Below are 288,358 nucleotides of genomic sequence, written 5' to 3'. Positions count from 1 at the left end.
ATTAGACATGCCTTTGGCCTGATTTTTCAGACTACTTAGTATTATATTGTTTATATATGTCTGTTCAATTGGTTCAAGGAGAGCTGTCTTTTTCTTTAGTTGCAGTTTTGAACACTCAGTACTTAGGTAAACTGAAAATAGGGTATTTTTGTTTGAATTCCTAGAAAAATGAGGAACACAATTAGTGCTGCTCTTATGAAGTCAGCTTGGGTGTGCCCACGCCTGTGGTATAGAAATGCCCTCAAAGCCTCATAAACTACCAGAAATTAGGCAGGTGTTGTTTACCCTGTTTTGCAAATGGAAGTGTATGGAGATGTTAACCCTATTACCTGTAGTAGGTTTTGAAAGTGAAGCCACATCATTAATTTAACCGCAAAATGACTTTACTCCCAGCTTTGTGGATACGTATTAGCCATTTTGTGTGGGACTAATGTTAATGGGAAGACGATTTGTATTGACCTTCAGATGTGTTTAAAAGGAAAATAGTTGAATGTTTGCTTTGGATGAAGTCCAGTGTACAGAAAAAGCAGTGGTAATACCAGATAGCTTCAAGAGTGAACCTACATTTTGTTTTCCACGTTTGCTTATGTTTTGAAAACATTCAGAATCTTTTTACTATTATCACCTTGTAGAGAGGTAAGTCTCTCCTATATGGACTTCAGCCTGTGTATCTTTTAGCTGTGGTAGCCTGTACTGACATAAGAATGCGTAGCATTAACTGAGGGAGAAACTCATCCCATACTGTTTAGGGCTATGTCTTAGCATGACAGGAACTCCTTGGGTACACCATTATCCTTGCTTTGCCATCCTGCCTTCCTGTCCCCTGAGCTTTCCTGTGTTAATCCTGCCGAATGCCTCGTGTGGAGGTACTGCCTAAAGGAATCATCTGAGCTGTTAGCATCTGGCAGATGTATAGGAGGTTATTTTGGAGAACACTGAACAGTCAGATGTGGATTGAGTCAAGCCTAGCACAAGTCATTATCCTGCTTATGATAATCCAAAGTGCAATTATTGTACCTGTCATTGCTGTTTGTGTCCAAGAAGGTCTGTGCTGAACGTATCATTTGATGGAGAAGGCTGAGGCACCTCTCAGATTTGTAGGAATGGGATGGAATCTTTTGTTATTTTTCAGGAAATGTTAACTTAAGCAATTAAGAATATTCTGAAAGTTGATTAAACTGTTATGTTGCCCATACTGTGTAGTGCTAGTTCTGTGCTAGCACTGTTTGCCAGAGAGTTCACAGTATTGTGCCTCGCTCTGAGAGGTGACTGTAAGCAAATTGCATTCATCCAGGCATTGTGCCTAATTAGCAGAGCAGCTGCTTTTGCAAACATTCTTCTTAAGGAATGATGTCTCAAAGATTACTTTATTTAATTAGGAAGAAACAAATCACTGGTGAGATGGTCTCTTTCTAGAGGTCAGAGAATTCAATTTGAGTTGAAACAAGTGACTTTTTGAACTATGGCTTACATGGTAATTGATAGAGGAAAAGAAGTGAGAATGCAGCTGACATACAGCTTCTGCTACAAAAAGAGAGATGATGGTGAAGAGGAATCTTCTAATAACAGCTACTAGGGATTAGGAGATGTCCATCTGTTTTTGTGATTATTTCTGTTTATTTTTTTCCAAGTCTGCAGATTGATCCTCTCTTGTCCCTACCAGCAGGGTGGTGGGAGTTGTACAGATGGGAGGGGAGGGATGAGGTTTCCCTCAGGACGGTCACGTGTTATCACGAAAGTGTTCATTCTCACTTCTTTCCAGTTTGTGCCTTGCAACTGAAACCTTCCTGTCAGAAAGGCCTTGTTTTGAAACGTGTAAGGTTGTGTACTTGTTCATAAATCTGTGGATAGATGCATAGACTGTAGAACAGGAACAACTGTTACACAGATGGGCACTTTGAAAGTGCATAATATGTAAGAGAAAAGAGAAAATGGTGGGTACTAGAAATCCAGGGAGGCAAAAAGAGTGGCACAGGATATCTAGGATGAGCCTGAGGACACAAGCTTGAGAATTAAGCCAGAAAAGAAGGGATGCAATTATGTGTGGCTTTAATGGCTTCTTGGCAGGAACCTTAAAAGCACTGCCATCTTCACTGGACTGAGAAGAAGCTGAAGCACAAAGACGTCATTTGAATGGTAGAGGTCTAAGTTTATAATGTATTGTAACCAGAGGTGCCCAGGGGGAGCATGTGATAAGTACGGTCAGTCTGAGGCCACTGCTCAGACAGTCACTGCACCTCTACCTGCTCATGTACCCAAACATAAAATAGGTATTAAGAATCTTTAGAATAAGTGAAAGATTTAATTATGTTTCTGTAAGGATGATAATCTCTTTTACACCAATTGCTATTTCTTGCTGGCATCTCAGTGAGAATTCAGAACTGTCTGCAAGTCAGTCCTGACATTATTGCCTATTCTCTCTCCCAGTTTCACCATTTCCCCCCCACATTTTCTCCCATCGACTATAGCTTCTATTTTTTTCCCCCCCTACATAATCTCATCTTACTGACTTTGGTAGGCCCTGCAGCACTATTTTTATGCTCTCATTAGCATTCATAATGCTTAGCATTTTCCTATCACCTGGAGATTTCATTAAATTATTGTTTAAAGTTTCTTCCTGATCATTAATGTTAAATGATAATTCCAGCTATTAGTATTACAGTTCCAGGCACTTCTTCTAGTTCAGTCCTTGCTCTTAATTATTGCTTTTCCTTTACTTCATTACCCTTCAACAGCTTTTCAATAGAAGTAATAATGTTTGCATATCCAAGCTGCCATTTTTTCAGTTTGCATACTAGATTAATCCAAGTGACTTGCAGTCCATCATTTGATGGTGTGCTCTTGTTCTTACATGCTTACTCTAGTTTTACTTTTGGGCCTTTTTGCTAGTATTTGAAGTACTTCGTTTTGCACACCTGTCTTCTAAAAATATTTGGAATCACAGTCTATGCTGTTATGTTGATTTTAATCATTTATCATTCTCATTTTCTTCTAGTCTGAGGAATCCCAATTTTCTCCTTTCTCTTCTTCAGCATTAAGAGCAAATGGAACCTTCATAACCTCTGAAGTTATACCAATTGGAGGATGGTGTCCCATTGCTTCATATTTCACTCTGGGCACATCATGTCAGAGTCATATGTAGCATTTGCGTATGGACTTGTCTTTTCACAGTTGTGTGTGTGTGATCTCTGATCTTGATATTTTCAAAAGTCCATATTTCTCTGAAAAACAAAGCAAAAGCAATGATGTGCAATGTCTTAAGCCTACTCCTTTGAAAAAGAAATGTATTTCCAACAGGAAAAACTGAACATCAATGTGTGCTTCTTCAGTATTAAGTTTTCCTTCTGCCCTACTTCAAGATCCTTCTAGTTAGTTCTGAAGCCCTATGAAGGAAACCTCTTCTCAAGACAGTTGAAATTTCAACTTTAGTTATTGCAAAATTATCCCAAATAGTTTCTCCTCTAGGAATAAAACTTAATACTGTGTTCTTTCATAGCAGCATACTGACAAACTTAGTTAAAGATGGCAAAAAGATTTAAGGCACTTAAATTCAGCAGGATATTTAAACACTTGCCTACTTCAGAATAGGTGAGTGGTCCTGCTGAAGTCGATAGCGCTACTTACAGTAGTAAGTACTCAGGAATGAGCTTTAATATCTCACTAAACTGAAGCCTAGGGTCCAATTATTTTAATCTTGCAAAATGCCGCTTCACATTCTGGATAAGAGCATTCAGAATGGAGTGTCTTTTGTTAAAAATAGATCTGTTACCTTGAAGATATCCAGGAAGAACACGTTTATAAATAAAAATTCCTCTTAGAGTCTTACAGAATGCTGATTTAGCTGATGTTCCTGTTTATTTGCATTGGAGATCTGTGCAGGTAATGGGGTTAGACTGCAATGCAGAGGATGGCATTTATAGTTTCATAGTTTCATAGTCTCGTGCGGGTTGGAAGGGACCTTAGAGATCATCGAGTCCAACCCCCGGGATTCGAGCCTCTGTGTAGCAGAGCGGCACTTCTACCACTTGCACCACAGGGGGGATTCGAACCCCGGGCCCCAGTGTTGCAAGGCGGCATTCCTACCACTGCACCACCGGGGCATTTATTGACTAACAGGCATTGAATGCATTCAGATAATGCGCTTTTAGCTTGCTGGATGCAAAGAGGACTGCTGCTCTTGGATCCTTTCTCTAAAAATAACCTACCACTGCTACCAACAAAAGATACGCAAGTCAACAACTTACTGACTTGTAAGGACTGCGGATTTTATTGGGTGTGCTTTGAAATGCTTCCTCTTTTCCAGTAAAGAAAAAATGGGACAGAAACAGTCTGCTTCACTGACATGCATAGATAGTGGGAATATTCTTGTGAGTTTTGACAGCTAATAAGATTTATATGATTGTGTGTTAAAAGTCGTGCTGAGCACCGTGGTGACTGGGTAATGTTTTCGCTTGAATGACTTCCATTAGAAAATGCAGATCTGTGTATGCCTGTAGAAGGGCACCAACATCAGCAACATTTGAGAAAGGGGAAAAGACCTTATCAGATTCCTTGTTTCATTCTAATAGTATTGAAAGCCAGTTCCACTAGGATGGAACTGTGTGGAAGCCCACATACTCAGTTGTGCATTCCACCCATTACCTTACCTCTCTGTATAAGAAGCACACTTGTGCAAAGCATGCCTTGGAGAGCATGTTTTCCTGCAGGCAACACCAAAGGAGTTATTCACAAAGCTTCCATTCTTTCTCTGTTTTCCAGTAGGTGGTTCAGTGGTAAAACCATAGCAGAAATTACCTCAGCTCTATAAACTGGCAAAAGTTACTGGTGTACACCACACCATTGCAGTATTCCTGAATGCATGAGTGGAACAATTCTATGGCAAACTTTTCTAATCAACGAAGAAAGCTTTTGCTTCACTTTTCATCTCTAAAAAGAACAGTGGCAAACTAAAATAATGCTATTTATTACTCTTCCACATCTTTATTCCCTATGAAGGTTAACTAAACCTAACTACTGAAAAAGAAATTGTATTACTTTACAGACAGTGGTTCTTTGCTCTCAGGCATATTGCAGCTCCTGTCATTTGAAGAATAGTTTTGCTGGCTCTTACTGGACAAAATTGTTTTTTCAGCATGCCCTGTAGCACAAGGACGTTTGTAAAACTGATTTGACATGTAAATGCTGGCAGCATCTTACATGTTTTGCTGTTTTCACATAGAGTCTGCTAAATTCATCACTTGCTGCAGGATGGTGATTAGGGGAAGCTTTAAGACATTAGTGAACTGTGAAAAACAAATTGAGAACTTACATGCGTGCTGAGATAGGGGCTGCGTGCTTAGCAATGGGTTGGGCTAAAACACATATTGCACATTCCAGGCTGAGGAAGAAGAATGGGAGATGCATAGCTGATCTCCAATTCCTCTGCTACTGAGGCTATGGAGTTTAACATTGCTGTTCACCGTTTTTTGTGTGAATAGGCGGTGAACAAACACAAATGCATGCATATGTTATCTGTGCCTTCTGACTTTGCAGTGTCATCCTTACTTCAGCTTATTCTTCCTTGGCAAATTTATATTTATTGTCACTTACTGTACCTGAGAAGATTCTTCTTTGATGTCATAGAATTATGAAATTGCATTCTTATTAGACTTGTTTGACTACAAAGTATGTTGCCATATGAATTGCCGGAGAAGATAGGAGAAATGCTAGGTTCTTAAAATCACTTACAGTATGTGTGAATATCAGCAACTCATGTCTCAGTCTTCCTTAATCAAATCATTTGCTTGCAAAGAGACACATAATGCAGTACCACTTAATTGTGCCTGAGATTATTTGGTATTATATGAAATATATGCTACAATACTTAGAACATTCTCCCTTAACATGGGAGACTTGTGACCTTTCCACATGCCTTTCTGGTGCTCGAATGTGAGCATACGTGGTATCTCTTATTTCTCTGGCTGTCCTTTTGGTTGCAGTGATATCAGATAATCCTTCTTCCCACCTGTGCCAGGCTACAAAGTAAGTATATTAAGTTTTACCTTCTGTTAAATATTCCTATAGTTAGTTAAAGAGGTGTTCGCTCAAGCAAGGCTTTAACAACAGATGTTGAAGAGCTTAGAAAAACTGAAGGGGGACTTTGTGAAGAAGATGCCAGGTTAAACCTGTGTAAAGATTGAGAAAGCAGAGAAATTTTCCCAAAAGATGCTGCTCTCTAAATTCTGAAGAAACACAAGTGATGTTAGAGTGCACTCCAGTCATAGCAATATTAGGAAATTTTGCATGGTAAGGACTTGGTGCTTCCTACATTTGAACTACCTGTCTATTCAAACTATTAATCCTGGTTGTCTGTGAGCATAGCTGAATCTTTCTTGACAAGTGTCCAGGTAATTAAGTACCTCTGAACTTGCCTGTCAGACTGTTTACTACAACTAATACTGGGTTTTGGTACATCAGACATGCTGCCACTGGGAGAGAGCAGTACAATTACAGAAGTTCCTATGGTTCTTCTTCCATTGACTGAGGTAATTATGTTTTGATGCTGTGGGCACAGGTATTTTCTAAAATGCCAGTGCCAAAGACATAGCAAAGGAAATTCAGAGGGGCATCTATCACTCACTCAGGAACTTGTGTTATGTTAATATGATTTTTTGGCCATGTATGTGCATGATACAAAATACTGGCATAAGAACCAGAAAAAAGCACACGACTGTCACAAGATAAATGTGACTTTTAGGTCTCCATGGGGTGGTGGGTGTTTCAGGATCATGGTCAAAGCTTTTACTTCAGTGTTTGCCCCACTACATTAATTAAACCTGGAACTTGTTGAAGGATTTGAAGATGCAGTATCTAAAAGTGTTTCCACAGCTTGGTATTTAAGAAGAATTACAGAAAAAATTCAACACCACCATCATGAACCTCAAGTGTCATAGAGAGAAGCTGAGAAAATCAGAAGTCACTTAAGGGATTAACAGAACCTCAGAAATTATTCGGGTCCTATCTGGATTTAATGGCTTGTCTTTCTATCTGTACATGTTTCCTATGCCTTTCAGATCTATTACTCTCAGGAGAGCCTTCTGGTCTTTTTGACCACAGTACCGCTCCATTTCAGAGATCTGGGGTGAAGTGCCACATCAACGCTATCGAGTGCAGAAATGCTTTCTCAGGTTCTGGCAGGACTGTATAATTGTCATGGTGATGGTGTTCCCAAGCTCTTTTGTGCCTCAGCACAATTCTGTCACAACCGTGTTGTTTGTAATTGTGGTGCTAGCTCATAGCTTCACACCATGGCTTGGGCATCCCCTGAATGCATTGTGCAAGCTTGCCTGGCAGACACTATAGCTTTCTCACTTCTATTAATTCTGCTGCAGCTTTAGAGTGATGTAGATCAGGAAGTACAGACTCCTTTTAACTCTTTTGCTGAGCTGAAATTATCCATCTGGTTGTTTCCATTCCTGTTTTTCAGATTTTTCTTTCTTGCAGTGCTGACAAGTCTCCTCTTTTTTTCTGTAAAGACAGTTGTTAAAAGCTCTCAGCAGAGCAGGAGATTTCAATGCAGAAATCCTTATCCAGAATTCACCTTGCAAAGGTGCAGAAGTTAGTACCCAGACCCATGCTAGCAGCATGGTAGATTTCTCTTTTGCCCTATTCCTGTCGCCTTAAGTGAGGCATATTAGAGCTTTAAACAAACAAACAAAACAACAATAAAACAAACAAACAAGCCTTACCATAAAAGCCAGAAGACTTAATACAAAGCCTCTGTCCAAGAATCAGCAAGGAGCAAGATTCTTTTTCCACTGTCTTCCAAAACTGAGGCAGCTGCTGTCCTCATTGTTACAATGAGGAACATCTGTCATGTCTTATCAGGAGTCTGAAACCGTAGCTGGCAGCTACCCTGCTGGATGTTTTTAATACCTGTAAAATAACACTGATCTACCAGCTGCTGCACAGATTAAGGACAAACAGAAACATTTGCAAAAAAACAAACACAAAGCATCTCCACATGTGTGGGCACCCAGAGATATATTTTGTCTTCACAGAATGGGATGCTTTAGATTAGGTGCTTAAATTTCCTTCCCTGCAAGCAAATTGTGTGAATCCTGTAAAGCTGTACCCAGAGACAATTTGGAACACAGGATCTGTTTTGTGTACATTTTGTTTGCTAATAAGCATAGTCCATTACAAATCCATCTTGGCTAGGAAACAGTAATCCACCTCTCCCTGGACATTAAATTAAGGTAGCAACAGGCCGTTTTTGTCTTTATAATTGTCTGGAAGTTATGCTGAAATGAATGGCATTGTCTGTGCTCTCTCTGTTGATACACAGATATGGTTGCCATTATTTTGCAGCGCTATGACAGAGACTAGGATTAAGTTCTAATGTGAGAAATTGAGGAAAGAAGATGAGACTGATGAGGATATAATGGAGGAGATACTTGCTAATCTTTCTAATATTGCTGAAGAGAGGGAAGGTAGGACAAAAAGACATCTGTCTTCTCAGCCTGAGAAAAGAAGATTGTTTCAGATAAACCCTCGGAACCTTCAGGGGTGCCAGCTGAATCATACAGTAGTTTTTCCAGGGAACAGTTGTGTAACTTCAGTCATCCTTATTCCAGAGAGTAGAGGACTCTGCTCCTTGTAGTGGTGAAAGTGATGGTAACAGTCAGAAACTGAAAGGTATTGGTGTCCCATTGGAAAATAGGGCCCCTCAGTTTGAAATCCCATAGCTTTATCCCTTATAAAGATAATACTAATCATGTGATGCTGGACTTTGTAACACTTTGGTGTTTTTCTCAGCTGTGCTGTATCATTGGTGTTTGCGGTCGAATGCTTGCTACTTCCATCTTTCTCACCTGTATTGGCAGCCTCCAAGGGCAACTATGTGATGTGATATACTGGGACTCGTGCTCTGTCTATGGACCTCTGGAAGAGCGATTAGAAGAGTTGCTTTCCTATGGTTTCTGAACTAAGATCTCCAATGAAGTCTGTAACTGCTGGTATGTGAGCTCTCAGCTTGACAGTGCTGTTTCTTGCTTACTTACACAGCCGTCAGTGCTCATACCCAAAATCTCTGTTCTTTGGGCTTGCCGCTTGTATATAATTTCATAAAGGGTACAATGCTTCTGCAATCAGAAAGAAGAGACTATTGATTTTTTTATGATTCTCTCTTCATTGTAAATTAATCCAACCCATCTTTCTTAGACATAAGTGGTGATCTGCCTTAAAAAATACAAATGTGTTTTGATTATGAAGTACTCAAAAGTTGCCCCAGTGTTCATGAGCTGCCTAGCATTAGTGGACGCATGCAGCAATGGGTGAAAGTCCTATCTCAGGTGGAACTTCTCCCTTTGGCTTAAATTCCAGAATGCATCAGAAACCCCTCATCTGCTGTGTTTAACATAGTCTTGTCAACAGGAAGTCTGAGAACTGTTTGAATTTGTCCTGTTTTGATGTGGCAGCTCTGCATATGTGATGATTTCAGACAAGAAAGCTGGATATGTAATAAATGCCATAAGGGCAGTAAGGCTCTGATCCTTCTGGCACAAGAACTCAGTGTGTGCATGTGTGGGTTTCTCGGTATTTCAGCTTCAGTAGAATCCACCCCACACAAGTGGGAGTTCTTTACTTTGTCATCACTATCTCTTCTCTAAGATCAAAGTTACAACAACTCCCTACTTCCCCTGAGGGATTAGCAACAAAACTGATGAACAACTTATCTGGAAACGATTCAGTTAGGATTAAACAACAAACAAACTAACGAAAAAGACTAAAGGAAGATGTTCTCATAAGAAGCAAGGTAAGAACAGAGCAGTTAATCAGTTGACTTCAGATCCAATCTAGCAAACATCCCACTTACTAGACTGTTTGCTCAGACAGCATGCTTGGCATTGTCTCCTAGAGGCACCACACAGCTGTGTTTTTTCATAATTCTCTACGTGTATGTGATTGACAGCTATGGCCCTTAGAAATTGTTCCTTTTTGAAATTAAAGGAGCACGGGGCCATATTTGTGCTAGGTGAAGCCTAACTGGCTTTCCAGTATGTGCTGTTTTCTTACCACTGCTGGTACTCATACAGGAACATGAAGATGGAGCTGAAGGTGTAGGTACTGGAGAGGGTACATGGATAAGATGCAGCCTTAGAAGATGTAAATCCCATTCTGAAACTAGTGTTATTTTTTTTTGCTGATTATGCTAGTTCATGCGTTGGGATTTTTTTCAGTGGTCCAGGGTGACATCTAATGGCAACAGATAGCACCACAGTTGAGGAGAAGTGGACAAAATAGTTGCCAGTCATTTATCTAGTGACAAGGGCAAGGTAAATTTAGAAAGGTATTAAAGAAAAAAAAGCTAGTTGGTATGAAAATAAGCCGTAATGTTCCATTTGAAGCCATATTTCAATGTACGTTACCTTATAAAGCTGGTAAGGTGTCTAAAGTTAGAAAGCGGCAGAATTAAGTTGCCTGTAAAAATGCATTTCAAATGTTAGCTCAATGAACTATTGGTGAGTTTAAACCACACGATTGGAAGAAGCAAGGGCAGTTCTCCAGAAGTGAGTCAATTCCAAATATTCGGAGTAAATTTTGCATATAGATCAACTCTTATCAATATCAGCAAGGTGCTACAAAATAGGTTTGGTGGGTTTTTTTTTGTTTGTTTGTGTTTTTTGGTTTGTTTTTTTTTTTTGGGGGGGGGGGGGTTTGGAGGAAAACGGCATATTCTAATACAAGAACCTGCATGAAACATTTTCAACCAATCAGTGCTGTGTTGTAGCTGTTTTGAACCATGAAAATTGTACATCTGTATTCCCAAAATAAAAATAAAAGGTAATTCATACAGCATTTGTAAATTTAGATACCAGTAAAAGCAGTTTAGCATTACTAATTAATATTGCAAGAAAAATATTTAATGTACTGCATTCAAGAGTAGGATGTTGAGTTTAAAACACACAGTCCCAAATAAGGGATAGCAATTGCAAGAGAAGCTTTGAAATTATTATGGCTTACTTTTTAGGCAAATAGCACTTTCCCTGTTTGCCTTTGGTAAACTGATCTTTATTTGCAGTACTGTGTATTGAATGACACTGCATTTAGAATGGTTTTAGAACTGCAGGATTAAAAGGAAAAAATGAACTGTATTATATCTTTATGCATATAGACAGCACCACATTTTATCTATATGCATATGTTGGAGCACATTCAGAGGAAGGCCACAGAAATGGTCCAATGGATGGAATGCTTCTGTGAGGGGCTGTTCAGCCTGGAGAAGGCTGAGAGGGTGACCTGTTAGTGGCCTTTCAATATCTAAACGGGAACTATAGGAAAGAAGGGGACAGACTCTTTAAAAGGGTCGGTGTTGATATAATGAGAGGAACTGGTTTCAAGCTTAGAGGGGAGGTTTAGCTTGGATCTAAGTAAGTCTTTTACAGATAGGGTGGTGAGGCGCAGGAGCAGGTTGCCCAGAGAGGTGGATGCCCTGCCTCTGGAGATGTTCAAGGTCAGAATGAAGGGGGCTCTGAGCAACCTGATCTAGCTGTGCACATCTCTGTTTGTTGCAAGGGAGTTGAACTAGATGACCTTTAAAGGTCTTTTCCAGCTCTAAGGATTTTATTATATATAGGTATATGTTTGTATGTGTGTATATGGATACATACAACAAAGTAGCTTGGGCATAGAATCACAGAATGGCCTCGATTGGAAGGGACCTCAAGGATCATGAAGCTCCAACCCCCCTGCCTGGCAGGGCCACCAAACTTCCACGTTTACTAGATCAGTTACCTAGGGCCCCAAAAGTATTGATACCTTAAAGGCATTAGAGAACACACAATTTAAAGGTAAGTTTTCAACTCTGGCATGAATCTGTAAAACAAAGCCTCACCTACAAGTACGTAAGACATATGCACAACTATTCACTTTGGTTCCATCCTTGAAAAAGCCAAGCAGCATATGGGAGAAGGTGGCCTTAGTGTGTTTTGCATGTTTAATTATGAGGTAATGTGTTCCTCCTGTATTCCTTTAGACTTGTGAATTCATCATGAAAGAATGAGGTTTTGCCTTCTGCTTGTTGTAGTACATTGGTTTCTGGCTGCATTATTTCATGCTTTTTCCCTTAGCATCCAGAATTAGTTATGATCAGGAATGCATTTTAGGTAGTTGTAGTATTGCTGTCTAACCATATGGCTGTTGTAATGGCTTTTTTTTTCTCCATAATGTTTTCTTTTTCTTTTTCTTTTTTTTCTGATTAAGGTAACAATTATATTAATTCAAACTGGAATAGAGCTTTTTTTCTTGAATTTTTAAGTACAAATGGGCTCTAGTTTTAAAGGTAATTGAGGTACTTTTATGGTCATGCCAATTTAACCTCATATCCAGTGTCTTAGATAATAACTAAGGAGGCGAATCTGGAAATGTTTTTGGTAGCCTTAGGCTTCCCTTTGCAGTGTATTCATTGTGCTCAGAATGGACTTTCAGCTGAACATCTCTAGCCTTCAGGCAAGGAGCTTTTCTTTCACAAAGCATTTGGTATCTAGCAGCTGGAGGTCTGTAGTTTTAGACACTGGTTCTTTCTTCAGCTGTGGGGAAGGTGTTTAATTATACATAATTTCATGTCCAGGAAGTAGCCTGGGAATGCTACAAAGAGAGCCTACAAAGCATACTTTGTAGGCACTCTTTGTGGAAAGACAAAGTGTTATTTTTTTTCACTGTTTTCTTTCTGAAGACCATTATCCATCAAATAAAAAACCAGAATGCTGTTTGGGGACACAAGACACTAGAAACAATGCATACTTTTTTGAAACCAAGACAATTAAGTATTGGAATATTTTAAAAGCAATGGGAGGTGACTTATTGAAGGGCGGAAGGTAAGTCTGAGAAATTCTGAATAGTCTGTGACCTATTAGAGGTCAGTCTGACTGTGGTAACAATGCCTTCTATCAGCTGTATGGAAAAAAGAACCCAGCAAAATGTGTGAGCTGGGAATCTTAGCTGACTGTTACCTTTCAGAAACAAGGCCATGCAATTATGATTATTTCTATATATATTCTTGTATTATTTCTATAAGCTGCTAAGATTTGTAGAAGACAGTAGATGGCGCAAAGGTGTAAGGAAGCATCTTGGTTCTTCTTTCAGGTTAGGGATAAGACTAAAAACTTTTAGAGTGAGCACATCAAGAGCTGAAGATTCTAACATGTGTGTCTCAGATATATTACTCAAAATCCAGCAAGGATTGTGTGTGGGAAGAAATGAAAGATGTTCAGAGTTCAGTCTACACTGATGCTGCACATAGCAACTCAGAAGTGAGTAGTCCTCAAATGCAATCTGTTGAAATGCTTTGCTTACAGTCCACTTCCACCTAGATCATTGCAGTTTTTCTCCTGTGTGACTTCAAGTTTGGACTTTTGCTGCTTTACTTTGGGATGAAGCAAAGCCATCAGAGCCTTCCAGAATAATCAGTAAATCATCGTGCAGTACAACCCCGCACCTGGGCTATAGAAAAGGCTATCCACAACCAACAAGCTTCAAGGATCTTGGATACAGTGGGCTCTGTGCAGGTGTGGAAAGAGACCTAAAGAAACAGGTGCCTGGCTGGTGTGTTGACTGAGGAGTCTGGTATCTCCTGGAAGCAATCAGAGATTTTTTTTGATGAAAGAAATTTAACTTGAAAATTACTTTTTCAAAGGAAACATATTATAGTAATGTGTTGGCTTCAACAAACTTCTGATAAATGAAGGTGGCTTCTTTCTATCCTACCTGGAGGCAAACTCAAACTTCTGGAAGTTGTGGATATCTGACAACCCTGCTATAATGCAGGGTTTTTAGACTCCTCCTTACCATACCCACAATAAACCATTGCTTGATTCCAGCCTAATTTATATTGAGTAAAGGACTCTGTGGAAAGACAGTGTAACTAGCATTAACCCAAGATAGTACGTATACCTGGTACAGTGTGATCTGCAGAGACAAAAGACTGTCAAAATCATTAATGCAGGTTCATCTCTGAGGTGATAAATGCACTCTCTGTTTCTTTTGCTTACATAGGTGGTCAGGGAATTGCTGCACCCCACTTCATTGTATACGGTGGATCTCTTGCTCAGCTTTTGATAACAGCTGATTGTACTACTGCGGTAGAACCATACAACCAATATAAGGAAATAAGTTGTGTCAGTACCAGCCTGTCTGCTGTGGAGGTCAAAATCTAATGAATTTGTTGGAAACTGTCAGATTTATATATAAATATGCAAAATAATAATGATAAAAATCAGTTCATGTGCGGTCTTCATCTGGCCTCCATACCTGCATGTGTGTATGTGGTACTTAGTGGCATTTTCCTGTTGCAGTTCATATAGTATAGCCCACTTAGCTCTTCTGCTGAAGAGGAGAGCAATGGATTGGAGGAGGTCCACAGCAAACTGTTGGTCTTCATACAGGAAACTGGGTAACAGTCCCCATTGTTTGTAGGTGGTCAGATGAGATATTTAGTTGTTCTTCTTGGATTTCAAAAGAAATATATGGGTTTTGTATACTACTGGGACTAGATTCATTGTGGGAAAAGTCTTCTGTAGAAGATGGGTGGAGGGAATCTCCATAAAATAAACAGTGTCAGTAACAACTAGCTTCTCAAAAATCTTTGTTGCTGAGCTTCTTCATTTAGTAGCTTCAGTTGTTGAGGAACAGGTCCTTGTTTTCAGATCCAGTGCCAGACCTCTTGGCTTGTAAACTACCTTCCAAAATGAGTGATAAATGAGGTAACTAATAACAGCGGTTTTAGGGTTTTTCCCATTACCACATGGAGAGGAAATTTGGGGTATGATCATTATAAAGCAAACAAACACCAAACACAACAGTTTGCTTAAAGCACAATGCACATCTGAACATCAAAATAACAGCCCACAGATATGTGGCTGGTGTCTGTATTGGAGATAGGGCAGGAGTTGGAGGTTAATAAAAATGTAACCATCAGTCTTAGATCTTTGAGAGACATTTAATGATTAGCAACTTGTACTGTAATACTCAGATAAGAGCATGGAGCACACAGACATAGCACTGAGAATCTAGCTATCTGTTTCCATTTTGAGTGGTTGTTCATAATAATAATTTCTGTGTTTGAAGATCCTGCTCTTCATGAGTACCAGAGCATTGCATCTGAACCTGCTTTAGCAATACTTGTCTAAGGGGAGAAGGACCAGGCATAGTTCTCCACCACAGGCAGCAGCAGATGCTGAAATGTGGTGTTAGCCTGGTCACTGTGTCACAGTGTAGACAGAAATTCAGAAGAATGAGATGGGAAATACTATTGTAGAATAATAATGAAAGCAGAGGTAATTTTAATGCGTGACATTGTCTTCTAAGACATTGAGAATATATATGGCATACTTAAAAATGTCTGCAGTCATATTCTCTTCTATCATTTAGAGCCATGAGTGTTTGAAATGAAAAATTCAGTCTCCCTGTGTGTTCAGTATGTTGTGAAAAGTTCACTGATAGGAAATTGATTAATACAGAAAAAAACAAAGCAACAAAGATAACAGCCTTTTACAGCTTTTTATTTTTATTGTTATTATTTTCAAGTTAATGATGGATCAGTTTTTAAAGTCCAAGCGCATGAATCTTTCTCCAACCTCCCAGTCTTCCCCATGAAGGACAGGGGCAAATACTCCCATGGTTTATATAATACCTGTTAAAGCCCTAACTAGGACAAGTCTTGAGTCATGACTACATGGCTAATCATAGTGGCCACGTTAAGGAGGGAAGAAACTGTTTTCCTAATCATGTTTTTTCTCATACTCAAAAGTGGCAAGATTCATTTTCATAAATTCCTGTGAAAATATAGCCTTTGGCAGCAAGTCGGATTCTTAGCCTGGAAGTCTTTGAGGTGATTGACAGTATTGACATGGTTCATTCCCCATAAAATAATATGAAACCATACTCACAGACCCTACAAGTACACTCATTGATATGTATGGCTAAAATCCTCTATTTTTAAGTATAGTTGTCAGCTAAGCAAATAGAACCCTGAAATAAAAGCTGAAAACCGATCCTTCTACAAACTGCAACCTGAGAATGTGCTTAACTACGCACTTTAAACACATTACCTAATAGAACATATACTGAATTTCTAGACGTGTCTTAGATCAGATGTTTTGTTTGTTTTATTACATGATAAATATTGACTCTGGCCAGAGTCCTGTGACAAGAGTCTAGGTTAAAATGAAGTCTTTAAAGAATCCATCCTAGAACAGGCCAAAGGTATATTTAACTGTGCCCTATGTACAGAGGTGGACAAGTGAGTGTAACAAGAGGGAATATCCATTGTATAAAAAGAATTCCTCAAAACAGTCTCCATGACCCCAACAGTCTGTGACTTAAGGACATCTTGAATCTGGAAGTACTTGTATTTAACAGTCCCCTGATAATTTCTCTTCCATAAAGCTTGTTTCTGCCCTCTGAAAGCTCCTCAGCTTTCAGTACCAAATCATCATGCAGCAGGGATTTGCTTGAGCTGGCTAAGTACTTTTAAGATGGAGCTAGAATTAAGAGCTACTCTTGCTTCTAGCATGGAACATCTTCATTTGTGTAACAGCAGGAACAGCAGAATTATTAGCTCACTATCTAAAAAAGCTTATAGACATTTATAGACATTGTTTACAAAAAGCAAACATTTCCTTTTACCTTTGGGATCAAAGTACTGCTGATGTACTTTAGCCCATCCTTGCATATCAAACCTGCCAGTATGTTTCCATGTCTTGCTGAGACCTGACGTGGCAATAAAATGTTGACTAGTTGTTCCAGCTGATTTTATATTTCATGGAAAAGAAGATGCCCATTGATCTGCTTCTTCCATCTCATTGGTCTGATGCTCAGTGACATTGCAATATATGTTCAGGCTATCTGCCATTAAATAGAGTTGCTTTCAGACTGGTTAACCTAATCCCAATTCTGAGGACCTCTTCTAGTTCATCCAGCTCAGCTGGGTAGTGAAGGTGTACTATTGGGAAAATTCTGGATTTTGTAAGAAAGCCTTCACGATTCACCATAGCTTTTGGCTACTTAAGGATATATGCCCATAACTTTCAAATGTGAAACTACTTCTGATAATAGCAAGTTTAAGGATAATCATAGAACAGAATCACTGGATATTCTGAGTTGGAAAGGACCAGCAAGGATCACCTTTGTGCTGTTGTATGGAGGAGCAGCTTCTAATATATGAAGAACTCTAAGGCAACCATAAGGCATTTGGTGGTGTTCTCTTACATAAAGGTGAATTTTCCAGTTATTTTAAAGACACTAATTTTAGCATTCCTGTCAAAAGCAAGGAAGGAGAAATTTGTTTTATAAATATTAGCTGAATGTTCACAATGATGAAAAATACACTCAATAGACTTTCTGACTTTAAGAGTTAATTCATAACTGTCTTGCAACTAGCTTAGCACGAGCCTTCTGAACACCTTTGCTCTTTCGAAGCCATGTGCATCAGATTCACCAATCTCAGCTAACCTGAGACAGAGTGAACCACAGAGCTGGTGGCAGGACAGTGATTCCTTCCCTCTTTTGCATCTATGAGGAAATGGGATCTTGTCCTCCTGCAGCAAAAACAGATACTACATCAGGCATGTCCAACCAGTGGCCCATGGGCTGCATGCAGCCTGGTACAGCTGGCAGGGTGGCCCAGCTGCTGTCCCATGCCATCTGCCCCTTCTGATTCTGTAGCTCTGCCCCAGGGGTGCACCCACTGCTCAGTAGCAGCCAATGTTAACACTGTCTGAGCTGCAACCAGGGCATGGGGAGAGCGCAGTGCAGTGCTGAGTCAAGTTATGGCAAACCATTGCATGCATTTTGATTTGTTGGCTAAACACTGTACTGTGAACAGAAAAAAGTATGCAGCCATGCTTTTCATTTTGATAAAGGCATTTGAGAACAGGTTTCAAGATTGCCAAAAAAAGTTATCATTTTATTTTTGTACATTTGCAACTCCATTTTCAGTTGACACAAATACATGACCTGCAATTTTTCATATGGAATGTACAGTGATGCAATCAGGCATTCTACTCAAAATTCTGATCATGTCTCTTTACTTCTTATAAGCTGTATCTTAGCAGAGAGATATACCCCATACTGTATGGAAGTAAAGGTTGAACCTTTCCACCAGTATCCCAGTACATTTTGTTGCTGTGTGACAGGAGGCAGCAGAGGGGCAGTCTGACCAAATAGTCATAGAAGGCATGGAAGTGCTGATGAAACAAATGTGTGTCATTGAATTCCTCCATGCAAAAAAATGGCACCCACTCAACACTCGTGAACGTTTATGGAAACTGAATGCTAGATGTGAGCACAGCAGGGTGATCAGTGGTGCATTTCAGCAGTTGTGACAATGACAGTGGGTCACTTTTGCTGGTGTGGATTTTTATGAGCACAACATGCAGGCTCTTGTTCATCACTGGTGAAAATACATAGCTGATGGTGGTGACTGTGTTGAAAGCTAGTACTTTGTTGCTGAGATTTTGTTCTATCAAATAGCGTTATTGTGCTCTTTGTATCAGTTGTAGTTTCCATGGGACTAAATAGGAGGCATTACTTTCAGATCAATTGTGTGTATGAGGCCCAAGAAAATGCCTGTTCACTCAGTGCTGCTCAAGCAAGCCAAAAGGCCGAACAACCTTGCCATCTTATACTGAAGTAAATCTAGAGATACAGACTTTATGGCAGGAATAACTAGCTAGTTGGTAAAGAGTTCCCAAAATACACCTACTGTCCAGTTTGTTTATTAAGGTGACCAAAAAGTGGGTTAGTCAACTTCATTTCACCTATGTCACAATCCAGGAGCTAGTCTGCAGCTACTCACTCATCCAGGCCCTAAGCCTGGGTCCACCTACCTGCTGGATAAGTGAAGCAGAAAGCTGATGATAAGCACCTCACCGAGGGGCCTTGTCGTGTAGGAAGATATAAATGTTTCCTATTAAAGTGGCTGTATTGAATAGTAAAACTCATGTTGTTACTGCTTCTTTTACGCAGCACTAGTGACTACTTTAGTGATCTTTTAAAAGAAAAGCATAGATTGCAAATTGGCAAATGCTTAGTGGACTATTTGCAGCAACCACTTTTGGAGCAAGGCTGAAATATGATGTGCATTGCAAAGCCTGAAAGACAAACAGAGCTGGAAAAGTAATCAGCTCTTGAACTCTGATCAGGATTGCTGTTCCATGACACAGAGAAATGTCAAGGTTGCAGACAAGTGTCATAGTGTTCAGACTACACCTGTTTTTACAGTGTTTATAGTGTGGACCAGATTTTAAAGCTGAGCATTATGTGTTAAACATTATGTTCATTTACTGGGCAGTGTTTTAATTAATCACATACAGAGGAACCTAATGGCCATGTTTCACTATATTCCACGTCAAATAAATATTCTGTTTCCTTTTCTATTGTCAGATTCTCTTGTATGTCTCTGGAAGGCTAAGGGTTGTTTGGCACCTGGAGACACATTTAAAGACTATCAATTCAGACCAATTCCTAGCAGAACAGTGTCTGCCATAATTAAACTCTCATCCGAGTATGATTCAAATCAATTCATTTTTTTCCACTGACTTCTGAGCACGAAAGATAAAAAGCCCTTAACATGTCAGCAGCTCTATTTGTTTAATGTTTAGTTACCTTTATATGGTCAGAATATTAGACTCTGTGGCTTTGGGTACTAGGAAATGCAGAACAAACATCTGGAAAAGCCCTGCTTGTAGACATCTCATGTTTTCTCAGGATTTGTTAGGTGTGATACTTCCAAAAGTTATGCTGGTAGGGTCACCATGCAGCAAAAAAGTATTTATCACTAAATGAGTGAGTTTATTTGAGCTTTTAATTGCTATTCCTTCACTAACTACCATTAATCTTAATAACTATTAGTTGGGCTAAAATTACATAGATAATTGTGAAGAGAGTATTTCTAGAAAATTGATGCCCAAATTATTGTTTCCCTTCTATTCCCTTACATCAGTTTCTCACACCCCTTCCCTCATCTCTATGAGGATAGGAGGCTATGGATGCATATAGATAACTCTCCATTTCCCAACCTCTTTTCCAGTAGTACGCCACAGACCTCATCCTCCCCCAGAACACAAAACATGGAGTGCAGTCAGCTCAGTCCTTTGAGGTCAAAGAAAGAATAAAGAAAGTTGTTGTGTGTGGGCCAGGAGTAAATAGGATGAACTATCCCCAGTGACCAAGTTGTCCTGGTAGCAAGGTATTCGGTGTCTGGACTGGCAGTTCATCTTAAACTGTCTGATGAATTAATTTACAGTGTCAAACTGTCTGAAGGATTAGTTTGCAGTATCATGACTGGGACTCAGCAAGGTCCGTGGTGAAACATGTTCTGAAACAAATCAGAGAAAAATGCCCTGTCGTTCATTTTGTTTGACTTTTTAGTTCTGATGCTGCAATACTTGAAGAAAACTAAATGTCTTTGATAAGTTAAATGAAAATGAAGATAGCACACCAAAGCAGTTAACATATGATATTTAGGCAAAGAGTTATCTCTGATACATCCTTAACATCTATTACATTTGTGTTATACATTTAGCCTCATCTGTGTTGACACATTACACACTGTATGACATAATTACTTCTATACTAAGGACCTTGGCAGTCTGACTGTTTCAGAGGTGTGGAACACAGTGGGATTGATGAATGGTTTGCAGGAAACAGGACATACAATGCATTAGCAAAAATCAGAAAATCTTCCAAAACATCATGGAATGCTTTCTAAGGCTTTCATATTCTCCTTTGTCCCCTCCTGCCCATTTTTTCCTCTTCCTCTTTTACTGTTAAGGTCAGGTTGTCCTGATACATGATGGTGCAATAAGTTACTTTTTGACCAACACTGTGAATTGGGTTATTTACCTGTCTCCCACTTCTACACGTTTTCGTGGTAACAAAGTTAATGTTCTACTATTTAATTAATTAAATATTTATTTACTTTAAGTTCATTTCACCAATATTTGTGGAGGAGATCAGACAAAGCAAACAAAGTAACTCTCTTTTGGTGATGGCTTGAGAAGTCTGTTAACATACAGCTAACATGTTTAGATCGTACAAGAAGACAGCTTCTCTAGAACAGTGTGTTGTGCAATTCTCTGTATTTGCTGATGTGTTCTTTATCATTACTTAGTGGAGCATTAACGGGAGGGAAAAAGCAAGTTAAATTTTGCATCTGTACTCTGGCAGCTAGCCAGCGCATTAATAAGAATGATGAAAGATGTGAAAAATTACTTATTTCCTACCTTGTTCCAGAGAGGGGATTAAGAGAGTGGAAATTCTTCAGAGACAACAAAGATGAGGCTGAGAAAAAGCTGTGAAACTTTAGTTGGGACACATGGGAAAGACAGAGCTGGGTATTAATTTACAGACTAGGGATGGTCATCAAACCTGATGTTGGGACCAGATTTGTTCTTGTCAAGGGACGTGACTGTCATGAAGGAGAATCTACAGTTCAGGAGGAAAGCAAAAGATGAAGAATTATCATCGATAATTTTACAGAGGATTACACCCCAGTTCAAACAGCTTTTTCATCTCTCTGTCAATATTACACATATTTTTAGAGTACCATAATAAAAGAATCAAGATCCATTTTAGATCACTTTGGAAAGCTGGTTTATTGAAGACTTTTCTAGAGCCTTAATGAGATAAATGCAGATCACAGAGATAGTTATGGAAACCCGTCTTTTCTGATATACAACCTGAGGGCACAGTCTCTAAATTCTGGGGCTGTGGATGAAACAATCTGGATTGTTTCACTGTTTCATTTAACTTGGAATAAGCAAATCAGCTCACCAGGTAATTGACAGCTTGCAGTGTCCTGTAGATATCATGGCAAAGTCACCTCTTCCCACAACCTGGAAAGATCAGGTTTGATAAGTATGGGAAGTCAGAAACCTTTAGAGGCACACTGGTGGCTTGAACAACAAACACCATTAATCTGGAGATTACCGAATCCTTTAATCTGTTTTTAATCTCCATGTTTTTAAAGCTGCTTCTTTGAAACTTTAAACTAACTGATGTTTTCCATCAGTCTCCTGATTCTGCATTTGGCAGGATCAGAGGGTCTTTCTTATGCAACACGTACAGTGCAAAGTTCACTCCTTCTCTCTCAGCTACGGTGTCATGGTTGGTGGCTGTATCAAAAGCTCACATTACTAAATATTAAGCCTGATTTATTTTTTATGCCAAGAAATTCAATTCTCCTCAAAATCCCTCCACATGACTTATTTCTTCTAATGAGTTTTTCTTCAGTAACATCGTTTTTCTGGTTCCTAAGGATAATGCATGTCTCCAGGGAAAGACTGACCTGACTACCTTCTCTGGCAAAAATACATTGGAGATCCAATGGATTTTCCCTCACAATATTTCTCTAGCCAGCAAGTAAATATCCCAATTAAATACATTTTCCTTGTGATACTTTCATGAGAAAATAATAATAATAATAATAATAATAATACCAGCTGCTTATGCATTCACTAATATAATGAACATTTTGTCTCCCAATCCTAATACATTTAATCCAATTTCTGTGGGGAAAAAAAAAAAAAAAAAAAAAAAGTTATGTAGGAAAACATCCCAGAGTGAATACTGAAAGGATCAGAACAGATATTATTCTTTATATCTTTATGTCTGCTTGTGCTATTGAAACTGCAGTCTGTAATTCGTGTCCTTCTTGAATTTTAATGTACTTTATCAACTCTGTGCTGTAATTACTTGCATATTTTTGGCATATGATGTTTTCAAGTTAGATAAATGCTTTAACCTGGGATACAACTACATTTTCCAGTTTTTCTTATTCAATTATATCCATAATTCTGTTGATACTGAGAAGTTAAAATGATTTGAGTTCTTTTTCTGGAGTTGTGTGTGTTATTTTTACAATTTCAGAAGGAGTAGTAAATTATTGCTTACAGTGTCCCACCCCCTTTGCCCTCTCAACAAAGAAAATAAAAAGAAAAGTCCATGTAATTTAGCAGCCAGTGTCTCTCTGTCTGTGTAGCACTTCACATTGTGACAGAGACTGTGTGTGAGAGAGAGAAGAATGGAAAAACCTAGGAAGAAATTTATTGATGTGATAGATAAGGCAATAATTGCTGGTAAAGCACTGGATCATGATGAAAAGCTTTTTACTTACAAGGGGACTTTCTATCCTGTTGCATTTTGCAGTCTTGAAGTGTTCAGAGCCATGGAGACCTTTGAAGCCAGAAGTGATGATGTCATTTTGGCAGGATATCCTAAATCTGGTGAGTACTGCTTGCCTTCTTCATAAATTAATTCGTGTGATGACAAATAAGTAGAATGTATTTATGGTTTTCAGAAAAAATTCTAGAACTAATTTTTTTTTTTTCTACAAACATATACAAGAAAGCTAATTATGAGATTATTATATTGGAAGTTTTGCAAGTGACTGAGAAAGTTACCTGATTTCCTTAACTATAGCATGATAGCCTGAAGGCTGATTATCCAGATAGTCAGCTGACACCTTAAAAAAGACCAGTCAATTCATGAGATGTAGTTGCTACCTCTTGGCTGTCCTTGCAAATTCATTTATGCTTTTTCTCAAGGCTTTACATGCAATTCTCCATTTTCTTCCTTTTTAGGTACAAACTGGTTAGGTCAGATCTTAAGTGATCTGGTGGCCACATGTGAAAAAAAAAGACCTGATGAAGCAAAAAATGTTAATGATGAAGAACTAGAAGAATTTCCATATCTTGAAATTGGAGATATTGAGAAATATGAGGTGGGCACAGAATAATTATTAAAGATGTGAAAATGTGATTTTTCAAACACTGAATATCTGAATATACGGTTTGAGAAATACTCCAGTCTTTGTTGGGAACTATCCATTTCTATGTAGGATGCATCTGGCCAGACTGAATCTCATCTGCATCACCAAATGCTGAAGAATAAATACTCACTCTAGGAGGCTTGAGAGGAGCACATATTCATTAGAAATGCAGTCACTTCAGAAATTCAGTGTAGCATTTTCTGTATTTAAGAAGAGTTTCATGAAAAGTCAAATATTGAAATAATGAGTTTTGTTTCTTCTATTTCTTTGTAACCCCTTCTCTCTTCTTTGAATCCTTCAGCTTTATCACACCTCCAGCTAGATTCTGCACATTACATTTAGGTTCTATACCTTGTCTAACAGAACATACTAAATTCCTTAGCACCAAAGCAATGGATAATCTTTCCAAATATTCATCCTTACGGTTTTATGAAGGTTATTGCTGAGAGAAGTCCACTAAAAACCCAGGATAACAATCATAAAGCATAACTGATCCACCAAAAACAGTTAAGAAATTTAGCAAAGTCATATTTTATCACAGGCCAATGGAGAAGAATACTTGCAGTAATGGCACTGTCTACTTTCCTCCTTTCAATTCTTAATGTAGCGAATGAAGAAGTTACCTTCTCGAAGAGTCATACTCACTCATCTGTGTCCTGGCAACCTCCCAAAGTCTGTCTTCAAAAATAAAGCCAAGGTGAGTGCTGATTTGAATGTCACTTATGGAAACACACAATCAGATGTCTTTGAAAGCCAATTTAGTACATTTCTGCCAAACTTAAAAATTACTTTTATACTTGGGTAGTATGCTGTATGTAGTATGTAGTATTTTTGCATTCATCTCAAAAAATCTCAGTTCGTCTTATTGATATCCTTGTGTCAGTCTCAGGAATGCAAACATGGGGGAAAACAAACCTTCCAGCAGTAAAACATTGTGCTTACAAAATGTCCTATGGGTGGCTTTCTACAGCGTTGCCAAAAGTTTCAGAAAGAATTTGTATTTGTGTGTATTCATCTAAATGATTAATACTATTTGTATTCTGCATGATTAATTTGATTAATCTGGGAAACATGTTTTAATAACTGTATGAAATCAACTTTACAAGGTGCTGAAGTGAAATACCCCTCTTCCTGGAAAAAAAAAGTTACTTCTGGACGTAGTGGAAGATGTTCTAGACTGCCCAACCTGAAAATCTGAAGCTTATTAAGTTTTTTGTCTTGCTATGGTTTATTGATTTTTTTTATCTTGCTATTGGTTTATTTACATTTTGATTTTTTTTTTTATTTTTTTTTTATTTTTTTTTTATTTTATTTTTTTTTTTTTAGATATTGCTGCTGATTCGCAATCCAAAAGATGTAGCTACTTCATTTTTCCATTTTTCCAACAAGTTGCCGGCTCTACCCTCACACAAGACCTGGGACGATTTCTTTGCGGCTTTCATGACAGAGAAAAGTACAGTATATTCTTCTATGTGATTTATTCTATTCTTTGGCACTGCCTAAAAACTTTGCATTTTGTAAATCAGGTTCACTAGGATTGTTTGGTCTACAGGAAAAATAAATAAATAAATAAAGTAGGGATTAAAGAGAGAAAATCAGAAAGCTGAAGCAAATTTTAAGGTATTTGTCTTACTGACTGAAGTTAGATATTCATCAGAACTGTTCTTCCATAAACAGCTTTAATTTGCACAAAGTGATATTTTCACTGGAAGAAGCAGTTCCTCCTTATCTTCCTTTTGGACTTCACCCCTTCACTCCATTGTCCATCATCTTGTGACCAATATCTACATACCAAATTGGACTGGAGAAGTGATTTGGGCTATGTCTAAGTGCATTACAAAAACCAAGAATGCAACAGAAAATAAATCTCATTAGTTTAAAATTACATACATTCTCCAGGTTGCCATATCACACATCCAGCTGAAGGGAGGTTTAAACAAGGCTTTAGAAGTAAGGTTTTAGGATTAAGTTTCCATGATGTTTTGAGTATTGATAGCACTTCAGCAGACTCACATCTGACTTGAAATACTGACTAGTTTCGCCATATCAATGTACAGACTGCACCACCTCCCTGAGATGCACACATGCAGAGCCAGCTAGGTTAGGCTTCTTTGGACTTTTCCTTGGCTTATTTGTTTTTATTGTTGTGGATACTGGCCACAGCCAGCCTTTGATCCCAATAATGTGCTTCTGCCCCACTGTTGCCCTCAGCTTGTTCCAGCACAACTGTTTGTGAAGGTGTGCAGTGGACCAGCTAGGGAGCTGATCTGGCCCAAAAACATTCCGACAATACAGGTGAAAAAGGGATTGTACCCCATATTTTTTTCAGCTCAAGTGGAGGTAGCAGGCAAATCCTTTAGAGCCACATTGAGCTGGTAAGAGAACTTACCCTGATGGCTCTGGAATGTGTGTTGCAAAGACCCATAAATCCTCCAGAATGGATTAAACTCTGGCAGAGCCATGATTGCTAATGGCCATGTCTTAGGGATCAACTTATGAAGTAAAAATTGATTAGTATAATAACAAGCTTTTCTTATGTTCATTTATTCTTCATCTCAGGATTATTTTGTTTTATTCAGTGCCCTGGGGATCCTACTTCAATTACATTTCTGAATGGAACAAATATGCCACTGATGAAAATGTTATGACAATAACATATGAAGAACTAAAAGAGGTAAGTTATCAGTGGAAACAAATATAGAATAATAGAATCACTGAGGTTGGAAAAGACCTCCAAGATCATAAAGTCCAACCATTCACCTACCGCCAACATTTTCCCACTAAAACATGTCCCTTACTGCAATATCTAAATGCTTCTTGAACACCTGCAGGGAAGGTGACTCCACCACTTCCCTGGGCAGCCTGTTCCAACATCTGACCATTCTTCTGGAGAAGAAATCTTCCCTAATGTCCAAACTGCACCTCCTCTGACACAACTTGAAGCCATTCCCTCTAGCCCTATCACTAGTTATGTGGGAGAAGAGGCCAACCTGCACCTTACCACAGTCTCCCTTCAGGCAGTTGTAGAGAGTAATAAGGTCTCTCTTGAGTTTTCTTCTTCTTCAGTCTGAACAATCCCTGTTTCCTCGGCCACTCCTTATAAGGCCTGTACTCCAGACCCCTCACCTGGGGTCACTGCCTTTCTTTGGATATGCTCCAGAACCTTCATGTCTTTCTTGCAGTGAGGGGCCCAAAAACGAACACAGTACTCAAGGTGCAGCCTCACCAGAGAGCTGAGTACATGGGGATAATCACCCTCATGTTTCTGCTGGCAACACTATTTCTGATACAAGCCAGGATGCCATTGGCCTTCTTGGCTACCTAGGCACACTGCTGGATCACATTTAGCTGAGCATCAGCCAACACTGCCAGAACCTTTTCCATCACGCATCTTTCCAGCCACTCCACTCCAAGCCTGTAGCATTGCTAGGGGATGTTGTGGCTAAAGTGCAGCTCTTGGTACTTGGTCTTGTTGAACTTGCCTCATCTCATCAAGCCAGCCTGTCCAGATCCCTGTAGTTACTTCCTGCTCCCAGGAAGATGGACACTTCCTCCCAGCTTGGTGTTGTCTGAAAACTTACTGAGGGTGCACTCAACTCCCTTATCCACATCATCAATAAAGACATTAAACAGGATGGGCATCAATACTGATCACTGGGGAACAGCACTTGTGACTGGTCACCAGATAGATTTAACTCCGTTCACCACATTTTACACTTCTATATTTTACACTTCGAAGTGTAATTGTTTCTAAACCAATAAACTATTATACATGCATAGTGTATTAAAATTGAATGATATGTGTATGAGTCAGATCTTTGTTTCAAAGGACTGCAAAGTGGATCTCCAGCTTTAAAGCCTTTCTGTGTGTGTGTGTGTGAAACTGAATCTTGCTTTCTCTCCTGCTGCAGTATAAGCCCAAGTCATTTTAAATCAAAATCTGCGGTAATTCTTTTTTGGAGCTTTTGGATAATCAGCAGCATAGATTTGGCTCAACTGTAAAGCATATGCAATTTTCTGTGATATACAGGAAGGCAGGTGATGTTTTCTTTAGAACAATAACAAAGAGAAACAATATCTAACACTCCAGTCCTGCTGAACTCTGAAACCTCTAAATATTCAGGCAACTGAGAAATGCTGGGCTTTGAAAGAGGTTTGATAAGAAAGCAGTGTAATTTGTTTGAATATCACATGGTATCTTTCATTCTCCTTTTCAGAATCGACCCCTGGGAGTGAAAAACATTGCCTCTTTCCTTGGGATTTCCCTGACTGAGGAAGAGCTTCAGAATGTGGTAGAGAGAAGCAGTTTCCAGTCCATGAAGAAGAATTCTGAGAAGACCCATGGGGCTCTGGGCAGCATGCTCTTTCGCAAAGGTAGGAAGCTTCTGGAGTTCCAGAGGCAGAAATGTGATTCTCTCAAGAACTTCATCCCGTTCATCACTGGCTTATTTTTTGCATATATACTATAAAGTGTTATACATAAGTATCAAGCATATTATCACTGCTCTGCTTGAGAAGACTAGTAAAGGAGCACTGGTGAGGAATCAGAATCACTGAGGTTGGAAAAGACCTCCAAGATCATCAAGTCCAACCATCCACCTACCACCAACATTTTCCCACTTAAACATGTCCCTTACTGCAATATCTAAATGCTGCTTGAACACCTGCAGGGAAGGTGAGTCCACCACCTCCCTGAGCAGCCTGTGCCACCACCTCACCATTCCTCTTGAGAAGAAGTTTTTCTTAACATCCAACTTGAACCTTCCCTGACACAACTTGAAGCCATTCCCTCTAGCCCTATTTGTTGAACTTCATCCCATTGGCCTCATCCTATCGATCCAGCCTGTCCAGATCCCTCTGTAGCTCCTTTCTACTCCCAGGCAGATGGACACTTTTCCTCCCAGCTGCAAACTTGAGAACCAGTGATGCTCTTGCAGCAAACTGCAACCACTGTATAAAAATACAAGTTGGCAAGTGAGCAGAACTCGAACTTCCATCTTGTCAGTCAAAATTGACAGTGGTATAAAGAGCTGCAGAGAAATAAGACTGTTCTTTTCTATCTTAGCAGTTTCACAGAGCTGTAACTCCAATTACTTCACAAAATTACACTGGTGAAGAAAGGAACTAAGTTTTATCTTGAAAATATGGATCAACTCCACTTAATGGATAAGAGATTATATGTATGTATATAACTGAAAAATAAGATTTCTTGTTTCTCAAGAGTTTATTTGCTTCTTTAAAGGTGGCGTAAGTGACTGGAAGAATCTTTTTAATGAAGAGCAGAATGAGAAAATGGACAAAGTATTTGAAGAACGTATAGCACGAACAAAACTAGGATCAAAGTTAAAGTACGACGTCTACTGCAAATGAGAGATCTTGCTTTGGCTACATTTATTTGCTGAATATGATGGCAACTAATGATATTCAGATAAACATGACAGGCTTGTTTCAGTACCTGCTACCTGGAAGACAATGGCCTTTTTCGCTTTCTAGGGAAACTCAGTAATTCACTTTCCAGGCAAACTCAGTCATTCTAGATAATTTACATAGGGCTATTTAGCATGTTGACATCCTGTTTTGTTTTGTTTTGTTGTTTTTGTTTTTTGTTTATCCAAAAATGCCTCAGATCAGGTGACATCTCCACAATTAAGATCACTATCAAAATATGGATCTGACATAGCTTTAATTAATGACGAAGAATATCTTCCCTCGGACTTCAGCACAAACTGGATAAAAGCTAGAGGGAGGATAATGAAAAGGAATGGCAATCATCATTTTTAAGGACTTTAATCTCTGACTATAGAATTTCAAACTGAAATTCAGCTTACAGATTGGTTTTAGCAGCCAAGATCCAATGAGAAGCGCCATTTTTACGTATAATAATTCTCTTTGTGGAACACAAGAAAAATCCCAAATTAATTTTCTTTCTAATATAATGTAAATTTTTCTCTTGGTCCACTGAAAACAATGTTTCTACCTGCATAAAAGTTAGTAAAAAGGAAAATCATGAAGTCAATGTTTTTTTTCTTGTGTTTGAAGATACTTCTTAATCCATACACATTTGTTGTGTTTTCATACACATCTGCAGTTGTTTTCCCCGCTACAGACAATACAGTAAAAGAGGTAGAGAATATAGACCTGAAAATGATGTTTCCCACCATTAAAGCCAGTGGAGTGCTCTTAACCACAGAACTATACTTGGCATTCCCTTTGCTCATTCTTGATATAGCAACAGGTCTACATGTAAGCTTTAATTTAAATTAATACCTATAAATTGAAATAGATTAATTTTCATAACTGAAAATTCTCCAAAAATGCCAAAACACCTTGTATGTGGCTCTAATAAGCATTATGGGATTGCTCTCATAATGGTGGAAAACGTTATGGTATTCAGTTATTGTGTGTCAGCATTGATATTTGACACTGCAAGCGCAATGTTTCAGACCTGCTCAAGGTCCATCTGCACTTCAGCCAGCTGTTCTGAGGAAAAAAAACCCACCAAGTTGGCACAAAGTGTCTATCTGCACAGGTGTAGCAAGGTCCTATAGAGGAATCTGGACAAGCTGGATAGCTGGGCTGGGACGAAACGATTGAAGTTCAAGACTAAATGCTGGGTCCTGTACTTTGGCCACAGTAACCCCAGGCTTGCATCAGAGTGGCTGGAAAACTGTATAGAGGAAATGGACTTTGGGGTATTGGTCAATGCTCAACTGAATATGAGCCAGTAGTGTGCCCAGGCGGCCAAGAGGGCCAATGGCATCCTGGCTCGTATCAGAAATAGTGTTGCTAGCAATAACAGGGAAGTGATTGTCCCTCTGTACTCAGCACTAGTGAGGCTGCACCTCGAGTACTGTGCTCAGTTTTGTGCCCCTCACTGCAAGAAAGACAGAGGCTCTGGAGTGTGTCCAGAGAAAGGCAGTGACCCCAGGTGAGGGGTCTGGAGCACAGCTGAGGGAGCTGTGGTTGCTCAGTCTGGAGAAGAGGAGGCTCAGGAAAGACATTATTGCTGTCTGTAACTACCATGAAGGGAGGTTGTTGTGATCTGTGAACCCTTTCTAAGGTGAAATCAGTGTCATGCAGCCTGCTGCTTCAGCAATGAGGGCTCAAATTAGGATTCCTCTGTCTGCTATGAAGTGATTAACTTATAACCAAAGTGAGAATTATTATAACATTGTGCTTGACCTCTAATTTTGTTATCTCTCCTGAGGGATTTCAGTGGTCATCTGCTCTAGTGCTGTGCCCGCTTTGTTTTGCGATCATGGTTGTGCACACACTTGGTCCTTTATTATTAAGGAGTTGTTCCATTCAAGGAATGACCACATTGAGGCCTCATGTTTGTAAGCCTGTCCAAGAATTATATCAAATAATATAGGTGGAGGGAGGCAGGGAGGCAGGTTTGCTGCCTCCCTGCGGCCTGGGTCAGGGATATTTCTAGAAAACTCCCCAACCTTATCCGCCCCTCTGACTATTACCCTTTATTGATAGTTCAGGCTGGCAGCGATGGGATTGCTGATAGAAGCCTGAGGATTATAAAACATGATTTTAGGAGGCTGGGGAAGTTAGTTGATGGAGCGGGCATACAAATAGTGTTTGCCAGTATTCCTTTTGTGGCAGGGACAAACACTGAGACAACCAGGAAAAGCCATCTTATAAATGCATGGCTGCGAGGATGGTGCAAATGCAAAAATTTTGGATTCTTTGATCATGGGGCGGTCTACTCGGCACCTGGCCTGAGGTCGGCTGATGGGAATTGCCTGTCTCCAAAAGGGAAACGGATACTTGCCCAGGAGCTGGCAGGACTGGTAGAGAGATTCTCTACGTTAGGGAATGCTTTTATGCTACTGAGATTGTGACTGGGGATAACATTGAATCCCTATGGGTAAAGATCAGAGGAAGGGCTGACAAGGCAGACATCCTGGTAGGTGTCTGTTATAGACCGCCAAACCAGGATGAAGAGACAGATGAGGTATTCTACAAGCAGCTGGCATGAGCTGCACGGTCGTCAGCCCTTGTCCTCATTGGGGACTTCAACTTCTCTGACATATGCTGGGAGTATAGCACGGCACACAAGAAGCAGTCTAGGAGGTTTCTGGAGTGCACAGAGGATGCCTTCCTGATGCAGCTGGTCAGAGAGCCCACGAGCGGAAATGCCCCGCTAGACCTGCTGTTTGCAAACAGGGAAGGTCTGGTGGGAGATGTGGAGGTTGGGGGCTGCCTTGGACAGAGTGACAATGAAATGATAAATTTCTCAATTCATGGTGGAGCTTGGAGGGGGAGTAGTAAAACTGCTACCTTGGACTTCCGGAGGGCAGACTTTGAATTGTTCAAGAGACTAGTAGGGGCAGTCCCCTGGCATTCGGTCCTGGTGAACAAAGGGGTCCAAGAGAGCTGGTTGCTCTTCAAGAAGGAAGTCTTAAGGGCGCAGGAGCAGGCGGTCCCCCTGAGCCGCAAAATGAGCCGGTGGGGAAAAAGACTGGCGTGGATGAATAGGGAACTGTTCTTAAGGTTGCAGGAGAAGAAGAGAATCTACTGCCTGTGGAAGGAGGGAAGAGCAACTCAGAATGACTACAAAGAGGCTGTTAAGATGTGTAGAGGGAAAATCAGAGAGGCAAAAGTCCAGCTTGAATCTAAGCTGGCCGCTGGGGTAAAAACAAACAAGAAACTCTTTTACAAGTACATCAACTGTAAGAGGAGGACAAAGGGGAATCTCCATTCTTTACTGGACGAGTCTGGGAATGTGATCACAGAGGATAAGGCAGAGGTTCTGAATGCCTTCTTTATGTCTGTCTTTAAAAGTCATCTTGGTTATTCCCAGGGCTCCCCATGCTCTGACTTGGTAGTCTCGGCTGGGGAGCAGACTGAACCCCCTGTGATTCTTGAAGAAGCGGTCAGGGAATTACTACTCCAACTGGACTGTCACAAGTCCATGGGTCCGGATGAGATTCACCCGAGAGTGCTGAAGGAACTGGCGGAGGTGATCGCTGAGCCGCTTTCCATTATCTTTCAGTGCTCCCTGTTAACGGGTAAGGTCCTGGAAGACTGGAGGTTTGCTAACGTGACTCCCATTTACAAGAAAGGTTGTAAGGAGGATCCGGGGAACTACAGGCCTGTTAGTCTGACCTCGGTGCCAGGGAAGGTAATGGAATGGATTGTCTTGAGGGAGATCACACAGCAGGTGTGGGATGACCAGGAGATCAGACGTAGCCAGCATGGGTTCGTGAAGGGCAGGTCCTGCTTGACCAATCTGATCTCATTCTATGATCCTGTGACCTGTCTGATAGATGAAGGAAATGCTGTTGATGTGGTCTACTTAGACTTCAGCAAAGCCTTCGACACTGTCTCCCATGCTGTTCTCCTGCAAAAGCTGGCAGCCCGTGGCTTGGATGAGTACACTCTCGGCTGGGTAAGGAGCTGGCTGGAGGGCCGGGCCCAGAGAGTGGTGATAAATGGCGTTAAATCCAGTTGGAGACCAGTCATGAGTGGTGTTCCCCAGGGGTCGGTGCTGGGACCTGTCCTCTTCAACATCTTTTTTGATGACTTGGATGAGGGCATTGAGTGTGCCCTCAGTAAGTTCGCGGATGACACCAAATTGGCAGGGAGTGTTGATCTGCCTGAGGGTAGAGAGGCCCTGCAGAGGGATCTGGATAGGCTGGTGAACTGGGCAGAAGACAATGGGATGAGGTTCAACAAGACCAAATGCCGGGTTCTGCACTTTGGCCACAACAACCCCAGGCAGCGCTATAGGCTTGGGGCGAAGTGGCTAGAGGACCGTGTTGAGGAAACGGATCTGGGGGTACTGATTGATGCTCGGCTGAACATGAGCCGACAGTGTGCCTGGGTGGCCAAGAAGGACAACGGCATCCTGGCTTGCATCAACAACAGTGTTATTAGCAGGAACAGGGAGGTAATTGTCCCCCTGTACTCGGCATTGGTGCGGCCGCACCTCGAGTACTGTGTTCAGTTTTGTGCCCCTCACTGCAAGAAAGACATTGAGGCCCTGGAATGTGTTCAGAGGAGGGCTATGAAGCTGGTGAGGGGTCTGGAGCACAGGCCTTATGAGGAGCGGCTGAGGGAGCTGTGATTGTTCAGCCTGGAGAAGAGGAGGCTCAGGGGAGACCTTATTGCTCTCTACAACTTCCTGAAGGGAGGTTGTAGTGAGCTGGGGGTTGGCCTCTTCTCTCGTGTAATCAGTGATAGAACTAGAGGGAATGGTTTTAAGCTGCGCCAGGGGAGATTCAGGCTGGACATTAGGAAATATTACTTCTCGGAAAGGGTAGTCAGGCATTGGAATGCACTGCCCAGGGAGGTGGTGGAGTCACCGACCATGGGGGTGTTCAAGAAACTTTTGGATGTGGTGTTGAGGAATATAATTTAGCCAGGAAGTATTGGTAATGGTTGGACTAGATGATCTTCTAGGTCTTTTCCAACCTTGATAATTCTGTGATTCTGTGATTCTGTAAATGCATGCCCAAATGGCCTGCTGAAAACATGCCCTTAACCACAGCCATTTATTTAGGACATCTGGGGACACCTGGAGGATGATGGGCTGAGGTTAATGGGATGAAGTTCAACAAGGCCAAGTGCCGGGTCCTGCACTTGGCCACAATAACACCTTGCAGCGCTATAGGCTTGGGGCAGAGTGACTGGATGACTGTGAAGAGGAAAGGGACCTGGGGGGTGTTGATCGATGCTCGGCTGAACATGAGCTGACAGTGTGCCCAGGTGGCCAAGAAGGCCAACAGCATCCTTGCCTGTATAAGAAATAGTGTGGCCAGCAGGAGCAGAGAGGTGATCATCCCTCTGTACTCAGCTCTGGTGAGGCCGCATCTCAAATATTGTGTTCAGTTTTGGGCTCCTCACTACAAGAAAGACATTGAGGCCCTGGAACGTGTCCAGAGAAGGGCAACAAAACTTGTGAGGGGTCTGGAGCACAAGTCTTGTGAGGAGTGGCTCACGGAGCTGGGTTTGTTTAGCCTGGAAAGGAGGAGGCTCAGGGGAGACCTCATTGCACTCTAAAATTTCCTGAAGGGAGGTTGTGATGAGGAGGAGCTTGGCCTCTTCTGACAGGCAACAAACAGGACCCGAGAAGATGGCCACATGTTGTATCAGAAGAGGTTTAGGCTGAACATACGAAGGAACCTTTTTTCTCTGAGAGTGGTCAGGCACTGGAATAGCTGCCCAGGGAGGTGGTGGAGTCGACATCCCTGGCAGTGTTCAAGAAGCGCCTGGATAGGGAGCTAGGAGACATGGTTTAGGGGTTTCCTGTAGGTATGGTAAAGGGAGGATGGTTGGACTAGATGATCTTAAAGGTCCTTTCCAACCTTGTGATTCTATGATTCTATGATCCATCACAGATTATAATTTACAAATGGGTTTTAAGAATTAAAGTAATGAGAGTAGATTTGGGTTCTTAGAAACAGTGATAAGCATCCAGAACCAGGGCATCAGCAGAAATATTTGCAGTTGTTTGCATGGCTGTCATGAAGTTAGTTGCAACAGTGTGTTCAAGGTCTAGCTGTGTGTACTGGATTACTGCAAATCTGGGAGGACAATTAAAGCAATATCCCTTATTGGAAATTCCTGGTTATATTCAATATTATTTTCAACAATCTGGTGGACAACTAGTATGTGTATAATATATTATTTTAAGTTATTTAACTTTTATATCTTGAGACTGGGGCAGAGAACTGAAACTACCAGATAAACAATTAATAAGAACTTGTGGAGATACTTATTTTTCCATCTTATTAGTCATTGTATTCTGAAGAGGCATCAGCCAGAATTCAAGTAATTTTCCCCCATGTAATAACAATTTCACCCAAAGATTAAATTATGGACAGATGTAGGAGGAAACTGAATTCATGTCATACAGATGAATTTGATTAATGTAATTGTAGAGCCTAAGTATTTGAGTTGCACACAAAAGCAATCCTCCTGTAGGAAATGGTGAAGTAAAAGTCTCAAATGTGGTTATTTAATCATGTATGTAAGTAATCATCATAGTATCACAGTCTCGTGCGGGTTGGAAGTGACCTTAGAGATCATCGAGTCCAACCCCTGGGATTCGAGCCTCCTGTGTAGCAGAGCGGCACTTCTACCACTTGCGCCACAGGGGGGATTCGAACCCGGGCTTGTGGTGTTGCAAGCGGCATTCCTACCACTGCACCACCTGTAATATAAGTATGACTTAGGTGGTACTTGTCCTTAGCTCTGAATATATCACATAATGCATGATAAAGTTACAATGATTGACTGAAGATTCTTGGTATTTTCAGGCATGGCAGAGACTCCGTGTCACTGCTATTTGTCTCCTGACCTGTAATTCTGAAAGGAGATAACAGTTCAAGTTGAGTTAATCAATGACATGTATAACTGTTTCTGAGTGAATGTCCTTTCCACTTCCCTAATGCACAGTATAAAGTTCTCCTGCACTGTGAAAAGACAGCTTGTAGCTCTGCTTGAGAAAAGTTTCAGAGGATTATAAGCATGAGCAGAAATAGGGAAAGACTCATTGAAATTGTAGAACACTGTTTTTCGGAGAGTGATAAGACTCCCTCAGAAGATCTGCTGTTTTCCTATGATGGTATTCTGTATCCTGCTACAGTTACCAGTCCAGAAACTTTGGAAGCTCTGAAATCCTTTGAAACCAGAAGCGATGATGTGATTCTAGTAGGCTATCCTAAAACAGGTGAGTGATGTTTGCTTGATAAATAGTCAGCTGCACTATGCTGTAATCCTGGAGTGTATACCATCATTTAACACAGCTGTAATACCTGAGGAAAACTTAGGGTGGCATCAGTTTCCATATGATCATGAGATTAAGCTGCAAAGCGTCTTTGGAGGTGATCTAATCTAACCTCCCGTGCAAAGCTGTGGAAAGACCTAGCCACCAAATTCAGGTGTGGGTACTCAAGATTTTATCCAGAAATTTTAAAACATTGACGGTGGAGATCTACCTCCTCTCTGAAAAACTATTGTAGAGCTCTCCCACTATAGTGTTTTGGTTTATGTAACTTTTGTGAGTGCAGGCATCCCCTTGTGATTTTAACATTCTCCTATTGTCTTAGCTTATTCTCAGAAGAGTTAGCTGCATATTCGCTATTACCTCTGGTAAAGGAAGACTGTAGTAAGATGTGTTTCATTTACTTCAGGTCCTGGTGATTTCAGCAGCTTTAAGCAGGCTCCTCCCTGGATACTTAAAATCTCTTGTACTTCAGTGCATGATTACGCGCTGTATACAAATGGTGAAATTACCAGTGTTGGATTAAAACAGAATAATTACATTTCTTGATTTTCTAACTTGGTAATACAGTCTTGCTTGATAGTCTTGCTAATGCAGGACAGTATGTTGTTACCCCACTTGCTACAAAGGCAATACAGGGACTGTTTTCTAGAAATGAAGGTAGAAAAACTACTCTTCCCATAGACTTACTGCATTACAGAATACAACTGATTCCCATGTATCTAACTGGATGGAAAGGCATAAATGCTACTAGGATACTTGATTTTTTTCTTTTCCCTTTCACACAGGCATTTTGGTTTCCTTTCTGTTTGTCCTTAGTCACTTCACAGAGATATCTTAACAGATCAAATGCAGAAAGTAGAGTTGGTAATGTTTATAACATCCTCTTTGTGTGCAGCTTGTAGAACTGTGTACAAGCAAAAATGTCCAGTTATGTATCCCAGAAGATGTAAAATGAAAACTGAGATTAGGATCTTAAAACTCAGTGCCTGCTTCATATACCACATGTGCCAGGCTGCAGAAGTCAATACAGCTGAGCCTAGTGCAAAGTTAATGACATACCTTGATGGGCTTTTGATTTGGTCAATGAATCCTTCTCCTACCTTCTGGGAGACTGGGAATGAGGCCAAAATTTGTTGGCTGTGATGAAACTGAGAACTGAAACTAGTCAGGAGGAGGGAACAGGGTGCTCCCAAAGGCAGTGCTTTGGAAGAACAGCCCTATGCTCGGAACAATACTGCTGTTATTTTCCTTACGAGTATTCGGAGATGACAAAGGAGTGTCAGAGCTGGAAATAGCAATAGAGGTCTGCTTCTGTTACCTCTGAGGGATGGGATGTGTTCCTGAAGCGAGCTGGGTAGCATTCCACATTTGGCTGACAGTTCTGTTCCTCTTGGATCTTGGCATGTCCTGATTGTTACTGTCCATATGTTGAAAGGGTAAGGTGCACTGATACATAGATGTGAACCAGCTTGACAGTATATCCTGCCACCCAGTTGACAGGAAATGTGCAGATGTGCAGCCCAGACTTGATTTGTCATTGAGTCTTTATTGTTTCAGGAACCAACTGGCTTGAACAAATGGTGAAAGAGATAGAATCAACAGATGCTAAATATACAGAAGAAGAAATGAAAGAGAGAATAAATGCTGAAAAGGAGCTACAGATTTTTCCACGTCTAGAGTTTGGAGATCCTGGAGTATTTGAGGTGAGCAGTTACTGAAAAAGCATTGGCAATACTCTTTCTATGGGCAGTAACAGTTGAAAATCAATGGCCCTATCAGTATCTTATCAGTAAGCTCTTTCTCATGGATATTGTACCCTCAAGCCTGTCTCATGTGACATGGTGCTTTGTGGCAGAGGCTGGTAAAAACCAACACCATCAGCATGTCCCTGGGATTTCCTAGGAGAAAAGATCCTTCTCTGATCTCCCCTTATTAACTATGATTCCTGAGTAAGTTACTTCTATTATCTATGGCCTCAAGTTGCGCCATGGCTTCAAGTTGTGCCAAGGTAAGTTTAGGTTGGATGTTAGGAAACACTTCTTTACAGAAAGGGTAGTTAAGTACGGGAATAGGCTCCCCAGGGAGGTCGTTGAATCACCATCCCTGGTTGTGTTTAAGAGCCGTTTGGATGTGGTGCTCAGAGATATGATTTAGCAGAGGGTTGATAGAGTTAGGGTACTATGGTTAGGCTGCGGTTGGACTTGATGATCTTCGAGGTCTTTTCCAACCTGAGTAATTCTATGATTCTATTCTATCCCATCTCTACTACTTGCTTTAAAGAGGATGAAGAAGCTGCCTTCCCGAAGAATCATGCTAACTCATCTGGCACCTCGTTTCCTGCCCCCATCCCTTCTCCAAGGGGAGGCTAAGGTGAGTCTTTTCTTTGCACCATGCTGCAGAAGTATTTCCACCTCAAGTTAGTTTTTGTCTGCCTGAATGAGGTGGGTTTTTTGCACTTTCATTTAGGCTGGTCAGTGCATAGGTGCGTTTCCAACAATGAAGAGGGAGGGTGCTGTGTGTTGAGGGTATAAAAATGCTCTCCAAAGCCAGTATCTTTGCTGACTCAAGTATTTTCAGCCAGTGGGTTTGCAGCTGGATGTTATTGCCTTTAAGATCTCAAAAACAAGCTTCCAAATCTGTATCAGGAAACCGAGCACAGCAAGTATTTATCGCATCTACTTTAACTTGCATTTATGATATGGGTACCTGTGGAAAACCCAGGAAGGGCTGAGGCTAAGATGGTCTTTGATGAGAACTGCTGCAGAGAAAAGCATGGGTGCACCTACAACTTGCTTGTGTGTCTCCTGGTGTGGAGACCTTGAGCTCATTTCTTTGGATCTGAGCTAGTTCAAAGCTGAGTCCCAAGGGTATCATTAAAAAGCTATTTCTTTTTATCTTTAAGCTCACAAATTGTCTGCAAAGGTTCTGATTTCTTATTAAACAAGAGGAATTAAACTGGCCTATCACTGTGTGGTGCTTGGTTGTGAACATGCGATGTGCTGAGAAGAATATGTTTTGGCCAGTCAAATCAAATCACAATCAAACAATCTGTTTTCCTTCTGCAGATCCTTCTGCTGGTTCGGAATCCCAAAGACACAGCTGTCTCCTATTACCACTTTTACAACAAAATGCCAGTGCTGCCCTCCTTTGCTACCTGGGATGAATACTTTGCAGCTTTCATGAATGGGAAATGTACTTTGCCTTGCATCCTCTGGAATTCCTCTTCACCTGATGGGCATGCATAGATCCCTGTGCTTGGGAATCCTAATCCAATATATTTTCCCAAAACACTCAGGACAAGAGGATAGGTTCATATTATGGCTGTAAAGGGGTATACCAGAGAATCTGAATTTCTTTTGTGTCAGGTTCAGAATGGTAAGATTGTGACAAAGACTGAGCCTGATCTTTCCGTTCTTTCAATAAAGCTGGAGATTCAGTGCTATCCAGTGGCCATAGCTGGAGGATCCTTCATTGCACTCAACAAATGTTACCCAGTCCCCATTTCACCATCCCAGTGCCATGCTTAGATAGCTGTCTAGGATGACTCCTCTGAGACAGCCTGTTTTGGTGGATATCCTACACAGATATGCCTCTTTTCTTTATCTGCAGTGACTTGGGGATCCTACTTTGACCACTTAATGGAATGGAACAAACACATCGACCACAAGAGGATGATGATCATTAGCTATGAGGAACTGAAAGAGGTGTGGCATCTAAACCAGCTCTCCTTGATGGGCATGCTGTGCAACTTTCCTGAAATGCGTAGGGACTATGGGGAAGAAAAAGCTATTGAATCAATCCTGTCTGAGCCTGTAGAAGAGCAAGTTTTCTGAGCTACTTACACCCCTGAGGAGGCCCATGAAATGTTTGCTTATGTGTGGAAAGATTCATATCTGAATAAGTTGCTTTTGGGATAGAAGAAAAGGTCTTGAACCTGAGGCCACCATGAGTGGGTTCTCCCTCTGTGAGAGCTGTCAGAATTCCATGGTGAGGCTGGGGAAGAGAGTCTTTCTCTGCTGGCTTTATAACATAGCCACAAAGTCTTTTGACTTCACTTCTTTGCAATGTTCCTTTATTTAGAACCCGGTACTGGGAATGAAGAAGATTGCTGCTTTCTTTGGATTCTCCCTGAGTGAGGAAGAGTTTTCCAAGATAGCCAAGAAGACCAGTTTCCAAGCTATGAAGGAGAAGTCCAAAGAAACCCATGGTATATTTGGGGACATCCTCTTTCGCACGGGTAAGTCTTTGCAAATGGAGGATCTCTCTTCTAGAGTCACCTTCTGAGTGGTCACTTAGCCATGAGGTTGCTGGGCTGGTTGGGAAGGGCAGATGTGGATGAGGTCTATTTTGTGGCATCTTGTACAACATGCTTCTGCCATTGACAGGATTTTGGGGTCATTTTTGAGTAGTGTAATGAGGTGACTCAGCTGTCCACACTTAAGGCTCTCAAACATTGCTTCCATGTTGCTGTTTCCTTGTGGCAACAATGCCAGATAGTTAGGCAAGTAAGATATACAGGTGGAGGCTAACAGTGGAGTAGGTCATGTCAACAAATACGCACCAAATCTGCTTGGGTCCAGTGGTTCCTCTTTATGGATAGATTCTGGTGTTGCTTTTACTTATGACTTGTGAGATGAGGCTGACTGTGGATCAGGAGAGTTAGAAGAATGAGTTGGTGTGATGTGTGGAGAAAGGACCTCTAACCATTTCTATCTTTCGAGCAGAGCTGCAGGCAGCCTTTTAGACTTTTCTGACTGTATGTGTCACTTCATGAAAATCCTTTTTTGGACAAGGTGTGGTAGTGCAGGAAGGATCTCTTGAACCTTATGTTTACTGCTCTGTTGGCCTCCTGGGCATCATACTGTTACAATCTGAGTGAGAGCTGAGAAACAGTCTCAATATGGTTTCTCTCAGTGGATGGCTCAGCAGTGATTGTAGGGATATTTACTCAGATGTAAGGCTAGGGCTGCAGCTCTAGCAGCCCAGCAGCTCCCCACTGCTCAAAAGTTTCTGATTTCTGACTGCTGTGGGCATGGGCTTGCTTTTGCCCCTTTCCTTCGTCATCCCTCTTTACTGTCTACCCTACCCAAATAACTTGTCCCTTCAGAGGGAGGCATTTGCAAATGAGGTCTACTACTTTGCTTCTTTTAGGCAATCAGGCCTCTCAGAGACATAAATCAGATTTATCCAACCTTACAGATGCCATGAGTCTGCCCCACTGCTGCCTATATACTGTCCTCTCTCAGGAGAAGCCACCTTCAGTCCTTGTTACTTCTTGTTGCACACAGGGGTTGTTGGAAGCTGGAGAGATGTCTTCTCTGAAGTTCAGAATGAAGAAATGGACCAAAAATTTGAAGAATGCATAGGGGGAACAATTCTGGCAACAAAGATTAAATATGATGTATACTGCAAGATCTGAAAATGAGCAGAGGATCAGTACTGCAGCAAGTTCTTCCCCAAAGATAATTCACCAAAGTTGGCCAGTTGCCATTAGAAAAGAGAGAAACCCCTCAGATATCAGGCTTGTATCTCTTAAGTGTTTGGGCTGTGATTCTCGGACTTGTGCTGGACCTGGAGCCTTGCTTGTTGTAACCAAATAAAATGTTTGCATTCTTTCAGCAAGCCCCTGACATCCTTCTGGAAGAGAGATGGATCACAGGCATTGTAAGACTCAAGAAGGTGTCCTGTTGTGGCTGCATTGTGGCCTGAAACAGAAAGCACATGCTGTCACCAGAAGTATGCCTGTGTTTTGGGCTCAGATGGTCTAACACCATAAGGCTGTGGCCACAAGCACAGGCCCTAGAGGTGATTCCGTGTGGTACAGGCTCTTTGTCATCTTGACTTTAAAAACCCATAGGCTCTCTCATGCATCTCAGTTGGGTTCATACTGAAAAACTTGAAATCCTTTGCTGATCAGCAGCATCTTTGCCAGTGCTGCTCAGCCTGTCAAAAGGATTTACCTGCCTTTTCTCACTCAGACTTCTCTTGCATACAAGGACCAATCCTGAAAATCCATTCCTTGCTTACCTCTTAACATCCCTTCTTTCATATGACCCTGCCTAATCCACTGCTCTAGGGCATGTAAATCATGTGATGTGGAGGTTCTACAGGACTGTGACACCCCTTTTAGTTCACTGAGACAATAACATTAGGTTATGAGTTCTGCAATGAATGATGATGTTAGATGTGGAGTTAGGAAGGTGGCAGGTATCTAAGGGAAGCTTTGAAAAGAAGGGAGAATTATAACACTGAATGGAAATTCTACATTTGCTGTCCTAGTGTAGCAAAGTAATTACCTCGAACAAACATTTGCAATTGTTGTTGGAGGGGCAACAGAACCTCTGGATAAGAGATTCAAGAGGTTCCTGGAATGCACTGATAACTTTCTCCCGCAAGTGATAGAGGAGTATTGCAGATGGAACCTATACACAGTCCTGTGTGTATATATGTATATATATGTGTGCGTAAATATGTATATGTATTTATATTTATATTTATATTTATATATCATAATAAATAAATAAACAATATATATAAAATAAATATATATAAATATATATATACATATATATATATATATATATATATATATATGCACACATATATATACACATATATACATATTCTGTGTATATGTACATGTTCTGTGAATACATGCAATGTTCTGTGAACATTGCTGGCTCATGTCCAGCTTGCCATCTACCAGTACCCCAAATCCTTTTTGGCAGAGCTGTCCCCTATCCTTCCATCCCTCATCTTGTATTGTTGAGGGATCCTGCAACCCACATGCAAGAGCTTGTACTTGGCTTTGTTGAATGTCATGAGGAGTAAGAAACACACTGTCAAAAGTAGCCACCAAGGAGAGGAGCTATGCTCAGCCTCATTCTCCAAGAAAAGTTTTAATGGGAACATGGCTGAGACTAAAATCAGAACAACCAGTAACCAAGAAAGTAATTACTAAAACTAAGGAATCATCAATTATCCTAAAAATGAGGTTTTGGACCCTGAAACGAGACTGCATCTTTCAGGTAAAACCCTGAACCCTCAGCATGGAGGGTTGTGGCTTAAAAATGAGTAAACCCCTTTCACCAACTGTTATAAATAGGCTTTCTGAAGGTGGCAGAGGAAATCTGACAGCCTACACATGGGGAATAATCCCATCTCTGAAAGACCTGTCCACTGAAGAACAGAAAGTAAAGCTGCTTATAGGTCCTCTTCTCTGTTTTCTGTTGATGTTGCCCTGAGTCATTGGCCTTGTGATGGAGAAATACTTTGTGGGTCATACTGAGACCTTTGTCCTTGGCTTCTGTTGGCCTCTCATTAGCTTTACAAAAAGGGCAGAAGGGTGTGAGAACTGCTGTTCACATTGTCACAGGGCTGTTCTCCAGGCTAACTGGGTCATAGATTTAGGGAAGTAGGCATCTGAGTTGGTTAGCCAGATGCTCTGCTTCTCATGCTTCCAAACGGTGCTGTACTTATAGGACTTTTCCCACAAGGTAGTAAGAACACAGGACTGTTTCTCTCTTTCCAGTGAAAAATCAAACTGAAGAGGCACTGTCATGACCAAGGCTGCAAGGATTATTTCTGTCTCATAGTAGTAATTCTTCTTTTCTACAATGGGTAAGGAAAGAGGAGAAGGCTACTAATTCTTACATGAGAACTATATTTTTTTCTCTAACTTCAAAATCAGAAAGGGAAAACAGTCCTCAGGAACAGGAGGGATCAAAGTATACTCTTGTGAGGAGTATTCTGCCTTGAATGGGCATCCATCATGTGGACTGGAACCAAGACACGGCTGTTGGATGGAACAACCATGACAAGAAGAGGAATATTCTATTATTTGAGAGAAAGCCAACCAACCAACCAAATGACAACAGCCACCACCACGACCAAGAAAAGGAACAAAAGATTGGCTCTTACCTATTTATTTAGAAGATTTATTAGAAGAAGCAAGGCTTTTTCTAATGTCCTCACCCATGAGGAACAGTTTTTCTGACAGGTCTAGTTCTGCTTTCCAGTGTGCTTTTTGCCACAAGCTCTCCTGATGCATGCTTTGGGCTCCCTCCATTTCTGATATAAGAGCTGCAATTCTCTGTCTCTGCTGCTTTCTAAACATTGCTTCTTCAGCATTGATCTCCTCTAGCCTTCTCTGAGAGGCTGCCTGCATCAGAAGACAATGCAACTTGATGAAACAGGAAGAGACAGACCGTGTCACCTCTGTGTGCCCTTGCAGCCAGTTCCCATATCCAATGGAAACAAGATAGCCCTGCTCAGTGAAGGAACCATGCTTCCTCCCTACCATCAAGACTCATGAGAGAAGTCAGAAATGACTGAACGTCTTTGCTTTATTTTTACCTCATAAAGAAACACACCTGCTCCTTCTGCTTTTTTTTTCCATGAAAGTTAGTATTAAGCCACCTCCATCTGTATATGGAAGGGGATGAGGAAAAGGCTGCATACTTCTTATGCACCAAGATCACATGACACACGCAGAGGCAATTTCACACATCTCTCTTCAGCTGCCCAGCTTCCCTACAAGGAAGCCAGAGGCACTGTACTAACAATGAGAATTAAACATCTAACAGAAAATACCTAAAAGCAATGAGCACAGCAACAAATCAATGTGGTGTGGATAGAGACAGAAAGAGCACATCAGGTTACCGGCACAAAGAGGCTGGGCTCTTGCTTTTGCCCCATTTCTTTTGGAGCTCTTTCTTCGTGCCACCCCCCATTCTGTGAGAATGGGCTACAGCCCGCTGCAGTGGCCTGAGGGCGATATTGGTCAACCAGGTCTTGCAGCGCCTGAGTTGTCATTTCTAGCTGCAGTGACTTTTGCCGTTCTATCTCCAGCTCTATGGAAAGTTCAAACACCTGTATGCAGCAGAAAAAAACAATCTCCCTTAGTCAGAGTGCTCTAAAATCCCCACATGCTGGGAACTCATTCAGGTGTATGTGTTGATGGAGGCCCTAGCTTAATCCACTGAGGCTGTATTTTTTGCCAACGAGAAGAGGCATGTTTTCTCCAAAGCAAGCATGACTTTCTAATCTGTGTTGAGAAGACTGCTGCAGTCTCTACCCTTCTTTCCAGAATGGCTCCATGGCAAAAACACTTGACTCCTTCACAAGAATTATGCAACTCCTATGCCTGTGAACTAATGCTCCTGCCACAGACCTCCCTGGAGACAGCTAGTGACTCAGCAAGAGTCAGTGCAAGTGGTTTGCGTGTTACCCATCTCCCGAGCTGAAATTGCGTTTCTAGGGGAGGAAGACAGCAGGCGCTGATACTTTCATCCTGAATTACAGCAGCACCAGCAGGCAGGGGACAAGAAGAGTGGTCCCTTCACATCTGCACACACCTCTGCCAATGTCTTCCCAGCATGGAGGAAGATGCAGGAAGGTGCTTTTGTTTCTCAAGAACACCACTAACAGGAAACAAAGATCTCTTTTTTATGCCAAGAGAACTTGCAAATAGAGCAGCTGAACTCTGAGACACTGTGGGGGCATGCCTTGTGATGTCACAACATGGAGAAAGGCATCAGAACAGCAGTGAGCCTCAAAGGAGGACAAGCTGCTGCATTCTTTGATCCAGGTCTATAAATACCAGAGGTGTGGGGTCCATAGTGGTGAGGCTGGTCTCTTTTCAGTAGTGCGTGGGGACAGGATTAGGGGTAATGGGCTGAAACTTCAGCATAGGAAGTTCCGCACAAATGTGCGCAAGAACTTCTTTACGGTGAGGGTGACGGAGCACTGGAACAGGCTGCCCAGGGAGGTGGTGGAGTCTCCTTCTCTGGAGATATTCAAGACCCGCCTGGACACCTACCTGTGTGACATGGTGTAGGGAACCTGCTTTGGCAGGGGGTTGGACTTGATCTCTAGAGGTCCCTTCCAACCCCTACAATTCTGTGATTCTGTGATTCTTCCTTCTCTGGATACTGTTCTCCAAACACTGCTTTGCCCCTCGGCCTGAAGATGAGCTCCCTGAGAAGCTACTTGTATTCTGTGAAATGAAAGGGGAGGAGGCAAGGAGAGTAACGTACTCTAGGGCCCGAGTAAGAGCTTCCACTGACTCTTTGTGGCTTGGGATTGCCTCTTTCTTGTGACTGAAAGCAGCTAGCTTTGCTGATGTTTCAGATCAGATTATGCTCTCATCTGGAAAACCATCATTAACAGTGATACAACTTTTATTGCTTTCAGACAAACGTGTCCTGCACTTGTTTTCAGATTATTTCTTCTCTTGCACTGTTTAGGTGAAAAGAACAGCTTAACCTATGCCAACACGCTCACAGGCATTGCATACCTTGGCATTAGCCCTGTCAAAGTCTTTCTTCATTATCAAGATGTCTTTCTCCAGGTAACGGCAGTAATCTTCAGAAAGCTTCAGAGATTTTTCTGACATCGACTGTTTTCTGAAATTATCGGCAAGTGTCACTTGCAATTTTTCTTCATGCTTCTTTTTAACCTGTGCTGATGTTTTATAATCTGCCACCACAGCCTCTAAGCGCTGCTTGAGAACAGCCTCCTTCACTCGCAGAGCCTCATTTGCCCTTCTTTGCAGCAGCGACTTTGCGTGTTCTACCTCCAGCTGCTCAGAAAGGTCATGCACCTGTATGCAGTGGAAAAACAACAACATCCTATGTGTTGGGGTGCTAAGTTGTCTTTGCAAGGATTTATGAGTGCATACAGTAGTTCTGAGTAGATGGAGTGTTCTAGAATAGCTGAGTTAGGCCTGTAGGTTAAGAGTTAGTGGGCAGGGGGTTTAGGCAGGTGTGTGTATAGGTTCTCTCGCGTGCATCAGGTTTTGCGTAGCAAGTGTACACGTCTGCGCGGGACTTAGGATGGTATATAAGGAGTGTGATGCAGCAATAAATTGAGAGAAGACATCATGGCATCCATGTTTGTGTCTCTCTCCCAGACAGTCGAGGTCCCAGGATAAGTCGGGTTAATTGGTGGATACGTCACTATGTTTGCTCGCAGCTGATTTCTTCCCTTTCACTCATTGGAGGAAATTAACAACTTCACCCATACAAACATATTCACAGATGTTGCATACCTTGGAATTAGCCTTGACCAAATCCTCTTGCAATTTGTTGTTTTCTTTCCTCAGTACACCATGTAAGTCAGCAGAAGTTTTCAGGGATGCTTCTGCAATCTGCTGCTTTGTGACAGCCTCAGCAAGCTCTTGTTGCAGCTGTCCAACTGTTCTCTAGAGAAACAATGGTGCAGGAGTGTGAAGTAAATGGTATACAACTGAAGCCTGCATTTTTCTTTTCGCTTACTGGTTCCTATATTTAGATCATTTTTCTGAGTGAACTACAAAGGGAAGAAAGGTGGTAGAGGAGAATCGCCCAACCCTCACTGGGGAGTAGAGCTGGGATTTGCCACTTGCCAAATGGCAGCAGAAAGGGAACAAAACAGAAGCAACCAAAGTGATGGCCTCCCCGGCAGGAAGCCATATAAATTCTAGAGGCACCGGATGACTTTGGGAGTTGTTCTACTTCAGTGTCCACCTGACCTGTTCTTCTACTTTGTCTTGTGTTTAAAGACATCGCTCACTGCTCCTTCCTGGTTGGTCCTCTGCACATCTTCCAGCTGCTGACGGAGTAAAAGGTTTTCACTTTGGAGCTGGGCCAATTGTTCCTGTAGAACTTCCTTCTCTGCATTTTCTTTTCTCAGATCACCTTTTGCAAGGTGTGAAGCACAACATTCCTTTGCCTGCTTCTGGGCATGGAAAGGTACTTTTTCTGTTGCTTCTAAAACCCATGTCTTCTCCCGAAGTATTTCTTCCCATTGCTCCATCTGTCTACTTTGCCTATGAGCTTTTCTATTGGATTTTTTCTGCTGCTGAGACAAGCTCTTGTTGCTCTCTCGCACCTCAGAGATGTTCCCAAAGAGGTTTCCTACCCAAGAAGACCATAGCTCTAGCTGTCTCTTAAGTCGCTGCTCAACATCATTTGCTGAACTTGAGTGACTTGCAAAGGTTTCAGTCAGACCGAGTGGGGCAGAAGTTGCCGCTGCTACTCCATCCGTGTTGGAGAGACTGAGCGGGGCAGAAGTTGCTGCTGATACTCCATCTGTGCTGTCCTCTGCCTGTTCAAAGTTAACAAATACAAACTGTAAAGAATAAAAACTGTCAACACTTAAGGAAATCAGCTCAAAGGACGATGCAATGGCAAGCATTTTATAAATCCAGAAGAAGACCGTCACCTGCTTGACTTTATATTCCAAAGGGCTTTCTCCCACACTTTCCTGCTCTGTGTCCATGGGGTGCACACAAGCACTGCACCTGGAAAATGGAAGGCACATTCAGTTGCACACGCTGCCTATTGCGCTCCTAACAGCCCTTTCTTGGCCACCTGTTTCAGACTGACAGCAAACTGGGAGAGAGCAGCACACACTTGCTATTAGATACTTAAATGTTATTTTCCTGTATGCTACGGTTTATCAGCAAGCTCTTCCTCATAGCAAGACTGCTATGAAAGATGCAGCATACTTTATTGCCAGAGGTGCTGACAGCCCACAGTAGCCCCAGGCAGCTTTTCTTCCTGCCTCCAGCTGATACTGGCCAGTGGAGGCATGGGATGATGGGGGTGACCAGAGGGGAAGAAATGATGTCTAGAACAGGTGTGCAGTCATTCTGGGAGGTATATATGCGCGGGATGGGCTATGTGCAGGGAGGCCAAATTCGCCTGTGGGCTGAGCTGCCATCGTCAGGACATGTGCTGATTTTGCCAGGCTTTTAAGCACACCTGAGTGCCCTTGAGAACAGAAACCAGCAGGCACATACCTTCTCAATGTCTTTCTCAGTCTCCGGAAAAGCTTCTGGATCTTCATGATCCGTCAAAACTGCGCACTACTACCAGTGCCAACACTGCCAGTACCAATACCTGCACCAGCACCAGTACCAGTACTAGTACTAGCAACAGCACCAGCATCTGCACCAGCAGACACTGTGCTTGTGGGGCCCCAGGTCTGCTGCGGGATTTATGACATCACAAAAGGCTTAGTGACTCTTGGTGATGTGAAGTGCCAGTTGCCAAGGCTAGCTGTGCCAGTCTTCCATTTGTAAGGCCCTTGGGGCAGAGGGAGGGGTTCACATGTTCCAAAAATATATGTATTTACCAGGGCAGTGCGGCCAAAGGAAGCAACCCCTTGCATACCTGCAGGAACACAGGATGCCCAAGCCAGTGCTCCAAATCTTTGTAGATTTCACTCAGAGCCCCTCCATTCCCTCTGGTGTATCTTCATGTCTTCTCTGTTATCCTCCCTGCAAGCACCAAGTCTCCCTTATCTCCTTAGTTCACATGTACATCCCCTTTATTCCTTTCCACAGCATTCCAGCATCCTCCCTTTCCCCTTTAGGGATGACTGGAGTCCCTTAAGCATCCCTTTCAGGCATGTTTACATCCTTTCTGCTCCCTTCTAGAGCCTCCAGCAGTGGTAGTGGGAAAAGAATAAAGAGCCATGCTCGGGGAAGAGAAAGGCAGTGTCACACACAAGGGAGCAAGGTCTCTAGCTGGGAAGAAAGCGATGTTAACTGTTTATTCTGCCCCAGCCTGGGCCCGTGCCTCGGGAGAGCCGGGAGAGGGGGTGAGGGAGCGCAGGGAGACGGTAGATGCGTTTAAAAGAAAAAGGAAAGAAAAACAACAGTGACAACCATCTGAAGAGGAATTCTCATTACTAAATCCAACTAAACCAAACAAAATGAAAGAGTCCAAAGCCGAAGTCTAATGGTGTGGATTGCAGAGGGAGCCACGTGCTTTATCGCCACAAAAATGGAAACTCCACCAGCAGAATAGAGGCGACTCTGCAGCCAGGAGCTCTGCCCTTCTTCCTCTGCCTGCGAAGTTCTCTCGGGAGTCCCTCCGAGAACCAAAATGGTCCAAATAGGCAGTCCATAGAACCGGAACATTAACTCTTTAGAGAGAGTGGTAAGGTTCCTGAGCAGTTGCCCAGAGAGGCTGTGGATGCCCTGTCCCTGGAGGTGTTTAAGGCCAGGTTGGATGGGGCTGTGGGTAATCTGATCTAGTACTTGATCTATCCCATTAAAGTGGCTACTCAAGTTCTCAGTCCAGAGTTAGTGAATTGTGCAAATACGACTCTCATTTCTCCGTGGTCTTAACTCGTTTGCTGCAATGTTCTGAAAGGGACACCAGAGGGCAAAAATTATGAACAGCTTTCCAGATCTAGGCACAGTGTAAGTGGGAATGAGGAGCCCAACTGTGAGCTGAGTTTTGAGTGAGACTAAGAGGTCTGTTGGGGCTGCTGTGGGTGGAGAGAAACCACCAGCCTGTTGCTTTGAGCTACCTCAATACCATTACATGGGAAGGTGGTCCTTCTCCTCCTGACTAAACTCAAACCAGGTGGTACTTCCCAAAATGAACAAATGCTTGGTTCTTTATTTAGTGCTAGGGTAAGCCATACAAAATGTGAAAAAATGCAAAATATAAGAAGTGGTGTGATAAATGATAAATGGAGTTCCATAGCAAAAGGAACGCATGTATGAAATAACTTGCTTGATAACTTGATAAATATTCAGGTAGTTTTAAATATCCTTAAAGGGGAAAAGAAAAGGGTTGCTTTCCTTTTGAAGATTCGTCAAGCATAGCAGTAACAGATGAACCATTTTTACAAGCCTCACTATGTATTCAATATACCTTTGTTCACCTTTCCTATTTTTGCCCTCAAGATAGCTGTGAACAGGCAACATAGGCACTCACTTTGATGGGTGCTCTGCAAAAATAATTGTTGGAGAGGCTTTTGGATATATTCTCCCATGTTGTTCTGTGCAACATGTGAACAGGATTTCCTGTGCCAAAAACAAATGTGCAGACTCTCTTCTGTGCTATTGTTGTCACCAAAACCAAGTGGTTCTGCTGTATTGATGGAAAACATAAAATATCAGCCATGATTGGTCTCACTTTCAATCTCATACCACAGGGTGTATGTGAAGAAAGATCATATTCACATCTAATTTCTTATATATAATTACATGACAGAAAATGCATAGTTTTATATATCTGAAGCACTTAAAACAGGTGTTTGATAGAGGGTGAGACCAGTTTCCTCCAAGTCAGACTTGTACCCTCAGTGTCTGTCAGATGTAATTCCATAGCTGGAACCTGCCATTTGTACAGCCTGTTCAGCCAAGAGCTGAGAAAGAACATCATGGATGTGGTTTCATCTCCAGATGTTCTGTGTGGTGATTCCTCTCCACAGCACAAATGAAGTTCTAACAGGCCAAAGTGTGACAATCTAAAGGAATGCTGCCAAATAATATAATGTTTAATGCATACTACATAAATTCGAACATCTGTGGTGCTCATGGAAGATTTCATGGATCTCTGTAAATATTGTTACACAAAGTTAGCTTCACAGCATGGGTGCATTATTATCCTCGGTTTATGGGTAGGAGAATTGGCACAGAAAGGATAAACAATTAGCCCTGGAGAAACAAAAGTATTCTAAGCCTAGAGGGAAGCAGAACTCAAGCCATTTAAAGAGTAAACCTGCTCATCTTTTATTTTCCACATAGCCATTTTGCAGAGCTACTGTTTCTAATTTGGTTAAGACTGTAAACAATAGTTTGTTGCTTACATAGTTGTGTTGTGCTTTAGAACAATAAATGAGTAGGGAACACTTCTCTTACCAGATCTTCTCACAGGTACCAAATAACAATTGCCACTTTGAATTACACAAGTCATAAATTTCTGTAATTCAGGAAAAGGCAATTTCTGTGAACTCAGTCATGGACAGAGACAGCTTGAGACCTGGCTCAGTAGCATTTTGTCAATGGTTTATGGGCCGGTTCGGCCCAGTTCCATGACTGACAAGGTGAGGGGACCCATATACCCATGTAATTGTGTAATAATAGGAAAATACTCAAAATCCATCAAAGCTGCAGGCTATTCTTGCTCTAAGGATATGAACACTAGGTGTCAGTGCAGCCCAAGGCAAAGGCATTATAAAAGCCCCAGGAATTGCCAGGAAAATGTCAATTTTGGTTTGTTTGTTTGTTTGTTTGCTTTCATTGTAGAAAAAGTAGCTTTTGATGATGTCAGAGAACTTAAAGAAAAAGACAATCGTGTCATAAACATAGGTGTATATATAAATATAAACATAAATCTAGAAATTGTATGTGGACAGCGTATTTTGTTAGAAAGGAAATGGGTGATGCAAACCAGCATTGCATTATAGGATGATCTTTTTATCACACGGCAACAGAGCCCCATCTTCATCAAGCTGAAGACCCTCATCTTGAAAAGTTTTGTACTGAAACTGTTCAATGCTGTTTCCCTACTTAGCAGCAATTTTAGGTATCTGATATGCACATCTTACACAAGTGGAGCATGGTGGATTAAGGAGCACTGATAAGCAAGTACAGTGCATACTAATGTACAAACAAGCCCAGTAAGAAATCAACCATATCTCTTCAGCGTCTCAACTTTCCTTGTTCATTTATCTTTCTTAAGCTTCTTAAATCTTCCCTCCTTACTCTTTTCCATCTGTATCCAAAATATCCTTATCTATTCTACTCCTTCAACTAAAACATCTCTGAAATAACTGAAGACACTGACAATTGGAAAAATGAGTGTCAAGTAAGAAAGAGGGATTTATGCTCAGAGCCAGTTAGTCCTTGTGTTTCTTCATGTCTGGATTTCATCATTTGCTGATTTGTAATGTAGAAGAACAGTGAGAATGAGAAACAAAACACTGGCAATGTGCTGCTTTTAATTTTTAATTTTTTTTTTTTCCTGTCTTTTGACAAATGATGATTTCTGTCAAAATAACCTCCCATAAAAACTTGCATACCTCCCTCATGAGCTCTTCCTATGACAATTAAGTTCCAATGAAATATAGCAGCTTTTAATTTACCTTTTATTAATTAAATATGACCAGACAGCCTCTGGGTACCATTAGCAATTTGCAGATAAAACAGAGGTCTTGTTGATCTGTGTCAACTGAGTGCAGAGTCCACTCCAGGATAAACTAGATGTGTTCACCACCATGTCTTCAGGCAAGAGCCTGAGAAAACAGATGAGCCATGCATCCTGTCCAAAAAATCAACAGTCTGGGATACTGGCAAACCAATCAAGGAAATGAAATCCACGGGTAGACAGAGTTCCTTCCAATGAGCTCCTGACATGAAGCACTGCTGCTAAGAACGATAGGTAAAAGAATATCACTGCTGTCTTCCTTCAGAAAGAGAGAGGTAACTCTGGAGATAATTGGGTATTTGCCATGCCTTCTGCCAGCAGTGGGCTAAAGTTGAGTCCAGTCACCCACTGACAGGGGTACTTTTCACAAAGATGTATGGATGATACACATCCACAAGAGTTACTTGCAGAGGTAAAGCTCAAAGGACTGGGCTGTAGATTCTGCAGTTTCAAGGAAGTTTAGTGTGTAGTTTAGTCTAGAAACATCAACTGCTTTCACCCAGTTACTTCAAGTGCAGCGTTATCCTGCTAAGAATAGGTGTTAGCATGTTAAATAGCTGCAGACTGAGAAACTTAGACCTCAGTCAAACCTGATGAGAGGCAGTGAGTTGTCACATTAGCTGCCAGCAGGACAATCTACCAACTCTGCAGGTGTCCAGATCATAACTGAGAGAAGCTGGTGGATGACTGGGAATTATCCATAAGCCACAGATAAAAAGATGTTTGACAAGTAGTTAATGTCAGATGATGCCTTTTTCTTGATGTTGTGGGAAAAAAAAAGAAAAACATTTAAAGGTGAGCTGAGGTGAACCGTACAGTTTGGGACTGGAATTTAGCATAAATAAAATTCAGGAAAATCAGTTGTGCTGTTATATGTCTGGGCCTCATTCAGTGTCCTGTTCCTTGAGTAAGCTGAATGTTTCACAATCAATGTGAAAGAAAGGATTTTGTTGAATTCTCCTTCTGATATCATTACTATACGTACAAAACCATGACAACAGTATGGATACACTTCTGTCTTCTGACAAACCCACTGATAGCACGGTTTACTGTTTCTACTTACATCTTCATGGTTTTGGCATGTTTGCATTCATCCCATCATCTTCCTTTCTTCTTCTGATTTCCATCCTACACTTCCTCTCATCTCAGCTTATTCTGGTTACGTTCATGTATTCTCCATAAATTTCATAAGACTTTTTTGATTTTTCAACTGTCCTAAAACACAAATTCTCATTCACCAGGGCCATCTCTGTAGATGCCTGAGTCTTCCCAGATTTCTCATTGGCATCACTCAGACACCTCTCAAACAAAACTATTTCCAGTAGTACAGCAGTGCATCGTGAAAGCCAAAGAAAGATCTCAAAGAGAAGTACTTGCTTTGTGAGGACAGCTGCAGAGAGAGGTTAAGAATGTGCACCAACCCCATGCCTCTGACAGGGCTGAATTTGGTATTCACAGTGTGTATAATATATTGAAATTACAGTGACAGTAAGGTTTGCACATGTGCCCCAGGCATGCATGCATATGCAGGGTGGGAGGGCTCAGAAAAAAAATAATTCTGTTGCTTCCTCTTCCACTCAAGTGTTTTGAAATACTTGCTAACAATTCAAGACATAAAGTTGCTATGAACATCATCAAAGTCTTCATTAATACACACACACACACACAAATAAATCAAAGTTTTCACACTGATACTTTCCCTCGAATATACTTCAGATTTTTTATTCCATTTATTCCAATTGCCTTCCTGCAGAATTTGAGCTTGTCTCTAACAGAGTTGCGGCACTGTATGCTATCATTTCTGCTGTCTGTGCTTGATAAACAGGAAAGCATTTCGTACAAGAATTGTCACACATGCATTTTTGTAATAGGCTTGAGGGAGAATATTCAGCCAGCTGTACTAGTTCCTTTGCTCTGGGCATTTGTGCCACTGAAATATGATATCTTCAATATTTAAAGGAAGACTGAAGCACTGAATGATAATAGACAGTAGCATACACATATATGTTTCCTTGAAGTTATAGAAAATTCTTGGATTATTTTTCCAATTCTGATCTTTCAGAATCTTAAACAGATTCATGGATTTATATAGGCCCACAGAGAACAAAATTTCATTTTAACTACTCACAGAAATGCAGTTTATCCTCAGATATTTCATTTGAGATTCATGCTTTAACTTAGGTTGTCAGCACTAGAATATGTGCAAAAGAAACAGGAACATCATAACCTCTAAAATAACTGATTTTCAGTTCAGTTCATTAGACACACAAATAAACAAACATCTCTGTATTTTAACTGCAATTTTGGATTATATCATCGCATCGTTCCAATTTTCATAAATCCTTTTCATTCAAGAGGCTAAATGGCTGTTTTCTTTCCATTCAAGTGGCTTTTAAGAGAAGCATACTTCTCATTGTAACCTTTTAAAAGGCATCCACGGAAAGAATGACTATGATAATAAAATGTATGTTGAAGGTTCACTGGAATTTGACAGACGTTTTACATTCTAAACTCTTTTAGTGTTGTCAGTTCACAAGATTTAAGCTCTAAGATTTCTAAAGCAGGTGTTCTGCTTTGAAGCTTGAAGTTAGCCTGTTTGTAGTTCTTAAAGTGAAATATCACCACCGTGTTGGGAAGTGTCCCCTATGTGCATGAGTGCAACTTCTTATGCAGCTTCTTCAGGGGGACAAATCACCCACTTGAGCGTGAAAATGATATCAGATGACTCAGTTTTGAACCAAAGTAACCCAATAGTGAGCATTTACAAATTCCTAAATAGGGAACCTTTGGCATGTTTGCTTTGAAAGCAGAATTGTTAAAATCCCTGGGTAGAGCAGTATGGAAGACTGCTGCATAGCAGTTAAAAAATCTCTCAGGCATGATTGATACAGAAAAGTGTGTTAGAGATATCTCTCTCTTTTTTTTTTTTTTCTTTTCTTTCTTTTTTTTTTCCCCCCCTGCACCCCTGCAAATCAAATTGAAGGAAAGAAGCAAGTTTGCATCTCTCCTTCATGTAGACGGTCCATTACTAGAGCAAGACATCAGCTAATGCACCTTTACATTGGACACTGTGTTATTAATGGTCCTGCTAATAGCTGGTGACAGTGAGAGAGTGAATTTCCACAGTTCACAGCCCTTTGTAAGACTACTTCTGGAACATTTCTCTCTACTATCATCACCCTGACTCCCCCTCTGACCTCTTTATCAGTCAGTGAGTGGTACCAGAGGCTTAAGACACATAATCACAGCAGTGTGTGCCATGTGTGCTCTGCAGAGTAGCACAATGCAGTAGGGAAAAAAGGGGGAAAAAAAAGGAAAAGTATTACTTTCAATAATACAGGTTCCTGTTAATATTTCATGCAACAATTATAAAGTTTCACCTTTTTGCATCTACTAACTTCGCAGTAATTTCTATACTTAAACTTCAAGTGAATCTTCATATTTATAGGTATGCAACCTGATCCAATATACTCCATGGTGCAAGTGCTGCCACTGACTTCCATGGACTTTGGATCAAATCTGTACCTACCTTAGAGCTCTGTCTCCATTGGATCCAAGCCATGAAACCAGAGGCTGAACCTGGCTTATACAAATAGTTAAGGAATTTTAAAGTAAATTAAAAAATCACACTACTGTGTTTGCTTCCATTTCTGCCTCAGTTTGAAGTGAAATAGTTGCTTATTTCGGTGCATCCACAATTAAAGGTAAAATCAACAACTGCAGGTTGTTTTACTTCAGCCATGCTTTGGCCTCAGCAAAACATAGAAATGGGAAAACCAATGGAAAATAGTCTTCTGACAGACAAACAGTCTGAGTGAATCCCAGTTGCTTGGTACAGATAATGTTGCACAGATGCTTTTGGAGCACAGTAATGGATTTTGGATTGCACTGGTGTCTTCAGGAGCTCCTGAAATCTTCCGGGGTCTCCAAAATTTTGCTCTTGGCCTTCCAGATAAGTGTATTTAAACACTGTGATGCTACTGTTGGCTGTATCAAGAAGGGTGTTTTTAACACACTGCTCCATATGAAACAGCAGAGGCATAAAAACTCACCATGCTCTCCCTTGAAACTGACAAAGCTCCTCCTCTGAGATGCTTCAGTTACCATTTGCAGTATCTGTGGAGGTTGCACTTCCATGGAGATCCTACATATAAGCTGTGAAGAGGGCAAAACTAGCCTCCCTAAGAAGGAACAATAAAAGAAAGCATTAAGTACTAGACTGCCCAGTTTTTCTTTTTTCTTCCAGAAACAGCAGGGTTTTGTATTGCATATCAGTTTCCATAATTGAAAAGTCAACTCTGACTATACGTTATTGGTTTGGCTACTTGCTTAGCCATTCTACAGCCATGATTTTAGGCAGAAATCACACCTTTTATAAGGGGCTGTATGGAGTCCTTTTTGCAGCGTTCCTCTGGGTTTTTTTCCTATGCTTGCTGTGTAGTTCCACACAGCCTATATACAATGCTTACAGGACACTGGATAGGTATAACCTCACTAACCCCAAAGCTCATCCCTCTCAGGCTATTATTCTCCCTGATGTCTAGAACAGGACTGTACCATTATTTATCTTTTTACTCTGAGATGTTAAAGGAAAAAGTATGCATACTCGTTTCTTTAGGAAATCAGAGAGGAAATAGCTATCATCATTTTATATTCTAAAACGGTTTGGATTTCTGCAGGTGTCTTACAGGTAGCATACAGCTCCCCAAGTTGGGCTGGACTGGCAGGCAGAAACCCAAGTAGAACAGGGGTCTTCAAGCCTGTGGAACTGTCCTCAGCAGCTCCATTGGAAGACACAGAAAACTGCTCTGTCCTGGACCCTCTTTTGCCCAGGACTAGACCTTCCCAGGTGCTGAATGTGCTGGCCCCACTCCAGCAAAGCACTTAAGCACATGCTTAACTTTCAACACATCAATTACTCATGGATAAGTGAGAGAAGCTCACCAGCCTGGAGAAGTTGCTGCTGCAGAGATAGCAGTGAAAAGGAAGTGGGGAGGTGGTGACCTTATTGGCTCTCTTTCCCAATGGACCTGTCTGCAGACATCATTCAGGGCCTGAGGTAAAATGATCACAGAGGCTAATAGGTCAATGACCTGTTACTCTGTCGTTGGCCTAGCCCCAACCTTTGCAAAAGAGAGGGGAAGGGAGATGGGGAAGTCTGTACAGTTTGTCAGATGTTATCACACTTGATAAGACAAAAATTCACTTTCAGGAATTTTTCTTTCCTAGTTTGCTCTGAAAAAAAGTTGTCGATGCAGAGGTCTGTGGTGGCAGAGAGGAAACTCACAACCTTTTGTTCTGCCACTTACATCTGTGACAGGTTTCCTTTCACCATTAAGCTGTTTCAGTTTCTAGTTCCGCGTGTGTGAAAATAAGATTCCAAAGCAAATCACAAATGCATGGGGTAGTTAAGCTGTCATACTGATGTCAAGAGGAAAACACTCTCCCTTCTCAAGAAGAGGCACACCTTTTGCTCAACGATGTTTTGTAATGATGGTGAAGAATTTGATATTTGTCTCTCTAATTTGTTTTTCTTCTTTTGGGAGATGAGATAAAGGAAAAAGAGAATTGCCTTGTGCTGCTGTCATGCCAGTCCTTCTCTGTTTCCAGAGACAACTGTGCATAACCACAAAAACACACAGAAGTGACCTTAGGGTCACCTCTTCAGGAATACGGGCATCTAGCTGAATTTAAAGAAAATCTAAAATATAGATTCTAAAATAGAAATTATTCAGAAGGGAAAAAAACAAACAAAATAAAGCAACGTGGGAAATGGAAAGATAACCCCTTTAGTTATGCGGCAACTGAATAATTTCTTCTGAATGTTTGGAGGAACAGCTTTAAAAAGTACAGTGACAGCCAGGCACGCAGCTCAGATCCCCACTCACCCAGAGAGACCCTCAGGGACACATCTGAAGCTCCCTTCACAAGACTGCCGCAATAATGACGTTCTCACCAGGAGTCTACTCCAAACAGTTCTCACAGTTTGTTTTTAACGGGAGTGTTTTATAGTAGTGGCAACATATATGGAGATCATTATTTCAAAGGCTCCTTCTTTTCCTTGTGGGACTTCAAGTGCATGCAAAAAAAAAAAAAAAAAAAAAAAAGAATTACTTTTCAAGCAAACTGCCCTGGTTTTGTTTCCGAACTCTTGTGCCATACACAACCCCCTGATCTTTGTAGAATTACAGGTTGCTTGCCAGTCCTCACTAGGATACCTCAGTCGAAGGAAATTTCAATCAGAACTGTGTCAAAGGTACATTTTAGATGTAGAAAGAGTGAAAATAGTTGGAAAGCTCTCTCAAATGGAGACTGCAGGATAGGAAGAAAAATGGGCTTTTCTAATTGAGATAGAGGACAGCTGTAATTAGATTTGCTCTCTAACTACTGTCTGGTCCGCTTTTAGTGAGTCATTTGCTCTCAGTGTCTCTGGGTCCTCTGCTCTGCAGAGGGCATCACTACAATTCCTCTCTCCCATCTTTCATGCATTTTTTGCAATCTGTCATTTTCTTAGTGTGGAGGGAGCTACTACTGTGAATCACTTACTTAAAACAGAGAGGGGGCTTGTTTGAGATACAGTTTAGTTATGTGGTTTGCTGGTGACATCAGTTTAAGGACTCCTGCCCATCTCATCTGCTTGTCCATGTCTGCGTACTGCAATTCACTGCCCTGTCAGCTGTGCCTCTACAAAGTTTTTCTGGGAGATGCTGAAACCAGAGCAGGAAACTTATCTAGCCAAAATGAAGTCTCGCCTGACCAACATCGTTTCTCTTTTAGGTCAATGTACTGATAAGTACAGTGTGGTCCCATCAACAGATCCTAGCACAAACAAGAAGGCTGTGAGACATAGCACAGGGGTGGGAACAAAGACTGAGATTTCTCAAGCAGTTTAGCCAGCATTTAATTTCACTGCATTCTGAGTAAAACATTTTGGGCTAGAAGGATATTGAGTATGGTTACATGAGTATCTGCTGTAACTTCATTATGAAACACTGCCCTTCTGCAAGATTTCTATTAAAGCACCACAGCAGCTCTTTGCAAACATTAAGTGCTGTGTTCCTACAACACACCTGGCAGGCAGATATACTATCCTCTTATTAGATGGGCAAAATGAGCTGCAGAGTGATCACTACTGGCTTAGCCATGCAGCAGGAGATGTGAGAGGCAGTAAGAGCCAGAACATCTTACTTGATGGACTGGTGCTTTAACTTACAGGCTTCTGCTGGAAACCAGTGGCCACTGACACAAATTGCCAGAAGAAAGATGCTTCAAGCAGCAGTAAGAATGGGGTGAGGAGTAACAATGATATGACTTGCAGATGGCTTTCATTAAATGGAGTTTTTATTGGATTAAAGACACAATCTGGAGTCTCCAGTAGAACTGCTTGAAATACTTTCATCTAATCTTGAAGAGGCTTTTTGACCAAATCAAACATTTTGCTGGGAATTTTTCAACTCCACTGAAATTTCCTGGGGGATTCTTGGTTTGAAACAACAACAACAGAAGTCATTTCAAAACACTTATATTTTTTAGTTTTATCACTTAACATGAAATGTACTTTATAGAAAATATAAGCTTATGCTGCTGAGAATAATTGTTATATTTTGCCAGCTCTTGCTAGGAGAAACTTTGTTGTGGATTATCGCAAGTGATTGACTGGGCCACAAGCATGTTAAAAAGTGATACTCTTCTATTAGCTTCAACCTCTAGAAAATGTCCATTTCTTATTTTCTTGTGACATAATTTTGGCTTAGGGGTTGTGTGATCAAGGCTTAGCAGTCAAAGGGTAATAGCATTTCACCAAACATTACCATTTTGGTATACAGTCATATCCTAACAAGACCCCATAAAGGTACAAATTATCTTGATTTGCAATGCATAATTCAAACAGCATTATACAGATGCTCACAGCTCTATATTCTGCCACATTCTAGGCTGTTAACATAAACTTTCCATAGCTTCTTTTTTCCTGGGCAAATCCACAGTGGTAACATCATGGACAGACACTGAAGCTACCAGTTAACAAAACTCTGAGCTGTCAGTGAGCTCAGAGCTGAATGCTCTGAGCAGTCAAGGGAAGAAGCTTTACCATACCAGGGTTTTGAGCCTATCTATGATTGCTTCAAAAAACAAACCAACTGAAACTTTAGCTGCACTTTCCTTCTAATTTTCAACTGTTCGAAATTAGCTGTGGACCTCAGGCTCCAGTACAAACAGAGCCCCAGACCCCACCTAGGCTGACTCCTCAAATGCCAGATAAATCCTTTCTGATTACAGTACATAAAAAGAAAAACGTTTATAAGCATGGAAAATAATATCCATATTTTCATAAATAATGAGAACAAGCGGTGAAGGAGGTTAAGGGAAGGGATACAGCTTGTAATTCTAAACTTAAGGAACAAAACCCAAAGCAAGTAACCCCCTGAAAGATTCAGAAGTCCCATCAGACTAAAACCAAATGTTTTCAAAATCTGCAAAAACCTTCTGGTGTGAAATAATGTTGAGTCTCAATGAGAGTGTGGTTAGCAACAAACTGTAAATCACTGCACAGAGAGGTTTCTAACTGGCAAGTGGCAAACACATGAAGACTGTTTCTCCATACTTATGGCTTATGTGAATACAATTCTTTAGGCTGCTCATATGGGAACAAGATTTATCTACTACCACTGTATTTCTCAGTCCTTTCATTCTCTTCTGAGCCCTGCTGGCTAACTCCAGCCCAAACAGACTGAAAGCTACAGGCTTGAAGTGATTGTGGTCCTTTTAGAACATCATGTCACCAGACAGGTACTCAAGAGAGGTTCAAAGGGAGGCACAAAAGAGATGTGGCTGGAGTTCAACTGCTTCAGCAGACACCAGATACAGTAAAGAGGTGAGACCTGTGGTGAATGTACTGACAGCAGGGACAGCTGTGGTTGGAGATCACAGCCATGGGGTACTTCAGCTGCAGAACAGGCTAGAAGCAAACAAGTTCTGCTGCTCATTGAACAGCTTCAGTGTCTTGCCAGTGGCAATATCTGGGGAAAGAACCTCTGCTCTGACTCAGTTCTCTTTTACTGGTTTCATAATTTTGCTCTCTTTTAGCTTCATGCTGAGAGAAGAGTTAAAGAACAAGTGCTGAACGAAGGCCCCTGAGTAGACAGGGATTGGGGCAACCAGCTTGCTTTCTAACACGTGATGTATCTCTTCCTCCTACAACCTGCAGAAATTCTTTATTCCACAGCATTTCCACCCATGAGGTATAAAATTAAACGTATTCCTAGTTTCTGCAGCAGTCACTGCTCCGAGTCAGGGGCTCCTCCTGAGGACCATAAGAATTCTGAGAAAATGCTCCTCATAATTTTCCTCTCTCCTAGTCTTCCATGATAACATTTCATGTATAGGAAGGGGAAAACTTGTCTTCCACCAGTGGATCCGTACATGGCAGTGGCAGGAATGAAAAGAGGTGGATGAATGAGGAGCAGTAATTATCTGCATTATATGAGCAGTCTCTAAGAGCCTGTGGAAGACCAAGTTCTCCTGTAATACCCAATGACACAACTAGCACATCTGTATCAGTGACATTCCAGATGAAAGCTATTTTAGTTGCCACTTACAGTAAGACAAGACAGCATTCAATGTTTATAGTCAGATGAGAGCAGAACAACTTGTTGGCAGGTTTTCCTTTTTTTCTTTTCTTCTTTTTCTTTCTAGAAATATATTTTTGCAAATTTACCAGCAATAAATAGTCAGGAATCAGGAGCCTGAAATCTCACTTCCACATGCTGTGGGTATGACATGATTCTGCTGCTTATGCACAAGCATGAAAAAGCCCAGAAGACTGATCCTTGCTTGATTTAGCCCACAGCAACCTTAGCAGGCTATTCAGAAACAGTCTTTATTTTTTTGGAATGGGAATTAGCTGCACTGAGAAAAAAAAAAAATAAAATCCATGTGTATTGAAGGCAGAATTAAATGAGAGCAAAGAGACCAGCAAGAGAGACTGGATACTCCCCAGGAGCATTCAACTGGAGTTATGTGTTGGGGGACAGAAAATAAATGAGCCAGCTGAGCTTGATGTTGGAGAACGAACGTGATTTGTCTTTTATTAATAAAAGAGGTCTCCCCACAAAGGAAATTCCCATCTTGGCCTGGTGATATAGCACTAAGTGGTAATTGATACATGAAATGCCAAAGTCCATAGATCTCTAGTTACACTGGAGTAGACCCTCTTTGGGGCTTGTAATTGCAGGGAGTTGGCAGACATACAAATTTCATCTTTGAGAGAGAAAAGGTCTATCCTCATTCCTGCCAGCTGGGACAACTAAGCTCAGTTCCAGGCTGGGCATACCTTTCCTGGCATTTGTAAAGCACTGTTCAGCTGTACTTAAAATTCTTTCACTCTTTGGGTTTCTGAAAATGAGCTAATAAAATATTTGTGGTGGCACCTGTAGTAGTGAGGCGTCGTGGAGAGAAAAGCCGAATCCTGCCTCCCCACTAGAGGAAGGCACAGTAGAGAAAAGGCAATATCTCATAGCTGTGTAGGAGGAAAACAGGAACAGCTTCATAGCAGTGCACAAACAGTGGCTCAAGAAGTGCTGATGTTCCTAGGCACCGCCTGGCTGTATGCATAAACCTGCTTTCTGGAGCTATCCTAATTTTGTGGATTAGGCAGTGATCTACCAAACAATGGGACAAACATAGTTTTTCAGGCACTCCACTGGAGGCAAGCTGCTCAGGAGACATTTGCAGAGTCAAGACATTGTAATGCCCCTTGGAATGGCAGACCTGCTTTCTGTTGCATTTTTTTTTCCTATGATTTGCCTTGCTGAGATAAATCACTCCAAGTTTGGTCTTGGGATCTGTGCTGACTGCCATGGTGGCAGCTGATCAGCTATCTGATATTTAGTTAGATATCTCCATATGAAACATGCGAAACCTGTAAGCAAAAGAGCAGTGATAATATTTTTGGCCAAATTTTCTCAGATCCACGAGAGGATCGTAATTGAAGTCAATACAATTTACTGGAATCAGGCAACACTTCTTTTTTTTTTTTTTTTTTCTTTTTTTCTTTTTTTCTTTTTTTTTCAGTTAATAGGGCTGGTCACCAACAAATCTCAAAGACAAGTAACACTGTTGTTTGTTTGCTTTTCTTCTCTAACCTACTGTCAGCCCCAGTCCAACAAGTACACTAGAATATTTGCTTAGGCACAGAAATTAGCCAACTTATATTTACTGATTCTGTAAAAATGTGCAAAAAACAAAAACTGTTAATGTCAAATGTTCTCAAATACTCTTCCCTTCCCTTCCCTTCCCTTCCCTTCCCTTCCCTTCCCTTCCCTTCCCTTCCCTTCCCTTTCCGTTTCCCTTCCCTTCCCTTCCCTTCCCTTCCTTCCCTTCCCTTCCCTTCCCTTCCCTTCCCTTCCCTTCCTTCCCTTTCCCTCCTTCCCTTCCCTTCCCTTTCCCTTCCCTTCCCGTCCCTTCCCTTCCCTTCCCTTCCCTTCCCTTCTTTCCTCCTTTCCTTCTTCCTTTCCTTTCCTTCTTCCCTTCCTTTCCTTTTTTCCTTCCTTTCTTTTCACAGGTATATGCAAGGAAGAGTTTATAAGTACGTCTGTGCTGGAATTTTTATATCAATAATCCCCAGAGGAGTGGTGCAACTCCAAGCAGTGCACTGCTTCCAAGGATGAAACGACACATCCTGGCAACACAAGTGGTTTTTGCCAACACCACTGCAAGGCTTTTGTTGTTGTTGTTGTTGTTGAGATAGAATACCAGAAAAAAAGCTCTGCCTGAGAAATCAAGCCTCCACATTAGCCAGCTGCTTGGGACATTTCAGCTGGCATAAACATTTCCCCAGTCCTGGCACCATTGGCTGCCAAAAGCTCTCTCTGTCCTATGCTCATCCATCAGAGCTGCTTCAGGACAGTTCAGTAAACTGGTTATTAGGACGGAAGGTGGCAGAGCTCAGTTTCAGTCAGGCAAAGCAGGAACTGGAAACAGGCTCTCCTGTGCTCAAAAAGCAGCCTTTTTTTTTTTTTTTTTTTTGCTAGTTTCAGATGCAGAACTTTACCTGATTTTCAACAGAAGCACATTTCAGCCTAAAAAGTCTTTCCCAAGGAAGATAATGTTGCATCTGAAATGCCTCTATGAAGAACACAGCTTTTGAAAACTGGCTGTTTTCTGACAGAATCACTTGCAAAGTCATATTTCACACAAGAATTTTTGATCAGCTGTTGTCATGAACTCAGGAAAAGCCATATGACCTAAAGGTTACAAGGTGCCAGTTACAGATAGTGTTTCACATTCTTTCTTGGAAAAATAGTTATGAAACTGGATTTTTTTTCCTGCTCTTTTTCTGTATCTCTTCCAATGCAAAGTACTTTATTCTCCCAGTTGAAACCAATCATTTACTAAATATTTAGTGTAATTCATATCTCTGTCTCTCAAGTGAGCCAGTGTTTACACTTCAAAAGCAAGAATCTTTCTTCTCATTCCACAGTCACTCCGCAGAAATAAATACAAACCACAGAACCCGCACAGATCTCTGCTAAGGCACAAAATTTTAAACACCTTATAGATTAATGTTTATGGAGCCTGTCAGAGATTTAAAACCACAGCGAGAAAGAAAAGGTTTCTTCAGCTCTGAGAAATGAACTTTTTGCCTCACGTCAGCCCCACACTGAAAAACCCTGGGCAGGTTGTTTGTCTAAGCAGACAGCCCTTCTTCAGTTGTTCATGATGTCTTTCTACTTAGTGCTTGCTGTAAATTTGTCTCTTTGCCACCTCCTTTATGCTTTGCTTCCATGTGCCTCAGAGATACAGGCAGCCAGCAGCTTACCACTAATTCAGCCTAAGGGGAAACGCTAGCAACAAAGATCAGTCTGCCAAAACCCATAAAACGTTCTGCTTTTTGCCTTGCTTTAAAACAAAAAAATAATATTGTCCTTTCTCTAAAGTGGTAAAGCAACACATGCCCAGCTGAGTTCTTGACATTACGCTACAGGATTTTTAAAGGATTTTGAAGCGACCTTGGCTCTTACCAACATGTTCTCCAAAATGTGTGATTGTTAATTAGTTTAGTAGTCAGCAAAAGTAACAAAACTGGTGGTAGGAGGTGCAGCCAGTAGCTTTTGCTGTGGCAAATGGGAAGCCCGTGAAAACCACAGCCTCTGCAATACTGAGTAAATCCACAAGGAACGAGCTGGTTAAAAGCAGAAATGGAGCCACGCTCACTGCTGCCATGCTGTCTGTGGAGATATACCTGTTTTTACCAGCTGGGGAAAAAAAACAGCCAATTAAAATCATTAAAAAACTAAACAAAACAAACAAACAAACCAGTATTTTTTGACAAATTGGAGTATTTTTCTTGAAGGCTTAACTAAGATTCTCTCATCTTGTCAGAGATGACTCTCTCAAGACACTCCAAGCTCCATGTTAGGTGAAGGATGGCCACCCTTGCACTGAGCACAGTGTGCTGATAATGCCTCTCTCACCAGAAGTGCCTGCCCCTCTGCCTGCCCTCTCAAGGCAACCAAGGGGTAGGAAAGAGGGGCAGATGGGCAGAGGAGCAACCAGCCTCTGCCTCTTTGCTTTCTACTTCCTATCTTTCTAAAAAGCATTAGTCTTTGATCAAGTTTCCACCCTAGCATCCCTGGAGACTAAAGCCTGTGTTTCTGTACAGATAGGAGGATGCAAGAAGGCCAAAGGAAGCTTTCCCAGTTCTCTCTGGTGGCTTCGCCTCCCTCCTGTCCTGGGCTGCTCTCTGCTAGTGGCTAGTGATGACGGTGTGGTTCTGGCACCAGGCCCATTTAGGCTTTGGCTCCTGGGCTGAGGCTGCTCGGTGCGGTGAACACCAAGCCAAACACCTTCACAAACACCTTGTGCCCACAGGAGGCTGGCCTGGCACCACAAGCTTTACTCGTGTGCCCAATGATTTCAAAGATATTTTATGACTTAAACATTTTGCTGTTATTTTCTATTCTGATTTTCTCTGTCACCCTGTGTTGCTTCAGCTACTCTGCTTAGCACTAAGAAAAGCAACTTACAGTCAATATTTCACGTCATGTAATAGCCAACTGTTTTTTTGCAAGATTTTCAGCGTTGGTGTAAATCTAGTAAATCTAGCACTAGGGATAAATACATCTTTCCCCAGACTGGGCTCCTCCCACTGGCTGTCTCCAAGCTGTGGTTTGTTTCCATGGCTTTGAGAATCATACAGAGTCCAGTCTTTGTTTCCAGATGATCAGAGAGCAGACTAAGTTTGTCAGCAACATTTCCAAAAGGCTATTTATTTTTCTTTACTTTCGTCCCTCTATCAGTACTCACATCATTTTTGTCATCCCAAGCGTTCATCTAACAGAGGAGTGGGCTGGTTTTTCAGGGTTTGCTCCTAATCCCAATTGCACTATTCCAAGGTCTACATCTGGGTGGAAGGGGCCACAAAACCATGAGGGATGGTTTAATATAAGGTGAGTGAGTCAGTAACAATGCCTCTCCCTGCATTACAACAACCAACTGATCTGTGGCTCTGACAGATGGAGAATGTTCTAACTCTCACCCTACAAGATGCAGAGCTGCGTGTGTGTGGTGTTGTTGTCATTGGCCTGAAGGATTAAGTCCTTTCCATCATGCTGATTGTTCATTAAAGCGTGATAAAACTCCAAATCATAATCTTTAATCATGAGAAATGCAACATGCTAACACTGGAAGATCTTACCCAAGGTAAGATAAATGTCACATTTATCAAAGCTATCTGTATTTCCCAAGGAAAACCAGTTATGCGTGGGTCTGTTACTCCTAAGCAGTCATGACTTTTGCTTTATTTCTACATTCTGTCCCCTTTCTAAATGGCTGGTTTGATGGCTTTATTTTTAATTGTCAAATAATATGTGGGCCTCGGTGTTTTGGGACTAGGATTTGGCTCACCTTTCTAGCTCTCCAAAACAGGATCTCAGCTCCTGGTTCCTATAAACACTTTCAAAAATTCCACTCTACATTTCATGTGGCACAGAGCATGGCTCAGTCATCAGCTGTTTGCTCATGGCTGTGTTAAAACAAACTGCACACTGGAGAAGTTTACAAAGACCACTTTCTACTTAAGAAAAAAGAAATAAAATGAATAAGTCATTTTTGTTTTTGTTTTTAATTAAGAAACTTGCAAACTCCTACTTATCTCTCAGATATCATCTTCTGTATTACTCACAAATAAATAAGGCAGAAGAGAATTTCATTATTTCTTTGAATTAAGCATTTTTTTTTTTAACAGTCATATGTCAAGTACTGTGAATAGCACTGTGAATATAGTGTAATGCCACAGGTATGGTCGGGCTAAAGTCTGGTGTTGCCATCTGGTCTTTTCATTCATATCCATGTTAGAGCCACAGAAGTCTTTCTGTAGATGTAATTTGGTTTTGATTTATTACTTCTGTTTATAAGGAGCTATACTGATAATATTATATATTTTTAAGTATTGTTTGCTCCCTTTAAAAATATTTTTTGTCTGTTCTTCCTCTGATCCTGTCAGTCTCTGTCAGTTCGTGATGCTCAACAGTGTAGAAACCTAAGAGGGAAAGTTACTTCCTAGACATACAACACAAAAATAATTGTTCTGTGCTTCTTTATATAAGTGCCTGTATATTCTTTAAGTATTACAAGAATATTCTCCATTAATATTCCAAGGTTTTGACTACTAATTCTTTCAAAGTGAGTGTCAGAAAACCATAGGAGAGAAAGAATTTCTTCCTACAAATGGTATTATCTTCTGCCAACCAGCTGATCCTGCAATGAGAAGCAGACTCCTGAATCCTTACATACCTCAGCCAAACAACACAGCTCTTTTTGGACCTGGCAGTCCATCCCTGTTCATACAGCACTGCACTGAAACTTAAAAGAGGATTTACTTTCTGTAGACTTGATACCTAGGAGTCAGACAATTCTTCCCTTCTCAGTTTGAATTTCCAGCATTCTTATTGGAATGATCCTGATGAATTTAATACAGAATGGCCAAATGTCTGTGGGATTTTAAAGCTGCCTGAACAACTCTACAGATGAGACATAATTTCCTTTTCCTTTTTCTGACCTGATTAAAGATAGGAAAGGGAAGTTGTCATGCTCCAATGCACTGCACTATTTCGTGTATATTTAGATCTGTTGCTGTTAAACTGTACAGGATTACTCGGCTAGACTCAATCATTTAAGCAACTTGAACTGCTTTCTAGAACTTCCTGAGTTCACAGCTCTGGAAAGACTTGGGGAAAAGGAGAAGATGTGGGTCTCATTGTGTAAGAACCCACACAGGACCTCAGAAAGCTTACATACAATTCCAAGGTTTTGCCTACTAATTCTTTCAGTGCAACACAGATCAAGTCTGGACACTGTCCTAGCATGGATGAGGAAGTGGCTAGTTCAAAATTGACCATGACATGACTCAGAACACATCAGGCTGTGGGAGAGGGCTGTGCTCTCTGGATAAAACCACCACTCAAACTGGAGCAAGAAAGGAAAAACAAAGTTTTCCTTCAGTGCCATCTGTGCAAAGGGGACCTCCTGGAAATTTGCCCACTTCTTAAATGAGAGATGAACATGTGAAGAATTATGACATGACCCTCTCATAGTCCTTCCCCCACCTATAACAAGGAATAACATTTCTTTCCCTTATTACACTCTTATCTAATCAGACTGTAAGTTCTTGAAGGCAGATAGTCTTCTTAGCACCATGGTGGTGACTGGTAGCTCTGCTCGTTACAATCACTTTGCCTTTTACTATTTTCATTTGCTTAGTCTTTGTCGGTATTTTTATCACTTGGGCTCACATTTTCATTTAAAAATATTTTCTTTAGGCTCATGTCTTACGGGATGGGAGGCAAAGAAAGGTAAGAAGAAATTGTAGGTAGAATAGTCAAATCTCTTTTGAGAAATAAGCCAGGAAAATGACAGTAGACAAATTAATAATCTATATTTAAGCAATGAGTTTTTATTCTATTATTCTATTTATTATTTTAATCTGCTGAGTATTGCATTTGCCCAGCTGAATGGCACCAGTGCTCAGAACACTGAGCTGATGGTGAAATGGCAATGGGATTAGCAAGCTACAAAGCATGTAGACAGATGGGAAAGCAGCCACGGGGCTGCAGGGCTGTGTGGCAATGAGAAGGCCTGGAATGGGACAGGGAGACAGACTGAGACAGATTGGTGGAGAAAGAAGAGGGCTGCAATGACAATGAGTTCATTGACTAGACAATAGGAATGAGAGGCTTGATTATAGGAGAGTGGAACTAGGTCCACATGAAGGATAACTGATGTAATAAAGAGGTAACACAAAGAAGAACTTCTTTACTGTGGGAGTGATGGAGCACTATAACTGGTGGCTAAGAAAGGTCGTGGAGTCTCCTCTGAAGGTATTTAAAACTCAACTGGACACTTTCCTTTGCTACTGTAGGGAACCTGCTTTAGCAGGGGTTTGGACTATGTGATCTCCAGAGGTCTCTTCCAACTCCTAAGGTTCTGTGATTCTGTGTGACTCTAGGACAGGGCCTAGCTAGAGGGGACACAAGCATGGATGTCTGGAAGCATGGTCACAAGGATAAACACTCCTAGTTCAGACAGAAACAATATCACATGGTTTTACCACCTCCCAGCTGAGAGGAAACAGCTGGAAAAAAAAGATCCTGCTCTGCTTACTGCAGCAAATGGCAATCTGCTATCCCTGCTAGCATTTGCGAGGTGCTGCTAGAGGGAGGCTGATGGAGGTCCAGCCAGCTGTGTCTATTGCAAGCAGGGCACGGAAATCTGTCTTCAGTTGATTTCCACTTCTCTCTGCCTTGGTTCACCGTGCATGAGGCTGCTGCTCCATCCCCAGGAGTTATGACTGGCCAGCGAGGTCAGATCTGGACTCCTGGGGGAAATGCCACTCGTGTGCTGCGTGTGCACTACTTTGTATCCTCCCAAAGATGAACGCACCCGAAGAATAAAGAACCACTGAGCCACGCGGATCGCTGCAGGCTGGCAGAGAGCTGCGGGTCTCAGGGGAGGAGCGGGCGACTCCTTCATTGACAAAAATGCAGTAAAAACGCTTTGTTTCAGGAAGTCAGGGGAAGTCAAAGTGAGGAAATAAGAAAATCTCTCTACGTGCTTCCCGAAAGACAAGGGAGAAAAGCGCAAAACTTGCCAGGAGGGAGATTTCACCTGGCGCAGACTGCATGCGGAGCAACCTGCAGCTCCTCGGGGTGTTCCGCTCCGTGCGAGCAGCGCCCGCTGCTCTCCGTGTGTGCAAGTGCGTGTGCGAGCGCGTGTGCGTGTGTCACCCCCGGCGGCCCCGCGCCCTCCCACGGGCTCCGCTACCGGGTGTCCCGGGCAGGGGTCGGGGCTCAGCCCCCCAGCCAGCGCTGCTCGGATTTGTGCGTGGTGCTGCAGGAGGAGGCGGGGGAGAACGAGCCCCACTGAGGTAGAGGGGGGGCAAGCCGGCGCCCCCCCGGAGCATCGGGGAGGGTTAACCGGCGAGGTCTGGGAGGAGAAAGCGGAGGCCGGGCTGGGCAGGGGGAGGATAAGAGGAAAAGGGAACGGGCGTTTCGGCGTGGTCGCACACCGCCAGCCCCGCCGCAGCGGCAGTGCCTTCCCCTCGCAGGCGGCGGACAGCGGTGGGGAGGTGTGGGAGGGTCCAGCTTTCCCCCCAACACACACCCCTCCAACTTTACCTCCTCTTCCCCCGCTGCTGGGTAGACGCGGCCGGAGGGGAGAAAGGGCGGCCCGGAGACGCGGAGCCTCGGGGGAGGAGGAGGTAGGGAGCATCTCCGAGCTGCTGCTCCCTGCCCGGCAGACGCGGAGAGGGGGAAAACTGCCGGCTGCGCGCCCGGCCCCGAGCTTCGAGGGGTGGGGGCTAAAAACTAGGAAAGGACCTGAGCTGGGACCTCCCAGCCGGAGAGCGGGCGTCGGGGGGAGCGACATCCCGGGGAGAGTCCCCCTCCTTCGCTTCCCGGAGCTGCTGCCCGCCGCCGCCCCAGGATGTGGGTGCCGCTACTGCTGCTGCTGCCCGAGCTGCTCCCCGCTGTGCCGGCCCAGAAGCTCTCCGCACTCACGGTAAGGCTGACCGCCGCTCCGGCAACGGGGCGCACCTGAGCCGGCGGCCGCCGCTGCCCCGGCACGGAGGGACCCATCCGCCCCGCCCGGCCGTCCCTTCTTGCAGCGGGCACCGCGCTTCTGCCAGGGGAGCGCAGCCCTTGGGAGCCCAGTGGAAGTTTCCTGTGGGTCTCCGCAGAGTTTCGGGCCAAAGTTTATGCCCGTGGTGCCGCTTCTCTTTCCCCAGAGGGGAAGAGCGCTGCAGTGAGGTCTGCTTGCGGACCGCCTTTGGTTGACCGATTTCATTTTATTTTTGCTTATAAAGCGGCTCGAAACAGCCCTCGTTGGCTATTCCAGACTCCATGATGCTAAACATGGAACTCTGCGTGGAGATGGGTGAGCCAATTCATTAGGCTTGCTAAATAAGCCACAACCACTTCTCCAGCCAAGACCTGAGGTTTGCAGCTAATAGTTCAGTGCAGCCTTCTTGTAGGGCTCGCAGTGTTTGCAAAGCTATAATTAATGCAATCTGTAGAAATAAAAACATTTTCCTTAAATGTTTTTAAACAAGTGCTTGAGTAAACATAACGGGCAAGGAGTATCCCTTGGAAGCTGTTTTCTAAGTGTTTTGGTGAAGGCTGTGCCCCTTGGAGTTTATTATGCTGAAGTCACAGGCAGTTGCAAAGTGAAATAAACCCTATTTTTGTCTCAGTCTTTCAGGAAAAAAAACAAAAAAACAACCTTCTGTAAAATCCTGAGAGCTGCTTTCTTTTTATCTTTCTTTTCAGTGGGGAGGGGGCGGACAGAGAAAGCTCAAGGAGAAGTTGTGTGTGGGGGGCGTGGGTGGGAGGTGTGTGAGAGGGGGGCAGGCTGAGCTGTTCATACCTGAAATTCTTCGGAGGAAGTTTTGCCTTCTCATCTTGGTGGACTGCTTTTTTTTTTTTCTTTCTTTCTTTCTTTCTTTCTCTCTCTCTCTCTCTCTTTTTTTTTTTTTTTTTTTTCCCCCTGTTTTGAAATGATTTGGAGATTAGAATCTGACAGTCACAAATCTGGAAGGAATGAGTTTGCTCTGTGGATTTTAGAGCGTGTGACATTTCCAGCAGAGGGACAGAGAAAGCGCAGTGATTTTTTTCTCTCTCTCGCTTTTAAAGCACCTCATTTGAGGCACCCATGGGCCCTCAGGTGGTACCTTATTTCAGTTAACAGGGTAACGCTGTAATTCAATTCCAAGTTCACTTCCACAAATGTGTAAAAGAAGTTTGAAAGAGACTACATGTTATGTTATTACTAAAATGCCTTTTAGAAGTTCTGAATATTAGTATAGAAGTGAACTAGAAATACTGAATATGTCCAAATGTAAAATAGGAGTGATGGTGGCCGTTACATCACTTATTAATGATCCCTGAGTGAAATGACACCAGAGCCTCTCCATGTGTGTCTGTAAGGCTCTGATGAATGTTAACTGTTGTTCAGTGGGTGGCTGTCTGCCTCCTTAAAGCTGGAGGAATAAAAATCTGGCTGAGGGCACTTAGGAAAACCCTTTAAAAATTAAATGGCATCAGCTCGTGTGGATGCGTTTGATGTCAGCTGATGCAGAGTTGTCTACAACCTCTCCGTTCCCCCTCTCGCCCAGCCAGAGTGTGCATCACTCATTTCTGCACCTTACAGTAGTGCGCGTCTTTATGAACCATGATCAGAGAAGTGAGTACTGGTGGAATCCCCAACCCCCTGCTACCAAAGAGGCATTGATGCTAGAGGCTTTAAGCTTTCAATCTGAGCAAAAGCCAAACATAGGAAGAGCAGGACACGTTGGTGTTGGGCTATAGTGAGCCCATGCTGATCTTCCTGCTGGCTGTGCTCTTCTTACAGAGATGGCCAGCTCATACAAGTAGCAGCATATGTTATGATACTCCATAAAATGAGTAATGAGCCAACAGACACCCGCAGTAAGAAAACAGTACATACACGCTCATGCACACATACTCGGCACTTCTTGCAAGACTAAACTTTGAGTTCTGGTGGCACGAGGCAGGTTTACTTTCTGCCATGTGTGTACTTCCCTGTTTAAACAAAACCAAACCAACAACGCTGTAACAGCAACAAGTACCATCACTAAATCATTCTTCACTCCCACAGTCATTTTGCTTATAGCTCACAGGCTTCCCACACATTTCTCAGATACTCGTGAGTGAGATCTGCACAGTTATAGCGAAAACCAAACCCAGGCCATGTAGGAACAACAGGGAAATGTATGACTTCCTTTTCACCTGCTGTGCCCTTATTTAATGATAGAGAACTACTTTTCTGTGCATCAGATTAAGTTTCCACCCCTTATTTGTGGTTGGAAGAATTAGAAAGAAAAATAACCAGATGCCATAGGGACAGAACACTTCCCTATGTCTTGTCCCCTCTGTCTGGATGAGAGTTTCATGAAAACTGCAGGATGATTATAGGGAAGGTTGTGCCTATCCCCAGCGATAGCACTCTGTGAGGGATATGCGGCTTGCCAGGTGGTGGCAGTAACAGCAGAGGCACAATTTCCTTAACCACAGTGGTAAATCTGCCATAAGATGAACCGTAGCAACTTTGTGATAGTACAGTTCATGTTTCCTCTGGCAAGAGTTACTTTAATGATGCTCCTGGCATCAGTGTCATTCTTTCAGAAGCTGTGTGTATGAATCCCATTTATTTATTTATTATGGCCTACGGCCCTGGGTTCTGAGAGACAAACTGGGTGATGGCTGGGCAGGGAGGGCACCAGCACCTGTCCTTATGTTTTTAATTTGGCAAAACAACTTTCTGAGCTGTTTTAGCTTGATGTCCGTGCTAGTTCCAGGAGTAGAGCAAGTATATTAGACCTGTATCCTTGTTTAATTACGAATAATTTTTTGTATTAGATTTCCCTCATGAAGGAAAAAAAGGTCATGTGTGAATGCAGGTTCACAGAGAGCGATGAGCATATAGCTCCCTACAACTTCGATAATAGCCATCAGGTCGGTGTTTGGCAGATGGATATATCTAAGTAGCTAGCAGGTAGTTGCATCAGTCAGTCTAGAATATGGTCCTCAGGTCCTCATGGCTACATCTAAAATGAGTGAATGACTTGTTCCTCTCTGACCAAACTGTGAACTCAGATAGAACATGCTTAGGTCACCATCTGTGTGCCAGAGCGAAGTAGAGGCATGAAGGAAGAGCTGAATTGTTTTGGGGAAGCCAAGATATGCACCAGGATCTGAGAATTTTGAAGTATTTGTGGGTTCACTGGCTTAGACATAGCCCAAAGCTACTTGAAACTTGTAGCAATCTTGGCCTCTTGCGGTCAAAAATTACTCTTTGCTAAAGTTGCTTCTGGACTTGTCTCCTGTGTAGAAGCATATTGCAGAAATAGGCACAGTTGGGGGAAACATGATATTCCAGTTCTGAATTACTAACTGAGCCACAGGGATGGATGGCGGGAGGGGAGCATTATTTAGTATTCTACTTATTACTTCAAATAAACAAACATTGGCAACAGAACAATGGCTTTCGTTTTTGGAAGGTAGACTGGGAGTTGTCTCATAAGAAAGTGTGAGATTTGGAGGGACTGTAGCCAATTTGGCTGCTCCTGTTTTTAGCTCCCCTTGTGTCAAATAATAATGTAAAACATTCTTCCACAAAATATCTTCACTTCTACCTTGTTTATGGAAAGGCAGGTAATAGTCTGGAATTCTTGTAGTGCACTGTTGGAATGCTTTTTTGATGCTGCTTTATGATACACACCTCTTCTTTCTGGGTGTAGAAAACTGGGGATAGCTGAGCCTTATTGGCATATTGCATCAGTGTAATATGTGAGGTTATAGGTACTTTTGTTTTGAAATACAGTGTTTTGAAGAAAGTATAAGTTTAAGATCACCACGCTTATCTCCACACTTAGTTTGGCATTGTTTTGCTGTTTTTGGAACCATCAGTTTAGCTTTTATCTCTGTTACAGTGTTGTGTGTGTGCATGTGCTTGTACAAACAATGGGACACAAGTGTTTCTTATTTTAAAATCTTGATGACTTGTAACTTACCACAAACTATTTAATGTTATGCTTTCAAAGCCTCGCTGAACCACGTGTCTTTCTCTATATAATATTGATCTTAGACCTTACGAAGGAAGAAAGTTTGCTTGAAATCACTTCTCGAAATGAACGCCTCTGCCTGTTAAAAGTTTCCTGAATCAGAGACTGAATATTTCAGGGAATAATTATTTTCTTTTTCTCCTCTGGCACATACTTTGTGAGTATTCAATAGTATTTAATTCCCTGGATAGCTTCCACAACACTCACCAGTATAGGATGAACCACTAAGGTAGTTCAGTAAAGGGAAGCTAAACACAATCAAAGCTTTCCAAGTTAAGGACCCCTTTGGATGGCGCCTGCAAACCCAAACATTTGGAAAAATTACTCTAATTTTGACTCAAAAACCAAGACCGTAAATAAGACTGTAAGTGGCTCCAGATCCTAATAGCATTGTTACTGCAAATGGGCACTGGTACAACCAAGGGTACATCAGCTCTGAAAATAAAGCACTTTCAACAATGCCTCCTTGCTATAAATTCTCTCTCAAGACATTTCTTATTAAAGAAACAAACCCAAAACCTGTGAGGATTTATTATTGAAAGAGTCAGTAAAACCTTTGATCAGCTGTTAAAAATGATATTTCTGCATGCAGCCAACATAAACTTTACCTTATTATATTGAATATATAATGGAGATGGCAAATCAACCTCACACCTGGAAGATTTTAAAGCTAGAAGCAAAGAGTGGAAATGGCTGTCAGTAGGGAAGGAAGAGCAGGACAAAGGAAACGTAAGAGGTAAATCACACATGCTTGGCCAGTTGTGAAATTTTCATTCTTCCACTGTTGCCCACTGAATACCTTGAAGAACAGCAATGGTTATTCCTTGAAAGCTTTGGGTTTGGTTTGCTTTGAGAAGCCCCTGTAGGTTTAGCTGCTATCCAAAACCTATCCAAACTCTGTTGGTTTGGAAATCAGGCTACAAGACTTTTCAAGATCTGGCTCTCTCAGGACTTTGCTAGCATTTCCACTTCTTCAGCCAGACCAGACTTACCACAGGCGGCAGCCATTTTCACGGTATTTTGGTACTTCCATTTCCTGTCGGGCCTGAGACCAGGAAGTGCAGAGGCGCCTGAAAGTTAACAAACTGAGTAAGAAAGGTTGGAGATCAAAGACCTATTTTTGAGCAGCAAATGGAGGTCTGAGTTTGGTTCGGGAGTGGCATTTTTATCTGAACAAATTCCTGCTATCTTTGGGAAGCTGTGTAGTGGGGTTAGATTTTGCTAAGGACCCAGAGCTTTCCACATCTGCTTGTTTACTTCAGGATCAAACCCCACATGTTTCTAAATATTCTCTGAAGGAAATACTTCGGGTTATTTCATTGTTATGTTTGGAGGTAGAGTTCTAGAAAGTTCAGATGCCAGATTGACAATGCTGGCCATGTCATGGTACAAATATTCTCCAGAAAGACTATCGAAATTGTTTTTGACTGTACAAGTACTGCCCTCCCCTTCTTTTCCTCTCTGCTATGTTTTACAATCAAATTCTAGTGACACTTGTTGTTTTGATCTTGATGGCCCCACAGGTTCTCATGGGGCATGCTTCTGTTGACATTTCTCTATCAAATTCTGGCTATTAATCAATACACACTGCTTTCATTTTTTATCTGCTGTGATAGGTAAGACACTTTCGACTGTAACTCTGTCTGGAACTCTGAAAAGAGGAAAAAAATGCAGTTTACAATGTGCTGATCTTACAGAGAATATTTGATACCAGAGGAAAAAAAAGGGTAATTTAAGATGTAAAAAAAAAATAAATAAATGTCCACAGGCAATGTTTGGTAATTGCCTTCAGGAAAAGAAAGCTGACCGTGCAGAATAGAACTGGTGTAGCATAAGTATCTGTGAAGTTCTTCCTGCACTATTTCAGTTTTTGTCTGGTTGTCTTATCTATGCAGGGAATTGTGCTGAATTACAGTCTTTGGTGTAGCGTGATGGTGTGCATAGAAAGCAAGAACTCTGGCTATGGCAAAGTGAAAGCCACCCTAGAGTGTACTGACTGGGATTTCAGCTGAGGAGGTAACATCTGGTAGCAGATGGTTTCTTAATATTACTGTATTAAATTATGAATTATCTTCAAAAAAGCAACATTAACACATTATCATGCCTTAACACGAACCCAGGGAAATAAGTTTATGTGGAGTCAGTTTTCCAAACTGAAGTTTTAGCCAGTCTTGGCAGAAGAAATTGCCTTGATGAGTTAGTAACTGCCCTTCAGTGATTTTTTTTTTTTCCCTTTCTAATTTATTAGCTTTCAGAAATGACCAGTAAGCATTTCATCAGCTGCTGAAAATCCAGGCTAATAGAGAATACATCCTAGACTTCTTGTCAGGACAGAGAGAGAAAACATTTCCTGAAGGCGATCCATTCCAGCTCTCTCCCTGGCTTTCTCAACGTGCTGCTAGAAAACTCACTCAAAAGTGTTTACCTCAACCCTATCCAAACCTGCCTTTTTTTCTTCATTTACTTCGGTCTGCTTATTCTGTCATCTTCTGAGACACCAAGTAAAGATCCTTTCTTCTTTTGTGTTACCTTAAATTTGTTCCGGGGATGTAATAATATACTTGCCTGGTTTTAGGTGTTCATTTTCAAACTGCATACAAATTAGCTGTCACAGATATGCCATAAATCTTCAACTCTATCCTAGAGCACCTAAAGAGTACTTACATGAAAACAAAGAAGAATTCCACTGCTCTGGAATGCTCTTTATTTATGTCAAGCCTGCATGCTGTATTTTACAGATCTTTAGGATACAATTACTGCTATAAAGTACTCAGAGTCTTTTGTTGGGGCTACATTTCTCATACGTTTATCACTATTCTATCTTGTGTTCAGTATTAAAGCGAGATACTGTCAGTGAATAAGCACATAAATAGTCTGGAGAGGTTGGTACATTTTTCAAAATGAAAGTAATGGCAGATAAAAAATCATTTTAATGATAATCAGGATGGACTCACTATGATCCACATAGCAAGCTGTGGTGCAGAGAAAGCCTACAGATTGAGAGCATGTGTGGTTGTCAGGGAGGGAAGGCAATGACTCAGTTTCATTATCTTTCTTCTGCTCTTATCCATAGTAAAGCAGAGGAATGGTGGAGTATAATCTGAGTACAAGAGTCTGCCATTGAGTCTCATTAGTTCTTTAAAGGAGTGTGAGAAGGAAGGGTGACATTCTGGTGGGTACACAAGGTATTTAACTATATTTTAACAATAATTTGACTATATGAACAGAAATGCTATTAAACCAGACCATTTAATCTACAGTATTAGAGAGCAGAAAGCATTTGATCTGCCTGGGATCTAGATCATGTGATCTAGAGAGTTAATTCCCAGACCCTTCTCTTTGCTGTGTGATGCTATTTGCAATGGCAGGAGGTGTTGCCATTGGCCATGGCATCTTTCTGTTGATGGAAGAGGTTAGACTCAGGGACTCCTTTCTGGAGAATACAGGGGAGAGACACAGAGGTGGCAGCACACCAAAAAGGTGGTGCTATTAAAATGAGAGAATCTCATTTCAGTGAGGCTATTGGACACATGAAGTGCTGCCTGCCATACACTTGCCTTTCTCTTGACTTCATACAAGCATAGAAAATGCACTGGATTCATATTTGGAACTGGGAGGCAGACTTGGTACTCTTAAAAAGAGAATAACCATCAGAAATGGGCGTTGTAAGGACATGGGGAACACAACTTCCACAGTGGTTGGATCAGTTGGCCTAGTTAGTGTATGTGTCTTCATGGCTATCTGCGTAGGTGAGGAATTACTCAATGCATTTAATTGCAATCTTTTAAACATTTCTAATTTCCTTTAGCATCTGCAGGAATATCATTTAGTTTAGCCAAAGTGAAAGCTCTGCAGGGTGGCATTTGTTAAGTACTACTGTCATTGTGGGACACTTTTTAACGCCAGTAGTGCTGTATAGCGCTCCTCAGAGGGAGCCATCATGTGGACTGCTGTCTGTTCGAGTGAAAAATCACCAAGGCGTTGTTTTTTGAAGTCACAATTGCTGTTGAAACAAACAGGTGAAACTTGGTACTAAACTTGGTAGCTGAGTAGAGCACAAATTCTAAAGATGGCTTTATCCCCACATTAGGGTACAGGTGAAAAAAATGGCTGCCAGATAAGGAACTACAGAAGACTAATTTCACGTATATTGGTTTGTTTAGTCAATTGTCTCTGGTCTATTGGATGTATGACTTTCTGGAAGCAGCCGTCAAAGATCTGAGAGACTTTAGATAGAAGGGAGAGAGTGAGTTTATACACATCTTTCTCCACTTCTCCTGTCCTTTCCATTGCAAATACAGCCCAGTGGCAATGCTATTTCAGCCTTCGTCGGGGGCAGGGAGGTCACCTCTCTTCTTCTATGGCACTTTCGGGATCCACCACCGGAGGGAGTGCAAGAGCAACACGGTGTCCTCTGTCCCCACTGGGAAGGGATGAAAAAAGTAGAAACAAGTATTTTTCGAGCCATCTGCCTGTGTCAGGAAGAGGCTTGCAATCAGTTAACCTTCATTTGTGTTAGCACTTGTCACTCAGTTGCCCGTCAGGCAGGACCTCAAATGAGAAAAATCTCAACAAAAGATATTAGAAGGTAGAATTCAGATCGATGAAAAGAAAGTGTCTTTAGTGTGGGAGTTCAAAATAGGCAGGTGTGAACGAGAGCAGAAACGTGGCCTAAAACACATGCTGCTCTCTACTCCAGGAAGGTTTTAGCCTATAGAAAGAGTATACCGTCTTCATTTCATTGCATGGACCTATGTGATTTCTTCTTGCAGCATTTACCTACAAGAATTCTTACAAGACAAAAGAAAGTGGAAAAGTTATTTTCCACATTGTATTTAATAGGGTTTAAATTTCAGAGTCCATCCTCCTGGGAAAGAAGATTTCAAGCATGTCAGTTTTTTGATGAATTTCAGCCTGAGTGGATTTAGTTGCAAATCTGAACTTTGTACAGGGGGTTTTATCTTTCCATCTTTTTTCCTCCTTGAAAGGCTTCATAAATTACATTTCTGAGAGGAAGGGAAAGAATTTTTGAAAGGGGTGTTCATTTGGCAAATTGCTCTTCTGTTTAAGCTTCCCCTTTTCAGGTGCTGAACGACTCCCAGAGCGTAAGTTCTGTCACTGCTTGGTAATGGAATTTCATTAGTTTGCAGTAAAAGTACAGGGCAATACTCATGCACTGATAGCTGATTTATTTGTGAAGGGAAGAAGGCAAAAATCAAAGGAGTCAAATGTATTTATTTGTGTGTGCTTACTGCTGTAATTTTCTCCATTGCAGAATGGGTATTCCATGCTGCAGTTCTGAAATGACAGCGCTACCTTCACTAAATGCAAAACCAGGGAAGGCAGAAGGAAGCAAGAGAGCCGAATCCGAGTATTTCTGACTAGATGCCCGAGTCAGATCTGACACCACGATGGAATGTCATTAATGTTATTGATAGAGACTGCTTTTATGCATCCAGGTGGCTGGTGAGAAACTTGCAGAAGCACAGCAAATAGCAATGCTGGTTTGTTAAAGTGGTCATGGCCAAAGGGGATCTGCAGTGTGCAAAGGGCCAAGTGTCATCTGCATGGTATTTCCTGACTTGAGAGAGCTTAGTGTTTGAACCTTATCACTGCCCTAAAGCTGGGGTTCTCAAGATGTGATATGTATTTCCTTTCACGGTGCAAAACTCTTTCTCCCCTAAAGGAGAAAAAGACCCCAACCAATGCAGCCTGATCTGTCCTAAAAAGAATAAGGGGAGTGTTTGGGTGCCTCTTCCTATTTGCACAGTTATCTCAGCATGGAGTTGAGATTCATTGCCTCTTTCCAGCTTTTCTCGAGAGAGGAAAGAACATGGGACTTGCACAAGATGTTTCCATTCTGTGGATCCAGACCAAAGAGCTGAGAGCTATTTTTGCTGCCACTCCAACTAGTGACTGTGTTCTCTTCAATAAGCACTAACATCAAGAATTCTTGATGGGAAACCTTACCCAAAATCTCTCTTGACAACCTCAGAGAACTGTAAAGTATTATCAAGGAACACAGATCTTCTGTAGAATACCCGAGGCTTTGACATATTTTCTGTCCACTGCAGTAAATTCCCTAGATTGCCATCTCCTAACTTAAGACTACCCATGTCAGTCATACATGTGTATGGAGGTGTGCTCTGTATATACTCCCATGAAATGCTTTTCTTCCTTTTGTTTTCCAGAGGTGACTGGAAAGCCCCAGTAAGGACCTAAAGTTACACTGGGGTGAATAACCAGAAATTCAGATTTATTTTTTCCCCCCTGAAGTTTATTAATTTGATCTGAACAGTTTGATCTGAAAGTTTTTTGTTTGTTTTTGTCTAGGAGAGGGGAGGATGCTTAGAGGTCTACTGTTAGCTTTCATCTGACAAGACTTCTCACTTGTTGCTTTTGACCATGTTAGGGATGCTGAAGTTCACCTGTGTTTGGTAGCTGGTAAATTTTGGATTTAGCTGAAAACTGAAAAGAACACCATCTGCCTTCACGTTTCATATCAGGTCCACTTCAGGATTTGCCTCAAGCAATCATTGGTTTTATTTTAGAAGCTCTCTTGACTATTATCCTGAACTATGTGAGAACAGAAAGAGCTTTTTTTTTTTTTTTTTTCTTCTTTTTCTGCTTGAATTTCAAATTAATACTGGAGGGAAAAAAAAAAAAAGTTGCACTGTTTTTCTTCTTGACACCAAGTAAATCATTTCTTTAAAAATCCTATTCTGAATCTTTCCTCACACCTGGGGCTCAGGAAACTCCAAAGTGAGATTCATTTAGAACTGTATTAGGAAGTCATACAAGTAAAACAAGTAAGGAGCAACCAGAAGTGTTCACTGAAATTAGGTGGTTACAAATAAGACTATTTGCATGTAAAAACTCATTATTTCCAGCTGACAGCAATTAAACCAGTGTCAGAGATGGAATGAAATTCCCTCAAGGGAGCCTTGTATGAATGAGACAGTTAAGCATTAGAAAGAGTGTGTATGACAGATGGAAAAGCCTGAGAGAAATGACAAGTCTATCAAAGCTGAAGGGGGTCACAGTTCATATTCTACAGTTATTTTGTGGTATGCAGGATGTCTCTCAAGAAGAGCCCTGCAGCTCTCTGCTGTCAGCAACAGCAAAGCAGGTGTGCACATTGTTGTTAGAGGCAGAAAATGATGCTTTCTCTTTTACATGCCGGATCTTTCTTTCTTTTTCTTCTTTTTTTTTTTTTTTCTTTCTTTTTTTTTTTTTCCTTTTTTCTTTTGAATGTACATCAACACCCTTTAAAAACCTTTCCTATATTTTTTTTTCAACACTTCTTGTTTTGCTAAAATTCTGCAGTTTAGGGGAGTGCCATTTAGAAGTTGTTAACAAAGTAGAATTGCAACTGATTACTTAATTTCATAACAGTCCTTTGTGACTGTAAAGTAGCCAGAGGGCTGTGTGTGTCAATATGCACTACTATCTGAGTCCTGCCCTTTAAAAAAGGGGTGGGATGTGTGCCAGGTGTCTGCAAAACAGTTCAAAGAGTGGAGAAGCATGATGAAGGGAATGAGACAGCTTGCCCCTGGTATGCCATCTTGAGAGAACACAAATGATTCTGCCTCATAATGTTTCACTCCTTTGGAGTTAAAAGGACGATCTCAGCTGCAGCTTGTGTTCTGACCCTCAGGAATCTCAGTTTGCTCTCGTACACCCTCGTATGACTTGAAAAGCAGCAGTATCGGAGACAAGCTTTTGACAGAAGTTAGAGTTCCCTGGGCAACCTGATCTAGTAAATGTGTATGTTTGGTGGCCCTGCCAGGCAGGGGGGTTGGAACTACATGATCCTTGAGGTCCCTTCCAACCCGGGTAATTCTGTGATTCTGTGATTCTGTGATTCTGTGATCATGTCATCTGTGTCATAGATAGAGGAGCTGCAGGTGCAGCAGTACATGAGTGCCATAGAGTTTGTACAGTAAGAATTCAAATCTTCCAAGATCCTAATAGAGGACATGGCCAAACTTTTCCACTAGATCTTCTCCCAATTCCAATGGGAGTTTGAGCTGGGCAAAGTTGGACTTGTGCTTGCCCTCTTAACTTTGTGAGAAGGAAAACTCCTGAAAGGAGTGAGGGAGAATAAACCTGACTGTGGGTTTCCCATACAAGGACTGAGGAAAGTGGAGGTGGTTGCAATACTGCATGTTTGGATGTGATAAAATCTCTGTCAGTACATGTCTGTATAGTGGGGCTGTTCATATCCATTTCCCTTGAAGAAAACAGGAACAGCTTTCTGTATGTACAGGTAGAAGAGTGATCAGCAGAAGTGGACATAAACTGTACAAAGAGATGCCACAAAATCACCTCTCCTGATTCTGTTATTCAACTACTAATGTGTATGCGAAACTGATAATCACAGTCTGAACCTCTGATTAATCAGCATATGCAAGTGTTGGGTCAACTGTGGGAGCACAGGTGAGAGTAATTCAGCTGTGCTCCCGGAAGGGGTGGAGCTTGACTCCACCTCTCCTAGACTTTATTTAAGGGCTGACCACCACTAAAGCAGCATGTCTTTTGAGATTGCTCCTTGGTGGAGATTGGGTTACCAGCCTCAGCATTTTCCAGCTAGACTGAAGGCATCTGTATTGGTGAGTTTTTCCTATAGATAACCTTTGGATATCTATTACCACCATCCTTCTGTTATTTCTACCTTACATATTTAGTCTCTTGGGGAAGTTCTGTTGTAAGAACTATGTTTCTTACATTTTGACAGTTGCATGTGACTGTAGAACTTACTGCTGAAGCAGTGAAAAGACACTAATTTTTGCCATGTAACATCTTACTGTATTGTCTACTTTTTGCTGCACAGCGTGAATACAGCTCAGTCTGTTGATAAGGTGGAGCTAAATCCAACATCCCACAAAACCATTATTACAATGCCAATCCATTGTTTTTGGTGAAAATCACAGTTTTGATCTTTGTAGCAAGGGGAGAATATTTTTGAAGTCATGATGATTCTTAAATTTTAGTATGTTATGCTGTATCCCTGCTCCAAAAACTGGTCAAAGATTGGAAATGCCTGAAGGTGGTGCTGGCAGCAGTTCAGAAGAAATAGAACAAGTGAGCAGAACCTGGAAGGAGGCATTAATCGGGGTCAGCTGAATGGGAAGCTGTACTCATTCCAAAAGCGTGGGAAGAAAAAAAGCTCAGACCTTTCTTATTCCTAAATCAAGTCTGTTCGTTTTTTTATAAAGCTCTTCCCTAACAAGCAAACTAGAGGATTATCTCTAATGGTTTCCTATTACTTCAGAGTCACATGTATTATCTGCACATGAAGCTCTGTTAAACTAGAGCTGAGGCAATGTATGTGTATTGTTCATCAATGCAATCATTCATAAAAGTTCAGGGAAAGTTTGCAGTGCCAATACCTATTGTTAATTCTGACTATGTTATACTGGCAAGCAGATTTGGGATGCAGTGTTCTCACAATGCACTTTGTTTTCAAATCTTTCGCCTCTATCAGCCCTAAGTCCTGCTGTCCCATGGCCTGAAATCTCATCTGAGCTTGATTAAAGTACAAGAATGAGGCTCCTCTTGAGCAAGAGTATTTACCTGATTCTGTCTTAGCTCAGAATCTGCCTTGTTATCCAGAAGTGTGTGTGTATTGTGGTAAAACAACTATTGTGGATTGTATGTGAGAGCATGCAACATGGGATTTTGTGTTTTCAGCAGCCAGCTTCTGTCTTAGTAACTGTATGATGCATGAAACTGGTTAATGCTATTACTTTGGTTAATGTGACCAATATTCCCTCATGTCTATTAACTTGAAGCTGTGAATGGTGCTATAAAATGAAGGGATGGTTTTTTAGTGTGTGGGTCACTCGCATTGCTATTACAGTACGCTGATCAAGATTTTAGGCTTTCTCAAGCTTAGAAATCTCTGCTGCTCACCATTTCTCAAACAGCTGTTGACTGTGTGCTGTCTCCCAAATAGGCTTTTTTCTTCATTGCACTTCTCATGTCAAAGGTGAACACCACTGCACTATTGCTATTTCATTTTCCAAATTGCATTAGGACCTGTGCCGTGGGAATCCATTTAACTGTTATGGCATTGTTCATATACACTGTAACTTGAATCAAACAGTTGGCAGATTTAGCTTAATGGGCTGTGAATCCAGATGTTATCCTTCTCCTGCTCATCACCCAATAAAATATGTATCCAGGACTTTGTTACCCTGGGGATAATTTATCAGCTTCATTATGGACCCTTCCCTTACCCTGAGGTAAACTGTTGATCTTTCCAGTGGAGAAGTGAAGTTCTGCAGCATATAGTAAGTCATTTCGGGATGTCTCTGGAGACCATTTCTCCCAGAAAGTGTATATTAGGGGTTGGGGGCCACTTCTAAAGCTTTGATAGTAGACACATTGGTGGTAGTGTGCTTACAATGCACCTCGTCACTGAAGGAGACAGGTTTGGTTGTGAAAATTACAGGTAAGTATTTCTGCTTTATTCCTTAGTGTCTGGTAATTCATTGGTGCATTTCTGTTTGATGACTGAGTGTAAGCTCACATGAGTTGTCCACTTGTTTCTGTTCATTTACCATTATCTTGATGAATTTATCATCCACTGAGAAATGACCTCAGGTTGCACCGGGGAGATTCAGGCTGAATATTAGCAAATACTTCTCTGAGAGAGTGGTCACGCACTGGAACAGGCTGCTCAGGGAGGTGGTAAGGTCCACTATCCCTGGAGTTGTTCAAGAAACATTTAGCTGTTGTACTGAGGGGACATGGTTGGACAGTTGGACTGGATTATCTCAGAGGTCTTTTCCAACCTTGGTGATTCTGTGATCTCTGCAATGTATAATTTGTAAAAAGCCACTCAAAGCCAAAAAGACATCAGCTATAAAGTGGGTTGACAAAGTAGGAGAGTCACATGTATTCAAATATAGGTGCATTTATATTTGAAGGATGAAAAAAACAAAGCATAGCGTTTTAGTAAATTTTATATACCAGACAGCTATCAATCTCCATGCACTCTGGAGAAAATGCGCCCCTCTGGCCCATGTCATATATATGCATGCACAGTTTCTCTCTTTAAAACAACAAAAAAACCCCAACAATCCACTGTTTTTCTTCTTTTATGAATAGATGGTTTTTTATCATCTGAGATTTCAAAATAATTGTTATCAGTAATAAAACAAGTGAAACCTTTGCTAGCCAATCTGATAAGCTGAATGGCTAAATGTTTTCTTTCACGATAAGAATTGTGTAAGCAAAGCTGCAAGTGATTAAAAACAATATTGGCATTAAAAAGGACTGAACAGTGACATTTTAATAAGTTTTTTTAAAGGATAATTTGCCTATGAAACATTGCATTTTTAAAGGGAATATTTCTTAACAAACATCTCTTCTGTTTGAAAGTTTTCTATATGTGAATAACATCCACAAAGTTTAATGGGCTTGTGGCATTCTTAAATAGATGGAGAAACAGTCGTTGTAATGTAGTCTAGAAAAGGGCAGTAATGCAAAGAAGTCTTGAAGGTTCAGCATGACAAGAGACTGAGGCCCAACAGAACAAGCTGTTGGTTGTTTCTTTTACCAACTTCACTCCTTACCAGGCACATTAAAATAGTCACAGAGAGCTGCAGATTTACTTCTGTAGCAATAAGGAAGAAAAAATTTCAATCATGTAACAATCACCAGGGACAATCCCTTATGGATTCAAACCATGCTCACAGTCTTTTTTTCTTGTTTAATCTGTTCCATACTCACAGTCTTCTTTGCATGGCAGATAAGATCATCTATAAGTGTTTAAGGATGTGATTTTTGGGGATGTCTCCAGATATCCATTCTTCAAACATGCCTTTGAAAAATCCCAAGCTATTTCATTTATGCATTTTTAAAGCTATCTTTGGTATTATAGAGAAAATAGCTTTTCAGATTGCTAGTCTCATTGGCTAAAAACTGGTTTATTTAGAATTTTTATCACTTGTACCATCTTAGTGTCACAGTGACCTTACCGGTATAAAAATCTTTAGTGTTATAATAATATGATTTTACAACTGTCTTCTCTAACAATCCTAACGCAATAGTGTCAAAACATCCCTATAACACAGTCTAAACACATTTCAGTCCAAAAAATTAACACATGCAAGGCTTTTTTTTTTTTTCTTTCTCCTTGTATTATTCAATTAAAAATGAGTTCTCCTTCCCTGGTCCAAAGCAAATCATTACACATTGCCCACAGAGGACCAATTCCTTTCTACTTGCAGCAGTACAGCTGCCAGAAATCTCTTAATAGGGTTAAAAAAAAAAAAAAAAAGGAAAAAAGTGATTTAAAAGGCAAGCAGTCTTCAAATGTGAAGCAATGTGATGACCGGAGAGCAGGAGCAGGAGCAATGAGGGCTCTCTATGGGCAGCCAGGGTACTGGCCAGAAGTGGAGAGCTGGGGGTACCAGGATACCCAAGATGCAGGCACCAGTACCTCCCTGGGGATGGGCTGATGTCAAACTGACCAGCCTTAATGAGGAGCATGCTCCCATGGCCTTTTTATTGAGATCCAATGTAGCATCTATGTGCTGTAATCCAGGAGGTGCCTGAAAAAATAACTGCCATCTCTAAAGTAGCCCTTGCAATGAAACATCCCAGAAACCGGCTTCTAATCTGGAAAAGGTGATAGAAACCAACTTAGGGCAAGCAGAGGCCAAGCTGTTGTTTGCAGTTTTACAGGACAGAAGCTAAGCTCTGATAGAAGATGGTCAGTGGCAGCATAAAGGCCCCAATAAACCACCTCAGCTTTCTAGTTAGTGGTCTATAGCATTGTACGTTTCAGGTTTTGTAGCTTTAAATTCCCATGAAGTGCATGAGCAACTGAGACAGTAAACCTCTGATTTGGTTATATACATTATGCTGAAGCTGCTATGATATTCATGAGCGAAGAAGAAAGTTGGAGAAGGAGAATCACAAACAAGAAGATAGCAGAATACAAACCTAAGGATCTCAGCATCTCATAGGTCATGAAAATACAGTCCAGAATGTTGGGAGAACCTGGGGAAATAAGTCCCTACAATGTGAGTATAAAAAGCTGTAAAAAAAGGCAATCATCTACATAGAGGACTGTCTTGGAGGGACTGAAACAATATGTATCCAGCAGTTTTATAGCTAATCCACCAGGATGCCTAGAGAGACCTAGTCTTTCTAGGTTCCCACATCATACTGACTATTTTTCACTAGACAGCAATTACTAGACTATTGAGTGCTCGCATTAATATGTGACATGATAGCATGCAGACACAGTTTCCCCATCCCAGATTTCCTCTGGTGTGTGCTAGTGTAAGCTGCAACAGGAAATGAATAAATTGCTTTCCACATTACTTTCCCTGCTCTCCACACCGTATAAGCTGTAAAGTACAAGCATGCAATGTGCAAACCTGAGAAAGCATTGATGGGTCTGTGTGCATGCTGGAGTATGTGCACAAATACAAAGGAAGTAGAGTAGGTGATTTGTGTTTCCGTGCTTCAGAGCTGAGTATTGTGCAGACACTCCTGGCTGATAGGTAACCACACAACTCAGCAAAAATATACTATTTTGTATATTGTGCTTGGGCACAGGGCCCAAGCTGCTGTGGTTTTCAGAGCCATGCAACTCTGAGTAAAGATACATGCCTACAGCATCAGTAATGTGCCTAGCTCTCCCATGGCAGAGATGCCATAGGTTACTATGCTGGTAATCATCGGATACATTTTTCAGTGTTTTTGAATTTCAGAAGACTAAATGCAGGTATATAGCAGACATATGACGTGCCTTCTTATGTTCAGCACAGAAATGCCTTTGTAAGATTAATTTTGATGAAGCTGCTTCAAAAGTAATCCCTCTAATTTTATTATGTTGGTCCATGATGTTAGAGGTGGGTGGTGGTGGTTCAGCAGTAGATCAGGCGTATTCAGTCTGTGGCCTACTGGCTATATGCTCTGCTGAGCAGCCTGGCCTAACCATGTATGTGCACCCACATGGAGAAGTGCAGTGCTGACTGAAGTTATGGCAAACAATTTTATATATTTTGATAGACTGGCTAAACGTAGTCGTGTGAACAGTGAAAAACACACAGCTGTGCTTTCAATTTCGATAAAGGAATTTGAGAACAGGGTTTAAGATCGCTGAAAAAAATCACTTTTTTGGTACGTTTGCAACTCCATGTCAGTCAGAATAAATAGACAACCTGCAGTTTTTCATATAGAACCTACAGAATTGCAGTGAGACACTGAACTCAAGAATTTGATCATGTCCCCATATCAGACTTCTATAGGCCCCATCTTATGAGAGAGAAATAGCCTGCACTTCACAGTTGCACCTCATTCATGTCACTGCTTTTTGGCAGTACGTACATTCGTGAGCAAATGTCTTCAAGGATGAAGCACAGGAAGAATAAAATTTCATCAAAAATCTGTCATGAACACCTTGAGAACTCACTGAGAGTTGCAGCCTCTGCCATCGAACCAGGCCGATGAGTTAATTTCACAAAAATAGGGTCTCATATCCCAATAGTTTTAGGGTTTTGTGCTCTTTTTCTATTTCTTCACGTTTCAACCAAAAATATGGAAATATAAAATAGATTTTGTTGCTTGTATATGTTAACTGATGTTGAGGGCTGCTCTGAAAGTACCGCCTGCTGTTTTATTATGTTGGCCCACAACATTGGAAGCGACTATTGGTGGTATGGCAGTAGAAGTGAAACCTTCCCACCAGCAGAGGGGCAGTCTCTTTATAACAGGTGGTGCCAGAAGTGAGTTTGGTATATTAGTCTGGGAGGGAGGTAGGGGAGCTAATGATAGAGATGATGTACAGGGAAGATGATTTTTCTGTGTATGTTTGTTTAAATATGGTGTTGAGTGTTGATTTTCTGTTGCTGCTTACTTATGTTGTTGATGGAGGCTGCTCAGGGTGCCAGCTCACAAGGTGAGAAGCTTCTTGCTGTATGGCTCCTCTTGGTGTCTTGTTATCCTTCTTTGATTTCTGAGGCTCTATCAAAAGTCACTTGTGTTGCTGATGGTAGCCTGTAATTTCAGTTCTATCTTTGCAGAAGCTTTGATGTTAATGCTAAACTGTAGCTCTTCCTCCTGGCATGTGTTTTCACTAGAATGTTATTGCCCTGGATATTTGTTTGTTGTGAACCAGCTTGATGCCTGGTTTATTCTGCCTTTCTGGAAGACTGAAAGTGTATCTCTTGAGAAATCTGTGAGGGTTGCTGTAATGTGTGCTGATGGCTTCATTTCCTCCAGGGAAAGAGCCCATCTTTCTGCTCCAGAGATAGAAGTAATCTGGGCACTGCAGTTCTGAGTAGGAGTAGTCTCTTGTTGCTGTGTGCTTTCTGTAGGTGCTGCCTTTACTCTATTGGAAGGCCTCCTATGCTGTGAAGTTTGTTTTGGGGTAGGGGTACTGAACCATCATCCCATCTGTGCTTTTAAGATGTGAAGGATGAGCTGCTGGGCAACATTCTCTGCTATCCTGTTGCCATCACCTTTGTGCCCGTCTTTGTTCATATCTAACATCTTTACCAAGTTCTGTGCTCTGTATGTGTGTGAGATAAGGGTTTAGTTGTGAGGCAGTGAAACAAGCTCCTGGAAGCTGTTGTGGATCTTCATATAGCAGTGCAGTTGTCAGTGTGATAATTATATTTGTTTGATGTTGTGTAACTAGTTAGAAGGAGATGCTGAAATGCTGCTAATGGGATGTGGAGAAGAGATACTTAAAGAGAATAGTTTAGAAACATGTCTTCTGAGCTAACTGCCACTATCAAGCTATTTCTGCCCAGAGGAAGCAGAATCCTGTGGCTTTCTAAGAGAACAACTATGGATTTCTCAGTGTCTTCTAGAGAAAACTGAAATTCTTCAACCTTTCTCTGTTTAGATGATCAGAGGAAAAAGCCTACACTATGGTGATCTTCCACTGGGGCAGAATGAAATGGAGAAGATAATTTACTAGTCAAATCAATTATTAAAATAACATAAGTAACCACTAGAAAATCTTTCAGTGAGGTGAAAAGGGCTCCAGAGCAGGACTTCAGAATGAACTTGGTACTATCTTAGATGCTGTAATATAACTTTGGCCCTCAAAACTTTGCTGATGTTTTCAGAAGGGGGAGTTTTCTCTTACCAGTTCTGTGTGGGATTTGTACCACCACTTTGTGGTAGAAAAACTAAATTTTGGCCTCCTTTCTGAGGATAATGGAGAGAGGAGTATGTGGAGAATGTGGAAAAGATGTTCCCAAAAGCCACATAAGAGAAACAGTGAAAAAGGGAGGGCTGCATCTTGGGCAGTTATATCTCCTCTGTATGTTTACTGTGAGTTCACCTGAAATTCCTAGCTGAAGCTGCTGCGTGTTTAAGTCACACAGTCTTTGTTGAATGTCTGAGTATTCTATGTCAATGAACTTACAGAACATTTTTCCAAATAGAAACTGAGTGATTCTGCTGATTGTTTTAACTCCAGCCCTGCTTTGTGTCTCTTGTGATTAGAAGCTGCTTTACATTAGATAATAGCGGGGAAATCATTCCCTTATATAGCAGCAAGTCTTTATTCAAATTGAAGGAGCTGGACTGCTGCAACTCAAAATAATTTGACCTGCAGTATTCATGGATGGGCTCACAGTGATGGCTTTGACTTCTGCTTACTTTGCTTTCTGTGAGATGCTGCTTTTTTTTCCCCTCCCCCCCCCCCCCCCCCAGTGATAACAGGCAGAATTTCCTCAGTGATTCTCTATGCCCATACCATACAACAGAAGTTGAACTGTTCAGCTGCAAGGATGGAAAAAAAAAACCAACACAACCACAACTTAAACACCTTATAAAATCCTGTATTGATTAGGGACTTTAACTGTAAGAAGAATGTGCAGTATTTTAACAAGTCTGAGGATGAAGCACATGCATCTCCTGAAATATTGATGTCTTTGATAATGCTTTCTGATTGACATATTTTAGGGTTATGAAAGTAAATGCTTCTGAATGTTTTATTAGAAGATGATCCTTGGAAATGTTCATCAGTTTCTTAAGTTAGTAACAGATGATATCCACATCCAACTGCTGGCTGCTGAATGTATGAAGCTCTTACCTGGTTGAGAACAAAGGCATTATTGTTAGCAGCAATTTACTGACTCTTGGACAAAGTTCACTAGTTCAGAAAAACACTAAGGCTGTGTCCATAGAGCTTTTCTATTAATAGACTCTAAAAAGGATAAAACACAGGATAAAGTAGTAAACTGTTTCTTAGTAGATAGAAGAAAAAATTCCTGAAGCTGAACATTTTCAGTGCACTGTCATTTACTTGTCCTGAACCATACTAACTGGAATGCAAGAATATAAATAATGTTCAGCTTCCCTGGGTAGGCTTACAGTTTATAGAGTAAGTAAAAATTTGTAGTGATGCCTGGCTCTTAGCAGGAAGGCTGGACCTTCAGAGGTGCCATCCAACCTCAGCCATTCTGAGATTGTTTTGTACTGTTTGCTGAAGAACAGAATCCAAAATTGCATGACTACAGTGCTATGAAGGCTCTTTGATTGGATTACCACAGTTCAGAGTGAAAGGGGAAATGAAGGCTCATTTTTTATGGTCCTGAGATTTCTGAATTGTCAGCTTAATGGACAGAATCCACCACCTCTGAGAGAAAACATCTATGATATTATGATCTGTGTCCAGAGTTAGTAGATCTCTAACTTAATTGGAAAACACTTTCTTAAATGTGGGATTCCTATTTTAGACTGTAGGAAAGAAATCTCTTTCCCACAACTAAGTGCCTGGCTGGAGTATTTTTGTTTGAATGCTGATTCTCAAGAGTGGGAAGATAAGTTCATTATATTACTGGGTTAAATCTTACAGAGTTAGTTTCAGTATATTTAAAAACATGTACTTTCTATTTCAGTAATATTTTAGGATACTGGAAAAGATTATTAAATATGCCCATATTCATAGATGAGTACCTCTTGATCTCATCAAGTGGTAGATTTCTCTGATTAACTCTGTTTTAAAAGCTGGGTAATTTCTGGTTTGAGGTTTTTTTTCCAACTCCACCCTCATGTTGCTAGATGTTTATCTTTGCTGGATGTTGAGGCAGCCATGTTGAACGGAAAAGGTGTTTTTGCTTAATATTTTATGTGAAGTTTGTTTGCATGTTAAGTGTTTCAACAACTGAGAAGTTCTGCTCTCTAATGTTTATGTGATCAGTAACTTACCCTAGGGAAAAAATGTGGTTGTTAATGTCATTGATCTTAGTAGAGTTCATTGTCATACAACCCCCTCCCCAAGTATTTAAGCAAGGAAACGGATGAGGGATCGATGGATAATCTTCATACAAATAGAGCTCTAACTTCAAGCAAAAAATGTAATGGCTCCAAAAACACTGTTTTTTCCATGCTGGAAATTGTTGGATTCTATTGTAGCTGTTCCTACTGCTCAATTCTGGAGTAAGTTCTGATTATCACGTATTTGCTGATACAGCATGTTACTGTTCACATCTGAGTCATAGACAATGGAAGTTGTTATTTCAGTGGAACTTCAAGTTGGGACTTGCCTGTTAATGTGTTTATTTTCCATGTTTCTCTTTTGTTCTAGACCAGTACTCATTACTGTTCAACTTAATTTACCAGTTGCCAAGATGTCTGTAAAATCCAAAGCAGGTGCTGATCTGTTCAGTATGATACATTAGTTTAAATCACCAAATTATGAATTGCTACAATTTATATAGACAGGAGTCTGAATCAAAATTTTGGATCTAAAACACCCCAAGCATGAAGAGGATTTGGATTCAGATCTAAACCCTGTGGTTTGGGTTTTTCTTTAATCACATGCTGTTGCTAACCTCTATTTCATGTGTCTAAACTGTCCCAGCTGTGCAGAGTATTTCCATGAACATGTTGGACTTGTTTTTACACAGATGTAAATCAAGAGTAACTTAGCAGAAGTCAGTGCAGCTGATGCCTGCAGAAGCGTAGACAGCCTAGATGTTTTCCTCACACAATATCTTTGTATGCTAGAAGTATAAAAGGAGTATGTATTATTTACATCATCTTTAGGGGATGCATGTCTTCAAGTCTTTGCACATATGTACGCATCTTGCAGGTATACTAGCAAGTAAAAGATATTATGGAGTAACAATGGCAGCTCTAGACAATAGTCATTTGCAGTCTTTTAAATCTTTTAAAGTTAGGTTTCAGTGCCATTGTTGTATTCTCCTTGTAATCTTTCTCATACCCCACTGGTCTCTTCCATGCTCTCATATCATCAGTGCATTGTCTTCATGCTTTTATAACTATGTCCCAGTGCACCTTATTGATTCTCCTTCTCTTAGGTTTGTCATCATCACTTTTATGACTGCCACTTATCGGCAATTAGGAACCAACTTTAGAGAAGTGTTACAGGTAGAGAGTTGAATCAAGCATTTATTGTCAATCCAGCTTTTCCTATTGAATTACATATAAGTTTCAACAGAATTTGAGCTGTGAAGAAACCCAAGATCTCTGTAGGTTGGATAGAGCTTGCAAAAGTCTTGTGGTTTTTGTTATTCCCTTTCCTCCTTGTTCCCTCTTTCATTATTCTTGTATCCACATCCCTTTCTGGATTGAAATGTAACTGTCCCTGTGGTATTTCATGTTCTGGCCAGAAGCAGGAACTCCTGGAAGCATTGTTGCAAAACTTGTCTTTTATCAAATGTTCCTGTGTAATTTTCCAGACTTGCTGAACTTAATCTTTGTGTGTTTTCAGATTCACACTGGATGAAAATGAAATTACTATTCATTTACTTTTGTCTTTACTTGAATGCAATTGCTATTTTCCTCTCTCATCAAAGGAGGGTGCTTGACTTACCTGTTCTAGTAGGAGTGGTCTGACTTGCACCATATCATATCAGCAAGGAGAAACTGCTTCACAGATTTTCGTATTTCCAAAGACAGTATGTGGTCTCTGCACAGCTGCAGTTCCCCTGGAGGAAGATGGTCAGAATTCTCATTAGGAGTTGTTCATTCTTGCCTCTTCGAGCCAAGAACAATATAAAACAGGGGGAATCAAGGGTAAGATCTGTGCAGTTACCAGACAGTGTTCAATAACACTTAGCATGAAAGTATAAGCCACTAAGGGAGCAAGAGTGAAAACAATGAGGCCTGTGGAGTTTCATATTGTATGTTCCATAGCATAGAAGAAACAGTTAATTCAGATAGCTCTGGGACAGCAATAAAATAAAGCGGGCGGGGGAGAGATCATTTCATCTGCAAGTGCCTTCTTCAGCAAAGTATTTTGCCTTGGCTAAGGAAGATATACACCTCTATAAAGTCTTTATAAGTTGCCATTAGATATGTACATTTGAGGCAGGCAAGGATGGATAGTCATAGACTGTTTCCTCTTGGGACTGGCAATATTTCTAAACTTTACCAAGAGTGAATCCTGTAAGGAACATCTGGGCTCTTGTTGCTATGTCTGTAAAATACAAGACTGGTTAATGCCTTTTGAGAACACGGACTAGCTTTATAGCAGTTGTCAGCTGTAGTTTCAGTCCCATGAGAGGGGCTTAAAAAGATGCAGAAAAAACAAGTCTGCTTTGGTTCTAGTGTTTTCATTATATATCGTATATGGAAAATTCAAAGGTGAAAAGATATGTATTGGGTGAATAGGGGAAACTTATATGGCCCTAAAGCTTTAAGGATAGGAACTTTTACAGTGACTGGATAATGGTGTATTTTCCCCCACAGTGATAACTGAGGCAATCTTAGGACTTAAAGTTTTAAAGTAAAAGACTGCTCATTGCTGAGAGCCATGTTTCTACAATTCTTATCACTGACTTTCTCTAATGGAATTTTATGAATGTTTCAGCACAGATCACTCCCATTCCCTTTATATTGGAGGCACTGGATCACCTGCCTCTTTGTCTGTAGTTCAAAATTCAGTTTAAAAGCTCTCGTTTTTTTCTGGATGTTTTCTGCAGTGTTTGTCTGATATAGCCTTAGAGTTCACCAATTAAATTCTTCGTAGCATCTTTCTGTATTTTAAAGAAACATCTGGAATTGACAGAGGACTGTTTTAATGTTTCCTGGTTGTAACTTCAGTATGGCCAAAGAACAGTATCTTGATTTGATTCTTGTACAGGATTATGTAAAAGAATGCAAAGTATCTCTTGACTGACAAGATGTTTCAGCTTAGGAATGCATGGAAGAAAGGAGGTTTAGTAATGGGCAGTAACAGTTTATGAAGCAGTTTAGCCATGTGGAAAAGTACTGCGTTGGCCTGTTATTTCTTTGGGTGTTATACACATGTGAAAACATGTTTTGTTTCTATCTTTATAAGGCTATTTTGCATTTCAACCGGGAGATAGCCAAGTTCATTTATTGTAGAATTCCTATGACTCTGTGTTTGCTTTTTCTCAAAGATTAGGCTTGAAACACTATTGCAAGAACTGGAGTTTTGACTGGACTTACTTAAGAAGTAAGAATGAGCTGTTCTTTATCATATTAATTTCAGCTGACTCATGTCATTTCACCTCCCCAAACCAATGATGGTTGGTTAAATTATATCCAAACCAGTCATAAAGTACCAGTGAATCAGTAACAGAATATTTTGGACTGGTATACAAAAACATTTCTTGTTCCATATTTAGTTAGTTTGGATCCTTGTGTGGTTCAACAATATTTTACAGAAACAAAACATTCTCAACTTCAAGCAGAGTCTAGTTTCCTTAATAAAAGTTTTAGTACATGGATGGCAAGGAGTTTAGCCAGTTTACAGATGCATCCCTATTAAAGCAGCAAACAAAGGCACATAATTTAAATTTTCTGTGTTCAGAACTTTCTGCTGTTGTTTATTTAGTTTGTCTGGTAGATGTGCTGATAAGTCATGATCTCAGCTCCTTGCTGTGATTATTGTTGTTGCCTTTCCAACTGGGAGAAGAAAAGATTAGTTCATGGTTAGTTCATTGCAGGTGGAAGTGAAGGTCTTGACTAAAAGTACTGACTGATTTTTGGTTAGACTGCTTTGTTTGTTTCTATTATCGCTGTTATTATTAAGAACTTTGCAGATGCATGCATCTTAGAAATTCAATATTTTATTGCTGTCCTGTATGCTTCTAGACTCAGAAATGGAAGATAATTGTGTGAGACCTTAAATTCAGGATGAATCTTGAAAGCTCAAAACAGTAAAAAGACAAGTACCACACTGGTTTTCAAAACATAGGCACTCAATGGCATGCAAACCAAACAACTCAGTCCATGCTTTTTGCATGGAACATCATCCAAATCCCATTAAAAATTACCTTCAGCAAAGATGTTTTCTTTTAATGGATACAAAGAGAGTCATAATTTTGTTTATAGAGCATCCTCAAGTGTTTTTAACAAGTAAATATAATTGCCTATTTTGAAGGATTTGTACAGTTTCTCTTGCTGCACACTTAACAGCATGGGCTTTTTTTCAGACACAACTAAATCTTTTTATAGGAAGGAATATTTGGAAAGATGACAGATGTGATCAAAAAACAGGAATGGGTTTTTAGGGTCTTGAGTTTAATTCCTAATGTTGCTGCAGACTTCCTTGGTGACATTTGACAAGTCACTGTGTTTCTGTAGCTTAGTTCATAGTCTGTAAACATGCTCCTGGAGTTTCTCTTCCTAGAGGAAGGTTGTAAAGAGATTAATAAAACAAGATGCTCTTATGATGAGTGGCATGTATTTAGATACTGACTGGAGCTGCAGAGGACTTATATTTTTTTTTTAACCTTATGAAATGTGTAAATCCTAAAGAAGTATTTAACAGTGTGATCCTCTGGATTCTCTCAGCAGTGGGAAAATGCTGCAAGAGTAATTTGAGTCATTTCTTTAATCAATCCGTGGTACTTGGGTACCTCCTTCTTTTCAGACAGCTTCGCATCTGAACATACATTTTTACTTGGGAGACAAAATTCAAGCAATTGCCAAACCTATGGCAAATGTGTGAGAGTCAACTAATGATGCTGCTTAAAATAAACTGTGGCTGGAGCTCTGCTGTAGAATGCATTATAAAACAGACAAACAAATGAAAAAACAACCAAAATGGACTTCACTGTTTCTTTTCCTTCTCTCATGCCAAATAAATTTGGTTGAAGTTAGCTATGTTGCTTCTGGATTTCAGGAGTAACTACACACCATGGAGAAACACCTGTGTCTATGCTTCAGATGAAATACGGTTTGCAAGAGCCAAGTCCCGGACTCCAGTATTGACAACATGTAGACAGAGTAGGGATAGAATGCGGCACTGGTGGAGGCTATGCCTATATGAGAGTTATGAACCATGTGACTTTTTTTCCCAGTATGACTGGAAGCTACAGGTAAGAAATACTGCATCAAAGACTTTGGATTCCAGATATCTTTATCCTTGTGTTGTAGAAATACGGTATTTGCATAAGTTCTTGGGAATAGTTGGATCTTGCTGGGTATTGGTTCTTCCATTTTGGGGAGAGAAAAAATCTAAAATGATACAGCTGTTGTTTGGAGCTCTATTTCTTTTCTCTGTTGTATTTTTGAAGCAGTTGGAAGATATATATATCTATATATCTATATATCTATAGATAGATAGATAGATATTTTTAATACAAGTTATATCTAAGATTCCTTGGGTGTGTAATGAGTGTGTGAGATTTGGTTCTCATTACATCCTATTTCAGAAAGTCTCAAAAAGTAACTTGGTCAACAGATACGACTTTCTCCCGTCTGTTCTCAGTTCCACTGTGTTCAGAAACAGCGCTGAATTTTTACTTCTGGGATGCAGTAGTCTCTGCTATTGTGGATTCTTCACTCACAGTACAGTACGTGTGAATGCAATTTTCAGCTTTACAGGTTTTGCAGTGCCTATTAAAGGTGGGTCCTTGCTCACTGAGTTTAACTGGAGACAGTGCAAATGATCCTCAGTCAGATTTCTCATCCATAGCAATTCTTTTTGCTGTTGGGAAATCTCCTGTATATGAATCCACGGGAGAAAGAAACTAATGTACTGCCAGTATGACTTCAGGATGACTTGTTTTTTTGTTGTTTGTTTTTGGTTTTAAACTTTCTCTGATGCTGCTGGGCAATCTTTTAGGAAAGATTTATAAGCTACTGGCCAGCTGATGTGTAAAGAGAAAGAACAGCAAGGGAAATGCCTTCTGCCAAGAAAGCAAAGGCCACTTACAGTGTGACAGAGAACTTGGAAAAAAACCTTTTGTATTCTGATGAATTGCCTGTTTTGGATCATGGCTTGTTGACCCCTCCACTGTCTAATAGATACACACCAAAATTTTGGTTTTTGTATATGAGGGCTTTTTGTTTTCAAAAGTCATCATAACAGTTTGAAATAAATGGCTTTCTAATGACTTCTTGCCTTGCAAAACAATGTTTTGAATTAAAGGAAAAAATATTTTTGCCCAATGCATAAATGAACATACAAGAGTTCCATAAAACCCCAAAGTTGGGAGGAAATAAAATTGCCAGTGGTTTGAGAAAACCACAGCCAGGTTCTTCTATCCTTAAGGAATGTGTTTTCTCTCATTATGCTTGCTCGTCAAACTCTGGTATATTCCAGATATATACTACTTAATTATTTGCTTTATCATGATTTCTCCTTTTGAAGATTACAGTATTTGAATCTAGTAACCTGTTATTTAAAAATCAATAGTTTGACAAGAGTAAAATCTACCGCTCAGGTTCAACTACCTGCCTTCCTTCTCAAATACTTTGTTCTGAAGAAGCTGGTGGCAGTGATAAATGTAAGAGAATTGGAGCTCTGCAGTTATTGTCATCAAGTTAGCTTTGTAGGTTGAGGATTAGACTTTTGATGTCTTATCAAGTTTCTGCACTGCGTGAATCAGTTGCTTACTTGATTTAAATTATAAAAAGAAATGTTCTGCTGTGATATTGTCTCATACTGTGTCTTCGTCATTTGAGATGCCTTCTGTATTCTTTAGTTCCCCAGGAAGGGAAGGCAACCAGCCATATGGAGAGTGGCCAGTTGCCTGCTGATCATGATAGGCATTAAATAGAGGTCCATAGAAATTCAGATATAGAAAAGCTCTCTTTAGCAGAGCCTTTCTCTCCCCCCACAAAGGGAGATTGTTCCCTACCAGTCTGTAGTACAGCATCCAATAGTGTTTCACTTTAGCTGTTGAAGAGATGCTCCTTTTTCTTTAATAAATAGATTAATTTTATTTTTATTAATCTATTTTAAAAATAGATTAATAAAAAGATTAATGGAGTTATTTATTGTGTGTTTAGACTGCTTTCTTGCTGTCAAGGAGAAAAGTGTAAATCATCTGTAAAAAAGAGGTATTATTTTTTCTTGGAGGGAAATTCTGTAAGGATGAGAGGCTACTGGTCAGATATAATTTGCATGCATCTTCCACCAACACTCCTGAGCACCGATTATCTGAATTTGTATGTTTTTTTTTCTTTCTGACCCCCACCCTCTTAAAAATGCTACTGAACTGGTATGGAGAGCTGGTGTCTTGCTGGGTGTGCAGCGAGGGACTCATGATTTCAGAGAAAAATTGCATGAGAACGGCAGCCCTAGAGAATACAGTTTGAGACCACCTGAAAGCTGATATTCAGGGTTTCTCGTGTCCTGTGTTCTGTACCAATGGGTGCAGACATCTCTGAATACCAGGATAGAGATTCAGACAAATGTTTCTTATTTTCTATTGTGGATCATGGCTCATAGTTTTATTGTTTTAAGCTACCTCAGACACTGTAGGGGTATATGTGTGTATTCTTTATTCCTAAAATAAAATCCTCAAACATAGAAATGTTGATCTGGCTTAGATTTTATATGCATTTTAAAATAGCATTTCAACACTTTAGAAGCCAAAACATTTTTCATATGAGCAGTCTTTGAACAAGATTAAAAAGTAAAATGTTCCAGTTTTCCCCCAAGTACAACTGCGGTTATTAAAGACACAAACCAGGCAGATTGGCTATGTGTGAGTAAACTGACTAACTGGATGGCTGTGCTACTCCACTTGTATTCTGAAAGTTGGATCAGTACTCATGAAAAGCTTAAGTAAACTAGAGGATAATGCAATACATAGACAATACATCACACTGTTTCTCTGTTTATTTTCTCCCTGCGTGACTTCTGGCAACTGACAAAAAACACTAAATGACAACAACCCGCCAAAAAAAAAAAAAAGATTACTAATAACAGTACCACAGGAATGAAGAGCATAGTCTTACCATTGACTTGAGAAAAATGCAGAACACTGGGCATGGAAAAAATAGTGGATTGCTATATATGCAGAATAGGATGCCTTCAAAGCTGAAACTACTTCAGTTTGTGTTTAAGGATAAATTTAATGGTAGGTTGTTTTGTTTCTGGTAACTTAAGTTCTGTTTATCTGAAGGTGTTACGTGACTTTGTGACTTTGAATCTCTATACTTTACTGAAAATACATCAAAACCAATGACAGCAATGCCTGTGGAAACAAGAAACAGAATCTATATATTTACAGAAGAAATGCAAAGATTGAAATCTCTCCAGTTAATGGTTGAACGTATGTACAAAGAATGCCACTTCTCTGATAACAGTTGTGGTTTTTTAAAATTTTTTTCTTTTTTTTTTTTTTTTACCATGCCTTAAACAGTGCTGCTTTCAGCACTAAAAAAATAAATAAAATCGTGCTTTCTGTACCAATGTACAGTTCAGTTTTCAGGCAGTGCATGCAGCAAGCTAATGTGTGGCTGGTCTGCCAGGGTTTCAATATGATTTTCAATTGTCTTGATGGTTCACTATGAAAGAAACCAACCATTTACCTTAAATGGGAGCTATGAGTAATTATAGGAGAAAAACAGGAAGAACTTTTTATCTATGTAGAGGCAAGTAAACTATATTAGGAAAAAATAATGCAGTCCACGTGTCTTTGCTGTGGTAGCCTTGTGTTACTACAAAGTATCTTCAATATTAGATGCATGGGCTATTTTAATCTATGGTGAATACACCGGGCTCAGTTATCGAAAATGAGTGCTTTGGTGGAATACAGGAGACTCCTAATCTTAGTAGTGAATGAATGTAGTCAGATAACGGGTGTTTTAGTGTCACTGTCAATATTTATCATGCCCTGAAAATTAAGACACTTAGAGTTGGTTCTGTTGCTTAGACTTGGCAGCTTTTGGCATGATTCATGTAAAGGGAGTGCTTTGTGTTTCCAGAGATGGTGTTAGAGGAGTGACACAGTGAAAGGTCCTTCTGAAAGAATAGTTCATCAGGACTGAGTGCTACTCTTGAACCCAAGCCTGCTCCTATTGAAGTCTGTGCATTTACTTTAATAGTGATGGAATCAGATCCTAGAATTAAGCCATTCAGGTGAATAGCCCTTCAAGGGGTATGATTGCACTATCTTAAAGTTTCTTTTCAAAACAAAAACAAATGGAGGAGAAAAAAAAAAAAAAGTTTGGAGCCCTCTTTCTTGTAGTGTTTCTTCACATTTCCAGGTATACGATACTCAGAATGCTTAAACAACACAGAAAGCTTTTTTTCCTGTACCCTCCTCTAAGTATCTAGAGACCAAAGCAAAGCAATTCAGTTAAATTTTGATCAAAAGTATAATAAATAATAGAAAAATCTACTCACCTAGGTATAGAATTGATATATTTTGCCTATTTTAATAATTTGTGAAGGAACAACAGAAATAACTAATTGATATCAGAAATAACTGATTTTCTAAGAAGGGTTGTAAGAAAGGTACAGGGAACTACAGGCCTGTTAGCCTGACCTCAGTGCCAGGGAAGGTTATGGAGCAGAATTTCTTGAGGGACATGTGTGGGACAACTGGGGGATCAGGCCCAGATAGCATGGGTTTACAAAGGGCAGGTCCTGCTTGACCAACCTGATCTCCTTCTATGACCTAGTGACTCATCTGGTGGATGAGGGAAAGGCTGTTATGTAGTCTACCTAGACTTCAGCAAAGTCTTTGACACTGTTTCCCACAGTATTCTTCTGCAGAAGCTGGCAGCCAACAAAAACCAACAACAAAACAACAAAAAAACACTCATAAAACCAGATCCATCTTCCCACTCAGTGAAACTGCATTCTCTAGCTGGTGTTTTCAGTCATCTTTGCTACAGTTTATATGGCAAGAGGGTTGATGTGATAAGTTACATGGAATGAAGTTCCTGAAAAATAATGAGGTAAGTTGAGGGATCTGCATTCAGGGGTTTAACAGACACCTTTTGAATAAAACAATATCTCAGAAGACAGTAGAAAATTGTCTGTTCTGAGCATCCTCTGGAGATGCACAGGTATCTCTTGGAGACCTATGCTAAAAGTTATTTTTGAAAACTAAAGCCCTCCTCGTCCAACCTCTACTATAGAGAAAAGACACATAAATGTTTTTATAAGGTTCTTTGTTACAAGTACAAATAGTCTTGCCTAGTATAACATCAGAAGTGTACACATTCTAACTGAACATTATTTTATCTGATCAGTCATATATGCGATACCTTTCTGCTTTAATTCTTCCGTGCAAGCTTTACCTTGATGGTGATGTCCTGTTTGTCTGGACAAAGAAGGAGTTCACACTTTGCAGTAGGCAACTCTTGGCTTTGTACTGAAACAGTCATGAAGGACTGTTTTACTTCATTGGGTCAGTATGAGGTAAGCTAATTTATTAAAGATAGATTGAGTACAGCAGTTAAACAGTTGTCATTCTGAATGCCATTTGATATCCCATGTTAAGTCCTCAATAATAAGGAAAATAAGAAATTAGACTTTCCACAGATTTCAGGACTAGGACAGAATGTTTTATCATGATGTTGAGGTGAGAACAAGGTTTGTTCTGTAAATGTACCTTCTGCTTCATGCTTAGCAAGAGTGATGAGATAATCTTGAAATATGAGTGATATTTTGTTAAAGCAGATTAACTGAGACAGTCTAGATGGGTAGAATGCTCTGTAAGCATGTTTATATTTAAATACATGTGTATTTTGAACAAAAACAGTGATATTACTTTACATATTGTAGTCAGCGTGTATGGATATATATACACAATGAAGTGTGTATATACACATACATTCATACATACATATACATATACAGATCTATTACTATTGTCTAACTCATTTTCCCATTGTAGATGAGCCCAGAGGGAACAAAATATTCCTAGCTTGGAGGTTTCCACATCTGCCCTTCAGAGAGCTATCAGACAAAAACAGCATGGCTATATAAATCACTGCAGATCAGCTCAGTTTTCAACAGCACAAAGCCCTGAGTGCAGAGCCACTTCATAGCACACTGTTCCAAAGTTTGTTCACAGACCCCCCATGCCAGCAGCAGGCAAGTCAGATCATTCTATTCAACATCTTACAGTAACCAGATGCAGGATAAAGAAATTGCCTTTCAATGCAATAGTCTAGTGCTGTTCTATTCCAAATAAAACAGTAATACATAGCATCCATCTTTTCTCTTCTGCTTGTTTATCAGGATTTTCAACCCCAATCCCCCAGCTTGAAATGCTCTTCTGTTATACAAGCTGATCTGAACTTCATCTTAGGTTGCTAAGCAGTATTTTTCACGCAGTTGGAGGGGAGGTTTTGTAAATCAGTTATAAGGAATCCGCAAAAAGTAACAATAAAAACCCATTGTCAGTATGTTTGAGTACCTAGTTTCATTGCTGTCATCTGGCTATTGAAGGGGTTTGTAAGTTGAAGAAAGGAAAACAAATATCCTGGCTATCTACAGCCCAGCTGTGTGATCAATGACAAGAACAAGGCGGAAAGGTAATGCAAAGCAGAATACAAATAATTTTTCCCCACAAAGGCAAGGTTTCAGGTATCTACAACTAAATAATCTAATGATTTTAGTGTTATCAAACCAAAGTATCTGAAGGATGAAATCACACTAGGACTACTAATTCAACAGAGGGAACTCATTTCTAACAGTATTAAGAGCCTTTGGTGTATGTGACAGAGAAGGAAATACCGAAATATCATGGTGTCTGAAACATGACTGTAATAATATTTTATCCATACTCATATCTGTTATATATATGCAGTTTATAGTGAGTTTTAGTTTTATCAACTTAGGTAAACTTAATACTCAAAGTCTTCTGATATATTGCCATTATTCTTTCTTCTTGGAAATACTGTGTGAATTTAAAGCAGTGCCTATTGTAGAATAATAGCCCCCTTGGAAACCAGTTATTGTAAAATATAATGCATTGAAAAAGCTGAAGTAAATTGGAGACTATAAAAATATTTGATGATATTAAAATGCAAAGCAGAAGATAAGCAAGTGCCAACTCCAGTCACTTGATAGTTTGTAGCATAAGCTCAAATTTGTTGTTGAAAATAATGTTCTGAAATTTGGCTGGGCTGCTTTCTGTGCTATTAGGGGCAGGAATGACTCTTCGTTGAAAACGATTTGCATTCTAAAAGGGTTTAGTCATAATTGTCTATTTTCTTGCTGGGTGTTCAGAATAGTTCCAGCTCAGGTTGTTCAACTGTTGTTGGCTTGATGGTTTCTACCATCAAGTAACAAAAATACTGCTTTAAGCTTGTCTTTCTGTGAATCTTGTCTTTTTACAAATTTGTTTGCTAAATGAACTTGAGATAGATGAGCCAGTATTCAGGGAGAGCAACATTCTGGTCTGTTGTTTCAAACCATCTTTCTCTCTTTTTGAACTCTCCTTTTTTAAAGTAAAAGGAGTGATGCAGTAACTCTACGATGTACATCAGTGCGGTTCCAGTTTCTGTGTGACTGACTGCTTGTTCCTATCTAAGCATATAGCAAATCTCCTATCCCTTGCATAAATTAGTGTCTACTAGTTTTGGCATATTTATTTGTTCTTTTGGCTACATATGCTGCTGTAGTAAAGATAACAATGGAATATATTCAAATTTTCAATCACAGTTTTTATCTTCTTTCCCTTATTTATTTATTTATTTTTTAAAAGTACATTTTCTAGGCTCTGTCATATGCATTATTTTCTAGCAGCTACTTGCCTTTTTGTCCTTCCTGCTCTTAAATCCGTCATTTACTCCAGCTTGGTGGAAATTGTTGTAGATGTACAACCCAAATTCTCCAGTGAGGTTTGGCTAACTAACAAGCTATTCAAGTGGTTTTGTCTCCTGGGTATGTCTTCATCCTCTGTTTTTCCAGGTTGCTCGAATATCCTTGAACCCATAATTTACCCTAATCTCCTCTAAGGCTTTGAAATAATAAAATACTTAAGTAAAACTCTTTGGATAAATGCCCCTTAAAATATAACTTTATCTGTGAACTATCACGTTCTCAAGGGAATGGATTTTGTTCCTCAGACAATTAAGGGGATTTTCTGTCCACTGTGTCAGTGTGGTTTGTCCACATCAGGCATACCCATCTAAACTCCTACATCAGCTCAGAACAGAAAAGATGAAGAAAGTCTAGGAGGAAAATAGGTCAGAAACTAGACAGTTTATCTCCATGATTTCTTCTTTTTCCAGAGGCCTGGGTTCAGTTCCCTGATCTGCCACATGATATTTTGTGGGTCATGAAATCTTCCTATGCTCTTGAAAAATAATAACCTGCCCAACAGAGATGTTGCTGAGGATAAATTAACAATGGCAAAGTTCCTAGCCATTGTAGAGATGGAAGGAGTAGTCTTATGAACAGAAAAGGGCTGTACTCTGATCTTATTTCACAAAATAGGAAAAGGGAGATTGCTCATTTTGCCATCACTAAATCCACTTGGGAAGCCTGAATGCACAGCAGTGAACTGGATCCAGCCCCATGCAGTTTATGACCTTGAAATGTGCTTTTCATAGTCCTGACTAGTCCTAATGCCAGAGTCCTGCAGATGCCTCCAAGGCTGTCCCTTCTGACAGCCTGATTTAGGCAAGAGAGGGAAACTTGGGTGACCTCATCATACCTCCCTGCAGCTCATCAGGGCCCTCGACCAGGCCCTGGAGAGCACCATCATTTGGAGATTGGGCAGAGGCATGGTCTTCACTGTTGCTCATTTTGCACATAGAGAGAGATGACTTCAGTCATCTTCCCACTCTTATTCAGATAATTCTTAATCCCCGTCAGCAAAATGGACCTGCAAAATGGTTTTGAATCGGGGATATAGGAATATCCCTTTCTGAAGATCTGTAACTAAATTTGAGGAAGAATTTGACATTTCTGCATAACTTGTGAGCAATTTCCTTTTGAAAGTAATTATTGTTAAAAATGAAGAACTGCATAAAAATATCAGGAAAAGGAAGCTTTTTTTTGGTTTTTGTATTACTGTGCCACTAAAAGATAAAAATATTAACCATAGTGTTATTATTTTAAAGCGATACCATTGAGATCGTCTCCATTCTCAAGCATAGCTGTCAGAAAGACATCTGTATTTCCTCACATTATGTGATTGGAAATGCAAACAGACCACAGTTCAAGTACAAAAATTACAGAGATTTATGACTCTCTTTATACATGTTTTTAGTAATAAAATGCAGGGTAGCTACATGTATTAACAGTTTTGTGAGCTACTCTTTGATGCTCAAATGCTGCTCTTTGTCATCCTTTTTATTCATTTACTTGAAACTTTCCTTCTAGTGGCCTTCATTTGTAATCTGAATTCCACAGTTTCCATAGCTAAGGTTTATGATGATGAAACAGCCCTGATAAAACCACAGTTTCTACTGAATGAAGACTTTGTCTCCAATCCATTGTATTGGATCCATTATGCTTGGGGGATGATTATCTCCTGGTAGCTCTATACCTTGCATAACTTCGTTTTTATTGAGAAACAACAAAATTATAGAAAAATTCATCTGAGGACTTGGTGATTTCACTTCAGTCCTCATCCCAGCCTTTCAGAGGATAACATGCTATCTTTGTTTCTGTATTGCATGCAGCTGCCTTCGAACTGATTTGGCTTTTTGCAGTATGTTCCATGGTGAGCAGCTCCTCCTCCTCACAGTACCAAGAGGTCACCAGGGTCTGTTGATTGTGTCGGCAGTTTAGAATCATAGAATTGCTTAAGGTTCGGAAAGACCACGAAGATCATCTAGACCAACCAAAGCATGCTGCACTGCCAGGACCAGTCCGCTGAGCATCCAGGAGATTTTAGTGTTTTGTGGCAGAACTATAAGGGGGGGAGTGTTTGCTGAAATTCGGAATGCAGCCAACCTTAATTACTTCTTTCAACATATAATCAATCACTGTCTTCTAAAGAAGATAAGTTTGAATTTCTGAGAAAGGAGAAACCTGTGTTGTAATGGGCAGAGTGGAAAGAATTTGAGTAGCAGGGATCTTGCAGGGCTTTCCTGTGTAAGGACACTTAATAGCCCTATACCAGTCCAGAAAAATTAGTACTGTAGTCCATGGGTTAACCAAACTAATGCAGGAATGCTTCTGAGGGACTACACCTCATGGACTACAAGTGCCAGGGCAGGAATACTCCTGGGAGACTGCAGATGTGGGTGATACATGTCATAGGTCAGACAGTACTTAATGAAGCAATCAGAACTTCTGGTTGTTTGTCAAAAAATCAAATAAAGCTACTTGAGTAGAGACATATTGGACAGTGCATGGCCTGTTTCACATTTTGTCTTTTCTTCTGGCCCATTATGGCACTTCGGAATAGCACTGTTGCATCTATACTATCTACAGCCCTTCCCTCCTCAGTTTTGGCTTATGTTTTTATAAGCAGGCTTGCTCACAAATACAAATGTATCTATACAGTGTTCCTGAAATTTTTGTTTTGTTGAAGAGTCTTCGCATTTTGAATGTGATCTGTTGCATATCATATGGTTCTGATACCTTGCTCACGTTTTCCTCAGGCCTCCCGAACGAATCAATTGGACATATTATGGAAATATTTTTACATGAGAATTGGGTAAAAAAAAACGTTATTTGGATCTTTAGAATAGACTCTTCAGCTTGTTATTATAGGCTAGTTAATCCATGACAAATAAAATTGAAAGTTATACATTGCTGTCTCATGTTTTACTGGTGAAGATTGTTTCTGCAATCACCATTTTGTGGTCTAGAGACTCCAAGACACTAGACATTAGATTCCCTAATTGTGATGGTGTTTTTATTTTATGTTACAGAAATATTGCTGTCATTACCATCTTATAGCAGAAGTTGAACAACCCCACATGCATTGAATATGCTATTTTTTGAATAAGCAAAAAAGTCAAAGCTTTTTTAAATTTTTTTTTTTTTTGTGATATTTGCATGTATTCCTTGGGGGAGGGCATCATGGAGCAGTTTACACATGAGAATAGTATTCTTACAGCATTAATTTGTTTTTTTTTTTTCTTTCTAGTTTTTGAGGGTGGATCAAGACAAAGACAGAGAATGCAGCCTGGACTGTGCAGGTTCTCCTCAAAAATCACTTTGTGCATCTGATGGAAGAACTTTTTTGTCCCGGTGTGAATTTCAACGAGCAAAATGCAAAGATCCTCAGCTGGAAATTGCCTATCGGGGCAACTGCAAAGGTCAGCAAATTGAAACTTAGCAGTATTTTCCTTTGGCCATAATGCAAAATAGTAGACAAAATAGCTTTTGAAATGTAATGAATATTGAGAACTAAGAGCACTGTACTCTTAAGAGTTGCCTGAAAGGAAGTAAATTGAAATTCATCTTGTTGATTCTACAATAATGTGCTACAAAAACTTAAATTAATCTTCATCCCTCAGCAGAAATATGATTCCCTCATCTCCTTACACTATAATAAATCATTAGGGCAAGCTCAGAGTAATTCTCAAGGTTGTTAACTCCTGAAGTTGCTTTTCTATTGCAGTTTGCTATTTTGAGTTAGCAAGCGTTGAATTCAGCTGCCTGCTTTCTAACTGTTACATTTGTGCAGGGAAAACTAAAATAATCCAAATGATTGCTCTTGTTTTGGTTTGCTTTAAAATGTAATCCCCATAATGAAAGTGAGTAGAAATTGCGGTTTTTTTCCTACGTATCAGAAAGTTGCGTGAACCTTCAAATGTTGTAACTTGCAAAAATTAATTAAATATTTTGTAGTGCTGGGAGACCTCACAAGCTGTATCTGTCTACATCTACTCTTTTACTTCTGGCTTCCTTTTGCAGAAACTGTACAACACAAGATCCTAGTACTCCAGCTCCAATGCTTTCACTTTCACAGGTTAACCTTTTCACTTTTAGAGTATTCTTGTGCTAGAGACCTCAGTTGTCATGCTAAGAGAAACACAACATAGTTCCCCACTGAAGTGACACAATGATCTTTTAAAATGTAAGAACAGCAGCACTCATAAAGATTTACTTTCCCTTTCTCTCTATCCACAAAGGAGAGGCGGGAGGGCAGAAGAAAACCCCAGGGACCAGATGGATTCAACCCGTAGGAGGCAATTTTCCACATGGTCTCTCTCCATTAGCTCCAGCAAGCCTCTGAAGCATCAAGACTGTTTCAAAGAGAAAACTCAGTCTCTTTCAGTCTCATCTTCTGCTAGATGAAACACTGTGCTCATTTTTCAGCCCTTTCATAATAAGCCATTGTATTAGCTGGTGGATCTATTTACTTATGTGAACAAGGATAACATAACAAAGCTATCTGAGCCAGAGTTTTTGTTACACTTATGAACAACAGAGAGAATTATTGTGAGCTTTGTTTCTGTTCATTGTATATATATATTTAGCACATTATACACTTTAGCAAAAATGAGTTTTTCACAGTGCTTTTCTTTATTGTTTTTTCTTACCAGGTTGATAATGTCATCTGCAAGATTTTTTTTTTCCATAGGGGTGCCTTTAGTTGCCCTATCCAAAGTGTATCCTGACATGCTGGCAGTTTTTTTTTGCCAGCATTTGGAGAAATACTCATTTTCTATGTATTTATTAATGTGTAGCATGTTAGTGCAATTGCAGACTTGGAATTAGACACCTTAGACAACTTAATTACTAGTAACAAGTGCATATTGTGCCTCCATGAATCAGATGCTTCTAATCTTTTGATTAAAAGAGTGCAAGCATCACTCTGATGTTGAAATATTTCTTCCTTTGTTGGTCAATAGATCTTGCTTGCCAAAATCATAGAATATAATAAATATATGATACAATTATATACCAGACCAGCAAGGGCCTAGTGCTGTTTTCATTTAATGTTTTCTTCATACTTCTAATTCAGTCAGTGTGGTCCCAAATTTTCAAGTGTCACCGTCTTTTTTTCCTACTCGTTGCTGCCATCATTAGAAATATTTCAAGCCTTGAAAACAAGTTTTAGAGGAAAAAAGTGATCCGTTGGCCTAGCAGCTGCTTCAGTCTTAGTAGTGATACTTTTGGTAGTCCACTCAAATACTCTCCTGAGAGAGTGGAGGAATTCCTCAGTTTAAGACCCCTTCCGGGCCACTTGCTTTTGAGTAGTGAAATTAACCAGCAGGTGAGGCTTGACGAAGGAGTGAAGAGTTCTTTTATTAAACTAAGCAAAGATGATGGTTCAAATTCAGGGCAACTTTCAAGGTTTCAGCATTTGTTTTCATTCTGTGTTGGAATGAAAACAAATTCTTTTGAAAAATGTTCATGTCTCCCTAAAACCAACAAAAATAGCACATTAAAATATTGCCTTTGAATCAGATTTTGAAGCTGTTAACATTAGTGAAAAAAGCATCTATGTTTGCATGTGGAAGTTATGAGTCCTTCTCTTTTTTCCCTACATTCCCTTTCCCTTTCCTTCCTTTCCTTCATTCTACTATATATAATATATGTGTGTATATATTATATATATTTATCACATATATAATATATATTTATATATATATAATAAATACATATATACACACACACACATATATATATTCCAGTCCACTTGCACACAATGCTGGATTTTTTTGCTAAACTTGGAAAAGTAATATTATAAGTTACAGTGCTGTGAAATTTCCTGCCTGCTTTTGCAGTTTCAAAGGGCTCGAATGATGTGCATAAACTGTGGATAACATCCACATTTTTTAATAGTTTTCCAAACAACATCTGAACTCTAAAGTTCTGAAATTTTGTCACAAATTTACTGGGCAATAAGATTTTGGATCTAATAAATAAATGTATGTTAACAGTTGAGAAATGTTATTTATATTAGGGGGACTTTTAGAGCATCACATGTGACTAGGATCCACTATACAGACACAAATGCTTCACAGTAAATCTGGTCCTGTGTATTCCCAGAAACAGAACACAGAAGAAATGTGAGAGTTGTGTGTTCACTTTGAAACAGGCAAGAAAGACATAGAGGCTATTGCTAAATTACTAAATTAAACAGGGCCAGGACACTGTATGGCTGTCTGCTCTAGTAAGTTGGTAGAGTGATCCTTGCTATGCTTTGAGCACAGACCAGTTAGTATTTTCCCTAAGACTTGATCTTTGTGGCTTGGGAGTTACTGTGGGGTAGGTATGGTCCTCAGTAGGCAGTGTGCCCGGAGCCACCCTCTTATAGAGGTTTAACCTTATAGAGGTTTTCCTTTTCCATTCAGTATTATTTTGAGACTGGTTTTATGGGGGCTAGCAAATTCCCATGAACCTGAATAATGCCCTACTTGCAGCCTTCCAAGCTGTGTGGCTTTTCAGCTGATACTCAGACACACACTGTGCTTTGTCTTGAGTCTGAGTGTCCTTTGAGTCCAGGCTTTGCTTCATTCTTGTTTTCTTATTGAAAGATGTATAACCCAGCTGAGGAAACAGGGGCTGTAAGCATTTAGGTCTTCCTGAACTCATCTTATCTCTGAGAAGGATAGCGCAAACTCATTTATGCTATGTCTCTTACCTTCCCTGAAACGTTATTATATGGCTCAGTGAAACTTCACAGAAACTTGGCTGAAAATTCTGTCCTGTGGAAATTCTCAGGTTTTAGAGCATGCTGTCTTTGACAAGTTTTGTGTAGGCAATCTTTGTGTTTCAGACCATAAATGGCTCTAATAGTTTATTGCGTTAGGTGTTCAGGGTCTGTCACCCACAAATCAAGGTCCTTGAGCTATGAAGTCACTAGTACAAACCTGGCTATAATCCAGCATATAGTCCTGTTAACTTCTGTGTGAGCTCAAACCTAAGTACACACCTATATGTACTTTGTTGAGTGAGGACTTCTTTCTTAATCTGACAAATATAAGGATGAATGTTATAAGCTATGATATATGGGATTACATATAACAGGTTTGTTCATTTTGTTTGTTTCCTTTATTTCATGGGGAGCCTTGCATATTCCTTGTAAAACACTTTCTCTCCCTGTAATTGGTTGGAATTGCTTCATAAAATTTAGTCTAGTCTCTGTGGAATGACACTGTAGAATATTCATATTTTCTGTTAAGTAATGAAAATCTTGCATTATAGATACAGAAAAAAGAGAGGATGCTTAAAATAATTCCTGCAGATTCCATTCAGTTTCTGCTACACTAAAATCAATAAATAATTTTTCTGCCATGTTTTTTGGGTTTTTTTTGTTTTTCTTTTTTTTTTTTTCTTTTTTTTTTTTCCCTGTTTATTCATGCTACTGAAGTTTTTCCCATCAACTTCAAAAACACGAACTTGTATTTTTCCTACAGGAATTCTCAGATAAATTAAGGTTTTTCAAATCTTTTCAAATTTTTTCCTATGACAGTAAGTAATGTGTATTAGTTTTAAATATGAAATAACGATGCTGGATGGAGCTGAGTGGCACTGAAGATTTTTTAAATGAAAATGCTTTTTAAAATATTTGATTGATATGACAAGAAGCTTTAGGCCTAGCTAGGTTAATGGAATATTTGGGATCAGTGTCATTATTATTCTACAGCTATGGAGACCCTCTTTCTCCATTGGAAAACCTGGATAGTGCATGTTAAGCTTAACTCATATGTGATATTCTAAAGAGTGTAGTTGTTGAAAAAAATGCCTTTCATCTATGGACTGTCACAGACAGAAAGAAAGGTAGTATCTTCATTCTCATGATTCACATACAGAACTGGAATGCATCAAAATATGCGTGGAATTTCCCATAGAATCCTTAGACTTGTAAGGGACCTTTAAAGGCCGCATAGTCCTACTCCCTTGCAATGAACAGGGACATGCAGAGCTAGATCAGGTTGCCCAGAGCCTGATCCAGCCTCACCAGGGACATAGGCTTGGGCAGCCCTCCTGCTTGCTGCCTGGAAGATAGGCTTGTGGGATACATTTGGGAGGCAGAACATGCTCCAAAGATGTTTTGTTTGGAGTGAGAAAGCCATAATGAGTCAGTTTAGTTCTTTTCCGAAGTACAATGAGTGAAAGAGGGATTGGACCAAGGTATCAACAGATAAAGTAAAACTCAGCATATACTGAAAGCTTGCATGATCTAGATTGAGAGAAAACAGTTTTCACTTGTCCTCCTTGTCTTCCTTTTTTCTTTTATTTTCTATTCCCATGTTTTTGAGAAGAAAGTGGGGAAAAAAAGAGGGATGCAAAATTTTTAAAATATTTTGGGGGAAAAAAGATACTAAAAATAGGCAATTGAGAAGGGGTATCAGATTAAAAAAATAATTATTTTCCCAGGAATATTACTATAGAGCAGATTTGTATCTCCAAATGTTTCTAGCTAGGAGCTACCTCCTCCTTTTCCAGACATTTTCTCACTGTGAGCACTGCATTTAATCTGTAGGATGACTGCGAGTTTCCAGACTGCAGTGCTGCCAGACCTGACACAAATCCTGTTCAACTACCGCCTCCTTATATTTTGTTTCCAAGCCTTCAGTTATGCTGTGTATCAAGGTTCTGTAGTAAAGTGTTAATTTAAGACAAAATATTCAGCAGCTTGATGAAGAATTTATGTCGTCCCTGAAAACAGAAGGAGGTGGCTTCTGATTTTGCTTTCTAGTAGGTATTTAATGGGAGTGGATAGAGTGCTAAGTATGTGTGGAATATTTTTTGTGGAAGCTCCTTTGGGGTTTTTTTTGCGTGTCTACTGGCACATGGAAAACAACACAAACAACACTGAAATATTATCCAGAATTTACTGGAGATGGAATTTATCTCTTTGAAAAACAGTGTATTTTTCTTGATCATATTTCTCAATGAGGAATGTGCCAAAGCCAGATTGCACAGGAACAGATCATAAAAGAGCGTTCTTAGGCACAAAAGGGTATCTTTTTAGAATTAAAAAGTTCTTTTCATTTCTGGTCATGTCATTTTTATTTAATTTTCAAGTTTAATACAGTGTGAAAATCTTAGGTGAAGTAGAAACTAGTAGTGCTACAGCAATAACACTGCACTTGCAACTATTTGTAGTTTCAAGCTTTCTCAGGCTTTCAGAGCAAGAATTTTAAATTGGCCCATATTAGGCTTATCCAAACTATTTATCAAATCAGTGTTCTGTTCAGAAAGCCTAGTCTGGTCTTTGGTATGTAAAAATATCAGAAAGCTGTAGCTTTAGTTTTTATTGCAAATATTTGATTCAGTTCTAGTTAGACTATATCTCTAAATGTGACTGCTAGCAAATCGGGAGAAATATTATTGTGCCAGGAAGGATTCCAGCACAGCATTCCTTATTTTATCTTAAAGCTTAGCTATCTACATTTCTGGGTGGTTGCAAAACATTAAAAAAAGACAACAGAAAGAACTGCACACTGCCTGCCACTGTTGGATGCTGGTAGCTTCACTATATAGGGATTGGGGAAGGTGATTTTATTCTTACTGAACTATATAGCAAAGCAGAAAACAGCAGATGTGCTACATGAAAATCTTTTCAAGGACATTGATCTATCCCTATGAAAAGCTACTTATTTTTCCATGAGAGAATGTGAGATCTCTCCATGGAGCCTCAGATCTGCTGTTGTACTAAATGTCACATTCTAGATGATGTTTACACACTTCATGAGTTTGTGTCATTATTTTAAAGATAAACTTTGACCTTCCATTAATAGACTAATCTCTCTGATACATAATTCAGATTACCAAGATTTGAAGTTGATGGATTTTTTTTTTTTTTTTTTAATCTTAGTGCTTTAGGTTATGCAGTATTGAAAATAAGACATAAAGCTAAAGTTCCACACTATGCTGTTAGTAAGTCTAATTCTGTTTTCAGAATTTCCTTAGTAATACAATTTTGTATCACCCTTAGTGTTATTCCAGGAATTATTTTGCTCCTACCCCCTCATGTGTGTGGGAATCTGGTTCTACATGCCACAGCTGCCTACTGGTGCTACCTCCTAGCTGAAAGCTTTTGCTGTTGCATACTGAAGCTTAGCACAGAATTAAGATGGCTTTAAATTTCTCCTCTGGCTTCCAGACACTAGACTCCTATGGATAATTTAGAAAGACCTGTCCGAACAGCTACAACACTTCAATTTCCACAGCTTTGTGTATTCTGTCCACTCCCATGCACTCTTGTCTTCGGTTAATTACCTCGGGCTGTATATGCCTTTGAGTAACCTCTGGTTGCCTTTTCAGTCTTGGTGCTAAGTCATAGTGGTACCATCAGCATATCAGCCAATGTACTGCGCTAAAAACTGTCAAGCCCTGTGTTAGCCCAGTCTGACATCTGATACTGTCCAAATGAGGTAGTTTAAGGTAAACTCATGCATCTTCATGCTCAGTTTCTATGCCAGGATTTTTTTTTTTCCAGCGAAGTTCTGGGATATGAAAGCCTGTTTACCTGGAGATGAGAGAATACATTCTCTCTGAGTCATCCATTAACATAATTCAGAATTACAGTTGGGCATTTATATCTGCAAGGTTAGTTTTTCCCATTGCCTGAATGTAAGGACAAATAATGTCTCATTTCAGTCTTTTTTGTTTTTCAGACATCTTGGTCTTTATTTCAAAAAGATCTGACCTAAATTATTCCTGTTCTAGACAAAGAGGAAAGGTGAATCTGTATATAAGAGACTGTACTGTCTCCTCATAGATGTCAGTGTTCCTATGAACCTTCTGACAAGCCACATCTGCCTAGACACATTTTGCTAATTTGAGATGCTTATGAGTCATATTCATTATACTTGTACCAGGTGCATAAGGGGGCTCTTCAGTAAGAAGTGGCTAGATGCACTCAAAGGATTTTACATGGTGAGTCCCAGAATTGTCTTTGCTTCATGAGCATAAGCAATGGCCATGTGGAAATTTAGTTTCCCTGTGGATTAGGATATTAAACCTAACTGACTTTAGCCTGTTAGGAGCTATATTTATCTCATCTGATATTTGATGTGAGCTTATGTTTCATCCTTACTTCCCGCCACAGCAGGAATATATATTTTCTTGTCTGTTTTCAGCTGTTATAAAAGTCTAGCCCTTAAGTTCTTGCATTCTTTCTTTCCTTAAGAAAATCTAGATGAAACCAGGCAGTAGATTCAGAAGATGCTACAACCAGGGCAGAAAATAGATGATCAGATGTAATCTTATAAATTTATCTTAAATAATAACATAATAACTTCTTTTGGCTTCAGTAATGTTTTATTTGGGAGGAAGTTAGCACCTTTGAATAAATAACCTGCCATCCATTTATATTCTACGGATGAGTATTTTATTTATCTTCTTTTTAACTTGACATCCTTGTTACATTCTTCCAAAAGGTCTGGATTGCATCTCTGTATCTCAAAGTTATTCCCCTGTGGTACTACATTGATGAAATAAAAAGGCAGATTTGAGAATCATGTTTTGGCTATATGCAGTTTCAGATGCTCAGCTTGATAAAGGAGCTTCCTCATGGGTATTCTGAAACACAGTAATGCCCAATAGCTTTAACGTGTTTCCATGGTTATATAACACAAAACAAGGGTTCAGACTTGAATTTTATATTTCACTAAATTTGGTCATTGTTGATTTTAAAGCATATTAGATCATCCACAAATAGGAGGCTTTTAGAACATCAAGCTGTTTAGGAACAAGTGGTGGACAGTTTTGGAGAACTTCTCTTTTGCCTTGGCATGTTTTTAGGATAATTCATATATTGGAGATAATTTACAACCCTGATGGTACTATTGCAGAAACCTTATGTGATGGAATTTATATCACTTTCCCTTTTAGACATTTAAACCACATGTCATTCTAGAAAAACGAGGACAGAGGTCCAACAAAGAAGTGATTTATTTTCAGTTAAAATACTAGCTACATTAAAACCACATGTTATTAAGTACTGTATAACCAAACCATGCTCAGAATAAGGCTTACGGTACCAAAGCTTGCCTAAAGTATTTCATTTCTTTTAACCCCATACTTTGGCAGTACATACTTTAACAGACTTTACCTGAGCTGCACAGCACACTAACTATAATTTTCCCTTGAGAAAACAAATTGTTAAACAGAGAACAAATTGATTCAGTTCCTTATTATTTTTCTCAAGTTTCTAGATGGTTGAACTTTCCTGTTGATTTTAGATGATAATGCATCCCTGTGAATCTCTGTCGTGAAACAACATAATACAATTACTACTGTTTAATACTGAAATTTAATTTTTAAAAATGAAACAACTTGTTCTTTGGGCACATTACCAACATGAACTGTCTGACTCTCATAACACTCCTCAGAGAGATAAATAAAATCTCATTTTACAAAAGAATAAACTAATGCACAGAAGTGAGGCACACAAGTCCAATACCAGAAGGGAAATCAATATGAAGATTTAAATTAGGGGGCCCAATTTTGTGTACACAGAGCACAGATTCAGAGAACTGGTTTATATTGTCATTATACTACACTTTCCGAAGACTGCTTAGGACCTAAGGGGAATTTTTTTGGTTAAAGTTACTTGACACTTGGTGGAGATGATCAGTGAAGGATTCATCCTGAACATGGGAATTTTGCACTAGGCTTCCGTGTTGGTTTTTTGCATGCATGGCTAGGTGGTGCTAGCACAGGGAGTGTATCTGGGGGAAGGGGAACTTAGCTGTCTTACTGGTGTTTGACCACGTAATTCCTGTGGACTGGTAGATGACAAAACCATGTTAAGAAACTTAGGTATCTAATGTGGTAACACAAGTGTTGCTTCATTGTCCGTATTCTGCTCAGTGTGCAACTTGCATGAGCTAGAAAATCTGTCCTTGCATTTTCTGAGAACTGTACAAACATTCACTAATTAACACAATGCTCCTTTCTCACAATCAATGGACAGTGTATGCCCTAGAAAGGATCCGGCCAGGTACTGTCAAATAATCTTTAAAGAAAGTGGAGATCAGAAGCAGCAAATTTCTTTTTATATGCCTGAGATCTTTCTAATTCAGACGTTACAGTCACATCTTGAAATCATTAATAGTTCCTTGAGCTTGCCTGGTATTCTCATTTGTCTTGAAATTGCCTAGCTTAAGCAGATCCTGAAGTATTGATTCTGCATCAACAACATGCTAAAATTTGGAGCGACTTTAGGAAAAAAGATACAAAAGCTTATGCTATATGTCTTTTCTCAGCTTTTAAATGCCTAATTGAAATATCATATCTGTATTAGACAGTAGAAATATTTCAGACAATAACATCTACTCAGTTAAAGCTTACTAATTTGCTGCCTTGTCTTGGATGGAGACCAGTACCAAGTAGTGCAGGAGATGGTGCAGTGAACCACAACAGTGGCCAAAAAAAGCCCATGTGGTATGCTTGACTAGTGCCAAGTCTAAATTGTAAGTTGTTACACTAGATTTTAGCATGATGTGATTTAATTCCAGAGTTATTATTAAACCACCTGCCTGCCCATGTGTTCTATAGTGTAGATATATGTTAACTGAAGAAAAATACATGTATATATATATATATTTTTTTTTAATAGCCTGGTAGGCACAACTGTAGTCATAACTCAACTCATTGGTTGAAGTAAGCAGTTTGTAAACTCATAGAAGGAAGCTGTGCTCCTGCTGCCTACTTTGCCTTTCCCAGTGCACTAGAAAACTGATCTTGGTGCTGCTGCCACCAGCACTGGAAGAATGTTGTGAGACATGAAGTGGCAGCTATTGCTTAAATTGGTTGAAGAAGTATATATTTTTTGGTCTTCTACCCTTTTGGTAGCAGCGGGAACAGCAAAGTTGTTCATCTTATATCTGAGTTCTGTCTATCTGTCTATCTGCTTTGTGCTTCACATTGTGGCCTCTTGTCTTTGAGATGGCAAAATGTTAGTTTTGCGCACTATTAGGGAGCATGAGCATACTTGGGCAAACCAAAGGAACTCACAAGCTAGACAAACAGTCAAATATTGGAGGAACATGATAGTTATAGTAGTAATTAACATGAATACACATATTACTGTCATGAAAGTGAATTAGGAAAAGGTGGCTCAAAACTGATTTTCTTCCATTAGTTTTGTTTCAAAAAATATAATGCAAATTATCTTATATTTTCCCTGATTATAATTCTGATTCTCTTTATGTGGTCTTGGAGCCTTTTTTCCTGCCCAACTCAATTAAAAGTTATTTTCTGCATTTCTTTTACACTTCATCATCCAATTGACATGTCTTCTCCCTTTCTCTAGATGTTTCCAGATGTGTGGCTGAGAGGAAGTACACCCAAGAACAAGCTCGAAAAGAATTTCAACAAGTGTTTATTCCAGAATGCAATGATGATGGCACATATAGTCAGGTTAAATTTTTTTTTTGTTGTTATTTTGTATGTCCGAAAAATTATCATAGGTGTGTTTGCAAAGGGTGAAGAAGAGAGAAATGAAAGTAAAGAAATGAAATGTAATTTCAAGATGAAAAGCAATTTGTCCCAACAGTGATGTTAAAAAACAGAAGGAAAACTCACATTTTGTGCCAGCTGAGTCTTGTTGGTTTGTTGTGGTTTTTTTTTCCCACTGTTGGCCAGTGAAAGAGCCAAATATTACTGTTATTCATATGATACACTCCCTGTTCTTCAAGGCTGAGACAGCCGAGTCATTCTCGTAGTCCTTGTAGTCTTCTAGTCAGATGGTAAAATATTTGGAGTTTCTGATCTATTCCTGATGTGAACCAGAAGATGTGTGATTTGAGTCCATATCAGTGCTACTAGCATGAATCATACAGGATTATTCTCTTTCCTCAGCTGAACTTGAGCACAAGCAAATGGCTGTGCATAAACACAGGGTTTATTTACTTAGGTTAGACCATAGAATTCAGAAGGGTCACATCCTAGATGCTTATTCTGTGATAGACATTCCGATCATGGTTGCCTTCTGCTGCCTTTGTGATAGATCTCAATTGCAGAGTTGTGCAGAAGACAGTCCTTTTTGTTTTAAGCATGGTGAGGAAGTGATACTGGCCCTCAGGTCATATAATGCAATTGATTTCTAAGAGGAATTCCAAGAGTTTCCTTCCTGACAGCTTGGGATATGAATAATGCTGGCAAAAGCATTCTGTCCTGCACTTTCAGTGGTGAACAATATGTTCTCTATGTGGAAAAAAATTTGAGATTGCTTGCATCAGGAACAGTTTATGTGTCTCTTGAGGAACTTTGTTGTGAGGTTTTCATAACACCTGCACTCTCCTGAAATAGGGCATAAACAACCACATATTTCAATAGTTTCCTCTTCAACTGGATTCTGAGGGACCTACCACACTTTTCTTGAAGCTGTTTATGCTAAAGAATCATATGTATGATGGTCATTATAGCGCATTGTAGTTTACCATTCTACATTTTACTGATGTACATTGTTAGCTGGACACACTACTCGTGTAATGAATGCTTCAGGATAATAAATGCATGTCTGACAGACTGCATGCGATTCATGTCATTGCTGACAGGTTCAGTGCCACAGTTACACTGGATACTGCTGGTGTGTCACTCCCAATGGTCGTCCAATCAGTGGTACTGCTGTGGCCCACAAAACTCCTCGGTGCCCAGGTAAGGTCTGTTCTGTTGGCTGAGTCTTACAAACTGTCTTACACATAATAGATTTTAGTTGTGCCATCTGATTAGACTGAACTTTCTTTCTTTCTTTATATTTTAAGTGTTTTGAGGAAAAAAAGATCCAAACTCAATGAAAAATATTGATTGTGAACATCTTGATGTGTGATATAGTCCAGGGAAAGAACACCCACAGCAAATCTCATGAATGGCCAAATACAGAGGAGAAATAAAGCTTAAAAAAAAGTGCAGAGAACACAATGAAATCATTGTCAGTAGAAATTAATTGGCAAATCAAACTTATTGCCATGTGTATTGACCTGTGTCTCTCCTCAGGACAATTAACAGGTTCACTGTTTTTTAGGAATGTGCTTTTTGACTTTATTTCATTGACACTGATAATAAATATGAAAAGTCCCCAGTGCAGGAACAGTTGCCAGAATTGCCATTCACCTTGCTTGAAGCTGACATAATTGAACCCTTTCAACAAAAAATGGATCTAAAAATACTTGAACTTTATGTGTTTTGTTTCTGCTTGTGCTGCAACACCGTTTTTCTGTCAGAATGGAAGAAATAACTTAAAATTTCAAACAGCTAACCCTATAATAGAAATGAATCTGTAAATAAGTTGATTAAAGGCTTTGAGGGAATTCACCTGGCCTGATATTTTCAGTTGTTCAGGTATCAAAGGTATCACATCATCCTTGATGTTTTTTAAAAGTACATGGGCAAATTAGAGGGAATGTAGTGTTAAGTTTTAAGAAAGAATATAAAAAGTTCATTTTTTTTTAAGGTTTGTCATGCTTATGTGATTTGCAGTCTTCCATGCAAATGGATTTTCAGAATAATCCATTTGATCCAGACTGAAAAGTCACTGGTGGCGTGACAGTGAATTGTGAAAAATAACATAAATTTTCAAAAGGATTTTAATAGAGAAAAGTATACATTTGTTTTAATGAAATTAATGTTTATTCCTTCAGCATGCTTTTAGAAGATCTGGATACTGAGGACAGTATTTATGTACTTCAGTGTACTATTAAACAGTGATGGTTTTGTATGTCCTTAATCAAGACTGCTCTGAAAGTACATCTGGTAGTGAAATGGAAGAATGGTTTTAAACTAAAATGCGCAGATTTGGCACTTACAGGTGTTATTTACTTGGCACGATGGTGATGGATTGACAGTGGGACTTGATCTTAGAGGTCTTTTCCAACCGTTATGATTCTATAATTCTATTATTCTAAAATAAGGGATATTTAGTTTAGACAGTAGGAATAAATTCTTTACTCAGAGTGATGAGACACTGGCACAGGCTTCCCAGAGAAGCTGTGGATGTCCCATCACTGGAGGCAATATAAGCTAGGTTGGATGGGACCCTGAGAAGTCTCATTTGATGGGTGGCAGCCCTGCCCTCAGCAGAGGATTGGAACTAGATCTTTAAGGTCCCTTCCAACCCAAGCCATTCTAAGATGATTCTATGATGATTACTTTTGACTAAAAATAGTGGTGGGTTAGTCACTGTTCATTTATTATTATTAATATTATTACCAAGGAGAAGCTGCAGGGTAGATTCAATTTTGTTAATAAATTGATGTGTGGACTATCCTATCTGGAGAGAAACAAAACTCAAGTTCCTCTCAAAGGCACTTGTGCTTAGCAGATAAACTACCAGACTGCTTCCGCTCATTTTGGGAGGAGTGGAAAGGGAAATTAGTTTTGCAGAAATGCTAAGGAGAAGGTCATAGTAGCATTCGATTTTAATTTAGTAGCTCCAAAGTAGACTGCTCCAGTGCCCAGGTGAGTATGCAGAGTCTGTTTCTGCTCCATGGAAGATCTTGGGTAATTTTGCAGTTGTTATTGGATCCTTTGGGACTCTTTCTGCAGATTTTCTACCCTGCTTGTATCACTGCTCTTAAATTTTACTGCTGACTGCTTCTCCTTTGTCTCTCAGGAAAGAAGTCCAGCTACACCAGAGCTCAGAGATAGATTTGATGTACTAGGAGATTTTGATGTAGTGGTGGATAACAGTTCAGTCTCAAAATGTCTGGAGAAACTGTCTCATTCAGTAGAGAAGGCAACTACAGATTTTCCAAAACATTATGTGGTATAATAAGGCAAAACTTTGCCTGTATACTGTAGGATGAAATTCTGAAGCACGACTGCACCTCTCTCCCATCTCCCAGTATGTCCAAAATTGCCATCTGTTTAGAATAAGAGTTTTTGGTTTTTCCCAGAAGTTGAAGCTTTCCAGGTCACCACTGATTGCTTTTTATACTTTCTCCTTAGTTCCACCACGCACAGGAATTATGGACAATATGTTAGTAGGTATACTGTCACTGGGGAGATACACTCCTGTCTTAACTATTGTTCCAGGGATGCCAATACTTCCAATACTATTAATACAGTTTCTCTCTTAGAATACAAAACTATCACATACACTTTTTTTTTTTTTTTTTTCCCTCTTTTCTTTTTTCCTTTTAATCTACAGTAGTTGTATGAGTAATTTTGTGTTTGTTCTGCTGTTCTGGTTGCTCTTATTGAAACTGTGTTTTTGTTTGTTTTTTTTTAGTTAGAGACAAGAAATGTGGAAAGTTGCAAGTCATAAGGTGCATTAAAAAGGCAGAACTGATTGATGTAAAGCCTTCTGTTTATCTATAAGATATTTACCTGAAAGAAACTCCTCTTCCATCCTTCCCAGTTCTTCCCACCCCAACACCTGTTACTGCCAAAACACACCTGATAAATCTTAGAATGCCATTCCACCCCATGGAAATAATCTCCATTGCTGCAGGAGCAGTGGTGGGAAGGAGAGTAAATCAAACACATTCCCATGGCAGCATTGAAAAGAAAGCTCCTTAAAAATGATGAATGTCCTCCCAGTCCTTTCACTAAAGAATACCAGACATAAAAAAGACATTTTTACAACTCCTCATCTCTTATCAGTACTAAAGGGAACTGCAGAAATTCCATAGGCAGAGTCCTGGGAAATGGGACAGAAATAGAGAAGCAGGTGTTAAATTATTATTGGAAAATACTGTGTTCTACTCTAGGATTTTTGTTTTGTTTTGTGTTTGTTTTTGCTATTTTAACTCTTTTGAGCTTCTCTCAGTGGAACTGCAGAGATACAGCAGCAAGTTTTATTGTTCTGTAATGTAGTTTTGCTACCTCATATTTAAAACACTATTCTCATTTTTAAGTCCAAAATCGAGTATCTTTAAATGTTTAAATCTCTTCCTGTCTGTATAATATTATCGTCAGATAATATATTGGAAATGAATGCATTTGGCAAGGTAACAAACTCATTGGTTTATATTGTATTGTTATTTTTATGTTAGGAAAATTATCCCTCCTTATCTATTTTATAGTTATTCTGTCCCCATATGTAATACTTTCCCAATACACAATTCACAGTCTGCAATCAGTTACACATATATCCAAAATATTAAGCGGGATGGGAAATTTACTTTCCTGTTTCTTGATATTACATATCAAATATTCTATATCAAATATTATTTAGGAGAGATGAGGCTTCCACTTCCTCTTTTTCTCATTTGAAGCCCACCCACATATGATCAGAACTGTAGAAAATGTATGTGCTAAAATCACAAACCACAAAACACTCATCATATTCCCTGGAAAGTTTATTATGCCTCAGAAATTGTATGACTGAAAATGGGCTGAATTGTGGGTTTCATCATAAACTAATGAATGATATACTTATGTGGTCCTCTGAAAATTAGGAAGCAGATTGTATTGCATTTTACATAAGTTACGTGTTGCTGTTTCTATTTCATGCCTGGCTGAAAATGTGAACATTTGTTGTGAGTATTGAAGACATAATTTCCTAGAAATTTGGAAATCCATCTTGCTATCACCATTTTAAACTAGGAATATGCAAATATATTCAGAAAATGTTAGAAAAAAATCATATAAGTTCAATTATCTCTGCTCTTCCAACTTAGAATAAATACACTTTCTGATACATAGTTGAATATTCAGGATGAAAGAGCGTGAAGGGTACTGATTTCTCTTTTCATGAAATTCTGAGGGTATTTTTCTTAATTTCTTAAGACTACAAAAGTAAATGTTTGCCCACTGAATCTAACTTTCCTAGCATTCATTTAATTTCATATTGAGATTAATTTAGTGATGGCAAAGTTAGCCTTTGTAATTGTTACTATCTTCTACCACCTATCCATCAATTTTCCTTCAAAATTTAGGACTAATAAAAGCAAGGTGTAGAGGAATATAAAATCTGGTGCCGAATTTACATAGAAACAGACAGTACTGTTCTCAAACTGAGCCTTATAACTTTGTAATGCAAAGGAGCCATGAATGGTGCTTCATCACGCATACACCTATGCTTAATACTGTTTGTAGTCACAAACTGGTATAAATCATTTCAGTGTGGATGAGAGTAAGACAAAAATCTTTGTATTTGCAAGAGAATTTATATATATACTCCTGTACTTCAAAATTAAATTGAGAAACTAAGGAGTTAATATTGCTACTTGACAAGATTTGAGGGAAGACTGGATCGGTGGTCTTTACTGCAATTAGACACACTTATAATTCTGTGCATAGTACTTTCTAAAACTGAATCATCTTATCTGAGTTCAAGCTTGGCCTCTCAGCAAAGTCAGGCCACGTACCCAAAAGCTCTTCATCTGGCATGAAGGCAAGCATCTGCCTCCTCTTCAGGATGAACAGTGGGGATTAGTATTGCAGTCTATTTATAGCAAGCCATCCCAAACACTTTTGGGTATACCGTGTTTGAAGATACTGGCTTTTATTTTCATTGTCTGAATTAATACTTATGCATTACTAAGTATATTGATTTTCTAATAATTCAAACACAATGCAATAAAAACATACCATAAAATAAAAAAAATTTAAAAAAATAAAAGAAGTCCAGATTAGACTATTTTTGATATAGATATACAACACGTGTGTTAGAAGCTGAAGCCTCCAGAAGGTAATGCCAGCTTGGCTGCATTGTTCTGTGCTCCTTTGTGGAAGCTATCCAATCGACTTGCCAGATCTGTGATGTTAGTTGTCTTCTGGCAGACTCCTGTGTCTATACCTCATGCTGAAGTTACCTTCCATTCTGAGCAGTAAACAAGGCCTTTGATTTAATAAGCTTTCTCATTTAAATTGCTCTGCCTTACTGTGCTGATAGGTCATTCTTTTTGTAATCCACGGTGAATTTTGGTCAATTAAGGCACCCGAATTATTATTATTATTTCATACACTTCTAATATCGGTCAAGTATTGTTTGCTTTAATCCTGGTGTATGTAAGGAGAATTGATATGGTAAAAACTGATAGATAATATGCCTTTGATCACTGTATTTGACCCTTCTGAGAGGAAAAAAAAACAACAAAACCAACACAAAAACACCACAAATTTCATTTTAAACTTTATTGTGTCAGAGATGGATATAAAGACAAGTGACTAGCATCTCAAAACGTTGCAGTAGTGAGACATAACTGAGAAAAAAGGCACTGTTTCTTTTTGAACCACGAAGCCAACTAGCTCTTGTAAAAACTGCTAAGAAAACCAATGGATTCTTCGTTTCTTTATGACTTCCAATGAAGACTGGTGGGCTGGCATTCAGGCCAGTAGAATAAGCATTTAAAACACACCTCCTGCAGATTTCATTACTCCTTTCCCACCACCACTGCCATCCTCCCCAGGTCCCCAGTCCTGAGGCTCCCCGGGCTCCTAAGACCTTGTCCTGCCTTTAGCTGCAAAGCTGAAATACTTGGTTTGCAAAGGAAGAATTTAATGATATCATTACTGTAAAAAACAAAGACACATTTTTGAAGCTGTGTTTCATAAAAAAAAAAAAAGTAATTAAATATGGAAATTTTTTTTCTGGTTAATTTTTTTCTATAATTGCAGGCTCAGTGAGTGAGAAACTGCCACAAAGAGAAGGTGCAGGAAAAGCAGGTAAATATCTTAAATGATCTTTAAATAGGGATTAAAAGAGCTGTGAAATATACCTCCTTGATTTTCCATAGGCTTAAATATCAATGAGTATTCATCACCTATTATATTTGCATATATAATACGCATATGTCTATATGTGACATATTTTTCTAGTCTTTGCCCTATGGAATTTGCTATTTTATGCTGTTTGGAAAACAACTTTCCTTCCCATAGCCATAATCTGAGCTGTTTTCTCATGTTGTTCTCTTGTCCTGGAGGACAGATTATTCTTTCTGTTTGATAAAGCCAGCATTCTGCAGCCCCAGGATCTTGGGAATGTAGTCCTTGCTTTATCTCCATATCAACCAGTACTCATGTCATCTCAGACCCAACACTTTGTTCTACACTGTGATTAATTAAAGTGATTGCTTAAATTCATGACGAGATGATTGTTCTTAGAGATAGATCACAGTGTGTATCTTGTTGGCAGAACAAAATCTGATGCAACTCCAACATAGCTGGTAGAGGAAGATGAAGAGGAGATATCTTTTCTTCAAACAAGATTAAAGCTCACACTCTCCTAACACTTTAAATAATTTTAGATTCAGCTCAAAATAACATTCTAAATTTTGGTGCCAGTTAGAATGGGATAAATTAATTTTAAAGAAGTTTTTCATCCTTCTAATGACTATCCAGTTTGGTCCACCATAAATAAACTGAAATAAGTTTTACAGGACTTTTTTTACAGCATCCTAATGTATCCCAGATTTCGGTAATCCACTGTACTGTTAAGAAACTCAGAGCCTTTTTTAAGAATAGTAATGATGAGGTACTTGAATAAGCAGTGGAAAATTGATCCTTTGTGTATTTCCAGATAAGTTTATGTGAAAATTTGTTTAGGGTCAATACTTCTATTTTGACCTCTGAACTTTATGAACTATTCAATATCTAAAATGTTTGAGGCCTTTTTTTTTTTTGTGAATGGGAAGGCAGAGTTGCTGAAGCCTGTATGAATGCTCACAGAACAAGGAAATTAAATGAAGACATTTCGTTTTGCCTCTCTTTGCATCTCATGTATTTGTTTCTATAATGGCACAGCTGCATTTCACTCACACCTTGTTTTTATTCTCTAGCACAAGCCTGTGGCACAAAGGGCTGATGTCATGGTTCTCAGGTGGTTCATGGCTTTTCTCAGATGCAGCTAGCTCCTTCACCCCACCCTTCTAACAAGTCACTGCTATGCTTTAAACGCAATAGTATTGGTAGAAACATCACAAATTCTTTAGGACCATCACAGACTAATGAACTGGATCTGTCATCTGAGTTATAGGTGTATGCTTTTGCTTCATAGCCAGTGTAGTAGAAATATTTTATAGTTCAACTTAACAGAGCACGACAGTAGTTTTTGGAATAAGTTCAGAATGCTTCCCATCCTGCCCAGTGTCCCTCAGCATGTTCCTGTGCACTAACTGGAAGTGCCTAGGTATAGGAACTGACATTCAAACCCAGCAAGTTTAGGTCCTCAATATTCCTGCTGATAGAGAGATGTGTCCCAAAACTTGTTTGGTCCTGATGACTATTCTCAAGAGTATACATTCAGCCTGAGACAGTCTCTTCTTCCAGAATGCCCCAAACAAACTCAGAAAGATTTTCTAGCAGTCCATATCTGTTGCAGTTGAGCATCTCAATTTCTTCAAGTTTTCCAGTGCTGAACAAAAAACTCCAGCTGCAGATTTTGGAGGTCAGGCACTCTGCTTGCATGTTTGCAGGTTTGCATGTTAAATCAAACAGGAACAAAGCTTAAAGGATTAAAGTGTATTTCCCTTGCACCATAGTTCTCTCCTGTAGCCAGAGAAAATATTCAGACTATCTGAAAAGCACAAGTGTTAGAGAAGCATGTTTCTTCTGAATCTTAGCTGACTGCAGGACCTTGTTTTTATTTAGGGCTTCTGGTCTGAGATCCAGTTGTGAAACTACGTGAAATTCTCATAATACTCTTGCATGAAAGATGCCATTTGCTGCAAGGTACCTTGGTCTTGGAGTTAGCTCCGTTTTATGGGGAACAGCAACTGTGAGAAAATATGTGATGTGAAGGTCTGCTAACTTGCATTTACTCAATGTCTGAAATAATTTTAAATGACAAAAACATGGTATGGTAAAGATTTCTAATTGCTAACTTAAAACTTTCTCATAGTGAAATTTTATTTTCCAGCATTGCTTCCACTGTATTTTACTTAGATGAAGATTATCCACACACTCCTATGATTTCTCTAAATTTTTATCCCTCTTGTTTTGCAGTAATGGTTGATTTTGGACTAATGGAGATAGCTGACTGAAGGATAGTGATAATGCAAGCGATGTTCTTTTTCTTTAATCTATGAATCTTGCTTATAATTGTGCTTCATATTAAGGTGTCAACATGCCTGCAATCACTTGTTCATCTTAAGCTGCTTTTGCTTTCACAGGGCTTACCCCTTTTATCATTTACCCAATTAATTCCTCAGAAATGCTTATTTTTGAATTATAGTTTATAGGAATCCACGTGCATCATTAAAAAAACGAAGAATAACTATCTGGGAAGCAACCTGGTCACTTCATGCCTCATCAAAGACACTGTAATCAGTTGATTAGATGTAACCTTAAAGTCCATCCATTTATAATCTGTAGCCCGCTGATGTAATGTGTCTGTGCTATGCAGTTCATGCTAATAATGCTTAAATTTCTGTTTGTTTACCGGCCGGGGCTATGTGCAAATCATTAGCATCAATCACGTATGTACACTTATTTAGCTTACTCTCATAATTGTAGTCTCCTTGCAAATCTTTTCCATTCTGAATTCAGATGATGCCTCAGCTCCTGCGCTGGAGACTCAGCCTCAAGGTGATGAAGAAGGTAAGTGTTGATAGGAATTTTAACAGGGTGATGTTATCTAATGCAGCATCAAATTCTGCCTTAGAACTAGGGTAACCGTGATAACTGATTAGATTTCCTGAGATTGCAAGAAATTAAAAACCTACCTTTTTGGGGATAAGTCAAAAACCACAGAATGAATTTGGTGGAATAGTTCTGAGGTGACACTTCAGCTGTGGATTCCTAACAGTTGCATATTTATTACTAACACTTGGGGAGCAGACAGGTTTTAAACTCGAGCCACAGTGCAAATTAAACCTGAGTGGCCAAACAAAAAAGTTAAAAGCTTGAATGCTACTCTCAGCATACAGTTTAGCAAGGTGACGTTGGAGGTTGGTGTTTTGTGAGACTTACTTGCATCTGAGGAAATTAAGTGCTCTGTCAGTGGAAAGCTCAAGACCCAGATGCAGTGGTAGTCGTGGTATTATGACTATCCTAGCATTTAGTGTCACAGAATCTGATCTAAAGTTACTACATGTTTTGGGTCTGTACTGGCTTATTTTTATTCCGTTTAAATATGATTTTATACTACAAGTATTTATTTTAACCCCTGGTATAAAAAACTATTTGTGTGTTTCTGTGACAAAAGATTTTATCTGTTCAAATACAGACAAATACAGACCAGCATGCACTTTTTCTTTCTTAGTATCCATAAATCTTTAAAATGGAACATGTATTATTTGGCTGCTAGTTTTGGAAAACTAAAACATTTACAAACTTCTCTGTCTTTTCTTTTTTCCTTAGATATAGCTTCTCGTTACCCTACATTATGGACTGAGCAAGTAAAGAGCAGACAAAACAAAACCAATAAAAGCTCAGGTAAGAAGCTGTAGTGTCCATGTTTTGTAGAGGTTCTGGTGAAGGCATGCACAGAACCTTGCTTAAACTGCAGTTATGTAAGTGAAATGCTTTTTTAATAATCATTCTGCTTCTGCTTGTATCATATGATAATGAATTAATGATTTGCATTCTGATGACTTGGCTGCCTCATGGCATGTATTGATTTGTATGGAAACAGTTTTGGCTGAGCTTCACTAAGTGTGAACTGCCAGTCCTCCACTTCAGTCTCTGGCTCATACCTATAGCATTTGTGAGTGGATCCGACATTTATCTTTATCTTCCTCTTTAATTCTCTGTCTCTTTGTACCCCCCTTTTTTTTTTTTTTTTTCCTTTTTTTTTTTTTTTCCTTTGTTTTTGTTTATGTGCAGCAAGGAGGTACTTGGAAAAAAACAGTGGGGTTTACACGTGTTTGGTACTAAAACTTAGGAGGCAAACCTGAAAAGAAGAAAACTCACATCAGAAACCATCTGTCAATTAACAGGAAATTGGAAGGACAGTTTTACCTCTTTGCTTTGGTAGGCTTGGAATATTGGTATCTCACTTTGGTAGGCTTGGAGTATTGGTATCTCACTGTTCCCTCCTTCCGTGGGATGATCTTTAGTGAACCTTCCTGAGTTTCCTGGTCTCTTTTTCTCTGCAGAAAAAGTTAATTTGAAAGGGAACATTAATGATGCAGACCATTACTCAGCAAATCACACAAAAGCACATTTCAGATCCTGTGGAAATTGAGGCTGTGATTTACCTTAAGTACTGTGATTAAGTATTTTATTGAATTGAAGCCCAAAGGGATTTAAAAACACAAGCCATCATGGTAGGAAAGGCATGTTCTTACTTAGAGGTTTACAGACTCCTTTATTAAGCTGTTTTTAACATCAAGGCAAAAGTTATTAATGCTTTTTCCTCTCCTTGATGCTCCAGTAGGCACTTGAGGAAAAGACTATAAGCAGTTAATGGAGAAGAGAAGCAAACTCTTTCCATGATGAGGATTTATTCTCTCATTTCCTTAACCAGTGTCAGCAAGAATGGTTCAGGATTTCTCAGTTTTAAATCTGTGTAGAAATATGTCACTTACAGAAGTGTTTATTTCATTTTTACGGTGCTAGATTTACTAGTGAGATCTAAAGCAAAAGTTCTTGCATTTTTCAGTGCTGCTGCAGGAAGTGAAACTTAAAACATGTGCACAGAAGATTAGGGAGATGTCAGAGAAAAGGTGGATTTGTAACTGGGAATTTGTCTCCTCTGGTCTTTTTAAGGACATTATTTGCAAAGGAAGATAGACTGGCAATATAGTCTGCCTATATCTATATCTATATTGCCAGACAAGAGCTCAGGTTGGCCTATATAGCTCTTAGTTTCTTGTTATATCTGTCCTACTAACATTTTTTATCACTTTTTAACTTGTGGGAACCAAGATAGCCAGTTTTCAGAGGATGTATGCCATTATTTCAGTATCAGCAAAGGAAGGGTTACTTCATTTTTGCCTAAATGGACAGTGAAGCTTAAGGTTCATTTTGTTAACTTGCATTTGAGGGAGAAGTTTTTCTAATAGTTTGTTGTGTATCCCTGCAATGTTTAATAGACAGTTACATTAATGTGTAAAAATTCTTAAAGTATTTGGTAATTTCTAAGTACAAATCTCACAAATGAGAATAAATAATGACAGTGTAGAATTTCATTAATCTTGCAAATGCAGAATGCAAAAGCTCATCCATAAACTGGAATATACTTACAAATGTGCTTAAGAAGATTCTGGTGATAATATAATCCGAAAGAAAAGAGACAGGGTCAATAAAGTATCCTCCAGTACTATGGATGTACTAAGATGTATTGCAGTCTTGGATATTCACCATTTGGTTCTGGCTTATTCTAATTAATATTTTATATACTGCTTTCTCAAAGATGGAACAGAATGGCATTATTATAACTAATGATATGCGTGTTCATTGATCAGATCAGTGGTTTATTTAATTGACATTGAAAAGAGTGATTGAAAAACTAGGGTTATGTTTTGTAGATAATCTGGTATGACCAGTAGAACAGAAGACAGGAAGAAATGGTCACATTTCTTTGTACTTCATCAAAATTGATTTTGATTCATGTACAGAATTTTAAACACGTGAAATCCACACGTGAATCAAAGCATCACCTGGGAAAACACAAGAGTGCACATATAGGAATGTAGCATAGACTGACTGCAAATATGAGGGACAACAATATAATTTTTACATGAAGACTGCAAAGTAGGAAATTGGAAAAATCCTGGCCTCATTTAACGTAAATTGCAAATTTTTATCTTTGTGTACACCAAGCTCTTTACTGCATTGTCTGCCCATACAATTTGAATCTGTTGCTAAAGTCTGCCAATGACAGAGGGACATTCTTACACTTGAACACAGGTTTTATTACTGCCTCATCAGACTGCTTTAAAGCACTTGTACATATGAGTTTTCTCACATGGAAACTATGTTGGTTGTCAGTGAGGTTTCTGTTTTGCTAGCTTGTTTTGTTTTGTTTCTCAGAGGCAATTGTTCCAGTGGGATCCCTGTGCGTTGATCATTCCCTGAAAGTCATCTTCTCAGAGGAGACAAAGACAAACCAGGTTCCACAGTCCAGTGCTAACATTCATTCCAGACTAAACCTGGCTAATGTCTTTGGGCTGTGTCTATTTGACCAAAATTCAGTTCTGAAGTTAAACAGTCTGCATTAAAAAAAAATAAAAGTAGCAGTGGAAATTAATATAAGAGTTTGTGTTTGTGTCCAATCATATCAATTCTCATAGCCATTCCTCTCTAAGCACAGGAAAATGAGTAGCTTACAGACAGGAAAATGAGTAACCATTCAGTGACTCTGTATTTATTCTCATTTATTGTTGCATTTTCCAGATGTTGATCTTAGCATTGACTCAACTGAAATTATGTGCAGTTGAAGATGTGTGAGCTAGAAAGAAAAAAATAAGATGTGTTGCACATTCCCAGTCAAAAATATATTACAAATCAATTAGAAGTTTTCTAGAAGTATTTTGCAATAGGTTCATTTTGCAATGTGAAGATTTGAGATATGAGGCCAGTTGTAACAGGAGAAAATAAAAATGAATTCATTAAAAGTGAGAAAAGAGCACAGGGAAGATCTAGTTGCTCACTTTTCCCAGTTGGGATTCTTAGCAAGTTGTGTGTTGGCCTGCAGAAGCCTGGCCAATATTTCATTCTGAAATTTGCTTGTATTCAGCACTAGAGGGGGAGTTGAGGTCCTTTTTAGATGGGCTCAGTGTCTGCAGGCAGTCTTTGCCGAGCATTGGACAGGTTCAAACCCAGGTATTATTAATGTGAACTTTAAAACTTCAGCTCATCTGGTGGTTAATTTTCTACACAAGGAAAGACACTGGCATTTTTTTATTGAAGCCTAAATGTTTTGTGATTGAATTGAAGCCTAAATTGTTTTGTGATTCTGGCTTTTTCGTTTTCTGAAAATTGTGGGTGTTGGAAGACGTCTGATGGTAGAATATTTGTTGTTTGGTCTGTTATCCTAGAAAGTTGTTCACAGGAGATAGAGAAAAACCATTTGAGGCAGTTGAATAAGAAAATATAATATAGATAAGGACTGGAAGCTTTCAGGCCAACAGTATTATGGCTTCAGACTATCTGTATTTTTTTGCTAACTCAATAAGTGTTCCCTTGAGAGTTTCTGAATGAACACAATTATTTGGAGTGAGCTATAATTTGTGATTTATATTTTACTTTAGAATCAGGACTGTTAAGAAGTTGTTGGTAATGAAGTGAGACACAATGTCACTTCTCATTGTATCTCTTACTGTTTTATTTTTTAATATTTTGAAGTCTAGGAAGTAGTTCTTTTTTCTTTTCCTCCTCCATGTTTTTGTTATTTTTATCTGTCAAGAATCAAACTGGTTTCAGAATAGTATTCTTTTAGAGATGGTCTCAGAATTCTCCCCTGAAGATGAAAAAACTTGTGGCTTTGGAACTAATGATTGTCTACATCATTAGTGCCAACAAGAAAATGGTTGACAGAGATCTTAATAGTGAATATTATCTTACTTTTCAGAAAGAGTCTTTAATGAAATCCTTGTCTTGATTTAGCTATTGAACAAAAAGAAGGCAGTATTCTTCATTCTCTTCACCTGTGAAGAAGAATACTCTTTATCCTCTTTTAGGCCTCCTTTGCTTTGTTTTATTTCTTTTTCCTTTTTCTTTTTTTTTTTTTTCTTTTATTTTTTTCCCCAACTCCTAAATTGGTAAAAGAAAATGAGTTTTTTGTTTCTGCTCTTTCAGCATGTTCCAAAAAGATAAACCTCTCCAGATCTCCCTGCACTGCGTATATATAATGATAAATTCTTAGTTTCCAAGCTGCTGGATTATACTTACAATAGTACTCTCTTATCTTTAATAATCCTTTTTACAAGTGTTTTCATTTATCTTTATTTTAATTTTACATATTAGTTCTAAACCTTTATAAACATCACATTCTGGCATTTCCAGTTTTTCCTCCCACCCCAGAGGAAGATACTCCCATCCTAAACCATTAAAACTTGAGTTCTGTTTTATATCCAGTTGATATTCATTATGCTCAGGATGTTCCAAGGTTTTATTGGACCCCCACTGGGGAGACAGGGGGGAGGAAGATCTGCTTTATGTAAGATTGATAATTTTCATTTTACTGCTTGTGTTAAAATTTCATGCCAAGAGATACTAATCTTTCCTATTTTTAATTATATCATATTATTTTCTGCAGAAAATACATTGAATTCTCCTTTAATTATTAGACATACACTCCCCCGTCCAAGTACAGCTTTCAACGGTTTACCAAACATCAGACTGCAGATTCAGAAAAACATCAATAGATTTCATAAATCAAAAATTGGATGTTAGGCTAACAGTTGGTATTCTAGCAACAGTGGTTTTAAAAAAATAATCATGTAAACCATATTAATGCAGAGAAACACATTGTATTAGATCATATCTGAAGACAAAATCTTTCTGGGAAATTGATAAATCTTCCAGCCTTGAGAGTCAGGATTTGTCTTTGGCCAAGCAGTGATTACTGGGCATTATATATAAGGCAGCCCTTAAATTGGCTTCCAGACTTTGGAGGCAGCTGAAAGACCAGAACAGTCAACAGTAAAAGCCGCAGGATTTCCATCATTGTTCCAATAATATGATAATTAAGAGAAAATATCCATGTTGAGTTTAGAGATGCCTTCCCTTCTCTGCCTTCCCATAGCCAAGAAGCAGTGAACGTAGATTGAATAGCATACCTTTGTCAATATGTTGGAGGCAAAGTTTTTTTTATTTCCATGTACTTTTCTGAGCAAGAGGCCTGGGCCAACTCTTGAGCTCATAGAATTAGGCATTTAAACCAATTAATGTCATCCAAACTATTGTCCCATTTATTCTGAAATCTGAAGAATCCAGTACTACTCTTGAAATTAAATTAGTACTACCAAATGGAAGAGATACATGGCAGTGTCAGGGTAGCCTTGAGACTAATATCAAAATGTCAGTAAACTTGTGGTTATACTCTTGAGCAAGAATAAAAAACCTGTTTCGAATAGAGATAGTACAGAATGTTATTCCAGCACTCCTAGTATATTCATGGAACTCTGCCACATTTTGCAAGGCTAAGAACTCTGCATGTATTTGTCTGTGAGCTGACAAAAATTATCAAAAATGTTAACTTCTTAAAAAATCAAAAGTTTTTTTTTTAAGTTTCACTGTTAAATTTAATCAGAATGTTGTGGTATTCTGGCAAGATTTTCCTGGTTTTAAAGGACAAATTAAACTGATTTGAGGGAAGTAATTTTATCTTTATTTCAGAAGGTTCAGTCAAATGATCAACTGCCCATCCTCTTATTAATTTAGTAAAAAATATTTTTAGAAGTCCAAAAAGTGATGACAAGATATGCTTTTTTTAATTACTTATGTGAATTATTGTTCAAAGAAGGGCAACAGGGCAACAAAGCTGGTGAGAGGTCTGGAGCACAGGCCATATGAGGAGCAGCTGAAGGAGCTGGGAATGTTCAGTCTGGAGGAGGCTCAGGGGAGACCTTATTGCTCTCTATAACTACCTGAAGGGAGGCTGTAGTGAGCTGGGGGTCAGCCTCTTCTCTCGTGTAACTGGTGATAGAACTGGAGGGAATGGCTTCAAGCTGTGCCAGGGGAAGTTCAGTCTGGATGTTAGGAAATATTACTTCTCAGAAAGAATGGTCAGGCAGTGGAATGGGCTGCCCAGGAAGGTGGTGGAGTCACCGACCCTGGAGGTGTTCAAGGAATGTTTGGACACTGTGTTGAGGGACATGGTTCAGTGAGAACTATTGGTGATTGGTGGATGGATGGACTGGGTGTTCTGTGGGTCTTTTCTAACCTTGGTGATTCTGTGATTCTGTGAATATACAGTTCTGCTGAGTGTTCTGTACAAAAGAACTCTTAACTGCTGTTAATGGGAGAAGTGGTCAGCATGTAACATCAGCCGGCCCTGCTGATTCGAATCCAGGTTTCCTTACATCTACATTTCTGAAAAGGTGGAATTCATTTCTAGATGTTCAGTTGTAGATCAAGTTACAAGTGGTTATAGTGGTTTAAATTTGGAGGGATTTTTAGTGAGATAGTATTTCATATATAACTTCCAACTGAAGTTGCTGAGCCAAGCAACTCTGAACAAAATTCCTGAAAAATTTGATAGCTCATGATACAGCTAATGAATTGCTTAAATATTTTCAAAATAAAGTATAGGCTTTTTCATTTTACAGTGCTTGAAAAAATATTGTGAATCTTCATCAATAATGTTAGCATTTTCCAGTTGGTACAAAAGAATTAAAATTCAGCTTCTACAGGTACTATGTTGGGAGGGGTGGAATTCACCCCCAGTCCTGTGTGCTCGACATGCATCTTTGGCACAGCTATTGCAACAGTCCAAGCCTCTGCTGCAGCATTTGTTTTTACTGGCTGTTAAGTCCCCTGGATGATGTCATCATTCACTGATCCTTTCCCCCTAGCCTGCCCTTAATGCAGTGCATTGGTTTTTCTGTTTGTTACTAGTTTAGAGTCTCCTTTCTACGAGAAGCCACACCAGGAGTCATATTTGGCATAAGGTAACATGTTCCAGCCAAACTGAATTATTAAAGTACACAAAATCACTTTGAGAACTTTTCATCTGTAAGATGCTATATATATGCCATAAGTATGTATTACTACTGGCCTGCTTCCCTGTCCATCATGTTCTGTCCTCTCATAACAGCTTGTTCCAGATGAGTGCTAGACAATGTGTTTTCCCTGCACTCTGCACTGCTCAGAAATAACATTAACTAACTATTATCGCCATAATGCACTGTATTTCTGTGTTAGTGAAGGAGAAGCAGTGGTTCAAGTGACAGACCACTGTTTTTCATTAAAGGTATTTTTAATACCTGTTTTAGTTTAAGAACGGCAGGCCAAGTATCTGCATTCAACCACAAATAAAACTATGTTTAAATAAGATTAAGGCTGTAAATTAGATTTCAGATCTTAAATTCTCTTGGTATATTACAAAACACAAGAGAAAAGAGAGACTAAGCTAAATATCTCAAACTGGTTGAATACAGAAAGAATGTGAATTTTTAGGGAGCTTTTTCCAAAAAGGTGTACATTTGGAGCTAAAAACATGCATTTTCAAGGCGAAAATTCAAGCAAAAACATGCCTTCAAAGATCTGAATAATTTTGTCACAAAACTCAAAATTGTGGCTTTGAAATGTTCATTGTAATGCCTCGTGGCACCTGTAATTTTGAAATTCCGTGACTTCCTTTTTCTTGGTGGGATCTTCTGTCCCCAGGCTGGCGACAAATGCAGAATATAATGGTCTTCCATTTAAAAAAATGCACTTAACTCAGAGAAGTAACATGCATTTTGGATCATGTTGTTCCCTGGGAAGTTCCATGCAAAGAAATAATGTTTTGTTATGGGGTTTTTGTTCTCATTAAAAATCACTTTTTGTTGTTGTTGTTTTATTATGAAAAGGAAACACTTTTAATGGAAAACATTTTTTCATTTAAAGGCCCGATTTTCCAGCAGGCAGTCACAATGAAATTTTTCAACCAACCCTACTACAGTCATAATAAGTTATGAAAAGATTGTATTAGCTCTGATTAAACAGTGTGTTGTTCCATTGTTTCACAGTGAGATCTTATTGTTATTTAAACTGAACATTTCTACTGTCCTTTACTGAGTAATGACCTTCCATCAAAAATGGAAGAACTATTATTGTCCTCTGTTTTGGTCTTAAATGTAGTTTTTGTTTGATAAAAACAGATTTTAAATACATAAATACCTCAAATCCTTAAGTTTTAAAGTGTTATCAGAGTCCATTTGGACACAGCCCTGTATTGCAACACTCATTTGGAAACAAAGCCAAGAGGTTTTCTTTCCATGCAAGCATGAGTTTGGGACTCTTGACTTTTTCTGGAAGGGCTGATGTTGTGCAAGCAAGTAAGGTGACTAAATAGATGACTTCCTTACTCTTTCCACTCACCTCATCAAGCTTCCAGTGGCATTCCTCCTCTGACTGCAGTGGTTTCATTATGTGTCTTACTCAGAGTGAAAAGAAGCTTTTGTGCCCATTGAAGCCAAAGCAGCCTGTCCTGTGGTCATTTGCTGTAACACTGAGCAGTTCAGTTCAAGGTGGTATGTGTGACTAGTTTAGAAACAACTCTTTCATCCCTCCTCATTTTTTCACCCTGGGCCCCATTTGCACTGGGGCAGCCATATAACTGTACATAGTTAGCTTCTCTTAGCATAAACCAGTCCACTGAGGTATGCATAAAGGATTTTGTTTTATTCTGTAGGATGTTTAGGTGTGTACAAGACTGCTGGTGACCTGTAATGGCATTGAAATATTCCCTAGGGCATACAATTAGATTAGGGCAAAAGACAGGTTGGTGTTTGGCCTGGGAACAGGTCAGTATAAAGTTAAAATAAATCCTCTTGTGCCCCCTGAAGCTGAGATACAGTTTTGACAAGAAACTAAGAAATAGTTCAGGGTTTCAAGATGTGTTCAGTTTCAGTCATAAGTTGAGGGCCTGCAGTGCTCCCTCTCCATCACTAGGCTGAATCTTCAGATCTGTATTGAGGCAAACTCCGAGTGATATAGGAGGAAACAAGGGTTGATCCAATTTGGTAGTGTCTCCTTGTCATTTTGTAAATACACCCACAGAATCCATGAAGACTCCTAATAGAGGCAAGGGCACGATTACTTGTAGGGCTTCATGACCATCACACTTTGTAATCATGCAGTTCACCCTGCTTTCACGCTTTCACAACAGCATTGCGCCTAGTTATTCTGGCTGAGAAGAAGCTGGAGGCCCTTGATGCTTGTTTACCTCGATAATTAGTTTGCAAGAAATTGTGCAAGTATCTTCTGATCTTGGACATTTACTCTCTTGGTTCCCCAAATCTCTGACCATGTGCATAAAGTCATGATCTTGGTAGCTCTTTCTGGCCTGAACAAGGAGATGTTTTTTGGCATGTTCAAGTCAGGAATAGCTTTATGCATGCTTGAGAAAACTTTGTTAAAGATATTTTGTTTTTCTTTAAATAAAGAAGTCTTAATCTGGTAAAGAACACTGATTAGTTGCTGCCAACACTAGCATGAGTGGAGGTAACTGGATGAGACTTGTGCTGGCCTGTCTTGTTCCATATTTCTAGAGAGACATAAGATTAACAGTAGTCAGTAATTCTCATCAGGTTAGTAACCAGGAGCCAAACAAGAAAGGAATTTTGTACTGTTAGTTCTATGTAATTTACTCATCACATGGGGTGTGTAGAAAAACCTCCCAAATCTAGTAGTGGTGTGATGAGGAGCCATATAGGTGCCTAGTTGTGCAAAGACTTACTATTGCTCCTGTGTCTCTAATCCTCAGGGGATGGTGCTTAACGTTAGCTACATGAATTTCATGTGGCAACAAATATGTATGAAGGGTTCATGATACTTGATTCATTGCATCTGCTAATAGTGTTGCATAGTTTCACATAGCTAACAACAGTGCTAACCTCAAAGATGTCATAGTGCAATTACTTTTTCAATATTGTCGTCAAAGTGAGCCTATGTGCCTTTTATATGGAATCTTCCCCCGCTGCTTTGAACACTTGTTTTCCCGTTAGAATTGAGTAGAAAAGCTTGTGAGTCAGAGTGCTGTCTCTAAGCTTATCTGTTTTCATATCTGCCTTTATTGCAGCCTTGTGCACTTTTTCATAGTCTTTGTTATCTCTAGCATAATAAATTTTCCTCACTGTTGGTTGCACAAACAGAATTCAGTGTTCTGTTTCCAGTCAGTTATTTTCACTCTGCTTTTTTCTTCTGTGAGTTACTGATCTTCACTGTGAGTTTCTCCATTTTTTGCCCAGGCATCACTCATCAGTCTCAAATGCTGCTGGTTTAGGGTTTTCCTGTAACACAGATTTATTATCTTTCCATTCTTCCACCTTCTATTTTTGACTGTTACTGCCAAAGGCAAAATTGGACACCACAGAATAAAGGCTGTAGATCACACTATGAATCTGTAGTCTGTATTCTGAAAATGCAGTGACTCCCAAAACAAACTGGCAGTTCTTAAGAGCAACAGCCTGAACATTTTGACTGATAGAGGAGATACTTTGACTCCTAGAAGGAATAAGCATAGGAAGGTGTCATTGCCTATCTATGCAGGATTTCAGAGACCCCATCAGAGATACCTTATTCAGTTATGGTATCCATACTGCGAGATACTGAATGATACCAAACAAGGGGAAAGACTAAAGCTAGTAGAGTATGAGCTTAACTTTAATACAGTGCTTTTCTCAGTTTCCACAGTTAAGGCTGAGAGGTCTTCTTGTTGATTTTGTTGTTTTATTTGTTTGTTTTGTTTCTGTGGGAGGAATCATCACTTTTTCAAATAAAGGATGCTGCAAGTGTCATAACATCAACACTGTTGGTCTGAATGACCAGTGCATTCCTGTCCTATATTCTTTGCCAATTTTATTTCCTAAGGATGTCACTGTGGAGACTTGAGCAGTCTACAAACTATTGTGTACGAAAGCATCTGACGTCAGCTACAGAGAGACAGTGTGGTTTGATTGCTTACATTGAGGGAAGATTGCCAGCAGCGCTGGGGCTCTAACCCTGGCTCTGCTTCTCAGGGGGCTGCAGCAGCCTGGACAGGTCAGTGCAAGCAGAAGCAAGATTTTTAGCACAGAGATGATGGAGATAATGTCTAGTGCCAGGTCAGTCAAATGCAATCAGGAGCTTTAAAGACTTGCATAGTTTAGGAGGTAGAAATGAATAAAAGTTTGTTGCACTGACCAGTGGAAATAGTAGCACTTCTATAAAAGATGCAACCTACCCCTTCCTCTTAGTTTCAGTTTTGTATATAGATATCTTGCCTTTTCTTCTGTTGGTTTCAATGCTACTGTCATTTAAATCATAATTACTGGGTTTTCAGCCTTTTGCCATGCATGCAACTTCTAAAGTTCCTCCCTGTCATCCTGTAAACTCTACCTACAACTGTGCGGTTGGAATAAACATATATATAGAACTCAGACAAGCAAAAAGTGCATGCCTGTGACTTTGATGTAAAAGATACTCCTGTATTATTCTTATGTAAATGAGTCTACATGCATGTTGCAAAATTTCCAGTATGTGTTGATTACAGTGGGACTGTACTATAGTTATTCACAACTGGGACTGAAGGAAAACAGGTTTGTAAATACACAGGCTTGTCCACTCCACATTTGCCTGTTTTATTTTCAGTGATTGATGAAAACAGTACCACTAATGGCCATTTTACTCCACTAGTGTTATGTCAGTGGTTGATTGGTTTGTCCCAGAATGCTTTATAAAAATGGAGAGATTTAATTAGCAACAGCTCCAGCTTCAGCAGCTTCACAGCCTTTTGTGAGAGTCATGCACTGTGTTTCATTTACTGTTATTTTCAAGCCATCAAGTAACCTTTAACCTTCCCAAAGAAAAAAGAATACAAAGCATGCAATACATAATATGTAGAAAGAACAACAGAACTATCCTCCCATAAGCTATAATAAAAACGTTTCCTTATTAGGTGACTGAATGCCAACATTGCCATTTCCTGTGATGCTGGTTATCTGGAAAAGTTAAATATTTAGAATCTGTTTTATTTGAACAGTTCTGCCAAAAACAGTCCTTTGGATTTTCTCTGTTTGTCATAGAGAGCTCCAAAATAAACAAGGCATGAGGTAGATGTGCATGTGTATATGGGGGGGAATAGCTCTGAGATGGATGGCAATATTTGTGGGAAACATGCTAAGAAAACATTTCAAAAAATAACTCTTTCTGAAATCCTTTTTTTTTCTTTTCACTCTCACACACAGTGAATTGTTGAGCAGTATTTGTGCAAGGCTTTTTCCATTGATACAAATCATTTTTTGCAGTAGGTTGAGCATTTAAAACTAACCTTCTTAGCAGTTACTCTGAAAGTAACTGTGGGACACTGTGTTGTAAAGGATTAAGGATCATTAGTCACACTTTGAAAATTCTTATTTTAGTGGTTCAAAAAACCTTAGACTTTGCCACTACCTGTCTTTAAAATTGCTCTGAGTATGGTAGGGACCAGCTTTGTCCTGTTGATCCCATCTGTGTACAGTGTAATGGCTCCAGTTTGACAGGAGCAGAAACTGTGATGTGGGGTTTTTGATATGGTAAAGGGTTTCCTATCCTTCAAAAGCATAGGGGTGTTTCATAATCACACTATACTTAACATTATATAGACTTCAGATGGATATTTCTTTTTGAAAGCAGAGATGAAAGTAGGGTTGAATTAGGATTCTTATTTTTAATTCACGTTGCCCAATGTGAATGTTTTTCTCCAAAGTTTGAAAAGAGAGCCAAGCCAAAGATTTGGCTTTGCTCTTGAAACCAAAGCACAAACTGAGCCGTTTAACCATGGCCATATGAGAAAAAAAGAAAGAAAGAAAAAAAAAAGAATAAAGCTACCTAAAACTATATTAAAAAGTTTCTGGAGGTGGAATAAATAGTATTGTATTATTCCTACTGGCTTTTATTCTTTTTTTGGCACATCCTCTTTATTGCACACAAAACTTGGCTAAAATCAGTAAGCATTCTCTTCTATCTGAATCTTTTACTTCTTCTGCTACTAACTTCCAGTGTGCTATGCAAATAGTGTATTTTGGATATAACTTGCTGAGAGTCAAAGCAACACCTGTATAGCAGTTACTCTAACATAAGCCTTTAGATTTGTATAGGGTTGAAGCAATGCAGTTATCTTTTTTATTGGGTTTGTGTTCACATTATTTGCTAGGTCTCAAACTGAGGATGAGATAATGCATTTCAGGAGAAGTGCAATTCAGTGGATGATAACACTTTACAAAACTTGCACTTCAATGACTTTTCATTGTGCAACACAGTTCTTTTAATTAGAACTGTGAACAGTAATATGCATTCCTATTTTCCACCTGCTTCCTGGCATCTCTTTGACAAAGTGAAGAAGAGCAAGTCAGAATAAAAGTGGTCTGGTTTTGGTTTGTCTGTCATTGACTAGCTCTTAAGGGTGCAAATACATTTGCAACATTAATACAATTTTAAAATGCTTGGATTTTTTTAATCAGATAGATTTGAAATGTATGTACCCCCAAGGGTGAAATAATTCTGCTTAACTACAGAAGAGGCAATGGGAGTGATAGTAGCATAAATGTTTGCTTTATGGCTGTCAAAGTTGCACTCTTTGAAACACTGAGGAAGAAATGAGAATTTCTGTTTCAATGTCCTGTTTAATCTTTGTTTAGTTTGAGAGGGCCAAAACATTACTATTTGTACTGCCTATCTAGTCTGCTCTAAGTTAGGCAGAGGTGTATTTTATATTTATGATTTTGTAAGCTACACTGAGATATGCAGAGAAGATCTACAAAATGCAAAATAGTATTATCTTATTTTTTAACATACCTGCATTCTTCCTAAGTGACCTCCTTGGATCACATTGCCAAAATAAGTCATCCCAGATTCTACTGGCTTCGGTGGCAGTAGTTAGAGCTCATGTCCTTGAGGTTTGTTGTCCTTACAGTGAAATCTGAGAGAATATAATGGTCAATAATCTCACCACGCTTTGCCACTGAACAGCCCGCCACTGGTGCTGAAGTGGGAGAGTTACGGAGGGAGACACATGGACAGGCTGCAGAGTACACGAGCAGGCTGCAGAGGATGTGTGCTCAAGGCAAGTCCCATGAGTGGGGACTCTTAAGGGAGGTTATGCTTATCCGGGGTTGTGGTTCTTCTGTGGAGAAACTCTGGCAGAGCATGGCAATGCTGGCTTGCTCATGCCTTCTTAGGGTCACCTAAGCAATCGTGTGCTGGAGGAGGCAACTTCTGTACCAAATGGAACACAGGGAGTGCAGACTGTTCTGTGGACTGATGATACATCCCACTTCGCAAACACCATATCCACAGGAAACAGTGCAATGGAACAAATCCATGAATTACAGAACAGCGACATGATTAAAAATAATAGTAATAATAAAATTAAAAAAGCATTAAAAAGATTGCTTGTTTCTTATGTTAATCCTGTTTACACTTTGATTAAGTCTACGTGTAGGGTCAGCCTCTGTGATGGGGATAGAAATGAGCTGATACTTAGAAAACAGAGCATAGATGTGCTGTGGCCATCTCAGGCTAAAGTTAGGCAATAGGGCTGGAAAACACTGCTCAGTGCCAACAGAGTTAGCAGTGTAGACCAATGGCAGGAAAGTGGCATAAACTGCAGCCAGCTATGCCACTGAAAACGTCTGAAATTAAAATTGCGTAGGTGCCTAAGGTCTAGTAATCAAAGTCATATCCAGGCACTAATGTAAGTGTCTCATTTTTCCAAACAATGAACAGAAACAACTCCTGTTTCACTGTGTGGAAGTGGTTGGCTGATAAGCATTCCTGTAAACTGAATTTAAGCACCCCAGTTCGCACATTTTGTGTTGTAATTTTTAGTAGAGCTATTCAAACAAGTGCTTACCCTCAACTCACCTGGCAAAGACTTTTGTTTTCACAGCTCTATGGAAAAAGTGAACCAGCTTTGTTTTCACTTCAAGTATTTCTTAAAAATTGAGAGATTTTTCCACTGGCAGATGACTAACATTTACTGGTCAATATACTCATAAAGCAAGAATGGTAGCTTTACGCAACTTTGTTTAATGAATGAGCCTTCAGATTGCTATAGCAAGCTGGCTAGCTAGTCAATGTGTTTGGGAAACATCAACAATTTTCATTTGCTGTAATTTTGGGTGGTGGCTTTTTTGTTTGATTTTGCAGTTTGAAAACTTTGGTGCTTCTCTGCTTTGGAAGCGTGATGTTTCTTTCCTGTGTCTGAGCTTAGAGGAAAACTAGGTTTCACCTCTTTTGGCAAATACTGAATTCAGTTATATTCTTGCAGGATAAGACACTCTTTTTTTGCACTGTGTCTTCTCTTATGTCTTCTCCAAATCATCAAAGTCGAGCAGGAGCACTTGGAGATAGTAATCCATCTTCTGTACAGCTTTGTAATTCAATGAATATCCTCAATTCATTGAGCAAAAGGGACTGAGGGAACTTAACTCCTTAGAAAGCCCAAGGATTTTTCACTCTTCTTGTGAAACCTGGTGTTGCATGATTGATCACTGGCTTAAGAGATTTCTTTGATTTGTGTTAAGGTTGCACTCTAAAATCCAGTGTGGAGTGTAGGTTATAAACAATTCTTTGTTTAAATCTGTCTAAAGAGATCCACTTTACAAATGTATGCTATCATTCTCACACTGCTGTTAAAGATTGTTCTATTCTTGGTTCAATGCTCTCACATTTCAGAGGTGTTTGACTAAGGATATTCAGGATATGCATTTTGGCTCTAATGCAAAATGCGTCTCTGAAAGAACTTAGATTTATAATCTAGAATATATTGACTTCATGTTTCTGTGTCATTTATCAACAGGAGGATTAAATTTTAACACTTAAACATTTAGAGCCAAATTCTGTTGTACTTGTATGTGAAGCCTAACTTTTTTGTAAGTTTTCTCTAAGCCAGCAGATAGATCTCACACCACTGATTTATTTAAAGTAAATGAGAATGCTAAAATTTAGGATTAAATTTTGTTTGAAAACAGAGAGCTAGTTTGTTCCCTTATAATTGCATAGTGCAGTGGGAAAACACAGTGAAGGAAAAAGATTAGTATAAATTAATATAAGTAATTTCAATGAGCTATAGTTAAGGAAAAAGTTCAAATACTTAAAAAATATTTCTCATCTCTTTAACCAAGAAGTTGGACTAAAATTTGAAACAAATAAACAGACAAACCAAACACAAAACCAGCAGGTTCCTTCAGCAAAACAGCTCTTTTTCTCTTACAGTATTGTGTGTAAAATGGAGTGTGTAAAATGGAGGTGTATGTTAAAAATGTCAGTAGGCCTACATGTTTAGAACTTTGATTAAAGTGCAGGTCATCATATTTACATCTTAGAGCTTTGTTTTATGAGCACCCAACTTTTGTGTATTGCTAGAACCAGAATTTATGAAATCTTGATTGAACATAGTTTCACTTGACTAATCAAACCTAAAAGAGGAGATAATCCTGGTGCTTTCAAGTAGATTGGTGTCACTGTGACTTTATTCTTTCTAGGTAAAGCTAAATGGGAGCTGTTGCTTTCTGTGTTCTGGCTTTTGTTTCTATGAGCTTGGTGAATTTCCAGATGATCCTCCTTGTGTATTCCAGTGTCTTTGTGTATGAAGCCACATAAATAAATGAGAGCATCTGCTGGTGATTTATCTTGCTTTGTTCAGTGAAGTGAAGTACATAAATTAATATACAGGGCTTTGTTGAAGCTGTCAGCTTTTTGTTTGGCTACAGTAATCCATTCAGACTCCAGAAGTGCAAAATAGTGATCAGCTGTAAATTGAGAGTAGTCTTCAAACACACACAAGGGGCCTGAAATATCTGGTTCCCACAAGTTTTTGCAAGCAAGAATAGGCATGAATAGGAATGTTGCCAGCTTTTATCAGGCCTTGAGAACCCTCATGCTGATGAGTATCTGAACCTAATTTAAATCAAAACATGTGGCATCAGATAATTTAGTGTTACGATTGGTTGTCATTTGGTGTTGGAACTCTGTATGAGTGTTCATTATGTTACCTGTTACTTCCAATCAGTCCTTGATCTTCGAACAAATATTGGGCTTACCTGGAAACATAAATACATGGGAAAATATTCAGCTGAGACCTGAATTATTATTGTCCACTGAATTTATTAGGTCACAGAAATATTTCCCATTTGATTTAGGTTTATGAGTAATCTCTATAAGAAGCCAGAAGCATGAGCACATTCCTACTTTTGTTTCTATCACTGAGTTACACTTAATTTCTGTTAGATATGAATTTACTTGAAAATTAGGAGAGGATTAGGAGACAAATTCTCGTAGCAACAATGCTTTTTAAGAATGATTACTGTGAGACATTCACAATATGACCATAAAGGATGAGAAAATAATATATACATAAAGAGTATGAAACTGGCATCTTAAACCCCTTTATAACACGTCATCTATAGTAAGTTAGTTAACTTACTTCCTTGGATGCTGCGCTTATAGTGGAACCAGATATCAGGGATTATGAATGACTGAATTAGTTGGCTACAGGTAAAGAACATGTTAGTTTGACTTGCGGGTGCATATTTGCTGGAGGTAGGAATAACAAAGCCAGTGCAGTTATGGACTGTTTTTTTTTTCCTCAGATCTGCATCCAGTTAATGTAAATTCTTCTTCAGGGAGAAAGAAGCTTGAATAGAAATTATCCCACTTCCTACTGCATTTCTAAAGTGAATGTTTTATTCAGATGTGAAAGTATAATTTGATGTATTGTAAGTGGAAATCCATTCAGTGAAATGTGAAGACCATAAAAACGATTTGAAAATATAAAAACACATTGTAATCAGTTTTCTCTGTGCCTGTTAACTTCACTAGTTCAGGAAGGGTTCATCCTAAGCAAAAGAATCAAATTCTTATTCCCATGGGATATGAACTTGTTGGAGGGGTTGCATGATGTCAACTGGAAAATTATTCAGACATACTAATTATTATGATTTTTAAACAAACTTGCACAGGAGTTGTAAAAATCAATATTTGAAGTGTTCCAAAAATGTACCTAAATTAGGCTAAATTAAGTAGGACAGACTGATGATTTCAATAACGTTCTGATTAGTAGAAATTATTGTAGAAGGTAAATCTCTGTATGCTGGAATTTGAAAATGAATGTGTTTTGTCTGGAAATCCTCTGATAGCAATGGAAGATCTGCCATAGTAACTGTCTCTAATGTTACGCTGTGCTCCTTCAGAGAATGCATATCATATTTCAGAGTATTTTTGTTCACAGGTTTCTCGTTACTCCCTTATTGTAGAAGATATTGAGCTTTGAGGTCTAATAAAAGACCTCAAAAAAACCTGCAAACTGGGCTGTCTAAATTGTCCTTTCATGGCCCATTATGTTGAGAAGAAAAGGAGGGAGAAAGAATCAACTGAAAATAGAAGTTTTCGGAATGAATTCTGTTTGTCATAATACACGTTGTGGGGCTAAGGAAATTGAGAGGAAATGTTTATGTAGTGGCAGGAAATGTTAAAGTAGCAAGCAGATGCCTTTGTAATTTTCTGCAGATTTGGCAGCTTGTTTCCTCAGAATGCACTGCTGAAACACATTTGAGATTAAAAAAACACCTATATATATATATATATAAAAACACATATATGTTATTTATAATCATGAAAATTCCACATGCTGTGAGAAGCTGTGATATGACACAGCACAATAACTGCCAGAATTTCTGAAACAAGGAGCTAAAACATCTCCTGTTACCAGACTAACATGATCATTATATCTTACATAATATGGTGCTTGGTGATTTATATATGCTACACACAAAAGCAAAAATATGCTTTTTTAGAGTATTTTATTTTATTAAAGATTGCTTTCCCAGAAAAGCTCCTTTTTTTTTTTTTTTTTCCCATTTGAGGACATCACTTAGTAAACAACAGTAAACACTTAAGTGATCCATCAGAGATTAACAAGTGTATTCTATCATAAATAACAATTCAAAGCATTATATCCTGTCTGTTGAGGAATTTTCTGTTCATGAAATTAACAAGATTCTTTAAAACACTGATGTTTATTTTGAGGAAGGATTGGTGATTAGCAACAAGAAGTGGCTTAAGATTTTATACAAAACATTAAACTTTTCTATGCTCTTTGTCATTTGCTGGAATATTTTTCCAATTGATAGAAGATGAAGCATTTCTTCTGGTTATTTGTAGTGGACTATAGTGGCCTCTTGAACCAGAACAGGAAAAGTACATTTAGTACATTTAAAGGGAAAAAGGGAAGAAGTTAAATATCCGCAGGACATATGTTGCATTTAAAGCACATTCTGAAATTCAATCTTTGCAGTGAACAATAATTTAATCATGTCTTTCAAAAAATACTTTTACAAGGCTCTTGTTTAAAAACTACGTAAAATATTCCTATTTTCTTACATCACTGAATCTTGTGCATTAAATGACTACTACTTATGAACCTGCAATAAAATAGAGCTTTAGGTGGAAACTGGAGGAAGGTTTATGAATCTGCAACAAAGAATGCCAGTGCTTTCCTGCTTCTGGGAGGAAGGTTTTTGTTTTAACACACTGCACAGAAAGTTGATATGTTTTAATGACTTTGGTATTTATTTATTTTTTTTAATGAAGCATGTATCTTCTTTTTCCACACTGTTTTATGAACTTCTGGCATCCATCTGTTACAATTCCAGATCACAGTTGTTGTCAGATTGTTTGGAGAAACTGTCAAGCATTTTCTAAGTTAATGACATTTATCACTGGTTCTCCTGGGAAATTAATGTTTGTTGGCCATGACTCTTCTGACATCACTGAGACAATGATTTGCAACAGTATAGTAGCTCTGTGATAAGAGTTCTTAGATATCACAAGGCTACAGCTGAATCTTTCCAGTGCTCCTGTTGTAAATAATTTAAGGAGAAGTTTGAAAGGGAATGAATGGTTCCTTAGGGAGGGAATTACATGGAGGACTAAGGTTCAATTCTGGAAAAAATAAGCAGGTAAATACTGTTTTACACATCTTTATGTAAAAATATTGCTCTGGTAGTGAAAACAAACAGGGAGATAGTAGTGATGGCACATATGGTCATGTAAAGGATCTACAGAAGTAATGAATCTTTGGAAAATACTCTCTAGAGCAATAATACCATTGCCTGATAGCTGACCTGAAGAACATTTGCCTTTGTGTAACGCAGGAAAAAAACAAACTATTATGCACTTTCAGTGAATGAAACATAACACCAATATTCAACAGTTCTTCCATTTGGCAAATAGAAAACTGACAGGTGCAATTTCCATCACACTAATTTATATTATTTCCAGTTTGCCTAAAATAATCTACATTTTATCAGGTTCATGTTATCTCTCCAATAATTTAGGATTAATGGTAAGTTCTTCTGTGTATGATGTCCCATCTGCAGCATGAGGATAAGGAACTAAAGGTTCTAAGGGGGAGCACTTCCTGGAAATAGCATAGATTCTTTCTTGGCAGATTCTTTGCTTGGACAGTACCTCATTGAAAACTTTGCTTTGGGAACTCAGTCAAGACTGTAACACTTGCTACTACATAAACACAATGCATGCTTGTCCTAGTGGCCCATGACTCCAGGGGTTCTGAGTCAGCAGTGCAGTTTGTTGCTGGTTGTTTCAATCAGTAGAAACCAGGGCTACTCATAGATGATGGTGCAGGGTAGGCTCATAGTCTGTATCTGCATCTACACTGGGAATTTTCCATCACACTTCTCTCTGATTTCTATGACATTTTGCCTATCTGGATGACCTGCCTGTATAGTCTCTAAACTTCCTAAACAAATCTAAGAGCATGAAAATGTATTGCTCCTCTGGGCTAGCAAAAGATTATAATACCTTCACATCTGCCAGATTCTGTTGCTAGTTACAAGGACATAAAACAAGAGGTTACAGTAGACAATGGGATGATTCCAAGGTTTATCAGTAGGAATGAGAAAAGTATTTACTGGAGTTCACAGAGGACAAATGATTTCCTCCCTCTCACTGCAGCTGTTTCACCCTGTTTGCTCCATTTTGTTTGACTGTATACAAATTAAAGTACCAAGCTAAAAGTGATGTGCTTTCCAGAGTTGTCATGTTTTAAGTCAATAATTATTATAATCCAGATTCAGTGAGGAAAAGATTTATTTTGGTTGCTGTAAGAGGATGTTGTTGATGGTTTTCTAGTTTGAGAAACCCTAGTTATTTCTGTGAATGTTTTAACGTGTAAATGATTAACTATTTGCCTTTTTTAAAGGAGCTTTTCTCTCTTCTCTATACCGCTTCCTTAATTAGTTTATTAAGTAAACACTGGTGTTTTGAGAACTGTTGAATCTGATTATGTTTGTGAGTAGACCAAGAGAAAAACGTGCAAATGTTATCAATTTGTCCAGCTGTTCTACTATATGAAGCAAGTGGACAATTAAAAAATCAACTGACTAATAAATTAATAAATCAGTGCCTCAAAATGAAATTAGCAAGTGGCATGCTTGTTTTTTAAACTTAACAGCATCACCAGGAAAGGAGGTAAAAGTACTTTCACTGTATGAAGAAGTTATTCCAAAACTGGAAAGAAAATGCCTGAAATGAACATTTAGATGAATACTTCCTTGGAAAAGGATCAGTAATTAAGGGACTGTGGGATGAGAGATAATTTTTAAGGTAGCAGAGAAAGTATTTGGTTGTTCGCAGATTAGTGTAGGAGTTGAGATATGGAGATAGGATTAGGATTATATTATGAAGCACCTGCATAAACTATAATCTTAACAGTATGCAGCATAAAAAAAGTGTACCTGGTATTTACATTGTCGAAGACCTCTTCAATCCTCATATGTGATCAAAGAGAGTTATAAAAGCTGTTCAAGAAATCTGGTAGGCCCTTACTATACAGCTTCTTTAGTATCTTTTCTTTTCCTTCCAAAAGCATCATCGTGTGATCAAGAACTGCAGTCAGCCCTGGAGGAAGCTAAACAACCCCAGAAAGATAATGTGTTCATTCCAGAATGCGCTCAGGGCGGTCTTTACAAACCAGTGCAGTGCCATCCTTCCACAGGCTACTGCTGGTGTGTTCTCGTTGATACGGGACGTCCTATCCCTGGTACATCAACAAGGTAAGGGAATTCAGTGATTAAACCTTTAGTGAGAAGATGGAGGAGATGCCTTAATGTGCATGTCCTAGCATGTAAATTTCCATTACTATTGGAATTACATCATGTAGATTTATTCCAGTAGGAAAATGAAGTGGAATAATATTAAGATCCATCAAAAGTAAGGTGAGATGGCCAAAAACCAATAGACTACAGTGCTACAGGCAGTATGGTCTCCTAGTCCTACTTTTTTTTTTTTCTTTTTTTTTTTCCCCATCTGTTTTATGGTGATTAAGCCAATGCTTGAAGCAGCCCAGAGAAAACCTCACACTTCGTAGCCTCAACATACAAGAACCAAGTAAGATGGTCTATGACAGAAACCATGTCCAACCTCAGAAATGCTCAGTTATTTTTCTAGCAACTTCCTCAACCATTTCATATGACTTGCTTTGGTGGAACAATTGCCTGGAAACCCATAGAACGGAAATATCATTTTAGTGTGTTACTAATAGAAGCTTTAGGAGTTCAGTCATCTCAGCAGAGCCGGATGCACAGTGGTGTTGTAAGCCACATTGAGCAGATGTAGGCAGGGCAAATATCAGATTCCAAAGGATGTTATTTAGGCTGGTTATTGAGGTTTGGCCCTCGTAGGAATGCTATAGAAGCCCATATGAAGCTGGCAGGAAGTATGGGTATCTTGATGCAATCATAAATCTTCTAAAGCTTAAGCAGAAACCTTTTTTGATCATTTGCCTAGTATTTATGAAAGATATTACAAACCCCTTGCTACATTATGTATTCTTATGACACAGTTTTCATGTAATCTTCAATGCTGATTGAGCAATAGCTGTTTATACCATAGTCTATGCCAATTAAAGTAAGAGATGGAATGAACATGACTTTATCAGTGGCCTGTTTCTGGCAAGCTGAAGTCCAGTGGTTGTCAAAACTAAGTTTTACAAATTTGGTCCTGCAATCCAGGATGAGTACAGAGTCCTGAAAGGTCCTTTTTCGTTTCTTTATTTGTTCTCCACCCCTAGGTTTGTTTCCTCTTGTATACAGTGATAATCCTTCATTGAATTACAATTTAAATCATTCTGTGGAGCCTTAGTTCTCATTCTCTCTCTGAAGCACAAATCAGCTTGGTCTGGTGAAGCAGTAGGATTTCTGCTGACATTAATTTTATAGTTCTCTATATGACTGTCATTTTATTACAGAATCACAGAATCACAGAATAGCTTGGATTGGAAGGGACATCTGGGAACTGTATTGTCCAAGTCCACTACTCAAAACAGGGTCAGCTAGAACAGGTTGCTAAGACCCATATCCACTTGGGCTTTTAGTATTTCCAATAGACTTCACAGCTTGCCTGTGTAACTGTACCAGTGTTTCATCAGCCTCACACATTTAAAAGAAAAAAGAAAAGGAAAGGGAAAGGGAAAAGGAAAGGGAAAGGGAAAGGGAAAGGGAAAGGGAAAGGGAAAGGGAAAGGGNGGGAAAGGGAAAGGGAAAGGGAAAGGGAAAGGGAAAGGGAAAGGGAAAGGGAAAGGGAAAGGGAAAGGGAAAGGAAAGGGAAAAGGAAAATGGAAAGGAAAGAATTCCCTTCTATGGAAATTTCCAGTTTGTGCCCATTGCCTACTCACTGGACATCATTGAAAACAGTCTATTTTCTCAGGATCAGATGTTTGTACATGTTGATGACATCTTCTCTGAGCTTTCTCCTGACAGAACAGTCCCTGAACAGGCTTATTCAGTCTCTCCTTGTTATGTCAAATGCTCCATTCCATTACCATTTTCATTACCTTTTTCTCAACCCACTCCAATTTGTGTATGTCTCTCATCTTCTGAGACCCAAGGCTGGATCCATTGATTAGCAGAGGGAATGGTCACCTCCCTTGGCTTGCTAGTAGTGCTTTTTCTAATATGGCCCAAAAGGCTGATTGGCTTTTTTGATGCAAGGGCACACTGCTGCCTTATACTCAGTTTAGTGTTGAACATAATTACCCGGTCCTTTCTGCAAAGCTGTACTTCAGGTGGTTTGCCCCTAGGCTTTGCTGTGTCGTGGGTTTTTTTCCTTCTCAGGTAATGGAATTTTGCATTTTCTTTTGTTAAACCTCATGATACTCCTGTTAGGCAGTTTCTCTAGCTTGTTGAGATATCCCTGAATGGCAGAACGCACTTGCTGTACCAGCCACTTCTCCCAGTTTTGTATAATATGAAAACTTGCTAAATGTCTACTCTAATTATTACTGAAGAGATCAACAAAACTGGCTCTGATATTGAACCCTGGAGCATACCACTGGTGACTGGCTCCCAGCTGGAATTTCTCTGTCTGGCCATAATACTTTGAGCCTGGCAGTTGATTCAGGTTTCAGTCCACCTCACTGTTCATTAATCTAGTCCACATTTCATTGGTTTGTCTATGAGAATGTCACAGACCTAGTGTCAAAAACCTCACTAAAGTTAAGATTAACAATAACTACTGCTCTCCCCTCATCTGCTGAGCAAGTCTACTCCTTCTATAATGAGTGGTGCTGTGTTGGCCAAGCAGTAAAACACACAAGAAATAGATAAAAATGTAACATAAAGCTGGCTTTTATGAAAGCCTAGTGAGGGTGTCCATTTGACTAAAATGAAGTAACACATGTAAAGGGTACAAACAAAAGTTTCCCTAAAATTCTCTTCAGAATAGCCTCTGCCTGCTTGCTTCTAGTGCTTTCTGGACATAGAGTGTGATTGTCAGCCCTTTTACTCAGCAGGGACCATAATTTTGTGTTCTCACCTGTGACATTGAGCAGCTAGGCAAAATAATCTTGTCCATTCACACTCTGGGTTCAGGTGCTTTATGAGTTTGCTGAGGCAAGTGTGTTTTACTTATTAGTTCCTAGTGTGGCTGTGTCATCATGGCAAATTTCTCATGATTCACTTTACCTTTCTTGAATTGCTTTAAAGAGTTAAAAGTACACTTCTCATATTACAGCATTTTAACAGCTATCAAGATTTAATAGATTTAGCTTGTATGCAATGAGCTACATCTGTATTTAACAAAAATATAAGGTCAAGGGGTAGAAGAAAAGAGGTGAAACAAGAAAGTGTAGGCAGTAACAATAACAGAAGTAGATGTGAAGAACGCGTAGTCAGGTATCAGATTAATCAGGGGCCAGGCTGGTTGCCAGACACTGCATTAGTGAGTATTGCTCAGAGATTTCCCTTTCACTCTTTTTGGCTGTGGGCATCCATCAGGTATCTAAATCCCAGCCACGCTATCAAAGCAGCTTCTATTCTTGCTGTTCCTGCACCTCTCCCATGCCTGTGAAACAACTCTGTACATTCTTGAAGCAGCCAAAATTAGATGGACCAGTGGGCAGTTTCATCAGACGATGTGAAAATAAATTATGTGCTCAAAGGAAGAAAAGAATATATTCCATCCTGACTGCTAACTAAAGTTTGAACACTTGCATATTGTTCCTTTGGGCAGTCTAGCCCAAACTCCTGACACAGACACCACTTAATGCTCTTAAAAAGATAATTTTGTACCAAAAATCTGAATTGGTAAATTTAGATTAGACATACAAGTATGTCCCTCGGTAAATCTGATTTTTGGGAACGTACAACAGAGCATTTCAAAGATGAGCAGTTAAATAGGATATGAAAGAATCTAGATTCAGTTAACATATATGTGCACACATTCATTTGTGTACACAAGACACGTTACTGTGTTTGAGTTGAAATTTCTCTCAAATGATATAAACAAGATTCTGCAGCTTCAATCTACTAAAGCTGAATGAAAAAAACAACATTTCTCAGAAAGAGATAGTGACAAACTGAGTGAAAAGCCACCAAGAGTTAATAATGGGATTTTAAGAAGCAAAAAAATTCAGCAGCAGATGTTGCCATGCTTCTAGTCTTGCATGAAATACTGCAGTGGTGTTGCACTAGTCACCATTTTTTGAAGGCACAAATAGCATGGGATTTCTGGTTACAAACTGGACTAGCAATCTGGCTTTAAGTACATTTATCAGAAAGAAGAGCCAGAATATTCATGTAGCAGGTGGGGATGAAATTTTTTCTGCAACTCATTTCAGGCCATTCCAGCTCAGTTCCTGTCCTTCCAGAATACCTAACAGTTCTTCCCTCTTGTTTGAAATGCTAGCTTAGCTGTTCACGGTTAGCTCTTCGTATGTAAACTAACATTTGCTTTGGAGAGGATACAGTAATAAATGCATTTAGTGCTGCAGTATTAACTAAAGACAGTACCTGCCTTGCTATGATTTTTGAAGTTGCTTTTGTGGTGTTTCACAACATGAGTACTGTGTCAGATGCCAGAATTTGTTACCTTGTTTATAGCTTTTTGATCTGGTAGGCTTGAGGAGAGCCTCACTTTTTGAATATTTTTTAGACCAAATTTTTTATTATGGATTTTTTTTTTTTTTTTTTTTTTATGGCAGTTCTCCACAGTTTTCTCCTTCCTTAGTCTCCCTCCTTCCTAATAGATAATAATTATTCAGGTTCTCTTGAGTAAGTGGAAAATAAGCAGATAAATTCGCATTGCCTCTTCTGAATGAGAAACCATTTTGTTCCCTGAACAAAAGAAGGTACAAGTTTAATTTGGAATGCAGTATTGGAAATAATTTGTAAATTAAGTTAACCTTGGTTGTTTTATTTTCTTTGTGTTTGTTCTTTAGGTATGAACAACCTAAATGTGATAACAGTGCCAGAGCTCACCCAACCAAAACAAAGGATTTGTACAAAGGACGACAGCTTCAAGGTCAGTGAAACAGATAAACTTGGCATCGTGCATTCCAGTGCTTTATTTTGTCACTACAATAACTTAGAAAGCAATTAATTACCTTGTATCTAAATAGTATATCTCTTAGATATTGCTGCATTGATTTGCAACTAAATGAAGAATTTTGCTTTGAAACAGTGTGTATAAATATGGATCTTAAGATGTCAGAGAAAGCAAGGTGCTTTCAGTGGTTATGATGCAGTTACTGAAACTGGCATTATTTCTTACTTTTTCCATACCAAGAAGTAAGCAAAATCCCTGATAAATTGGTCTCTATCTTTAGGTCAGTGTAAAAAATGTATCCACTTACTGTTTTCCAAGATTAACCTTCAGTTTACCTTAGAAAAATATTTATTCTTCTAGGGTATAGGAACAAACTTTGGTGCTTATCAGATTTTTGATTTTTTCCCCCAACTTTTTATAGGAGTGTGAGAGATCATATTTCTGGGTAGCTGAGCTACATAGCAGTCAAATTTGCTTTATTTTTGAATTGGTCTTTTAAGGGATTTAAATAAGAAGGTACAGCCCATTTTATTGATAATGCCCATGCTATGGGGAAATTATGAATCACTGCCATCCCTAGTAAAGAATCAGAAACAAACAAATGATTTGAGCAGACGTTCTGTGTCATGGGAAATATATTAGTTTATCACCAAGAGAAATGCCTACACAATAATGCTGAATTAAACTTGTCTATTAGTACTGAAATTTGTCTTGAATTAAGCAGGCCTTAATGCTATGTCATGAAACAAATGCATTTAAGAGTGATAATATGAAAAGAAGTAAGAAATGTGAATGAGATGTTATTATACTATATGTAATTTTACTGTGTTTCACATAGAAAGTGGTCAATCATGGCATTAACAATAAGCCATACAATTACTAGGGATGTAGAAAAGGCAAGTGTAACCCAAAATGTAACCCAAAAACATACCTGTCTGGGAATGGTGGGACATGAAGAAAGGAATAACACATTCAAGAGGGACAAGAAAATATTCATGCTGTTTTAGATGGACCTATTATTTTCTTTATTTTTCCAGAACCAAGGATATGATTCTGGTCAACCATGTTCAGGGAAAACAGATGCAATCAGGAGAATTGAGCTATCTAGGTACAGCACTATATATCATGGAAAAGAGAAGGTAGCTAGTATTTGCTTCACTTAGACAACAATATAAGACTCAGAGGAGATACTGTTCCTCTGAGACAGTGAGGAAGAGAAACAAAATAGTTTTTCTCTTGACAGCTTTGGCACAAAACCAAACTACCCTGAACACATTTTGCCTGGAAACTGTAAAGTGTTTTCCAGCTGTTTAGAGCAGTCAGACAGCAGTCTTCTATAGCAACAGTAATGGAGCAGAAACTCTGGTTAGGTTTCAGGTAGTCTATGATCAGTTTATCAGAGAGATAGTAGGAAAGAGGCTGGCATGACTGAGGTATTCTGCATTGTCTTTTCTCACATAAGATACTGAACAGATAAAGTTAGAGATGAAAAACTGATGTATGCCAAAATATAATCTTGGAGCATAACTTTCACTGCTCTTTGCAAGCTGCATCCTTTTGGTTTCCTTCACAAAAAAAAGGGGTTGAACATGCCTGGCTTGCAGTTTTGCTGTATACCTCACAGAGTTCAGCAAGAGTCACGTGTGCTCATAAATCCCCATATATGTAAAATTTAGTAGTAAATACACCTCTGTTGACAGTCAGATTTATTATGTTTATCCATCATTTCATCAGTCAGTACTTGCTTACTGAAGTTATTTACTGCTGCTTTAATTTAAAGGAAGTCAGCAGGTAGTTCAGGGATAATTTTGGGTATATTTTACATTCCGTACTCCATGAAACCCAGTGGAAAGCTGGCCACTAATTTCTGTAGAAATTAGATCAGGCCTATGCTCACATGTACTCTGATCCTCTCCAACAATTTCTGTCAAAACAGCACTCGCATAGTTGCAGGCTTATATAATTACTTGATTTCATTTGTGTATTTTTCTGAGTGAGAAATGCACTCAAAAGGGAGTATAACTCAAGAAGAGAGTGAAAACTCAAGAAACAAATTTGGCACTTAGTTCTGCAAAAGATTTCACTTGTAGGTCACTTCTGCCTGTTCCCAAAAACAAAAAGCCTGAAAAAGCAGTTGAAAGCTGGTTTCCAAGAGACACGATGAGGAGGTGAGGAGAGTCCAGTTTTCACACTTCTCTTTCATATGCAAACTGGTAGTGCTTTTATACAGTGCAGTAATAAAGATTTATCCAAGTTGGGATACTTTACTAGTGAAACAATTAACTTTCCATGCTGTAAGCTCCGTCCTGATCATTTCACTTTTGTTAAGTTGGGTGACAGTCTTGATTTTCTCTTACCACTTACGGTATTTTGTGCCATATGAATTTTAGCCTAGCAAATCTCTGCAGCAGTGTGAGTTCATAATATTATTACATTATACAGGTACTATTATATTACACAGATACTGTATATTTCACAGATTTGCTCTCCCAAGTTCACATTGCTTACCCTCAAATAATCTTTGGCTTTCAAATGCTTTATGTTGTTTTAAAATAAGACAAATGCCAATATTTCATAAATATTTATGAGCTAGCTAGAAAAACCTCCTTCTTCTGCTCTGCAGCAGAGTAAGTACATACCTTTAGAAGTAACTGGTGGAGGAGTTTGCCACACAGTTATGGCTGTAATAGAGGTGTTTATTGTTCTTTCTCTCTTCTAAGGTTCTCTCTTTTCTCTCTTTCTTGGCTAGTAAAATAATACTAAAGGAATCATCACTCACTTGAAAAACTTCTTTCTTACCATCATAAAAATGCAAACATTACATTAAGTAAATAAGAATTGAGTTTATATTAGTGGAAAGAGGATCTTGCACAAATGCGACGGCCTTAACCAGTAACAGGTAAAGCCATACAATTACTGCAAGTCCACTTTTCAGTAGAAGTGGACCACTGTTCCTTGAAGTTTCTCTACTGTAAGCAGCACTGCAAAGGCATGTTTGCATTTGAGTTGTCTGAAAAAAAAAACAAACAAAAAACAAGTAGGTAATCTGTGCCTCAACTTTCAAGAAATAACATTTTTGAAAGGATGAGTTTGCTTGATGCTTGATTTGCATCTTATACCCACAAAAATGCAGTAGCCATAGGTGAAACCACTATGAACTGCTTGCTGTGTAAAACTAGAAGATTTTGAAACTAGTACTTTATTACTATGAATGATCTTAAATAGGATAAGATCCAGTGGTACATCCTCAGGTAGATTAAATTGGCATAGTTCTGCACCTACACTGATTTATACCACCTGAAAACTCAAACCTACTACATGTTAAGCCAAATATTTTTAGCAATAATTTGCAATAAATCACAGTGCAATTTTTGGCAAACGCTGATATCTTGTTAAGGCAAAATTGTAGAAAGTAAGGGCCCATTATAGTCCATGGCAAAATTCCCACTGATTTAAACTGAGCTAAGAGTATATCCTCACATCCCGAGGGGAACATAATATAAAGCATCTGCCATTAAAGGCTAATCTAATGTTTTTAAGAACGATCCAAGCCACCTGTATCTGTTAGATTGGACTGGAAGTTATATAATAATAATTCTTCCCATAAGATTTCTAGTCTTTTTTTTTTTTTTAAAAGGTCGAAGCATTTTTCTGAGGTTACTTGCGATTTTGGTCCTGCTTAGAAACTAGTTATTCTGAGATAATGAAAATGAACCCAAAAAGGAGTCCAGTGAATGTCACAAACTAGGGAAAGCAGATTTTTTCCTTTTCTCACAGAGAGAGTTTTCAAACATTCCTATTTTGACCTTTTGTTCACCACTGTGTTATACAGTAAAATGGAAGCCCAGTGATGAACTAACACAGTCTTCTGTATTGCCTTGAATGCTTTGTTTCAGGCTTTTGGATAACTGGTATATTAAAATGAAATTGAGTTTTCTGCACAAGCCGGTTGCTAGTATTTAAAAGGGTACAGCATGAAGGCTAGTTAAAGCTAACCCTGTAGGATGACTGAATGAGGTATAGGTGCCACTGCGTCCTTCACAAAGTTGTTAATCACAGGTCAGGAGTAATTAGTAACAGATCAGGAAATATTAGTTCCTGGAACTGTACCTTTTCAGTCTGGGTCTATGGGTGAAAGAACTGCATATTATGTAGCTCTTAATAGGTGACAATAATTTCAGAGAAGCATTAGTTTAGTGACTATGCTGATGATTTTTTCAGTACAAATCCTGGTACAAATTTCATGTAAAACTGCCTGTGAGACTTTCCCATTTGCATGGGGTGGTTGCTCCTAGGGAACAGAAGGGGATTCCATATGTTAGAAGTTATATTTCATGTTGCTATTTATTTCTAAATTCTTAATAGTACGTTTCCTAATCTAGTCATTTTATCAAATTTTGCAATTCCCTGGAATTCACTGGGCACATAACTTCCATGTCAGCTGCTTACTACAAAATAGAGTTTGCCTCAAATTAGCAAAGTGCACAACAAAATTAGGAAGTAGCATAAAACAGCATTTGTTACATACATAATATATTTCAGAATTTTCTTCACTAACTGCTAAGGACTGCATGTAAGCATATGGATATATCTGTGTCCCTCAGGGAAGTCTTGAATCTTTGAGACTGTGCTCATGATTGCCGTATCTCAGGGTGGTGTAGGATCCACAGCTGATCAGCACCACTGATTATACTCCAATACTTGTGTATTAAATATATTATTCAAATGTATGCAAACATTAGAACTAGAAAAGGACGAGATACAGATGAAACAACACTTTAATTTTTTTTTTAATGTTTTTTTCCTACACTCCAGTGGATTGTTTTGCAAAGCCCCTGGGGTATGTGTGTTCTTAGCAACCTGGAAGAAAGGGACTTGTATATGTAAGAGAACAAGACATGATAGCATACTGGGACAGCGCCAGACCACTCAGCTATTTTGCCTCAAGGGCAGTTCTTTTTCTTATTGAAAAAGTATGCATCAAAAGCAAGAAGGATCTGTTTTAAACTCCACTGTGTGTGAGGGCCAGAGAAACTTTGGATTATCTTTTGTATAGTTCAAGACTTTTGTATTGTTACTCGACCTCAGAATTTTTGTTTTTATTTTTCCCCTGTAATACAACTCTTATTATCAAGAATTTGAGGAGTATTATGGGGAATCTGATTTTGCCAGCAGAACTTACTTTAATTACAAGTGCCATTATCTATTTTGTGAGCCAAAAATATGGAAATCCAAATAAGTGAAAGACATGATGAGAGAGGGACACAGCATCAAGCTGGTTTTCAGACTTAACTGGGTTTCTATGGTTTTGTGGCTTTATGTCAGTCCATTAATTTTGTTTATCTTTCTTTTCAGTTTGTTTAAATTTTTTTTTTTTCTTTTTTTCCCTTTTTTTAGGAGAGCATGTCTTTTTAAGTTCCTATAGTTGTGATACTTCCTCTCATACAAAGGGATAATTTGGGAAGGGAAACTAAAATTGAAATGTAATGCTATCTACTGACTCGGGTGAATATACAAACTCAGTAAATATACTCAGTATACACTGAAAGTCCTGAAAATGTCCCATTTTTGAAAAAAGGACACTTCTCAGAATAGTAGCATCCTTCAACACAAAACATTTTCTTTTCCTGAGAAGCAGTTCTCAGTTAACTCAGACAGAATCCAGTAAAATACAGCAATGCAGCAGTTGCACTGAAGTTGCAGCAGATTTCTACTTGTGAAATAAGATCAGCATTTCACTTTAACTTTGTCTTTCCTGGCACTCCTGCAGCTCTCCAAGAGTTCTCACTTCAGATGATTCTTATTGTATTTTTTGATTGTAGAGTATTTATCTCAAAAGATGAGTATTTCAGGGGTGTAAAAGTGCTGAGTGTAATGTGTGAAAGGTGTGGGTTTATTCAGTGACACAAGAAGGATCCAATTTAGCAAAGTGGCCATGTTTCCTTAGCCTCTCTGAGACAAATTTTGAAGTCTCAGCTTGGACAAAGAGTATGGATCACTGCCCTTACTCCTTGCAACCAAAAGCTGAAAAAACTGCTTTAGATCTAGGGCAGAGACTGCTGATCACTGTGTTTATACTGCGCTGGTCTACAGTTTAAGGCATGCTATGAATCTGCATTTTACTTATTTAGGTTTCCTGATACACATCTCTTACACAATCAGACTACTTATAAAAAAGAAAAATCTCTTAAAGCTCTACATTTCAGTTGAATTTAGGGTGTTGTTTCAGTGCCTTCTAGTGACTCAGTTCTCAGTTGTTGTTCTCTTCTATAGATCTTCATAAGGTAGTTTAACCTTGACATTCAAGCAGCTTGTATTTTCTCCTAAAGTCATGCATGAAAGCTCCTGATATAACTGCTATCATTTATTTTGCATTTATGTTTTACTTAAGAGAAGGGCAATTATTCTAACTGCTTAGTTTTCTTCCTGTTGCAATGGCTTCATTTTTTGTTCAGACTGGATATTCAAAACTGACTTGAACAGTTGATACTTTGTGGAAAACCTCATGGCTTAAGTTATGGGTGATTTGTGTGTGGATAACTACAGTTTGCTTTTGGTTGTTGGCACCACATCTTCTTTTTTCCAAAGTTAAAGAGAAATAATTGGAAATGTCCAAACCACAATGATGCAAGACCTGAAGCCAAACAGCCAACGTATAAAGTGACTTACTTCAATGGCAGCCTTTAAAGAAAGAAAGCAATAGAGGCTAAACTAACTGCTTTTCCTTGTCAGGTATGTTGGACTATACTGTTACAGTTGCTCTAACTCTGATCACCAGAACCTTAGGCAATTTGCCAGCACTGGCCTACCTATCTTGCTTACTGTAGTTTCAGACTGCTCTCTGCTTCCTCTCTGGAGGTAGCACCAGCACTGACACAAGGAAGAAAATAACTTACCATACATTCATGAATGTGCGATGACTAAAAAGTTGCTTGCTTTCAGAAGTGTCCATTAAGTAATTGAGTTTTTCTGATCATAATACAGATTATTTATATACATACACCTGCCTTCCCATGAGTTTCATACTGTTGTCAGTTGGCATGTAGCTCCCTCCACTGACCTGTGTTTTAAAGGGATTACCGTTTTATTCTGTAACCAGCTTTTTGGCTGGATGAGCTAATATTGAAAGTATCTATTTCTGTTATTGAATATTAAAGCTCTAAGTTGACTCTTATGAAGTCTATTCATAAAAATAAGAAACATTTGAAGTTTCTGGCAGTTTTGGCTGATTGTGCTGCTCTTGTCCTGAGCCCTGTATGGCTTTGTTTACCAAGAGGCATTTGCCAAAAAGGCTCTCTACTGAGAAGACAACATGCATTTAAGTGCTAGAACCCTAAGTAGTTATAAAGCAAAGCTGGTGCAAATGTCCACAGCAGCAATGGCAGAACCATGAAACCACGTTGCATGGACAAAGGAGAGAGTCAGCCTGAAGCTTAGTTACTCCTGCAACAAGGATAGGAGAGGAGAGCCTTGACTTTGAGGTGCACATGGGTGCTGTAGGGCCAGGCTTGCTCCTCCTCAGCTTTTTAATGCTGGGGGAGGAGGGTAATGACTGTTTCTCCTTCCAAAGTACTAGTTCTCTTCTATCAGGTGTGCAGCTGCAGAAGAGAGCCCAACTTTCCATCTGTCTGCTTTCTTGTGTCTGATTCTTTCCAACACCACTGTCTTCATAGAAGTTAGTGAGAAGTGAAAGGCTCTTTCCAAGCATCCAAGTCCATTAAATTATCCTGTGCTGGAAGCCTGAAGAAATGGCTGTGGGGGATGCTCACTGGGCAAAGAAGTGGATGTCAAAGAGGAAATCTGTATGTCTGTACAGCAGTAAGTCTCATGCAATACCAGGGCACCCAATGGATGGGATGAGGGGGGTACACAAAGCACAGACTGGTGTTGCAAGCACTGGCTGAGTAAGGATGCCCACATTGTAACAGAACTATTTAGTAATGAGCAGTGGCGACCTGGGGAGTGTGTTGAGCTAATGCAGAGTTTTTTAACAACTGCATGCATCTATTTGTCAAACTTCCTTGTGAAAACAGAGTTCTGCAGCAGTAAACCCTATATTTCCAGAGAACAGTACAGTAGCTTCAGAGCAGCTGAACACAGAGGACTCTGTCTCTTTAACCTACAACAGTTTGCTTGGGCTTTTTAGTAGCCCAAATATTATTACCCTTTTGTCAGACTACATGATTATAGCATACAGTCTCCCAGTAGGCTGCTTTACTCCAGTGGGAAGAAAGCCTATAGATTATTTTTCAAGGCTCTGCAAATCACATTTATTTCCTGCACACTCCCTTCCTCCTGTCTGCAATTACTAATGGTCTAGTTCAGTAATTTACATTGCTTTATTCTTGTCTAAATTTGTATTTGTTTCTTAACAAAAGAATATCATCCCCTTAATCTAAAAAACATTAATAAATACTAAAATGGTGGTGGTGGGGGGGGGAGGCTCAAATACATATCTCAAGAGCTGCTGTAGTTTCCATTTATGTTCATGTTTGTCCAAAAAAATTACAGTGAAAGCATTTGAGCTACTAGTACAGCAGCAGTGAAAGACACAGCTGTGTCACAACTAGCAAAAAAGAAAAGCTGGCTAATCGAAGGTGATGCTACTGGCTCAGCAATAGCATTTCATTCATTGCTTTATTTAATATTACCCTATAATTTAATGTTTGTTTTAAGGGGCTATATTAGGACTAATAAACACTGACTTCATTTGCTTCTCAGCAATAAAAAAATGCGGGCGGCTATGCCAAGGAATACAAATTCTGTTTCTCACCTCACTTGTTGCTATCCTCCCTTTCCAGCCAAATCCCTTGTTAAGTGCAATGACCCTGCCTTCTGTGCTGCTCTGTGCCATTCCACTCTGCCTTTGGTGTGAGCTGAGAAGGTCCCTGGAATGAGACACAGCCAGGGGTCACATGTCCAGAGAGGGAGTGTGTTCTACGTCTGGCTGTCCTCCTGGGAGCCTGTCACCCAGCTGTTGTACAGTCACTGCCTTTGCAACAGCATTTTACATATGAATTTCTGATTGTCATTATTGTCTTATGGGCCAAATAATGTTGGAGAGAATGCTTTCCCCTATAAATGCTTTCCCTAAATCCAGGTACACATCTGAAAAGTTTCACCGATAGTCACGAAGCTGTGTTTGTTTATTTCCATCGAGGATGTAAACTTGTAGGTAAATAAAGCCTCCTGCACTTAATGGAGCTGTGAGAAGGGGAGCAATGACTGATGTTCTACTGAAACCAGTTTAGTCTAATGAAATCTTGGATTTCATTCTCTTCTCACTAGGACTTCATGTAAACTCCTCAGTCCTGCTTCCTTCTGACAAATTTTAAGCTGCTCTGCATGGATAAATATTCTGTACTCCAAGAGAGATGTTTGTTTGTCAATGATCAGGTGCTTAAAAGTATGCAGCTTTGCAAAATGTTTTGAGGCGGCACTTAAAGTCTAATATCTGAGGTGTAAAACAGTGTATATTAAGTATCTTTATTTATTTTAGCAAGGGCTATGCAGAAGAAAATATGGGTTGAGTCAAGATAGCTCTTCTCTTTTAGAAGGTCTGTAATTTAGAGTGAAAACATTTCAGACCCTTTTAAAACAGCTGCTTGTAAATACATGACTAGAGATACAGAGGTATTGTCAGTGCCGTGTATAAAATCCTGACATAAGCAGAACGAGCCTTTGATCATACTGGAACCTAAAAGGGATTAAAATATTTGCCGTGACTGAACAAACTTTGACACTGTCTTCCTAAAGCAACTAAGCTTTAAGAAATGCACTTAAAAAATGGTAATAATTTCTGGGAGAGCTTTAAGAAATGCATTTTAAAAATGGTACTAATAATTTCTGGTAGAGTGAAGACATGGGAGAGGTATCTCATTAAAATTAGGGGCAACTGGATTGTTGTTTTGGGGTGAAAAGTAGGAAAAACAACAACACAGGAAGAGAGAAAGATTGCTGTAGTATAATCTCAGTGTTTTCTGCCAGAATGTCTGTAATCCTTATCATCTTGCAATCTGAGAGATGGCAGGAAAACACTGAATGGAAAAGGCAAAAACCTTTTAGTCTGCCAGGACTGTAATCATAATGAAAGATGACACCCGAGCCTTATCATCACAGTGAGTGGGAGTCACATAATAAGACATTATTTCCTTTAAGAAGCATGGTGTGGGCCTTCTCTTTTTCCATCTGATAGAGTATATACCGAATAAAAGCATGCCATTGATTTGTAAGCCTGTTCCCAGCAAAATGGATATCTTGTACTGTTTTGTTTTCATATTTGGATACAAGACCTCTACTTGATTGCATGGCAGAAATAACCTCATGCTTAATCTGTACACAGGGAGAAATAAATATTTTCATTTCTGAATGGATGTATATCTGCAGCTACATTTTCAAGAAGGGCCAGCAAAGATTAGCCATTTATTCCTCACATTTAGTTTCTTGGAAATGTGTTCCAGTTTTGAAACGAAATGAGCATTTCATTCCCAATGTGTTTGATGGGATTTTCAGTTCTCAGAAACTCTGCAAATAACCTCTATTGATAATAAACCACCCTAGTAATGCTGTATTTTGTATTAAACAATGAATTTTTGTATTCCAGGCAGAGTTATGAGGTTAGGGCTTGTGAAATATCAAGCCATTACAGGGCTTCCCAATTCCTAACATTCTGTGTAATTTAATGTATAATACAGAAATGACCTCAGTTTTGGCTGCTGAGTAATGACTGAAAGTGTCAGGCAAATGAGTTCATCTTGCGTGACAAGGAAAATGTGCAAGATGAAGTCAAAACTGTTCACACTCTGATCTCACATCAGTATGTATATTTTCTAAGGAAAATATTTAGATTCTAGCCTGCTGCATGAATATTTCTGTTCACTGCAGAAAGCTGCTTCTGACCAAGAGGGATTTCAGTGTTCATGTTTTCTAAATACTAGCATGACTTGCCTGGGAAGACCAGTGATAGATTATAGAATAAAAGAGCGCATGAATATCTAACAATTCTGAAGTTTATTGATAACTCAAGGTAACTCTGTAAGCTGCATGCAGTCTGATGGAGATTATTTATAGACTATAATAGTAATGGAAGAAGACTACTTACTAACTCACTGGTCCAGGAATAGTCTGTTGTTGATATCCTTCCCCCTTGATAGATGTCCCTGAAACTACCTGAAGTATCACAGTGAGCCACTGAGAACAAGCATACTTAGTTCCTGTGGTGTAGGCTAGGCATGAATTTGTAAATGGTAATTCACATCCTGAGCTCTCCTCAAAGTGGGACTGGTCACGAGCGCAAGGGTCAACATAAGTGTTGCGTGTTCTCACTAAGGATGGCTTTATTTTAGAAAGTAAACCACCAGGCTTAAGGTAGAGTTTCCAGCTGAGGTCCAAAAGTTATGTCCTCCAAGTCATGCAGGAACAAAGACATGATTTACTCTATATGTTATATCTTGGTAAGGAAATGCTGCAAGCTGTGAAACAGACACAAATAAGGCATTCCTGCCACTAATATGAAGGACGTGGGAACAGACAAGAGCTTGGGAAATCTGCGTGCTATTTATGGCTATTATCTGTATCACAATATTTTATAGGGGCTCTTTTTGTAGTCTGGGATCCCATTGTTCAGGGCACTGTACAAACAAGGTGCAACAAGATGATCCTTAGAAATTTTACAGTATAGTTGATTGCAAAGCCACTTGGACAATGGATGGACAGATGCCATCAGTTGAAGAGGGAGAGAAAGTTCCTGCCAGAAAGTTCCTCAAAGTGCTTCAGTCTGCCAACATGTGTCACCTCTGTTTCATGCTGGCTGAGCTTAAGCCAGCTGGCTTTCCATCAGGTCCCTTTTTGCATCAGGTATTTAGACAGCGGAGAATAAATTTCTTTGGACTCAGTGAAGTGATGTATAATAAGTACTCTTGTTCACAAAGAATAAAGTGTATACAAGACTCTCAGTGGTTTCAAAACATAATGTTATTCCTAGTGTTCAGTACAACTTGTAGGCTCCTGCAACTGGGAGCCCCCGAGGAGGAAATAAAGTTACTCCATACAAACATCTGGGAATTCCTTCAAAGGGTTCAGAATGCTTCACAAGATTCAGAAATTTGCTTCTCTATAGCTCAGCAGGAGTGCTACTGTTCATAGAGTCCTGATGTTGGCATTTGGCAGAAAGCCATGAATAATTCAGGGAAATAAAGTATTCATGAATATTGCCCTTTATGCTTGTGAAGTTCTAGAATTTGTTTGCTATCTAGAAATGTCTTCTAGTAAAACCCCCTGCTCTGTAAGTCATTCACAAGCAATTTACTGTAAATATTCCTAAAATACAATTCATGACCTGCTGAACTGTGATCCTGCAAACACTTACTCACATTCTTGTTGTGATTAGTCTTGTTAAAATCAAAGGAACCTTTACATGTGGTTATAAAGTTAAGCCTAGGCATAAGAGTTTGTAGGATGAAGGTTTATGTTGGTTCCATAACCCTTGGTATTATGCGTTTGGAATAGTCTCTGATTGCTAAATGAGATGCAGGCTCTCAAAGCCAGTGGGAAGTTAGCGTATTTCAGTTACTGGGTACCATTCCTATTCCCTAACTGAAGATTTACAGAATCCACCCTTACAAATCTGAATTTTGAGAACATAATTCAAATTTTCAGGTTAGAGATGCAACTTGAAATTAGCTTTGGAAAGCAGCAAAAAGAATGCAAAGCAAAGGTCATCAAAGCAAACCAACTTAAAAGTCAGAGTGAACATTCATCAGCCTTTTATTTATGATTTATTCATCACTGTAGAACCTTCTATACCATGAACTTTGAAACAGGAAAAGGTACCAATAAGAAAAGAGTTTGTAGGTTCTATACTTATCCACAGTTAATGACAGAAGGTGTTTACTAGAGGTGGGCAGAATTATTTACAGAAAATACAACCTGAAATCTAAAAAAAATAGCTAACTGAAGAAGTAAGCAACATCTAGGTATAGTTATTCACCAATACAGTAAATAGTATACTTAACTGTATTATTTGTTATCTAAATTGTCGTGAAAAGAATATGCTTATTCTTATGTGCCTCTGAATTTTCAACATTTCAAGCAGGAAAGCATCCTAGAAAGCTCTATCAGTTATGTATCTGTGTGTATATGCATGCACTTAAAAAATAACCAGTGGCTAAAATGAGTTACTATTCCATGTATGGTGGAGATTTCCATCCCCACAATTTAAGTTCAGAGAGGTTACCTTTAAATAGTCATGAAACAAGGTCTTTGAACCACTGCAAAGAGAATATTCCTGGCTCTCCATTAAGATATGCAGCACATGTTTCCATTCTTGGAAATTTTTCAGAAAAACTGGTACTTGATCCATTTGAATGAAGAAAGTCAATTTTGTGTTAGTTAGAGAGGTATTTTATTAGTTGGATTTTCTTTTTTTTTTTTTTCTCCCCCTGAGCTCAGCGTAGGCAAATTCACAGTACTGGAGAAAGAGCTGGAAGGATACAAAAATATCCTTAATAAAATGTTTTAAATCTCTTTTAAGAAATTTATGCAAGAGAGTTCTGGATGTTTTTTTTTTTTTTTTCCTTTTTCTTCCCCAAACCCATGTGGCTTGTATGCCATTTGTGAAGGCACATTGGGGTATAACGTTCCCACTGGCATTTCTTTGGGGTGATATGCACTCGTAATTTCACCACTAGGCAGTTATGCGATGCTGAATTATGCAGGTTAAAAACCTTTGTATGATAGTGCTATATTTAAATCTATATGTATACTAATATCTTCATGTGTACGCGGACAGGTAATCCCATACCTCTCAACTCACCCTCTTGTGAAATGCCTCTACTTACAATTAGGTTGCAGTTGTCTCAGTGAAGAATCTTCTTATGTACTGAACTGAATTGAGCTTTCTGTACGCTACATGTCATTTCTGCTGTTATTTACAGTTCTGACACACTTCAGATAAACAAATTGGAATTTTCTTTAGCATCATTCAGGTTGACTTTAAGAAATTAGTAGTTTTGCTATCATGTTTTGTTGTTGTTTTTTTTTTTGCTTTGTTAAATGCAATTTTATTAAAAATTAGAAAAATTAGTAGGTGAGTGTAGTGCTAAAAATCTTCCAGCATTCGTTGGTAACATCTAGGTGGTTATAAAGATGACTGCTTGAAAACTGCTTGTAATTGACTTAGTAAATAATAGTTTATTAGTATGTTTGGCAGTTACTTGCTGTAAAGAAACTTTATTTTACTTAATCTGTAATACAAATATGTAATTCAGAATCTACTTCTAATTCCTTGCTTTGAACTGACAGTAATCTCACTGTAGCCAGTTTGATTAGTCAGGGTTTAAAGCAGTATAAATGACACTTGTTAACCGCAACAGTATACCTGCAGGTCTGTACAAAGCACTTGGTTATGAAGTGCTCTGATATTTTCATTAAAATTTTTATAGACTCCTATTTTACTGAAGGGAAGAAGTAAATGAGGTTCATTGGCAAGGGCTGTCAGGAGGCTTCCAGAACTGAGTAACAATCCATGCATCTTGCTTGAACACTAGCTTTTCCTGGAGAGTATTGCTGGGGTTTGGGCATTCTTCCATTTCTACTCCGCCACTGCACAGCAGAGTGGCTCAGATACCAGACTCTGGAGAGGTTAGTGACACCTCAGTCTATGCTGAGATGTGTTCATTCAACTCCTTCCAAATGTGGCAAAGGTCAGCTTGCTTGGGCATGAATCTGGTCTAGGGGGAAGATCTGGTGAATGAAATTGCATTCTTTTCCTGTCAATGAGACCTTTAAAGTGATCCCTTACCAGAAGGGAACTGCTTCAGCCTACCTTTCCTGTAGGCACATTATTTGCCTACATTGTTCCTCTAAATGTTGTGTGACACATTCCTCTTGTGATGTGGACAGTCATGCTATGCTGTGTCAGTGAGCACAACATCCTCAGGTGATGTCGTGTTCACTACATATATGGTATATAGCTTGGGAATATCCATGTTTATCAATGATTTCAAATCATCCCAGAGGTATTTAGTGCTGGTTTACCATGTAATGGTCAAAATGGCTGTTAGGGCCACATTTTTCATCACTTTGTACCAGCTTTGCATACTTAGCTTCCAGATTTCTCATGCAGACCTATTAAGAAACTGTATTTTATTCTAGCATGAGAGAAAATTTTACTTTCCAGCCCTTGCAACAGTCTCAACATATTTTCTCTTAGAAAATTAGGAAGAAACATTCTGAAAAAATACAGTTGGTGCAGCTGATGCTGGATATCTTTCAAAGGACTTCATTCTGTACACAGTATGATTTTTTCCTTTTTCCCCTGACAAGCCAAGACACTTAGCTAACTATGAATTTTGGGAAAAAATCTCTCTTCCTCCTTAATCATTTAGTATAATGCAAGTTCTTGGACATGCTCGTGCAGTGTAATTAGAAGACCAGCTGGGCTGTAAAAGCTGACATTATCTAAACTACATAAACAGCACCTAAATAGAGTTCATGCTCTGAATGTCATTGATAATGCTGTATTGATTTGAACCAGAGTCATGGATAAAAATAATTGATATTAGATATACAAACCCTGTGTCATATTTTGAAGGGAATTGTTTTTCTCTGATTGAACTCAGTCTGGTTCGTACTAAATCAAAGAAAGCTAGTTCCTCTGCTACAGAGAAATTACTTTTGTTTCCATTTTTTTTTTCTTCCCCCATGAAATTTCTATGTTTTCCTGTTGCAAGCTGGACTAAGTTTATTTTCTTCACAAACACTAAAATGCCAACTTGTAATGAACTGTTTAAATTCTTGTTCTCTGTTCCGACTGTCCACTTTCCTTGACAAAATGCTGACTTCATCCTTTGTCTGCTCTGCTTCTTTTTCCTTCATTCTTGTTTTATGATGAAAAAATCAAGGCAAACTGAGCCACATCTGTGTCTCATGTGTTTACAAGCCCAGTTCATTACATCTGTGAGCTGTGCAGGATTTATACCTAGGATTTTGTTCGCTAAATATGTTTTTCAGTTGGGATTACAAAAAAAACCCTACACATTTGAAGTTCCTATAAAAAATCAATTCCTTGAGATACATATTTTGACCCCAATATTAAAAGACTACACAGTTCTCTTGGTGCCAAAATTGTGGTTCAAGGCATGTATCGTACAACCTTACTGAAAACTTGGCAAATGAATCAAGGAAAGAGATTAATGTTCAGTGCAGTGGCTGGACATGTAAGGTACAGAAATCAGGCTTTAATTTACATCTCCCTGCATAGCTTGGTAAAAAAAGTAGTCTCATTGCTGTAATGCTGGCATTTCTGATGCTTGGATAAACAGGGCTCACTGTTCATCTTGAGTTGCTTTTACTTTCGAAGTTCATTAATTTCCCTGACACAGGCAGGTGGCTTGGTGAAGCTAGGGTTATTTGGGAAAGCAGGAATCTTCTGGGAGAGTAAAAATGGTAGGGTTTATTCTACAGTGAAATGCTGTTTTGTCAAATTCTTAAGCTGTCTGTGCTCTAAGCTTGGAGACCTAGTCAAGCATCTGGGTGAATGCTTTATTGTTGCTACCTCTCGTTCATCTCTAGCTGTGGGGTATCTTGTGGGCAGGCTTCACTTGATAGTCACCTCGTGAGGAAGGCTGGAGGGCTAAGGAGGAATGTGAGCAGATAGATACACACTGCTCTGATTCTTTGCAGTTGGCCCAAGGAAAGTCACCCTGTGAAGCAGGTCAGAAAACTCTAGTTTATATTAAAAGCATGCATTCCTTATCATAAAACTATTAAATGAATGAGTCTATTAAACCCGGGCTGTCTAAATGCACAGAAAGAGAGAGGAACCTTGAATCCCTTATATCTCAGATGACACTCATAAGTGGACCTGTTTTCAGTCATAATACATTTATGGATGTGTTTATTAACTGAAATGTTTGTTTGCAAATGCATTTTTTATTTAACTAAGGATTCATATTCCTATACATAGGCTCAAGCTGTTTCCTTTCATGGATTTGTTTTACCTCTCAGAAAGTGTTTCAGCACTTTCCCATAGTAAGCATCTGTAATTTGGAGACAAGTAGGAATTAATTGCCTTTGCCTGTAACTTCATCAAAATTTGAACTCCCTTATTCAGTAGCAAAATATTAATTCCACAACCCTGCAACCCTCAGTTGCATTCTTTGTGTTTTATCTTTGCTTACAGATAAACCAGAACACTTTAAACAGCAAAGATAAAATGACGACATTCTGTACTCATTATATTCTCAGTAGAGCCTACAGATAAATGGCTGTCCTAAAATAAGAGCAGTTTATTCTTAAAATCTGTTTTGAGAGCTATGAAGTTATATTCTTGTTCAGTGTTTCCTGATAAACACTTCAGAAGACATCACCAGCACAAGTGGAATCTCTCACGTATTTGAGATATAATCAGTTTTTATGCTGAAAAAAATGGAAAACCTAAAGGGCACAAAAAATTGTTGTAAAACATGAATTTGGAGTTCCCAGCTTCCTCCCTATTCTTGGTAAGTGCTTCTATCCATGTATGTCTGTGAATTGAGTAGATTGCTATTCACAGTTGCTCCAGTAGACCACAGACATCAGGATAACCTAAGATGCACTTAATAATCAAGATGATCCTGGATTCTTTAATAAGCTGTGTTACCAAGTATAAAGTTTGGTGACGTTTTTGAAGGTACTCTATGAGAACCCCAAGTTTCCCCTCCATTTAAAATTCAGTAAATTAAACGTAACCATTTTCATGACAAGAAAATGGAAAGGCAACTGAAATGAAGCCTATACTCTGAGCACTGAATGGAAAGTGCCTATCAAATTGAGATATAACAAGGATATAACTATCTTGTGCAATATTTTGTCTATATGAATGATCTTTTTCATTGTTGTTTTGTTTAATTATTCTTTTCCATAACATCTGAATGTTTGATTCCCTCTAGCTGCCTTACTTTTTCCACCTCACTCTGAATTCACCTTTATCCCACTGAAAGGTCTATTTTCTCTCCCTGGTTTATGTCTCATAAGTGAAACATATATCTTAAATAATGGACAAGTGAAACACTCAGTTTTAAATAGAATGGATTTACAGATAGAAAATAAAAATCCTACGGACTTAATGAATTCCTGTATCAAAGAACAGACTTCTCTTGTGTGTGAGCACTGCTGAAAAAAAACTTCACATTGAAGAGTGCCTTATAGCATGACAGAATGCTAAAGTGCTGCTTAAGTATCAGTTCCCAAACCTCTGTTGATTGGTGTGGAGGAAAGTCTGAGTCCAGAACATGCAGAGCAAAAAAAGAGTTTTTTGAGAATTCAGCTCTTCAGTGTGCAAAGTGCAGTGGCCACGATCCAGCAAACTACTGAAACACATTCTTGTCTTCAAGCTTATGCATTCATTTGGTTTAGTGAGAGTGCTCTGTTAACCTGCTTGCCAGTTTTTTAGGAATATGCTTTTGCATTTCTCTATAGCCTGCAAGATGAAGCTGTAACTTACAGAACGCGCAGTCCAATCTGACGTGACTGTTATTTTTCTGAAGAAGATGTTTCTATGCAGTGGTAAAAGTTTCTGACAGTCTTTGTTATGAGTTTGCTCACAACAAAAGGAAGCCTTCTGTAGACACACAATAGCTCGATGATTAAAGCACTCAGCTGAGGAGGAGAGGATCCAGGTTCAACTTGCTAATCCAAAGCAGACAGAGCAGGGAACTAAACCTGACTCTTCAGTGTCAGAGATCAGTGTACTCCCGTGGGATAACAGCAAGCCAGGTTCGAGCCCCGTTTTGTCTGGTTTGGATCAGTGAGCTGAACCTCATTCTCCCCCATCTCAACTGTGTGCCATCATTTATTTGGCCAAAATAGGATAGGTGTTTAGTTCATAAAGGAAAAAGAAAAGTTAATTCAGCACCAGAATAAAAGCTAAATTACCCAATCTTTACACTTTCCACATGATGGAATTGTTTTCTGGTCAGGCTTCAAGAAAGATACATTGCGATCTCTTAGTGAGGGAGTCAGAAGCAAGAGAAGATAGAAAAACCCTCTGTCTCTACAAATGCAGGTAAAGATACAGAGATTCAGCTATGTTATCTACATGGCTTTGGAAGGTGTGGGGAAATAGCCCTCCAGAAGCATTCTCATGGGAAGCCAGAACTGTCCCGCTGACCTGCAGTTTTGCTTGTATCAGAGTGCAGTCTGTTTCTGTGAGTCTGCTCTAAGAAGCAGTTTTCCCCGCTGGTTTCTGTGTGCTTCTCCACTTGGCTTTCTACCTGCTTACCTCTAATTTCCATGCTCATCTTTTCCTTTTACTGCCCTTTCATATCCTTCTGATTCCCTTAAGTTTTGAACTTCTCACACAGGGAAATCATTCTGACTTTAAATATTGTGTTTGGTGATGGCACAGGTTGTAGAACCCTGGCATAAATCCCACTGTGAAGATGGTCGTATGTATTGGCAAAAATGATTTGTTTTAGCTGCTTATCTTGTCCTTGTAATACACACACATACTGGATTTCTTAATGTAATCCTAGGCATTTTAAAAGGTTAAGCATCTTTACTGCCTCTGCCTTTTCTTCTGTCTTTTGTTTCTAATGAAGCCTCAGAACATCATTTCAGTTTTTAGAATCTAGCATATTAACCCCTTTATAGCCAGCTGAATAAGGTTTTGCTACTCTGGTTGTATAAAGTTCACAGATTCAACATCTTTGTCAGCTGGAATTTGCAGTGCTGTATGTCTCTAAGCATGGAGCATGGACGTCTGATTTTGAATGAGTGCTTTACATTCATTCACTTGAGATGATAAATGACCACTGCTTACTAAGTCAACATGAGAATACATATATTTGTACCAAGGAAGTATTCTCAAGAGAGCTAGAATGGAAATGTGAGGTGTATGAATTATAATCAGAGCCATTATTTCAGTTTCATTCATTTAGGTAAACACTGTTGCAAAATGAGTGGCTGCAGTTTGATTTGTCTCATTCCCATCTCTCTGTATTTATGCAGCCACAGTTAACAAGGTGCCAGAGAACCTCCTTTGTGTGTTGCTGTTGCTGTGTTGTCAACAACTGAGATTTCATAGCCTGCTCCAGAAATAAGATACATATGCCCCTACACTTGTGTGCCTGCACTCAGTTTTGAAGCAGTTTCAAATAGTCTGTGTCATGTCAGTCTGTATAAAACAAGGTCATCTTTTTTTGCAGATCAAGTCTGCTTGCTGGAAAAAATATTTTACTTTTCAATAGCCACTGTCCTCAGCCTTCTCAGAGATTACCTGTTAATACCAAATGACCAACTCTGGGCAACCTGATTAGTCTTAAGCTCCACTATGTATGACAAAGGCTGCAGGTTGAGCTTCTGCACAGAATATATGGAAATCTAGACCTTGGCATGGCTGCAGAATATTCCTGTGTAGGTTCCCAAGCAAATGCAGGACGTGCAACACTTGAGGGAAACAGAACGCGCTGTACATAACAAAACTAGCATGCAATGTAGTGGTCCAGTGAGGAAAACATCCTCATAATCCATAATGGAGTGCTATCATGTAATTGGATCTTCATGGTGTAACACAACCCAAGGCACTTTGTAATCAAACCACATGCTGTAAACTCTTTTACATGAAGTCAGCTGCATTGCATCCCTCCTGGCAGACACTTTAGAACCATAATTACATTCATCTCCATCTTTAATTTACTCTATTGTGCTTCTGTCATTGAAGGATCTTTGCTACTAAGCACTACGTGTTCATTTCCTCAGTGCTTACTGTAAACTGTAAATTATGGATGGCATTGGTTTTAACTCTTAACTGTCGTTTTTTTTGTGGGATGAAGCAAGTTCATCACTACGTGGATATTTGTTTATTGTGGTTTAATGAGGCGCATAGTTTTGTTGTGTTTTTTTTTTTAAGTTGGGGATCATCCATTCTAGATAGATAACAATTTGAAAAGAAATTTCATTTGCATTCCTGCTATAGTTGCAGAGATCTCTCTCGCAGTCCTGGGGGAGTGAGTTGGCAAATGGTGAATTAGAAGTGCTTCTTCACTGTTAAAGCCTGCAGTTTGTCATGGCATCTCCACTTCCTTCAGCAGGAATTAAGGGCATTTCATTCTTGCATAATATCATATCTTGAAAAATTTTCATAACAGGCAATTGTAAGGATGCTTCTATGCTTTTGTAATAGTCATTTTTCAACTTTTTGTTTAGTAAAAGATGAGCCACTGAGAGTTGAAATGTTAATTGCAGAGGAAGTCTGTCATGTCTAATGGAAAGCATCCAGGAAGGCAACATAACTGCCAGTCTCAAGTTAAATACTTCATAAAAAGAGAGATAGACTTTTGTGATGCCAGGTTTCCAAGGAATAGTTCATTCCATTGTGCTCAAGTAATACTTTAGCCATTCTTGTTGACTATTTTTCACTTCAGTTACTTCCAGGATTTCCATTTTATAAACCTCTTTTAATCACTGTTGTAAAAACTCATTCTGTGTTAAAATTTAGTGTATAATTACAGTTCCAAGAAATAGCCATTTGGCTTCCCCTTTCTCCCAGCTCTCCTCTGTGTCTACAGTTTCTAAATCTTTTACTTCGAAGTTATGGAAACAAGGGAGAAAATGCAATCAAACAAAACTGATGACAAATATATTACTGATTTGAATTCATTACCTGTAGGTATCTGTACAAGAAAATCAAGCGTATGTAGGATTCTGATACTTCACCTGATAGCTTTCAATCTATCTAGATCCTCTGCTTCCTTTCTGTTCATTCCTTCCCCATCTCCTTTTCCAGCTTATCCTACACCATCCAACAATGTGCTTTGTGCCCTTTTAGCTGTGGTAAGGGTGTTATAATTGGTGGCTGCCACTGCTTTCCTTTCCAGGGCCAACCCACATCAATGCATTTGTGAGATGGGGGTTGCTTTGTGCATTTGGATTAAAAAATACTCACACATTAAAACAGTGTTTCAGAGGCGTACCCATCATGTATCTATCACCCTTTGAGGACTGAATGGTGTCTTTAAAGAGTGCTGTAAGTTTCCATCTGTCCCATGTTAGGACAGTATAAGGACCACAGATTGGCATGAAGGTTCTGAGCTTCTCTGCAAATCTGTTACCACACCATGGGCAGGGACTCTTCAGAAATAGCTCTCAAATAAATGTGAGTTGCTGGGCTGACTCAGTTTCCCACAGAGCTCTGAATTTTTTCATCATTTTGCTTTACCAGTGGTACTTAGTATCTGAATGGAGAGCTTTCTTGTGGCTTTAGTTGAGGATGGATTGGGGGATTTTTTAGCTGGTGCCTCCCATGAGAAAAATCTCGGTAAGAGATATCTAGAAAGATTAAAAACAGTATCAGTTTATAGGAAAGACTGATTTCATGCACATGTCCAAGGAGCAGGCTGCTTAGATTAATAAAGTGATGTAAAAAACATTTCCACTAAGCAAGTCCCTATAGTTCAGTTTTTTTCCAGCAGGAGACAAGAACTATGCACCTTATTTCTGAGGTCACTTCCATAATTGCAACAACACACATTTTTTTGTAATAGCTTTTCCTTTTTTTATAGATATTTAGAGAGAAGTAATTAGATATGGTTATTTACATCTATCTCGAGAGGAAACATAGCAGCATGATGAAAAATACAAGTGAATAAGTAGTAAATTTTGGTAAAAAAGGACTGCATTTTAACTCCCTGATTGTTGATTGCTAAGACACACAATGCTAATATGGAGATGCCTGTCATGGTATAGAAATCTGGATTCCAAAACCAGTTCAATTTAATAAAGTGTTGTAGAAAGTGTTACTGCAGTCAGAAATACCAGCTGTATATCTTAGGGACAGGTAATCATGAAATAATGTCATGTTTATATAAGGCAGAAGTGTTACCTTTTGTTCCTTTTTTGCTTCTGGATTTTCCTGGGGCCATTTCTAATCCTGAAGCTCTTCTCTCTGTGCCCTGATCTGGGTTCATTGGCTTGTTTCACTGTGCTGACTTCAGCTATATGCATTGTGTTTCTGTCGCTGGGACTGGATCCACACAGCTATATTGCAGATCATGTTCTGGTGGCAAGGTGACAAGCCTCTGAAGGTTTGGAGTTTACATTGGCACAAGCTGAACACAAATGTTCAGAATTTCAGATTCTCCTCAACATACTGAAATGTCTTTGGCCTCCCAGACTGGCATAAATACTGTCTAGGCAGTGACTACCTAATAAAAACATCAGCTGCTTTGTGTCCAGATAGGCAGCAAAGGAAGCATGAACTCTGTACCACCTGACTTCTCAGATCTTTTTCCTGGTCTCAGTCAAAACTAGGAAGGTAAGAGTCCACAAACAAATGCTTAAAGAGACAAAGTCTGCAGAACTTCTCAGGTTCCCTTTTTGTTTTGTTTTGTATGGCACTGGGGAGAATTACAGCATACTAGCCAGTTCATATCTTCCTGTTTTCATAGTGAAATCCAAAGGTGTTCCTATGAAGCAAGAAATTTGTTTCTCAAAACCATTTCAAACTGCTTTTCATATCAACAAATGCCCTAGCCTAACTTTGTCCCTCATTTGCCTGAGTAGACAACTGCTTCCTGGCTCATACATGTTTCTTCTATGAACATAATATCTTCTTTCCACAACATCTACCTGAAGAATAAGAGCAGTTGGAGGTTAAATTAACTAAGAAAACAGACACATGCAGGATTAATCAGAAGTGGCTTTACACCACATGAGAGCAGGTAGGTTAGTGGTCTGGGCTTCCTCAGTAGGCAGTGGGAAGAAGAGATACATTTTGAGGGAGATATTGTCCTATTATGAGAAGAAATCTAAGATATTTGGGATGAATGCCTTCTGAATTTGTTCCTTTATACTGAGCTTTAACTGTTACGGATGAGATGCCTACCTTCAGCTAATCTCATTCAGTGGACTTTGGTATGATATGAATGGCTGGGATTGAACGGTAGGGCCCCAAAAGAGCATCCTTTGCTGTCTCTTTTGTTTCCTTACCCTTGAGATTAGAACAGAAAGATCATTTTAGACTAGTATTAAAAATAAATATAATAAATAAAAGTAGAGAACTGAAATATGCTTCCTGCCCTTCTCCACTCCAGACATAATTCTTCTTCTCCCTGAAAGACGTAGGGCTCCATGTTACAAATCTGTAGGTCCCCTCAAGATAACATCCATTCTGTTCTGATTTATCATTTCTTTGTTGGTCTGTTCATGTCACAGAAAACCTGGCCACAGTGCTACAGGGAAAAGACAATTGGATTCTTCCTCAAGAGTTGCCAGGAGTAAGATCTCTGGTCAATATTAAGGTTATAAGTATGGCCTTAGCTTGGTGCTCTGAATAATTTATTTGAGAAGAAATTATAAGAATTAAGTCAAGAGAAGCTGAATTCATTGAAATGGGTAATTTTGAATCGTGGAAGTTGCATAAGCATAGTTATGGGAGAATGTGGCTCTAAATTTAAATTAATTCTTTTAATTTGTAAGAGTATTTGAGAAAAGAAAAAAAGAAAGAAAGAAAAAGGCTAATACCTAAGTGCTGTTAGCAAAAAGAGATGAAAATATCTTCAGCCCTTCTAGGATAGTGAAGTAATTGATATTTGTGACAGGTTACGTGGAAGTACAGCAAGGGAAAAACTGTAATGAGCCACGAAACCACAGACCCTATTGAGGTCATGATTTTTAGTTTCCAACAGAGTTACAAATTTCAGTTCACAAAGTCATCTTTTGAAGATTATAAGTTTTATTTTGATTGGTTGGTTTTTATTTTTTTCCTTCTCGTACGGGGCTCAGGAGTAGCTCTGAAAGTCCCCCATAAAATGAGGAGGGCCCTCTGCATATATAGAGAAACACCAACTAGTTATGATTTATATATGAAGTCATGAACTTTACATACACATTTGTATAGTAAAAAAGTCCAAGAGGAAAAACATTTTTTTCCCATGTTTTCTGCTGTCCAAGAGTAACCAATGGCACTGACAAACCCTATTAAATTCAGTTCTTCCACATGCCAGCATTTCAGGGATGTTTAAGCTGCAAAAAAACAAAAACAAAAACAAAAACAAAACAAAACAAACAAACAAACAAAAAAACACCAAACAAACACCTGATCGTTACTTTTTTTGGGCAGATCAAAACGTATTTATGATAAACAGAGATATTTCAGTGGCTGTTGTGTTTGAGTGCATTTCTAAGCCTGATTTTCATATACAGAAATAGGAAATAAATAGGGAGCTTCAGGTTTTTTAATTAGAAGTTGTCATGTTTCTTTTAGTTACTTGAGTGACTGACTCAGCAGTTTCCTCACTTACAGGAAGATTAATATATAAAGTCCCTTTTGAAATGAATAATTCTGTCTAATGAATGAATGACCATTTTAGTAGAAATGAACAGAATAATTTTCTTGCCATGACTTCAGAAGTGCAGCAAAAGCTGTTTTCCAAGATTGACAGCAGTAGACTATTATCAGCCAAGCAGGGAGCTCCAAGGCACTTTGGTGCATATTTCAAGAAAGATATTTATGGAGAAACATGTGAGGTTTATAGTAATGTAGTGAAGACTCTTTGATTGCCTTTATGCTGTAGCTGAAATGAGGTGTTTGTATATTCTCATCATTTGTGGTATGTATTTGTTGGTCTAATGTTTGCTCTGGGTAAATCTATCCTTAAGACAAACACTCAGTTCTAAGTTACATCTCTGAACCTGTAGAGTGACTCCCTGTGGTTTCAACTTTAGCCCTCTGACAACAAATTATTATTTATGTAAGCCGTCAAATCCAGACATGACAAGCAGCTGCATGAGAAAAAAATGAAACACATAAACCATAGTGAGAAGCATGAGGCTCCGATAACAAACTACACTTTCCTTTCAGTATTTAGTCCAGTAAGAGTGAACTATTCATTACAATCAAACTACAGCTCCCCTAGTCTTGCCATTTCATCCACAAGTTGGTTGAAAATTAAAGCTCAGCAAGAAGCCTCCAGAGAATTATTTTGAGTTAATAACACCTGCAGAGAACAGAGATTTTCTGTGAGGTAAATTGCCACGTGATTGCCCACACATCAGCAAAAATTATTGGAAGAAATTCAATATTTTCTCTCTATTGAGAAAATATGAGGATTTTGTAGGGGCTCATTTTACATTAAGTAGCAAAGTTACAATTTGGAATGTTTCACAGCAACGGATTGTGTTTGTTTAAACAGTAAGATCTGGTTTTTCTGAGATGATTTCTGTTACTTTCAGCTGAGATTGCATCTTCATGCAGTGTGTATTTAGAAAACTTTCTTAATCTTAGGGGATATTGTCAAAGACTGCCTTTAAACTATAGATATCACCCCTCTCTCCCTGTGATTTCTTGTGAATTTAGGAGTTGATTCTTTATCCTACCTAGCTGTATCTCATAAATAGCAATCTAAGTAATTATTTTGATTTCTCCATCTGTAGCACTCAGCAGCTTCCTTGACAGCAATGGAAGCAACTCAAAGCATACTTCTTTGTTTCTTCCAGATGTTTCAGGAATACACTAATAACTAACATGAAAAATTCAGATGGAGCTCCTAAATCAAACTGAATATTAATGTTATCATATATCCAAAAAAGGAAGGAGAAACAAAGAAGTCAAATTATCTTGTCTCATTACTATGCTGCATTATGTCCTGAGCCATTGCTATCTGCATTTTCCAAGACCCCTGTATCAGTACACAAATCTTGTTTGGAGTAGGATTCAGGCTTCTATTTCATGACAGTAACAACCCTGGTAAGAAACTGATAAAGCTCGCGACAAGTCTCCAAGGACAGCCTTGGAGAGAGCGATTTCTGCCTATGCCTTCAAGAGAACCACATCCACAGGCGAAATCAGTGCTGGCAATATGTACTGCCGAACTCAGTGAATAGCTCAGTGGTTTCAGATGTGTAGTGGAACTTGCTTCAAACTCACTATATGCCTTTCAAAATTACTGGAATAAAATATCTCTAGTGCTGAAGACAAGCCCGTAAGAGACAGAGAACTCATAAGTTAATAAATGTGTTGGGCAGTAATAGGTAGTGGGTGCTGCTACTATATGTAATAACTGAGCTATTCCTTCTGCAACAGAGCTTGAGGCTAATATATCACAAGTTCATTTCCTTGAATCAACATGGGATGTATTAAAAAATAATTTGCTGGGCTAGATGAGGCTTTTCATGCGCAGATAACTGCCTACTCTAGAGGCAACTGAAAAGTGTAGTGTAATAACAAATCCTGACCACTGGACTAATCTTCCCTTTCCATAATCTTCCAAAGCATTTTCTCCTTTCACTTAGGAAGGGGACTGTGGGTTAGTGGGTTTCCAGCACAGAATTATCTGAGAATGGTGGCCTCTAGCTTCAAGCTTGTGATGTTTATGTCACTGTCTGTGATTCATCATAGAATTTAACTCAGCTATTACAGGGCTGGGCAAAGACCTGGTGTTTGGCTCTGTGCTCTAGGAAAGAAGAGAGGAAGCAGGTGTGTTGTATAAGCAAACCTTCATGTGTCAACAACTGTGTGCTTATCAGATGAATTTATCTGCTCCAGCTGCACTGCTCTAAGAGTGGATCTTTCATTACATACTTATCTAATGTATTATGTGTATGAAATGTGCTGTCAGTTTCTTTCAGAAAAGAGTTTCAAGGCATAAGGAATGTAATTATGAGGATGAACTAGCATCACCATAGGATCTCACAGTATGAACCAAAGTACCATCTAACAGCATCCTATTTTGCTAAGTACTGTATTGTGGGAGTTAATCCCCAGAGAAAAGTGAAAGAGGAAGGCTGTTGACTGCCATTTTACATATCAGAAGAATAATATACTGAGAGAATGTGCATTTAGAAATTCAGTCGCAGTTCAGAGAAGCAGAGGTGGAAATCTGAAAGAAGTGTATGGCTTTGGTGTTCTAGTCCATATATTTCAAATACTTTTTTTGATGTTCAAACTTTCATGGATTCAAAGATGTGCTTTTCAGAATGTGACACCTGTGGAAAAAAAACAACAACAATACAACATCTTAAAGAAGATTGAAAGATAAGTCTCCAAGGTATACAAACTATATTCCTAATTTGCTTGAGTTCAAAAGGATGTTTTTCTGTTCCTGCTCTATGATATACATGTCTGAACATAGATGCTAGTCTTTGAATTAAGTTCTAAGTTCGACCACCATTAATGGGAGTCAGTCTACAGGAGTCATATCTAACTCTAACTTAGAAGTATTGTTGGAAGTTAAATGTCATAAAAACAAGAGACAAGAAAGTCCCCTGTTTTTCTAGGTTGTCCTGGGGCCAAGAAGAATGAGTTCCTGACAAGTGTTTTGGATGCACTGTCCACAGATATGGTTCATGCAGTCTCTGATCCATCGTTGTCTTCCAGCCGGTGGGTTTCAGATCCTTTTCACGTGTCTTTAAAAGGGTTCTGGCAGTGGTGAATGATTTGATGAGGTCTTTGAGAAGTAATTCTTCTGCCTTCACAAAAAGTAAATTTACAAGAACCTATCTAGGATAATTTACTTCAAAGTTACTACTGTGGACTATGCTCAGTCAATAGGGATGCACTCAATGGCTGGATTCTCATCAGCCACACAGCTTTGAATTTATCTATACCTGCTGGTGCAACCGCATCTCAGTTATTTTCTTGTCAGACTTGATGAATGAATCTGACATTTTGTTTCATGTTTTGTCTATTTGATTCTAAACCAAACCAATGCTATCAATATATACAGGCAGAATTTAAACTACATAACTGCTGACAAATTTTGAACATCTGTGGGTCAGATGCTTACTACCTGGAGAGGAGGATAATATTATTATAATTTACCCTGTAATTCAAGACTTTTTTTTTTGTTTGTTTTATATCTGAGGCCATTCATCGTGGGTTGTAATTGGACTCTAGGTGTTTGGCCAACTATATCCCAAATTTTGTACAAAAGGCTATCCTCTTAAATTGTATTGGAGTGAGTACAGTAATGAGAACACATTGCCTTCCCCTTCTATTTCCTGAAAGAAAGAAAACTAAAGAGAGAAATAAATGAAAGACAGACATGACAGAAACATGAAAACACATAATGTACATAACTGAAGTATGTCATAAGTGAGCATCACCAAAGTGAAAAAAAGAAGGATTCACTTCAAAGAAGCTGGTAGCCAAAAACAGAGAGGTTCTTGGAGCAAAACATCTAACAGTGCTTTATGTATTCAGAAGTAAAGGTATGAACTGGGGTGTGTGTATCAGAATAAAGAGTTGTGATTTCTTTTTTTTTTTTTTTTTTTTCTTTTTTCTATTTTTCTGTTGCAGAGTTTCAGAACCTGATCCAAATCACACTCTGGAGGAGAGAGTGGTCCACTGGTACTTCAAACAACTAGATAAAAATTCCAGTGGTGACATTGGAAAGAAAGAGATCAAGCCATTTAAAAGGTTCCTAAGAAAGAAGTCAAAGCCCAAAAAATGCGTGAAGAAATTTGTGGAATACTGTGATGTGAACAACGATAAGTCCTTGTCAGTTCAAGAATTAATGGGCTGCCTGGGAGTAACAAAAGAAGAAGGTAAAGCAGAAACAAAGAAACGCCATAGTAAGAACCTTTCCTATCTTTTTGTCTAGATTCTTCAAAGATGTCAAAGTCTGATATTTGTATATACCAGAAGTATACTGTATAAAGGAATATACTTGTTTGTAACTAATAGTACTTTTGCTTAAGGCAAATGACAAGGAAACTGCTTCTGTGTATGCAAATTATTACTTTGCTCCAAGAGAATCAAGAACTTCCTTTGACTCAACCCATTAGATGTTTGCATTTTGGAGATATGTTTCTGCATTACAGCAGGAAACCTAAGATGATGTAATGTATCCTCTTTTCCACGCTTCTTTCCCACCAGACATAATAGGCTAGATTTACTGCTAAAGATTTAAGAACTTTGAAATGCTCGACACTGTCTAAATGCAGTCTGTCCTAAGCAAGTGCCACATAATAACTGGTGAGAAATGTTGTCATTGACCTTTCACATAAAAAGATATTTCAAAGGAAGATAAGAAGTATTTTATCTATTTTTTTTTTGAAAGCTGTGGAGCTGCTATAAAAATTACTAATTCAGAATGAGAGTTTCAATTCTTTGGGTACTATATATAACTTGCAAACCATGTTCATAATGCTTTTTTCCCCCCTTCAGCGGCCCCTAAAACCAATACTGAGAGCACTTCATCCAGCAGGCAGGTGAGTACTCAGGAGAGCACAATCTCTGTTCTTGTCTTACCTACAACAATTTCTTGGGGTTTTACTGGTTATCATTTGCAGCTTCAAAATGCATCAATCTGCTATTCAACAGAGCTGCAAAGAAAACAGAGCAGCATACCGATTAACAAATCTTGACTTCATTTCTATCTATGGAAAGTTGAATCAGTCAACTACAGATAGAATGAATGTGCAAAAAATACAAAGTGGATTAGGCATGCCTGTAGATGTTCCTAGTAAAGTATAAAGTGACATCTAGGTTAGAATAGGTGGCTGTAAGTGAGCCCTTAAATAAGTCTTCTGCATTCCTGAATAAAGGCACTACCATATGCTTTTAAATGTGCATTGGTTTATACTCCCTTTTGTTTTGAGTGAATTAAAAGCAATAACTTCCCTGCGAGTCATGCTATAGACACAAAGTTACACTGACTGAAATAACTCCTTGTGCAAAAAGCCAAGAATTTCCCATACCAAATGAAAATCCATACATTTTGTGTACACTACTGAATTATTGTATGGTGGTTTTAGATACCTTTTAAAATCTTAGCAGAGAGAAGAGAGCCGTCACTTTGAAGTGCCATTGCTGGCTGAACAAAATGATGCCGGAGAATGTAGGATTTGCAGCAGTCTGATGATATATGTTTAAACTAAAATTGGTTTGGTCTGTGGAATGACTTTAACAATTAAAACGTCAAGTGCCCTGACAACATAATCCATGATTTGTTTCTGTGTCAGTTTTCTACAAAGACTTTATCTCACCTTTCTGAATAACTCTGGTGCATCTCACTCATAGTCCTTTGGTTATACAAAGCATTCAGAACTAAGAAGGCACAAAAGTAGAATTTTTGAATAAAGGTAAAGTAGACATTGAAAAGGAGGGATTCAAATGGAAGTTCAGGAAGAAGGTTAATAAAAAGTCTTTTTATGTCTGTGTTTCTGTTTTTATGATCATTAATCCCAAGTATTCGCTTTTATGGATTATATGGGGCACAACTTCCTGATGCTTTTGCAGGTGTCTGAAGGACTGTGAAGGAAGTGAATCTGCCGGTTATTTAACAATCTTATAAGAGAATCAACTTCTTACTGGTCTTGCCTCACTTCTGTATTAGCTAGAGGAATTAAATGGTTACTGCCCACAAAAACATCAGTAATTGGCGATTTGTTTTAAAAGATATTCACATATCGTAACATCAACTCAGGTAACCCTGTATCTACAAAAACGGATTTGGCTAAAAATACCCCACTACTGTCGCTGTGTGGTCAATGTCTTTTCATCTAACAGAAAGCTATATTAATTTGTTGAAAACTGAACCCGGAGTGAACCTCCCAACAAGCCAAAAGAAATCTTCCTCTCATTGGTGCTGGCCAGTTTGTTACTTGTTTTATCTATGATTTGTTTGATGTTAGATTCACACATCCTAAGGCCAGCTCAGCATTGGTTGTTGGTTTTACCAGAGACCTCCTACATACCTTTGATGGAATATAAAATGTTCTAACAGCTAGAGGGATGTGATAAGTTTCTGTTTGTTTAAACAAATGTTTGTGGTCTTAACTTTTCAAATCCCCTTCTACAAATCACTTATGCTTTAAACAAAGAAGCCTGAAAACAATTATCCTGTCGGAACTCAAAAACATTCAAAGGGGTTATTTTAATTATACAATGGCAATTACTGGCACACGTGCGTTACACTTGAAGCATGACTAGCCCTCTCTCCTTTCTCATAATCTGATCTTGACTTGCAGAATCTGTAATAAAAGTGTCCTAGAGTTTCTATTCTTTTTAATTTTGTTCAATAATTTTGCTGAATCAGCACCAATTATTTTAAAAGCTGTTGCTAACAAATGATAGCTTTGAATTAAGGCTGGCTCAGCAAACCATCTGTTGGCAGTTTCATACTTGAACAATACAAGGCTGCAAATGTAGAAGGCAGCTTTCATCACAAAAGTCTTTCCTTGAAAGGAAGTTATTAAAAATAAGCTGGGCCGAGTAGCTCCTTGTAGGAAACCACCCAACCAAGAAGGAGTGATCAGATTGTTACTTCTCAGGAGATGGGCACTGGAAATCTCATTTTCAACTACAGAATTGTAGTTGTTAAGTTATATATATGGTTATGTGTGCTTACACATGTATATATTGAATATATTTTAGAAATATACACGTTTGCAGTTTTACACATACAGAAGCTTACTGAAAGAAAGCAGATATGGATACATGCACTAACATACCAAGTATTGGCAATAGCTGTTCAAATGATGTCAAGGAAATGATGAATCTGACCCAACTAGAGCAGTGGCCAAGTTTATTTACCTTTCTCAGCTCCATCCTGTCTAACACACACATACACGCTTACATGCCGTCAGTGAGACCCAAAGGGTCTTTTTGCAGCCTAACGTAAAGTTTACAAGGAAACTATAGAATGTTCATAAGACTTTGGCCAACAGCCCGTTAACTGTATGCATCACATGCCATAGAAAGGTATACTGCACCAGGGACTTGCCAAGGCAGCTGCAAAAACTGTGCGCTTGATAGGCATACATTTAAAGAGGGCAGAAGTGAGAATAAAATGCGTAATGTTAAGATATTGCTCATAGCCTTGTTTTTTGATTTCCTGAAGTACTACAGGCCAGGGATTATTTTATTCCCTGTATATTTAAGTGTTCAGAACACTTGTCCTGAAGTGGCACGTGGACACTGCTGAAATGTAAATAGATAAATGTTTATGCTTGGTTATTTGAAAACATCATTAATAATGCAAATATTTCCAACTGTCTTTCAGCAAGTTTCCAAGAAGCAAGGGTGAGCGGCTAACTGATCCAAGGCAGAACTCTTTGACATGTGGGAGATTTCCTCACCAAAAGGCAATAAAAACAACTGTAGTATTTGCACTTTGTACTTAAAAATGTAAATTCACTTTGTAGAAATGAAATATTTAAACAGACTTGTTGTAATCTGTGAAAATGTAATAGCTGGTTTTGAAAAATTATCACATACAATGTATGTGCATTGTTTTGTTGTCTGAAATATGTAAAACGTGTCGGAGATGTAAAAGTTTGCATTTAAACATTTTTCTTTTTTCTTTTGTTTTTTAATAGCTCTTTGGCAAATTTTAGCAAAGAAACCTGTTTCTATGTATTTTGGTTTCAATAGTATGCCTTGTTTTTCTTACCAATACTGTCATTTAAGTAGAGTTATGCTGAAAAGTCTACTGTATTCTCAATTATGTCCAAGAAATGTTGGATGTTAATGTTTCTAAGATTGAGGGAAGTCTGTAAATTGCTGTTGATTTGTTCTTGCAGTTTTTAACTGAACACATTTTTCATCAGTGGCAATATTTTTTCATTGTGTTTTTATTATTATGCTTCCCAAAAATCATACAATGAGAACACAACCACTACAGGATTCAAAAGTTATTTTACAGTCGGGATTCTGTTAGAAAAATATGTCCTTCCATCAGTTTTTGAGGCGCCTTCTATTATAAGTTGTGGTAGGAGTTTTCCTCATAGGAGTAAGGTGGATATTAGTGTAACTCCAGCCTGGTTTAACCTGAGCCTAAAAGCATGATCCTGCAGTAAGCACAAAGCGGGAGAGGTGTCTGTATGAGTCAGAACTGTATATCTAACTATGAAGAGACAGGGAATGCTAAATAGATTTGTCAGCCTTTTCTTCTCCTACACCTGGCTGCCCCCATTTGCCTTGGGGGTCTACCAGAGCTAAAGCTGAACAAATTATGAACAGTTTCCATAAGGAGGGACTATTCACCACACCTGCCTGAACTTTCTCCTTGCTGTCTGAAAGAAGTTCTTACAAGCTTTCATGCCTTCTCTGTCATTCCCCCCCCCCCCACAACATTTATTGTATGTGTGTTTGAGTGCAGTAAGAACTTGTGATGTGAATTTAGATCAGGAGACTCGTGTAAATAAAGATTCAGCTCTTGAACAGTTGCAAATTACAAGCAGCTGGGTTGATTGATGTGGTGGCAGATGGACTGCTGGCATCTAGGAACTGTCATGAAAAGTCAGGAATGTTGCAACAAGCTGTGATTTCATTCTGTCTTGTTTAAATAATGTGTGAGATTTGACATGAGACTAGCTAATCCTAATAGCACCCTGGCTTGATCTTGTACCAGAATAAGCTTTGTTGCAAATAAAAATGTTTCATTTTATTTCAACATAAGGATATATGCTGAAGTCATAGGAAACACTGTATACAGTGAAACCATACCCCAGAAAACATGTACTCTAAGCTCTGTCAACAAGAGGAACCAAGATGCAACTGTGTGTTATCTTGTATTTTTGTTTTTAAAAGTATTTGTTATTCTTTTATAATGTTAAACTTTGAATTTAATCTTCTTTATAGATTAAAGCTCAATATGCTATCAAACTATTCTAGCGGTTTTTCTTCCGCGCCACAGTCAACTTTGAAAGCAGGTACATATACATACAATTACTTCACCACTGCAAATAAGTTTACGAGAAACCTCATGGCCTCACCTTGTCTCTGTTTTTCTCTCTTCCCTTGACCCTTCATGCTTAGATTCATACCCCGTTTACTTCTAAAGTTCATACCATAGGCATTCTCTTGGGTATCCAAAGATTTCTACATCGTTTAGTCATTTGGTAACTTAACAATTACAGAAATTCAAAATATTTCAACTTTGTAGATTTGTATTGTCACATGTATGGGCCATTTCAATTTTCATTACAACATTTTGCTACAAAAGGAATACCCTATGTTCAGATCCCTAACTGGAATGCACTTGAAAGCCTGGTATATTCACTTTAAATAAACAGAACAGTGAAACTTGAAGAAATTTTGGCCCTTCTAGTTGTAACCAAGCACGGCCTTGATAATAAAAAAGAGTCCACATGGATTTGCTCTCAGGCTCACAGCAGACCACCAGTGTTTGTTTAGTTCTACAATAATGAATTAGTTTTAGTACTTACTCTACTTGATGAGTTGCAACAATTGAGATGGAATTTTAATTCTGCTCTTACTGAAAGCTATTTGTAACTGTTGAGTCACAGCCTGAACTGCTCACTAAGCACCTGGGGAAAGGACCTGGTAAGCCCGGGGAGCACAGGTGAAGGCAATTCAGCTGTATCACCAAAATGGGTGTAGCCTGGCTGCACCTCTCTTAGACCTCATTTCAGAGTTGACCCTGCTAGGGAAGGATGTCTTTCTGGAGACTCCACCTTTGAAGAAGCTTTGCCTTGCAAACCTGGAATTTTTTGATATGGGTGAGAATCCTCTTCATTTATAGCACCTTTCTATCATGCTGGTCTTTCTGTCATCACACCTCTGTTGTAATGCCTTTCCCATCATGTTGATCTGTCACACAATGTATGTTCTGGTTCTTCTTGACCATTATTTGTTCTAGTTCCAGCTGTTCTTAAACATTTATTTAGACCTTTTATATTGTTGTATGTAGAAGGCTAATAACGCTGCAAAGTATCTGCGTGTTCAATGATTTTTTCAGTCTGTTGCCATGTCCATTTGTCAGCAGGCCACACATTGAGAAACGTGCCATATTTTCTCAACACCTGTGGTAAATTTCTCATCCCAATCCTAGCCCTAGAATTAGGTCAACTTCATAGTTTTATTTCTTCCAAAGTACATCATTCTTCTCCCACTCTAACAGTATGCCTAGCTTTTAAGCCCTCATTTTTTAGATCTGGTCCCATTATGATTGTTTGGAATGCCAGTGTTTCTTGACAATGTCATTTGAAGACAATAAAAGAAGAATACAACAAGCATCAATTCACATGAGCATGAAGGAGAAGACAAACTAAGTACTCTGCATGTAAGACCAGCATTACACTTTGCACTTTCCCACTGGGAATAGGTTTTTGCCTTGAATGAATGCATTAAGCCAATGAAGAAAGCAAATACCTAGAAAGTGGGAGGAGGAATTTAAATGGAGGCCACACTGAAGACACTTAAGTGTGTGTAAAGTTTGATAGATTTAGTTAATGTTTTTCCCTTTACAGTGGTTATAAAAGATGGATTAATAGGGGTTAAGAAATCTTCCCTGGCAAAGAAATTTTAACTGTCCATTTCAAATATTTACACTAGCATATTATATGACTACATTTTACATTAGAAACTGGTGTGAAAGAGATTTTAATGTAGCGAGTGAAAGGTTTATTACTTTAGTTTTCTTTAAGATGGCAAATTGATGTCATTTTGGTGTAATTACTTTGACATTAAATAGCAACCAACTAAATTTATTAATGTTTGAAACATTAGAATTATTATAGTGAATTACTGATACAAACTGTTCTTTGTCCCTTTTAATTATTTCAGTTCAAGTTTTATTAGTGAAAATATGCCCTTTGTTTAAAAAGCGTAAATGTTGCTTGTTATTTTTTTCTTTAAACAAAAGCGTATGTGGAAAGCATTCAGAACAATGCATTTCTCTAGAATGTCAAATGTGATGGGCAGCATGGGGAGAAGCCTGTCTGCATTTCATCTGGGTTAGCAACAGAAATATTTGCAATAACCTGCCTTTTCTATATTCCCCTTTCCTATTTTGTCAAAGACTTTGTGCTTTGACTAGTGTCACTGCTGAAATACAAAACCTATTGGAAGGGAAGACAACAAAACGAGAATCAGTTCTGTGCACATGAACAATCTATTCCATAAAATACAGGAGAGGCATTATTTTCCTAGAGACTCTATGTTCTTGGAATAAATTCAGTGCATAGGATTGCTTGCTACTTATCAAATCTGTTGCTTAGAAAGAATCAATTCCAAACTGAATGGGTACTTTCTGGGGGTTGGGCGGGGGGGAGGGAATCACTCATAAAACACAAGCACGGTACTAGAGATTGTAGGCAGAAGGCTGAGATTCTGGAAAACACCAGAAATAACAATTTCTAAGCATTTATAAAGTTCATTCAGTACCTGGAGAACATCTGTGAAGATCTCTTTATCTGTTCTAAGCAGTCAGGAGCCAGGATGCCACTGGCCTTCTTGGTCACTTAGGTGTATTGATGGCTTATGTTCAGCTGAGCATTGACTAATGCCCCCAGATCCTTCTCCACCTCATGCCTTTCCAGCTACTCTGCCCCACATCTTTATCATTTCATACAGTTGATCTGACTGAAGTTCAGGTCCTGGAACTTGGTCTTGTTGAACCCTACACAACTGTCTTCAGCCCATTGATTCAGCCTATCTAGATCCCTGTGTTGAGACTTCCTATGCCTGGGCATATTTTTTCCCAGCTTGATGTCGTCTACAAACTTAATGCAGGTGCATTTGATCTCACCACCTAAGCTCCTGCTTGTTCTTTTTATCACCCCAGAGCCCTAAAGGCCCTGTTGATAGCCCTCAGGCTCTTTGCACAATTCTCTGTTGTTAACCTGAACCAACAAAAATAGATAATGACTGGAGGACTACACTAGAGCAAGGAGCTTCCTGAAGAAGTCAGTTTTCCGACCAATCATTTGTTATACTTCAGCTCATCTTATTTTACAGTTTCTAGGTATCTTTCTGTGCCCGTGTGTCAGAAAAGTCCTATAGTTTTATTTAACTGAGTGAGTACCTCACGAACTAATGGATTTAGCATTGTATGCACACAGAACATGAAGAAAACTATAATATAGGTAAGTCTGTTTATACTAGTTGAACCTACGCAACACAGCTGAAGCAGTGAAGCCAACTGGTGAAGCATTGCCAAGTAGTGACCTGCAGAAATATATAGGGCACTACTCTATCTTGCAAAGTAAGCCTGCTGTGAGATTGAATGAAAACAACCTTACACCTAAATTTGTGTGCTAGTATATCCTGATCTTTTAATGGATATTTAACCTAAATGCTGATGCATGCCAAACCTCACTTCTTTGACAAGTACCTGAGGAGCAACTCTAGCTCTGTCAGCATGCAGCTCCCTAGGTAGTCTTCTTGAACCTATATTCTGGGTTCAGTTTTGGAGACCTCAGGCTGGAACATCAATAGAACCAAGAACCAGAACATCTGCTCTGCAGATGAGAGGTTTGCTTCTCTCAGTCTGTAGTGTATTTCTTTGTGTTAAAGGGACCTAGAAAGATACAAAGAACAGAAGGGACACAGGTGAAAATGACACATGTTTCTTCTTTCTGGACACAACATCTTGCTCAGACACTGCACATCCACTTTCTGACTAATAAAAGAAGTCCATCCTGTCCTAGATTTACTTCTCTGTCCGCACATAAGGTCTGAATTTGGTCTTCTGTATTACGGTGACTCGGGTGCTTTGTTCCAAGAGACATTTGTTTTCATGGCCAATCCCATGGCTTTCTTTAGATCCAGGAAGTCTAAACAGCATTTAACAAAAAATGTGAAAGCAGAAACCAGCATCTTTCTAAATTAAGAGCAGATTGGAGCAGGATGAGGAAATCTGAACCACAACAAAGATAAAATCCCTTTTGTATTACTTATTCACTAAAGATGCAAGCAAAGTGTAATTGGATTTTTTATTTTTTATGATTTTGTTTGTTGTACCAGTAGATCCTCTACAGGCTGATATCCTACAGTTCAACATTTTCTTTAGTCAACACATTGATGGCAAAGGATTACAAAGGAATACTGGCTTCTCATTGTCTTTGTGTGTGTGTGTGTGGTTGCCTTTATGTTCACTCATGGGGTGGCTGAAAACTAAATATATAAATACTTCTGAAAATCTTTAATCTGAAAGTTTGTGTGAGAAAGAAAAACACTGAGAAACAGAGTGCAAGAAATATGTTCGGGGGAACTTTGGAGTCTACAGAAAATACCATAGGCTCAAAATGGAATTATTTTCAAGGTACCAAATGTTGTGCTGACCTGATGGCAAGCAGCTTGACCTCATCAGACTTGGATCTCATCTGGAAAATGACTTGGAAAATAGCTAAGGATAGGTAATGCCTCATGCTTCAGATTTTCAGAGAGGTCTTCTCTTTGAAGAGAGTTAGGTCTTAGAGAAGGTAAAGGAGCAAGTACATCGTATGCTATCCTAATGCAAATAGAAAGCAGTCATTGGTTGGGCAGCTGGGAGAGGAGAGAGAGCCAGCTACATGCCAATGCACAGCTCAGAAGTAGATAGGAAAAAGGGGCCTGTTGAAGCGGAAGAGGCTTACCGTAAGGGTGCCCAGCCAATCTGTCACAGAGACAGTGCCTACTTCATTGCTTAATGCGATGACTGTCCACTGCAATGACATGACTGTCCAGAATGTATGTCCTTGCAGCAAGAAGCGCAGCCAGTTCAAATTGATGTTTTCAGGACAAGTTCTGTCAGGAAGTTTTTCACGTGAAGTCAGGCTTTATGTCTATAAAATACAAGAAAATGTCAGCTGGCACAGATCTACCAGTTGCTTGGAGCACATGCAGAGGTGCAAGAGTGTGTGTAAAAGGAAGACTGTTATAAATTCCTCTGTTGCATGTCACACTTTTAAAATAGAAAGAAAGGACTGTTTAATTCCTGAAATCAATGGCATGCAGCTTCCCAGGGTTCAGTGTCCTAGTCACAATGAGAAACAGGCAATAGCATGAGCCAGTCTCTGCGTCGAGATGGTCCAGATGACATAGCTGTTCTAGTCAGCAGCACTGAGAAAACACCTCTTGGCATTTCCCAGCCAGTCAATATGCTAACATTTATGGTACATCAGAAGTTTCATATCTTTCTCTTGTTTTTTAAAAAAAGTGAAAGAATTGCTGTAGCTGAGAGCCAAAAGGTCTGCTTTTTTCCCATCACAGAATTAAGATTGCTAAGGGTGTCTTCTGGCAATATAAATCACTTTTCAAATATGCCATTGCTTTTAACTAGTAGCTAAACCCATAAATGAATGCTGGAGCAGAGAGACTCAGTCATCACATTCTCCTTTTCAATTTCTAATTTTTTTCTATTAAATTTCAAAATTACAAAAATTGTTTTTGCTTAAGAAATTGATCTTTATGATGTGAGCCATAGAAATGAAACAGTAACATTTTTCCATACCACTAAATACACTTGCTTTCTTTTAACACTGTTAAACTTCTTGACAGTAGAATATACAGGTGAGAATGATCTAAGAGGTCATCTCATCTAGTGTAAATATATTTCTGAAAGTGTTGTGCTTATGGTGTTTTGACATTTTGTTCTTCACATACTTAGATCATAATTAGTTCCCAACATAAGTCTATTAATCAATATATTTTTTAAAAAATAAGAAGCTATGAAACACAAAAAAATCATCTATGTTAGGAAAAAGGAAATGACACTGTGCCAGTGAAGCCACTGTATTCCATGTTTTGTTAATGTTCATCTTTTACATACAGGTCTAGAAGCAAAATTCAGCTTATACTGATCTAGTGTGTTGTTCTGCTATGCTAAGGGTTTCACAAAGAGTTTCCCACCCCTTGAGTGTCTGCCATAAGTATAATGGAACTGGCTGCATCCTAACCCTGATATGGTTATAGACTCTCAATCACAAAACTATGAAATAATTGGATGAGGCTAACAGCCTTTGTTAGGAGATAGCAAGGAGTGAAAGAAAAAGGATGCAGGTGGAAGTGCAGAGGCAAAGCTACATGTGGAAACTTGTAAAACGCCTTCTTGTGCTATTTTTAAGCTTGCCTTCTGGTGAACTTTCAACTCAGTTTTTTTAAGAACAACATTTAATAGAAAAACACTGCTTTTGCTATAGGAAGATGTCTATTGATGTTTCTTCACATAACGATAATGCCCTGTGTCTAATATCTTTTGTGAACAGCCTCCTATAAACACTCGGTGCAGTGGTTAATAGCAAAACTTACATTTGAAGACAACATAACTCACAGGAGGATGGCTGTTCCCACATAAAGAAGTCTACCTTTCCTTTAACCCCTGTGCAGACCAGCTATGCGCTGGTTCCCTAGCAATACTGAGGTGGTGTTCAATATCAGACTCCAGTTAGTGGATTTAAAATGCAAGAAAGATCTGAGGGATAATGTGGAAGCATTGCTTTGTCGTGCTTTTTTCCTATGGCCATTAACACTCAGATGGTTGCACAGGTAGTAAGTTGAAGTACTCTGAAATGCAAATATGCCTAGTTCCCTGAAAGCAGGGATTGACAATGTGATGGGTCACATCTTTGATCTAATGTATTTGCAGATTGCTGTGACCACTTCCCTTGCACTTCATCTTACAGTACAAGCAGGGTGTTACAGTCATGTTTCATACATCGTGGACTACTCGTGCTCTTTGCCTTAAAAACCTGTCAGGAGGGTGCTGCTGAATGGGCTAAATGCACATCTGGCTAGACACCAGGCTAAATGTGGTGCTTGGGTCCATTTCAAAGCAGAGCTCCAGAGCCATCGTGTTAGATCATGGCCTTGTGGTCTCAGCTGCTGAGAAAGTCTCCAGACAAGCTCCAGCACGAGCCATCCCCACAAACAGTGCCAGACTCACAGCAGCCTTTCCTTAAGGCTTAATAAGTACAGGCATGAACAAACAGATGAAGCAGATGATATCTACTCTTTATTGCAGAAGTGAGGAAGCAACAAAGAGAAATGGTCGTTTGCCAGCACTAAGTTAGGACAACCATAACTTCAACTTTAATTCACAATAAGACTTTAGACTGGCATATAGTTGACCTCAGATACAAAGCAATGTATCTGCTGTGCTTATTGGCTGAGTAAGGAGGAATATGTGAATCCAAGAGAGGGACTGTGAGAACAAGGCAATGCTAGTTTTATGGATGAAATATATTTTTATAAGTTTAATTTGATTTTTTTTTCTCATGGGTGAAGATAGGATCAAAGTATCTAATGTGTAATCCACACATCTGTACTGATGTAATGTGTAAGCCATCATTAGAAGGAAAAAAGGTTGATCTATATATTGTGGAAAGTAAACAAATTGTGTGTTTCAGATTGAGAGATACTAAGAAAGCTGAGTCAGAAGAAAATGCATAATCTAAAATGTAAAGGTCAATCAGCAGATTACTTATTACTAATAGTGGAAAAAATCTGTCCTGATAGAGTCATTTAAGATATAGTCACTGCTTATATCTCAGCTGAGTTTCACCATCCTTGTACAGTTCTTTTTAGAACCTGTTTCCAGTAACAGAATGAGGTTGGCAATCCAGGCTATACACACATCTGTTTCCACAAGCATGGCAGATCTACAGATTGCATCACAAAACTGCATTATATATGTGGTAGAAAGCCTTGGGCACTGATTCTGAAGAAAGAAAATATTAATGTGTTGTTTTGTAATGTTTTTCAGCTTTAATTTTGTTTTTTACTCTGAAAACAGATTCTATACTGAAATTTTCAGAAAGTGTAGAGAGACTGAAGACTTGCCAAAAAGTTTATGTCTAGACTAAAGCTGGTGTGAAGTTTCTGATAAATAGCTAACTGAACCCCAAAAAAGCTATGTGCAAGTTCTGGTCAGATCAAGAGTGTTTGCCATCAAAACACAAACTGTTTAAAAAAAAACTGAAATGAAGGACCATTAACTTATTTACCAGTTGACTCAGAGCAAGATACACTGCAGTGAAAATACATTTTCTTCACTGCATTACATTTGCCAGTTCCTTTGCTTTGGACAACAGACTGCTATCTTTAGTTCTAATTTCATTCACTTACTACATGAAGCCTGCCTACTATAGTCAACAGAACTGCTAAGCATGAGGCACTGAATAGTTAAATCCAACACTTACAACTATCCATGTGGGATTTTGGTTGGCTGAAATCTAGCATCTTTGTGCCAGCAGGTGTGAAGGCATGCTGTACTTCTGTGACTTTACAGTAAGCAGTTCCAAATAGCTCACCAACTTGTTAATGCAGATTCAAGTAGTAACATTCTTCACAGGAAAAAAATTTCTTAGGGGAGAAGCTTTTTTTTCATAATCCTTTTATGTATATATTTTAAAGTTTCTTCTTCAAATCTACAATTTCTCTTCAGTTTGTCTCAGCTTATCTACTCTTTCAGGAGACAGCTGTCCTATTAATTTGATCACACGTGGAAGAAGACATACTCCTAAATTAATAGTTTCTGGCCTTTTCCTGTTCGTTTATTTGTTGTTCATTTATAAGGATTTTGAAGGAAGTGCTTTCTCCAGCACTACTCACAATGATCTTTCTTTGCCACCTCTTGTGATTTCATTAGACACAGTCAATGGAACATGAGAAGATGCAGTTCAGTTTGAAAGTACCACTGTAAACTAGGAACACTGGTATAGAATCATAGAGTCACAGCTTTGTCTAGGTTGGAAGGGACCCTAAAGATCAGAGATTTCCCACACCCTGCAGTGGACAGGTGTCAGTTCATGTAGGATGGTTGCAGGATTTGGTAGTATGGATAATACTACTAATGAATCCACCACAACTCATTTTCATCTATTAATACATGTTTTCAAACTTTAGAAAACAATCGTTGCCACCACAAGGTCTATTGAAAGACTTGATTTTTCACAGTTTGCAAGTAGTTTGATCCTGCAGCTTGCTATTTTTTGCTTTGGTACTAGTGCTGCCAATTCCCTAGTTTACATGTCATTTCAAATCAATCTCTGAAGAGTTATTCAGACCTCTAGCAAGCAACTACTTCATCAAATAACATCACTGTAGATCCCTGACAAGGAATTGTGTGAAAGAAATATCACTAGTTTCCTCTGTATTGCTTCATATTTGTGGAAAGCCTCTCACAGACAAATGTTTAGACAGTAATTACAAAGGCAAGATGTGGAAAGACTTTCCATATGCTGTTGTGGGGACAGAATTTCACTTCTTAAATCAAGGTTGGTGTTTCCCTGAAGATATTCACTAACTCAGCCAGATTGCTGGGCCTGGAGCAGTAGTAACTGGGCAAGGGTCTATGTATATTCACATGGCAGGAGGGCAGACTGTGGATTTTGCAGCTCTTCTTGACTTTCACAGTTGTGAATTTCAAAATAAGCACGTAGATGTGATGCACAGAAAGAGGGGGAAGTGCCTTTAATGCCAGTGGTTTAAAATGAACTTTTAACACAACTTTCAGTTAGAGGCGAGAAATACTTCTAGGCATGTTTTTCCTTGCCAACTCAGAGTCAGTAGTACGAGAAAAATGCACTACTCCATTTTTTTATTATTATTTTCAATAGGTTGGGTTGCTTTTTCTCATTTTGTCTGCTAAGAGATGTAAGAATGTATAGGGATGAAAGCTTTGAGAGACTGACCTGGGACCTATGGACAGAGATGGATTTAAATGAAGAAGCATCATTTCCTGCATCTAAGCAGTCAAAGCTTCTCTGGACCTGTCAGGAGCTCCCTATGGCTGCAACTCAGCAAATCAAACAGAAATTTACTGAAGCACTTGCTAAGTGAAAGACTTAAAGCAATGCCTAGAGACTTAAACACTGAGGTCCTACAGCTGGACTCACGTGTTTGTGACCAGCTAGGAATCTTGCCCAACTTCTCACATTAAATGTTTATGCATTTCCCAGGAATGCAAAAAAGTCCTGACATTTATAGGCAAGTTTTAAAAGTTTCATGAAGCTAATTATATAAATAAGACAAGACATAGAACCCTAAATACTGAAAGGAGACTCGTAAAGTAAAAAATGAGTATATAATGGAGAGTGGCTAGGGCCTGATTTCTGATGGCTTAACATCTGTGATTGAATTTCCTGGCATTTAATAAGACAGTTTTTAAGAGACTTGTGGAAACAGTATCTTGAAGATCTTCACTCATTTGTTCTGAAATTGTTCATAGAGTTTAAAATTTATAGGACTACACAACGTATCACTCTTGCTTAGGGGTCCTGGCTAACCATCCCTAATAAGAAACAAAGATTTTCAAATTCAGGTATTTTAAAACAGCTACGTAAAGACATGCTCTGATGCTCAGGTTTTCTAACCATTTCTCCCAAATACATGATTTAATATTCTTTAAAACATCAGGTCTCTTTTGGAGGTGCCAAGTTACTCAAATATGAATCCCTTGTCCCAGAGCATAACTCACATTCACTCATTGATTTTATAGCAAAATATCAAAGCTCAGCTAGCCAGAGTGCTGATAATAGCATCTTTCAAAGCTTTCCTCCAGATGAAGCATCTGTCCTCCTGCTGCTGTCCCAGTGTCTATAAAATGCACTAGCACTAGCTCATAAAGGACTTTTATTGTCTAAAATGAAACCAGAAGTCTGTTGTGTTTTAGATTATGGTTTCATTTATTAATATTAAGTATAATTTCTCAAACGGGACTATTAAATGAGAACTGGCCCAGGCACTTTATCGTAGCCTGCAGGTTTTAGTGCTGTAGAGGGATACCAACATAACAGTTCTTTAAAATTCAGTCTCTCTTCAAGCTGTCTAAGATACTGTTTTAAAACGTCAGAATTGCAAAGGTGTTTATAATTACTGAGTAACTCCAGAAACTTTGATTAGGAGCAACCGCATGCTGCTGAAGTGGTTACATATTTTCCTAACCATTATTAACATGTAGTGTCTTACCTTTCCAATAAAAAAGAAAAATTGAATAGTTTATCTTCTTTTTTTCTTCCCCATCACCCAATACACAATGGATTTTTAGGTTGGTTTAGTTAACTTTGTTAAAGCAACATCTGCAAAATCACTGCAATTAGTTTAGGGACTTCATAGGTTTTGTTAGTCCGCCCTGTATCCCCCAACCTTGAAATAAAGAAACTGGTGCTATTATGTGTGTCTTTGGTACTAAAACTCCAAGGAAAGTGTGTACTAGATATGTACTCCCTACGTACATCATTTGAAGGACCATCCTTATATCCAGTGGTTTGACAGAATATCCCACATCCACCCCATGGCAGCAATAGGGCCATTTTTCAGTGCTCTTCCTTGGAGGAGCTTTAGCCACCTTCGCAGTGCTATTTTGTCACTGTCACACTATGAAGAAATCCAAGAGGAGAATGTGATGCTTGACTTTCCTAACCTCCATGGAGCCAAGTCTTTATTCACATATACAAGGGTATGCTCTATTACACCCAGGAGAGTCAGACTGTCTGAGACAAAGATTTCAGCGCTGATGGGAGTCATATAAACAACTCAGATCTCATGAGAATCTATAAGGATTTAATGAAGATTTACAAATAGGTCTTCTGTCTGGCCCTGTAGAAAACTGAGTTTTAGCCTGTGAACTGAATGCCTTCATCTTGTATTAAGTACATTGCTCAGCAGAGAAAATGATTTATGACTAGTTTCAGTGGGAGTGAGATCCAGCCTCTCATCCTGCTTGTGTTAATTATGAAATTAACTCAACAGAGAGTTGGCTGAGTAGAGCATTTTTGTGCTTCAGCTACAGCACCTCACAGGCAATTTCCATGTGTACTTCTGGCATGTTGATCTGTAAACATGTCTGGATAGCAGTCTCTTTTCACATCTTAGGCTAGTGGAAATTACTCTTTTCCTACCATCTCAAAGACTTGAAAAATCAATGAGCACACGAACTACAGCAGCATTACCAGAGTATTGCTGCCACAGTTACTTTTTCCAGTAGGATTACAAGATTTGAGTCAAACTAGAGTGAGGAGAATTCACTCTTCACTCTAGGAAGTTCTAAGAGCTAAGTTCGAAGAAGCATTCAGCCAATGCTTATATATATATTTAATTTAATACACTGAGCTAGTGACAAAAGGACCTTTTTCACCTGAAATGATCTGTGGTTTTTCACCTACTGTAATGCAGCTGCTAAGGTTTGATTTACATTTGATCCTCTGTATCTAATTCAGTTTGTGAAGGAGAAACATCAACTCTCTGTGAATGCTGAGCATACAACCTAGGGCTGGGATCCATTCTAACAACATTTAATTTCCAGTGTCTTAAATGACAGCGTATACCTCTCACTGTGAAGTCTGGCTCAGTCTTAAATAAGATGAGCGTATGTAAGCTGAGTTTATGTGCGCTTCCAAAACCAGTTTAATACTCACCAGTCTGCAATACCATCAGAGAACTGGAAGGCAAATCAAGGCCTGCAGCACCTCAGCAGAATTTAGTGAAAAGAATACCTATGTTCTGTAAGGCATTAAAGGACAGATAGGCATGAAATTTATACAAAAGTTTGGCACCATGAAATGGTAACATGGCTTTCTCTTGTCTGTTTTAACCTCCTCTCCACCTGCTAATTGTCCTTACATTTAAATATTTAATTGGAGCTAAAAAGCATCTCCTTTATTCCTGGACAAATACTGATTAATAAATGTTGTATGAAGTTTGCTTAATTCCTGAATATAGATTTTCTTATGGAGTACATAGTCAGCCAATGGAGAACACAGTAAAGTTATGCTTTCCCAGCCAAAGTAAGCTTCATACTAGCACCTTTTTTTTTTTTTTTTTTTTTTTTTTTTTCACTGGGACAGAAGGAAAACGAACAAAATGCTTCTTTTAAAGGCTTCCATACTTTCTTTATATGTATTCTATTAAACAGTTATGAGTTATTAAACAGACTATGAGTGCAAGGGAAACACTGTTCCATGACTGTTCTCAAAAGAGCCAGCAACTTTCAGAGACTGGTCAGAAGTTACGGCAGTTTTAGTTTGGCTGAGACAACACTGAACTCCTATTTCAGAAATGTGTGTCTGAATAAATTGTTTCACACCTAAGTAAGAATACAACTCTACTGTATTATTAAAGTTATTAATTGTTTTCTTGTGCAACAATCAACATATTTTATACTAATCACCGGAGAAAGAGAAATATTCTTTATCCAAAAGAAAGACAATCAGGTGGTATTGTTATTATTACTATCTGATAATATGATCTGTAAAAAATCTCCAAACCAACAGGTACTTGGATGTCTTTGATGAAAATATGCGAAGGGGATACTGAAGGCATAAAGTTAGTATATAATTAAAGGTCTAATTTATTTCTGTAGAATGCCATTGGGAAAAAAAGCCAAAGCTGGTGTCAGGTCATCAAACTAATAATCTACTACTGCAAGAGCTGTTTCAGATACATTTATGTGCCCTCTGTCTGTGGGGCACATAAACTTTTACTCTGTGAAGATACTGAACTTTGCACTATGGATAGCAGGAATGAGACAGAAGGTAAGGGTTGCAGTCACTTTCTTAGTCCCTCCAAGGCAGTGGCACAACAGCACCAATAACCTGCATGGGCTCTTTATCTTAGAAAGACAACCTGGCTCCTCTTGTTCTATTCAGAAAAGAGTCTTCTCAGGATGATGTTTTTCAGTGCTTGAAAAGTTACAAATACTAAAGTGGAGCATCATTTTCTAATCTGAAGTTTTTTAGGAGTGGGGGTGGTGTAAAAAGCTATTCCAACTGTCATTTGAACTTCTTTCCTTTTAGCTGTTTTAACTTTTAACTATTAGAACAAAAGAAAGGAATAATTGCTTTTTTTTTTTTTTTTTTTTTTTTTTTACAATAACTATTGGACAAAATCCCCCTTGCTAGCAAAAATATGACACTCAAACTTTCTGAGTAGTTCTACTTCACATTTTGATGGTATAGCCAATCCCTCCTGCATGTATTTAGTATTGTCAGGAACAGAGGCACTCAAGGGAGAGATATTCTTGACTACAGTCTTTCCCTGGCAGTCATTCATAACTGGTAGGAGGAAAACAGGCATCCTGTAGTGAGCCAGCATTGTCTTCTCTCTGCTTTCCACATCTGGCAGAAATCCCTGCTGCCAATCCCACCCCATCCTATTCTACCTCCCACTGGAACCTATGTGGAGGGTTGATTTTTTTTATCATTACTGTAACTGTGTACTGTGTATGTATATTTCTTCCTATTTCTTCCCTCATTTTTCCTCTGAGTACCTACCTAGTAGTCTGAAGGTGCCTTCTGTGCTGCCCTGTTCTTGTATACCATGGGGATAACTGCATGCATGCTGTCTCATAGAGAGTCAAAAAACTGAATGAAATCATGACAGTAAATTGTGTTGAGACATTGAGGGAAAAAGATAAAAACATTTTGTAAGCATGTTTGTCACCAATTAAAGTAATCCTGAAGAGGAAAATGACCTGAATAATCAAGAAGTGGTGGGATTCCGGATGTGCTAACATTCAAAATCATTTATTTCTTGCAAAACTGTTCCACATTGTTTAGAGGTATGTTTTAGTTGATTTAAATGTTAATTCAGGTACAGAGTAAGCTGAGTACCTAAAGATCTGCTCCAATTCGTACTGTTTTACTTTCTTCCATCACACATTTTCTAATCCCCTTCAAGCCTGATTTCCATTTATCTAGACTCTGAGAGGTAGATGAGACAGTCTTAGTGGTGTGGGATGTTTTGTATCTGCACTCTGTCATCTTCCAGAAAGCTTGTAGAAACTCTTCTAAATCTTTGATTTTGGGAACTCAGCATGAGATAAATTTAGCATGTTATTTTCTCTGACACCCTATCTCAAGCTATGGCCTAGAAAATAATCTAATCTAATGCTAAAATGGATTACTGAGGTGAATAATTAACAATAATATCAGCAAAAATAATAACGTGATCACTCCAGCCTCTGATCTCTGTGCAAGTGGATAGTTTTTCCTTTTTAGAATGATCAAAGAACACAAAGTTACCTAAATTAAAACAAAAGCAGGGAAAACAAGCAGAATGGAAAACAATTTTCTTGTTTAGGAAAAAAAACTGAAACTTTAAAAACTCTTTTATCCTTATTTGGGTCAAGGGAAATTTCACTTAGGAATGAAAAAAGCTTATTAAATCATTCTGAGGAGATCTTTTCTTTTATTAGAAAACTTCACCAAAAGTTATTTTTTCAATGTGGAAATAGAGGTCAACTGAGAAATACCAACTACCTTCAAGAAAATTAGACATTTTGTATGTGTGTATCTGTTTCCAAAGTTTTAAAAGCAGAAAATTTGGTTCTTTTCAAAAGTAATATGCTTCTACTTACATCAGGAGTCCTTATATATATATATATATATATATATAAAGCCAAATTGTTTGCTATGTGTTATAAAACTTACATCTTTCTCCATGAGTTTGTCCTTTGCTACCAGGAAATAATAGTATCTCATCCAGAAAGGCCATCTCTTTTGCATACACTAAGACTGCAAGTCTAAGTCAGGCATGTTCTAGGTCCAGTTCCCAAAATTTATGTCCTCATCTGTACTTCCTCCTATACATCCAAACTTCCTTAAGAGATATTATGGTTGCAGATTGTTATTATTAAAAGGCAAACTACCTGTAACATGAACTTCTCTGTCTACTTGCGTTGTCTGATAATTTTTGCTTTATGACTCCTGTATCTTATGAGGAAACCAAAAAGAAGTGAGGAATAGGACTGATAAAATTCCTTGTCCTGGTCTCAGAAGGGAAAGACTTGATGTTTTTTTTCAGTGTCTGGTCTGATGCTGTCTTCTGGATTGAGGAGAGAAACAATGTTTATAACACACTGATGGTTTCCTTATTGCTGAGTAGTGCTGTACAGAGCCAAAGACATTTCAGTTTCTCAGCTTCTTGTACTGTCCTGCAAATGAAGGGGGCTGAGGGGGCACAAAGAGTTGGGACAGGAAAGAAGCAGGAGAGCTGACCTAAACTGGACAAAGGGATATTACACACCATATGACATCGCGCTAAAACCTTGAGAAACAATAGGGAGTTGGCCATGGGAGAAGCTACTGCTCAGGGTCAGGCTGGGCATCAGTTGGTATGTAGTGAACAGTTGCTTTGTGCATCGCTTTTTTTGAGTATATATATATATATACTCAAATATATATATATATATATATATACAATTACTATTATCTTTCTTTTTTCTCTCTCTCTTTATTTTTCTGACTTAGTTTTTTATCTCAACCCACTAGTTCTACTTTTCTTTTTTTCTGATTCTCTCCACCGCACCACTGGGAGGGGGCAGTGAGCAAACAGCTGTGTGGTACTGAGCCACCTGCCAGATTAAGATTTTAACTCAGACAATGGCTATTTGTTATTCTAGAAAACTATTAGACGCACAGCGATATGTTGTAGCAGAGTTATATTTAACAGAATTTATATTTCCCCTAAAGAGTTGTGTTGCTAAAGTTTCTTAATTACGCCTACTGTTTCATATGTAACTTGTAAAGTCAAATAGAAATGGTCAATCATATTTGAATGGTAAAATGTATTACTGTTTCATAGACATGTTTAGACACTAGGGAAGGTTGTATTGAGATGAATACAGTTGTAATGTTGTTCTATGTGGCATCAGATTAGAAAATATTAAATAACGTTTTAGAATTTTTTAGCCATTAATACACTTTCAATCAGAATATGGCTTCAAACTGGTGCCCATGATTCACTAATGCAAATGCTCTCATTCTCTTTTGTGTTTCTTTAATTCACATAGATCCTGGTGAGAGGAGTTTTCTCAACATATCCTGGCAAGGATATGAGGCAGGCAAGTAAATGCATCTTTTTGTACCACATTTGATTAAAAAAAATAAAAAATTAAAAGGACATCACCTCTCACTGCACTCTCTAGTTTTACCTAAGTGTTTTTTTTTGTTTGGAGCTATTATGAGAACACTGCTCCTTCTCAGTCTTTCCAAATGAAAACCACATGTTGGTAAATAGGGATATCTTGGAGAACAGCAACAGAGTTTCTTGTTACATGATTTTGGCTGTTTGATTAACAGCTATCTCAAGGGAAGTAATGAAAAGCTCAGAACGACAACTATTCTATTACAAATATTATCACCTTGGGAAAGAGATTGCAGGAGGACAGAATGAACAAGAGCAGAATTGCCGAGGCTTATTTAAAAGGACTCCTTTCATCACAAACAACCAAACACATTAAGCCAACATAAACTGTGACAGTAATTAATATTCTCAAGTAGACAGAGCATCAAGCTAGAGGTGAGACTTAGATTTGTTTCATAAACAGAAAAGGGATAGAATGACTTAAGATAAATGTCTTTTATTCCCATCTGAGCTGCAGTGGGATGTAGGACTTCTTATATCTACATTCTCAAATTTGAGTTTGCGCATGTATTGGCAAAACTCCATCTCTCAATATGTTCTCCTCTCCCCTTGCCTCCCTCCCCCTCCAAATAATGAAAATATGTCAAGCATTAGTAGTAGTATGTACAGACTTCAAGAGCCATTATATACTGCAGTTGAAGTTGGTATACAACCTGCTACTCTGATATTCTCAAATGCTGGCATTGTTATAAACTGCTGAGCAGGAGATTTGTGGGAGTTCCAGAAAGTGAACCCCATTCCTCTGAGTCCTTGATTAGTGCTTTACAATTTAAGTGAATAATAAGATCAATTTTATGATTATAATAAACATTTTTCCTTACTTAGTTATCCTCTGTCCTGGTGACTGTGCAGTGTGTAAAAACAGATTTCTGGAAAGTGATGATCTCATGTGAAGACACATCATGTGCACATATGCCCAGGACATGGTTTGGTCCCATGGCCAAGACACAAGGCAATAAGTTAATTCTGAGTGTACTGAGATGATTGCAAATTGCAGTATATATTGAGTATATATATATTTTTCACATGGGTCTCCTATTCTTCTTTTATCCAGTAAAAGAAAACTGGAAAGAGCATTCCTACCTAGCAAAAATATGCTGAATCCAACTTAAATAAACTGCAACCACACAAACTACAAAGCAGCTGGTAGTAGTGGTATGTTAACAACTACAGTCTAACATTCAGAGTCTTGAACAACATACCTTGGAGGTTATGTTGAGCAACAGAAGAATAAGGAGAAAAATGTAATAATGTTGCCTATTCCAGCCTATTGAAGGAAGGTCTTTCCAGTTCATTCTGTCTGGTTTTACTTCAGCGGCTTTACCTTGAGTAAGTGGGATTCATTTTTATTAAATTAAAACAAAGTTTACTAATTAGAATTTAACTACTCAAGAGCTAAAATGATTAGTATAACAAGCTTTATGACCTCCTGTGAGAAAACCACTGGAGCCATCTTAAAGGTAGGAAGGCAGAATAAAAATTAGAACAAAGAGCACACATATGTTAACAGACGGTGGATCCTGTCTGAAGTCTTGCTTTATGCAGTGGAAAGCTTCATCAGGACAGTAATGATGAAAACAAATGAAACATCAAAATCATACAGAAATATGGCATTTCTCAATATATAACAAAAAATCCAGCCTTACTATGTTTCTGGCCCAGAGTGAGCATCAAATCTTTGAATATTTTCCTTTATTTTAATTATTATCATTTTTCTTTTTTACTCTTTCTGCCTGTACTATAATGCCTTTGTAACCGAAAGGCCCCAGCACAGATTTGAGGGACTCTGTATGCTCTCTCAACAAAGACAGAAACAGTACTTTCAGATCTCCATGGGAAACAGGAGTATGAATGGCATACTTAGAAATCCTCGGACCAAAAAAGAGCATGTTTGGAAGCAGCTCCACTCTCCTTTACATGATGTGAAGGTCATTACCAAGACAAATGGACTCTGAGCCTTTCTTTAAACAGTATCTACTGCAGTCAGGATTCCTTGTCTGCTTCTTGGCTTCTTCAATCTGTTCTAGAAGTAAACTTCAGTCAACCCTGTTTGCAAATAGAGCTGCAAGGTAAATGCTTTGTTTTAATTGGCAGTGATGTCCTTTAGACATAAAATGTCTAAAGAAGCAGAAAAAGAACATTTAGACAATGTGAATGGGGTTGGAAGAAGCAACAGACCCACCACAGAGGACCTTAAAGTCCTCTTGGCAATCACTGCACTGGCTCCTGCTTTTGCTGGCATTCCAGATTGCCCCCGTTTTTTGCTTTTTTGGAAAGGATTCTTTGCAAATACAAAATAGTTTATGAATAGAGACACCCACAGATATTTACCGAGGCTGATAAACAATGGAAAACTCAGCGAACAATCTCAGCTCATTTTTATGCAGATGAAGAGTTGTTCGTGTTTGCCAGGTCTCGAGAGCCTCAGGCCATCACCATTAAAGTTAACAAAGGCACCATCAGAATAAAAGCGACTTGAAAACAGAACTCCAGACCTTGTCACCACAGCAAAATGCACATTTTAAAGTAACAAATGGCTTTTACACCATGCTACTTAAGCATATGTGGACATCAGGGTGGTCATTTATTGGGCTGGTCTAACAGTCAAGTAGGACCCCTTTGGTGAAGCTAGTTCCAAAAAGAACTTTGGCCTCTTACCTGTGAAGAACAGAGAAATAGTATTACCTCTGTTTCTGATATGCATACAGGTTATATGAAAGCAGGAGTCTGAATATTTATATCTTAGAAAATACTTTTCAGAGCTGGAGCTGGCATAGAAAGGAGTTTGAACAGAATGCTTATAAAATTACCTTGCAAGTAGACATGTAAACACTGCAGTGCGCTTAGATAATCAAACAGAAGACAGAGAAGCAATTTAATTAGGATGGAGTGTCTTTCTGGGAAAAATTCCCAGTAATGCATCACTCTTGAATCTGTCAGAGTACTAAAGCCTTTGGGGGGCTCTGGGGGCTCCCAGTGGGTCTGTCAGGGCAAGGGCCTGTAGCCAGTTCCCATCCACCTAAACCACCAAGAGCAGAGCAGCCTGAGGCACAGAGGCATCCCACCAAAAGCATCTACTTCTTTGGGAGTGAGGACTGCCCATGGCAGAGACATGGATGTGGATCAGCATGTGGGCTCAGCTGGATGGGGCCCATGTCTGGGCAAGGCTGTAGGGAGCTGAAGTATTAGTGTTCAAATGAATCTTGTCTGACCCTTCCAGAAGGTAAGAATTTGCTGTTGAAAACATTTAAGCTCAGTCAGACAGTGTGGTCTTTTGGTATTTTATGGACTCATCATCTGTGAATTTACTGTCTTGCTTCACTTTACACTTGGTTTCCATTCAGGTTAAATCAGGCCTTCCTTTCACTGGAAACAAATAAAAAAAACTATGAAATACATTATCTTGGTATTAAGTCTAAACTGTCAGTTACCTACATTCAATTAAATTCAAGTAAATTTTTGTGCATTTTTTGGCTCATGTTTGTTGTTAGCCTAAACTTTGGATGTGTTCAGATATAGTCTTGACCAATGTATCAGGTCATAATACCTTTAAAACCTTTAAAAAATAAATAAGATTAGCTTTAAAGTAAGGACTAGAAGAAGCTAACCAAGAAGATCAAGCAGCAGCAATTACCAGCTGGGCATGGGATGGATGCTTAGACAGTAACAGAGGCTTGGGATGTTAATGGAGGAGTCTCCTCTTGATTATATGTTATAGCAAGATGATTTCACCCATAACACAACAGTTGAAAACATATTCCTATAAACAAAGCACACTGTATAATACAGTGCTCTGACTTGCCATATGACACAGTTAGTACACCAAGATGCATTTCCCCCCAAAGATAGACAAGTTATAAGGACATAGTGAAGAAGTCTATAAAGAGAAGCAATTCTGGCAGCTGGTAAACTCAGTTTACAGTACTGTAGCAAAAGCACTGGCACTTGCCAAAGGCTATTCAACTGACTGCTGTGTTAACAGACTGCCAACTGGGTTAATGGAACCAGGAGCTGGAGGATTTGAAAGCTTTTTGGCCAGTTGTCCTTCAGCAATCAGTAAAGCTGTAATTGTCACTGCTTTTTGCACAGTAGATGATGGGTATGTTAATACAACTTTTCCACTGCCTGTTAACATCTATTTTAAAAAGCCACAGAGGCTTCAGAATTTTTAGGGGGTATAAAGATTTGCTTTGTCATTTGTCGGATTGCAGTATGAGAGATAAATCCCGGTGAATGGTAAAGGTACAAATCAAAGATGCTTATGACAGGGAAACAAGGTGAAAGCAGACTGTAAAAACCCGAGGGTAAGAATGCTTAAAATGCAATCACAAAATAGTATAAAAAGCCACAAATACTTGTTCTGCTGTGCTGGTACATATGGACCTTGAGGGAGAAAGTAGGTTTTGAAAACTAGACAGTTAGTCTAGTTGTAGTAATTCATATGGTGCCGGGGCAGCGTATGAGACCCAGATGGTTTAGATACCACAGTGGCAACATGGCTTTCCCGTGACCCAGGGTCTCTGTTCCACTACAAAGTTTCATGCTTCTGCCCTGGGCATTACTAGCTTGAACTGAAAAGGAGGCATGGAGGGATACCTTCATTTGTTCTGCCTGGCAGAAAGCGGGCTACGAATTGCAACATGGGCAATCTTGGAGACCACAGGACTGCATCTCTTTATGCTTGTGCTTGAATGACATTTAAGTCAGTATTTTGAAGCCCACTTGAAACAATCAAACGATGAAAAAAACTTTTAAAAGAGTTTTCCCCCAATTTCAACATTTCAACAGTATTTAGTGAGTCAGCTTAACTGTTTGTTATGAATAAGCAGATAGTCATTGCTTACTTACAGCTCATTTAAATGAAACTAGCTTGATAGCAACTTACCTTCCAGGTTTAAAGAATTAGGTATATTTACTGACTGTGAAAGAAGTAAAAACTGAAGTGAGACACTGTGATGATATTTATGTGCATTAAGGAAAGAAAGAAAAGAAAAAGAAAGGAGAAGAAAAGGAGAAGGAAAGGGAAAGGGAAGGGGAAAGGGAAAGGGAAGGGGAAAGGGAAAGGGAAAGGGAAAGGGAAAGGGAAAGGGAAAGGGAAAAGGAAAGGGAAGGGAAAGGGAAGGGAAAGGGAAGGGAAAGGGAAGGGAAAGGGGAAGGGCAAGGGCAAGGGAAAGGAAGGGAAGAAAAGAAAAGAAAAGAAAAGAAAAGAAAAGAAAAGAAAAGAAAAGAAAAGAAAAGAAAAGAAAAGAAAAGAAAAGAAAAGAAAAGAAAAGAAAAGAAAAGAAAAGAAAAGAAAAGCAAGGCACTGTTGCTACAGAGGAAGGCATGTTCTTGCCTTCCACTGACGAACAGAAATGAGGCATCTCAACTGTAAGTGTAGCAGGAAAGATTCAGGCTTGACCTCACAAAAACTTCTCCAATAGAAGGTTGCAGTAGAAGGTTGCAGGAAAGGCAAGTGCCTGGGGTCTTAAAGAGCAGACCATTTGTGCTGCAGACAATAATCAGAGATGATTCTCATCTGTGCAAGTTTGTTATTTTGATTCTTTGTTGTTGCTTTAGATCTTTCGTACTTTAAGAGTTTAACTTCTGGAAGCTACTGACAATTTATTTTGTGAATAAGCTTATATAACTTATCTCCAGCCCCACCCCCAGTCTCCAGCTTCAATTTACCGTGTATTTGTGAATGGTCCAGTACCAGAACAGGCATTAAATTTAATTGTCATCATGACAGAATGTTTGAAGGATTTATATAAGCTCAGGGCTTGTCTTTATGTCAACAATTCTTTCACTTTCCTAACACTGTGCTGCCATTAGAGTGCTAATGTAGACGGAGCACCAACTGGACTGGAGCTTCAGTATCTCTGTTAATGTCATTGAAGTAATGTCAAATATAGTGTAACCTAATGTTCATTTATCATGAGACAATGAATAGGTTGTATGATATACGTCTTTCTCTACCTCTTAGATTTTCTTTTCCTGGCTTCATCTGGTAGTTTTCCAATGCAATATATTCCAGTCTTTTACTCCAGTTTGATTCTTATGTTGCATTTCCCCAAGCTGTTCTGATGCCAATGCAGAAGATGGTAGTGTGCTTTTTAATTGTTATTTTTCATGACTCAGAATACAAGAGAAATCTTGGGACAACAAGGCTGATTGAGTATATCTTTGTTCCAAAGCCTAACCTCAGTTTGTTTCTCCCTCATGTATAGCTTAGAGTTATAGTTTTAAATACAGGCTCGTCATTACATGGCAGAACCGTGTAGTGAATCCTCCATATTTTTGTCAAAGCAAATCTATTCCTTGTCACCAATACATGCAAAATAAAGTAAATCAGCAGAAGGACAGGACCTCCATAAAATGTCAGTGAATGTATCATCTGAAGGGGAAGGAGAAGGCTTGTCCTTTTTCTTCTTTCCTCTCTCATTTCTACAGTGGTTTGTATTATCCCATGCAAAGACATCAATAACAGGAAACTGTGGATAAAGGTGATATGAACGTGGACTCCAGAGTTTCATTCTGTGGAGACAAACATATACAGCCTACTGTTAGACTGTGAGGTCTATTAGGCCACAATAAATGTTCTTCCTTCTCTCCTGCTTTTGTAGTTATCAGGTCTTTGACCTATGGCCTATGGTCTGTTTCTCACTTCATTTATCCCTGGGCTCAGAGCCACCTTTGTTCTGTTTCAAGGCAGCATTGAAACAGAAATGCTGAGATAAGCAGAGCAAAAAAAGACTTCTCTCCCTCCCCAAACCTGTGTGTTACAATAAGAAAAAATGATAGTACTCTCATGATATTTGGCTAGACTGTTACTAAGAGATTTTATAGTATGGGGTACCTGATCCTAATGAAAAACTTTCCCTGTTGCGATTTAAGACCATTTCATAAAGTTAAGTACATTTTTATTAAATTGGAAGACTAAGAAATGAAGACATCCAAGGTTGAAGAACAAGACAATGAAAGTAGCACCAGTGAGTCAGGAGCCATGAGGTGAAAAGACCATGCATTTACTAGCACAGCAGCAACTATCCTTATGTACAGCTTAGAACCACTATAATTATGTTGGTGCAGACATCAGTCTAAGCTGCCCCATTAGGGATATGCATATCTGAGAAATGATTGCTATGATTTTATCAAAGATAGAAATGAAACTGTTCATGTTCAGTATTAAGGACTGAGAAATGCAAGTTTTCATCTCAGTAAGAATTCCATGAAGCCACAACTATTCTAAAATAGCACATTTTTTAATTATTTTGATACTTTTATAGACAATTAACTGCTAACAAGCAAATAAAGAATGATGCTTGCCATATGTCTGTGAGCCTTCAGCAGTAAACTATTTGATTCCATTTACATCTCTTACACATTACAAAGTGAGGTTTTTAAGAGCTTGTTGGCCCTGAGGAATGTGACCAGAACCCACCACTTCAACAGCATACTAATGATGGTGGAATAAAGATGCTTTTATTTCAGAACAGCATTTCTAATGGAAATGATTCCAGAATATGTTATTACACAACATTTATTTGAATGACTTTCCTCATGCAGACAAACTCTGGACTGATTTTGTTAAATAAGTTAATTCAAACTTTATCTAGGTCTCACAGATCATATATTTACATTTGCTTATAATATTTATATTTATTAACTCACAGGCTTCTTTTCTCAAAATATTATGCTGTCTCCACAGGACAGGACTGAAGAAATTAGACAGATAGGCCAGAAGATTTCACTTTTCTTATTTTTTATCTTTAATTTATTTTAACAGGTTAGATTTTTGGAGTTGAATCATCACTTAGCTACTTCTGAAAATACTTTTTTAACTTCAGTATAAATGAAAAAATTCTTTAGCAGAAATATAGCCACTCTTTAGTGTGCTTGGTAGTCAGTTGTGCTTTTGACTGGCTGATTCAGGGATCCTGTGGGAAGATTCTCTTTTCAAAACATGTTTTATCTTCCCTTCCTTAGTGACTATATTAGCTCCAGAGGTGTGCTCAGGGGAAAAAACAATTCAGCTTTTCCAAACCTCCAGTTGGCTCTGTGTTTTGGGCAAGTGGCCATGTAGACTTTTATTTTATTAGACCCTGTTTATCTATTATTAACTGTTAGCTATAGACAAGCACAGCGCTGTGGTTTGAGTCTATTGCTTTGTTGTTGTTTTTTTAATATAAACAGCCTTTTGAACATCACGCTTCGCCTTCAGTGGGCTGGGGGTACAGAACAAAATTATACAAAACAAAAAATCAAAACAAAGAAACCACACCAATGAGTAAATAAATAATGAAACGCATGACATTTTCTGTATGGATCTAGCTGCAGACAAGTTCATTAATTAAATCTTCCAACATGAAATGTAATGGACAGTAAAAATTAGGCTAGTGGTAGTTTCTCACATTATTCGTCTTCTTTTATTTAAATTATTTAATCATTCTCAGGCTTTCATCCTCTGAGACTAGTGATTTTGAGAATAATATATTCCAAATGACTTGTAGTTAACTTTGGAAAACAAGCCTAGAACAGCCTATAAGCCAGACTTCCCTCCTATATCTGACTCCAAAAAAACCACAGAATTCTGCGGACCTCAATCTACCAGGGCACAAACACAGACATTTTACAGGGGCCAGAATGTCAAGCAGCTTTATGGAGTAAAGTTTTATGTGAAATTAATTGTTTACTCTTCCTTGGGCATTACTATAGTTCTTGTCACTAGCAGCTGAACACCAGTGGCAGTGACAGCCCATACTGGAGGACTGCTTAGAATGGGCTAGGCATGCAAGATTTCCACACCACTCACCAGCCAAAATATGAAGGAAAGAGTAAGCTTGCATGGTTAAAAGAAGGAGAAAATCTAAGCCAACCTGGATAAAAAGCGAACTAAAAAATAACAATAATCTGAGTGAACTGAGCAAGTCTGAGTGAACTCAGGCAAGCTGTGCTTACCAAATGTCATGTGAAGGCTGTGGGAAGCTGGGATTTGGTAGGGAGATAATTCAGGTTGAAAACTGGAGGTTTTCCATCCCTCTTCTCAAATAAGTTTTCCCCAAGCTGATTGTAGCTGTTGTGGTTTGGAGGCATTTAGTACATGCAAGGGCACGGTTTTAAGAGGAAACAGTGTTATTTGCAGATCTGAGAGAAGAAAGAATCTCTAACAATTTCAAGACAAAAGAAAACAACAACAGAAAACAAACAAAACCCATAACTACAGATGATGAGATTTCCAGTTTAGTTGCAAGAAGGATTAGTTTAGGGAGAAAAGAGTTATACCCTTCAGCAGAGATTCAGATAAGAATGCAATTCTTCAGACAAGCTTAAATACCAAACTTTGTATTTTCCCCTTTGAGAAGTTTCAAGCACTGTCTTTCTCTTCATTTTTCTGTGTTTGCATGGGGGAAGCCAGAAATTCTGAAGCCTTTTCTGGAGGTCAAGGGTCCTTGGGGACAGATGCTGGCTGCTGGCCTTCACTGGCTCTGGATGGTGACTGAGGAATATATTCTCCTCTTAAGCTTTTTTACCCTTAGACAAAATTCCCTTAATAATTTTCCACCTCTTTTCACCCTCTGTTTGACCTATAAAGGGAGGCTTTACATGACAAAGGAAGAAATGAATACAGTGTGGATAGGTCAGCATTGCCTTGCCCAGACCTAGTCTGTACGGGGAGAGGCTTAAATACACCCTCCAGAACATACAGGATCTTGCAGGCCTAAGCATGCTGTTTAGGTGAGCATGCCAATTAAGATGCTTGGCAAACTGCAACCTGTCTCTGAGAACGGAGCTCATCATAAGAGGTCCTCATAATTTTTCCACCTTTCTTCCTTACTTCCAGACCAGTTCCTCAGAGTTCTCTGAGCCCAGTGCCCAGATACCCATGGACAGAATTCTGTAGAGCCTGGCTAAATATGAGCCTAGTGGGCTCATAAGAGTTTTACCCCTTTGTGATGGATCCAGTTTCCAAGCAGGCATGGGCTTTGAGCATGGTCATCACTCTTTGACATGTCCCACATAAAAACTACCTCCAGCCTGTCGAGGTGTTGAACCTGATCACAGTTTTATTCTGTATCTGTATTTTCCCAAGATACTCCTTGCAGGTGAAGAAACACATGTACTTTAGGGAGCCTGTTCAGTTCTATAACAGTGTGTGGAATGATAGTTTAATGAATGGATGCTAAACCACCTCCACATTTTGGCATTTATACCTTCAAATTATTCATCCAAATAATTTTCAGAACAGCAGTTTGTCAGTTATTCTATTTGTACTTATATTCCTTCTAAGCCTTTAGGGCCTTTCTTTTACTTTCTCTGTTTCCATTTTCTTACTGGTTTTTGCATGTTGTTGTCATTGTTACATTGTCTCAAAGGTAATTTTTCCTGGCAACATATTCTTTTATTTGGGGACTTCCACTTATGTTGTCTTATGAAAAGATTTTCCATTCAGACTGGCAATTTTGAACTCTTTAAAGTCCTTTTTTTTCTCTTTCATCAAGGAAAGGCAATTCTGTTGTGACTAATTTTCCTGATTAATGTTATGACAAAACAGTAATACACATACTTTGTATGTATATATGAGTTTGTATATATGTTTGAGACATGCACATATGTGTATGTAAACTATGTACATATACATATATTGCTGTTTTCAGTCCATCATGTTTTCAGTTGTGCTGATAGCAGTGTAAGTACCCTGGGCCTTGTTTTGGTCAACAAATAGGAAAGAACAGCTGTTTACATTTCCTAAAACAGGACTGATCATTTTTCTTGTCCTTTTTCAAGCAACTCTGGGGACAGGTTGATAGCAGTAATCTCCAGCTGGTTGCATGAGGTATGGGAAGGACTGGAGGAAAACTCTTTTGAGTCAAGTGGCTGCTTTGAGTAGGATGAGTTGACCCATGTATCTAATACGGATGCAGCCAGATGTGGAAAAATGTCCATCATCAAAAAAATTGTACCTGAAATATTAAGCAGAGAAGAGATGTAGAATGACACTTTAAAAATACAAAACAAAACATTCTAGTTTCATGGAAAGGGGATCAGAGCTACTGCTTCCAAGTCCTACAACAGATTGTAATTCAAACACTTTAACAGGAGTTTACATTTTCCCTGGAGTCTGAGCCACTGAAGCTCCCACTGAAAATCCTAACCAAGTCTGAATGGATCTTTTTTAGCCAGACTGATCATTCAGACACTGCAATGTCAACTGGAAGAAATCCTAGTAACATTGGTGTGGGGTGGGAGAGGGGAACATGGTTTTCAGAAGTCGTTATTTAGTAACTTTGACAAAACAAGCCATTTCCTCTCTACACACTTGAAATAACGTAATTCCAATAAATGATTCATGCTCCTCTTTGTTGTACTCAGCCATGGGTGCCTTTCTACATATAAATAATAGAAAAGTATTAATGGACACAGCTTCTAAATTTCTGTAGATCTTGTCCTCCTAATTTTCTGAGTCACTTCAGAACTAGTTGAATGCTATTGTAAGCACAGACGTAAGTGCTTGAGACTCCTTGTGAAAGAGCTTTTGCACATACAGTCAGCATCAGGAACTCAGAATAACAGAAGGCATAACTCAGGTGTCTCCAATGTCTGTTTTATGTTTTCTTCCTCAGGCAGCTTTGCAAAAATGCTCAGGTAAAATACATTCATAACTGCTTACAGAAAAGCTGCTCCTGAAGATAGAAGTGAGCCTGTATGAGAGGAATGAAAGTTATTCAGGTATACTGGACTGTTGGTGGATCTGAAGGTAGAAGCTATGGCTCCACTCCAGCATGTATCTTCAAATCTCCTTCATTTCACTGAAGAAGAGCACCTCAGACTCAAATTGCCTCGGATTTATTCTGATCTGGACTGATGTTTTTATAGTTTGTGCTATTTCATCTGTGTGCATTGGTTTCTCAGCTTGTAAATAAGGATAAATGTGTATGCCTCCCCTTGTAAAGTTACTCTGGATGCACCGGTGGAAACTATCCTTTAAGAACGAGGCATTATTACTGAATTCCATTCATGTGAGTGTAATTGCAGTACTGGCATTTCAGATTTTTTTGTTGGCTATTTAAATAACCATAAGAACCTGAACTCGTACTGATTGCTCCTGCCCTTATCTGCAAATAGATTCTGACTCTACTTACAAGGATAGTATTGCCTATGTGGGATTGGGCTCACTTTCAGTAAGGCTGTATACAGCCCACAAAATAACAGATTATCAGGCATTTATATGCTGACTGGCCTTCTTGTGATATGTTATTAGGGGTTGGTGCTTAAGGGAGGGGTGCAGTGTGCAAAAAACATTAAACCAACATTTCTGATATTTTCCTGTACGTTCACCACTGAGCCAACACATTTCATAGCAGTTCATACAATTTTTATGTATGCCTTATAGCATATAATCACATATTTTATTACAGTAAAGTTAGGGCTGTCAACCTTCAAAACCAATGAGTTCCTTGTTCTTATTGCTTGCAAATAAAAACTTGTAAATATGAATGCTAAAGGATCAGAAGCTGAGAAACAGTGAATGTGTGTCACTGCTTAAATGGTGCAGTCTGGATTTGGAAAAACTGGAAACTACCTCTGACGTCATGGACCAGGATAATGTAATAGGAGGCATTACTTTTGAAGCAGCCCTCATATAATTCTATGACTCCCTTTAGCCTGGGCCTGGCACAGCTCTTCCTTATTAGCCATTGTAAACCTGAATTTGTTCTCTAATTATTCTAGTAGTTCCAGGGAGGTTGTGTGAGTAGGCAAGTGAGGTAAAACAATCATTGAGGCAGTTAGCAGGAGACCTTCTACTGAAGGTTCTGTATTCAGAGGAAATGCATTAAATCCAGAAAAGAAATTTCATACAAAAGTAAACGTTTTTTGTTTTGTTTTCATGAGAGGATTATTATTATTCTGTTTATAAAGGATTTACAGTTATACAAATAACCATTTCAGGCTTTCAGATATTTGCTGGAATAAGAACACCAAAATGGAACTTGTTAACAGCAGAGCACATCCTAACATCCAGAACACAGTTGCCTGCAGTCACTCTGACCTAGAGGAGATTATTTTGCCTCTGATTTCCCCAGATATCTTAAATAAATAAGTAAATAAATAGAAAATCCCAACAGAAAGTAAAAAAAAAAAAAAGCAACAAAATTCCGTGAGACACATCTATCTTGCAGTTATCATCATTCTGTAATTTAGGGTTGATGGGATCTTACTTCCCATCAAGTGTAATCAATTTCTACTTTTGAGGGAGCACACTGTGTAGATCAAGCAGTATAGTTAAGGATGTGCACCAGATCTCAACACTGGTCATTTGTGCTGTGAAACTTAGAACCATTCCTTGAGAACAACTAGGCACAGACAGGAGCTAGTATGGGCTAGAAACAAACAGTAATAAGCAGACTGGATGTGGTCAGCCTGTTTTTGGAATTACAGTATTGGCTAGTTGATCATTCTTGGTTTGAGGGCCAGGGGAGGGGCCACAGCTGCTTTTTAGCTTAACAGAGTACTCGCAGCCACAAAGGTTTCACATGCAAAGAGGACGATCTTTAAATTTCTGTCCATCTAGTTGTGTCAAAACATATTGAGACATATCAGACTGTGCTTTGGTAAAAAATACACTACACTGCAGCTGTATTGTTCCATCTAGTTTTGTAAAGATAATGCCAGACAAGAAGTTGGGTCTGGAAGACAAAAAGAAGCGTATGAAAACTAGAACCACAGCTGTGGATTTCAAAACATCTTGTTGGGCTCAGGGAAAACTTTCCTGATTCAGTCCTAGCAATTCATTTTGTTTTATACGGTTCTTGATAGCTTTCAACAACTAAGTGCTGCATGGTACAAGCATGATCCAGGAATTAAAATAACCAATTGGGACAAATAAGTATTGCTGTGGAGGATGAAGTCCCAAACTTCCCCAGCCTTGAGGAAGCAAATTCTCCAACATAAAACCGGTCACATTCCCCTGTCATGTGAGAACCTATAAGTTTGCACTGTTGTTATTCAGAATGCCACTGCTTTAGCTCACAATATAAAATAACCTTTCAGTAGTCATGTTGTATATCTTCAGGCTGAAAAGGATATATCTCCTTGGAACTACAAAATTAAGCTGGAAGTCTCGAGGGAAATATGCTGTTTTGTAAGGTTATTAATCTTTCCTGTTTCCATTCTGTCCAAAAATACCACAATTTCAGTTTTGGTCATGGCATTTCAGCACTTCTTTCCCAGCCAAAATTTGAAAGTACTCAAATGCAAGTAAAGGATAATAATCAGGGATGCTCTCAAACTTCAACATCAGATCATCGAAGACATCAGTATCGTGTTAGCTTTGAATAGACAGGGTAAAAGCTCATAAAAGTAATCAAATTGGGTGATTTTCTTGGGAATCTGATTGATATTGCCAACTCTGAAAACCTGTGAAGTTTGGTTCAGGTTTTGTGAAAAGCCTGAAGGAATTCTTTCTATTTCCTAAGACCTGTATACTCTCTTCCCTTTTACCCACTTCACATATTCATACTGACCCTGTCCCTCCCATCCTTTCGCTTTCAGTATTATGTCAGTATTTGCTATTGGCAAATTAAGCTTGATGCAGTAGAAACTTGCATCCCTGTAGTTCAAGGGTTTGTTTGTTTTTGTTTATTCATTTGGTTTTGCTTTTGAGGAAGTAAAATATTGGGAAGTGTAATTATTTATAACAAAATCTTTTTTACTTGCATAGAAATGATGGATTTTTATCTGGATAATAAAAAAGAAAACAATTTGATAGCTAGTATTTATGTCTATTGTATAAAATATTGAGTTGGGTGATTCATTTTCTATTCAGTTGCTAAACTTGGCATGTAGTAATTCGAAACATTGCAACTTGAAGCCCACTAATTCAGGTTTCTTCTTAGCTACTTTTAATTGTGGGATTAGGGGCCTAACAGCTTTCAGGAATGCACTTCGCAATACCATTCAGACAAATTTGTTCTAGCTACATAGCCCTTTGGGTAAGCACAAAAGGTCTTTTTGTAAAGTCTGTTCATTTTTTGCTTTAGTTTATATGAAATCTTTCAGAAATAAAGCATACAGCTAAAGGCTAATTTTCTTTATTTTTCTTTATTATTTTCTTTATTCGAAAGACAAAGTATCTTTTTGTAGTATAGTAGAGAGGATAGTAGAAACAGAAATACTGTAATATGAGAAAAATAGGAAAGGAATAATAATGTTCTATCTAAAATGAACAAGCTAACCTGCAGTGCACTTTAAGCCGAGCTAACTGCAGAAATTCCAATGTTCTGTGGCTGGGATGGCAGTAGGAGGTATCTGCCACCTGTTTTCTCTATTTCTTTGTTACATCTCCTGCCCAGTGGAGTAGGAAAGAGCTGTTTGATCCTTCTCTGTTTCCTCAGAATAAACTAATAGTTCTTTCAAAATGTTTTTATATATACTGATAGATATCTCTCAAAAGTGAATGATCTTGAAGGGCTGAGGATGCATTATAAACTCATTGTACTGGTGGATGAGCTGCTGTCTGACACATCTGATGGACTCCAGACTTGTTGGGAGACTTTCTGACCAGGTTAGGGGGTGAGTTAGCTCTGGGACAGAGGTTTTTGGTCCTCCACAGCACTGGTTTTCCTGTTACCACTTAGATTTGTTAAGCTAGCAGTTACCTAGACTGAGCTTAAACTCTCATTTATACTTTTTTTTTTTTTTTTTTTTTTTTTTTTAACCCTTATCACTGCTGGAGAACAAAACACAGCCATAGAAATGAGTTTTACAAAGCTTTAAGGCAGCAGCAGTAATATAAAAAACAGAATGGAAGTCCCAAAATACTAAAAGGAATGAAGAGTGCTAAAAGCTGCCCCAAGCAAGAACCACAACTGATATATCCCCAGGGCATGATGCGGAGTTATGAATCCAGGTCTCAAAGGCTACTTGGTCAGGTTAACATCATCACTGTGGATACACTCAATACACATGGAATTTAGTTACTGGGCCTGTTCATGTGCCTCACATGTGCAAGTGAAGGGAATTCCATAGATATGTGTTAATTTAGTATTTTCTAGTTTTCTAGCATTTAATTTGTGAATATAAGTCATAACCTACAAGCTATATATATATATATATATATAAAATCTAATACACTGTATATTATATGTGCTATGACAGACATGTATTAAAGATGCATTATTTCCCCAGCAACAAATGTGACCTCTCATCTGCTAAAACAGTCATACATCTTTTGGGAATAGCCATACACACAGAACACCAGAAAGTGAATATTAGCTCCTATATAGGGTGAAAACGTTTTGACAAATCATGGGAGCTCTGAGAACTTACCAAAAACACTTTGTTGTTTAGTTTTCATAAATGCGGAATTGTCATAGCTCTATTGATTAAATTCAGTTTCTCTTTAAACGAATAAAAGCTTTTGTGCTGGTTTTGTGTTCATATTTCTTTACATCTTTATTCATTTTTGTAGTGTGTGAAAGAATGAAACCCAGAAAACTAGGATTTTCTAAATAGTTTTTGGCAAGACTAGATAGAAAATAGTTGAGTAACAACAAAGAATTCTATTTGGGTTTGTACTTTGGTGACTTCAAGAGCTACCCATTACTGTAAGAAATGAAGACTTTGTATAGAAATTATTTAGAATTAGAGAACAAAAACTCCTGTGGTGGATAACTCCTGATTAGTAAAAGATTTTGCGCGAAATCTCTGACTTTTCCAGGGCTTTTATGCCTTTTTTTGTTTTCACTTTTTAAGTAGATGAAGTATCTCGCTTCAGTAGGCTTTGTCTGACTTAAGGTATGTATTTGGCAGTCTGTTATCATCTCTTCTATGAGCATATTACTCGAGGCATCTCCCAAGATAAACACTACAGCTGTGAGATGCTGTTAAAACAGCAAAGGAAATACTGTCATCTTGTCAGTCAACTCAATGCTGTATTTTCCTTTCATCTCCTTTGCAGCTGTCTTTGAAAATAAAACATAATACCTGTTTCATGATTTCTAGGAATGGATTAGCTCTTCTGTGAAAACGCATCATTGATTTCTTTGATTAATCAGACAATGATCTCTCCTGTTCCCAGAGATATACATAGCCAACTCCAGCAGCCTTTGGGAGTTCTAAAAGAACCAGTTATTCATATATTGGTTTTAAAGCCCTCTGTAGACAAGAGAAGTATCTTTTGGGTGCACCAAGCCTTATCCAAAAGCTGATGAGTTGGAAACTGTAAAAATTGACAACTGATACAATTCTAAATTATCAAAAGGGAGAAGTCTATACGCAAAACAAAAGACTCATGCAAGATGTAAGGTTTCATAAATCCCCTCTCATAAAGAGAGCCTTGAAGTAGAATTCAAAAGAGTATATGAATGTGGTTTTGTTTCAGTACTGATAGGTTAAAAAGTCTTCTGTGCATTCTAGTTCATGTTGTGAATTACGAAAATATATGGTTCTCATATAACTATTATAGATGCTGAAAAAATACAGAAATTGGCAAACACTTATATCTGCCAAAGGCTAGGAAGATCTTCAGATTCATTTTTATTTCTGAAGAATGCACTTTTCCATGTGACTTCCTGTGGTGCACTGAAACAAATTGGCTGCGCTGTGTGTTTTCAGCTAGGATGTTGTTATCCATTCATTTCTGGAAGAACTAACAGGTTGCGCACAATCACCATCACTGTTTATCTCTATACTACTTATTTTGATTTTTTTATTTCACAAATAGGCCTGGAGTTAATTTCTGAGCAGCCTTATAAATCAACTTCACATCAATTGCTCACACTGTGGGATTATGCAAGAAGTGTATTAGTGACATTTCAGGTTCATGATGTTCAAATTTGGTACTGAGTCAACTTCTATCTTGGCTGGTTTTCTCCCTTCTTTACAGACACATCTGAGAAACAGAAAAAAAAAGTATATGCAAACAGTAACTATCAGAAAGTGGTAAAGAATCTGTAACAGAGCTCATTGAAAGGATGAAGAGGCAGTGTGGAGAAAAAAAATCACAGTTATTTCCAGTAGGAAGAGAAGCATTTATTTCATACGTTATGTTCCAAAAGACAGAAAGGTAGGGAATGTAGATATAAAGATTTTCATTTTCTCCTCTTCGTTTATAAACACGAAAAAGTTTTTCAAAGATAAAAAGTTTTTACAAAACAACCACTGTATGAAAATTTTTGTTTGTTTGCTTGTTTTGCTTTTTAAGATTTTTCTCGATTTGAGTGTTTTCATAATTACCTCTCTGCAGTAATATACAGAGATTCTGTTCTCTTGACGCAAGGTGTGTTCGCCCATACTTTAATCAACTTTGTAATGACCAGAGTCAGTCTGTTTTGGGGGCTGTATGAAATACAGGAATTTCTTTTGAAGATATAGAAACATCCTTACTTTTGGCTCCATACTGGACATTAGTGCCACCAGTATTTTATAGAAGTTCAGCAGTATTGTATGAGTTCTTGCATTTTTATGAGTCAAAATGTTACTATCATTAAAATACAAAATATTTTGTGAAAATATAATTTCATGTAAAGTCATATTAACCAACACCTATAATATTACCTTTTGTTAGTGTGTATTAAAAATTACTACATGAACTCTACAGTTAGCAGCACCAGAACCTAGGTTTGTGAAGATAAGGATAATAAATTGTTCATATTATTTATCTTTTATAGACAGAGGCATGAATACTGGCATTTTTCTATTCTACTTAAACTCCCATTCTCTTTCCAGACTTTTCTGGAAAACAATATTAGCAGTTTAAACACAGACTTGTTGCAGTCTTGGATGCAAGTTAACCTTTATTCATCAGTTGAAATGTCAAGTTTTAGGAGCTTTTGCTTAGTGGAAATTATTCCATCAGACTGAAAGCTAACAGATTGGCCAAAATCAAAGCATTCATGGTGATTTCTTTCTATATAGCAACAGAGTAGAGAATGAACAGAAGCTGTTTTGCAGTTTCAATTTGTGAAGTGTTTGACCTTTGCTAGAGTATCTTAGGGATATCTTGTGTTGAATTTAATCTGTGTGCAAAATGAGATGGATAACAGTTCTAGACAGTTAGCAATGGTCCACAGTCAGTGGCAGTGTATAACCAAACTCACTCAGCTCTGGATCATGGTGTGCTTAATATTTTCATGACTTACTGACCACTAGGAGAGAAGAAAGAGCATTCTCTTTATATTTACAGCTGAGGAGAAGGTAGGAAGAGAAATCAAAATGATGGTAGCAAAGTGAAGAAATGGTCTGAGAGAAAGAAAAAAAAAAAAAAAGGAAAAAGAAAAGATTGGATTTTTAAAAGAGACATGATAAAATCTGGTAGTAACAAGTGTAAGAAAAAATCAGCCACATAGCTAAAGAATGGAAAAAAAACAAAAGCAGAAATAAACAAACAAAAAACTCACAAAAATAAAAAACAACCACCAAAACCCAGCAGGGTGGTAGCCAATTTTTAGAAGCTCATCTGGAGCTTTGGGTGAATCATACATTGAACACAAGTCAGCAATGTTCTGACGTTGTGGAAAGGGCTAACTTCACAGTGGGATGTATAAACAAGACAAGGCATCTGAAATAATCCTTCTGTTCCACTTAACACTGGTAAAGCCTCAGATGGAATTCAGTCTTGAGGAGTGCACTTAAAGAAGGACGTGAAGACTCTGGAGCTAATCCAAAGAAGAGTGACGAAAATGATCAGAGGTCTAGAAAACATGAACTGTGATGACAGAGTGTAATAACTGGATTTGTCTTTTCTAAAGAAAAGACTAGTGTAGGCATAAAAACAGCATTCATATGCGTTAAAATGTTTTGCAAGCATGAAAGGAATAAACTGTTCCCAATGGTGATGGTGAATTGAACAATAAGTAATGGGCTTATTCTAAAGCAAGAAATACAAAATATTGGAAAAGGTTAGATGGGAAACAACTTTATAAGGACAAGAACTGTAGAACACTAGAACAGATTGGCAAAGGAGATCGTAGAATTTTCAAAGCTGGATGTCTGTAAAAACAGATTAGACAAACAGCTGTCATGAAAGACAAATATACTTCGGGGTCAGGAAATGGTCTAGATAACCTCTTAAAATAACAGCAGGATGTTTTTCTATTGCTCTACAGCTCTATAACTTCTATTACTTACTTTCCTGTGATATCTATAAAGTGTGAATAAAGCCTCTGCTTTTCCCCTATGTAGAGACAATGAAAAACTGTTGAAATTAATATTTTAGTTTTCTTTTCAAACTTTATCTGATAGAATATTTCCTGAACGCATCTGTCCTTCTCATGCTACAATTAATAGTTCTACCACTGACAAACAAAAAATATTTAATACTGCAAGGACTCTATCTGTTTATTAGAATTTTTAGTTTTCCCCACCAATTTTAATTCTTAATTTCTGTTTTACATTCATTTCTGCCAATTTACCTAATTTTCTTGTGTCTTTGTGGAAGTTGGTGCTTGGACTGTGCACCATTTTAGTGTGCTGTGAGAATAATCATAGCATCATAGAATGGCTTGGGTTGGAAGGGACTTTAAAAGCCCACCCAGCTCCACCCTCCTGCCATAGTCAGGGCTGCCACCCACCAGGTCAGGTTGCCCACAGCCCCATCCAGCCTGTCCCTGAATGCCTCCAGGGATAGTGCATCCACAGCTTCTCTGGGCAGCATCAACATCCTCTGAGTGAAAAATTTCCTCCTAATATGTAATGTAAATCCCCACTCTTTTAGTTTACAGTTCTTATCCTATCACTATCTGTCTATGTAAAAAGTCAGTCCGCCTTCTGTTTATATATTCCCTTTAAGTACTTGAACCAAAGATGTTCCTCCTATTTCTAACATAACCCTTTCTTCCTACATTGTACATAGAGATTTGGTATCACTGGAAATCACTAGAAAGACTATATCTTTGGGCAAAATTGGCCGCAAATTATTGAAGGAAACAAGACTCGGGGGAACATAGAGAACCAGAATCAGAGAACTTGCTGTGAAGATGTCAATAATCTGTGTGTGGCAAGAGTCACCCAAATGACCCTCAGTTTTACGCTGTATTTTACTGAAGACAGACAACAAACAGAAATAAAGGTGCAAAGTGTAGAGAAAGCTACCTGAAGGCACTGGCATTGGTGCTTGAATAAATAGTCTGTAGCTTTCAACTCATATGAGTAACGTAATGTATGGACTATATGTTAAATACAAAATGGAAAACCTATGATAGTATTGAGAACAGCTTGATACATATGGAGTGAGGATATCTGCAGACTTTCCCCTCTGGATGCTGGAAACTTTGCCTCACTTCAGTCTGTACCTTACTGCAGTTATTGCCAGGATAGACATATAATACAAGAAGAACAAAGCTTGAGTATTCTTTTATTCTGGTATTCAAGGGCTCAGAAGCATGCTCCTAGGTGAACTGAGCTGTTAATTAGTTCTTTTTATGCCCTTTGGCCAGCTTCTGTTGCTATGCAATACTTGGGCTAATCCTCAGAACTAAATGCAAGGGGTATGACTCCATCTGAGATGGGGTGCTCAATAGCCAGAAAGGCAGTGGTGGTCTGTGAGCCTGGGGGAACTCACCTCCCTGGCAAAAACACTGAACAAGCAAAATAAAAGCTGTCCAAATTATGACCCGGCTGTTTTTCATCACAGAAGCTTTTAGTTGTAGCCATTTTCTCTACCCAGGCAATCACCATCTTGTCTTGACTTCTGCCACTTTCTAGGCTTTCTGTTTTTAGATCCACATGTGAAAAGATAGAGGCATGGGTTGAATGTCCTTGCTGTACATGGAAAATATTCCTAGCCAGAGAATACAAACAACAACAGCATTACAAATTTAGAGCATAGAAGAGGTAAAAGATGAGATGTATTTCTGTCTCATTATCATAAACCTTTCAAGTAAATAATCCATCTTACCTTCTCTTTCTAGGGTTTTTTGTTTGGTTGGGTTTGGGTTTTTTCATTAGTTAGTTAGTTAGTTTGTTTTCACTTTTTTTTCCCCTTCACTTTTTGTAGCCTTATGACAACTTTGCTTCATGTAATCTGAGTTTCCAGAACTTCAGTAGGTATCCTTGTCAAGGCAATGCTCTTGCCACCATCCTATATACTCCAGCTCTGAAAAAAACATTAACACAACATACACACAGAACTATTATGCACACATTCACACTTACAAATTTCAACTTAGAAAAAAAAGGAGTTGCTGAATAGAAGAAAAGTGTTACATTTTGGCCATAGCACAGAATACATAATTGCTTCACTGAGTTTTGCAAAAATAAGGAATTCATTTTTGTAAATATTATCAAAAAAATGTTTTCTATTCTCTTTCTAGGCCACCTGACCCAAATTTTGCTTTGCCACAAACTTTTGTGGCAGAAGAACAAAGGTTGTTAAATACTTAATTACCCGAATGGTACACATGGCTGATGGATTGACTTGGATCAACGCAGTTGTAATTATTTCACCACAGTGCGGCTGACTAAGATGGATACTTGGACTTCACTCAATGGTTTTCAACACTGCACCAGAAATAAACAGAACACAGACTATTCTCAATATGTTTATGCATCACTAACTTGTATTAGTTTTGGAAACTGTGAAATTTATGCCAATTGTTTGTAAAACAGAATACAGTTTTGATTTTTTTTTCTTGTCCCACAGCCCAGAATCAATATGTATACAATTTTCAGCCTCCTTACATTACATACTATACCTATGCCAAGAAATAAATTGACCTAATTCTTTTTCTCCATCAAAATTGTGGGTTATCCTGTCCCTTCTACATGGATTTTGCAGAAAAAAATTAAGACATAAATCCAGGTCAGTTTCTTTGGACAAATATAGACAGAGTCAGAAGTTTGGCTAAGAGCAAGGCAGGTGAAGAAACTGTCACAAAATTTGAAAATATATGCTAATATATTTCTACAAAGCCTAGAAATAAGTGGGCACATGTAAGCTCCAGCTTCAGTGTAGTGCCTGAATACAGGATGGCTCATGGTAACAGTGCTGTACTAATGAGAAGAAACTGATTCCCATCAGGAATCAGAACCAGCTGACAGGTCCAGCAAATGACAGAGCTATTGTATGTGAGCATTTCTAAGCCCTTGTCTGCATTCAGTTCTCTTTTAGAAGTACTCTCTAAAAGCAATGGTAGGGATACTGGAAAAGACATGAAAACATTGATCTTCGTCCTTCCCTCCCTCCATGTTTTCTAGCCTTTGGTCTGAAAAGGATGATGAAAGCCCTGTTACCTTGTGGATACCAGTGTCTTCACTGTGGCAACCAGCAGGACAGATATTACAGTGTTGCTTAATGGTAACACCATTTAATAAGTTATTTGACATGTATGTGACCACAGAACTATAGCAAGATGTGAAATACAGGCTAGAGTTCATTAAAAAGTCTTTACATTTTTTAGCCTTGTATTAATTTTTTAAATTTTTTTAAATTTTATTTTTTACTTTTTGTAGTGAAGAAGCACATACAGATTAAGATTAATGAAATTGAGGCTATTTTTAAAAAAGTGCTTTTTGTGTATTAGTTTAAGGAAGGAAAAGCATTAGTTTTCTGAAACATGTCAATGAATTCCTGACATAGGAAGCCCAATCATCTCTGCTTTGAAGACTGTTTTTTAAATTGATTCATTTTATGTAATCTGAATGAGGCCTAACATAACTCTCACATCTACAGGCCACTCCAAACAAGGCTATTGTTCAATGTCACATGAATAAATAATTTCCATATAGTGGTTTTCTATTTACTTGCCATGTTCCAAAAGACATGTTGTTTATGTGTATCGGGTTAGTTTGGAATCTGCTCTAAGTTAGCAATATCATGTGCTCCATATGTTTGTATGATTTTTTTGTTGTTTGGGATTTTTTATCATCAGGATTAATTCAAGAAGGAGTTGATGTGCAAGAAGCTGGAAAACACAATCTTAGTAGGTTTATACCCTAGCTCCCAGTCATCAGTAGTCTACTCAACTATTCAAAACAGGCTTGAAGGCACAAGGGAGAAGAGCTATGTGATTTTGCCAATAACACGCTTTCTCTGACATACAAAATACACTCTGTGGGATGATGAAACCAAACTGCATAACAGCAAGAGGCAAGGAAAGAAGGACTGACTTAGAAAAGAGGGAAGGTAGATGAGTACAGTCTTGGTTTTTATTACAACTAATAATTGTATGACATAAATATAATAAATATTATAATAAATATTACATTTATTAGTTAAAATTTCTTCACTTATTTCCCTCCTGACAGTTGTACCTAAGAGCTTAGGAAGTGTCCCTTTTAGCACAAATAATGTGATTCAAATGGTCAAAATTCTCAAAACTGAAATAAGACAGTGATAAGTAAATTAAATATGAACAGCTGATACCACTTAATACAGTTAGTTATTCACCATAAGTCACTATGAGGAGATACCATAGCTTCAGATATGAGGATTTGTAATGAGAAAATATGTAGAGGCAATAAAAATATTCTTGGACAAATCAAGAACTATGGAAAGCATGGATGCTCATGAAGCATTGGTGCTGCAAAGTCAATGTGCATAAACAACAAAGTATAAGTAAAAATAAATAAGTGGGGGGTAAAAGTAAGCTTGACTTGGTGTCAATATGCTACTTTTTACAGAAAACCAGTGCAGGTATTTAACAATTAGGCTTCACTTAGAATCTACTTCTCATGTAGTAAGCCAGTGTTCCAACAGCTCCAAAACCTACACTTATAATTTCTAATTTACAGTGCGTCCATCTTTCACTTCATGCCCCTCCCACTACTTTTTTTGTTTCTCAGTTTATTTGCAGTCCCCCTCTGTTTCTCAGAATAACTCGTTAGAGAACATCTTAAGAAGTGTGCATTTCATGCAGAACAGATGAGTACTCATATCAGTAAAAACCAGAAGTGGATACAGACAAAATGAACTTTGACTTCCTCAGATTTTCTGTTTATTGGATACACAGAAGCTAGTGAGGATCATTTTATAATTTAAGCATTATCATGTTTGATTAGTTTTCATTGCAGTTTATTTGTTCAGAAATAGTCATTTTCAGCAGAAATTATTTTATACTGGAGTATTTTAAATGTCACCAAAATTAAATTTCCACTGTTTCCCTCCAGCAATCGAGTATGTATTTCAGAAATACGTAAGCCTGTAAATGTGGAGGAGAGCAAAGAAATTGTGCTTCAAACTGCAGACATTCACAACTCTGCTGACTTAATCAAGGCCTTCAGTACTTACACTGGGTGCTGAGAGAATCCAGTAGCTACCACTGAGACTAGACAGGGAGAACAGGCTTATAGAGGTGTTCAGTAGGTGAACTGAGACAGAACTTGAAAATTTCTCTACTCTGGTATTGTTCAGGATAGGCTGTAGCTCCTCTGCCTTAGAAAGAGTGATATTACAAACCATAAAAGCCATGCCCTTACAACAGTAATCTAATTACTCTGTGCTGAATTCACATTTGTAACTCACAGAGGGTTTTATAGCTGAACAAAGAGCAGAGCACGGAACTGAACCTTCATAATTGTTATTCACTTATTGTGACACTAAAATGTCATTTCCATCTTTCTCATTGTTTTAGCTACTTCGTGGTTCACGAAAATCCTGGTAGCACTTCATTTGAGAGCTAATCATAGAAATACATCTATTCACAGTGAGACATTAGAGTGATGCTAAAGCCATTGAAATTTATTTCTGTGGGAAGGGAGGGCAGGCAGGAATCTTCCTAACTGAGGCTGTTTGCTTATTAGCAAATCCTGGCAAAGGTAAACAGGCTGATGTGGAAGATGTTTATTTGTTAAAGTCTCCCACACTTCTAAAATCTCTTTATTTTGTCACTTGTTAGAACAAGATCCAGCCACAGACTTGACTGGTATTAATTTCCAGGTTATCCAAAACAAATGGAAAACAGGGTATTAAGAAGCAGCCATTAACACCCACATGACGCCTAAGACAGTTTGGGATTGTTACAGTGACTGAATGAGTATACAAACAATAACTGCTACAGAACTAACTGCAGGACCATCTAATCTGACCTTCTGTCTTCAACTGAGCGGGTGCCAGCCATCTCAAATGAAGACCAAAAAAAAAAATCCCTAACACACAAAATTGTGCAATGCTCTGTTATAGAAGAAAATTTTCCCTGAGTCCAGCTGTTGCTCAATTATGTCCTGAAGCTTGAGGACTAACAGTTCTGGTGATTTTTGTCCCCATCTGAGGAATTACAAATGCCATTCTTACTCAGATTGATGGCTAATTCTTCCCTGTACCCTCCTCAGTGCTTTCCCTCATACCAATCTGTGACATTCAATGGCAGAAGCTATCACAGTATTTTAGAAACACATCCCAATCATATTCAGCCATGAGCTGAAAAAGCACATTGTCTCCCCGTGTGAAACTGAATTTATCTGCAGAGAGATATTCACTAAGTATCAGTTATGCTATCTGTTGACTGCTGTCCCTCCTACATTTCACCCAGAAGAAGACATTCTACTCTCAGCCACCCTTTTCATGATCCATTATGGACAGTATGTTTGATAGGATAGGTGAGAAAGGAGATGTTGGCCCTGGTTAGCTATTAGGTGCTATCTATAAAATGCTACAGGTGACTGGAGTCTGAAAGACACTAACTACAGGCATAGTTAACTGTCCAGGTGAGGGGTTGTGTGAGGAGTGCCTGTACCTGTGCTAACAAGTTCTGCTTGTTCAAGATAAATTGTTGTCACAGAAAGAAGCATTCTTTGGTATTTTACATTTTGTTTTCTCTTCACTGCTAGATACTACAAAAATAGGTATCAATTAATATGTGGGAATGATGATCCTATAAAAAAGGCATATTCACTGAAAGAAATAGGAAAAAGCAACTAAAAATGCCAGTATGTCTTTGAGTTACAGAGGAACCTTTCAGCAAAGTTTTTAGTAGCTATAGAGGAGCCCCTGAAACCTGCCTTTTATTATATTATTTCATTTTAAAATGGAGGCAAAATAAATGGGAAAACTTTGCCCAAGTATTATTAAAATGTCTAGAAGAATCAGCAGATTAGCTACAATAACTGGTCACGGTATAAAGAAAAGCTGATGCATTTTTATGGACAGACTAAAGAAATTAAATATTTATAAAACAACATTTCTCACTCCCCAAGACATGAATGGTGCCAAATATTTTCCTACACTTGCTGCATCAGCAGGTTTTTGGCAGGTGTCTTAAGGAAACATTTCTGCACATTCTTTATTCCTGTTAGGAGACACTGTTCCTCAGACTGCCATTTGGGTTGTATTTGGCAGCCACGGTGATTCACCAGAAAATGAAACACATTTCTGATTGTGTAGAGTACACTCAGATCTATACACATGATAATTTGATCAAAAGAAAAATAGTAGAAAAGCAAGGCCAGATGTTCAGAACCACTTTTGGAAGAGCCAGACTTCTGGCCTAAAACAAACAAACAAACAAAAATCCCATGTCATAAACTTCATGTCAGAGGAATAAAATATGCAGGGGAAAATGTGCACACACAGAAAGTTACAGAAAGATTGAAAATATCATCATACACCACTATTAGAAAATGTGGAAAGGACGAGTAATCTGAGAGCTAGCTGTGTAAATGTTTGCAAATCTTCAGAAGAAACTGTGAAATTAAGAAGTTTGTTAATTTTCCCCCATCAAACATAGTTCTCACTTCTTCACTCAAAAACAGATGTTGAGTTTGGTCATAGCCATTGGGTAGAGAGAGGGATTTTGCTTTCATTTTGAAGTGGAAGGCGAATATTATCTCAATCTGGAAGACAAAATATCCAAATGGCTTTATTACTATTGAGTTATTCACATATTTGGTAGATGATTTTCTCACAATATGTAGGCATACTTTCCCCTGCAGCCAAAACCCAGGTATTTGTTTTCTGTTCCTTCTGCAGTGCAATGCACACTGTTTCTGAGCAGCCCTTTTTACCTAGGCTAAGAAGGCCTAGTGTAGTACAAATACAAAGATGCCAATTTGCAAGCCATCCTAGCTTATAAATGACTTTAAAATCTGTCACAACTTCAGGAAAATGGTCTCTGTTCTCTTCTTTGCCAAAAAAAACCCAAACAATGTTTGAGCAGAGCCCTGTTCATATTTCTTATAATCACAGAATCACAGAATTGTAGGGGTTGGAAGGGACCTCTAGAGATCATCGAGTCCAACCCCCCTGCCAAAGCAGGCTCCCTACACCATGTCACACAGGTAGGCGTCCAGGCGGGTCTTAAATATCTCCAGAGAAGGAGACTCCACCACCTCCCTGGGCAGCCTGTTCCAGTGCTCCGTCACCCTCACTGTAAAGATGATGGTAATGAAGATGATAATAATGACCCTCAAATCTTTAAATGCTTTGATTTCTTTTATTCTTTTTTTCTAAAACATTTTCAAATTGTACATTTTCTGAAGCCCTCCTGAACTTACAAATTCTTACAAAATTTAACCATGCTAAGTGCTCCTATCACAGATCCTGATGGTAAGAAAAAGCACAATCACTGTCCTTGCTTCTTATCTCTCACCAAACTGCTCTTGTTGAGAAAAGCCAATAAGATTTATACTGATACTTCATTTCCATTCTTTAAGCAAACTTTCAGAGACTGTACTCAGAAAATGGATGGGCATTGTACTTATAGGATGAGATAGATTGTTAAACATGGACTAAAGCTTAAATAAAGTTTTTACAAATAAGTTTTGTTTTGCTTTGTTTTAAATAGCAAAATTAAAACACACTGCAATTCGTTAGTTTACTTAAAACATCACGTAATGGTGCAGTTTCTACAATAGGTAAGATTATACTATCTTTTATGAAAAATGCATAGATAAATGTGAAAAATGTTGCTAAAATATAGGCAATTTAAAAAAAACAAAACAAAACAAAAACAAGCTCTAGACTTATTTGCTTATAACATTTGCTTATATCTGTGAAGTGCCATATGAGATGTGGCACCAACCTGATGGAGACAACTACTATCAACTTCTAACGGTGTGAGGGAATATTGCAGAGTCCTTGATACGGCTGAGAGCTAATTGGACAGACACTTACATTTTTAAATTCTTTCCTCTAAGCTATTAATGTTGGTCATCAGCACATGGTAAACCACATTTCCAGGACATGCAGAAAATGGGAATGTTCATGAATTTTTTTTATGCCTGCCACCAAATGGTACAAAATTAGACAGAATGCTTAAACCTACTTTTCATGTCCTGAAAAAGGCTGTACTGAAGTAATCACAGCAGCATTTATCCACCAAATAATTGTTCGATGTCTGTTCTAGTTTGTTCAAGAGTTAAACCTGGAGGAATGTACTCCGCCTGCTTTTTTCTCTGCTTGAGAGAAATCACTCCAGAGATGGCTTAATAAAAGATTATATCCATAAATGTGTAACTGTTAATGAAATTCATGCTGATTATTATTGTCAGTGGCCAGCCACAGTCACATGGGACATTTTATTTGGAAGCTTCATTTGCCTGCTGAAGTGTCTCCATGCTCCATCCATTACCAGAACAATGTGGTAAAGAGGAGCAAAGAAAAAATAATTCAGACATATTTCTGTCCCAGATACTCATAAAAAAGGATACATGAGAAAGAACACTCTACCTACCAGAAAAATGATTCTACAAATCAGGGTTCCAGGTGCATATATTCCTTTCAAAGCCTATCTATGGAAAAGAAGAAGTCACTAGTTAACAAGCTATTACTATAGTTTACATGCAGCGCAAGAAGACCAATTATATGAACATGAATATGCATAAAGCATGCAGAATTTGTTCTGCAAAGCCACATAGTTAAAAATGTAAATGTGTGTGGGTAAGCCTGTGTTGAGCTTGTTTACACATGAATAAAACCTAATTGGAGAAATGGAAAAATGTCTGAATCTAAATTTAAAAGTCTGTCCATAAGAGCCATGGGTGACTAAAAGTAATTAAGGCTATCAATTAGCTAAACAGATGTGACAGATTAACTATGTGGTTCTATCTTTGATGTAATTTTTTTTGTTGTTGTTTTGGATACAGTTGCAGTTTAAAGTCATTTAATATTGTCTGAGATACATCTGCTGTTATTTTGAGTTGGTATATTTCATGTTGCAATTGTATTTAGCACTGGCTGACATTTAGTTTGCATAAACAATCAAAAGTGTTTACAATGTAGAGTACTTGTGCAAGTAAGACACAGTACAGTGAAATGCATTCGAAATGTAAGATTTAAGATATGCAGATAATAAAATTTTATACTTCCTTTTACTCTAATTTGTGCTATAGACAGATTTAGATTCAAGGAAAAAAAGGAATCACACTTACATTTAAAAAAATAAAAATAAAAAAATAGATTAAAGCCCCAAACAAAAAGCTAACCACTTTTCTTCCACAGTATTTTATTTTTCTTTACAGGGGAGACTTTTGCTTTTGTTGTTTCCAGCCCTGAAGATCTCAGATGTGCTGAATTCCTAGGAGCTGTCATATTCCACCACTTCTCTCCCAAATGGAAGGAAGAAAAAATGCCAGTTTTCTTCAGTCTCATTAATTGGCCTTCGAATTTCTTAATTATCACCATTCCTGCTCCTCCAGAAGCTGTATGAAACAAGTAAATCTTTGCAGGTTTCAGTTATTTCTTTTAGAGAATGAAATGAGCCAGCAGTGTGCCCTTATGGTCAAGGGGGCCAGCATTATCCTGGGCTGCACTAGAAGTATTGCTAGCAGGTCAAGGGAGGTCATCCTTCCCTTCTGCTTAGACTGGTGAAGCCTTAGTTCACCAGTGCTGTGTCCTGCTGTGGGCTCCCCGTCACAAGAGCAACAGGAACTATTGGAGAAAGTGCAGCGGAGGACTGTGAAGGTGATGGAGGGACACAAGCATCTGTTTTGTAAGGAAAGACTGAGAGATCTGATTCTCTTCAGCCTGGAGAAGAGAATGGTTATTAAGGGAAGGTATTCATGAAGCTTGATATTAGTCCTAGGAGCCTTATCTCCCTATATACATTCCCTAAGAGCAGTGACACATTCAGAGGACACCCATTCACTTCAGACAGCTCCCATAGGAACCCTTGGATTACAGGAGCAATCCTAAAGAAAAAGAATTTGATTATTATTTGCCTTTTTGTTTTATCCACCCCAAATTTTGTATGCTCATTTATTTCTCACATATTGTGAGTATGGAATTCAGTGTCATGCCACAAATTAGGTCAGCTAGTACTGCTAGAAGAAAAAAGCCTGAAAGTACTAGGTCATCATGTCTGTCCTCTGCTTGCGTGGGATTGTTTCCCACAGAATTCATGGATATGCCACCCATAAAGTCAGCAACTGAGTCTGAATCACACAAACAAGGGGGGAGGGAAATTGTGTAAACTGTGTAGTATAAGAGGACAATGTTTTCTCCTGTGTTTTAAGGACATGGCTTGAATCTGATGATTCCCAGCAGCTGAAAAGCCTGAAAATTTGAGAAGTTTTCCAGGTAGTACTCTACATCTATGTTGTCTCCTTTTGTGCTCCCAGAAAATACCTTCAAGATAAACAAAACAAAACAAAACAGAAGAGAGAATACTTCAATATGCTTAGCGCAAATTTATCATACCCACAGCTATAAAAGCACCCAGCCTGCAAAGCCATTATATTTGGGATGGCATTACTGTTTTGCTGTGAGGGGAAACATCCACATAAAGTGCCTTACACTGTTGTAACACCAAACATCAGATTCTAGGTATGATAATAAGAAATGTTCACCAGTAAAGTCAGAATGCCAGCATCAAAGAAGAGACCTCTTGTCTTTCCAATGACACATGGCAGTTCAAATGAAGCCCTCTAGTTCTGGCAGTGTTCAAAGTATTCAGTGCCTGCATGCTATTTTCAGAGTCACTATCATAAATTGAATCATATTTTCTATCTCTCTCAGCTAAATTAATGATTAATTTATACTTAATTAATACGTATTTAAAAACACAGTACTTGTAGGATTTAATTATTTTCTGGTAGGATACAACTTTTTCTGAAAAACTGACTAAAATTAACAAGGCTATCAAATCATTAAAAAAAACAATTACTGAAATACTAAAACTGAATAACTTGTATACATATATAACCATTAAACACTTTTTAGTAGAGAAATCTATGTTAAAAGGAGGATAGAAGGATTAAATTTTGTAATATCAATGTCAATATATAATTAGGAATTTCTCTATTGCTACTGATTTTACATAAAGGATTCTAAACTACCAGAATTGTCATAAGAGGCAGAAAATCTAAAGCAGATCTACATATTACAAAATGCTGATACCAATACTGAGTTAATACTTCAAAATCATTTCAGCCAATTCCATACTGTCTCTATCTTGAGTTTCAGTACATTCATCTATGTGTACAATTTTCAACTAACTACTGTTCTAACTGGAGTAATATTAACAAAACACATATAGATCCTTAAACCCTCATGGTACCAATGTTCCATTATAAACTTTGTATTACAGTGAGTGGAGAAAGGTCAGAAGAACTTTGGGCCAACAAAGAAAAAGAACTTTTCAAATATTCATGGGGAGAATGAGGTGGTAACCTCACTTGAGTCACATATGATGTAAAATAAATTGCTCTTGACAGACCATCAGTCCTGTTGCAGCTCATACTGGGGAATAAAAGTAGTTTTTCTGTCTTTAGTTTTTATTCTTATTTATCTTAAAAGTTCTCTTTGGGATGGTTTTTCACTTCTACAAGAATACACCATAATAGTAGCAATGAGGAAAGTAATCTTCTTGCCATATCTCACTTAAGAGATAAGTTAGTTTTGAGTGATGGCTCAGATACTCTACTGTCCACTTCTATTCATGTCTGTGAAACTGTTTACTTGCCCTTTAGAAAATAATGGCCCCTGATGTAAGAACAAAGTTGATCTTTCTCTGTGCCAAATTCGTGGTCAGCTGTCACTTCCTCATGAAATCCATGAGAATTCAGCCCACCGTTAGTCTCAGAGCATGAAGAAGTGGAAAGTTTTCTACAAATAACTGTGTGTGCCATGTGGTTTGAGCTCTTCATGTAACACATCACAAATTATGGTAAGGAATGATGTCCAAATAAATGATAATATTCCTTGCACTGTTGTGTCCCACTCGCAGTTCACCCACTTTAGGGAGATTGTATAGCATATTTCTAGAACTGTCCACTCCCAGGATTTAGCCCAACTATTTAAGACTGTTTTCTTTCCTTGCTAAGAATGTAAATTAAAATTGCTGTAGAGTCTTTTTACATATTATGAACGTTAAGCATAAAGCCAAATGGCCTTAAGTTGCCAGGAAACAATTCCATCTGTTTTCTGACCAGAAACTCTCATGTTTGACTTCTACCCAAAGGCTGGAATTAAGTATACATTATTGTGTAATGTTTAGGAATCAAAGACTTATAAAACACAGTGGGCAAAATCAGCCTTAGGCAAAGGCATTTTCAGAGGGTCCTGTCTCACAGGTATAAGCACTGAGAAAAGGGAATCCATCACTCATTGTCATGTTGGAGAGAGGAGAGAATTTTCAGGAACAAACTTTCTTCTGGAATATCAAAAGACTTTGAGAATAAACGAACTTAATCTCTATAATATATAATCCATAATATATATATAATATAATAATCTCTATTGACTTCAGTGCAGATGGGCCAACTTGCTTCAACTTAATGTAGTTAAATCCTGGTACGTGTTTAAACTACTTTTGCTGACAAAATTAGATGAGAAACCTTCTGATTCTTACATTGAAAGTACTGGCACAGTGCCTTTTACAGTAAAAATATTTCTGCATACACATGAGGTTTTTATGTAAAGTGTATTGTTTATACTTTATAATTTGATTTAAGTTAGTAGAAATACTAAAAAAGAACATTGTACTCAGTTGAAACAGCAGTGGAAGATTTTTAAAATTATCATTATTATTTCTTTTCTGCAACCTAGTGTGTGTTAGAAAGCTTCTTTCACGTTTGAGAGCTTTGCAGGCCTCAGTACATCAACTGAACCAAGTGAGAAAACATTCCTTCCAAACAGCACTATTGTGTGATCTGCTTCTAATTATTTCATCATGTATTCATTTGTATTTCCTTTTAACATCTCTTCTTTACACATTTGTGTTTGTGCATGAAAGCCATTTTATAGTTGCTCTGTTGTAGAGTCATACATTTCACAACATCTGAGGAGATGTGTAACTGAAAATATGCTGAAAATCTCTGTGTAGTGGAGGCTGCTTGCTGTTAGCCAGCTAAGAGTATTTGTCCCTTGCAGAGATATTAAGAAACCACTCAGCAAAATAATGCTGAGCTTGCCAAGTTCACATTAAGTGCAGATACCAAAGGTGGGCTTTGGTTCACCTACAAGATGCATCAAGCTTCAGTTAATCATTGTGGCTTCCTGTGGAGACAGAGGCATGTTACAAGGACCATGCATATTAGATGCTCAACTTATGGTGAAATAGACTGTTCATTAGAGAAGGATAATTCTCTCCTGTAATGGAAAAAGAAGCTGGGATGGACTAGTTTAGGCTAGACACCTAAACTTTAATCTGTCATGTTAAGGAGAGATGGATCTGCCTCATCTGTTCACAATTACTTAGTTGTGATTCTTGCCCTTGTTTCCTTACTCAGTGAGTATTTCTGGATGAGGCCCCACTGATTGTGCTGTAGCATAGAGACAAGTGATCTCAAGCCGCTACCTCAAACAAATATAGTAAAATAGATAATAAAAATAAAAGCACACATTCCAAAGTAGATTAGCAAGTACTTCTAGAGCATGGAAAACTAAATACAGTAGGAAAAGCTAAGCCAAAGGAAGAAAACAACTCGTACACTCAATTTACTGGAACTGTATTTTTTTCCAAGTAAAGAATGAAGTTGCATGGGACAGATTCATGCTGCTCTAGTGACAGATGCCAAGAGCAAGGCTGAACTACTCAGAAAGCAGCTGACCCACATAAACAATTACCAAACAGAAGGCTTGCTTGCATGCATTTGTATGTCTGGCACCTGTGATGCTGGACAAGTGCTGCAAGAAATAGTTTCTTCCCCAGATGGCGGAGGACTGGCTGTAATTTGGGATGACCTTTTCTCTATGCAGTCCCAGTCTTGTCCCTTGCACTGAAATTGAGTGCTGCTGGAATCTCCACGTGTCCCTTTCCTTCTGCAGGAGGCTGTGGGCATGGCCAGAACTGCGGTTTGGGGGATATTTCATTTCTTGGAAAGAGCTGGGAACTTGAAGGCATTCACTGTGCTTCTGGGATACTGCAAACAGCAGAATGAACTTGGCTGAAAGTGGAGCCACTTGGGAAAATCTGTCGCATTCCTGAGTCTTTTCTGGAAATCTTGTACACCTGCACCATAGTGGACTTTCTAAATATTAAGTAAAGATGTGTTATTTCATATATACATATAAAATTTATATAAATACATATTTTAGAAGTATTTCTTCTGAAAGCACTTGCTCTTGAATGTATAGACGGCTAGACCTCAAAAATGATTTAAGTGCTTTTCTTAAAAACAGGCCAAATGTTTTCATGACATCTGTTTTTGGTGAGAGAACACTGATCGTTTTGTAGAGTATTTATATAGATCTTGATACTTACACTTCTTTTTTTTAAAGAAAATATTTATTTTGTGGTTTCTGAATCAAACAACATTAAGGGTGTAAATAATGAAAGACTGGGCATTTCTTTTTTGAGTAATTTTTTTTTTCTCTTTTTTAAACATGGGGTAATTATTTGTGAATCTAGACTTAGATGTAAGATGAATTGAACAGGGTCAAATGTAGGTGGGTGCCATCAGACATGAAAAAAAAATAAAGATCCATTTGTTTGAGAAAGATTTTATAGAATTTGATTGACAAATAATTATAAGCCTGAATTTCCTTTAACGAAAGTTAGTATGAATTAGAAGTATTTCAGCTGAATTTAGGACAAATACAAAAGTTAAACTGTAAAGACTGTAAGAAAAATGAAGCCTTTTTCATATGAGCTGGTAAATTTTGTATGAAGTGCACAGCCTTGTGAAAGTTCATCTTTCCTTAGCAATGGGTTTGTCAGAGGATTTCTGGTGGACAGAGGAAACATAAAAGAGATTATTTGCCATTTTGTGAAGTGGGTATGTTTTGAGTTGTCTTTGTAGTCCTCAGTTTGTCCCAAATTTGTCAAAAAGATTTTCCTAGTTTTGCCAGTCTTTGAAATGAACTCTGGCTGAATTTATGAACTATAGCCCGATTGTCAAGTTAACTGTCTGTACAGGTTCCAGACAAATTTCACTGTTTTGTTTCAAACCATACAAAATTCATGATTATGGTTGAATATTATATTGAGTTTTTGGGTTTCCCTGAACTCAGAAAATCAGAGTTGAACTCAGTGTGTAAACCCACACTAAATCACAAACATCATAAACACATAAAAAACCCACCAGAAAATACATTGAGCCCTGGGGATTCAAAACTGCCAAAGTTCTCATAGCTTCAATATATGAAAAAGAATGATACTGAAGCACCAAAAAGTTCATGTTGAAAGAATGATACTATTTTTATAAGCAGCAAATTGTCACGTTGCTTTGGGAAAACATGCCATGATTGCATCATGAGACCCTGCACAGAGACCATTCAGTCATTTAAACTCAATTAAAAAAACCAAAAAAAGGACAAAAACACAAAATTTTTCCCTAATCTACACGGAATCTAATAATCTGACTAACAACACATAGCCAAAGGCATGATGAAATATTGTACTTAGGTACATTAAAAAGCTGGATTACACAGAAAATCCAGAACTTTAGCTTTTAAATCTCACTGAAATCTGTAAAAAAACTCCTGAATTCCCAAATGAAGGAATAAAATAGTCACTTCTCCTTGTTTTAGGAGAATGTATATGAAAATTTAAGTTTTAGGAGTGGCTTAATCTCACAATAGGTGAGCAGCTTCCAAGGTATTTTTTAATGTGTTTTATGCTTTGCATCATACATATTGTGAATTCAGATGATTAATGAAAATGGCCAGCCTGTATTAACAGTTTGATAGTCCCTTTCACTTCACAAACAGGGCAGAATATTTCGCTTAATATGTTCAACTTGGATATTAATAACATTTCAATTTATAGCTGTTTTTATTTTGTTTTGTTTTGCTTGTTTGTTTGTTTGTTTCCAACTTTCATGCTGCTGAGAATGGAAATAGTCAGAGAAATTCATGAGTGAAGGAATTTAGTGAAAGTGAATGCTCATTATATCTGTAAGGGTCTCCAGGGAGTATACAAGAAAGAATGTGGGTCATCATTCTTAAGTACTGTCACTGACGTGGAAATAAGTACCATGTTGATGAATGGCAAATAGTCCTGCAGTAGTTCCTATACATGTGAGGTGGCTGGCATCCCACAGCTTTTCTATTCTCAGCAGATTAGCATTTTGATGGTTACAATTTGCAATATACAAAACCAAATATATCAAGCAGCTGGGAAGGTATTTGCAAGTACTTTCATCTGTAACAGCTGCTTGAATTATTATGTTCATTCAGATACCACCTATGTCCTCAGCCCTGGCTGAATTCAATGGGAATTTTGCCTACATAATTTCAAGTACTGTAGGATTTGATTCTTTTCATTCGATATGATATGATATGATATGATATGATATGATATGATATGGGAATAAACTCTCAAACTGTATAGACTAACAACAACAAAAACAAAATAACGTTAATTAAAAGTCATTGCATTTAATTTAAGAGAATCTCTCTGCAGAAATGAACAGCATGTAGAAAAATTTTAGACTAATATTCTCCAGATTTTCAGAAAAGAAGAAACATGCAGAGTTGATTAGCAACATAACATTTTAGTTTGAAAATACACTGATCAATCATTTGCCATCTTTCAGATAATATTTCCAATCAGTTAAAGCATACCTGTATTTCTTTATAGCATGTAAAAGAGTGTAAATGCTCAACATGAAAGATGATGGGATTCAAATCTCCAATATTTATCGGGTGGTCAAATGTTCAAAACCTGCACTCATAAGGAGAAGGGGAGTGGTGGGCACCTGCTAAGGGTGTTCATGTGTTCAGTTGGTTGAGTTGTGGCAAAACTCATCTTTCCCCTCCATTACAAGGAGAGCCTGGTTAGGCTCTAGCTTTGGCTAGATATTTCAGATTCAAATAATACTATCCAGACAGCCTAAATGTGGAAATGGCTGGGGGCCTTTCCACTGTGCTGGGACACCTATTTTAATCCAGCCCATTGCATTTTTTCTAGTTCCTCTTGCCAAGACTTTACAATATCTCTACTGCTTCCTAAGCATTTTGTCTAAAGAAGCCTTCACCACAACTGTATCTCCTTGCAGCTTAGTATCTGCAAGGTATCTAGTATCTGCAAGTATCTACAATTCTGTGATTCTGTGATTCTGTGATCTGCCATCCATACCGCAAACAGTCTGCTGCTGGCTTAACCACTAAATATACATTCACAGACATTGCTTTTTTGTTTCGTTTTAGATCTTGCAGAACTAGAGGGCCATTTCCAAACATACAGAATATTATCATAATTCCCCAAACTCTCATTTTTTGTAACACTGACACCTTTGCTGTATATATTATGTGATCAAAAGATTCCTAAGATTGCTAATGATGTTTTTATTTAATAGGATATGAAATATTTAAATATTTTTTTTTCTGGTAAATCAAGTAGATCTGTGAAAGATTAAAATTATTATTAAGATTATTAAGATTTTTTTCTTCTCAGAAAAATCAATTTTAATGAAACGTTTTCATGAATTTCAATAAAAATCACTGAAAATCACAAAAGAACATTTTGAAGATAAGAAAACTTATTTCTGATTTTTATTTTTATTTTGCTCTTAATTCAGAAACTCAAGTTGTTTTTGAGCCAGTATTATTTCAATTATATTTAAGAAGACTTGTCAGCAGTAGTGATTCTGCAAGATGCTGACATACAGAAACAAGATGTAGCTGGTGAAAGTTTTCATTTCAGTTTTACAGAATTGCTGCTTCATGCTGATTGAAGCAGCTTTTTTTTCTATCACACAACATTCACTGCTTGAATTATGCTTAAGCCATTTACATTTTAACACAGGTGATATATGAATGGAAATTAACTTCAAAAGAGCAAAACCTCCCACAGTGTGGGAAAGAATCCAGCTTTCATCAGCTGTACAGCCAAATGCTTGTGAGAGATATCATGCTAACTCAAAATTAATTCAGTATTTGGTGTAGATATTATAAAATTACTAATCATGATTCTGTAGTTAGAGCTGAGTCTTCTGTATATTCACAGACTTGAAATTCATTAAAATCTACAAATATAACTTGGGGACAGAGAAAAAACACACCAAACACATATTATAAATACCACTTAGGAAAATACAGTCTTCTTAAACTAACACATATGTTTTATTGGGTTAAAACGGTCCTATGACTGAGGAAAGGAGAAGCCTGGAGGTGTTTGGCACTCTCTCCAGTCCCACTGCAGATTGAAGCCCTGCAGATCATTCAATTGTGGATAACACTGGATTGTCACAGCACATATCTGCACATGTTGAAACCCGAAAACCCTGTGTGGTTACTAAAGTACAGGAGAAGAGAGTAGGAGCTGTTAGGGCCACCCAAATGGAAATAAACATGTAAAGCATAGGACAGAACTCAGGGCATCTGTGAGCTACTCTTAGCCCATGCAGGCACAAATCTGGGGGCTGTTCCTTCTATTTCCAGTAAGAAAATCATTATTACTGATACTGACTGCTAGCACTAGTGCCTCTGTGTTCACTTGTGGCAAAAACCATACTATTCCTGAGCTAGAAAAGAAAGAAATACACTTTTAGTTTACAATATAGTGTAAGAAGTAAGATGAGGTGTATGAAGAGATGTTGGGCTGTGATTACTGGAGGATGATTTAACTTTACAGAGCAAACCATGGGCATATTTATACAGAAATGATACATACAGAATGTAAATAAATAGAGTATGAAATTATACCTATTGTTCTCTGCATATATGAGTGGAATGTAGAAATAAGCACAAACATACATGTCTGTGGTGGTCATAATAAGATCTTTAAGAGGATTTGCAGTCTTCTAATATTTTGTTGTTTGTTCAGAAAATTTTCAGCCATCAGGTTTTTACCTTCAAGGTATAAATAATTACAGGAGGATGGAGACAGGTGTTCAGAAGAATTCAGATGTTAAACTCTTCAAACTAGAAAATGTCTCTGATGAGAAAGCAACTTTTGTTTGCTTTATGGCTTTATTCTGAAAGAGATCAGAAAGATGTTGAAGATTGTAAAGTATGTATTTAGAAGGTTATTCCATTTGATTTAGCATTTGACAGGATATATAGAAGTTTAAAATCCCTCTATGTACTTTGAACTTCTGAGTGAAAGACAAAACTTCTTTTCTCTTTGAGATGTAGTTTCTCTGTTTACATTAAAGAGTTCAACAACTTTAGCAATGTGGAATAATACTTTGTTGATTTTTTTAAAAATCACATTATGTCCAGGAACTAGTTATAACCGAAAGAAAGAAAGAAAGAAAGAAAGAAAGAAAGAAAGAAAGAAAGAAAGAAAGAAAGAAAGAAAGAAAGAAAGAAAGAAAGAAAGAAAGAAAATGATGTAATTTTATGCTGACCAGAAAATACACCATAGGAGGAACTTCATGTCTGATTTTTGCCTGAACCCAACAAATGAAATGTTTAGTCTGCTATCAAAAGCTGATGAACCAAGTTCTTACCACATGAGTAATTTTGATATGTTATAACTCAGTTGAGTTCTAGAATGTATTAGCACCTCCATAACAGAGATCACTAAGTTGAATGCTCAAGCCATTGCAGAGTCAAGCCCAGATCAGAATTTGATGAAGTCATTTTTCTCGTTTCTGTTAGAATATTTGTTCTGAGTTAGTAGCTCAGATCTCTGTCTGGAAGAAGAAACTGTATTCAACTTCTACTTTTCAAAAGACATCTAATAGTTTTTCTCAACATCTGTATTTTGTCTAGATCACGTTTAACAGAGTTTTACTTGGTACTTTAAAACAACATTCAAGTGCCACTGGCATTGGTAATCAAATATATTGCTTGTGGTTGTTTCAAATTTGTCTCAACATATCCAAAACCTTGACAGTTCATGAAACATCAACCCAGAAACCACTCAAAGTTTTCTTTCATGAAGGGAATTCAATAACCTTAGAATCTGCAGGTTGGCTTATCAACATTCATTCTCCAAGGAAACAGCTTCTCAGTTCTGCCACTTTAGACACTAACTTCTGAGCCATAGCCTCTTGTGTGCTCTGGGATAGGAAGGGCTATGGATCAAACCGTGGTACAGGACCTTGGGTTTATCATGACATGCAGGACCATGAGACAGAAAAGAGCATGTCATACCATGCAGCTGCCAGGTACAACCATGTTGATTAACAAAGAAAGCAGGAGGCTCAGAAAAGTCTTGTTAGAAACCATATATATGCAGCTGCATGCTGAAGGCTTTTCATACCAAGCACACAGCCATTACATTACTCAGCATACAAGAGTGTGCAGATATGCAACTCTAATTATATGACCCAGGCAGTGGTGTCCTGGACCTTTGTTCATGAAAACTTGAAAGGTTAGTTTAAGTGAACAGGTATTAAATCACAGAGCACAAGGACTGTTTCAGTACTGACTGTGCCAGCAGATTAATTCACCTACCCCTCTTCACTTACCCTTGTGCCTTGAAAACGCATCAACTTCCAGCATATTGTCACATCAGTTTCTCCTAGTCTGTTGTAGCCAAAAGATGATGTGTTTATAGAGACATATGAAAAACTGAAAGTTGTGCTGGCTTTTTCTATTTAGACATATCAGGGAGCACTCACATGAGCAGCTCAAAAGGCAGATCATAGCAGAAATCCATGGAAAGGATTTTTGGACAGTCATGTCCAGCTTCTCATCTGTATTAAAGCACACTTGATTATCACTAAATCAAGAAAATGCCTTTCCTTTGTAACCTCCCTACTTCTTCTCACATTCTAATATCTTCTCCCAGGCAGGGAGTTTGGTCTGACAAGATTTTCTTGTTCTTTATGAATGCATACAGGTAAGGTCTCTCCCAGACAAGCAAAGAGCTCCTCTATGTCTCTGACCTCCACTGCATGAGATTAGAGACAAATCAAATAGATCCTCTTCTCTACTCCCCTTTAATATGAGATCTACTGTGGACTTCCAGAATAAATGCCTTGGTTCTTGATTAGTCTTGAAGAGTAAGGGTCAGCCCATCACACTAATTGGTTAATTATTTGAGATCACTGGGCCTTTCATGCACTACTTACATGTACATACTTAAAAGCTGTTTATTTGCTGAAAATCCTTGATTTTTCCCATCAGCTATCAATCACATATCAGATTTACTAAACAGTCCCCAGCCATCACAGTAAAGTATAAATTGGACGCTTTATTAAACCTGTTCAAGGTCACATGTTGATCATACAGACTTGTTTTACTTTGTACATTACAATCTTGACATTCTCACACTTACTTCTGCTTTTCTGTGTAGTAGTAGTAGTCCATTCCTACAGTAAATTCAGAAGAAAAACAAAACCAATTAGGAAGCAGGGTCATAAGAAGTGTTTTGACAGTAGTTTAGAAGGCAGCCATCCAAAATGCTGCAGGCAATGATGTGAACTCTGAAAGTCTAAATGTGACAAAGGTTTAGCAATAACACCATCTAGCCTAGATTTTTCATGTTATATTTTGTTTATCATCTGCAAGATGGAAAACAGATGGTAATAATAGGTTGCAGAATAATGGATGTTGTGTGGCTTTGTGGTCCTGACCAATTCTATGTGGCATCTGTCCCACTGCCTGACCAGTCCTGTTCAGCTGTGACCTACACTGGTGGAAACAAATCCTCAGCTGGGATCCATGCACTTCTAATTTATTTGCATGCCTTCTGGAAGATAGATTTTGAAGAGTAAAAAGAAAATAAGTAAGTTGGGGGTAAATCTGAAAACTGGGTGCAGATTTAAGTATGGATGACTTCTTCACCCAAGTTATGAGCCAAAAGTGTAAAGGTTATTGAGTACTTCCTTCATTCTTTCTTTCTTTCCCTCCTTCCATTCTCAAATTCACAGAGAGACAAATTTGTGTTAGGAGTGTAAATGACTACACTTAAACATATGTTGCCTACAAAAATACACAGGAGAAGTTACTTGCCTTGATTTTACTCTCTGGCTTTAAGTAAACATCTGAATCAACTGTGTTTTATCTCAGTTTTCTAGAAAATAGAAATTTTCTAGAAATAGAACTTTTTTTTTTTTTCTCTTTCTTGTAGTTTCTAGAACTAGTAGAACTGTAGAACTAGTAGAACTAGTAGAACTAGTAGAACTGTAGTCTTCTAGTTTCTAGTTAGAGGCTTTCAGAAGTACTGATAACAATTTCATAGCCTGTCTCCTGTGCAAGATTGTGTACTTATACAAGTCACTTATAACTGAAGCTTCTTAACCTTTCATTTCTATTAATGGAATTTAAGAGAGTTATGCCAAGAAGTACCAAGGAGTAAAGCTTTTTAATGGATAGCAGTTCTGAAGCCTGTCTCTTATACACATCTTATTTCTAGAAGGTAGGTTTGGAAGCAAATAAGTTGGTTTTTTTTGATTATTAAAAAACAAACAAACAAAAAAAAAAAAACCAAAAACACATCAAAAACTTCTTTAATTAGTAACAATTCATACTATTTAAAGTGTCTAGTTTTAACTTCCCTTCCTATGTGCTGAACATAGGGTGAAAAGAATGGTAATTATGCAACCAAGCAAATATACAACACAATGTGTAATATCACAATTGAGCACAATGGAATGCTCACAGTATATAGATATGAATTCTCTCTCTTTTATTTCTTTCTTCATTTATATTTGAAAGTAAGGCCTCCAAGACAAACGTAAACCAAAATATAAACTTAAAACTGAACCCCAATTTTTATTTTATTGTGGGGAGTCAAGCAGCCATGTTATGTCTGACAATCTGGGCCAGAGTTATTCTTGAGAACAATTAATAAAATGCCTGAATAGTTCAGAAGGTGATGTGAATAGGATAAAGCAATATTTTAACATTCAGAATAGATTATCTACTAAAAATTGAGAATCCCAGAGGGTTTCCATATATCACCACAGGAATTCTGCCTGTGGTCAAGTAGAGCTGTTAATCATTAAATCTGTTTCTCTTAGAGATTATTTTTCTCTTAATAATACTTTCCTGTTTATTTCTTGAAATTGATAGTGCTTCTTTCAACCAACCTGCATTCTACAGGAATGCCATCAATTTTTCCAGAGCTAAAGAAGTTTATTTTTATTTCTAGCTAGCTGGGACTAGAGTTGCAGAAAGTGAGAGAAAAGTGACAGCTGAAATAAAAAGTCAGTTTCAAATCATCGGTGAACTTTGTATCCTAAGGATCTTGGGCTGCCTTTTAAGTATTTGTTCATCCTTAGATAGTGAGGCACCCTCCTGGCTGAGTCTTATAACAGGGTAAATCTGTGGCTCTCTTGTACACACAGAGTGGATTTTGGTATTACAGCATCCAAACCACATTCTATGAGCTCTCCAGGGCACCATCAACACTTGCAGGTGAGATCTTTTGCCAAGTGGAAAGCCAGTAGTAAAAGAAGAGGCAAGTCAGCTCCTGCAGCATTTGGTTTGTTTTATTTGGTTACAAGTACAATAAACTAACTTTCAGACTCAAAAAGCCTGGGGCTTAGCATCTTACAAATTCAGGCCAGCCACTCCCCAGGGAGGGTTGCCACTCCTCAGACACCTTCCCAACCCCACGGCCTCTCTCCTCTTTCTGACACTTCCAATTTGCCTTTCTGTTCTCCCACAAGTGAGTCAGAAGGAATTAGTGTCTCAGGGCAGGGGACTGCTTCTGGTACAGGCACCTCATTTCTCGCCTGTTCTTTGCTAACCAAGATGTGCTTGAGATTAACTCTTCCCACTGCCATGAAACCGCACACTTGAACAGGCATAAGGAACACTCATGGCAAAGGAAGCATTCATCATGCATAAAAATTGTTATTAACTATAATTCAACTGGGCTAAGGCCAACTCCAATAGACGCTGCTTTTCCACTCTTTGTTGCCTTTTAAAAATAAAGTGAGATATTCTGTAGTGCACAAGACAAAGTTTATGGCAACTTCAGACAGCATGCTTACTGGATAGCTATCAATGGATCCACTAAGTTCTGACCTGCTGAAACATACCTCTGAAGAACTGGGACCTTTTAGAAAAACATGGCTTGAGTGCATAGGGCATGCGGGTTGAAGTCAGGGAAGTCAAGTTGTTTTTATCTTGAAATTAAAAATGATTGAAATGTTGAAAGTTGATCCTGAATCAATTGCATTTTTTGTCAGGTTCTGAGAGTTTGTTCTCTCACCTTTATAACTTCAGTTGTTAAACACGAAGTGTAAAAGACTGAATTGAAGGACATTTGTTTTCAGAGGTTTTCTTCTCTCCCTCATTTTAGTCAAATCCTTTGAAAGGTCTGCAGTTTATAGAAAATAAAACAACAAAAACAAAATACTAAAAGGAAACTCCATGTTTTGACATAGTGTAAATTTAAGAGTACTGGAAGTGTTCACAAGTCTAACACAGCAGACTAAGAAAAAACAGCCAGGAATTCAACAGTTTGGGACAGGTAGGCTAAAGTTTATTGAGGAACAACATGGAAAATAGTAACAAAATGTCTGATCCTGACACAAATAGAAAAGAGCATGGTGGCTGAAAAAGCCTTTGAACAACCACAATTCTGAAGACTGAGGAAAACTTCTGCAGCAAAAACACTTTGAAGTAAACAGCTAAGAACTGACAGGAAGCACTGAAATACACTGTAAATTTACATATGAAGGTACTATGTCCATATAAGAAAGCAGCAAAAATCTGAAAATCTTTAGTCGCAGTGTGTGTGCAGCACTGCTCTGAGAACAGAAGAACATGGCTTGATCTGCTGTTTTGTACAAAGCACTGAAAAGTCATTTCTTAAAGGAAAATTGCAAAAAAAGTGCTAAGTCTTCTAAGATAAATTCTTAGCTACACAGTCATAATGTCACTGCCTCTATAAACTCTCAAGGAAAGCCTAATACTTGGCAAGAGAATAAAAAAAACACACAAAAGAAACAAACAAAAAAATCGTAACAAAAACACTTTCCACAGAATCCTGGCAGCAAAGTACAATAAGGTTTTCTTTACATGAGAATAATACATAATTGCTGGAACATGTTTATTTCCCTATCTTACAAGCCCTGGCAAATTAGCAGTGCCATAGAACAGCAAAGCTCTTGGTACTGTTACGGATGACATCAGAGAGTCGGAATGTGTCTGCAGCACATCTACTGCAGACTTAGCAGTCATTCCCTGAGATGAGATGAGGTGTGAGAAACTACTGCACTTCTAATGAGGCCACTACTATCTTTGTTAAATACACTGTTTATGTTAAAGATGTTTTACGGTCACTTAAAGTCAAACCAGAGTGTGAATTCACCTGACATGAGAATGCACAGCTGTGAGAAAGACTTCCTTCTCAGCAATTTTTTTTTTCCTTAATACCTTCACTCTGGGAATTTTAAATACATTTGCTTATTTGTCTTAATCAATTTTCCTCCTTTAAAAATTGTTTGAAAACCTTGAGTCATAAACTAAAATAAATACTCAAATAAATACTGCAAAGCTAATAGACAGCTAGACATATCCAGCCCCCAACACCTCTTCAGTTCTGAAGAGGTGTGTAAGGGTTATGTTTAGCCCCACTTCACACTCCTGTGACACTGCTTATCAATAGCAAAACACAGGGATGAATTTCACTCAGACATGACAGCATCACTTTTCCAACAGAAGAACTCTATACAAGGGAGAACTGCAGCAAAACCCAGATGAATAACATGACAGTAAATACAAAGCAGCTATGAAGGACAGATAACTGAGACCTCTAGCAAGGTCCCTAATCCCACTTCTGGATGAGGATTGCTAAAATCATTCTTCTCAAGTGGCAGAAGCTCCTGGAATCATTCAAGGTTCCACAAACCCTCAGTGCCAGAACTGGGTTTCACAATGGCACCTCTAGCATCACTGGCCTTCGTGCTTCAGCACACTGTCTCTTCCTTCTCCTTCTTCAAATACCAGTAGTCACTTTCTCAAGGCTATAGCTAGAGCCTCAGACATTCTAATACAAAGTGCACAAACAGCAATTGTTCATACTCACCTTTCTCAGGAACAAAATTAGCACAGGTGTCCACATAATTAAATCTGTAAACCCTAAACTTAAATTCCCTTTAATGAACCAGCAAACACATCATAGTCTAGCTCTTCAGTTTCATGAAAGGTTATAACTAATAGCTGAAGTATGATAGCTCCTTAAGCAGCCTCTCAGGTTAGTTTTAGCTTTATATAAGACCTTTTGTCTACTGCAAAATGAAATATCAGTTAAAACCACCAGGAGATCAAACAAATCTCTTTGCTCTTGTAAATGTAGGGATACTGGTAAATGTGGGTAACTAGAGTTCCTTAATCAATAGTCTCACTGTTTCTGGTACACATCAGAGAAAGTCATCTTCTTTAATGTGTTTCCTAAGTGTTGCAAAGTACAGATATAGCCAAGATAGCCTAAGTAGCTCCCAGTTCTTTAGGGTACATGCAGGTACAGCTGCAAGCTGTTAAGTGGCTTAGCTAAAACTGCAGGAAAAGAACAGCCTCTTCAATGACCTTTCAGTTATAAATCTCTGAAATAGAAGGTGATTCTGCTTTTTCACCATCCATATGGTTTGAGTGGTAGAGTTTCATTTAAGAGGACCTTAACTCAGTCTGCTAGGAAGATACCCTGTCAACAAGTGTTTTCTATGTGAATACTTGGGCAGCTGTGGCTTCAGTGCTATAATTACAGGAGTACATGGGACTATTTCTGAGGTAAGTAATTACGTGAACAGTATTGGACGCTCATTCCTTCTGGAGAAGGTGTGTGATGTCTGTTGAAAACAACCCTGACAGATTAACTGTAGATTTCTCAAAATCAACTTGCAGTGTATGAACTGATCTATGATGCCAGGGTGAGATCAGGAGTCAAAGACTTGAAGTGGAGGGCTTATTGACAGTGAAGTTTGTTTTACTTTTTCCCTATTCAGACCTCTCTGAAGATTACGTAAATCATTTTAATGTAGAAAACCAAAGCTATGCAAAAGGCTTATACTGAAACCAAATACATACTACAAACTTGGAATGCAGCATAGGGTTGGTCATTGCTTGCAAGTTTTCTGTGAGCACTGCTTTGAGAGAAGTTAGGGTAATGTATTGCTTTGAGGTGGAATTATGGAAAGCAGAATGTTTGACTGAGTTTCACACTGCATGCTTTGGGTTCGTTTCAACTTGAGAATTATGCAAAATTGGGAGCATAAAAATTCGTATGGATCAATAATGGGAAATGTACTGTAGAACTGTTTCCATGATTCTTTAGAGTTCCAGCACTAGCATTTGGTGTTGTTTAGTGTATGGAAGTTTATGATTGTCATAACTGAGGCATTTCAGAAAATACCATGTTGATGAATTACAGCAGATTACTTTAAGGTAAATTATCTGTTTATTTTCTTCCTACCAACAAAATACAGAAGGAGGTGGAGAAGGCTTAGATAAACACCAGTCTGGGCATGCATAGCTGATTTCTAGGAAACTTAATATGTAGATATATATTTTTTGAGTAAAGATGCAAACTGGATTTTGAAATATCTTTTAGAAAGCTACAGCAAAATGAGGTTAGAAGAAGCCTATGGTGTATGGCCATTTTTAGAGCCAGTTGCAAAGAGAACAAAAGGTTCTCAATGTATAGAAGGGAGCAGGGAAGAGTGGGCAAAATGAATCCAAACCAGTAGATCATTCTATACAACTTGACATGGCTAGTGCAGTGTGGAGTTTGTGAGGGTGAATGAACAAGAAGGGTAATAGAAAGAATATTTTATGCAGAAATAACAAAGACCAGGGATAATCTGAGACCCAGAAAAGGTGATTTAACAACAAGTTCCTTAAAAGCATATAGCAGGAATACAAAAACTGCATACTACTAAAAATAAGTAAATGTGAATAAGTGATGTATTTTGCACCTAAAACAAAGTCAAACCCAAGAACTCCCCTCTTTCTTTGCTTTAATACATGTAATCAGAATCACAGAATTGTAAGGGTTGGAAGGGACCTCCAGAGATCATCAAGTCCAACCCTCTAGTGTAATGTAGTATTCACAGTAGCACAAGATTGCATAAATCTGAAGTCTGTAGTTAATAGTTTCAAAATGTGGTCTGTATCTTATTTCAGTGCTACAGGAATCCAGTTAAATCTCCACCCTTTAAAAGTGCTGGAGGCTCCATCTTCTTTTTGAATAAAAATATATTAGATAAACCATACGTTACTCACAGGAAACTCCTTATACGAAGAATAACAGGTATGGCACTCATATGTAAGTAATTCCTTAAACCTTATTAAGTTGCTTTGTGCTAATGAACCTGATGGAGAAGAAAGAACATACCATTTGTAGCAGGATAAAATAAGAGTTGTTTATCCATTGAAGATGGACAAGCAGAAGGAAGAGAGGAAGCCCAAATCCTATCAGCACCTTTAAGCTCACAGTAGAGGTAGAGCTGTTTCTGCTGTCAAGTCCTAGATGCCTAAATTAGAAATATAGGAAAGTAACGTTAGGTAGAGATACCATAATGCAAATTGTGAGGAAGCTATCTTAATGCAGATACCCTTCTCAAATTATTACTACTCCAGCCTATTGGAAGGCCTTTTCATTAAGATAATGGCATTGTTGCACAAGTACTACTGTTTTAGGAGGAATAAATATTGTGTTGATCAGGAGTATTTAAGAAAAACAAATCATGCTATCCAAGTGTTTATTTGAAAACTGTAGCAATGATGTTAGGCTCTTATTTTTCAGTGCTCTGATATGATGTTGTGTGGTATGTGGAAATTAGCCAAAAGCAGTGGGTAACACTGCTAAGTGGGTAACTAAGCTTGCTTTCCATCACTGTGAAGAAAAGAATTACCATTACACAGATCAAATGAAAGAACTCTGGGGATAGAAATGGCTGTTAATCTGAGTCCTAACATTAAATTTATATATGTATACTTAGAAATACTGCTCTCTGTCATCAAAGAAACAATGGAGCCTTTGCTAATATATAACAAAAGCAGATTTTCCTGATGCAGGAGTGCATATTTTTAATGATTGATCATTGCTCTGCTTTCTTTAGTTTATTCTCTGGGAAAGGCAGTTACTCTAGAAGCGAATATTTGGAAAGTACTGTATGACAGGTTTCTTATAAAATGAGTCTTGCATACTGAGATGAGCAGAAGCATTTTTTGTGGAAAATAATGATTCTGACCTTTCAAAAAGAACTGGTACATGTTCTAACAATCATAGCACTGAAATAAGAATGTGCGCGCATCTTGATTGACCTGGTGAATTAATGCATTGAGAATCTGAAGATAGCATTAGAAGAATATACCTACAAGCATTCATGTTTCTAATCAAATATCCCAAGAAACAGAAAATATTTTGGCTTTTAATGGCCTTAAGTTGTGCCAGGGTAAGTTTAGATTGGATATTAGGAGAAACTTCTTTACAGAAAGAGTTGTTAAGCACTGGAATAGGCTCCCTAGGGAGGTGGTTGAGTCACCATCCCTGGATGTGTTTAAAAACCATTTGGATGTGGTGCTCAGGGACATGATTTAGCAGAGGGTTATTAGAGTTAGGGTAGTATGGTTAGGTCATGGTTGGACTCGATCTTAAAGGTCTTTTACAGCCTGAGCAACTCTATGATTCTATGATTCAGAAATCCTTGTAATAATACTGAAAATACTTTCCTTTTTTTGTATTAAATCTATATGTTGTAAATATCACTTATTAGCAAGTGTGAGTTCAGATGAAGTTTTTTATCTGTGCTTGAACTGGCCACATTTTTAGACAGCAGCAGATCTGTGTTATTTACGTGACTCACAGATCATCTTCAACACATAATCTATAATCCATCTGTTGTTTGTCTTTATTATTGCTGTTATTACTTCTGTTATTTGCATAGTCTATTTTTATCTTAAGTAGAAAATCAGATTAACGCTGGGGAGAAAAAAAGAGTATTTACACGGCTGTGGACCATAACTGGCAGGTGTAATCTTGCTGCAAAACTTTGTTCTCACTCCTAATGCAGCAACAGGATGAGTCTCAACTACTTGTCTTGTAGTAAAACTTTTAGCTGTCTGATAACAATAAACAGAAAGGAGAATTCTTGAAAGTGTGTTGGTTAAAAAAAAAAATCAGCTGAAGCGGTCAGTTCTGAGCAAAATCACTGGTTACCATGATTTTCATATTTGCGGTCTATCTCTGCAAAGAGAACAAGAGAATACTTCAGGACATGGAGGAAAAGGGTGTTTTAGATATACAATTAAAAAGCCAGGGTGAGGGAGAAATTCTTCAGCTATGTTGAATTCTGATCTCTTCAGATTTTTTGTTATTTTAATTTTTTTTAGCACAGAGGTCTACAAAAGTTCCAGCTCCTCACAAATAAGAATTAGTAGCTTGTGGCTTTCACAGTAAATGACTGTTTTGTAGTCTTTAATAGGAATTAATTTTTGGCAAAGGTCATAACTGCATTTGTGTTTTCTATATTTTATCTCATGTTTTACCTTTAGAAAGATGTCTACAAAACAAAACAAACAAACAAACAAACAAAAAGCTCCAAACCAACCAATCAACTACTAATCAACCAAAAAAAAAACCAAAAACCAAAATGCAAAAGGCAAGCGTTCTGTTTAAATAAAACTAGAGAAAGAATATACAAGAAGAGAAAATGATCTCCAATATTAGCTACCGTAGTAAGCCTTTCCAGATTGTCTTTTTTCTACATCACATAGATGAGGAGGAATGTCATCTTTAATCTCCACTGACTTCTTGCTATCACTCTAGATCAGAAAAAATTTGGTATTCTTTCTTTTTTTCATGGTGCAACTAGCTGACTTCTTCCTTAAGTGCGTTAGTTCATGATGACTCTGATAGTTTTATTTTCAGAACTGATAACTTAGAGCAGATTTCACTGTAATAGACAAGACTGAGGTGTTTTTTCAAACTGAGAGAAAAGTTGATTTTCAGGTTCATGTTCTACCAATACCCACAGTAAATTCCATAAGGAAATTTAGTGCCGCGGTGCTTCTCAAACAATTTGTTGTCTGTCTGAAGAGCTCAGAGAGGACAGAAATCTTAGGCATTGTTCAGGGTTACAAAGGGCTAGCAGAATTAAAGTGAATCTTAGACAGAGGGGCCAAATATTTTTCAGACATGTCAGCACATAACTGATGAACAGTTAATCCTTCAGTAACGGGTTAACCTGCTGCCCTGTTTCTAACCATGAGAAGTGTTCCTGTGGGGAGTTCTCTCACTTGTCATTTGGGCCGTCAACCTGCTCTAATGAGTTTGCTTCAAAGCCCAATCTAGTGTACACATTGGAGCACAGTTACATTTCTCTCTGCTGCAGACATTTTATTCTCAAATCATTCTTCCTTTATCACCTCTCTTTCTCGAATACTTTCCCAGAGCCTGGTTGCTAGTGGGAAAGTTCTGTGTTGGGAAAGTTAATTCTGGGTTAAAGGGGAAAAAGTCAGGTTTGAAACAAAGTTGAAGGAATATTATAGTTAAACTTTTTAGATATAGACGCTTTCTGACTTGAGTTGCCAACACAAAGTAAGCAGATGTTGAACAGCTCTGTCTGGGAGAGCATAGTCATCCTTTTTCTTTTAATAAACAAACAATAGCCCCAAATTCTGGAAGGGGTATTTCTGAGTCCATCACAGGTTGCAGAGCAGGCACTTTTTTTAGTGTACATTTTATTTGGGTAGTCATCTGAGAAGGGAGCGAGGTCTTAACTGCAAGTGCTACAATGAAAATGTATGCAAGTAAAAGCAGATTCTTACAATAATGGTCAATGTTCTTGACTGTATAAGTGTCCTGCCATTAACCTCGAAGGCATAGCATATATTTGGCTTATAGATATTCCCTAAATGTATTCTTTCATCCTTCAGAGGGTGATAATTAAGTTGTAAGAAGCCTTCAGTATAACCAAAGTTTTCTTTGACAGAAACAAAGTCCTCTGTCATGTGGAGAGTTTAACTATCCCACAGTGGTTTAAGTTTTGTTTGTTTGCATAAGAGATGTTGTATTCTAATTCTATAAATTTTTGGCAAAATTTCTCCTGCTGATCTCTCCTGGTCTTTGCCAGTTCATGATCAGATCACGACTTCCAGCTGAGAGACAGACATTGGAGAGATGAGCAGAGTAACTTTTACGAGTACCATTTGTATATTGCTCTGGAATGGCAGATACCATGTAGAAATTGCTATTAAACTCTCATTTGACAGTATCCTGTGTTCATTCTTTTTCTCAGAAATGAGATAGAAACAATCTTCACCATTAAAAACAAACAAACGAACAACAAACAAACAAAAATAGTAACAAAAAAAACTGTTTGATAACATCTTTTGCAACATCTGGTACTCTGACTTGCTAATAAAAGTAGGCTCTTAAATGAAATTTGATGAAAATAGCAGTGTATGCTGTTTCTTAATAGATTGTTTAGGTATCTTTTGCCAAAACTGTGTCCCAGCTTCATCTTTGCCTGGTCATCTAGAGCTCTCTTAAAACAAGTGTTTTCTGAACTCACTATGTAAATCAGGTGATATATTGAGTCCTACTAAGGAAGTATGACTAGTACAAACACTTAAACACGTGTGAGTGTAAAGATCATACAAGGGTGGATTTCAGGGAAGGAGGACTTCACTGGTGCTAAAGGTATCCAATTCTTTCATTTAAATTAAGAAAAAGTGTTCAATGCATTCATCATTAGCTATGTTTCTTTTGGGTAAGATAGCTATTGAACTCTCCACTGGGAAGATACAGTTTAGCATTGATACATATGTTTTGGACTCACTACAGGAACACGAAAGACTGTCTTCCTATGGTAAAATGCACAACAAATAAAGCATTTATTTCCAGAGAGTTTCCAAACTCAGCCAGAATTTGAGTGGAGGAGAGCGAAGATAGAGGGAAGATTTCAATTTAGTAAGTGATTGATCACAGTTCACCTGTTTTTATCCCAAAGAACTGTCTATACGATTCAGCTGTGGCTGAATAGTGTCTGTTATGAATCCAGGCTTTGGTAGTAAAATCACAGCAATAAAAACAGGTCTTTGATGTCCAGCCCAGTACATAAAAACCAAAAGCATGCTGTTACCAAGGTGAATGGTTTAGGTTAACATTTGAACAGTTACAAATGTCACAGGCTTGGAGAGATTTAAAAAAAAACAAAAAACAAACAGTTGAAATATCCACTGAAGCCAGGTTTATGGTTTAAATTTAAAATAAATGAAAATATCTAGTATATTTTATGAACATGTCAGGCATGAAGTTGCATCTTTGAGAGTCTGAAAAATACCAAGAATTAGTACATGTATCTTAGTTAATGATAAATAGGAGAAAAGAAAAAATTAATGATGCATTATCCTAAATACCAGGCTATGCAGTAGCAGTGATATATGTCTGAAGAAAGCATGGGGCATTATATTCATATTGTTCTTCCTTCTGTTTAATGTATGTTAAGAGAGAGACAGCTTGGGAGTTGTTGTTCTCAAGTAATGAGCGCATTATACATCAGAAGATAGTCATAGGTTTTATTCTACAAAATAATAATAATAATAACCATTTATTTATTTATTTAGTTTTATATGAGAAGCATTTTCCATAGCCTTTCTTATAAGAAATTTCAAGTTGCTGTCCTTGTCCTTTCCTGCTTATGAAAGAAAGGAAAATGTGGTTGCTCAATGGGGCTGAGTTATCTACTATGACTTCCAGGAGCTCAGCATTTGTTCTGTGTATGCTTAATTCCCTGGTAAAAGATGGCATGAGAATGAAAAAATTGGATTATGTATATTTACCAAGAAAAAAAAAAGGGGGGGGGAAGCTAGTTTAACTGCTAAGCAGTGCTCCGTGTTCTGCTTGTTATTTACCCTCAGTGGTGGATAATTAGAGCATATCCCTGAATGAAGGGTGCAGCTGTAAGTTTCCATCAAAGCAGTGCTCCCAGGGGCTGTTAGAATTGCCAGGCATAAATTAAATTAATACACGCAATTCATATTCTTCTGCATGAGGATCTTCTCTTGTGTATTTTTCATGATCAGTAGGGTTATTTGGTAACGGTTTATTTTTCTTTGAATTCTGCAAGGAGTCTTTAATGGATTATTGTGCACTCTGCCTTATAATGATAGCATACAGAATCAAGGCATTTTTGGCAACAGCTGGAATTTTCAAGAAACATTAGTGACTCTACCTAGGAGTACTATGTGAGTTGAGTGGCCAACTAGATAGAAATATTTCCATCTAGAAATACAAAATAATCACAAGAATTGTGTTTTGTTATTGCGAGAAATAACAAGCTCTGATTCTTTCTAAAGCTTTAATTTGTTGTCTTTGTGTGTTCCTGAATATTAATATACAGCTCTGAAATGTGCAGCAGCTTAAAAAAAAAAAAAAAAAAAAAAAAACGATTTATAAACCTGGAAAAGGTAAGAGAATTACACTGTTTTGGAGCAGTAATAGGAGCCAGAATTTGTCAAGAGCAAGACCATAAAGTGAAAGTTCTGTGGATTTAGGGAAATTAAAGCAGAACCAGGTCTTCAGCATTATGGTTCTTTGTCCCCCTCTGGTGACGGAAAAGCTGCAGGTGTTCATGAAGCAGTACAGCAGTCGGACTGAAATTAGGGATTTTGCCGTTGTAATGCCTGTTCTGGCTTATATCAAATTATTTGCAATTAATTTTGGACTATTCTTGTTTCTTCGTTGCTAGAAAGCCATAAAGGAGTATTGTATTTCATGAACAATACCTGATGCATCTGGTAAAAGAATATTTCTGTCTGTGTGAATTGTCTTCTGTGCTTAATGGGTTGCATGGGAGGTGAATGCAGACAGTATCCTATCCTGTGGCTGAATTATTTAGCTTTATTATTATTATTGTTTGTAACGAAGTATGAGGGTAGTGGATACTGTTATTTCATAGTTGTATAGGGTATTTTTTTCTAGGGCAGTTGCTGAAGCTCATGCCTTGTGTGTTTCTAGAGAGAGGAATGGCATGCCAGTTCCTGTCAGAGTAGGAAGCCAGTACCCTAGGGTTGGATTATGTTGCTAGGAGATGTAAAGCTTAGCTTTCATCACACTTTCTAGAGTTAGTATGTAGGAAAGCATTGCTTTTTCTTAGATGTATCTGTTGAAAATGCTGGTATGCCTAATCCCTCATGTAAGACTGGTAGGCAAACAGGACTTTAGATGGGAATCTTTCTTGGCAGTTGTGGCATAAGCTGCTGTTTAACTTCTTGTCCTGTAGGCGCAGTTCTACAGATACCCAATGCAAAAAGTACAAATATGCAAGGTACTTTGTAGGCCTTGGGAACTTTGATACCTTCACAGAAAGGATGGATCTTTTCCTTGATGGAGTTTTATTTTAAGCATAAGCATCTGAAGTACCAATGATGTACCTGTTTATTTTGAGAAGCTGAAAAATCCATCACAGATGGAATTCCAGCTGGCATAAATGGGGCAAGTTGTAGCTTCTGCTATGCTACATGCCAAATTGTATTATCTGGATCTTGAACAGTAATAGCAGGTACTGAAATTTGCTTCACAACCTTCCTATTTGCTACTTAAACTGAATTACCAGGATAATACGTAATTAGATTGTTTTAATGCCCATGTCCTTATTATATGAATATTTATACAGAACTCACACTTCAGAAAGCTGCAGCATCTCTTCATAAAGTCAGTTTAAACTCTACAATGATTTTCTTCAAGTGCAATATTCCTTGAAAATTTTGGGTATGCTGGGTCTAATTTAAAGACCATGAAACTCAGTGGTCTCTGGAATATATTTTTATCCATGATCCTAGGTTAAAATTGCTTCTTTTGTAAAATATGTGAACATTCTTATTAGACTTAGGATCAATTTTCTGTGTTATCCTACAGTTAAGAACACCTACGCTACCAGCAATGTGCTCGCTATATGTTCAGACAAACTGATAAGTAACGCTAATGTGGAAAGCTCATACCTGAAGCAAAATTGTATTCTTAGAAAATATTTGCAGCTGTAGCTTCTGAAGAGACTGGAGTGTCTGCAGGTACTTTATTTTAAAACAAAAATATTGACAAGAGTGAGAAGTAACAATGTTAAGATCCTTATTTCTAATTACTAAAGCCAGGAACAGCATTCAGGTATTCAATCTGTGACTGCTCAGGAAGGGTTAAGTGTTCAGGAATGTCGGAATGATATATCATTGCACACTCTCTGTGACAGCTATGCCTTTTATTTATGGTAACTGGGAAGTAATGGCATTCTGTCAGATCACCTGTGAAACATCTGGCTTCAGTTTTGGTAAAGTAGTGCATCAAAGGAGTTATAATTTATTTGACATTGTTTGGTACAGGTCAGAAAACATTTGGCAGTCACTACACCGGGTAGATTTATGGATATGCATGGACAGAAAGAGCTGAACAGATTTCAGAGAATTAATCAAGAACAATGCCCTTTTTCCTCTGATAAATCTATTAGAATTTTATTTTTAGTCATCTACCGGAGACAGATGCAAAATGAATCTGGTTTTGATGGCAGAGTACAGAGTAAGTGAAAAAGACAAGCCAGAAAAGATTGCTTTTATCTCACCGAAGGGGCAGTTCTTGTTTTGATCACTCTCCATATAGTAGATATATCAAAGATATTGCATGTTTATTCAACACCCGAGCTTTAGGTTATTCCTTAGCCAAAACACTTTCTGAATATGGTATTCATGTACTTTAATTTAGAACAATTGTTGATAGTAATTACAGAATCACAGAATGACTGAGGTTGCAAGAGTGTTTTGAAGGCAATCTGATTCAAGCCCCTGCTCAAGAAGAAACCCAGAGAAGGTTGCTCAGGCCCACACGTGGGTGGCTTTTGATGATCTCCAAGGAACAAGACTCCTCAGCTTCTCTGGGCAACGTGTGTCAGAGGACAAGGGTTAGGGCCCCCAGGTCATTTTATGCAGTGCTGAAGTAGTCATTTTTGTAATAAGCATCATGTCACATTTTTCTTTCCTCCAGCTTCTTCTAACTGCAATGTTTGCTGTAAATATAATTTAAGAAAAAGTTTGTTTATCCCCAGTGAAAATTATTCAAAGCAGTCTAAAAGTAGGGGATTTCTTCAGCAGGAAAGATGAGATTTCTTTTTCTCTTGTCCCACTCCTACTGTATAGTCACAGATAAACTTATCATGATGAAGGTGTCAAATAGTGTTTCTAATCGGCTTTCTCATTAGTGCAGATTGAGTTTTATGTGTTCACTGTATGGAAGATATAAATAGTAAGCTACTACAGTCAAATACAGGTAGAGGGAACTAATTGCTTGTTAATTTTTTTTTCTAGGCATTTAATTTTAGTGCATTTATATCTCTAGACTTACAAATATGAGCAATCATAGATATGTAGAACATAGTAACTATGGTGTGAAAATATAACTGTGTTGTATTGAAAGCAAGAAAGATGACTATTCTAGACTTAGCTTTAAAACTATTTGCTAGTGTGAGTAGACAATAAATGGTGGAAAAGGCAGGAAAGATTTTCAAATCACATGGTCAGGGATGCAGTTTGCTGTTCAGATTAAGGGGCTGGAGTCTGCTTAGAGGTGAACTGCTTCTTCCATATATGGGAGAGGGGAAGGATAGAGATGGGGTGTAATAGAAGTAGCGTGTGAGCTAGGTATTCTTGCTGGAAGGTAATATGAGGTAGTGCTGGCAACTAGTGTCTCCCACCTCCTCAGACAGGACATCTCTGCACACCAGTGCCTGACTATCAGTAGGAATAGTCACCTTGGCTCTCTGAGGGCCTGCACATATGCAAGATGGACAGTCACCTATGGCTGTGAAGAACTGAAAAACATGAAGATATTTTATACACTTAGTAAGTGGGAACAATCTGAACCAAGGTAGATAGATATACAAACAATTCTAGCAGTAAAACATGAGGCATGGTGAAGATTTCATCTTAAAACCTCTAGGATAATTCTAGTATATTAGAAGCCAATCAGCTTTTTCAGTACATTCAGAGACTGAATTTTAAGCAAAGTCTAGGCTGATAGTTTTTGAGAGATTGTTTTGGAATTTGTTTCTTCAGTATCATCTGAAAGCAATCAGATTTCTGCAGCTGAGGCAAAATTGTCTTGATATCATACTGGTTTATGTCATCTGAAGCTCTCAGCTTGTGCTAAGTTTGACAAAAAGGAAGGTGTAGTGGAAATGCTAAGTCACAGCTTGAAACAATGAGTGAACACCTGGTGGGAAGGCAGGGCCAACCCAGGAGAGCTCAGGTGCATGCACCTGAGTGACCTCATTTAAGGGTTGGCAGTGGAGGTGAGGGTATCTCTTGCTGAAGATCCCAGCCTACCTGAAGCCTCCTAAAGGTAAGGAGATCTTTTCCTTCATTTCTGTGTCTGTGGTTGCTGGGTTTGGGATTGTTCTAATTTGCTGTAGCTAAAGACTTTGCCACCCTGCTGTTATCGTTGTATTTTCTTCCCATTATAGCATTACAGAGGGTCTGGTGATCCAAAGGGAATTTGATGCTTCTCAGGGACTGTTTGGCAGTGAATTTGAAGAAATGATAAACTTGACCCATGAAAGCAAATAAAAAATTACTCAAGGTTATTTGAACTCTGCTTTGAAGTATAGTTTGTCCAGTTTACAGCAGAAGAAAGGAGATGATATTTCACACAGATCCAGCAGAAATTTGGTGCTGGAAAATGTGGGAATTAAAAGTAGGTGGTGTTGTAAGAATGGGAATTGCTAGTTTGCTCATGGAATAAATCCCAATGACACTTTCATTCATAGTTTTTTTTCCTTATTTTATTCTGGTGTGAACTGTTGGGCAAAAACCCTTGTCCTTGCACATTGCTAAAGTGTCTGCCGCACTTTTGATCCTGAAAAAGTAGGATGGAGAAAGTCAGGAAAAGTATAAAGGGTAAAAAAAATATACATAGTTAGAAATCTCAGCAATTAACATATTGAATAGGTCAAGGTGATTATCTTCACACTTAAAACTTCAGATAATCAAGGGCCATTCTAGGCAAAGCAGAAGTGACACTAAAAATATTTTACAGAGTCCTAGCCTAGAACTTTATAATCTGCAAGGCTAGGCATAAGCCTTTATAAACTTACTGTGTAGAAATAAATATAGATGGAAACATAAGCTGATGAACAGGTTTTTTGCATTAAACCTGAAGCAATTTGAAAGAAGGTAGTAGGGGAGTTAAGGCTAGAAAAATTCCCCTAGGGGAGAACACTGATGGTAGTAAAGACAATGCTGCAATTATTTGAAATAAGAGAAAAGTAAACAGAATTTAGAAGAGGAATTCTGTTCTTGGAAGGAATCTGCTTTGGGCAGGGAGTAATGGAGAAGACTGTAGTTGGAAGGGAAGAAGTGGCAGTGAGGTGAAAAAAGAAGGAAGAGTCTGGGCCATCTTAAAGGAAACAGCACCAGGAGGCACTATTTTCTCTGCTTTTAACTGTATTCCAAGCTGCAGTAGACTTGTATGCTAATATACTGGTAGGCTCATCAGCTAGTATACTACTAATCTGTTTCTGTGGCATAAGAATCTAACACATTTCATATTTGCAACATTTTGCGTATCTCTTCCAAGGGATAGGTGGCTACATAACCCTTAACTCACCTCCTGGTTGGCCTTTGTAGTAACTCAGGCTGAACTGGGCTGGAAGAGACTTCAGACGTTCTACAGTACAACCACTTACTTAAAGCACAGTTAGCTTTGAGATCAGACCAGATTACTCAGTCTTGCCAGTTGGACTGTCAGTGGCAAATGAAGTTTTCAAAACCTCCAGGGATGCAGACTGCATAAACTCTCTGGACAATTCCTTCTACTTCTTGACATTCCTCATGATGTGAATATCTACCCTCATATCCATATGAATCTCTCCTTTCAGAGTGTTGTCTCTCATCCTTCCACCATACAGTGGTGTCCCCATGTTGCCATTGACCACATAAGCACTGAGGACCTACACTTAGGTGTCCTTATATCATCATCCAAGGACATGGTAATACTAGCAGTGCCCTAGTTTAACAGTGTTGCAGCTCCAAGAGACTAAAGTGTATTTGTATTTATAGCATCTTTGTTTAATGTTCTGCTATCAGAATGGGAACTTGCCAGACTTTATGAAAATACTGCAAATCAGTCAGAGATATGGTCTTCCTAAACCTTCAACTATTTAGTTATTTCTCCAAGAATTCATGGTGCTGAAATGGAAATCTCACAAAAGATGATTATTTCTGATTTTTTTTTGCTTCTTTTTTATTTTTTTCTTGACATCTCATCATTCAGATAAAAACATATCTCCAAAAGAAGAATATAGAACAAAATGAATTTTACAGAGTCATCTTCAAAGACTTTGTGTAGATTTCTGACATTATTGTTATTATTCAGTAATAATAGTGGTGAGCAATATACAGATAATCCAAAGAAGTAAATGAAATAGAATTAGAACTCTCTTTAACAGTTCTTTTAATGGGAAGATTATTAGAAAGAAACTGTATATTTCCAGTTTTCTAGCACTGACAGAAACTTCCAAAGCCACTTTCCAAGCTTTGAATGTTCCTTTGAAGTAAAAGCAGAGAACTTAAAATTTAAAATTTATCAGACATAATTAGCCAATAAAATATATACTGAAAAAGATGATATAAAAAGTCTCAAGACTTGGGAAGGTATATGAAGGTGTTTACAGCAGGTACAAGAGGCTTCATAAAGGAAAACAGGCTGAAGAAAAGAAGTCTTGCATAAAAAGCCTTTATCTGGAAGTTTATTGACTGATAACTTGTAAAGAAATCACCTTAAAGCAAAAACTGAAACTAAAGGCAATGATTTGCGCAGGACTCACTGAAAGAGAGTGTCAAAAAGGCTTGCAAACATCTTATTACTCAGATAATGCTAGGCCAAAGCTCCTGGTATAAATGTGAAGAAAACTCCAGCTAAAGTCAGTGTGAGCTACACGATGAAGCAGGCTATGTTTTGGGTCTGTTCTGACTGCCCCCCTTTCTCCTCCGAATACTTGAAAAATAAATAAAAAATCCCCTTTAACTTCAGTCACAAATTCTTAAACTTTCCTTCCTGTATCTCATCTGTGTGGCATGGCCATAACCTAAAGCAAGGATAGAACCCAGTCTGGATCTGAGAAGTTATTCACTGCCTTTTGACCTATTTCACTGATGAACTTGAATAAAAATTGTTGGCAAGCTAGCTGGAAAAAGTATGTCCTAAGCTGATAAATACCTTACATGCAAAGGCTCCCTGGCTTCAGAGATCTACTAACTGATTCCAACAGTTCTTATGAAAGCAAAGAGGAAAACAGTATTGTTTTTCTACCATAAAACAAAACAGGAGAAAATCTGTAGTGTTGGAGGAAAACGACGTCAGCTTTTCTAAAGATCAGTTAAAAGGGTGGCAAGGGTTTTTTCTTATTCTCTTCTTAATTATACTGACACATAAGAGAGGGCATATGCAAGTGCTGTCAATGTGTTTAAATATTTGTAAGGTCATTAGGAATTTAAAGTTCAAAGGAGTTCACTGAACAAAAGAGATTAAAGCAACAATGTGCTGGATCTCCATCCTTAGAATAGAGCTCAGATTGGCAGCTATTGAAACATTTTGAAGCTCAGTACGGAAGCATTTAGGTATATCTTCTGGTTTGTTGTTTTTTACATGTTGATTAAAAAATACGTTGTGTCTGCTGAATCTAGAACAATGTGAGCAGTATATATGCTATATAAATGAATACTTTATTTCTTTGATAAATTAGCGTTTTATATGTAGTTGCACAAACTTCTATTCAGCATACATAGACGTGTCATCTGAAACCCATGGTTCTATTTCAGCTGACAGTAAAAGAAAAACAACAACAAACAAACAACTCTCTTTATATGAGAAATGCTGATATTTACTGCTGCTCATCTTGAAGTGCATAGGAGCTTCTCTACTAATGTGGAAAGCTGCTGTGTTTGGTTTAAATGCTTTTTAATTTTTGTAGTAGTTACTTGAATTAGACTTTATGGAAACTTTACTGAATGAAGGGATATAAAATACAAAGTTAGCTTCCAAAACAAGCGTGATAACTCATTGATGTGAACATCTCTTATAAGAGGTGGGACACTTCCTTCTGTAGGTTGGGTTTTTTTTGTCTGAAATGATTCTATGATGTGACTTCAATTGAGGTAGGGAGGTTGTCAAAAGCAGTTGTAATATTTAATTTTAAATTGTTGGTTGTTGGAATAACGACACAAACCATGGAGGGGAAATTCCAAAGGAGTTTTCTGTTGTTTGCAATGGCTTGTGCTGTCAACAGACCAGTTCACAAACATAATGCCTCTGCATGTGTCTGTAGAACTCAAGCATTAGTAAGTGTAGTAAAAATAACCCCAGCAGAAGAGCTATGGTATTTTGTGCCCTTCATCACAAATAAATGGGAAGCATGTGTGTGTATTAACCTGAATTCCATCTTTGACTTTTGTGCCTTAATACACCCTGCAGCTCCCTGCAGTCAGTCTTCTGCCCTTGTGCAACTCAGTTATGCAGAGCAAGTGAAACATTCCTAATGTGTGCTGAGCATGGTAGAGGCTACATGGCACGTGAAATCCTCTCTGCTACTTCTACACAGCAAACTTGTCCTGTACAGCTGACCTGCACAGGTGTGCAAGGCAATCTGCCAGGATTTACTGGATTTACTGTCAAAGTTTGGAAGAGCATTACTTTGTCTTTGGTGCATCCCATGAACACGCTGTTCTGCCCTGGAGCCCTTCTTTGTGAAGCTGTGGGACATTCAGAAACTCTACTGGAGATAATACTACTAGAGAGCCTGAACAAATGACTGAATCCTATTGAAATAACTGTCACAAGGCAAAAGAGAGAATCTGCACTAAAATAAAGAAAAAACATCCTTGAATGTATGTGGTATTACTCCTTCTTTGAGGTCACTGTTGCTGTCTTTTCCACCACAGGCACTCCTTACTGCTGGATGAAATCTGCCTCTAGCTCATTAGTGAACCATTCAGTGTGCCTTCCTATTATTACATCAGTGCTTATTATTCCAATATGGGGAAAGAAAGAACATGCTTGAGAGAAGGAAAGGGGAGAAGACAGTTGGGGGAAAGATTATAAATACATTTTCTTAGCTTTTTGAACTTATTCTGTCAGAAAGATTCATAAGTGAGCAATATAACAGTAGGATAATTAAAAGGCCATTCTTCTGGAATGTCTTCAGAAGCCTCTGTTTCTGGCATCCTGCTAAAATAAAAGTCAGCATACAAAGTTGCAAAAGATTCTATTTTTATTTTCACTCCAGTGATCTTCCCCCCTGCTATTCCAGCTCGAATTTCTTTCTTCTTTATGTGCAAAACTGGGATAAATGAAGCACAGATCAAAATACTTCAGCTAAGAAAGAAATTATTGAAAGGATTGTTGCTTTAGCAAGGATTAATGTCTTTCCTTCCACATTTTCCAACTACCTTCATTTATTTTTTTCCAGAGGACATCCCCAGGCAAAACTTAACTAAAAAAGCCCAGAGAAATGGGCCTAATATCCCATAGTGTCAATTTACAGCAAAGCTTGTATTATTTCTCTGACATTTTGAAGAAAATCACAGATTATTTTATATTCGGGTTTTAAACAGACTTCGTAGACCTAAATATCTCTTCTCTAGTTTATCCCATGTATAGCCAGGTCATCTCACAGAAACAGCCTGTGGTCTGACCATTTCCAAGTCTGTCCTTTTATCACAAAGACAGATTTGAGAAGTTAGTCTCACAGATTTTCATTTAGCTGTCTAAACAAAACTTAAAAAATTAAGGCAGATCAGGGCCTGAAAATCTCTCTTGTTTAAAACAGGTGGCAAAGTTAGATTTATCTCATGCTTCCCTTGAAATTCTATAGCTTAACAGTTTAATGGAAAGTATTTTTGATTCTCTTATTTGTTTACTACAGTTTGTGAGGAGTTTAGTTCTCCTTGGAAAATTTATAGCAGGCCACTGAAAAGCAAATTCAGATCATCTCTTACTTTGACATACCTCTGAAGCATCACTAAAAGAATGCGGGTGCAGATTAATGGCATTTATAGAATGGGATGTTATGGGGTGCTCTCAGTTTACAACCCCGATTTATGATGTTTCATTAGCATCTTTTGCGAAATTCTAGCTTCAATCACAAAAATGGCAACATTCCCATGGATGTCAATGGAGCCAGACAGTCACTTCTCAAACCTCTTCTTTTTTCTGAAGAGGTTTATTCATTGTTTTTCAGCTCTGCTCTGCACTGTATTCTGTTCTTGTGGTTGTGTTCATAAAACCCCTTAGTGAAAATGCAGCGCAATTGCAGTGTTTGCTAACTGGAAGAGTATATAGTGGTTGTACTTAAACTGCCTTCCTGAAAGCCATAGAAAAAGTCAAAAGCATGTAGATGTTCATGCCAACAATTTTGCTGACGTAAGATCATCAATTCAATGGGGATGTATATTTTTCTCATAGGACTGATATAGTCATATCAGGGCAGCTTCATAAGCAAGGTGTGGTCTGCTTAAAGGATTTTTGAAATACATACAGTTTAAAAGTAGCATTTATGGAAGGATGTAATGATTTCTATATGACCAGAACAGAAAAGCATCCTTATTACTTTGGTTTGTATGTAGGTCGCTCTGAAAGTAATGCCTCCTTTTCATTTCCCTGGAAACTACAACAATTACAGAGAACACAATAACACTATTTGACTGAGAAAATGCTCTCTCATTTACAATAAATAAATAAATAAAATTCTCATCAGACACACCAAATTAGCCAAGAATTTTTGCCAGCAATGAACAAGAGCATGCTGTACCAGCAGAAGAACCACTGATGCTGTATCCATTGCTGAAATGTACCACTGTGAGCTCACATCCACTGCTTGGTCTTCAGAAATGTTTAGCAAACACCCATGAGTATTAACTGATGCAATTTTTTCACACACAGAGGAATTCATCTGTGCACCTTTATCTACAACCCAAGTTCAGATACCACTCTATCAAAATGCCCCTCTGCTGCCATCTGTCACACAGAAACAAAATGCAACAGGATATCGGTGGGAATGTTCAGCCTCTACTGCCATGTCACCAACATCTGCCTCTGATGTCTTGAGCCAACATTGTAAAGTAGGAGGCATTCAGAGCAGATCTTATATTATTTTTATGGATGGAGACACACTATGGGTATGCATATTGAACATCAGTATATCAGTATTAAAGCCTTTTCAGGTTTTTGTTTTGATTTTTGTTTTTAGGAAAAAAAAAAGATTGGAACAAGGACTCAGAAGAGGACTAGTAGGAGACTATAGGAGACTACTTGAAAGCAAGAGTAAGGGTGTTTTGAAAATGCTGCAAGCAGCAGTAGAAGTAAATATCATAGGTCAATCAGAAGTGGAAACTGTTGTCTTGATAGTGAATGAGAGATAGGTGGAAGAAAGCTATGAAGAGTTTTGGAAGTGAAGTAACTTTCATTTAGTGGAGGAGATGAAGAGCCAATTGAATGCAGAAAGGAGGGGATACCCTGATCAAAGCAACAGGCTGGGAAATGGTCATTAAAGCAGCAGTCTGACAGGGTCTGACTAGGCAAGATTGCATTTGTCAAGGTCAGGGGAAAGGATGTTTAAGATATGAGTGTCTGTTTGAATTGAACTGCCTGTTACAAATCTTGTTGAAAGATAAGATTCCTTGAAAATGTAGGATGTCAGGAAATGTCTGCTTAGAAATATAATGGATTGTGCACATTCATGTGGGCATAAACAGATCGTTTCAGTTATCACTCATTTATGATTATGGCTTTATTTGAGAATTATCAAGAATAACTAGCTCAAGTATAGTTTGAAACTGAATATAACTTAATGAACATGTACTCTAAAAACCTGTAGTCTAAATGATGCTTTCTTGCTTGTCATGGCTGTTGATGTATTCACCTTCATAATAAGGTGCAGCTAGGACTGCAATTTTGGCAGCCATAAAAGAAATAAAATTTAAAAACAAACAAACAAAAATATATTTTGTAAAAGATATAGCTTTCTAAAAGCATAAAGAATGGAGATATTTCAAATTTTGCTTAGCTATGCTGAAAATAAAATTAAAAAGAGATTATTTATGACACCGTGATGCTGCTGAAATACGTGCTGGAAACATGCATGCTGAGCCATCTTGCTCATAGGACATTGATCAGGATGTATATGACTATAGATCTCAACCTTGGTTTAGAAAAGGGTCAACAAACCACCAAACATGGTCACAGTTATGAAGGATAGCATGCTTGCAAAGAGAATGTTGAGATTGATCCTAGATACTAGGAAAAAGAGATCTCTGGCAAAGAGCTGATAGAATCACATGTATTTTTGCAGTGGTGGAGAGACGCTTCTTTTGCTGAGGGCCTTGACTTAGCTTCTACCAGTATACCGTTTAGTTTAATTCACTACTGTATACCTGATTGGCACCCTCTTTAACTGTGTTTTTTCAAATACAGATGTAAGCACGTTTCAGTGCTATGGCACAGACCTAAGCAAACAGTCCCAAGGCATCAACCTCCAACAGTGGACTAAGTTTTTATTGTGCCTAGCGTGTGACTGATGTATAAGAAGGAAGCAGCAAAGATGTCAAGGAGAAAATAGAAAACTGAAAAATGGGATGCATACTAAAGCATTCCCAAAGCCTTTCATATATTTTTGTGCAAATTATTACCATATTTAAGCAGCAATTTTTCTTTGGAAAGATGCTCTAGTTGTGTCATGTACCGTGACAAGCAGTACATGTTGAATTTCAAGTCATAACTTTTGCCTGAATACACATAGTTTACCTCTATACCCAAATGCAAAGAAAGACAAAATGAATCTGAAACTATTCCTTGCCACAGGGTTGGCCCACAGAACTGGTTTTTCTGAAATGTAAACAGCAAAGTGAGACCGTTCCATTTGCTACTGCAGTGCTGTTTATTTAAACCCAAATCTGCAAATATGATTGAAGTCTGGCTTGGTTTCAAAAATTTGATGTATTATTTAAAGCTGCAGTGCCATGTTTTGAATCACCGACTATTTACTTTCTTCAGGTTTTTTGTTATGTAGTTAAGCTGCCTCTCCTTCTTTTACTTAATATTAAAGTCATTTTTAAGAGACATTAAAAGTGGAACTGTGGGAAACTCTTCTATACTATTCAAAACCACACACAAGCCTCATCTGTTTAATAGACTCTTGACCTCAAAGGCCCTTGTTAAGTTTTAGAAGATTTGCAAGTTTGCTCCAGGGTCATCTTGAAGCTTCTGGCTAATGTGAAGTTGTAACAGCAAGAATTTTCAAAGAATTTTAGATGATAGGAAACCGTGCAAAAATCATACAAAGTTCTCTAAACCTCAAAGGAGTAAACAGCATTTGGAACCTGATGAACTTCAGAGTGAAAGGATTTTTTAAAAATACATCAGCAACCATTAATAGTTTTATACTTTTAAATGGTCTGATTAAATGCAAGCTGAAATTAGCAGCAAGATTTCAGCTGAGGTCATTACTCCCTAGATAGCAGCCACATAGTATTCTTAATTAGAAAATATTTGAAGACTGACCGAAGAAAAGAAAATGTAATTATCTCTTATTTACAAGCAGGAAAACTCAAGAATTGCATAAATTATACAGCTTCCCTAAGGTTACCCTGAAAGATCAGTACCAATGTCAAAAGAGGACTAAGAATTTCAGATGGTTGATCTTATGCTTTACCAAAAAAACACCAACACTGTTTCCCTAGTTATGAGAAGTCTATGGGGTATGACCATCACTCAAAGAAGACATCTTAGATATTCAGCTGAATTCCTAATTGTTGTGCTACTGAATCAAAAGAGAAGACTGCTGTTTGCATAGCTTTGGGAAAACAAAGAGAAAATTTGTAGCATCATAAAATCATTAGGGTTGGAAAGACCACTAAGAACATTTAGTCCAACCATCAACCCATTTATGCACTATGTTAATTAATAACCCTGTCTTCAGGAGGTGATGATCTGATCTATTCAGTACCAGGTTTTGGCGAGTCACACTGTGACTGTATCAATAGATATTTTACAGCACCTGCTTTTCAGAGAATTTGCTTAGGTTGGATACCTGACATGCTTCACACTGAAATTCAGCTGAGATATGTTTAGTCTCTTTAAATCAGATATGACATTAGAAACAAACCAGATAAGGAGTTCAGTAAGCAACATTGCCATACATTTGGGAGATTTGCATAATGAGATTTAAATGTTGGCAAGAAACCTGGGAAACTTTCCCGTCAGGTAGAAAGTCTCTTTCTTCTCCCTTGACTGAATGTACTGTTCCCAAAACAGTCACTGGTAAGATGTGCCCCTGTCAAAGGCACATGATGTTTCTTAATTAAATGTTGGAAAGTTACATGCAAACATCTGCATAGTGATTCCTACTAATTCCCAAAGGAATTGAAAGAATATTAACTGAATGCCTCAGAATTATAATTCTCACAGAAAGTTAACTGGTGAAGATTTCCTTCACTGAAAAAAAAATGAAAATGGGGCTTTTTTAGATGCAACTTTATGCCAAATAGGGATTTCCTCAGTTTGAAGAGAATATCCACAATAGTTCAAGGAATCTGGAATTAAACTCTGTGGTACTTTCCAAATGGTAGGTCAAATACATCTTGTGAATGTATGGGGACTTCAGCTTGCAAACATGAAATCATTACTACACTATATTATCCCAACTGAAAACAGGGATCTCAGCTGACATCTGGATGTTTTCTGTTTTCACACGACACTCCTGTCTTCGTGTTTGTGAAAAATATCTTTGTCTGCCAGAAAACAGTCTCTATGCAAAATGGATCATAATGGCTTCACAGACGCAGTGAGTGCCAGAAAATACTAACCTCAAAGCTTGTATTATACCAGAACTATACATTAACCATGCAACAGCAATGACTAGAAAACAGGAATTCCGATACAGCATACATATGCACATGTACGCACACACACAGTTTCAGCATTTAATTTTGTGCAGAGAAGAAGATGGGATATCTTGAAAAATGTGTATATATTTATTTATTTTCCTTTGAAACTCGGGAAAAAAACTTGACAATGCCAAGTTTCTTCCCTAAACTTCTCAAGCCTGACCTCCAATATCTGAGATCCTAGACCACTTGGTAGTATAGAACACAATGTGCTCTCCTTATATCACCTAAAACTTCATAATGGAGCTCAGACACCTCACTATAAAAATTCTGCAAAAATGATCCTAGTTTTCTGAAAAGTTTCAGTTTAAAGAAATCAACATGATCCAGCAAAGATATATTTAAAAAGAATCCTGACTAGCTTCTATGAAGAAAATCCCTTGAGAATGTGTCGATCAACAACCCACAAAATCAGATTAACAGCTTCATGCTTGATGCATCCCTGCCTTGCCAAACCAAATTCTTAATATTATACACATGTAACATTATCATGCCTTTTTTTTTAATAGAAGAGTATGACAGCAGTCCCACAGCAGCACAGCCATGATGCATGTGTCTCGGTTCTGCGCTTGATATATATTTGAATTCCATTTGCCCTTCAAGCCAGAGCAATAGCAGCTTGTCCTTAAGTGGAATTGACACAGCAAATTAACTGCAAATTTTATGGATCTAGGTCAGAAAGACAGCAGTACAAATGGCACAACAGCTATGAATAGGGAATCGCTTTAGATTTGGACCTTATTTGTTGGTGCCAGTAATATAATCTTGTGCAGTTACACATTTGTCTTTTCTTGGCATACAGTTGGATGTATACTCTAATGAATAGTATGATCTTTCCTGCAAACATATCCTGCATCCCTCTAGACCCAATTACTTTAAATAAACTTATATTCATAAATAGGCACACCCATGTCAACACGGATATATAATGTTCATATGCAGTAAAATCCATCAAGGTCAGAGCCAGGTCTTAGGTATACCAGTCTGGCAAATTTCTCACTGGAATACTTTAATTATTAGTGTAAAGTACAGAGTGGGTATTCCAGGAACTCTATGAGGCACATCTCTGGCTCATTTTCATTAAGTCTGTAAACAGCAAAGCTGGGCTGACTGGCACCAAAACAGGCTTTGGACCTTGGCACTGTACAGGGAACATAAACTTGGCAAATCTGCCTTACAAATCACATATAAATCAGAACTGCCCAGCAAAGCTGGTCCCATTGCTAGAGTTTTCCCATACACAGGATTGATCTTTAAAGCCAAGCTGCCTTAAAGATGTTTTTGTTTAAACTGTGGCAACATAAACGTTTAGTTTTCAAAGAGTTCATTCTGTGAGCAAATGTTTTTACAAGACAAAAACAATTCTGCCATTTTTATATATTTTCTTTGTGGAACCATGAAGTCTAATGTGCAGTAATTTGATGAAAAAAGAAAACACATCGATGTTAAATTTCTTCATTAGAGCCACTGTTTCACAACTGATCTCATCCCCCGTCATTATGGATATTTGTTTTCCTCTGTAACATACCTGCTTTTACTAAGACAACATGTGCATTTTACCTGGTGTTAAATTTCTATCTTCTGGGGACAAAAGATGAAATACCATAGAACTGACATATCTGAAAAGAAGGACACACGCAGAGTCTTTCCATAATTTCCCTACTATACTATAGTTTTTTTTCTTGGTGTTTCCTTGCTGTTTCTGAACATGAAAAATATACAGGTATTCATGCTTCCAATAGTCCAGTAGTCTCAGCTAACACGAATGTATGTTTTATATGCATATTCAGAAATCACTTCTGAAAAATATTAACTTCATGTTCTTCACTGAGCACTTTTGCAGACTCCAAAGAGGGAATTGAATTTCTAAAGACAATAGAAGTGCAAAGCAGACAATAACTCAAATAGAGTTTGATTTTCTTAACTCTGACTACTGTGACTAAAATGTTAAGAATTTCAGCCCTTATCTTTGAGCCATGTAGCCATGAAAGGGGCTGAAACCTAAGCAGGAAATACTTATTCTTAAAGCCACCTCAAAAGCCAATCATCTTGAAAGATTTCTGAACTGCAGCCAAAACTCATTGATTACAGAAGAGACAGATGTTTAAATAAATACATATGTATGTATGCATGTGTCACATCATGTAGCTATATGCTCACAACACAGACCAGAATGTTTCATCTTTAGATTGAAGGGAGTGACAATGGCTGGAAGAGCAGATCTCTTAGTGAAAGCATCTACAAAGACAGAAGTTCTGTTTGACAGGACTGTTCCAAAGTAATAGTCTTATAACTACTAACAGTTTTGTAACTTAATCAAACAGATTGCACGAGTCCTAAATTCATTTGAGCTCTGAAGGCTGTAGTTGCTGATAGTAACAGTTACATGTGCAACAACTATGTAGAAATAAGTTATACTACTGAGTATATAATTTAAAATCTTGAATTGCAACAGCTTTGTTAAACAAAGTCAGAACAGCAATAAGGTTCTTGAGGAGCAGTGTAACTTCATGAGTGGAAAATATCCAATATTGTCTATTTTCCCTGAATCAAGCAAATATTATATATATATATATATATTAGTGCATGTTTTTTTGTTTTTTTTTTCAAGAAAAGAGCATTCACATTTTTCTTAGGAAACAGCTACTGAAGATTAAATTTGAATGAGACAAATACTAAGTCTTCATTGTATTTTTCCTGCAAGACATTCCCCCCAAAAAAGCTTGTACATACAAGATAAGCAACTTTTAAACTACTGAACTTTTCAGAAACAATATTCTCAAGCCTTTCAGAAAAGTAATTGCCAAGCTTGTATTTTCAACAAAGGATACACTTAAAAATCTGAAGGAATGTTTGAAGGGTGTGAAAATGTACGAGGTTCTGTGGTTCCACAGAACGGTGAAGAGAAATATACACTCTTCTTGTCATCTCGCTAATGATTATGACTAGAAAATAACTATATCAAGGACAATTGCTCATTGACTGAAAAAAAATTAATGCTTCTCCTCCACAAAATTTTCATATTATTGAAAGAAGATAAAATTTAGATTGACAAAGTACAAGACAGAGATAGAAGTAGCTGAAATCGTATGAAGCATCAATATTAAATGACAGTGATCTAATTCCACAGTGACATTTTATGTGGAGAAGTATGGAATGTTGCAGTAAGAAACAGTAAGAAGTACCTTAGGATAAAATGTACAATAAGTAAATACAGCATGCCAGCAAATATTTAAATAAAATAGACAACAAACACATTGGAAGAAGCATGACCAAATATTGCATCTGAAGAGAAAGAAAGAAGAGTAGGAAGGGCAAGCAATCATAATAGGAACTGAGATGGGAAGGCACTAAAGAAACAAAATCTCTGTCTATACTTTTGAACTGGATGTAGAAAGAATGGGAGAAAATGAGATGGAACTTGGAAAAAAAAAAAAGAAAGCAACCACAAACAAACAACAAGACTAAAAACCACTGGCTTAGTAAGGGAGAAGAAATGAATTTAGCCAATAATTATTGGGTCAGCTTCAGTGGAAAGGCTTCTAGAAAATGCAAAGGAAAGGAGGCTGTAGTATTCCAAAAGAGCAAGATGATGAGTGACACGAAAGAAAAGGAAAGAGGCAGGTTTAGAAGACTACAAAGGCAAAGAGGACAGAACTTGAGGGGACTTGATATTAGAAAGTGTGGAGTGAAAAATAATTTCATAGCTGTCAGTCTGAGTGACTGGGAAGATGGAAGAGTCGTCAACAGTGATGAATGAAAAGGCATGGAGAATGGGTTTGGAGGATAGACAAGAATTCCCCTTATTTCTGTTTAATGAAATTTGGGGGCTAGGGGTGGAAGGAGGGGGCAGTGTGGAAAGGGAGGAACAGAGGAAAAGCCTGCACAGGGGAAGAAGTTGAATTTGAAGAGTTAGATTGCAAAATTTCAGCATAGACATTAGAGAGGACTTTGAGGAGGCAGTAAAGGAGGGCAGTACATATGGAAGAGTGAGATTAAGGAGACGAACTAAGGAATCTGTGATTTCACATCTTCCAGCAAAAGATGTTTAGTTTACAAACTGGCCCCAAGCCAGCAAGCTACATCTGCTGCATTAGCAAGGTAGACAAATCTGAGGAAGGTTTTGAGTTAGCAATTTCACTGAGATCTATACTTGACAGAAGTCCAAAAAATACATGTTGAACCACAAACTCTCCATATGTTAAAACTACCGATTCTCAAGAAAGCTGTGCACAACTCATGGAAACCTGAAAATTTTCCTGTGAGATACTTCAGCCCTAGCACTTAGAATAATTAAACTAAGGGTAACCCTCTAGAAGCCCAGACTCTGCATTTAAGACTAAATTTGAACTGGTCTTGATCTGACAAGGGTTATGCTTTGAAAAAAGATCAGTGTTGTTTCTAAAAGCAAGAAACTTTAAGGAAGCAGGGATTTTTCATAATCTTGGGCATTAAATGAACCATAAGAATATCCAGTCAAAACAATTGAGGTTAAAGTGCATGTTGGAAGGGACATTAAATCTCATGCCTCCAGCATCAAATCACTCTGAGACTATGTAGTATAGGTAGAATATTGTACACTATTGGTGATGGGTGGATGGCTGGACTTGGTAATCTTATGGATCTTTTCCAGCCTTGGTGATTCTATGACCTGCCTACTGACGCTGGTCACTATCAGAGATGATGTGGGGCTGCATCACAATGCAAGTGCCATAGCAAATATCCCTGCAGCAGGTAGAGATAACCCAAACATGATTCCAGAAACATTAAAGATGAAGGTCTTATGATCATCCTTAGGTCACTCAGTGTCAATATTTCTTTTCTTTTTTTCTCTCTTGCCACTCTTCCTTTTTTTTTAATCCATTAGGAAACCCATTGTTATTTGATAATGATACCTTCCATGCAGGGATGTTCAGAACCAAGTAGTAGAGACAGCTTGTAAACACAAATCAACATACTAGAGTTGGTTAAAACACAATAGAGCAGAAATTATGTTTGCCATGTTGAGTCTTAACTCTTACGACACATTAGCAGTCAATGACAATTTCCACTGTTAAACTTGAGCAAGGTCAGGAAACTACGTCAAAAAGTACAAAGCAATGCTTCTGCTTATTCTTATGAAGGAAAATTTACAGAATGTAGCCAAAATTCCAATTAATTTCATACCAACTCTCCTTGTTATTCATGTTCACTCTTGCAGAAAAAAAAAAAAAAGGACTGTTAGGAAAGGAAGTTTATTACCTCCCTGGGAAGGTGAAAGAAAAAAGCATGAAATAGAAGAGAATGACCTGTTGAAATGTGTGATGTGTATTATTTTGTTTGATGGAATAGAAGGGTAGTTGCTCAATTATTCTGGTGGCGGAAGGGAGTGATAATTGTTGCCTACCAGTAGGTATGGTTGCTGACTGATACCTCTACCCTACTTATCCAGTCTTAATTTCACAAGAAAGAGATTATGTGAATCTAGCCTTGGGCTTCCCATTGCTATTCAGCTAGCCAGTACTGTACACCTTCAGCAGTTAGGTGGATCTGTAGCATATGAAACAAATGCCTGACTAGACAGTTTATAGGGCTCTAAGTAGGCTCAGAGTCATAGAATTGTTTGACTTGGAAAAGACCTTCAAGATCATCAAGTCCAACTGCAACCTAACCATAATACCCTAACATTTCCCTGAGCACCACATCCAAATGGTTTTTAAACACACACAGGTACGGTGACTCAACCACCTCCCTGCCTATTCCAGTGCTTAACAACCTTCTCTGTAAAGAAGTGTTTCCTGATATCCAACCTAAAATTACCCTGGCACAACTTGAGGCCATTTCCACTCCTCCTGTCACCTGTCACCAGTGAGAAGAGACTAAACCCGCTCTCAGTGCAATCACCCTTCAGGTATTTGAAGTGAGCAATAAGGTCTGCCCTCAGCCTCCTCTTCCCCAGACTAAACAGCCCCAGTTCCTTTAGTTGCTCCTTATAGGCCTTGGTATATTAAAGTTTTGTAAACACTTGCAGTTTATCTTAATGTTTTTGAGGAAATACCTCCATGATCATCACTGCAATCTGATCTCTTGACCACAATGCCTTTGAAACCCCTCATCCTACAGCACTTACACTTGAGAGGTTGTGGGATGTGTGTAGGACCTTTCTATAGGATTCCAATTTAGTAAAAGCTGAGAATAGGTTAAATCATGTATAAAGGTAAAAATGACTTTTTTGAGACTGTTGCTGACACAACGGGTCTTTCTTCCAAAAACAAACAAAAAAGACATTTTCCCCCCACATTCTGTAATTTTTCACTCTAATTTATGTAGCAAGTCTAGAAATTGTCCCTTGGTAACCTAAATTAAGCTGAATAGGTATTTCCCTTCATCCATGAGACTGACTTAACACACAGAGGGTAGAGTTATTCTGTTGACCCTTGGCACTGAAAATGCAAATTGAATCCTGGCATTGACAAGAGGGTTTGAATTTGATATAAAAGAGACTTAGTCATGGTACATTTCCAGCTCCTGATTATACCAAAGCAGGAGGGCTGAGTGAGTGCCAAGAAACCTTGGTTGCCACTCCCCCAGTGAGGAAAAGTTAAAATGGATAGGCCACTCCTGGCTCACACATATTTATTATATCTTCATCTTGTGAGCTGCTTGGACAATTCAAAATGCAACTTCATAGTGTCTGCTCCTATTTGCTGCTGGTATTTGGGCACATAAGTATGACAGACCTATGAACAAAGATCCTTTTCTAACTGGTATTA

General features: G+C 38.4%; 3 protein-coding genes and 3 long non-coding RNA genes across 9 annotated transcripts; 3 read left to right on the top strand and 3 right to left on the bottom strand.

Moving 5' to 3' along the window:
* Positions 1-15,521: 15,521 nt before the first annotated feature.
* Positions 15,522-22,301, bottom strand: LOC107311488. Its single transcript, XR_001554088.2, has 3 exons — positions 21,814-22,301; positions 21,264-21,465; positions 15,522-20,356 (listed from the first exon to the last, which is right to left on the bottom strand). It is a non-coding gene; the product is annotated as an uncharacterized LOC107311488 (long non-coding RNA).
* Positions 22,302-22,980: 679 nt separating this feature from the next.
* LOC107311487 (sulfotransferase 6B1-like) lies at positions 22,981-29,825 on the top strand. The gene is made up of 7 exons (XM_015858018.1): positions 22,981-23,264; positions 23,622-23,761; positions 24,417-24,506; positions 25,136-25,262; positions 26,389-26,483; positions 28,027-28,183; positions 29,052-29,825. The coding sequence occupies exons 1-7, from the start codon at positions 23,063-23,065 to the stop codon at positions 29,177-29,179; spliced, it is 939 nt and encodes a 312-aa protein (XP_015713504.1). The 5' UTR covers positions 22,981-23,062; the 3' UTR covers positions 29,180-29,825.
* Positions 29,826-36,205: 6,380 nt separating this feature from the next.
* Positions 36,206-42,172, top strand: LOC107311494 (sulfotransferase 6B1-like). Its single transcript, XM_015858021.2, has 7 exons — positions 36,206-36,497; positions 38,112-38,257; positions 38,835-38,924; positions 39,620-39,746; positions 40,164-40,258; positions 40,635-40,791; positions 41,843-42,172. The coding sequence occupies exons 1-7, from the start codon at positions 36,296-36,298 to the stop codon at positions 41,971-41,973; spliced, it is 948 nt and encodes a 315-aa protein (XP_015713507.1). The 5' UTR covers positions 36,206-36,295; the 3' UTR covers positions 41,974-42,172.
* Positions 42,173-47,105: 4,933 nt separating this feature from the next.
* On the bottom strand, positions 47,106-47,703 carry LOC116653219. The gene is made up of 2 exons (XR_004306733.1): positions 47,605-47,703; positions 47,106-47,157 (listed from the first exon to the last, which is right to left on the bottom strand). It is a non-coding gene; the product is annotated as an uncharacterized LOC116653219 (long non-coding RNA).
* Positions 47,704-48,600: 897 nt separating this feature from the next.
* LOC116653203 lies at positions 48,601-49,832 on the bottom strand. The gene is made up of 3 exons (XR_004306698.1): positions 49,712-49,832; positions 48,759-48,837; positions 48,601-48,641 (listed from the first exon to the last, which is right to left on the bottom strand). It is a non-coding gene; the product is annotated as an uncharacterized LOC116653203 (long non-coding RNA).
* Positions 49,833-72,054: 22,222 nt separating this feature from the next.
* SMOC2 (SPARC related modular calcium binding 2) lies at positions 72,055-194,557 on the top strand. Of its 4 annotated transcripts, none has more exons than XM_032443588.1 (13): positions 72,055-72,541; positions 110,852-111,023; positions 121,934-122,040; positions 123,180-123,279; positions 129,187-129,234; positions 132,055-132,105; positions 132,868-132,942; positions 155,012-155,198; positions 159,860-159,942; positions 188,221-188,323; positions 189,242-189,489; positions 190,112-190,155; positions 192,951-194,557. In XM_032443588.1, the coding sequence occupies exons 1-13, from the start codon at positions 72,467-72,469 to the stop codon at positions 192,972-192,974; spliced, it is 1,317 nt and encodes a 438-aa protein (XP_032299479.1). In that variant the 5' UTR covers positions 72,055-72,466; the 3' UTR covers positions 192,975-194,557. The 4 variants fall into 4 exon arrangements, with proteins under 4 accessions (XP_032299479.1, XP_015713500.1, XP_032299478.1 ...); XM_015858014.2 differs by having other exon boundaries at positions 189,242-189,516; XM_032443587.1 differs by having other exon boundaries at positions 72,352-72,541; positions 132,022-132,105.
* The last annotated feature ends 93,801 nt before the right edge of the window (positions 194,558-288,358 follow it).

The sequence above is a fragment of the Coturnix japonica genome, chromosome 3 (assembly GCF_001577835.2).
Source record: "Coturnix japonica isolate 7356 chromosome 3, Coturnix japonica 2.1, whole genome shotgun sequence".
Lineage (NCBI taxonomy): Eukaryota > Metazoa > Chordata > Aves > Galliformes > Phasianidae > Coturnix > Coturnix japonica.
This window is presented reverse-complemented; position numbering and strand designations above follow the sequence as displayed.

Coding starts and splice junctions, on each gene's coding strand:
- LOC107311494 (XM_015858021.2), top strand. CDS start 36,296: ATGAGCAGAAATAGGGAAAGACTCATTGAAATTGTAGAACACTGTTTT. Junction 36,498..38,111: donor AGTAGGCTATCCTAAAACAG/GTGAGTGATGTT, acceptor TTATTGTTTCAG/GAACCAACTGGCTTGAACAA. Junction 40,792..41,842: donor GGACATCCTCTTTCGCACGG/GTAAGTCTTTGC, acceptor TGTTGCACACAG/GGGTTGTTGGAAGCTGGAGA.
- SMOC2 (XM_015858011.2), top strand. CDS start 72,467: ATGTGGGTGCCGCTACTGCTGCTGCTGCCCGAGCTGCTCCCCGCTGTG. Junction 129,235..132,021: donor AGAAGGTGCAGGAAAAGCAG/GTAAATATCTTA, acceptor TCATAATTGTAG/TCTCCTTGCAAATCTTTTCC. Junction 189,517..190,111: donor AGAAACAAAGAAACGCCATA/GTAAGAACCTTT, acceptor TCCCCCCTTCAG/CGGCCCCTAAAACCAATACT.
- LOC107311487 (XM_015858018.1), top strand. CDS start 23,063: ATGGAAAAACCTAGGAAGAAATTTATTGATGTGATAGATAAGGCAATA. Junction 25,263..26,388: donor GGCTTTCATGACAGAGAAAA/GTACAGTATATT, acceptor TGTTTTATTCAG/TGCCCTGGGGATCCTACTTC. Junction 28,184..29,051: donor CAGCATGCTCTTTCGCAAAG/GTAGGAAGCTTC, acceptor GCTTCTTTAAAG/GTGGCGTAAGTGACTGGAAG.